General features: G+C 39.1%; 6 protein-coding genes and 2 long non-coding RNA genes across 19 annotated transcripts; 7 read left to right on the top strand and 1 right to left on the bottom strand.

The window, feature by feature from the left end:
• Positions 1–8,943: 8,943 nt before the first annotated feature.
• On the top strand, positions 8,944–32,721 carry ikzf4.S (IKAROS family zinc finger 4 S homeolog). Of its 7 annotated transcripts, XM_041583214.1 has the most exons (10): positions 9,003–9,307; positions 14,161–14,215; positions 15,347–15,430; positions 15,861–15,962; positions 19,919–20,179; positions 21,367–21,534; positions 22,787–22,936; positions 25,516–25,647; positions 25,839–26,371; positions 29,200–31,213. In XM_041583214.1, the coding sequence occupies exons 1-10, from the start codon at positions 9,278–9,280 to the stop codon at positions 29,212–29,214; spliced, it is 1,530 nt and encodes a 509-aa protein (XP_041439148.1). In that variant the 5' UTR covers positions 9,003–9,277; the 3' UTR covers positions 29,215–31,213.
• A 5,699-nt stretch (positions 32,722–38,420) lies between these two features.
• Positions 38,421–43,421, top strand: rps26.S (ribosomal protein S26 S homeolog). 3 transcript variants are annotated; one of them, XM_018250021.2, is made up of 4 exons: positions 38,421–38,583; positions 39,885–40,062; positions 41,536–41,666; positions 43,338–43,421. In XM_018250021.2, exons 1-4 carry the CDS (start codon positions 38,581–38,583, stop codon positions 43,371–43,373), a joined length of 348 nt encoding a protein of 115 aa, XP_018105510.1. In that variant the 5' UTR covers positions 38,421–38,580; the 3' UTR covers positions 43,374–43,421. The 3 variants fall into 3 exon arrangements, with proteins under 3 accessions (XP_018105510.1, XP_018105511.1, XP_018105509.1); XM_018250022.2 differs by having other exon boundaries at positions 38,517–38,655; XM_018250020.2 differs by lacking the exon at positions 38,421–38,583 and adding an exon at positions 39,123–39,176.
• Positions 43,422–52,661: 9,240 nt separating this feature from the next.
• Positions 52,662–124,181, top strand: erbb3.S (erb-b2 receptor tyrosine kinase 3 S homeolog). 2 transcript variants are annotated; one of them, XM_018250019.2, is made up of 28 exons: positions 52,663–53,202; positions 81,518–81,669; positions 89,462–89,648; positions 91,969–92,094; positions 94,378–94,443; positions 96,570–96,688; positions 98,209–98,350; positions 99,580–99,693; positions 99,798–99,918; positions 100,468–100,541; positions 100,654–100,744; positions 101,955–102,157; positions 103,700–103,832; positions 105,322–105,412; positions 105,512–105,666; positions 106,569–106,625; positions 108,595–108,736; positions 109,222–109,341; positions 110,139–110,237; positions 111,518–111,709; positions 112,532–112,687; positions 113,707–113,782; positions 113,901–114,047; positions 117,028–117,125; positions 117,460–117,621; positions 118,274–118,345; positions 118,756–119,023; positions 122,309–124,181. In XM_018250019.2, exons 1-28 carry the CDS (start codon positions 53,124–53,126, stop codon positions 122,860–122,862), a joined length of 3,996 nt encoding a protein of 1,331 aa, XP_018105508.1. In that variant the 5' UTR covers positions 52,663–53,123; the 3' UTR covers positions 122,863–124,181. The 2 variants fall into 2 exon arrangements, with proteins under 2 accessions (XP_041440319.1, XP_018105508.1); XM_041584385.1 differs by lacking the exon at positions 118,274–118,345 and having other exon boundaries at positions 52,662–53,202.
• Positions 101,985–139,024, bottom strand: LOC121400678. Its single transcript, XR_005965903.1, has 3 exons — positions 138,922–139,024; positions 112,544–112,671; positions 101,985–102,121 (listed from the first exon to the last, which is right to left on the bottom strand). It is a non-coding gene; the product is annotated as an uncharacterized LOC121400678 (long non-coding RNA).
• A 284-nt stretch (positions 139,025–139,308) lies between these two features.
• On the top strand, positions 139,309–158,588 carry pa2g4.S (proliferation-associated 2G4 S homeolog). The gene is made up of 13 exons (NM_001090524.1): positions 139,309–139,629; positions 146,071–146,199; positions 148,667–148,772; positions 150,712–150,781; positions 151,268–151,360; positions 153,549–153,612; positions 154,977–155,055; positions 155,506–155,584; positions 155,681–155,814; positions 156,531–156,625; positions 157,529–157,656; positions 157,903–157,956; positions 158,402–158,588. The coding sequence occupies exons 1-13, from the start codon at positions 139,542–139,544 to the stop codon at positions 158,453–158,455; spliced, it is 1,173 nt and encodes a 390-aa protein (NP_001083993.1). The 5' UTR covers positions 139,309–139,541; the 3' UTR covers positions 158,456–158,588.
• Positions 158,589–170,054: 11,466 nt separating this feature from the next.
• Positions 170,055–173,159, top strand: LOC108709832. The gene is made up of 4 exons (XR_001934704.2): positions 170,055–170,160; positions 170,275–170,301; positions 172,355–172,377; positions 172,847–173,159. It is a non-coding gene; the product is annotated as an uncharacterized LOC108709832 (long non-coding RNA).
• Positions 173,160–178,402: 5,243 nt separating this feature from the next.
• Positions 178,403–183,336, top strand: zc3h10.S (zinc finger CCCH-type containing 10 S homeolog). Its single transcript, NM_001092404.1, is given in 2 exon segments — positions 178,403–178,553; positions 180,693–183,336. A coding segment is annotated over 1 exon segment (1,230 nt). The 5' UTR covers positions 178,403–178,553; positions 180,693–180,803; the 3' UTR covers positions 182,034–183,336.
• Positions 183,337–191,416: 8,080 nt separating this feature from the next.
• Positions 191,417–246,821, top strand: esyt1.S (extended synaptotagmin-like protein 1 S homeolog). Of its 3 annotated transcripts, none has more exons than XM_018250015.2 (32): positions 191,417–191,574; positions 194,790–195,644; positions 214,425–214,466; positions 216,783–216,917; positions 218,140–218,213; positions 218,364–218,436; positions 218,617–218,706; positions 219,807–219,862; positions 220,115–220,235; positions 220,875–221,051; positions 221,192–221,274; positions 221,563–221,611; positions 221,695–221,784; positions 224,554–224,649; positions 225,766–225,837; positions 227,140–227,226; positions 227,327–227,476; positions 228,126–228,260; positions 229,717–229,893; positions 231,286–231,368; positions 233,971–234,019; positions 235,374–235,463; positions 235,552–235,647; positions 236,849–236,920; positions 237,468–237,554; positions 237,639–237,785; positions 238,291–238,418; positions 239,727–239,825; positions 240,749–240,880; positions 242,111–242,216; positions 242,471–242,520; positions 244,597–246,821. In XM_018250015.2, the coding sequence occupies exons 2-32, from the start codon at positions 195,354–195,356 to the stop codon at positions 244,628–244,630; spliced, it is 3,171 nt and encodes a 1,056-aa protein (XP_018105504.1). In that variant the 5' UTR covers positions 191,417–191,574; positions 194,790–195,353; the 3' UTR covers positions 244,631–246,821. The 3 variants fall into 3 exon arrangements, with proteins under 3 accessions (XP_018105504.1, XP_018105507.1, XP_018105505.1); XM_018250018.2 differs by lacking the exon at positions 191,417–191,574 and adding an exon at positions 193,567–193,588; XM_018250016.2 differs by lacking the exon at positions 191,417–191,574 and adding an exon at positions 193,925–194,062.
• Positions 246,822–248,827: the final 2,006 nt, after the last annotated feature.

Raw genomic sequence — 248,827 nt, 5'->3', positions numbered from 1 at the left:
ATTTATAGCACTTAAGCACTTTAATCATTTTTAATTATTTGTATATAACACAATCGATTGAAATACCATTAATTGTAAGTTGGTGCTAAATTGATTGAGAACTAAGCATATGATTATAATAGCACTAAGCACTTATATAATTAGATCTCAATTAATTTTAGTAAGGTAGTGTGGGGTTTTACTGCTTTTTCTTGTTTTTAGTATCCCTATTCTGGTTTATATACCTCTACACAGCCTGAAATTGGGTATTACAAGTGAGTGAACATTAATTACAAATGAACTATATTTTTGTTTGTGATGGTAGCATTTAATGTTAACTAAAAGCAAACATCCTATTGGTTGTTATAGGTTACTGCTCCTGGGCAAACTTAGTGTCTTTTATTACATAACCCCCTTAAGAGGTGGCTGGTAGAGAATCTGCTCAGTGTGCCTTAGCTTTCTTGGGAATCAACTTTGCAACCAAGAATTGGGTTAGTGATCAGTTATAGAGATTATTTTGTTATTGGAAGCCGTTCACTGAGCCAGTATGGAGACTTACCATAAACAGGCTGAGAAGCCAGCAAGGTTCCAGTCATACCAGCTTGCAGACCAACACTCATGAACATTCTGCTTGTTTGCACTGTGACTAAGAATCTAATTACTGACAGCTCATTTCCATTTCATTTATTACACAGATTGCAGGTGCTAGATATTAACCTGCCAATAAGATAATGTATTGACCTGTAAGGGCAATGGCGCTCAGTTGCTTTCTCTGCCAGTTTATTTCAGGGCACCTGTAACTGCCATACCTCATTCATGCCATCAACTGTTCATAAAAATTATAAGGGTATTTATTGCACGGCACTCTATATAGATGAATTATTATCCTAACTGACAGGGATGAATTATATGTATAGTAAGTGTTAATTAAATTGTAGTACTATAAGTTTATACTGTAATTAATTGTGGTTTGTTCACTTGATTACTGTCAGCACTGCACTTTATTATTAGAGAACCTTGTGGGTTTAATTAGTAAATGTATATGTTACACTGCATGGTATAAAGGTGAAACCAATTAATTTTCCTTGAGTATATAATAATCATACTACAATAGTAGATACCACGGTTCAGGTTGTAATAAGGATCACTGATCCCTAATTTGTATGTCATATAGTGGTGGGTAGAGGAGAAGGTGAAGTGTGACCTAGTGTTTCTGTGGGGTGCTTTTCTTTTTCCCCTTTGGAAAAATTATTTTGTTTAATTCGATTACTGCTGATCTAGGTCAGACCTCAACAGAAACTAAGGGGCAGATTTATCAAGGGTTGAATTTCGAGGGTTAAAAAACCGAAGTAAAATCCTTGGAATTCCATGGATTTTAGCTCAAATACTTTGATAAAAAAAAAAATCATTAGATCGAGCGATAAAATCCTTCGAATCTAACGATTCGAACGATTTTAAGCGATCGATCGAAGGATTTTTAATCGACCAAAAAAAAACTTAGAAAAGTGCTGGGGAAGGTCCCCATAGGCTAACATTGCACTTCGGTAGGTTTAAAGTGGCAAAGTATGCAGTCGAAATATTTTTTAAAGAGACAGTACTTGAATTATAGTATGGTCGAATAGTCAAACAATTTTTACTTTGAATCGTTTGAATCATTCGATTCGATCGAATTTGACCAATTTGATGGTTGAAGTACCTAAAAAAATACTTAGAAATTCGAATTTTTTTTCATTCGAATTCTTCACTCGAGCTTAGTAAATCTGCCCGATTGAGATACGATTATAAATCAAGAGTACTGATTTGCTTCTGCTATTACAACTGTTCATAAAAAACATAATGTAACTAATGCCATCATTTGGGCTACAGGTGACAGTCAGGCATTGGATCAGCCAGCAAGACCTGCAAGTGTTCATAGTTTTCAAAATTATGGAGGTTGGATTGCTGTAACCAAGAGATAGTTATGCCCCCAGTAAATAGCACTGCCCAAAACGTTGAACGTTTCTTTCCACTCAGCAATTGGTTTCTCTTAAAGGAACAGTACCACCAAAAATAAAAATGCTTTAAACGAATGACAATATAATGTACTGTTGCCCTGCACTGGTAAAACTGGTGTGTTTGCTTCAGAAACACTACTATAGTTTATATAAACAAGCTGCTGTGAAGCCATGGGGCAGTATAATAAATTCAACCGGCACTCAAAATTCAAGCACAGGATACACAGTAGATAGCAGATAAGTTCTGAAGAATCCCATTGTATACTACAGAACTTATCTGGTATCTGCTGTGTATCCTGTGCCTTTTGCCCCAATGGCTACACAGCAACTTGTTTAGATAAACTATAGTAGCATTACTTAAGCAAACTCACCAGTTTTACCAGTGCAGTAGAACACTACAGTATATTTACATTACTTTAAAACACTTTCATTTTTGGTGTAAATGTTCCTTTAATACTTGGTCGGGTTAATTATTTTTGAAACAATAACTGCAATACATTGTTAAGCCAAAGGGGGCACATGTCGATGTATCTGACCTAATAAAAAAGTCACAAAATCTGACTGCACTGTGAGTATGAAATGAAACATGTATTTTACTTCCACAAGATGAAGTTCATATTACATTGTAATTTTCATGATATTTTAAGTTAACTGGAACAGCCTGAGGCAGGGTATTTGGCCCAGTTTTCCATTGGCCTAAGTTTGCTCTAGCTTAGCAATTTAGCAACCCAAGAATTTGTTACAGATCAATTATACAGGTCATTTTCTTCTAGGAAGCCATTCACTGTGGCAGGATAGAGGCCCACCCTTAACAAAACTTGAAGAGAAGCCAACATGGCTCCCGTCATACCATGAAGCAGTCCAACATTCTGTTTGGTTGCACTATGACTAATACTCTGATAACAGATAAAGACAGTTCATTAACATTTTATTTAATACAGGTTTGATATAGATACGAAATATGAACATGCCAATAAGATAATGTATTGACTTTAAGGGCTACGGCACACAGATTGTCTTTTCTGCCAGTCTATTTGCCAGGAAAAAAGTGCCTGCAACTGCCACTTCCATTCATGCCATCAACTGTGTATAAAAACTTTAAAACAAATACCTTATGGGCTGCAGTTTAATGTGCACTAGCTCCCGTCCTTATTATTGCTTGGCATGTCCCCTGAGACCACAGTGTTTCCCCCGTATGTTTTTTTGTATATGTCTACATATAATAGGGGGGGCACAATGGATGCACTTCTAGACTGTAGGCTTGCTGAAGAAGCTGGGAGATTAACATTAAAGCTGCTCAGGAAATAGTAACACTTCTCTAAAAGCCAGTGTTACAACTGAATGGTTACATATGTCATAGCCATAAACCAGTTTGACTTCTTTGGGTTTTTTTTTTTTTACAATAACTCTTGCGAGGATCAGGTCCTGTTTTGGAGAAACCTGTTACCTAGTTACCTCTTTACTAGGGATGCACCGAATCCAGGATTCGGCCAATCCTTCTGCCCGGCCGAACGAATTTGCATATGCAAATTAGGGGCGGGGAGGGAAATCTTGTGACTTTTTGTCACAAAACCAGGAAGTAAAAAATGGTTTCCCCGCCACACCCTTAATTTGCATATGCAAATTAGGGTTCGGTATTCGGTCGAATCTTTCACGAAGGATTCGGGGTTTGGCCGAATCCAAAATAGTGGATTTGGTGCATCCCTACTCTTTACACCATGCTCCTTATTCTTGCTTTTGTTCAAGATCTCTCAATTAGGTATAGATTCCCCAAATCAACTTCTAGAAGACTCTTTCCTTGTTATTGGGTGGTTCCTGCTTTGTTAGCTCTCAAGTACCTGTTTCAACTCACAGCCAGAGTTCACACCCTGCACATGAGCCCATTTCATAGGACACACTTGCCAGACAGCTTTTTCAATTGACTGAAACCTTACTGTTAGTCTTCTGTATCTTCTTGTCATGTTCCTTTGTTCCAAAAAGAAGAATGCAGTTTTGGTTATGATAGCATATTGGATAAATATAGTAATTGCATAGATCACCATATATGGAATAATGGGGAACCAAATCTGGTTATGGTGAGAAGGGCTGAAAGGAGCCAAAAAGCCCTTAGCTAGCAATTACATGCAAAGTGATGCCTTCTGGAATCAGAAGGTATTTATTTGTCTCATGCCATACACACAGCACTGCTTAGATACCAAAAATTAGAGTTTTGATTCTCCCATAAGGCATCATGGGCGGAGACATGCAAATCACTCCTTTGTGTCCTTTTGGGCAACTATGCATCCAGAACCGCTGGTTTATAGCACAGATACAGCCTAATAGTTCAGAGCCATATATCCAAATTTGCAGACAGCCTGTTTCAATCTTGTTAGATCTCATTAGTGCAATATATTGGAACATGGCTTCTGAGAGGTAGGACTTGGAGAGTAGCAAAATGGGGAACCAAATCTGGTTATGGTGAGAAGGGCTGAAAGGAGCCCATGATGCCTTATGGGAGAATCAAAACTATCATTTTTGGTATCTAGGCAGTGCTGTGTGTATGGCATGAGACAAGTAAATACCTTCTGATTCCAAATATATGGCATTCTACTACTTAGGTGTGCCACTGTAAATATCAGCTAGAAATGGTACAGCAGCAACTTTCACTTAGGTAGAACCCGAAAACTAGTATAGTGCAATATCTGGCTGCAGCTCTTTCTCAAAGTTATGTTACCCAAAGACAGACTGGTTCACTTAATATATTGCCTTTAGTGCCCAGCTGATCCCATTGTGATGTCTGTGCACCTTTTAAATATGCCTCATTACATTCCTAAGGTTAGGCAGTTTCTTTACAGTATTTGCTGAAATTGTAACACACATGTTAACAAGCTTTACAGAATGCTGACCTGCAGACATCTGGCCTGAACTGGTTGATCTGAGATTTTTCTAGGTTTTGTTGGTCAAGAAATTTTGCTAATCAGACTCCTCATTCAACATACAGAATCACGTCATAAGCAGCAGACTGGGAAAGCCTAGCGTTCTCTCCCTGAATCAGTTGTACAGGCTGATACATTAGATAGCTTTAAGAAGGGGTTGGATGGGTTTTTAGCAAGGGGGGAATACAGGGTTATGGAAGATAGCTCATAGTACAAGTTGATCCAGGGATTGGTCTTAATGCCATCTTGGAGTCAGGAAGGAATTTTTTCCCCTCTGAAGCAAATTGGAGAGGCTTCGAATTGGGGCTTTTGCCTTCCTCTGGATCAACTGGCAGTTAGGCAGGTTAAAATGGTTGAACTTGATGGACGAGTCTTTTTTCAACCTAACTCACTATGTTACGACTATTTTGTCAGTAGACAGCTCCATCAGATCTGCTTCTATTCAGGTGAAGGAAGGCTGATGCTCATTTATGTTATATACACTGCCCGCTCTGTGCCACCTGAAGCAAAATTCTCACCTTGCCTAATGGCCGGAGCAGAGTCCAATTCAGTGCGCCGGCGTTAATTGCGGTCTAGGCTCGGCGGCCCAATTCAGGACAGTTTGCGCCCTGGTTCTGGGCTGAGGCCTGGTGGTTGGGCACCCCTGTGCTTAAGGACTCTTACAGACGTTTTGACTGCATCTAGGCATGCAGTTAAGCGGATTGAAATGGAATGATGTGAAGCACATCCCAAAACACCCATCTGTAAGAGCCCTTAAGCAACTATACAGGTATTTTTTGTATGCAGGCATTGCATCAATATGCATTATTGTAAAAAAAAATCCCTTGTGTGTAAATGTGTGTAGATCCAGTTTCCAATTACTTAGTATTCTCAATCTCCACCTAGGCGTTTGCTTCCTGGAACATTACGAAGTTTTTGTTTGGGTTTTATCAAATCATGTTTGTGTAGGTAAGAAGTAAGATAAGTAGATATGTAGTGCCAAGCCTATAAACCTTTCCATAGTGCTAGGCCTGTAGATAGAGGGGATGACGTTTTGCTTTCCATGGGCTTTCTGCAAGATATTCCTATTGCAGTGCAGATGTAAAATATGCATGCAAAGAAATTTGTTAAAGGAACAGTAACACCAAAAAATGAAAGTGTTTTAAAGGAATGACAATATAATGTTTTGTTGTACTGCACTGATAAAACTGGTGTGTTTGCTTCAGAAACTCAATTATAGTTTATATAGACAAGCTGCTGTTTAGCCATGGGGCAGCCATTTAAGCACATTCTCAGATACATTTTCAAGAATCCCATTGTATACTACAGAGCTTATCAGTTATCTGCTGTGTATCCTGTGCCTTTTCTCCTTTTTCAGCTTTGAATGGCTGCCCCGATGGCTACACAGCAGTTTGTTTATATAAATTATAGTAGAGTTTCTGAAGCAAACACACTGGTCGTACCAGTGCAGGACAGCACTATAGCGTTGATCCGACACGACACGACTGTCGGATGCAGACTTCATCCAACATTTCTATCTCTTACCTATTTCTGTCGCAGGCGTTTTGTCGCAGCGCGTCGGATCGTGCCGAAAACGTCCATGTAGTCCTACCCTTGATTTTACTTTTCTCTTTCTAAGAAGGTGCAGGCAATAAAACGGTAACCGGCTCAAATACTAAGTTGAATATACCTTTTAATTTTACTTTTCTCTTTCTAGGAAGGTGTAGGTAAAAATCGCTAACCAGCTCAATTGCTAACTCTATTGTTATTTTGAATGGGTAAAAATACATTAGTTATTTTTTCTTTTTGCTCTCTTATTAATTGCATTTTGTTTACATTTAATGTTATACAGATTTTTTAGACCAAATAAAAAATTATTCTTTAAAAAATAAAGTATTATCGTGATACTGCATACTTGATACGTTACGCTAACAGAACATCACATGATCTCACTTTCTTGTCATGACTACAAAATGTTCTGTGAAACAACACTGGTTGGTATCCCTGTATGTATATATATATTTAATCCTTATTTAGCCCAAACTATAGGCAGAGGTCTGACAAAGTCAGATGAAAAAGTGTTAATATTGTTTAAGAAAAAAGAAACCCCACCAAATAGAGGGTTACTATATCTATACCAAGTAGACTCAAACCATAATTAATTTATGGTTTGAGTCTACTTGGTATAGATATAGTAACCCTCTATTTGGTGGGGTTTCTTTTTTCTTAAACAATATTTACAAAATGTTCTGTATAATTCTTTAAATAAAAAGTTTAAAAAAAAAAAAAAAAAAAATATTACGAGACAAATATGGACAAAATTTCACCAGTTGATTAAAACGTAGTAACATTAAATCAGGTTTCTCTAATTCAGAGGACCGCAACCCTTTTCACCCGTGAGCCACATTCAAATGTAAAAAGAGTTGGGAGCAACACAAGCATGAAAAAAGTTCCTGAAGTGCCAAGTAAGGGCTGTGACTGGTTATTGTGTAGCCCCTATGAGGACTGGCATCCTACGGGAGGCTCTATTTGGCCATAAACCTGTTTTTTATGCAACCAAAACTTTCCTCCAAGCCAAGGAATGAAAAATAAGCACCTACTTTGAGGCCACTGGGAGCAACATCCATGGGGTTTGTAAACATGTTTCTCAAGAGCCAATGGTTGGGGACCACTGCTCTAATTAATATAACTGCACTAGAAAGGCTAACTGCTATAAAGGCTAATTGCTATAAAGGGAACATGAAAATCTATAACCATGTAATCGCTTGTCCTGATAAGTTTAAATGTATTCAGCCGCAGGGAAGCACAGTAAGGAATACAACCCACTCTTCCTGTACTGACCCAGCATGCTGCATTCCACCTGCATTCAGCACTTCAGTCAGTACATGCCCCTTTAAATTAATAGTTTGCGTTCCTTCTGGCACTCCCCTGCAGCTGAACAAATTTAAACTGAATGCAGGGAAGCACAGGGAAAAGCACTCGTCAGTACGAGCCCTTATTGAGTTGAGTGCTTTCTGGTTATATTACCCATTCAGATGTCAGTCATGTGATTAAGGGAGACTTTCTAATCTAAAAATATATGTGTGTGTGGGGGCTCTGGAATATTCATAGCACCTGACAAAGCAAGCATGTGCCTAATCAAAGCAAGGGATTAATCCCAAATTCCATCATATAATGATTCTTACCTCTTTTTTCTGCTTAGGAGAAAAGGAACGAAACCGTAGTTCATATACAGCAAATATCTTCTCTTTTGGGAATTGGTTCCAAGGTAAAATAGTGAAAAACGGTCAGAATTTCAGTGCAACAACCTGTCCTCAAACATTGATCGAAAGTGCTATGCAACTTGTTGGTGATATATAAATGAAGCATTATGATGAGGAGTGTGATAACAATTCAATTGCTTAGTATTCGTAACACATATATTTGCTCCTAGTGTATTACGAGAAGCACACTGAATTCTGTGGGAATTAATGTCTTGTCTGATAGCAACAATAGAAAAGGATAGCCTGGTGGTTGACCAGACAAAGCAATGATTACGGATAAAGGAGTGTCTGCCTGATCATGGTGAGCCATCTTGTGGCCAAGTCTGGACCTTTATAATATTCAGTATATCCTAACGTATCAATGTAATTATGTATTCAATTAAAAGTGTTATTTACTAAAACTATCTATCGACAAATAACAGAGTTTACTACTAAGCAACAATTTTGCACTTTTGCTCAGTAGTTGTGCCTATGTCAATATCCATCCACTTAGATAGTAAGCTCCGCAAATCAGGGTCATTAACTTTCTCTTGTCTATGAGATCATGATAGTGATAGTTCCCTTTATACTGTGCGATTTTGCACACAGACAGTAACCATAGCAACCAATTACAAGCTTTGACTATGGAAAGGCAATGTTTGTTTGCTACAGGTCACTGCCACTTAATGACACGATTCAGTAAACATATCGGAATTGGTACACTAGAAAGACCCATCTTTTCTATGTACAAGAGAGTTGGAAACAGTGTAAGGTAAGTGTAACAGAAGTTCTAATTACAGACCAGACCCGGTACTAGTGGGTTCCGCTCACACACTTTCTGATAATCAATTCCATTGTTGGCGCATATTCCGCGGGGCATTGTGGGAGAGGTCTAGAGCGGTGATTACGAGGCTGTGAGAGACAGAGGCCAATATAACTTGCTGCTTCTGCCGCTGTGCTCGATTCACCAGGTGCTCGATTACACTTCCTGCCTGGTTTCCTCGCTCTGCCTCTCATTGTTGGCCTGTCGCTTGGCAGCTGCCCCGGAAGTTGTCTCCGGGGCCGGTTCAGCTCCGGTGAAGTCTCCGCCGGATACCGCGGTTCCGCGGCTGGCTAAAGGGACTGAGCGTCGGGGTGGAGGGCAGAAGCGCAGGGCTGCTGTGCGTGGATGAGGCTCCCTGTGGAGGAGCCGCAAAAGGTGAGATGTGGCTGGGAGTGAGGGGAGGGTTTACATCAAGATTAACAGTGGTACCCGGCGCACACTTCAGTGGTACAGTCCTTTACAGTAGAGTGATAACAATTGCTGTAAATCCCAGCATCCTTAGTCAGGCAAGCTCTTGGTCATTTCTGTCAGAGACGTGTCTTCCTGCCTGCTGGGACCCTCTGTGGCTGAGATAAGGGCTCACCCAGGAGGGACAAACTACTCGCTGCTGCTCTGCGGGGCCCTTGTGGGACAGGAGGACACCGACCGACTTGAACAACTTGTAGTAGCTAATTCAGCGGCTGCTTCAGATCCTGGAACACTGTGTGTGCGCTCAGCCTCTTTGTCCCCATTTTACTTCATGGGACGTTCACCTTCAAAGCTTAACTTTTAGTGTGATGTAGGTAAAAGTATTCTAAAATCAATTCACAAGTTAAAAAGTCACAAGTTACAAGTTTAAAGGCCACCTAAAAAAGTATTACAAATCCAATTTGATCACGTTAGTCAAGCAAAACAAACTTGAATTACACTATATAAATTATTTGAATCTTGTTTCCTTCAGTCTAGGAATTCATAATTATAGCAAGAAGGCAGGAGCCATTTTGGGGACACTGTTATTAAGACAAGCCTTGTATCATCTCAGAATCTTGTTTGTGCACCAGAATGGGGGACCTGATGTCCACCCCCATGCCCTGGCTACACAATTTAATGATAAAGAGAGAGGGGGAATGTGGATAGTGATATCTAGGAAGTGCTGAATGGAAAGTGAAAGTAATTGCTTGCCCCACCTCTATGCCTAAGGCATAGAGGAGGGGCGGGTAATATTTGATTGACAGCTGAGATTTTCAAATTAGTTCAACAGCCATGAATGCTTTAATAAAAAAAAAGGATTTGGATTTCATGTTTAATTTGAAAAGGACTTTTATTGTGCAGCTTTTGATGTCTGGGTGACAGGTCCCCTTGAAAATATTTCCTTTCTACTTTATTACTTCTGGTTTGGAATTTCAGCTGCTGCCAGTATTGAAGTCAGAATTGAAGGAAACTTAAAGAAGACAATACAAAAATGATTGTGTAAAAGTACAAATGTCACTGTAGTTGAACAGTGGGTCTAATTTTGGTTGCTGGAGTCCAGTGACCACAACAAGGAGGTAGCATTTTCTCTGCTAAACTATTGTAAGTTGGAGGTTTTAGTGAGCAGGGACCTCCTTACCCTTCTTTTGGTGTGTGTTTGTATATATCTGTATATGTGGCTGTGAACACTCACACCCTGGGGCCTTATAAATAACCATTTATAATAAACATGGATGGAAACTATCTGCATTTGTTGGCAGTGACCAGCTTCAGAGCTAGTAAATTGTAAAGGGAATGCCTATTTTTTGTTATTGATATCCTGAAACTATTGGGGATCCATTTGTGATAAAGTTTTAATGATTATAAATGTCATCCCAATATAAAGCACCCTCAAAACCAATGTTGCAGACTCATTCACTGGCACCTTTCAATGCATTAGGAAATCTTTTGGACTGAAAAGCATGGGCGACGTTATTTTCATGCATTTCTAATTGAAAGGGGGTGGCAGTCAGCAGTGCTGGTTTTGGTGCTTCTCCACCAGCAGATAATGTGCCTCATTCATTTTAGCTTAGGAAGAAAGGAAAACTTAAAAGGGATACTACAGTGAAATGTTTTGTTTTTATTTTTATCCCCCCCCCCAGTTTTTTTATGTACAAATCACCATGTGTGCTAGTAATTATGCCTGCATAAAAGTGACCGTATTATGACTTGAATGTTAGCAATGCTATTTTAGCTTGCTAACATCAGGCAGGTTGATAGCAGCCTAATAAATGGCAAGAGTTTGGGACAGAGAACTCAATCTAATTCTAAGCATATGCAATGTAGTTCAGCTCAGAAAACCCCCCCACAAAAAAGCAAATACTTGAGGTTTAGAGGCATTTCATTTCTTTCCCCCCTACAACAAACAAGGCTCCAATCAGAAATCACAGAACTATGTCAAATAAGCAGAATGGAAAACCATGTTTTAAAAAAGCAAAAAAAAAGGGTCATGTTAATCAAGTCAGTTCAGTCCATTCCCCTGGTTCACCCAGGTAATGCTTCATTCCAGGCAAAAATCCTGGCCTCCCCAGAACCCCCTATAATTTTTGGCTAAGCCTTGTCCCCTTTTGGCATGCTGTTCAGGGCTTTCACAGTTTTACAGGATTCTATTATGACTGGGCTTCTAACTGAATTTCCACCTATCTCCTCCAGTATAGTGGCTCTAAAGTCAGACAATTGATTAAAAGATTAATATTTTGTTTTAAGCCTAGAACATTAAAGATAATCAAATGGTTGGAAAGGTGCAGAGACTGACCACTGTGTGACTCAATTACTGCTTTCAATATTTTTTTTTACATAATTTTATAATGCTTTAAAAGAAAGGCACCAAGAGTGTGCTTTTGCTCACATAGGCACAGCTTATCCATAATAAATATCAGGGTGATATAAGAGAAAGCAAGTTCTAGGAGCATTTTATAAACAAATTTGTCAATTAGGCTTTTTTTTTTAATAACCGCTATTTGCTGTCAGGTTAGTCAAAGCCTGTGCATTCTACATTTTTGTTGAAATAATGTTTTTGGCTTTTCTGTATAGATTTTACAATAGGTACGTTTTAGGTAGGTCGCAATGGATGACTGTTTTGTGCCATGCCACTTAAATTTGACACCTGTCAGTCTACTTTTTGTGATTTGCATCACGCATGATTGCTGTTACAAAGGTGTCACGGATTCCCATTCAAAGGAATGGCAACTTGTGACTATGCTGTATAGTGGATATGAAAGAAAGCTAGAAAAGCCTTTAGAAGACTATCCCTCTGGTCCAGTCCAATCCTTTGGGTCCCACTAGGGCAGTGATCCCCAACCAGTAGCTCGTGAGCAACATGTTGCTCTTCAACTCCTTGGATGTTGCTCCCAGTTGCCTCCAAGCAGGTGCTTATTTTTGAATTCCAGGCTTAAAGGCAAGCTTTATTTGCATAAAAACATGTATACTGCCAAACAGAACCACCTGTTGGCTGCAAGTCCACATAGAGGCTACCAATACCCAATCACAGCCCTTAATTGGAAGCCCAGGATATTTTTTTGAATGCTTGTGTTGCTCTCCAACAGTAGTTTATACTTGAGTATGGCTCATGGGTAAAAAAAGGTTGGGGACTGCTGCACTAGGGGTTCAGCATCACAGTTAGGTATCCATGATATTGCGGGTCACAGCTACAGATCTGCCTCAATTTTTTTTAAAAAAATGTTCTTTTAATTATGAATTTCTTATCTGCTATATTGGATTCTAGCATTAAAGAGCTGTCACAACGAGCACAGATTTAAAAAACCTTTCAACACGTTTTTCAGTTCAATTGGTTTCAGAAGACTTTTTCCAATTACTTTTTATTTTCTATGAGTGGCTGCTCTTCTAATATTGATACATTTCTTAACTTTGTCACTGCTGAGTAGAATCCCTGGGTTTCAAAAAAGTCAGCTGTTAGAATTGAAACAATAGTTGCTGTTACTCATAATTATCTGCTGTCGGCTATGCATTGTTTATAATTAAGTTGTTTCTCTTTGGTTTCTCTTTGGTTTGCATGGTCTTTTCCATTCCAAGTTATTCTAAACTGTGTATTCATTAATAATCTACTTCTGAGTAAACTGAGATATGTGCTTGGATTCCATTACAGCTTTCATTCTAGAAGGAACAGTAAATCGGCAAGGAACACAACTTTTCTATTCACGTTCCTGTTATATTTAAAAGAGTATAATGCACTGGCACATCCTTGTTTTTAGACAATATGTATATTTTAAGCAAATGCAGCTTTCAGTTAAAATTAACTTTAAAGTCACGGAAAATTCTTGATAAATGCATACTGGAAGTACGTTTTTTTATTATGTAAAATATTATTTTTGGGTTTACATAGCTTTTAATTATGCAAAAGGTTTTCTGGTGGAACAGATGTCTTGTGTACTTTTTATGTTACAGAAGGCTGCTTTTGTAAGATGATACAGTATATATGCTAATCATATACTCTTGGCTTAATACTGAGCTAAAATGCAGCGTCTTATTATCTTTTTTCTGTGACCTAAAATGTATAAGCTGTACATAAGCAGTCACATGTCTGAGTATATTGTGAAAATATGCTGCAAGTCTGTTATCCAGTCGTGGGGAGCCCTGTGAGTGAACTCCAGCAGTACTGTCCCATTGTACTGTGATTGAGATGTCACTGCTGAGATGAGGCCTCATTGGCTTGGTCCTAGCATAAGCTTAGCCTTTCTTAGTACTGCGGCACTTTAACAGAATTTAGGGGCAAGTCATTAAAATAACAATATCCATTTTATTTATCAAGGGTGAGCTGAGAGTTAAACACAATTTAGTGAAACATGAGAGCTGCTACCCAATCTGATCCACAAATTGCTTTATCTGCAACCTGACGTGCTCTCTGCTGGCCATTATAAAAGTGATATCACCATAAAATAGAAGTGACATTTTCTAGGGGCGGGGGGAGGCAGGCAAGCCTATTTTGCAACCCACAAACCACTATCCTACCTGCTTTAGCAGTTTGCAAAAGAAGAACTTACAAATCCTTTACAAGTTGTGGAATTATCTGCTGAGCTGTAGCAACCTACAGTCTACACTTTGGTAAACACGCTTTATGATCTTTGTCTGTGTCTCGCTTGTGTACCCCCCCACCAAAAAAAGGCTAACCGTCATATTATGGATATCCATTCATTCTGGGCCTGTGATTTTAAAAATATTCTTGTTGGGGAAAAAAATGACTAGTTTCAGAGTTATAATGTTAAAGCTCTCTCAATTTTCAGAAAAGCATCTCAAGGATGGAAATTGAGGACTACAATGGGCGCTCCTACATGTCTGGTATGTATATAACTATATTGATATAAAATCCCTGTTTCTTAAGGCCAGGGTCAGGTGGGGTCAAAATCAGCTTGCTAAAGTCCACAATCCAATTTCAGCCTTTGGCAAGACTTTTCAGCTGAAATCTCCAAAGTGTATTCTCGCTGCAGCTGACACAAGGCTTCCAGACCTAAACAGATAAGTAGATTCCGCCAACGGTCAGAAAGCAGCCTGCGGATTTTGGCTTCGTCTGGCCCTAACCTAAAGGAATAATCTTATTCCTCTCTGAAAACATTCTCGTCTGCTTGTTATTGATGCAGGATTGGTGATTTGGCTGCAGATGCATCCATTATATGGCACGTGCTGTCACCCATGCAGCTTCTATTCACGCTGTATATTTGGTGCCCAGGTGCTGAGGCCATAATATAACAGATTTTTAATTGATACTTACTATTCTCATCTGCTTCTCATTTCATAGTCCATGTCAGACTACTCCTTTAATGGAAACGGCACTTGACAAATGTGTGTGTATAGTAGAGCATAGTGTAGCTTGCAATTCTATTTTTTAATAAATATATATATAACATCATGTAAAGCGAGGCACTCGCATGACTTTAGAATATGGTGAAAAGAGATAGCGTTTGATTGTTCTTCCAATGTTTCGGTCGTCCTTGAGACCTTTGTCAAGGTAACAACAAAGTGAAAAATTCAATAAAAAAATACCCCTTAAATGGTGCCAAAAATGTGTGTAATTTGTTGCTAAGAAGCCATGTGTTCACTGGTGTTCACATAGCTAAACTCTGTAGACATGGTATTGTAAAAGCAGTGACATTTATGGGGAGGGTTATAAGGTTTGAGTTTTTCACTCTGTTGTTACCTTGACAAAGGTCTCAAGGAAGACCAAAACGTTGGAAGAATAAATAAACTATATATTTATAATAATATATAGATAGATAGACAGATAAAAAGTTTCACAACCTCTTCCGATATATCACTGGATGACTAATGTAAAATCAGATTCATGGTTTATTCCCACTGAATGGCCTGGAGTACGGCATAGATGAAAGGCTTAAACTTAGCCAGATCATTATTTTTGAAACATACCCCCTCCTAAGGCTCCAATGAAATGCTCTTATGCTTAAAACACTGCAGGAAGCACCTTTTCTTCTGTGGTCGGTCATAAGCTGGACTCCATATTCTACTCCTCAACTGTGGCAGCTCTTGATCGACCAAAAGGTAAACCTGACTGAACAATGACTTGATTTGCTGCTTGCATGCAGCCATTAGCTAACCCATAATTGCATGAGCTTTCACCCCATGAAGCAAATTGTCTGACTGGCCTGTGTCTAGTGACTATATTGTTGGAAGGTCAGATATCGCAAAATTCAGTGGCCAGATGAACCTGTAACGTAATAAAATCATTTCAGGGTATTGGTACATTATATTTAAAGGTTAAGAAAAGTCTGATTTACTGGGGGTAATCCCTTGCCCCAAGATTGACATTACTTTTAAATACATATAAAACCCCCCTTTTTTTAGTGTTACTGTCCTTTAAAGCAGCATTGGTTTATAGCACGTCCTTGTGCTTGCTAGGAGCAAAGTAAAAAGCATGTTTTAGAGTTATCCGTATTGTACTCACTTACATTTGTTTTCTTTGGCACTGCAGCTGGAGATTCATCTCTAGAAAGGGAGTTTTCAGATGCGCTGATTGGACCCACTGTGAGCACCCCAAATAGCCGGCATTCATCACCAAGCCGCTCACTAAGTGGTAAGTCTGTTTTACTGGCAAAACGTTTTTATGCTTCATGTCATTATTGAAATTACAATTAGGGATGGGCAAATTTTTTTTTGGCGAAACGGGTCAAATTCGCCGTCCCTGATTACAATACATTAAAGAACACACATTTTATAACAGTTTATCTACATAATCCAATATAATAAAATAACAAATCTTATTTAACCTGAAAATAGGATAACCATTTTTGTTAAATCCGAAAGGGAGCTATTCTGTTTTACTGTCTCCAGAATTTGATACTGGAACCAGATTGAATAAAGTGTTTAGTAGCAACCTACTCTGTTTTCTTGAATCTGAAGCATATTAATGCTCTTTTAAATGTTTATGGACCAGCCAAGACATTTATACTACATAAAGCCAACCTAAATGTGCTAGACAATTTAAAATCTCCTGCCTGTTTAGAGAAGCCTATTTTATGCACCCCGAACGACAAAACTATAAAGAAATATTGTCTGTTGTTTCCCGTGACTTTAAATTGTAAACTCTTTTGAGCAGGGCCCTTCTGTCCTATTTTAGTCTGTAACCCTTGTTTGTTAAATTAAATTGTTTAAATGACTGCAATGGCCTACATAACTTTAGGTAATATGAAGATAATCATGCTGTTGAAAAACATTGTACTTTGTGGTTTGTGTTAACTAGTAGTCTGTTAACTTCAGAGTAAAGCCTTCTCAAATCAGAAAGTATTCACATGCCTCATGCTACACACACACACACAGCAATGCCTTAAAACCAAAAATTAAACCAACTCTCATTCAAGGATTCAATGGGTGAAGATATGGATATATGGCTCTGAATTATTAGGCTCTATATGTGCAATTAAACCAATGGTTCTGTATTTATAGTTGGTCATAGGAACATTAAGCAGTGATTTGCATGTTTCTGCCCATGCTTCCTTAATGAAAGTTAAAGCCTCTCATTTTTGGTTTTAAGGCTGTTTATACAGTGCCTTGCAAAAGTCTTCACCTCCCCCCCCCCCTGGCATTTTTCATGTTTTGTTGCCTCACAACCTGGAATTAAAATGGATTGTTTGAGAGTTTGCAAAATTTAATTTACATTTTATTCTTTTATTATTGTTAAGCAAACAAAAAATCGGACAAAATAACAGAAATCTTCGGCGTGCATAGCTTTTCACCCCCCTAAAAACAGTACTTTGTAGAGCCACCTTTTACAGCTGCAAGTCGCTTTGATTGTCTCTATAAGCTTGCCACATCTTGCCACTGGGATTTTTGCCCATTCCTCAAGGCAAAAATGCTCCAGCTCGTTTACGTTGGATGGTTTTCACTTGTGAACACCAATCTTCAAGTCTGACCACAGATTCTCAATTGGATTGAGGTCTGGACTTTAAATAGGGCAATCCAACACATTTAAATGTTTCCCCTTAAACCACTCGAGTGTTGCTTTAGCCGTATGAATCCCCACATCATGATGCTGCCACCACCATGTTTCACTGTGGCGATGGTGTTCTTGAGGTGATGGGATGTGTTGGGCCAGACATAGCATTTTCCTTGGTGGCCAAAAAGTTACATTTTAGTCTCATCTGACCAGAGCACCTACCTTTTGGCAAACTCAAAACATACCTTCTTATTTTTAACTTTAAATAATGTGTTTTTTTTCTGGCCACTCTTCCGTAAAGCCCAGCTCTATGGAGCTCTGCAACTCATTCAGGGTTACCTTTGTTCTCAGTGCTGCCTCTCTGATTAATGTCCTCCTTGCCCGGTCTGTGAGTTTTGGTGGTGCCCTCTCTTGGCAGGTTTGTTGTGGTACCATGTCAGAAAAGGTGTGTTTATACTGACAGATCATGTGACGCTTAGATTGCACACAGGTGGACTTCATTTCACTAATTATGTGACTTTTGAAGGTAATTGGTTGTACCAGGATTTTTTAGGGGTTTCATGGCAAAGTGGGTGAATACATTTGCACATGCCAATTTTTCAGGTTTTTTTTTTTTTTTCTAATTCTTTTTTATATATTTTTTTTCTTATTTCACTTCACCAACTTAGACTATTTTGTGCAGAACCATCACATAAAATACGATTAAGAAACATTTAAATTACAGATTGCAATGTAACAAAATAGGTAAAAAGGGGGGAGGTGAATACTTTTGCAAGGCAGTGTATGTATAGCATGAGACATGTTTTGCAATGTGAGGGGCTCCTTCACATGTTTAGCCCATCTCACCCTAACCGCAAATGGCTTCTCTGCAATTGTAGCTTCATAACTGTGATTGTATGGCTGTCCAGGTGTTACATTACAACTTGCTGGGATAGTTGCAGCCTTCTTGTAGTTCTCCAATCTGGGATAACAAGAGTGGTGTACCTTTTCTGGCCTGGGCAGCTTCCCCCCCCCCCCCCAAAAAAAAAGAATTCTGAGCTCTTTCAGCATGTAATCATGGGGAAACACAAGCAAACATATTCTGACTTTTAACACCATTGGGGTTTAATAAATCATGAAAATTGAGCGGTTTATTTCCACTAAAAAAATCTTTTCTCCCCTAAAAGTCAGTTCAGAAAAAACTGTAACTTTAATAAATAACTCCTTAAGTATTAGCAGCAGCAGACAGAACCAGAGATGCTGAGGTTTAAAAAAAAAAAAAAACATGTTCTGTCAGGTGAACTTCCCTGGTGCAACTTTATTGGACATTGTCAAAGCTGGCTTAACATGTTTCGTGGCTGACCTTGCCAATGTTACCACCTTCAGCAGGAACCTTTATAGTTATACATCCATTCTGTGATTAATAGTTAAATACATAAAATCATTGTATTGAAAACACATAAAGGTGATATAAAGGCAAAAATAAAATCCAATTTTTACTTTCTTTAGTGAAAAAGAAACCGATCCCCAATATACTTCAATTAAAAAAGCTGTACCGTTTTCATGAAAAACCTGATTGTATGCAGTGAAATTCCTCCTTAACTTGACTTGCTCTGACTCCTGCGGATAAAAATCTCTACACGGTCGCTGACCAAATTTTGCACGGCTGGGAAGGAAGGTACAGGGGTTGATTGGCATAGAGATTAGCTGAGGCTAGCCAGGTTATGCAAACAAAACCTAAAATAACCTTGCTAGTTGCTTCACTGCCTGCCTTTCGAACATATAATTTTTCACTGCAGAGCAGTTAGGGATCTATCCACAGCAGGGGTCTATCCGTCCTATCCACAGCAGTCATAAAACCGGTACAGATTTTTCAATTATATTGGTGATAGGTTTATTTTTCATTAAAGAAAGTAAAAATTGGATTGTATTACTTTTTTCCTTTACATCTCCTTTAACTACACATCAATGTGCATCCATCAAATACTACAAAGAAGCATATATAACTTGCAACTCTAATCAAATACAAAATGGATACAGTTATCCATAAATACAAGTATCAAATGCCACCATAGATAAGGAAATAAATGTAGATTGTGGTGGGTGATTGAGCATTCCACATTTATATTGAGCATATTGAGTGCCTCTGATTTCCTGCTAGCTAGAATGAGTGCCATAAAACTAAGGGTTATGGGCAAGGGGTGGAAGAGGAGGAAACTTTGGCGACTTTGCTTATAATGGTTGCTATGTTTGTGGAAACTGACCCTTGCAACCAGGTCATGCTTGGCAGGCTTACTTCTGACCAGGTTTTAAAAATAAAAACAAAACTTATCACAACTCTGTTTATGTTCGATTAATCTGTTAAAGGAAAACTATACCCCTAAAAAATACGTAAGCAACAGATTTATGTCATTAAGCATTAAATAAATACAATCATGAAGTACAGCAGCACATTCATTTTATTTTTCTTATCTTCTTCTGTCAGACCCAGAGTATATTTTATTTGTGTACAGGTCTTTCCTTCTTCAAAAATTGAGCCACTATTTATAATTCTGTTTACAAGAGTTATTGCATATAAGTTAACTAAGAGTAAGTTATTTCATGATACTGCATTACAGCAAACTCTATTAAAGTAGAGATGTACAGTGACGAGGAGTCTGGGCGCCTGCTTTCTCATGAAGACCGCCTGAGCGAAAAGGAAGATGTAATAATTGAGGATGACTCGCTGGTTGAGCCTCTGGGTTACTGCGATGGTTCTGGTCAAGACCCTCACTCTCCAGGTGGCATCCGCCTCCCAAACGGCAAGCTGAAATGTGATATTTGTGGAATGGTATGCATTGGACCTAACGTGTTGATGGTGCACAAAAGAAGTCACACAGGTGAGGCAATAACCGTCAAATAATAACTTGGGTGGAAAAAAAGAGCTTGTTACTTTTATAACTAGTTCTTAGTATTGCCTTTTAAATGTAACTTATTTGAAATGCCTGGGAGCTAGGGCTTTCCGGATAAGGGATTTTTTTTTATTTAAGCATTAAATAAACCCAATTGGACTGTTTTGCCATCAATATGGATTGACTCAGTTTAGCTGCCATCAAGTACAAGGTACTGTGGTTATTATTACAGAGAAAAGGGTAATTGTTTTTAAAATTAGAATTATTCACTTAAAATGAACTCAATGGGAGACGGCCTTCCTGTAATTTGGAGCTTTTTGGATAATTGATCCAATACCTGTACATATACATGTACACACACACAATTCAGTGCCTTTTCTGTACTAGAACCAACGAACAGGACGAATGTAGAGAAGAGTAAAAGGAAGAGATATACATCCTGGTATCCTATTGAAGTTATTTTTACTGGATGGTCTGTATGAAGCACGTATAACCCCTATACATATGTATGGATGAATTAAATTTAGGTGGGGAATGTATGAAAACATATTGACTTACACCTTCCCTTTTGGGCTGCTTCTTTTTCTGCTGGGGCAGATCATTTTAACATTTATATCATGGTGTGTTCTAGGGTACAGCATAGGTGTGAATTCCTTAAAGAAGTCCTGTAGCATTATTGAAAAGCCACCCCCCCATAATCATGTAGGCAATAGTGAATGATATATGGTAAAAAAATAAAAAATTATAATCATTGAAAATGGCTCCTTTAATAGAGCTCCCGATTAGACATGTTCTAATTGTGCCTACAAGAAGCCCAATAGGAGGGGGATAGCCAGTACCAAACCTGCAGTCACACAAGCAAACACAGATTTCAGTTCCCTATCAGGTCCTCCTCCTAGCTCCTGGTTTCTATCCTTCAACGCATAAATGCTAAGTGCAGCCAGTTCCCCTGCACAGCTTGGGAAAGGAAGCAAGAAATGAAACAGATGGGCAGGACTAGTAGGGTTTTTGCAGAAATTTTTAGTAAATCAACCTGAAATATAACTATTTAAAGCACATTTCCTTCTATATTTAAGAGTATAATGCACTGACACAACTTTGTTTTTCACACTGTCTCCTTTAATAACTGTTGGGGTGCAGCACTCAGAGAGGTCTTTTTTTGATTTTTGTTTTAGGTGAGCGTCCTTTTCACTGTAACCAGTGTGGTGCTTCATTCACTCAGAAGGGAAATCTGTTACGGCACATAAAACTGCACTCGGGTGAGAAGCCCTTCAAGTGTCCATTCTGTAACTATGCTTGTCGTCGTCGGGATGCACTAACAGGTCACCTGCGCACACACGCTGGTGAGTCTGAAGGACGTTTCTAACCTTTTCCACATTCTACTACTTACTATATAAAGCAAACTGTATTATGTAGTGTTGCTAAAAGTGAACTAAGATTAAGTATAAGGCGAAAGGGGGCTTTTAAAAAGAGAATTTTTGATTTAAAACAAAAAAATTAGTTACTGTCTACTCTTGTTAGTTTTGTATATTGAAAGTTTAACCATTATAGCAGGATTGCCCATACTTTACTAATGCAGGGTCTACTTTTCGTGTGCGGGGTCTATTTTTAGTGATGTTGTCCCATTATGATCTACATCCATAATATCACTATTGGCTTTCTGTTCCATGGAAAATATCACTTAAAAATTATATTGACTTCTAGGAGAATTTATATTATATTTTTCTTTAAAAAAAAATATTTCTTATTTAACCTTAACAGAATACATATCTGAATGAAAAGAATAGTGTCTTGAGATCTATTGATCACCAACTAAAGGTCTACTGGTAGATCCCCATCTACCTTTTGGGCACCCCTGCACTATAGGATCTCCATTGTATACGGATACGTTCAAATGAGAGCACTGGCTTACTGAAAAGACAGAACTTCACTACATATTACTATTTATAGTTATGGGAGCTACAGTATAGTTTCCCTCAGACAAGGTTTTCTCTATAGACACACACACAACTGAATCTACTTGGCCAAAGCCAAATTTATAGCACCTCCCACTCATTTTATAGGCATAGACAGCAAGTACTACACACACAGCTTATTCCTAAAGCCTCAGTCTTAAGAGGGTAGCCACAAATATTTTAATTCAATATTAAATTAGTGTGTAACTGGCCTTTTTCAATTTATTGCCACTCACATAGTTAATTTGGGCTGATAAAAAAAAACATAAACTTTAAATGCTCCCAAGCACATACCTATATCCTATAATATCTCACCAAATTAGTGGTTTGCTGTAAAGTTTATTCATGGAAAGGCCATGCAGCTCACTGGGAGTTCCAAAATGGTCACTTGCTTGCTTTTGTTTAAAAGAGTGACATTGCAAGTAAAGCACATCAAAATGATCTTCCTTGCTGGTGTGGTGTTTACCTTGTTCTGTGCTGTGAATACTGAACTGTTGCTACAAAAATGGATCTTTTTATATTTTTGATAACATCTGTGGAGCTACATGGTTTCACGGTATGCGGCATACTCCTCTGCAAACTGCTTTTTAGGAGACATATCCATGTTTTATGGGCAGGCTCTGTTTTTCATTTTTTCCAGTCTCCTCCCCCACAGTCGGCAAGCCTTACAAATGCAACTACTGCGGCCGGAGCTACAAGCAGCAGAACACACTGGAAGAACACAAGGAACGCTGTCACAACTATTTGCAGAGCCTCAGCAATGAAGCCCAGCACCTACCTGCACATCCAGGTGAATTGCATGTGTATATAAGTATGTATGTGTATATAGCTAGATAGATTTGGCTATCTATATATGCACACATACATACACATATAGATTTGTCTTGGATGTAAATGGCTGTTTCAGTATTCATGTGTTTACCTTATTTTATATTTTCCATAACTTTCTAAAATGTAACACCTCCAATCAAGAATTGGAGTCAATCCTATGGTTCCTGAAACAGTTTTATGGTTCCTCCTAGTTAGGTGGGATCAAAGGAGATATAATTCCACCCATTGCTCCATTTGTTCTATAAAGTAGGTATGCCAAATTTAATTATAAGACGCAAGAGAATTACCATTAAGGGTAAGGGCACACGGGCAGATTCGGGGAGATTATTCGCCCTGGCGTCAAATCTCCTCTTCTTTGGGGCGACAAAAATCGCCAGTGGGATGGCACTCGATGTGTTTCGCTTTCCGAAGTTGCCTCACGAGAAACTTCGGAAAACGAAGCACCGAGAGTGCCATCCCGCTGGTGATTTTTCATTATAGCCCGCGGGAAGGCAGTTTGGGGAGTTTGTCGCTCCGAAGAAGAGGCAATTTGTTGCGAATAATCTTCCCGAATCTGCCCATGTCCTTACCCTAATTTTCTTTCTTACCAACCCCTCATTAATCATCTTTGTGTTATCTGACATATTGAGATTAATGTGCAGTTTTGATTCAGAAAATACTATAAAAAACATTTTTAAAGTATTTAATGTAAAGTGGTGTGGGCTTGTTTTATTTTTTATTTTGGCTCCGGTTTACCAGCCTCACACTAATCTCATGTTCTTACACTTGGCTGCTTTCAAAGTCCTGCCAAGCCATGTTCCAATATCATTCAACAATGAGAACAAATAAGATAGAAACAGCTGTCTGCAAGTATAAATTTAGGCTTCACACATCTACTCCTGCATTTGTTGGGAGACTCCCTAAATTTATCACTAGAGGTTCCATCCCACTGTCGGTAATTTGTACCCAAGACCTCAATTACCCTTGGATTGCACAGGATTGTCACTTGTCTGAGATCACCACAGTCCGCTAGAGTGAAATTCCACCACACTCCATTCATTTCTATGGGATTTTGAAAGGCGTATTTATTAAAGGATAACCTCTCACTTTCACCCATTTATAAATACTCTTTTAAAAATTCCATAGAAATGAATTGAGAGTGGCGGAATTTCACTAGCAGACTGTGGCGATCTCTAACTTCACTCCTTGATAAATACACCCCAATGTGTGAAGCAGGGAGCACAATGAGGGCATAATGGGAGCAGGTCTGTAATGGGTGTGGGGCCTGGGGGACAACAGGCACGGCCAAAATGCCCCCCAATGACTAGATCTGGGCTGGTAACTCTGTGGCTCTGAATTTTTTTTAGCTCTGATGCGTAGTTGGCCACAAGAACATATAACATGTAAATTACTTAAGTCATTTAACTTGAAATGCATAGGAGAATAGCTAACTCTTTTAGGGTGGTGGCACACGTGAAGATTAGGGTTAGGCATTTCAGGGAGATTTGTCGTCCGAAGAATAGAAGATTTGTCGATGGGCTAATCTCCCCCCAATATTCACGTGTGCCACCACCCTTAAAGGGTAAGTGTAGCCATCCCATTAGGTTAAGGGATTCTATCAGAATCCCTCAAAAGAAGCAAATATATAAAATATAAATATATATGCAAATTCTTTAGATAAGTCTCCTATTGCAAAGTATGTGTGCAGTAGTAGCCAATCAGAAGTAAGTATGCTTGTTGCTGGAAGTGTATTCTCTCTTCTCAATGGTCAGCTGTGCTGAGCTAACAGGATGGCTGACTGTCTAAGTTTCTTGAACAGGCTAGATTGGGCTGGCTGAGGCTGCCTGTTGTAAAGATCCTTTATCTTTACAATAGTACAAAACAAAATGCATATGTTTTTTAGGTATTCTAACATAATGCATAAGCTGAATTGGATGATATATAACTTTTATGTGACCTACATCTTGATGAAGAACTTTACAATATGTGTTCAGCAATGTACTAGACACATTTACTTGTAAATATGAGTTTACATAATAGTTGTTATTGTGTGAAGTCTGTAGCTAGTTGAATTCTGTGTTCCATTATTTGGAGGTTGCATCTTCCTAGGGTTTATGGAATAGTAAATTGTGCTTCTGTTTTATTTTGTTTGTTTGTAGCCTTTCTTGATGTGTTGAGGGAATTCAGCACCTTCCTTTCAGCAAGATTATTATTATTGAACTAAATGCACTCACTGTTTCCTGTATGTCTGCAGCAGGTTGGTCTAACAATCTGAGGAGTCTGGCAAATGGCAGGGCTGCTGTAAGATGCCACAGACAGTCACTATTTAGTGGGCTGGTGGGCAAGTCCTCTGTGTACTTGAAATCTCAGGACCTATTTTTAATCCCAGTGTCATCTGTTATAAGGCAGATGAAGATGACTGCTAGTATGTTGCTCCTATCTTCTTCACATATCCAGCTTGCTTGATATTGGACCATGTCTCAAATTGTGAATGCTATGTTGTGCCTCATTTCACTACATAGCATTGACAACTCAATCTCTTCTCTCCTTTCCTTCCAGGTGAGGAGATTCGAGACCTGGAGCTGGGACCAGATGCCATGATGCACCCCTCCTCTGACCCGCCGTCTTTTATGGACAGGCTGGCATGCAACCTCACAAAACGCAAGCGCTCCACTCCTCAAAAATTTATGGGTAAGAGCACATGCGCATGTGTGCTGGAGGGGGCACTGGTATTGGTACACATCAGACTCCATAGTACATAGACTGAGCAGATCTTAAATAACTTGTCTATTGTAATTGTAAACATTTTAGCACCTGTTATTTGACGTAGAATATACCAGTATTCCATTATTGCTGTGCCAAAATAGTTTCTTTGCTTTTAGGGGAGAAGCAGATGCGACATGGCCTTGCTGATCTCCCATATGAAATGAACTCCAGCTTTGAGAAGGATGTGGAGATCGTGTCCCACCACCCTTTGGACCCTGCTTATAGCAATTCTTTGGCATTTGTGGGAGGCCCTATGCGCTTACCACCAACAAACTGCATTTCTGAAATTACTCCTGTCATTAGCTCCGTGTATACTCAACTACAGCCCATGCAGGGGCGGCTAGACATGCCAGGAAACAGAGAAGCAGCAGAGGGCCATGAGGACATCCCAGATGGAACACAAATACATTACAGAGGACGCAGTGAACATGGGGCTTCCCCTTCTAATGGCTGCCAGGACTCAACTACAGACACCGAAAGTAACCATGAAGAGAGGGGATCCCAGGCTACCAGCAGCCGGCAGAGCCCGGCTTACGCCAAAGAAGAGCAGAGACCATCTGATGGAGGGTTGGTTTTACCTTCACGATCTATGCCTGGCACTGCCAAAGAATCCCTGAGGGTGCTGGGAGAGGATGGGGAGCAAGTGAAGGTATTTAAATGCGAACACTGCCGGGTACTTTTCCTAGACCATGTCATGTTTACTATCCACATGGGTTGCCATGGTTTCAGAGACCCTTTTGAGTGCAATATCTGTGGTTACCACTGTCAGGACCGGTACGAGTTTTCATCTCATATCGTGAGAGGCGAGCACAAGGTTTAATGATGGAGCTGGAGTAAATGAAATTGTGCAAAAAGAGCACATTGATGTCTGTTGGAAGATGAGGTTTTCTTTACGGGCCTTGAAAACAGCAGCCCCATTTCCAATTTTTATTTTGTCTCTTCAAGAAGGGACAAATTCTAAGCACTTTCAATTGTTTTAAATCTCTTACTCATATTTAGCACTAACATTATCTACAGAAACGTTCTACCATAGAGAACCACAACATTTCTAAATAACTACAAATATAATTCATGCTACGATTCGTATCTCCGTACAAAGCATTAAAGGGAAAGCATAACCAAAAATGAATCAGGCTTAAATGATACCAATTATGTCACATCCTGTGACACTATATATGTATTATTTTTCTTAGTTTTTCCTTTTTTTTTTTATTCCCTTCCCTATTATGTCCCATTAGTGCAAATGAGAGCACATATATGACACACAGGTGCCTGCTTTGCATTCACATTAGTAAACAGTGCTACAAAACTAATTGTCACATATTTTTTTTAAGCTTAACTTATTTTTGGGAACACTTTCCCTTTAATTTAAAGGCACATGAACGGAGCTGGAAAAAAAAACACTGTCAGAAGTTCTGCTTTATTTATTTTTAATCAAAAGGTGGCAAGGCACTCTTGCAGTGCTTGTCAAGTAACACTTGCAGGAACACACAAGCTTGGCTTAAGCCTTACTTTGATTGGTTCATTCAATTAAAGTGCCTTGTTGTCTTTAAGGGGTACACATGTGGTTGCTGAAGAGCATAGTATTTACGAGCAGATTCTTTAGTCAAACTTCCTGATGCTCAGCGGAGGAGGAGCTAACATTATAATATATAACCGTCTTACTTTAATGCAAAGTATCTCAGAGTCTGTTATCCCCTAATAATGCACGCATCCCACCAGATGTCTCCAGCATGGTCCAGTGAAGAAGGAGGGCAGAGCATATTTAAATCAATTTGGAAAAATGTTGCCCTTGTATTGTGTACTCTGGGAAAGGAATGAAAAACTATACAAAATAAAACCTCTTTCCTCCTCAGCACAGATCAGTGGTGCTGTAAACCTCCTCTATACCCTGTACTTTTTCTCTTTTGCACTGACTCAAAACAAAAATAAAAGAGGAAAAGCTAAAGACTGCTTGCCCTAAAAGGGGTTTTAAAAAGAAAAAAACCTTCCTTTTTTTTATCTGGCAATTATTTGAGTTTCCCTTTAGCTGCCTGATTGATGTTCAGTTTGCTGCAGCGTTACACTACCTCTTGCAGTAAATGAAACATGACTTCTAGGGATTGTCCTTTTAATTTGCCCTCTTACCCCCATGCTGACCTATGTACTGGTATTTTTATTTTTGTTTGGTTGCATGTCGGAACGCACACTGCCTGATCTATATTGGGTACCAACCATTTCCATTTCAAGGCTTTGGAGTGAAATCTGTCCAGAGCATGATAATCACTGTAATGCCAGCTATGCATTAAATGTTGCTGTACACTTATGCTTTGCGCTTCTCCTAGATAACAAAAGTCTTATCGTGAGTTGACAAATCAGATTTATGATCCATTTTTGCTACGTTGGATTTTGAATTCATTGTTTTTATTTCGTCAACTTGCGCTGCTGCAATATTCCGAAGCATTTCACAACCCTTAACATGTGCATGTTACGTTGGATTTTTCCATTTTACTTTAAATCATTATAAAGTATAGATGCTCAATTTTTGTTGAATTTCTAAATTGATGCCTCAAATCGCGTAAGCATTCTTATTTTCCTGTATTGCACTGAGAGCGGCAAGTAAATTATACCCTGTGCTTCACAGAATTCATGCTTCTTAGTTTTCTCACTTTGAAAAATGTGGGGAAATATTTATTTTCCCAATTCTGCAAAAATAAGATTCATGGCAGCATCACTGTGCTTTCTTCTGATTGTTTTCGAGCTTGATCTATCTGGCTTCACAGCTCTTTAAATATTGAATAGCATTAGCTGCCTCCCAAATTTTATCTTCACTTCTATAATCTAATACCTTAAGTGATTAATTAACCTTACTTCTTTAAAATTTGGCTTTAAAAGTAGTTCCCACGAAAGTCTTCAGGGCTTTTAAAAATGCAAAAATTACTTTTAAACAAAGTGTCCTATTAATAGAGAAGCCATGAAATGACCACAAGTAGACCCATTGTATTACATGCACTGTGGGTGAATTGCTTCTAAACTATCGCTTCTGCTTCCTAACAAGATACGTTTTATACATTCTGTCTGCAGCATTTTCTCTAGTGGTTATGTATTTTAAAAATGTCAATTTAAACATATCCATTGTCCAAGTCCCAGCCATCAGACACTTCCATTACATACAAAGTTCTTTTTGTCAGGATGCACAAAATGAATCATTCTCCCTGCTGCTTTAAACCAAAGGTGGTTGAATTGTTATTTTTATTTCAATCAAAAGAACATTTTTATTTCAATCAAAAGAACACAAAACACCTCCAACAATCCTGTTCTTTACAGGCACTTGGTTTTGTATGGCTATGTATAAAAAGTATTGGCATCTCTAAAAGATGAACATATATGGTGGCTGAATGAGAAAGCAGTTATAAGTGTTCTCCTTCACCCTGATTGCTCATCTGTAAAAATAAAATACAGATGTAGATGATGCACTAATATATTTTATTTCCTCAGCAAAAGTTTAAATGAGGGGACACTAACATTTAAAGGGTCTCTGCAAGGTTGCAGCTCTGACTGAAAGGCAACGCCACAATTTATTCTTTTCATGCACTGCTTCTTCATTTCTAAGCAACGTAATTGTAAGTATATGGGGTTTTTACACAAGGTTATACTGTGAAATTGTTGTGATATGTTTAATGGTTTCTGAAAATGCGTCTGCATTTTGAAAGTGATATATGGTATGGAATGCTTCTCTATGCGTGTAGGTGTAACCAGTGCACATGAAGGGGTAGACTGTGGTATTTCTTTTCCACATCAGTATTCCGTAGATCTTAATGGAATATTAAATACACCTCCAATATAATTGCTTTCTTGTTCAGATCATATATTTTCAGATAACCTTTCATCCCAGAAGCTGGAATATTTTCCACTTTCTATGGCTATATATTGTTTTACTTTCTAGGTAGAATCCACCAAATCAAAGTTTTATGTGCTACCAACATTTTGAATATAGACCTCCATACTCTGCACAGAAATGAAAAGGGCCAGCTGAAAGTAAAAAGTATTTCATTTAGTTTTCTATAGTAATGTAATCAAAGATAAGAATGGCAGTCATAAAGCTTGATACCTAGTGAGGAATGAAGTGGGTCTCCCTACATGTACAGTTATCTGACAAAATGCAGCGGTGCATGAACTGCTCATGCATGTCCGTTAGGAAGCAATTGGCAGCAGGTAGCAAGAAACAAATCCTTTGTCCCATTACCTTTATGGCCAGGGTCACACTAGCAAATGCCACCAAGTAAGTTACATCTGGGCTCCAGCCAAAGCTATTTTTATATCAATCGATTTCCTTGGAGTAATCATCATCATCATCATTTATTTATATAGCGCTGTCAAGATACGCAGTAATGAAAGCTTTTTACAGTTTGGTTTTAATTTTTTCTACAGTTTCTTTCAATAAAAAGGCTTTAGAAAGTGAGACAAATATCTTGTTGTTGGAGTTTACAGTCCCCTTAGTTTTAGTTTACAAATATTTAGTTTTAGTTGGCCCTGCATCCCATTAGGCCTCAGTACTTTGAGTACTTCTAAATCACTAGAACAAAGCATAATGATGTACCTGTAATTGCACACTGAGGATATGCTGGCTTAAAAGTTATTCGGTGGGGGTTACCCTTTAAACAGTAACTATAATAACAACAATGGATTGTAATGTAAATATCATCCTATGGATAAATTATACTTTATAAATATAGTCCATTATAAATGTGCATAAATGCCTGGTTCTTAATCAATTTTCTTCTTACGAAATCCCTATCAGCAATCTCTCTCTGTAAGAGTTACTGATTCAATAAAATTTATTATATTTGAAAAAAAATTTTTTATTCCATTGAGATGTAGCTTATTTTTCATTGCAGTTCTAGGATAATGTATTTCTCCTATTGAGCAACAGGCTTCATTGGAAACTATTGTGATGCCCATTGCTGGTCCAGTCCTGGTGTATGGATGGTAACTGATAATGAAAGGTCATTGTTTCCCCACAGCTTCACTGCACAAACACCGCTTGCAGAAAAGCTGTGATGTTTTTGTGGTATTTGAACACTTCAAGAAAGTAGCCGGCCTGGTCAAAGCCTATATAATAAACTAAGGGCATAGTTATTGTATGTGCCGAACTATCTCTGTCTGTTGTTGGAATAGATAAACTTGTAGGAGCTGCCATAATTTCCTGCCTTATTAAAAGCAATTCCCTCAGAACACAGTGGAACATGCAACTGATTTATTGCCAGTATGTTTGATATCTGTGCTGGTAGTCACTGTCAAGGCAAGCAGTATGGTACATCTAACTCATTAAAGGAGAACGAAAGCTAAAACATAAATGAAGCTGTAGTACAAGTCTGTTAGACGAATCACTAAAGCTGGCCATAGACTCAAAGATCCGCTCGTTTGGCGACATCGCCAAACGAGCAGATCTTTCCCCCGATATGCCACTAACGGCATGGCTATATTGGGGGTTATTCGAACCTTCGGCCGTATGGCCGAACGATCGAATTACGATACGCCAAGGGGCTCCGACGGGTCGGTCGGTTAAAAATCAAACCTTCCCGATTGATATTGTGGCCAGATATCAATCGGGGAGACCCGTCGGAAGCCCCCATACACGGGCAGATAAGTTGTCAAATTGGTCCAAATACCGATATCGGCGGCATCTTTATCTGCCCGTGTATGGCCACCATTACAGAACGGAGTTAATGCTGTGTCCCTGGTGTCTAGTAGTAGGAACGGTGTTCTGATGAGAATGCAGCCTAGGACTACAGTGACGTCACTGATTTTTCAGCCAGCTGTGTCCCTGCAGCCCGAGGCAGCCTTGAGTGGCGTTGGGCCAAATGATATCCTATTGCGCATGTTTCAAGAGGTGCAGCTTTCCGCACATGCACATGCAAATTCAGCGCATGAAAATCTGGAGCGGTCTGACTGCTAGTACTGAGTCGCAACGTCATTTATGACACGCCCTTGGGGCCAGGAGGAGTGTTTTTCGCGCATTCACAATATGACAGAAGAACAAAAAGAATATGTGCAAAGAAGGAGTGTGAAGAGTAGTAAATAAACTATGTACTTTTATATTAACACCTCTAATAAACACAGTGTAGTGGCGAAAGCTGAGGATTTGTTTCATAGGCGACTATAAATTGCGGTGGGGAATTGCTCTAGTGAATGCTTAAGGGCAAGGCCAGAAAAAAAGCTTGGTCAGGCGTAAATACGCCACTGAAACCACACGCGACCATCAACGTGTTTTTCAGCACATAGGTTTTTTTTCCCAACATGCACTTCTCATTGTTCTCGTTCCCCATAATTCCGCTGGCTAGAAATAGAAGAGCTATTTACATGCAAAATGGAGCAGGAATGATCGCCAAAACGCAAAGTAAATACGTCACCGGCCTAATACGCAGTAAAACCGTACATGCGTCATTTATCTTGTGAGAATTTTGAACGCCATATTTAAAATACGCTGCATACTTACATAAAGTGTAGTTTCAAACATACAGATCCCATAGAGTCTATTGATTTGGTAGTTTCTTGACATATTTGCGTTTCGCCACTACTGGCGTCCTGTGACGGATTTCCGCTTGCAAGCGCCCTGTGAGATTTGCCATAGTCTGTTTTCCATTCGTTTCCGTGGTAGTGCAGTTTATGCGTATTTACGTCCGACAGAGCTTTTTTAAAAAATGCAAAGTAAAAACGACACGATGGCCTTGCCCTAAGTGTAAAGCCAAAGTTATGATTATGGTCAAATATTTAAAATTGTCGTCATTGTATTCCATTAGGTTTGTTTCCCATTCTTTATCAGTTCCCAGTAGAATTTCGATTTTGGTTATATTTGGGGGAAAAAGGGGGAGTAACAACCATTTCACTGTGTCTGTAAACCAGCATACTCTCCTTGTTTTTATAAAAATGGAGAGAAAATACCAAAGCTGAAACACAAAACAACGTTAATACCAAGAACCTTTTAAATCATTCATTCACTTCTAAAAAAAAAAAAAAGTCCCTAATATTTTATAAAGCAAAGCTGTGGATATTTATGTTGCAGTAGATGAGGTTAGTGATACAATAGAAGAGTAAAAGCCCAAACACTTGACAGTCACAACAATATAATTGCAAGATGTTTTACTTGAATAATGGTGATGCTTTTGTAGTTCTGTTTCTGGAAAATGTTATTTTGAGCCCTCTTGTGGCATAAGGTCTCCTGTGCCCTTTTTATGGTCAGTAGCCCTATGACTTATAACATAATGCCCCACGTGCTCCAGTGGCACACTCCTCCTGCTATATATTACCATCGTGCTGGTCTAGAGTGCAGACTACTAGTGGCCATTTGCATTAGGTAAACTTTGTGTATGCTAAATCCAGGCCATGAATTAGAAGGGCCAAGCCAAAAGAACCTAGAAAGGTAAATATGAACAGACCTGGGGGATCTCGTTTGGACATAGGGCTGCTGACCGTGGGCAATGGAATAGCAGTCCTAGGCAATAAGACGAAGAAATTGAAATAACTTTAATATCTGATGGGCTCTAGTTGATGTTTAAGAGCTCTTAAGTGCTTCATTTTTTTTATACAATTCCAGTTGAACTGCCTGCAGTATAATTTGAGACTACTTACCCCATACAGAAAATCGGCATTCTTATCATGGGCTTCTGCAGGAGCCGGAATGCAAGTTTTAGCTGTGATTAGTAACACGCTTAGAAATCATACCAGTGGCACTATTATTATATGAGCAGCTATACCCAGTTAAAGAAACCGTTCAGTGTAACAGTAAAATTAAGTAAATATGATGTGTGAAATAAATGTTTTCAATATAGTTGAATTCTATAAAGGCTGGAGTGAACGAGCTCACAATCAAAACAAAACTAACAGTTCTGTCCCACATGCCCCCTTCAAGGCACTGACTATTTAACAGGTTAGCGAGATCCAAAGTAGAAGTTGTGTTCTGGATATTACATTAGAAATCTGGTCACTCCAGCCTTTATAGATTCAATTTATGGCTTACTGACGATTGAAAATATCTTTTAATTTGCACAGCCCAACAATTTACCCATTTTTAATGATACCGTTTATTTAATACTATACTATTGAAATAGGATCAATGCCTAAAAGGAATATAACTTTTAAATATATTAAGGAAAGAATGCAGAACAGTATTTGACTCCTCTCATGCTTCACACAAACTAAAATCTAATTATTCCGCTATTTATATACATACTGTATTTTTGTATAATGCAAACACTGACTATTCCCTGAAAACATCATGAATGCAATTTCCAAATGATTACTAATTTTCGATCCTTACTACCCCCTACTGTAGGGATCGGCTACCATTTCATTCAAGAATAAAATTATCCATTTGTCTTGTATGATTTCCATGAGATTGCAAGATTATTCTTCTTTATCCATAATTAGGATTATTTGCTATAGTTTACTGGGTTTTGTTGTTGTTGGTTTTTTGTTTTTGCTGTTACTGTGAAGGTAACTGGGTTCACTTTTGTCCGGAGAACTCCTAAAAGTTGTAATGGGGTTACAGAGCCAAGATGCCAACCTTCTGAGGCTCTGGTTTCTGCATGAAAAATACCTTGACTAAAAGTAAGCGGAACAGATCAACCTGTTCTGTCTGTTAACCCCACCTTTTTCACCCAAAAATCCATGTTAATTCTGCCTTTGGCCTTTGGCTTGTGGGATGATGGATTGCATCACTGAAGAATATAGAGCTCAGTGGGGGTCATTTATCAACAAAAACCTATATTTTGTGTGTGTTTGGGGGGGGGTTGCTTGCCTAAGGCACACTGGGGCTCATTTATCAACACCGGGCAAATTTGCACGTGTGCAGTAACCCATGGCGACCAATCAAATTGCTGCATTCATTGTTCTACTTGCAACTGGCTTCAAAAAGCTAATCACTGATTGGTTGCTATAGGTAACTGCCCATGTAAAAACTTGCCCAGTGTTGATAAATGAGGCCCAGTGTGCCTTAGGCAAGCAACCCCCCTCCCCCCCAACACACACACACACACACAAATAAAGGTTTTGCATTTTGGGATCTTAACTCCTTAGGATCTTGATTTTCTAAAAAGAATACAATGTTAGGCAATGCACAAGCCATCTGTAAATCAAACAGAATACAAGCAATCTGACAACTTTGTTGTTCCTTGTGTTGTCCCCTTGAACAAGAACCACTCATAAGGAATGCTGCACTTTGGGAGACTGATTCTACAGGGTGATCTGTTCATGCAGTGCCTGGCTCTCTGCATGTTTCTCATGGTGAAAAAAAAATGGTGTTTCCTGTTTTACAACCTTACTTTTTTTTTTTTTGTGAGGGTTTTATCCTGTGAACTGTGCCAGAATTATTTTATAAATATATATGAACCATAGACTTCTACAAACTTGTAAAATATATAGCAAGTTGTAGGCAATGTACAAGGGCTTCTAACAAGACAAAAACACACTAATGTACAATTTCTTATTCCCACAATGTTGAATAAAGCTCCAGACGCTGATAAAAGAACCTTCCAGTTATACGTTTGTTTTTAACACTCCATAATAAAGAAAATGTGCAATATATCCAGTTATCCCTGTGATTCCAGATATTTCCCAGTCACTGGGTTCTCTTTGATTTTAACGTCATACCTTTTGTTTGTGAGGTTAGGGTTGCTTTTAAAACTTGCTGCAAAGCGTTTTTTGTATCTGTAACATAGTGTAAGTAAACATTTGTGTAATGGAGATAATGTATGTTTTGTATTGTTCTGATCTGTTCTAAATAAAAATAATTTAAAAAAGTAATTTATTATGCCTTGTTTGTTTTAATGAGCATTTGCTGTTAGCTGTGTCACAAAGATATTTAATAGCATTGTTGTATAATAGTATGGTTAAAGACATTATTCCAATACAAATACTATCCTATTATCTGTGAACAAACTGCCCTTGCACCGAGTATTTCACACTGAACTTGGATGAACACAGGGTATTGGGGAGATATTACCTCAAAGGAATATTAAACAGAGTAAGTTTAAAAATATTTTGTATGCCTTTCTTCATAAATGAAAACAGGGACCTCGTGGAAAAAAAAAGCCTCCTTCAACAGGTCCTATTTTGATTGATATTTAATTATGATATGGGGAGGCTTTTTTCATCAAAAATTTTCAAATTGAATAAACTCAATGTTTCCAAACGTAAAAGTTTGCGTATTAAATATTTTGAATGTAAACATTTTGTTGAATAAAATCGTGAAAAAAAAAAAAACAATACAGAAAATGTATATTCTACTCATCATTTTCAATGGGTCTACAAACCATTTTTTTTAAAAAATTAGACCTTTTTTTTTTTAGTCTTGTTTGTCCCTTACAAATGTGACTTTGTACTAGGATTCACAGATCAGGTATTTTGTTTGTGAATTGCACTGTTGGATCAATTTTTCACTTATTGATATAGGTCTCTAACCTGCAATTGGTCATAAACTCTGCTACTAGGATGCTCCTGCTCTATCCAAAGAGAATACATGTTCCATCCCAGGTAAAGCATGGCTACCAGTTAAAGGAGAAGGAAAGCTACGGAGGCAGTTTATTGCCAATAGATTAGCTGCAAAAGTGCAAGCTAGAATGCTATATTTATTCTGTAGAAAGTTTTACCATACCTGAGTAAAAAGCTCTAGAAGCTCTCTCTCTGCTTAGGATAGCAGCTGCGGTATTAGCTTGGTGTGACATCACTTCCTGCCTGAGTCTCTCCCTGGGCTCAGATTACAGCAGAGAAGGGAGGAAAGAGGAGCAAACTGAACAAGCTCACACCCAGCGCAAGGACGTTTAAAGGAGAAGGAAACCCCCAGGGCGCTAAACCCCTCCCCCCCTCCCCTGTGCTGCCCCCCCTCCCTCCTCCCCCCTGGCCTACCTGTCCCCCTGGGCAAATGCCCCTAACTTTTTACTCACCCCTCTGCGCAGGTCCTGTCCACGGAGTACGCAGTCGCCATCTTCTCCCACGCGCGTCTTCTTCCTGCTCTGATCGGCGTTTTCTGGCGCATGCGCAGTAGGAACAGGTACCGGTACGGCTCTACTGCGCATGCGCCGAATGTCACGAAGTGAAATCGGAAAACTTCGTGACATTCGGCGCATGCGCAGTAGAGCCGTACCTGTTCCTACTGCGCATGCGCCAGAAAACGCCGATCAGAGCAGGAAGAAGACGCGCGTGGGAGAAGATGGCGACTGCGTACTCCGTGGACAGGACCTGCGCAGAGGGGTGAGTAAAAAGTTAGGGGCATTTGCCCAGGGGGACAGGTAGGCCAGGGGGGAGGAGGGAGGGGGGGCAGCACAGGGGAGGGGGGGAGGGGTTTAGCGCCCTGGGGGTTTCCTTCTCCTTTAAGCTGAAGGCAGGAAGTCTGATACAGACATTTAAGGCTCTTCACTCCTCTGGTCCTCGCTACACTTCTATCTTGCTGCTCCCTACCTCAGGAATACTATACCTTAAAGGGGAACAATTGCAAAAATGAAAATTGAAAATAAGCTTCAGCATACTGAAATAAGAAACTTTCTAAATATATTCAATTAGAAATTCTGCATCATTTCTAAAATAATCAAGTTTATCTTCACTACTCTCTCAGCATCTGCTTCTCTTCATTCTGTCTTCATGCAGCATTTGGGTGTCAGATAGTCATTGAAAGTTAGAACCAATATATCTTATAGGGGGCTCCTTTTGCTTAGATGTATTGGAGCTCACTATTAAAACCACCAGAAATCCTGTCTCTCTACATGCAGAATTTGTGCAAATGGCAGTTATCGTGTTAGATTTTGGTTGTACTGGAATTGGTTGTTTGAGTGAGCTCTAATTCATCTGCTAGGAAAGGAAGCCCCCCTATAAGATATATTGGATCTAACTGTCAATGACTATCTGACACCCAACTGCTGCATGAAGACAGAATGAAGAGAAACAGATGCTGAGAGAGGGATAGTGAAAGTAAACTTGATTATTTCAGAAATGATGCCGAATATTTAATTGTATTTAGAAAGTTTCTTATTTCAGTATGAGGAAGCTTATATTAAATTTATATTTTTGTGATAGTTCCCCTTTAATTCCATCTCTCTTACCACATGGCTATTATTTTGGAGAACTTGTAGATAGGGGAAGATTTATCAAAGTGTGAATTTGGAACTCCCCACAATAAAACGTTCTGTTCATTCCTATGGGATTTATAAAAGCCTCTTTATCAAATAGTGAAGTCCATTGATGAACAGAACATGGGTGAGTTTCATATACTGGATACAGCTGGGAATGGCCTCAGAGAGCTTTATAAATAACGTTGTACATACTTATAACATTATTTAGGCTGCAGTGTTTTACAGTTTGAGACTTCTGAGTAGGTCACATACAATGTAGGCAGTGTACTTTCTTATGCATAGACTGTGTGTCATGAATTCAGAGCCTACAAATAGCACATACACTGCATAAACACGCTGCCTGTTATATGTATAAGTTGACGCAGCACGCTGCCGCCGCTCACATGTAAATTGTTCTTTACACAGAACTTTCTTTCCAAAACTAAAAACGCACGACAGAAACAATGATGGTACAGCAGGTTACCATACCGACCACTATACTAGCGACTAATGTGCGCATGTTCGCTCAGATCACGTGGGTATAATAAACTGCAGAGGCTAACAATTTATCCTTCCGCGGTGACGCAAGCAAAAAAAGTTCCAACGCCGCTGAGCACGCCTACTATGAACGCAAGCGAGGCATTAGTATAACGCACAGCCAACAGAGTGGCTTGTCTTAGTGTCATCAGTGTTACGTCATCTCCGTCGCGCAGGGATTGGCTTTATAAGGGCAGCGCGGCGTCTTCCGGTCCTCTTTTCAGCCCTTGATTCCAAAATGGTGAGAGATCGTCGCCGGGAGTGGCAGCTTTAGACCAAATAATTTATTTGCAAAATCCGCCCGTGTAGTATGGTTAGTTTTCTGGGCTCTGTGCTTCCCCTGACACGTGCTGGCAGCGTGATCGAGTGTGCGGCGCATGATAGGGAATAGCACGCGGTCGCTGACTTGTTCCTCTCGGAACTCGGGACGGAGGCCTCATTCACCAGCGCGAATCGGTCGAGCTATACGCTCAGTACAGTGTCCCAGTAGCGGTATGAAAGTATCAATTGCGACCGCTTCCTGACTTTATGTCCCTTATGTATTCATTAATGAGGCCCTGGCCTGTCACCTTTCCATTAAACCGGCTGCCCGTGACCACTGCACTAAACACACCCCTATATCTCACGATGTATTCACTGCCGTCTTCTACTTCCTTTATGTCGTACACTGTTTCTTGCAGCAGTAGAAATCCTGGCGCTGCTGCTTTACGTTAGTCGCAGCGTTTAGCGTCTCGGCGGCGTTTAGTCTGCTCCAGTGGAGAACATTAGTGGACACAATGCCTGTAGCTACTTCTAATGGAAACTGCAACATTTTGGGTGGATGTATCCCATTTTGTATGTATCCCAGGGTTTGTTACATCCATCACTGTCACAAATGTTCTTCCTTTTACTACTACTACTAACCCACAGCAACTTGTTTTTGTTGGAGGTCTCTTAAAACAAAGGTCACTAGAAGTCTGCGAATAGAATATTGTATAGTCCTTTGAGCTGAGTGTTAAAGGGATGGTTCAACTTTCAGTTAAGCAACTTTTCAATTGTCTTCATTAATTTGTTTGTTTAATAATTTGCTTTATTCTTCATCTTCCCAGCTTTCAACAAATCAAATACTCTGTAAGGCTACAGATATGTTACTACTTTTAATTACACATCTTTCTATTCAAGCCTCTCATATTCATATTCCAGTCTCTTAATCAAATCCATGCATGGTTGCTTGGGGACTTTGGACCCTAGCAACTAGATTGCTTAAATTGCAAACTGGAGAGCTGCTGAATAAAAAGCTAAATAACTCAAAATCCACAAATAATAATAAACGAAAACCAATTGCATCAGAATATCTGTTCATCATACTAAGTTACTGCAAAGGTGAACAACCCCCTTTAAGCCAGGACACCAATATCTGCTGGGCACTATTCTGGCCATTGCTTTTGTACAGTGCTTATGTTGTAGGTTAGTGAGTCCAAGTGCCACATGTTTTGTTGTAATCACTTGGGTTTTATGATTCTTCCTCCTGGTTTATTTTAACACAATGTCTTCCCTATACAGACCAAGAAGCGAAGGAATAACGGACGTGCCAAGAAGGGCCGCGGCCATGTCCAGCCCATCCGTTGCACAAACTGTGCTCGCTGCGTCCCAAAGGACAAGGCCATCAAGAAATTTGTCATCAGGAACATTGTGGAAGCTGCAGCTGTCAGGGATATCTCTGAAGCCAGTGTCTTTGATTGTAAGTTTACACTTCATTATCAGGATGTAGTGAGGAATTAAGCCAGTGTCGGCCAAGCTGTTTAGTCTGCAGGTGGCTTCCATTCACCTTGATGGGGGTGTTTAAAGGCCTTTACCTAAATGCTTTGAGGGGGCAGAAACAGCTGTAAAATTCTCTTCCATGTTAACTTTTCCGTTATAATTGGGTTTAACCTTTTGCAGGCTTAGTTTATCTGTATATAATTGTGTTTTGCTTTTACTACTTCAGACATTAGGGATTCTTAATTTGTACACGAGTATGTACATGTTCTTGTGAGCATTCTGTAATCACATGCAGTATATTAAGTTGAGCAACTGCAGCATCTGAAAGTCTTCAGAATAATATACTCGGCCAGCGTCTAATCTCCCCGAAATGCCTTCCCGCCGGCAAGAATACGAATCGCCGGCGGGATGGCATAAGAATTGCTTCAGATTTCCAAAATCGCTCGAAGTTTCCTCGTGAAGCAACTTCAGGTGACTTCGGAAATGTATGCCATCCCACCGGCAAATCGTATTCTTGCCCGCTGGAAGGCATTTGGGGAGATTAGTCACCCAAAGAAGAGATTTGTCACTCAGTGACTAATGTCCCCCGAATCTTCACGTGTGCCACCACCCTAAGTGCGACTTCACTGAGTGCATTAAGTAAATGTTCAGTTGAAGCCTAGAAAGAGTTCCCCTTTCTTAACCATGGAGTTATTATAAATGATCAGCCCTGTGTTGTGAGGTATTATCTGATGCTGCCCCTCTACTACATTTCTTGTATCACTCATCTTAGATGATTTTCCTCACTCTTCAGTCTGTGCCAAATGCTTGAGCCAATTGATGCAAGTTCTGCTAATGGCACCTGATGAAATGACTCGCTATGAATGTTGTTTATTTTCTGAAAGGCACAGCCAACATACAATAAAGCTGCAGGTGAAAGCATTTTGGGCTTAAGTTGTCCTTTAAAGAAACACCTAAAATAAGGATAATTTGTCGTATGAAATACAGGTAATGGGACCAGTTATCCAGAATTCTCAAGACCTGGGGTTTTCGAGATAATTGATCTTTTCGTAATTTGGATCTTCATACCTTAAATCTAATAGAAAATCATGTAAACATTAAATAAACACAACAAGCTGGTTTTGCTTCCAATAAGAATTGTATATTAGTTTGTAATAATATAACAGTACCTTGTAATTGATCCAGAGACCAAGTAAATTTGCATAAACTTCAGTCTATGGGAGATGGCCTTTATGTAATTTGGATAACAGGTTTCCGGATAACTGATGTCATACATGTAAACATAGTTTGAGGGCTGTACAACGTGGTTTCATGTTGGTTTCTCTGGATTCTTGGCTATGGTTTCTGAAAAGGTTATGTGGAAATCTTCAGCTTGGTGCAGTTTTTGATTTCATGAAACATTCGTTTTCTGCAGTTGTGCAAAACTGAATTAACAAAAACCCTTCTTTTTCAGCATATGCACTTCCCAAGCTCTATGTGAAACTTCATTACTGCGTCAGCTGTGCAATCCACAGCAAGGTGGTCAGAAACCGCTCCCGCGAAGCTCGTAAGGACCGGACACCACCTCCCAGGTTCAGGCCTGCGGTAAGTTTTCCTACCTGAAAGCTCTGAAGCTTAACTGGGCTTAGTCTTTTCCCTGCTGGCCTTGGATATTGCTTTACCCTGTGTTTCCAGACATGTGGTGATGCATAATATTTAGGGTGCTGGCAATTAGGTACTTGACAGCCCATTACATACAAAGAGTATCTCTGTATGCCACATTTTCTGTAGATAGACTACAGCTTGGAAGCTCAGTTCAAAAACAGGATTTGTGATCACCAAAGCCCTCCACTATACAAATTTACTGCTACTTTTAGCTAAGTAGCACACTTAAAAGCAAGTTCACGTTTATATTAACACCTAGGTATGTTAAGAGAATGGATCTCTGCAGAGCAGCTTTTCCATGGCTTTTAAATTAGTAGCAGTCTTATTCTATCTAACAGCCTGCAACTGAAAATGCTGCCTGGTTTTTGGTCTCTGACCCCTGCAATTGAAACCAGCTGTGAGGCCTTCATTTTAGTATTTTTAACTGAATCTTTAATTTCTGGCCCTATCTAATTGACCTTCGGATCTGACTTCCAGGCTGGTTTCTAAGATATTTAAAGGGGTACACTCAAATACTTTAGTATGATTAAGGAAAATAAAGTATGTAATAGTTTCAAAGTCATGTGTAAATGTAATTACATTTGAAATCAGTGGTTTTTCTTTGTTCCTTGGTTCCCTTTAAGCCCTAGCAACCACATGAGATGCAACAGTCTGAATGTTGCAGAAATAGACTTTCAAAATACTGAAAATGGCAAATCCCTAGAATACTTTTCTATATCATACTAAGGTTATGAACCACTCCTTTAAAATATACATGAAATACAATTAAGTGAGTGCTCATCTACATAAAACAACATGCCTGGATGTAAAGTGCCTAAAGGTACCAGGAAAGTTTGAAATACTGCTATGTGGTATCTGTGTATTGTGCTTCTTCTTTTTCTAAGTGAATGGTGTGTCGGGTTCTATATTTCCATTTGTAGTTTTTCCTTATGGATATTTTGTTTTACCCAATTTTCTGTAAGTTATTTTGAGTAAATTGCATATATAGTTGGCCCATTCAAGTATTCAATTGTATGTGGCTCTGCATTTGCAGTAGCTGACTTGATTTATTTTTTTGCAGGTTTTGAAGTTCACTGTCAGTATGTCATTTTAACTCCTGCAAAATAGATTTTGAGCTTTGACATTCTAGGATTATATTCAGTGTGGACTGGGAAACTGCACGTTAAACCCTCTGGTGTATCACTGCCCCCTTAGGCAAAATAAAATAAGCTATTTTAGAAAGGGTCCAGTATTCATGGTGTACTGTCCCTATAGTCGATCCTGCTGTACATATTTGTGTATATATATATCTGTCTGGGTGTGGCCCTACAAAGGATACTTGTGGCCCCTGCTCTGCTTAAAGGCTCCATAGACTTTAACTCTGTGATGTCATAAACTTTAAACTAAACCAGCCCTTATACATTCTATATGAGAACCAACTGACCCACTACATGGAAGTTGGACAGCACGAGTCTGAGTGAATGTTTGCTATTTGCACCCTGGTGTTGCTTTTGAAGTGCATCTATTCTGTATTTTTTGTGTATGGAAATCTTGGCTCACTTTGCTTGTTTTATAAAGCAGCATTTCCGATGTAGCTATAAACCTAACTTCTTTTTTTCTTTTCCCTCCCAGGGTGTACCTCAGAGAGCACCTCCCAAGCCAATGTAAGAGACTGTGGCTAAGATGTACCTTACCAAATAAACTGTTTAAAAACAATAGTCTGTCTCCATGTTTTTAAAATGGTAAAAATTCTTATTTTGCAAAGTATCTGTTTTGAACATCCCAACCCTTGTGTGTACGTGCTTTACTGCTAGTTGTGTGTTCTGTCACAGAAATCATAGGTTAGCAATGAGATTTGCTTCATCAATAAAAACCAAGATTGAGCACAATCAGGTTGATCCAATTGTTTGGAACCAGGACAAAAAATTGCACAATATGCCAAGCTATGGAGACCCACCGTCAGGAAGGAACTTGCCTTTGTGATCCTCGCCACAGGATTTTCACCTGTTAAGTAGATATCTGATACTGTTAGGAGGAGCCAAGTTGGAGGTTTTAATGGCTTGTGTATAGACACAAAGAATATAGTCGCTAAAAGAGTATAGTCCCCATCTTGCAAAGTGTCTGTGACACTCGCTTAAGTAACATAAACGTTTGTTGTTGTGCCTTCGCTGACCAACTTGTCAGTCGGCCTTCATTATTTTAAATGCTTTTGCATTGTTAGCCCTCCAATTCTGGCCTAGAACTGAAAATGTGGTTTGCTGGGGGTCTGCAACATCCGTGACCAACAGTCAGTGAAGTTTTAGTTTTGTTCTTATAAATGAGTAAAGGAAGCCATAGATGTAGAGATCCGTTCGTTTGCAAATGTCTCTATCGTGCTGATCCGAATGTGGGCCTATGGCCCAATGATTGTATCATAATGCATCTGATGGGGTCGGATCTCTGGACCGCATACTCACAGATGCGTGATAGAAAGGAGGTAATTGCAGGAAGTCCACGGCAGCAAGCTGAGTCTGCAAGTGTATCTTTATTGGGGTAGTGAACAGCACACAATGCGGTTGTGATCCGACAGGATTTTTTAACCTGCCAATCGAGAAGGGAAAGCCCGTTGCATGACCCCACACATGGGCCAATAAGCTGCCGACTCGGCCTGTCAGCAGCTTTTATCAGCCCATGTATGGGGGCCTTAAGAATACTTTTATCTGCAAGCCCCAGGTCCCAAGCATTCTGGGTAACTGATCTTCCCATAATTTGCATCTTCATATCTTGTCTACTAGAAAATCATGTAAACATTAAACACAATAGGCTGGCTTTGCTTCCAATAAGGATTATTTACATCTTGGTTTGGATCATGTACAAGGTACAGATTTATTCTTAGAGAAAAAGGAAATTTAATTTGGATAAAATGGAGTCTATGGGAGACTGCATTTTCGTAATTTGGATCTTTCTGGATAACGGGTTTCCAGATAATTGATTCCTTACATGAACTTTACTTAAGTGGTAGAGTATGGGTGTGAGCTCAACCGTGATTCCCAGCATGGTCTTGATCATTTGTACCTTGGGGGAAATACCGCATTGGCACATACCAGCAATTAGAAGACTGGTGTACAATGCCTATAGTTACTATCAAGTTAATGGGTAAGTATTGTGTATAGTTTGTGGGTCCACTTTGGCCAGATGGCTATTCTTTTGCCCTTTATATATTACATTACACTGCTCTTAAAATACATGGCCCTGCATTTTCCATATTCTAGGGATTACACTAGTAACTGGATAAGCTTTCACATGTAACATAGCCCTCGTCTCTTTCTAGGGGTTTTTTTTTGGTTATTGATGATTTTTAGAGGGTCTGACAATTATGATCTACATTATGCAGTTCAAGAAAATATTTTGTTACAGATTAAAATAAAATAGCATATGGTCCATACACTGTACATACTCAGTTTGCCACTAGAGGGCTCTAAAGCATCGAGGGTCAACGGTAGAAAAACAAAAGTGGCCAGTAGAAGGGGAAATCTGCACTGTTACAAATAGTATTTGTATTCTACTACTCTGAAAATCAGTGAGATATCAATGAGGGTCTAACTTGCTATGTACTTTTTTAATATTTACAGCATGTACATTAAATTGCTGCCTGATAGATGGTGCCTTCTTACATGCATCTCACAACATTGATCTACATTTTATATACTGTAGTTTGTATATAACGGCCAATATCCCATGTATATTGGAATAGTTGGTTGGGTTGCATAGGTTGTTGGTTTGAATAAGTAAAAAGTTGGGTCATGATTCTGCAGGTGATTGTCTTTTTTTCAGCCAGCTGCTGGTTAAACAATGAATGCAAGCATTTGATTGGTTAGCTTGCCACAGGTTACTGTCTAGGGCAAATCTGCCCAGTGTTTATAAATGAGCTAGAGACTAGCTATACCTTAATAGACAAAATATACTCTATGACCTCCAGATATCTTCAGGAATATTACAGTAGTTTTCTCATGAGTAACTTGTATGTCTGTTGCAGTGGTCCCCAACCAGTAGCGCAGGAGCAACATGTTGCTCACCAACCCCTTGGATGATGCTCCCAGTGGCCTCAAAACAGGTGCTTATTTTTGAATTTCTAGCTTGGAGGAAAGTTTTGGTTGCTTAAAAAACAAGGTTTTCTGCCAAACAAAGGTTGGGGACCCCTGGTCTACAGCATTTTCACCCATGTAGATAATTAACCAAAAAATTGTATGTTTGTTTAAAACAGTTGACATTCCCCTTACTCTGTGCTCTTATACCATTTTCCAGTACACATATTATAACAAAATAATGTGTTACACAGGGTTTAAGGAATATTTGGGGACAGGCATCATAATAAAACTATGGAGGGCTGTATATGGCTCCACAACTCTCGTGTTACAGTCCTGTCACAGAGGTTTGACACTGCTTATGTCATCCAAAACACATTCCTTCCAACCACAACAGCAATTTATACATAAGGTGCAGCTCATTATCATATCTAGTGGTTATATTCATAATGTATTGTTCTCTGGATTTAAAGATAGCATGCCATAGTACAGACAAGCAATGCACTCAGGACACCGTCATGGTTTTAAAATGCAATATATACCTTAATTATAAAAATGTTTTTTATGCTTTGGCGTACGACTGCCATCACACCATCTCCTAGCACCCGGTGACCTTATGCATAAATGATTCATTGCTTAGTTGGCAAATTAGTCTTTAGCTATCATAAAATATGTTTCAGTGCTGGTACCTGTCTCGCTTGCCAACTATGCCTAAGGGTAAGGTCACACTGGGATATTCGGGAAGATTTAGTTGCCCGGCGACTAATCACCTCTTCTTCGGGGAGACTAATTTCCCTGAACTGCTTCCCACTGTCTTCCGCCTGCTAGAATTAAAAATCGCCTGCGGCATGGCACTCGCGGTGCTTCGTTTTCCGAAGTTGCCTCACGAGGAAACTTCAGAAAACAAAGCAGCACGAATGCCATGCCTCAGGCAATTCTTCATTCTAGCAGGCGGAAGACAGTGGGAAGCAGTTTGGGGAGATTAGTCGCCCCAAAGAAGAGGCGATTAGTCGCTGGGCGACTAAATCTCCCCGTATCTCCCAGTGTGACCTTACCCTAAGGGAAATAAAGGCTACAAAGGCAAATTAGTTCTATTTGTCTGCCAGATTGTATTTCCATAAAAAGGTGCACATACATGGGGATGTTCAAGAGAACTAACCAGAGATTTATTCTCTAATGGACAAAATGTAGATCCTGTGATCCTGTGTAAAAGACTTTTAACACCCCTTGTAGTTCATATTTCTAACTTCTTTATTCTGTCTCTTTGAAGTTCCGCTTACATTGTTCAAGTCCATGTCTGTGTTTTTCAAAAAGTTGTCTGTCGGGCACTGTATTACTCTGATGTTCACCCAACTGCAACCTGGCCTCTCCTACATTCACAAATGTGCCATCAGTAGTGGTCCATGCCATGCTATGGAGTTTGATATTATTAACTACTAGTAATACTGAGGTCCCAATTGGAACCCTGCCCATACTCTATAATACTATTGTTAGTGCAAAATGCTTCTTTTCATTGAATTATGTCACAGCAGAATATATGTATACATTTAAAGCAAAATATGTATTTCTGCAGTAAAGTTTATTGCTATAGTACATGAGTGCCCATACTTTACTAATGTGAGGTCTACTTTTAGTGATGTTGTCCCATTATGATCTACATCCATAAAAGCATTGTTTGCATTCTGTTCCACTGAAAATATTACTTAAATATTGTTTTATGAGAAAGTGTATATTGCTATATTTAACAAACAGCTATTACTTCTGTAACCTTAATAAATATCCGAATGAAAAGCATGAAATAGAAGGGTGAAATGTATTGGTGTAAGTAGAATGAAAAGTACTGGTGATATTACTGCAAATTTGATGCCATGTTGTTCCCATATTTAGTCCCTGCCTTTTGCCTCACGGTGACTAAAAGCTTATTCACACTTTCAGTGTCCAGCTGTCAAAAAACTATTAATGATGTTGATGGACAGGCATTAGTCAGTGCTGTGCAATAAAAACACAGTTGCAATTTTATGCTCAGAACAACCAACAAAAAGAATGTAATGCAGAAAATATTTGCTCTAGTGCCAGACAGTTCCACATGTCTGACTGATCTACCAATGCTTAATTGTATGGTGATGAAATCATTTATGGTGAACTATAGAACTAGAAAGGAATCATGCACTAAATAATATAATGAATATATATATATATATATATATATATATATATATACAGTATATATATATATATATATATCCTTATATCATCATATATCATCCTTGAAAAAGGTCCCAATGGGGACCAAAACTTCAGAAGCAGATACTATGTAACAATAAAAATTACTTTTTTCACTAAAGCGAGTGCTGGTTTGGAAACTATTGGTGTATGCAAAATTACCGTGCACCCCTCTCTTTATCTAAATCGCCTTGGAGTGCGGATACTAATTGGAAAATTATATATATATATATATATAGATAGATTTGTAGCATCTGGAGGACAGCAGATTGCTAATACCTGCTTTATAATCATGTGAATTTTACAGTTTCCCCTCTTAGCCACCAGAGCCTGGAACAGGTACATCGTCCTTCTAATACCAGCACTGAATAGACCTGAAATGAGTCAGTCTTTGGCTTTTAGAATAAGAATTGCTAAGGTCAGTGTCTTTTCTCATAAAAAAAAAAAAAAACAATAAAATGTCTGACTAACCCAACCAGTGTACAGTGTCCACGAATAAACTCTTCGCTACTCTGTGTTTCATGTGTTGACTTTAAAGGAATTGTTCAGTGTAAAAATAAAAACTGTGTAAATAGATAGGCTGTGCAAAATAAAAAATGTTTCTAATATAGTTAGTTAGCCAAAAATGTAATATATAAAGGCTGGAGTGATTTGATGTATAACTTGTCAGTCAGAACACTACTTTCAGCTCTCTTGGTTTACACTGACTGGTTACCCTGGTTACCAGGCAGTAACCAATCAGAGACTTGAGGGGGGGCCACATGGGTCATTTCTGTTGCTTTTGAATCTGAACTGAATGCTGAGGGTCAATTACAAACTCACTGAACAGAAATGTACCATGTGGCCCCCCTTCAAGTCGCTGACTAACTCAGAGTTATAGAGCTGAAAAGCAGGAAGTTGGATTCTGACTGTTTTATTAGAAATCTGTTCACTCCAGCCTTTATATATTACATTATTGGCTAACTAACTATATTAGAAACATTTTTTATTTTGCACAGCCTATCTATTTACACAGTTTTTATTTTCACACTGAACTATTCCTTTAAGAAGTTGTAGGGACATTTCCATCCAGTAGAATCAATAGGAATGAAGCATGTATACTTATGCATAGTACTGGGCAATGGGATCATACCTCCAACTGCCCCGTTTTTCGCGGGACAGTCCCGATTTTGACAGCTCAGACCGCAGTCCCGGGATCTCCTCTACTGAACAGCCAGAAAAAGATACAACGTTTCTAACTTAATTGGCTTTTGGCAGAGAGTCCAGAATAGATACTTAGATACTTTTGTAACCGTTTAAGATAAGAAAGTCTATTGGGAGAACTTAAAGGGCAATTCACTTTCATTAGCAAAACTGTAATAACACATAAAAACCACAGAAATTTATTCAAACTTTCATAACCTGCCAAATTTTGCAAAATGAACATTGTAATTAGGGGGTGTGGTCACAAAACAGGGGTGGCCAAAATGTTTTTGGCTGCAGCAAATCTTTTTGTCCTTCCAAAAATGTTGGGAGGTATGGGATATGGTTGTCCTTTATGCATAGGTGATGATACTCATAAACAAAAATTATGTTCATATTTTTATAATTAGAAGTCATATGCCTCCAGAGCTGTGTGGAGCTCCATTATTTACATAAATTCCATCTACCTACTCTGTCACCTTTAGCTGCTGAACTACATCAATTTAGGCTGTCTGTGGGCCTTCCCCATTTGCTTGTTGGAAGGCCCCACAACCCAGGAGGCCTAAGTGATCAGTGAAATAATATTTGGGTCCCCCTGGGGTCTCATGATTATTGGTGCAAACGCATGCGCAGATGAAAAAATAGCTGACTTTTTAGTTAGATGTGAAGAAAGAGGAAGATGGAAGAGGATCGCTACATGGTGCTCATTGGTATAACCCTGTGCCGGTGCAGTTTTCTGCTTATAGAAGCACCGGCCCGGGGTTACAGGTAAGTCAATACAATCACTTGGGGATGCCTAACATTTGGCACCCCCAAGTGAACCAAGCCTTTCCTTCTCCTTTAATAAAAAGCTACACATTGTTTTATCAATAAACATGTAACATGAAAAAACATGCCCCTCTGAGGCATCAAGAGAAAAGACCTTTTGCCCTTTCCCTAGATCCTCTAATAGTTGTTATCTATAAAAAGGGTTATGATTCATATACAAGTATGAGAGGGAAGCTATAAAGCAAACAAAGTAATAATCCAGTCTGCAAGGGCAGAAGGGTATAAGCATGCCATTGTGAACAGAGTACAAAATCCGTGCAATAGATCATGTGCAGGGAGAAGGCTACAGTTGGGCACAGGTCACTTGAGGCAGAATATTTACTGATTTACTTTGTTATACAGCTGCAGTGTTACCAGAGGCAGGTACATTCTGTGTGCACAACTGAAACTGGGGTATAACCCCCCAAGGACACTGCTGCCATGAAGCCAGTTGAGAAAAACGCCTCAGGCGGCAGCAGCCTATGAGTGAGTGCACCCACAAGCACGAAATGCGTTAGGCCCTCATTTTGTAATGTCCTAATAAATACTTGAACTTTTAACTACTTTTTGGCTGACTTTTTGGAGGAAACTCACAACTCTTGTTGTTCTATATACATGCACCCATAGACTGAACTGGGAGTATATCCTCTTCCCTTCATTATTGTTGGTAGGGCTTATATTGGCTTTTTGCACCATTCCATTCTATTGCTTTACATCCAGGCCCACTTGTTCCCCAGCCCTCAGGGGTCTGCTTCCTCTATATTTACACCACTGGCTCTGACACTCAGAAAGGTAAGACCTGGATGCTTGGGGGAGGCAGTATCTGAAAGGGCCCCTGAAATGCCCCTATACCCCCAATCAGGGCCAACATCAGAAATCATGGGGCTGCGTACAAAAATACTTTTTGGGCCCCCTGCAGTGGCGGAACTATCGGGGGAGCAGCGGGTGCAAGCAGGCCAGGGCCCGCCCCCCTCTAGTTATGGTACTGGCCCCCTGGACCCTGCCCATCCCAGCCCCCAAGCCCTACTCCAGATCCTGCCCACACCACAGTAAAAAGGCCACACAGACATCAGCGTTAAAAGGGTTTACACATACACAAGTTATAAAAAGCCATTGATGGTCAGGATCCCCTTATAATTTTAATATAAACACTGGCAGCCAGGGTCCCAAATAAAATAAAAGTTTTTTTTGTTTTTTTTTTAAAAACATTAGTGGCCAGGGCCCCCCTACAAGTTAAAAAAAAATCATTTGTGGCCATGGCCCCCCTTATAAGTTTAAAAAAAACACTAGTGGTCAGAGGCCTATAGAGTATTAAAATAATACATTGGTGGCCAGGGTTATTGAAATTAAAAAAAAAACTGGTGTTCAGTGGAACTTACCTTAGGCTCCTGTTGTGGCTTCAGGACTTCAGCTTTGCCTCCTTTGTGGCTTCAGGTCTTTTTGAGGTCTTCAACTTCGGTTCTTTCTGTGGCTTTGGGTATTTTCGTGGCTTCGGCTCCGTTTGCAGCTTCAAGACTTTGGATTTTCGGGTCTTCATGATTAGGGTCTTTTTCGGCAGTTCAGCGATTTACTTTGGCGCTGTTAAGGGGGGCCCCGATAATTTGAAAATGCAGCACAGCCGGGCAGCTCTGCCCCCAATACATTGTAAACTGGTTTTTTCCCATAACACAACTAACTTATAGGGGAGCATCTGACTGCAATGAAAAGATATTCAGAATCATAACCTGCACACAGGTGTCAGCTCCCTGCTGCTGTGGACTGGGATTTAAAATAGGTCCTGGCATTTCAAATACACAGAGGCCAAAACAGCCCCTCACCAGCCTAATAAATAGTGACTGTCTGTGGAATCTTACAGCAGCCCCTCTGGCATTTGCCAGCATTCCCAGATTGCCAGTCTGGGCCACCATCTGGGCCACCATTAGCATTACTCAGTCTTGATGTACAGGTTTGCAGCCTGGCCCAGTTTCGGACGCAGCAATTTGAATGATGAAGAGAAGGTATTTCATTGTGCGAGTTACTGCGTGCTATTCTCATACCTGCCGCTAGGCGTCACCGCTGATCTATAACCTTTGAACATGTTGTGGGCAGCGGCGGAACCTGTTCCTTCCCACTTGTTCCTTTTCATGCGATTGTTTTCGCAATTTGTTCATTCTTCCTTAGCATTGTGGAAAGGAGTTTCGGAAAGGTGTGTCTTAAAGGCACAGAGCAATAGCATGAGGCAACTTGTGTTTAGGGACCTGTTGACAAAAAACAGTCCAAAATGAAGTACTTAGAGGTCTTAGAGACGAGGCAGACATTTTGGTGCCCAGCCATTGAGATTTACTAATTTATATATTGTTTTGTTTTTTTAAACTGTACATTTATAGGTACTTCAATTGTTTGTTGGGTGGTCCCTCACTCCAGAAACATCAGGGCTCTATCAAACAGAAATTAAGAGGGTATTTGCCGCACCTTCTAACCTAATGTCTATACCTCGGGAGGTCCTTGGACCGAGGGTCTGGACACCTCGGTGTAGATGTGCTGACTACTCCTATGTAAATAGAAAACTGATTCAATGCTCAAGAGAGCAGAGTCAGTGGCACCGTCCAAGCCACACAATATCCAAGGTATAGGCAAAAGTTCACTCTGGAGAGCCAATTTAAATTCAGTGTATTTTATTCAGACACACAACATGTTTCGGACAGACATGTCCTTCATCAGGTGCTAAGGGTCCAAATTTTGACAGGCACCCCCTTAGCTCATAGCAAGGTGCAGTGCCAGTAAGTATAGTCATATATAGAACAGGAATGTCAGAAGAGTTGTCCTTCAATTGTACGAAATTGTGGGAACTCTGGGAAGTGGTGTAGTTTCAAATCAGCTGAATGGCAGCAAGTCGCACACGGTCAATGTGTCCCAGGTCGGCTCTCAACCCATTTACCGGCTCAGGACCAATCAGAGCGCGGGAGGGAGGGGCCTATTACAACTTTCTCTTGTGCGAGGAACTTGAGAGAGACAAGCGCTGTCAGAAAGTGAATGTCCCGGCGCTTTACCTCACGTCCTACTCTCTGTCGCACCCGGGATATTGTTATTGGATTATTCCAACGTGCCCGGGACATGTGGCAGCTCATTGGCTGATATCCAGCACAAACCACAACTGCAAAGCATGGGGGACTCGCTGGGAGGATGGACTGCCCTGATTCTGCTCTGCTGCCTTACTATATCGCCCGGGACAAGCCAGAGTGGTAAGTGTCATCTCAGCTGCCCTCACCTGTACCAGGGACATGCGGCCAGAGCCTGAGGTGTTTCCTACAGTTTATCATTTCTCTGCGCTGTTCCTGGACCTGTCCCCCCATGTGTAGCTTCTGAGCATGTTGTGGGCAGCGGTGGAACTGGCTCCTTTCACTTGTTCCTTTTCGTGCGCTTGTTTTCGCAATTTGTTCATTTTTCCTGAGCATCATGGAAAGGAGTTTCGGAAAGGTGTGTCTTAAAGGCACAAGTCCCTTTGTCGCGATGTATTTGCTGCAAAATCAGCGCAAAGCGCAGCAGTGATTTAATCGTGGCCATTTTAGGGCAACACAGACTTTGCACTGCCCACTTACGTGTATAATAGTAGTAATTAGGAGCGCTCTACCTTCATTTAGACCTGTGTAAGGTTTCTGCTGCTAAATTGGACGACCCTCGCCTGCTTTTTGGGTCCACTGCTAGATCCAAAGAAAAACATCCAGTAGCACTCAGAGATTGATGCAAAATCCCTGGTGATTTATTTATCTCATATATGAACAAACGAGGGAAACGTTTTGGGCCCCACTGGACCCTTTATCAAGCAGTTACTTGTATAAAACTGTTCTACCCTTATCTGTGAAATTCAGCTCACGCAATGTAACAGCCTTTGCCTCTCAGAGTTTGCTGGGATTTTTCCTAAACCCTAAGGTACCACAGCCCTGTAGAATATGTTTTGCACTCTAAAAATCCATGCTAATAATAGTTATTGCTTTCTACTACTATACCTGCTATCCCACAGCCACACTCCCTTCCCAGAGACTATTATCCAACTGCTACTATAGGCACCATCTCTCCCTACTATACCTGCTATCCCACAGCCACAGTCCCTTCCCAGAGACCATTATCCCACTGTTACTTTAGGCAACATCTCTCCCTACTATACCTGCTATCCCAGAGCCACAGTCACTTTCCAGAGACTATTATCCTACTGCTACTAAAGGCACCATCTCTCCCTACTATACCTGCTATCCCACAGCCACAGTCCCTTCCCAGATACTATTATTCCCACTGCTACTACAGGCATCATTTCTCCCTACTATACCTGCTACCCCACAGCCACAGTCCATTCCCAGAGACTATTATCCCACTGTTACTTTAGGAAACATCTCTCCCTACTATACCTGCTATCCCAGAGCCACAGTCCCTTCCCAGAGACTATTATCCCACTGTTACTATAGGCACAATCTCTCCCTACTATACCTGTTATCCCACAGTCACACTCCCTTCCCAGAGACTATTATCCAACTGCTACTATAGGCAACATCTCTCCCTACTATACCTGCTATCCCAGAGCCACAGTCACTTTCCAGAGACTATTATCCCACTGTTACTATAGGCACCATCTCTCCCTACTATACCTGCTATCCCACAGCCACAGTCCCTTCCCAGATACTATTATTCCCACTGCTACTACAGGCATCATTTCTCCCTACTATACCTGCTACCCCACAGCCACAGTCCATTCCCAGAGACTATTATCCCACTGTTACTATAGGCACCATCTCTCCCTACTATACCTGCTATCCCACAGTCACAGTCCCTTACCAGAAGCTAGAAATGCCATATTTTAGATACTGAGCTTATTGAACCAGCCGAAAAGGTTCAGATTTTTTACAGTAGTAATGATGTAGGCCTTCAAAGTTGTCCCATCTTGGATTTTGTTAGGAGTGTCTGTGACCCGCACATGCTCAGTGGGCTTTGAGCAGCAGTTGAGAAGTTAAGCTTAGGGGTCTTCACAAATCATCAAGCAGAAAATGTGGTTTGTTTGTCAGAAAAACTGATGCTTCAAGGCTGATTATTAAATTCTAGTGATAATTGTGCAGGTTCTGAGCTGACATGTACCAATAATCTGATTTACAAATCAGTGTTATATTGTGACAATTATAAAACATATATATTCAGTTTATTGTGCATCTGTACCTAAGCTCAGTAAGTGACAGCAGCACAGAGCATGAGCAGTGAATCAGCAGAAAACAAGATGGGGAGCTACTTGGGTATCTTTAAGGGCACAGATCTTTACTGCTAAAGAGCTGTGGTTGCCTTTGACTGGTACAGAAGCCCACAATATACAATACAACATTTCAGCCCTATTTCTTTGGTTAAGCTTTAGTTCTTCTTTAACTGGCCTTCTGACTTGCTTAGCCCCCACCAACCACTCTTGCAAACTGTGTGGGAACCTGTGAGTTGTAGTTGAAAAGCTGCTGAAAATTACACATAATCACTTTCTTTTAGAGGCATGCCTACTCTTGTAACTGCAAATTTAATTCAAACTAATTTGTCTATCACCAATGTACTGGTTTTATAAAAGGCAGATTTTAAGCGTGCAGCTGTACTGTGTGAATTAGTCCCATAATCTCAACTTTTTGTTCCCATGTCACAGATTTTGGTACTTTTGGTAACAGTCAACACAATTTTAGTCAACAATAAGTTTGAGTCAAAATATGTGAGAGTAAGTATCACATTGTCATGTTGACGTGAGCATGACTGCAGTATGATCTGATCTTTGGCCCACAGGTAAAAGATTGGATTCGCATGATGTGGCCCAATGTAGGTGGTCACACTGGAGCACTGCGAACTGTGGCTACCTCCATGAATACAACACTGCTTGAGTTCAGCAGGACTGTATAATGAACTTCGGTTGGGGGAGGCACATAGGTGTCTCCATTTTTTGGAGGTAAAAGCAGTCATATTACTATCACATTTCCATGCATCTCAATGAGATCTTCTGCCAATAGTTCTGTGAATGATTGCTTGCAATAGGCACTGTTTTTTATATATCTTGCATCTGGGAGTTATAGCTCTAAACAGCGTGACCTGTATATGATATGTCTGCAACCTTGTGTCTCTTTATATGAATGTGGAAATCTTCAGTGACTTTATATGAGTTTATATTTTACTAAAGGGGGTGCATTATTCCCTGTGTAACTGTAATTGTAGACAACAAGGTGTGCATATAGCTATACAGAAAAACAATTATATGCTTTCTATCAATTTAAGTTGCTGTACTTTGACTCCACAGAGTAAGGAAGGGAGGGGTAGTTAAATATCAGTTTGTTAGTTGGTTTATTGTCTTCCCCAGCCCTGTTATTCAAGCTGATATGTTTACTGAGAAAAGTCTTGGCTGGAAGAATTGCCCTCCTGCTGGCAGTTAATGTAGATCCTTACCACCTCTTTATTCCTGGCCCATTTCTACATCTGGGTAGAATTGCCAACTGTATCCAGTTGTTTTGTGGAAGGGCAGGGTGACAGGGTGTGAAGCAGGTGAAACAGGTTTCCGTTGTTTTTCCTGTGTGACCTTGTTCATCTTCATACATACCTTTTTGTCTACAAGGTGAATAAAGTGCCAGAACAGACTATTTATAAGCAGGGTTGATTTTTCCATTACCATTTCTTATCTAATATAATAACAAAACTGAGTGTGTGCAGCCAAGATTTTAGCCCCTCATTTGAGCAGTGCTTTCTTTCTCCATGGTGATTGTTCAAACATAATAAGGGCTAATTACTAAGGGCTCTTACACATGAGCGTTTTTACCTGCGCTCCCCTGCGTTCTGTTTTTCGGCGTTCAGCCGCAGGGGAGCGCAGGAATAGACGCATTTAATTATTTCAAATGGGGCTGTACTCACACAGGCGCATGTAGGCACCGAACGCAGGAAAAATGCAGCATGTTGCGTCTCAACCTGCGTTCGGTGCCTACATGCGCCTGTGTGAGTACAGCCCCATTTGAAATAATTAAATGCGTCTATTCCTGCTCTCTCCTGCGGCTGAACGCCGAAAAACGGAGCGCAGGGGAGCGCAGGTAAAAACGCTCATGTGTAAGAGCCCTTAAAGGGGTTGTTCACCTTCAAATACTTTTTCCATTCAAGTTGTTTTCAAATAGATCACCAGGAATAAAGGCTTTTTCCAATTCCTTTCTATTTTCTATTTGTGACTGATTCTAATATTGAATTGTAAAGTTTCATTTTTCACCTTATGTCTTTCTGTAGCAGCAGTGGGGTCACCGACTCTGTAACTGTTCTAAATTGATACATTAGTTGATATATTTACTATTTTTTCCCTGCTGAGCAGAATCGTTGAGTTTCATTAAAGGCAGCTGTTAGAATTGATACAATAGTTGCTAATACTCCAGAGAGGCTACTGAGAAATATATCAACTAATTGTATCAAGTAAGTGTAGCAAATTGTATCAGTTCAGAAAGCTCCTGGATCACTGAGCTGCCAGACTCCAACAGTAGAGACACAAACTTTAAACTTAAATTTTGGAAAAACGGTAAAAAAAAAAGCTGAAAGCAATTGAAAAAAGTCTTTATTTCTGGTGAACAACCAGATCAGTTCAATCAGTTCAACTGAATAAAATGTTTGGAAAGCGAACAACCCCTTTAAGAGTCTTCAGTTGAACGTTCATTTAAATTATAAACAAAAATAATATTTTTGTGATTTAATTCAATACTGGTTCAGAAGCCCAAATAATGTACAGCATTTCTACCTACTTCTTTAGTCAGGCTTTAGTTTTCCTTTAATAAGAAAGGGGCTGTGTCACTTGGTCCAGGGGTCTCTGCCAAAAACTGTACTCTAAATTCTCTTCTCACAGAGAAAGTTAATGCTGCCCAAGCGGTTAGTTGTGAGTAGTGTGCACAAGTCACATCAAGTTTTAATTTTGCCTGTTCAAAATCAGGTCTCAGTCAGCTATTTGGCAATATTTGTGATGGCGGATTCCATATTAAAGCAATCTGTACATCCTGTGTATAATTTTTAATTTAATCTTTAATTTTTCTGGGGGTTGTACCCAGTTTAAACGTGAAGGTTCCATTGACAGCCCAAGATTTCCTTTAGAGTTAATGATGTACAAAGTTCCTTTCAGTTCCAATAGTCTGCACACTCAATTTACTATGTGTGTGTAGGAGGAAATGGCATTGTATTAAATGGAATTATAGTGACCTGCTCTAAACATCATGGGGAGCCATTACTGGATCCTGACTGTAGGTTAAGAACCCTTTTTGTACAGGAAATTAGACTATATACAACTGTGTAGGTGTTTCTTTATTGCTTGTCAACTAAGGGGGTTGTAGAGGAAACAATAACTGATTTTAAACACTAGCTTTGCCAAGAACATTTGTATGCTAATGGAGAATATTTTATATTTAGATTATGCTAGCAATATGACAGCTCTCACATAACTGTGAATGTTACATGGACATAAGATATATCTTTATACCGTACTGTCTGTTGCTGATGAACTGCGACACTTGGCCATAAAGTTTATGTTTATATGCTTCCTTAAAGACCTCTGTGTGGGTGGTAACTTGAAGTGGGCAGCAATTGTAAAGACTACTACTTTTTATTATGGCCTAGAATAATTCAAGAAAAGTAACCCAGAAAGTAAACCTACTTAAGTATAGACAGGGACTTTAATACATATATTTTGGGACTGCCCCAAGATTACACCAATGTGGCAAGATATGGAGAGACTCATTACAACAAAGCTGAATATTTCAATAGTGATCACGCCAGCTATAGCTCTTCTGCATATTTTCCCAACAAACCTTGAACGCGGTGAAGAATTTATACTACACCACATGATGTTTGCGGCAAGGGCCTCCATAGCTAGAATGTGGAAGGCAATTACAGCACCTACAATACTCCAAGTACTTAAAGATGCACAGTACAGCATGACAATGGAGGAATTAATGGATTGTGATATTAAATGGGCAACCCAAAATACAGCCATATGGAGAGTACTTGACTTGTGCAGGCAAACACTATCTACTCAAGGGACAACAGGATCTTGGTTTAAGTGAAGGAAGTGCCTTTTCATCCCCCTTTTTTCTCTACCCCTGTACCCGGATCCTTATCCTTACTAACAACCCTCCCTTCCCCTTCCCCAACGGTCTACTCAGTAATGCGTAAAGAAATCTGTATGATGCATGAAAGTATACTGTATACCCAACTTGCTTTATTTTATTTTTTTTGAAAATCAATAAAGAATATTAGGAAATTAAGTATAGACAGGGGATAATATATAGCAGCATTTTTGAGAAGGCTAAATCTTCACTATTCTCTGCATATGAGCTTGAACATTTCAAATAGGAATCCTATCTGCAGTCTGGGTCTTCATTACAGGAGTGATTGAAAAAAATCTGTAGTCTGTATTCATTCCATAATAACCTTTTGTGTATTTGCAGCAGAAAATCCAATTGAGTTTAGCACTCAGCATTGTCAGTTGTACAGCCCAGTGACTGGTTGGCAGCTCAGCCCTTTACACATTAAAAGGAGTGGCATGGTAACAGCATGTTGCTCAAACAGACTACATGGGTGATATTTGATGACAAGTATAGATGAAAAGCAAACATACAAAGGAAAATCTAAAGGAAACAGCAGGAGAGTTTGCAAACAGCAGGCTGAACAAATGCTAACTAAAAGGTGGATGGAGCAAGGAGAACTGAGGTTAATAGTTTAGCAAAGAGAGATGGTTTATCCTAAGGATGTTATATGTCTCTGCATGTCACCTACTCAGCACTGTGACGGGTCACTAGTCTGCAAGAATTGACGCAGATGCATGGGGAGGCATTAAATGTAACTTGCCCCCCCCCAAAAAAAATAATAGAAAAGCCAGGAGTACTTAGTTACACTCTCCAGCCTTGCAATAATACAGTCCAGTTACATGTATGGTTTAATGTGTATTGGTTTCAAGGACTGCAACTAGAAAAAGGCTAAGTGGTATTATAGTAATGAACCTAAGGGAGAGGCACAGTAGCACAGCACACCGGTTCTTAGATGTCTTGCCAAAATAGCTGCCTTAGAATAACTGCTTTTCTTATAGGTACAAGATTGGAAACTTTTGGGCAGGGGAGAAGACTACTAATAAAAGGATTTACACTTATAACGTATAACCTCCTCCTCCTCATATGCATTTAAGCCTACAGTATGCACAGATGCAGTGGTGTAACTATATATTACTGGGCCCCACAACAAATAATTTTTCAGACCCCCAAAATGTCTAGAGGTTGACCTGTTTTACCAATATTTATTAAAATGGTATATGAATTAGGGCCTCATGGGGCCCCTATAGCTCTTGTGCCCCCCTGCAGCCACAGGGTCTGCTTCCTCTGTAGTTTCGACCTTGCTCAAAAGCCTAGGGTTATAGGGTAGAATTAAGGCTACCCTAAAACTGTGGCAAACCCTACACCGTGTATACTGTTTTATATCAAGTGCTGGCAAGCAAATTGACTCTCTTACAGCAACATATGACACGTGCACACACATTGTTCATAAGTATACAAAATTACAAATACACATGCATGGAGTGTATACTATTGTATCATCCAATATTATTGGAGAAAGCATTAAGGTTGTCCAAATTTTTCACAGTCCTTGGAGTATACACAGGTCTAATAAAGCTGAAGGACAGATCAGAGCTAGAGCTTAAATTTACTACTGTACCCAGAATAAACATGCTATTCTTTTAGGTAACAGGACACTGGAGCATATTTAAATTTAAAGTAGTGCAGTTGTAGTGATGTTGTACTTGAGATTTTAATTTGTTTGGAAACCCATGTGTTTTTTTGTTAGATAAAATCATGCTCATTTCACTTTTATGCAGGACACATAACCAGTCTTTAAGGGTCAGGCCACAATGGGCCAGGCAACCAAATCTCCCCAAAACGCCCAGTGTGGCCTGACCCTAAAAGTACTGTCACACAAGGAGATTTGTCTCCTATATAGTCGCCTGAAGTTTCCTCGAAAGTCACCTTTGAACAACTCTGGACAGCTTCAGAAAATGAAGCACTGTGTATATTAACCTATCTGCGATTTACTTTATTCCGGGCGGGAAAGCATGGGGAAAGCTTGTCACCCACGGTACAGCAAATTTAAATGCAGGCAACAAAACTTTCCGTATGCCAGTGCCTTAAGGCTAGGGCCACACAGGAGTCGAAAACCGCTAGCCGAAATCCCCTGGCTGATTTCTGCATAACTGCAGCAGTAGCCTCCTCTCTCTTTCACATTGAATCATGAGGAGGCTACTGTCTACAATAGAGCAGAAATCAGCCAGCAGATTTTGGCTAGCAGTTATTGGCCCACATGTGGCCCTAGCCTAAATTTGCAAATGGCCATCACTGTATCAAATATTTTACATGAGAACCTTGCAGCAGAGGGTAGGTCTGTACTTACTTCATACAAAAGGTTAAACCTTAGAAAGGCTCTTGCTCCCTCTTTTAACGCCCTTACATCTACTGTATTAAGCTTGGAATCATTATGTGCTACATATCTACAAGTAACCCTCATACTGAGTTACCATCTCAGATCCTTTGTTAAGTACTGGAGCTCTCAGATACGTTTCCTTTAGCTGTGGTTACTGTGATCCCAGGGTCAGCGGAGATTCCGATCTCCTCTTACACAGAGGCTGGATTAAAGGGTTCATGTTCATTTTCTCTTTAAATCACTGTAAGGTCCATACCCCTTCATAACAGGTGCACTGAATAGTAGATATTGAAATGTGACTGTGGCAAGGGAAATTCACATTTGACAGGAATGGGGGGGGGGGGTGGTAGAATAGTGTGTTAGGATATGTGAAATGCTCTCTTGCTGGCACCTTGCACACAGCAACCGCATTGACACATTTTAAAATGTGTAATCGAAACCCCCTAAAACCTCATATAACCTTCTGCAACTCATCCTGGGTAACTGTGGAGGCACTGAAGTCAGATCACTGCCATAACTTAGCTGAGTTTTTTGCATATGGATTCGGTTAGGCCAGGCACTTGGATTTGGCCAAATCCAAAAAGGCAGAATCTTTGCCAAATCCAGAACAGAATCCTAGATTTAGTGCATCCCTATTTAAAAGTGATATTTGCAGATACCTATGTTGTAAGGTTGCAACTCTCCTACAATAATATATATTTGAATATTTTTCTGTGCTTAGCAAGACTTTTGCCCTGGTAAAACTGTTATGTCATGAGCCAAGTATCTTTTTGGCTGTTTCTCTGTTTCTGTTTCTGTGCATGAAGCAAAGCACCTTGGTAAACATACAGGTAGTATATTTCCTTCATTGTTAAAAGTTAAGTTGAAACAAATAAACCAACAAAATATTAAAACAGCGACACAGATAAAAGTTTACTGGTATACATTTGGGGTGTGGGTACCCAGTGAGGGCAATTGTGGGCAATATTAGCTCCAGCATAAAGACGGTGAGCACTCTCAGGACTTATGAAAAAATAAAGTGAAAATTTATTGAAGCAAAAAAGGCTAAAGAGCTCATTTTGCTTCAATAAATTTTCACTTTATTTTTTCATAAGTCCTGAGAGTGCTCACCTTCTTTATGGATATCTACTCTTGTTGCTGATAGCACCCAGGCACAATACACCTGCTACACGAGAAATGCTGGCCCCCAACAGACACACATATATACAGTATATATAAAACAAATAAGGGAAAGTTGTGCTCACCACTATCAATGTCTTAAATATATTGATAATGGGTTGAGTGCAGAGGACGTCTTGTATTTGTCTATATATATATATATATATATATATAACCGAGAGGAGCATTGCTTAACAAGCTCACGGAAATAGGTGTAGCTGAATGTAAAGAATCAAAATACAAAGGACTCTTGATGCTTTAAAAATAAAATTTAAAGTATGTTAAAAAAATCCCACTCCCCCATCCCAACAACCTTGCGCAAATAAGTAAGAAAAGAGCCAACATACCAGACTGAAGTATGGGAGCCTAACCAAATCCCTATGTCTCTTGAGAAATATCACCCTAGAAACAAGTAAAACAACATTTGTGTGTGATGCAAATCAGTAAAATCACTGTTGAGCCAACCGTACCATCCAGTTTGCACAACAATTATGGATAGGAAGATGGTGAGCAGAAACGTCTGAGGTGATGAATTTTTCATAAAACATAAAGGTGTTGTGTGAGAGAATACATACTGCAGCCCAGCATTAACCGGCATGTCAGTGACGTACTTTTCTGTAACATTTAAATAAAATAATTATCCTTTCACGATCCTATGTTCAGTACAAAACAGATATGATACCTAGCTGCTAAATCTAATGTAGACTACTTTATTGAGGAGAAATGTGCTTATGTCAATAGAATAAGCAGTAGTAATTGCTCTCAGCATTTTGTTGCATTGTGACTGCATAGGATGTGATCCACTGTTCTCAATGAGATATGCCACACGATTGATTTGTTTTCTGTCTGGCTTATTTCAGATATAGTTACCTAGAGACTTCTTATCATTATACCAAGCAGGAAAAGTTGCATTCAAACCAAATGTCAGTATGTTGTTTTTCTCATTAGACAAATAAGTCTAAGCAGAAAGCAGCTATATTTACACCATCGAAAATGCACAGGCCTGGATTTGTGAAGAGGCCACCAGGCCTGGGCTTAGGGCGGCAGATTTTTAGGGGCCGGCATGCTGTCCAACCACAACCACATTGGTTCAGAAATACTGGGGATGCACAGGAGATACGGTAGTTTTTTAAATTTTCAATGCGCCAATCCCCATAGCTCCAGTCCTAATTATATCTAAAGTGCTAAATTATAAGCCTCACTGCAAACTTTGGTTTCAGCTGTATAAATAGGATCAGGTTACTTGAAAATCTCCAGTGACACATCCACTGATTTCCGATGAATTGTGTATGTGTTAGTGCCAAGTGTGGGATTTAACACACTCAAGTATGATCATTGTGAAAACAGTTGCATTTTGATTGGCCAAGGCACACTGTGGAATACCACTCCTGTCAGCTGCATATGTATGCATCAGACAAATACAAAACTGTGTCACTGCTCACATCTGAAATATTGTAATCTAAATTTATAAACGAGGAGATCAGTCCAACTGAAACTGAACATGTACATCTCTGGTATTATGGCAGTTTGGCACTTTCCACAGGAGGGTTGGTCTGTCTGAACTGAAAATGCAATCTGCCCACATTATCTTAGTGCATGTATGAAACAAGTGCTGGTGTTGAAGCAAAAGGGTCTACAGCAACTCTGTCTCATTTTAATTCTGATCGGTTTCATCAGGTCATAATTGAATCATGCAGTTTAACCAGAATAGACATTTTGAGTTAACAAATACACTGCCACCATTAGCCGAAATTTCACCCTCACTGGTATTAGTAATGTCATAGTATGGCATAGTAATGGCATTAGTATGTTTGTTTAAAAGTTGCCCTCTAAAAAACTCAATCATTATTTGCTCCAAAAGATATATTCCTCTTGAAATACCAGCAGAAAAAAGGAGTGTTCCTAGTAACACAATAATACTGTAAAATAACTAGTTACCCGTGTGTTCATAAAAGTCCTATTGTAGGAAAAGTTCACATTAAATCACTTTCGACTTAAACTATGCCATGTATTAAAAGCGCTGATGGGTTGCCTGCCCTCGGGTGAGTAAGGGGTTAATAATGTCAGTAAAAGAACACCTGCTGTTTCATTACGTTCCAGGAGGTCTATGTTTTTTGTCTCAAAAGTCAGTTGAAATCAATTGCTTCCTTGTAGCTAATCCAACCCTTGATAAACATGTCTTTTTACATTCTGCACCTTGCTTGGCGTAAGCAGCCTTTAGAGTGAGCCTGTGTTCCCACTTCATAAAAGACCAATAATTCAGAGGCAGTCAAGGGGAGGGAGAACACAGGCTATGCACAGAAATTCATTGGGTAAAAATAGACAAATGAAAGGCAGAATTTGTCACTCCTACAAAGTCATTTTTGAGTAAAAGAGCCCCCCCCTTGGGTGGCTAAAAAGCCTACGGACACTTGGAGGAAAGGGCCTGGCTCATGGAAAACTCCAAAATTCTTTCACTATTGTTCATTCATCCAAGTGGCCATTATCTCCAAGAAATTCTTCTCCATACTGATAATGCATACTGTAGGCACTGCAAGACTTTTTTTAGCCAGGGATTTTAAAGGATACTTATAACTTAGTGGGACTTTTTAATTGTCATTTGCATTCATCTAACTTTTATTTTAGCACACATATTTAACTATGGCCCTTTTGTAGCTGTGAAACCTGGGAATCGTTTGTGATACATGCTTCTGGTATTTTATCTGTGACACGTCATGCCATCAGAATCAAGCCTCAGGCTGATGAAACAAAGATTTGAAGGAGAGTTATACTGTATGTTCTGAAACCAACCAACAGATAATGTATATCCTTACAAGTGATTAATCAATAAATTGTATGGCGCAGTACACATCAGTAAATGCCACCCTCTTGTATAGTTTCCCTTGAGCCGCCATTTTGTCATTCTCTGTGTCACTCATTAATCACCTGACAGGAAATAAAGCAGCTCTAAATATAACAGGAAGATGTGTGGGAGTAAAAGACACAGCTCTGTCCATTCATTGGCTGCTCAAGCATAAATGTGGTCACTTGGTTTGTGTGTGAGTGACATAGAGGCTCATGTTAGCTAGAGGGACAGCAAAGGGGTGGTTCACCTTTATCTTAAAGTCTAGTATGTTATAGAATGGCTAAGCAACTTCATTATTTATTCTGTATAGTTTTTTAAATTATTTGCTTTCTTCTTCTGACTCTTTCCAGCTTTCAAATGGAGGGCACTGACCCCATCTAAAAAACAAATGCTCTGTAAGGCTACAAACTTAATGCTATTATGATTTTTTATTACACGTCTATTATTCAGGCGCTCTCCTATTCATATTCCAGTCTCTTATTCGAATCAGTGCATGGTTGCTAGGGGAATTTGGACCCTATCAATCAGATTGCTAAAACTGAAAACTGGAGAGCTGCTGAATAAAAAGCGAAATAACTCAAAAACACAAATTAAAAAATGAAAAACAATAGCAAATTGTCACAGAATGTCACCCTCTACAATACATCATAAAGCAATAACATATGTGACATGGCCAAAAAGCCATACACAAGAACACATGTGTAGCACATTTTATTGAGTAAAAGTAATGTGTCCCTTTTAGGGGAAGTTATAACAATCTGCCTTTACCTGTGATCATTCTTTTTCAAAACCGAAACTGAAGTCTGATACAAAATTGTGTCCATGTAACTGCATGTGCCTATATGTTCATTCAGTGATAGATGAGCTCATGTCCAGACTGGCAATCTGTAGATTCTGGCAAATGCCAGATGGGCTGCATAACTGAAATGCCAGGGCCTATTTTGAATCTCAGTCCAAACCTGTAAGAGCTTGTAAAGTACCCACTGTTGTCCAGCTGTTAAACTACAACATACAAGAAACATAGACTAACAATTCTATATAGGGTGGAAGGTACTGTATGTTTAAAAACTATTTACCCTTTGTGTGACGTCTTGGTCTTGTGCTGTGATCTAGGGCATAGAACTTGGCAATGTAAAGTTACAGTGTGCTGCCAGACAACCTGCTATGAGGGAAAGTAAAGGAAATGCCCCAGGCTTTTGGATAGCATGGGACGTGAGTGGGGAAAGCAGGTCTCCACTTGCCTTCTTTACTCGCCTTTATCAGGAAGATCCATGTACAACAAGCAGTTGTGAGTTTTTGGGATCAGGATGCCCACTCACACTGAATAGCAGGTTGGGACTGGCAATCTGTGGATTGTGGCAAATGCCATAGAGGCTGCTGTAAGATGCCACAGACATTCACAGTCATTATTTATTTGGGCTTGTGAGACTGTTTGGGCCTTTGTGAATATTTTATATCCCAATCCAGAGACCTGCGGAACAGTGCCATTGTAAAACTCCCCTGTGTGCTTTAGTTATAAATACTGGGACTTGGGAGATGTATTTCTGACACAATTAGAAGGCTTCAATACACAATATATGAGACCAGCGCCTATGGCAACAGAAGTTAGAAACTAATATAGTGCAGTATATTTAATAAATGAAATGTCACCCGGTGTTCATTAACAATTATCTTATAGGTGTCTATTCTCCGCTGTACAATTAGAAGGCTGCAGGTTGGTCACCCCTGATTTTGTACAGTCCCTTTTCTAAAGTATTATGCATGTGAATCAGGGCAGCCAGAGCTAAACAGCAGAACTACAACTGCTGAACATTTTAATTAGCTTGGTGTATCCTCCAGTTATGTTGGGAGTTGTAATTTAGAAGCAGTGGTAGAGGCAGAGGTTGACTTAGTTTAGTATGTGCCACTTCTTTTTAACTTCGCACTTAGGACAGTATAGCTGCAATGTATGTACTTAAACAGCTGCAGTGATTTTCTCTGCTGTGAGCACACTTTCCTTGGTCTCAAGTGTTAAACTGTCAGGTTATGGTTAACATTCCTTGCTGCAGTATTGGCAGTGAGATCAGTGACTGGCAAGCCTCAGCACACACCTTACAAATGGGGCAGAATCACAGGGCTGTAGTTTGTGTTTGTTGTTAATGATGGCATCCACTGTAGTATTGTGCCACATGGATGTTCCCAGCCAATCCCGCCCTTACCTGGGTAAGGTTTATAGGTACACAAATGTCATTTTGTACTTTGGCATGTACACAGACTCACCCAGAATGATACAATGAGGAAAGGAATGTATTACATTAATGAGTAACAAGTTGTCTGAGATACATACTTGTGAATTTCAGTCTTCAGCCCAAGCTCTCCATCATTTATCACGATACATGCCAATAATTTTAAAGGGGTAGTTCACCTTTACATGAATCTGTAGCATGATAAATACACCTGTTCATTTTGTTTATAGTTGGTTATTGATTTGCCTTCCTCTTTCCAGTTTTCAAATAGATGATCTCAGCAGCCAAAAATATATTTCATAGAGGCTGTTTTGCCCTGAGCCACCATATCCCTGGTCAATTCTGTAATTCACATGTGGAATCCTCTTTCATTTCCTCTGCATCTATATGACTTTATTGCCTTTATTTCTGGGGCAACTTTTCTGCTTGACTGTTTCCCTGCATTCATATTAGTCTACTCATTTCTGCTGCGTGTCTCGTGGCTCTTATAGTGATTTCTCCTCGCAGTGCCCCCATTCTCCCAAGCTCTAGTCTCACCCCTGCATCCTGTCCATGTGTGTGTCTTTATTGATAAAGTGTTGAGTGGGACATGAAAGAGAATGCTGGCATCCCAAAATTACATTCTCTCAGACCTCACATGTGACTGTGATCAACTTTTTCCACTAAGGCAGAACTAAAACTGGAAATGTTTTGTGAGAGTATAGCATGTAAGATAAATTATAACACTGTAAAGCACTGTGGACTATTTCTGGCACATTTGGTGGTATATAGATTGGGACCAGTCGGGACAAGTAATGTCAGGGTCTGGGAGAAACCATAATGTCCCTCGCCTGCAATTTTTATGTATTAAAGGACTGTCCAATCTGTGGACTTTTGGCTGTTGGGAGTTGTATTTCAATAGCAGATTAAGACAAGTAGGTATAAATCATTACTGTGTCAACTTGTCCGGATTTGCCTACTGTCTTGCAGAAATCCCTCAATGTACAGTTTATTTTTTTTAAATAAACATAAGGTGGGATACCAGACGAACAATATACTTTTAGCTGGACATAATGTTTACAGTCCTGGGATAGGGCTGATGGCAAAGTACTACAGTTTCCAGAACTGAATTAGATCACAAAACTAAAGCGTTTGGTCCTGCTGTGCCAGAGATAGGGTGTAGGCATGTGTTTCTTAAGCGAGAACTAAACCCTAAAAAAATATGCCTAAAAATGCCATATTTTATATACTGAACATATTGCACCAGCTTGTCAATAACAGCAATGATCCAGGACTTCAAACTTGTCATAGGGGGTCACCATCTTGGAAAGTGTCTGTGACACTCACATGCTCAGTGGGCTTTGAGCAGCTAATCTTAGGGATTGTCGCAAATTATCAAGCAGAAAATGAGGTTGGCCTGTAATATAAATTGATACCACAAGGGTGATTATTAAATTCTGATGCCAATTGCACTGGTTTCTGAGCGGAGATTCAGTAATTAAGTGTATTTATTATTAATCAGACTTATATTATGATATTTATATTCTATATGTACTTTATATTTTGAGTCCGGCCCTAAGCTCAGTAAGTGACAGTAGCACAGAGCATGTGCAGTGAATCAGCAGAAAAGAATATGGGGAGCTACTGGGGCATCTTTGGAGACACAGATCTTCACCTCTAAAGGGCTGTGGTTTCCTTGAGCCCAAAACATAATGTCCAACTTTTATAGCCTATTTCTTTAGTTTAGCTATAAAGATACTATACGTTCTGTTGGTAAATTCACACTCCATTGCATTTGAGATGGAGCAGAAAGAAGTGCAGGTAAAACAATTTCCTGCTAGCAAAGGAAATACAAAAAGGCCATATCATTTACACCATTTGTCATGGTGTGGAACTGTTTACTTATAAATCTGTTAACTTAACAACACACCCTTTTCATATTAGTGTCAGCAGGTTTGTCTTGGGCTTTTATTGTCATCAGCAACCTTTACAAGCAGTCACATTATTAACCCTTTATATGCCACCCGCATAGAGTCTGTGATGCCAGTATCAACATATCATTGTTTGTGCCAATGCCATGGCACTAAGTTTCTCTTAGATCTGTGTCACGGAAACGGTTAATAGGGGAATGTACTGCTGTGCTAGTATCATATCATTAAAGTTAAAATGTTTTTTGTGGTGTTTATACAAATGGCCTGTAGATGTCACTGAGGCAACTTTGGGCGACTGTTGAAAATGTATTGCCGCGTGTGCATTAGCGCAGGCGACTTTTTATTGTAGCCTATGGGGAAAAACGCTGAGGCAGTTCGGGGAGATAGTCGCTCAAAAGATGATGTGATTAGTAGCCAGGCAACAAAATCTCCCTGAAACTCCTCGTGTGGCCTTACCCTAAAAGTGAAAGCTTACTGTTGTGTAATGGCTGCATGAGAGCCTGCTAATAAAGCACTGTTATACTCTCCTCTTCCTCGGCTACCCAAAACATAACAGTTTTGTCTATTAAAACTTAATTTTTAATAGCTAATTTTTTATTTTTTAATAGCTTATTTTATATTGCTGGGCCCAGAAAGTTGTCCTTGTTTCCCATATACTACCTCTGATTCATTTCACATATTACTGACAACGCTGTGGAAATCAACTTAAAGGTCCCAGTTCAAGTATAAACCACAATTTCCTAATGATGATGTAGGGATGTGAAAATTTAGACACCCTTACACATTATTGACAGGCACATCCATAGTAGTAAGTGGGTCCTGATGTGGACATTGTGCTTATGTAACCCCTGTAGTTCTCACAGTGTTCACTAGATGACACTGTGCAGTAGCATAAAGGTCTTGGGAACCATGAGGTCTGGGTCCATTACTTTAGCCCAACCAAGCAGGCTGGAAGGGAATGGGTATTGTGATCCTAGGAGCATTGGCCCTAGTAAATAGATTAACATACTCTGTCATAGATCACTCTAGGAGTGATAGATATCTTAGGAAGTTGAGCAGCTCAAAGCTCTGACGAAGAGACATTAGAGGGATTAAGATCCCGGGTACTAATATCCCAGAAGTAGCCACAAAGTGTTTAGACTAGGGATGATAGGAATTCCCCTAGATGCCAACTAAAGAGATCCTGAAAGCTTTCACATTACTGCTACCTCTGCTGACATGAACCCTTGCCTGTAGGGATCCAGCCCAATGCATGGTGCTGTGAGTATTTGCTTCCTTTATGCTACTTATTCTGTGTTCTATGCTCCATTGTGGATATGTGCTATGTTGAATAAACACAATTGGTTAAGCATTAAAGAACTACTGGCGCCCATTTATTGTGCGATTGTACCTGGTTATAGTTGCACTACACCCTGCCTCCACCCCACTGCGGGGGATTACTCCTGAGAGAGAGGGCCTCATTTGTGGTATTATTCCACACTGAAAGTAGCTAAAACTGACCACAGTAAAGTCAGATTACTATAGCGCTACAATGGTATTTCTCTTTATATTAACGAGTTCAGGAATTCAGTAAGAGGAGAGAAATTGCCTACAATACCACTGGTTTTAATAACCAGAGCCAGGTGAGGTTTTCAACACAGAGCTCTGTTTCAGGTACACAACTCTTATAATGCAGCTATTTTTACAGATTATTAACCCAGTCTGATGTATGTAAATAACTCTGAACATTTTTATAGGTTGAAAGGCTTGTATTTTACCTGCAAATATGAAAGATTAAATATCGCGTATACCATTTTCATTATTCACTATTGGATTCAAAAAAATGTTTTCTTCATAAATAGGCAATATTTATTGTCCTCAGGATTCCTTTTTACTTCTTGCTTCAAGGGACAGTGCTTTGGGAGCTAAATCATCAGACAAAGGGTCAGATTTACTAAAGGGCGATTCACCAGTGTTACCGCTTTCAGGGACTTTGACAATTTAACGGGTGCAGGCGATACTTCGCTAGCGAAGGAGATAGACACTAGCGGTGATTCGCACTCTAAAGCCAGGCGGCAAGACCTCTAGCAAAGTTGCGCTAGGCAGAATTGAACGCTAGAGCTTCTTCGCTTTGATTTGCTCGCATTGCCGAATATTTGCCAGTGTCCGACGCCCAGGACGAATCTTTGCATTAAATTAAAAAAGCGTTCTCTGAGCGAATTGTTGTCTGGCGAAGTGTTGCGATGGTGCATACATTCAGTTCCCAATGCCAGTAACTGACAGGTTTTCTTTTTAGCTGTTCTATCAAGTTCTAAGGGGGTTTAAGAGAAATGTTGGTTCTGACTGATCCTATATTATTCATAGTTATACTCTCCACTGTTGATTTATATTTCTATACATTAGCTTTGTACATATCTTATATATTGTGCCCAACTTTGTGCAACTGGGCTGCCAGTGATATATATCCTTTCAATAACTATTCTTTAGTTTAGAGAATTTTCAGGGCTTTTGTCCTGGGCACTATAAAAACACTGCAGAAAGTAAGAAGGCATATATTATATAACATGGTTAGATTATTTCTATTTACTGCAGCTTCTGGTCCTTGAGCTATATTTTAAGCACAGTACTTGAAACCAACCGGTGATTGAACGCTTTGGGGGAACTGTAATAAAACCTTACGAATAAAAATTTAATGTCACAATGTAATATTCTTCATTAGGCTTTTGTTACTTTGTGAATCTTAATTGCGCATTGCGAACCTTTAACACCTGGTATGCAGTTTGGTTAAATATTTTGTCGCAAAATATGGTTTGTGTATACAAACATTTATTACATACACTGAGCACTATCGCAAACTATAAAATTCCCAATCACTATCTTACTGTCATGAGAGGGGCAAAGTGTTTGCAAAGGCAACATTTTTCACTTTGAGAATATTTAGAGAATATATAGAGAGTTAGGTGTCCTAGAAGAATGATAATGAGCCATTTGATGATGAAGAATAAGCTCTAATTAGAGCAAAGTAATATTTGCATTGTGAATGAATTGCGATTGATTTTTGCGCTAGCGACCAATATTACATTCCCCCTTTTGTGACATTATTTTCAAACAACATATTCCTACTTGTGTTAAAGAAGAGCTTATTTCCTTTTTTGAGTTTCACTACCCAAATGTTGGGTCATATTGCACTGATCTTAAAATTTGCCAATCATCTTCCCTTCATGAAGAGCCAGAGGCTACAGAAAGCATCAATGGACTTATACAGTCATGCTCTGAAAGGATGATCTTAACCACCCAATGAGCTGTCTTTTGGAAAGGTGATTCTTTTGGGCCTATGTAGGGTCTGATTTACCATGCTCATGTACACCATTTTTGGTGTGAGGAATTTAAGGCCACAATCTGAATGGTGTGTTCTTAGAACCTCTTCTACCTTTTGTTTATTGTAATACTGATACCTTTATATCACAGCTGTACAGTCACTGAATTAAAACTTTCTTCAGTAGGTATTTCCATCCAAGGATGCCCACTGTTTTCAAAGCCTAAAACCACCTGTCGTATTGCTCATTCTTTTACTGTGATTCCTGTAACTGTACACAGACTGCTGAATTAAAGGAAAACTTTAAGCCCAAAATGAATACCTAAGTAAGAGTTTATATCAAATGAAATGGCATATTAAAAAATCTTACCAAACTGGTGTATATATTTAAGTAAATATTACCCTTTTACATCTCTTGCCTTCAGCCATTTCGTGATAGTCTGTGTGCTGCCTCAGAGATCACCTGACCAGAAATATTGCAGCTCTAACTGTCACAGGAAGAAGTGTGGAAGCAAAAGACAAAACTGTTAATTTGCTCATGTAACCTAACATGTATGGTCTGTTTGTGTGTACCGTGAATCCTATGATCCCAGGGGGTGGCCCTTATTTTTTAAAATGGCAATTTTCTATTTAGGATTACGTGATGGCACATACTACTAAAAAAGTATATTATAATGAAAATGGTTTATTTACATGAAGCAGGGTTTTACATATGAACTGTTTTATGCAATATCTTTTTATAGAGACCTACATTGTTCGGGGGTATAGTTTTCCTTTAAAGGGATCCTGTCATCGGAAAACATGTTTTTTTCAAAACGCATCAGTTAATAGTGCTACTCCAGCAGAATTCTGCACTGAAATCCATTTCTCAAAGTAGCAAACAGATTTTTTTATATTCAATTTTGAAATATGACATGGGGCTAGACATTTTGTCAATTTCCCAGCTGCCCCTGGTCATGTGACTTGTGCCCTTTAGGAGATGCTTTCTGGCAGGCTGCTGTTTTTCCTTCTCAATTTAACTGAATGTGTCTCAATGAGACATGGGTTTTTACTATTGAGTGTTGTTCTTAGATCTACCAGGCAACTGTTATCTTGTGTTAGGGAGCTGCTATCTGGTTACCTTCCCATTGTTCTTTTTGGCTGCTGGGGGGGAAAAGGGAGGGGGTGATATCACTCGAACATGCAGTACAGCAGATAAAGAGTGATTGAAGTTTATCAGAGCACAAGTCACATGACTTGGGGCAGCTGGGAAATTGACAATATGTCTAGCCCCATGTCAGATTTCAAAATTGAATATAAAAAAAATCTGTTCTCTGTGCTCTTTTGAGAAATGGGTTTCAGCGCAGAATTCTGCTGGAGCAGCACTATTAACTGATGCATTTTGAAAAAACAGTTTTTTCCCATGACAGTATCCCTTTAAGATATCCAGAGTCAATTGTGTAAATAATGAGTAATGGTTTAAAACCACACTTGACTATATATAGCAAGTTATGGGAACAAGCATGAAGGTAATATATAACATCAGAGCCAGGCCATGGGGCTTTGGCTCTCAAGGCCAATGTTGCACAGGCACTTTCCACCAACCCCATTACCCTATATCTGTCTTTGGTAGGGGGTTTCCTGGTTGATAACTATTAAGAGGTGCTCATGTACTTGTTCATACACTGACCAAGTTATAGATAGAATTAGGAGAGGTCATTGATTGCCTTGGTGTTTGCTTTTGTTGCCTAAGATCCACTGCTGACGGAGTTCTGTCTACCAGAAGGATGTTCTGTGACAGTGTCTACCCATGAGTCATTGTGGTAACCTGACTGCAGTTCTACTCAGATATCGAACAATGTTCTGGCTATTTGCAGCACTGCACGTTGTTCATTTTAATCATTTATAATTATTCTGTGCTTTCTGTTGCTGCCTTGCTGTATAACTGTGGTTTTCTTTGACAATCGGCCTCATGGTTTTCTGTCCAAAAGTATCAGCACTAAGCACTTATGTACATTTCATCTGTGGGATTAAGGTTTTCATTGGCCTTTGCCTGGGAGACATGTGGTTCTACTACTTTGCGTATGCTGCTGGCACATGGGTATGGCTGGTATGCAACAAGAATCCAACCTTATCCCTTCAGAAGTTTGGGAATTAGAACAGCAGAAAGGGGGGAGCTATATCATTCTTGCCTGGGGACAAGTGCATTACTGTCTGTAGCCACCACAATACTGTTCATCTAGAGGCAAAGAGGGGGAGCCTCTTTACCAAGCAGGGCATTGGCCTGACCCCTCTCTGCATTAATATCCCGACTGAAGGGAAATGCCTCTCACAACACACTGAATAGAGGCCATTGTCACTGCGTGTTTCTGATCAACAGAGACATGTGAATGATTTATGGCCAGAGCTCTACGTTGTGACATTTGGAAAAGGGAGAAATAAAGAAACACAAAGAATATACCACGGAAATATTAAGATGTTCAGCAGTGTTCAAGAACAGCAGGTGGATTAGATCTGGTTATGGGAAAGTAATGGTGCAAATGGAATTGTCAGGAATGATTTATCCTGTAGAGTGTAGCCATTTTAAGGCAAGGCATTGAGTTCTGTTGGGGGCCTCATTGTACAAAGCAGAGTATAAGCATTCAGTTACGTAGCGTGTAACTAATAGAGTTTTCCAGGCTATTGAATAGCTTTCCTTGTGAGACAGTAAAGCCAATGGAAAGCTTTATGCTATTAGACTGCACGTCAATAGCACCTTTTGATACTGTACTATATTCCCATGGTTTATGCAGAGCCATCCGCAGGCTATGTGAGGGCAGCTGAATGGACACAAAAGGGCAGGTTTATTATGCGTTGTAAAAAAACGGTAATAAACTTCACCAAAATTATGCTGTGTAAAAAAAATGGTGTAATTTTTGTTGTGTTTTTTCTTAGAGCTTTTTTTTCTTGAGCTTACTAACAAATGTCTGAAGCTGTGTAAAATAACGGCGTATAATCTAGCATTAACATGGTGTAAAACCATACCTCCCAACTGCCCCGATTTTAGAGGGATAGTCCCTCTTTTGACAGCTCAACCCACAGTCCCTCATTTATACTGGAAAGTCTTGTTTTTCTCTGCACTGAACAGCCAGAAAAAGAAAGAATGTTTCCAACTTAATTGGCTTTTGGCAGAGAACCCAGAACAGCCACAGCTGCTAATAAGATACGTTTGTAACACTTTCAAGATAAGGAAATAAGTAATTGTAACAATATAAGATAACAGGTCCCTTGGGAAAAGTTAGACTCACAGCTTAATAACTGGAAAAAAAAACCACAGAAATATGTTCAAACTTTCATAACCTGCCAAAATTTAGTAAAATGAACATGGTAATATGGGCGTAGTCCAAAAAAATTTGCCGCGCTAGTCACGGCAACTTTTTGTCATAATTTTTATTTCCAAAATGTCGGGAGGTATGTAAAACAAAACACACTTTGGTAAATTTGCCATTTGTTTTACACTGATTTTTTTCACTGCAAATGTTGTTCCAGTACATACTTACCGGTACTATGAAAGATGAAAGCTGTTATTGCTGCAAAAAGTGGCACTGAATATCCTGAAAATGGAAATGTATCTCCAAATTCCCTTTTAATTCAAAATATATAATGTGTATTCATACAGCACTCATCCCCCCACTCTTCTATTCCCCTCCAATGTATATCCTTTGCGATAGACATATAAGCCAGAGCTGCTTATAAAGGCGCTCCATCTAGCTGACCCTGTGTATATGAAGGTGTTGTACTTGGCTCCTGTAGAGAAAAATTAATTAGGTGGTAAACCACATCCTAGAGAGCAAGTGACTTATGCAAATATCTAGGTTTAATCTTCTTGTTAAGTCGGTTTGGAAGGAGCACAAGGTCTGCTCTGTTTTCATGTCACCTCCAGTTTAGGGCAGACAGGGACACTGAACAGAGGCCCTCAACCTTATCTGTTCAAGTACTGCCCATGGTTTCTCAAACTGACTATGTTAAAGGGAAACCTTTCCAATGGAAATAAATCAGCTCCTTGCAGCCTTCATTATGATGTTCTAGACAATTATCATTTTAATAATTTAAAACCCGATCAGATGACAACTGCACTGGGCAGAAATAGTAATGTAAGGCAGCGTATTTATTAGCATATCATTCTAATCTATTCTGGTACAGGGGGACGTCACTTGTCACTACTTTGACAAGAACAGAGCTCACTGCATATTCTGATAGTATAGAAAGATGAACAAGTGTTCATACTGACACAGTATCTTCCCACAATGCATTCCTACAGATGCCATAACTAGGCCTGCTAATATCATGGCATGCAAGAATATTTTCTCCATCAAAGGAGGTTAATGGATAAAGTCCTCTGGAATTGCAGTTTCTACACTCATCGGGGGAAAGGAACAATAAAGGAGGGGTGAGGAGTTATTGTACAAAGCCATCCTTTAATAACTACAGAACTGAGTCAGTCTCAGGCTTCCGTCCTTGACAGCAGATGCAAAATCCCCCATTACATTTGTCTCTAAAAATAACCATTTACTCCATGCATAAGGTTTAAAGTGTGGCCAATTGCTGTGTTATGATGTTATTTTCCTATGTAGCCTGCAACATTTCTTAATGTTATGATGTATTTCTACAGTATTGGCTGTACACATTTAAGGATAAAAGCTGCTATAGAAGGGTTAAACTTTATCAGCACTAGGGACCCTGTACCAGCCATACAGCATGACAGACAAAAGCTGAGAGAGAATTCAGTTTTACTGAACCTCACAAACTTCCCCAGTCAACACAGTAAATGCAATAAAGGTGGTCCACTCTGTGTTTTTAAAATACTTTATTTCATCAATTTAAACAGAGTTTTGACTCCTGCTTGGGGCCTAATGTAAAGTATACATTATTTGGTTCTTGGCACCTAGGGAGTGCAGCTTTGAAACTATTTTTCTTTATATATATATATATATATATATATATATATATATATATATATATTTTTTTTTTTTTTTCAACCTGCCACATGTTTTAATTCAGCAATGAAATAAGCAGACAATGTGTGATCATACAAGTAATGGTTCATTCCATGAGAAACTACTTGTAACTATAAGGGTAGGCAGGGATCGCCAGAGATCAGCCATCAGGAAAAGTGGTTTGAACCTTATGTCTACCTCAGAAAGTGAACTGACTAATTGACATGTTTGCAGTTCATGATTGTAAGGCAGATATCAACTGCTTTGAGGAAGTATTGGATATCAGCAAGTATTTCAGGTGCAACTAGTACCATGTAATACATTGAGTAAAGACACTTTGATTGGTCTGAAACAGGGAGGAACCTGAAAGGGGGGGGGGGTACTGGCAGAATTTTATCTTGTTATGGCCAAATAATATATATATATAGGTAATAGCCAGTTGAGTTGAACTGTATTTCAAAATAAAAAGTAAATGTGTGAATGAATCCTAAATCTCATCAGAAAATTATAAATATAGTTTTCTGGCTAGACTTAAACATTTATATGGCTAACAAACAAATTTAAGAAGCTGTTTCTTTGGAAAGTGGCAAGTATTTCATTGCTTCCTGGATGAGCCAAGCCTGTTGGCAGTGGCTCAGGTTAAATACCTTTTAATGAGATCAGGTATATTAAAAGCATTTGCATGGTCCTTGAACTATGTCCTCTTCATAATGGTCTATGTGGAATCTGATGCTTTAATATTCTCTATGAAAAAGCTGGGCTTACATTGGCTATGGTTACAGTAGAGTTGATGGCGAAAGCATACGTCCCAACATTTTGGAAATAAAAAGAGGGATACAAAAGTTGGCGCACAGCTCATCAATTTTTACCACACCCATTTTTGTGGTCACACCCCCTAATTACCATGTTCATTTTACAAAATTTGGCAGGTTATTAAAGTTTGAACATATTTCTGTGTTTTTCTTCAGTTATTACAGTTTTGCTAATGAAGGTGAATTGCCCTTTAAGCTGTGAGTCTAACAATTACCCAGGGACCTGTAGAACCGGGTAGAACAGGAATTAAAGACCTAGAAAATAAATAATTGATAGTGTATCTATGAAATAAACATCAGCACCAGAACCAGAGAAGTTTCCATAACTTTATGGGTGGGAAACGTGGACAGTGAAGTATTGATGCCTCTGTACTTACTATACCATGGATGGCAAGGAAACAAACACATCAATCTTAGACCAAATCAAGCAAGACATTTCTTTTGAAGCACAAATAACAAGATTTAAGCTGTTTTATTTAGGCCATATAGAGCCAGATTCCATTTAGTTGAGAAACTCCTAAGTCAATTCTGAATTTCCCCATAGACTTCAACTGAGCTTTCACATGATAAACAATGTCATAAGTTTTTATGATCAAACTAAATCTGCCCATTGTGAAAGAACTAAGTACACTGGCAAAGATACTTATGCTAGGAAAAACTGAAGGGAAAAGTGGCAAGATGGATAGACTCCAAGACAACAATCATGAACTGGAGAACACTATCCATCTGGTCACTAGGAGTTGAAACTGACTTGAAGGTACTTATTCATAATAATATATAAATATATATTAATACATATAATATTGATGCTAATTATGTTAGTATTAAGTAAACATTTGTAAAGAAAATTTTTTTCCTATAACATAAAATTTTTTCCATGTATTTTTAAACATTTGTGTCATTGTTTACTAAAGAGTGACAATTGTTGAAGAAAACTTCAGGAAGATGTGAGGAAAAAACATAATTAAATGTCCAGCGGGTGTAAGTGGAGTGTGGTGTGAATTGCTTCATACAGTACAAATAAACAGGACTTGATTATTTTCTTGGGATTTCAGCTGGATGTATTGATGTGAAAAGAAACTTCCCAGCCAAGCACTTTGCACAGTTGCTCTACAAATAGTGAAGTCTATTGGCTACTTCAGACCAAGATTTCACACATTTAGGGGGTTATTTAGAAAAATGCAAATTTTTCTGATTTTTTAAATAAAAAAAGTCAGACCACGCTAGAATCCGTTTAAGAGCATACATACATATTCATTTTACAATACTAATTAAACATTTAACGAACACTGTATTGTCTGCAATAGGGAGAAAAAGGAATCTGTTCTGGTTCTTGAGCCCCATCAGATTCCTGCCCAGGATACAATTAAGGGCTGTGTCCAGACACAGAGAAGGACACATTGTGTCCTGCACAGAGAACAGTGATTTTTCCTGGGACAAGCAGAGGCGGGGGGGGGGGCAGCATGGATTGGAGACTTGTCAGTGTTCTCAGATTTGTTTGGATCTGACCTTTCCCAGTTCTTTTTGGGGGGGGGGGGTTGAAATTACCCCTATCTGTCAATTTGTCTGAAGATCTCTTTCACTGCAGTTATTAGCAGGAGGGGGATAATGAGGAATACAAGGAAAGCATTTCCATAATTAGATTGTATCTCTGTGTATCCATATGGAAGAATGGGGTAAAAAACTGTTTCTGGAGAAATGATGCAATAAGTGTTTCTTTTGGAATTTTTAAACAGGACTTTTCTGTGAGCATGTGTATAGGCTTGTTTACATAGTGCTTTGGGAAAATATTGGATGTCTGAAAGCAATGTGATAGAAAATGTAATGTTATTCCCCCACCATGTTCAGTAAGGTTAGGTTCGGTTTTCCATGTAGGAGGCTTATTCTCCAAAATCTTACTTTTTCACAAGCTGGATTATATTTAGGGGGTTATTTATCGAAAGTCTGAATGTCAAAAACTGGAAATAAATTTGAGTTTTTTTTACTGTAAAATCTAAATTTATACTGGAAAAAATTTTTTTTGGGGATTTATTAAACCCAGAGGCTGCAAAAAGCCAAACCTCAAAATCCGGCATCTCAGACCTGCTGAGGTTGTATATAAATCAACGGAAGAGGTCCCGATTCTATTTGGAGGTTTCGGTGGTCTGCGCTGGAATTAGCCAGAAAATCCGACTTGGACTTTTCAGGCAAAAATCCAAACAATTTGGGCTTTTCGAATCAAAGCCCGAAAAAATTGTGCCACTCTGGAAAAAACTCGATTCGGGTTTTAACTTGATTTTAATATATAAGTTCCAATCGTGAATTCCAGTTTGGTCTGACTTTTTTTATTTAAATACTGGATTTTGATAAACATGCCCCTAAATGTCAGGATACACTGAATCCCGGATTTAATTGGAAATTTGACAAATATGTTTTGCATGATTTGAATTCAGCCAAACCCTTAGTATTCACCAGAACCAATTCCGAGCCCTTATGCTGAAGGCAAACAGGGCGTTTTTTCTGTTGTTATATTTAAAACTTCAGAGATGCATTCAAAGCAGCCCTGCTGCCTCCCATTGGCTGCAATGCAAACTTCTCAGAAGCCCTTTGTACTTGTAGTTCATGATCATTTTTTCTATTAAAATGTTAATGCACATAGGATTCTATCCTTTCCATTAGAATTAGCATTCGTGCCCATTGGCATACTGGGCATACAGTAGAACAATATTATTCTCTCGTTGGAGCTGTACATATGCATTTCAGGAAACTTGTCACTCACATGACAAGCCTTCCTGTTCTTTGCAGCTGGCCAATGAAATTTCGTTAATGCGTCCTTAGTAAAAATGGAATGTCTTTTAACTCATAGCAGCATTTTAAGTGAATGTCTTTCTCTATTGCAGTGTGTTCTGGAACAATGAATGGTCTCAGTGTGTCCGGTGACTCAGACTACCAGCTTCTCACCTTGAAGAACATGTACAGCAATTGCAGTATTGTCATGGGCAACCTGGAGATTGTACTAATTGATAACAAAGGGGACTTGTCCTTTCTAGAGGTAAGGAATAATTATACTAATGTTAGTCCTTTGGTGTTTACATTGCTTTTTATAAGGGTGCCAATGTTTCAGTCATAATTCATCCACTGCCCTAGTGATGTAAGCATGTTAGGAATTTACAGTGTATATGGAAACTTGCAAAAAAGTGGGCTAAATATGTTGCATAAATCTATTGCTGCTGTTTCCCATTAAATTTGCCACATCCACGACAAATTTTGTACAAGTACAATAATGCCAGTCAGTTCACACCAAAAAACAGTTAAATTACATTAAATTACTATTGCCTACCACAACTTAAAGGTATTAAGCATACGGAACGCATTTTAGGACATTGTCAGGGAAAATCGTTGTCCTGCATGCGCTGTCCTAAGCAAGAGGAATGTGACATGGCATGCTTTTTTACTCACCCATCCTCTGAGGCTGATGTCACACCTCGCCCTTCCCTCCTCAGCAGTCAGCTCTTGCTCCTCACTCCTCCCTCCTCAGCCATCCGTCCTGTGTCCTCGCTTCTCCCTCCTCAGTCGACAGCTCTTGCTCCTCACTCCTCAGGGTGCGCATATTCAGCCCTCTGCCCTGATTATAGTTACTTGTTCTTGCCATTTGTATTAGCCAATAGGCGTTTTAGGTTTTTTAATTACAGCAGTAAAATTCGAGCTACGGATGGCTGAGGAGCAAGGACCCAGGTTGGATGGCTGAGGAGGAAGGAGTGAGGAGCAGGACCTGACAGCTGGGAAGGGAGGAGCGAGGTGTGACGTCTGCTTTGAGGAGGGTTGAGTGGAAAAGCAGGCGACATTGCATTCCTCAAGCATAGGAGATCGCATACAGGAGATGGATTTCCCCTGACGATGTCCTAATATGCGTTACGTATAAGCATTGTAGTAAGCATTGAGAGTTTGTAAATAAAGAAAACTAGGTAATAAGGCAAATGTGAATTTTTGCTTTGAAATGTTTATTTTGTAATTTGCTCAATGTAAAGGTGCTTCTACATGTGTCAACCCCATACTGTATGTTATGCTAAAATTGCTTTGCGGACCATACGGACAGAAACCATTTGGGAGCTCAGCCATAAAGGGGGATTTTTTTCATTGGGTCACGATTTCACATGTAAGTGTATTTGGTGGTGGTTCTCACTGCTGGGGGTCACCATTAAGGTCCCCAAACATCATAAAATAAAGTAGTAGAAGGGCACTCAAATAGAAAAAAACAGCACTTTATTAGAATTACATATTAAAGCCCAAAGCGTTTCGACCACTCATACAATGTTGTCAGGGCTTACTACACAGGTGACAAATAATTGGGGCTAGCTGAGGGGAAGGGCCCTGTTAATGTACTGCTATGGGGCCCCATGTTTACTGTTGGTGGCCCTGCTGGCAGATATTGTTTTAAATAAAGCTACAGACAATGCTTGTTTATGACTTGAAAATGAAAGTATTGTTATGCCCATAAATTATGCTTTCTAGAAATAGTGAACATTTCTTGTTTTACCTGTGTTACTAATGAGTTACCAGCAGTTCTAGAATCACCAGTTTTTTCCCACTAAAACAATTTGTTTCATGTTGGAATATTTTTTCCCCACATGTAATATGTATCAGAGAGTACAGCTGACCAAACACAGCTAGATTTGGTTAGATAGTTTGGCCAATGTAACTCATACATGCTGCCAAGTAGGGGGCTATTTACAGGGATAATCCTGCAATCCTGGTATTGCTGCTTGTCAGAATGGAAGTGAAAAGGAGTCATGTTGGACTTAATGGAATAACACAGTGGTGGTCGTTCATGGTTATCAAATCATAAATTTCGGTTCTTCTAGTGCAGAGAGAGCAATTGAGCTCTCTTAACTAGCATTGTGGATCATCGTGGACCCCCCGGGCCCCCTGGAAAGGTGAGTGTTGGGGCAGAGGGGGTGGCAGCTTGAAAGCTGCCTCAGGGTGGTGGAGAAGTAAGAAATGTCTCTGCCTCAATGCTGTGACCCTCTGCACTAAAAGAGGCAATGTTCTGTTTAAAAAATGGAAATTCAGCTCTTGAAGTTACCAATGGCAATTATATCAACTCTTGGCCTGTGCATGTATGTATGTAATCTTTTTGCAGATGACAGATACTTTATGCACTGCCAAGCACATTAGTGAGTCTACGGTGTGTTGAAGCTTGTGATGCTGGAATGTAGCTCTGGCCTGTCCTGTTTAACCAGACTTCATGCCTAAGCACTGAACAACTGGTTTTCCCTTCCTACTCTACCCATCAGCATTAGCTGTAAATGGGGAGGGGGTTCTACTGGGAGCGGCTACCTGCACAGTCTCAGTTCTAGTACAAGAAAACCCTAATGTTTACTTTAAAATAAACCATGTTGTCATCATTTAAAAATAAGCCATTTGTCCCCCAGTTGAAGTGGCACTACCTGTCCATACGCATGTAAGTTGGCATCGCCGGGATCTAATCTATACATGTCTGCACGTGAAAGTATAAAACAAAGATGATCAGCTCTGACGTGTATTTTCAGTTTATTCCATGATGACTGGCATATTTATGGTTTACCACTCTAATCCTTTGGTTGTCATTTACTAAACCTGAGCAAATCTGCACTTGTGCAGTAATGTATAACAGCCAGTCAGCTGTTTGTTTTCATTATTCTACTTGCAGTAGACTAATCATAGCAAATTGAAATGTCACTGGTTCTATTCAAGGAAGTTAAACATGGGACAAGGAAGCAAAAAGTTTGTTCTTGTGTTGAATACTTTTATGTTCACCAAACCTTCTGGGATCTATTAGCTTCATAACCACCCCAAATGTTGTCACTTTAAGGTTTTATTTTGATTTTTAGATTACAAGAATAGGAGCACCTAATCCCTCAGTATGTTTTGTTACGTGTCTCGATCAACCATATCCATGTGGTCACCAAGAATCCATTGACCCCACCACTAGTTTTGAAAAAGTGGTCTCCTCTACATAGGCCCCCTTCCTCCTGCCTCACTCTATCAAACAGCATCTGTTGTCCAAGCTCCCCAGCGTTGACTGCCAAGGAGAACCGTGTGCACTGGAAGTTGATGTGGTCCTTGTCTCAAGTGTGCAAAATCTGATTGTGATCAATGCCAAGGAGCCTTGACACCAGTCATGGTGGCCCTCAAAACCTTCTGCACTGCTTTGTGTTCTAATGTTTTAAAGGAGAAATAAAGAAGTAGCTAGAAATGTTGTACATTGTACATCCCCATCTTCTTTTCTGCTGATTCACTGCACATGCTCTGTGCTGCTGTCAGTTACTGAGCTTAGGGACTGACTCACAATATACCGGTACAGTACACATAGAATATAAATGTCACAGTATAAGGCTAATTAGTAATTACTACAGATAATTACTACATGGCAGCACAGAAACCAGTGCAATTACCATCAGAATTTAATAATTAGCCCTGTACCAACAGCTTATATTACAGGTCAACCTCATTTTCTGCTTGATAATTTGCAACGACCCCTAAGCTTAGCTTTTCAACAGCTGCTCAGAGCCCACTGAGCATGTGAGTGTCACTGACACTTTCCAAGATGGTGACCCCCTGTGACAAGTTTGAAGTCCTGGATCATTGCTGCTATTGAGAAGCTGAAACTTTAGGCTGGTGCAATAAGTTCATTATATAAAATATTGCATTTTTAGCCATATTCCATTTTAGGGTTTAGTTCTCCTTTAAGTTTAGATACAGTTGCTTGATGCAACAATAGTAGGGGGTGGTTCCTTGTCCTTTAATGATGTTACTTTTTCTTTCAGGAGAAGGAAATGTAAAACTAAGGTCTTTTCCACAAGGCCTAAAATTCTGTGAGAACTTATCCAAAAAAGAATAGTTATTACTGCTCTTTATTTTTCCCATGCCATTTTTATATCTTATAAAAATTTAAAGACTGTCTGCTTCACCCACGATTAAACTTTAGGGTGCTACAAGCACCTGCATCTGGAGGGGGCCTAGCACTACCCAATCTTAAACTATATTTCCTCGCGGCCCAATTGGTCTATGCCCATTGGTGGTTTTTCCCGGATCTGAGCAACTCAGCAGTGGTCTTAGAAGCCGCGGTAATAGGCTCCCTTGAGGCCCTTGCTAAACTCCCTTACCGAGGTGTCTCCCCCCATCACATTACCACTACTCCTATGCATACGGTGGTACAGGTATTTCAGAAGTCTCAAAAACTGGTTCGGAGAACCTCTATAGCCTGGTCCCCCCATACCCCGTTGTGGGGCAATAATTGCCTCCCTCATTTTCATTCACTCCCGGACATTGCCAGATGGGCACAGATGGGGATTAAAACTCTTGGAGATATAGTCTATGAGGGTGAATGTAAAATGTATGCCACAATACAACAGGAAGCCCATCCTCACCCAGATCTGCTATTTCGCTACCTGCAGCTACGCCATGCTTTCAATGTACAATTTCCAACAAGGCCTGTAAATTTGGAGGTGACAACCCTTGAGACCTATTTACACAGATTAGACCTGACAAAGCCCCTATCCTGGTTGTATACAATACTATCTACCACTGGCCCCTCTCCCCTTGAGAGAGTTAAGGGCAAATGGCAAAGTGATATCCCTGACTTGGATGAGGAAAAATGGAAGGACGCACTCAAACTTGTCACACAGATATCTATCTCTATGAGAGACAGGCTTATACAAATAAAATTTTTAAATAGAGTTTACTTAACCCCCTACCGCCTGGCAAAAATCCATGAAAATGTATCAGATCTATGTCCCAAGTGCAGAGTAGAGCCTGGTACCATGTTCCATATTTTCTGGTCCTGTCCGATAACCCAGAAATTTTGGAGTGCTGTACTCCAATACTTGAATGAGAAGCTCGCACTACCAAGTATTCGTTCACCAGAAACCTGTTTGTTGGGAATAACAGGGGACTTGCAGCTACGTTCTTATTCTAGAATCTGTTACCTACAGCTCCTATATTATGCCAAAAAAGCCATATTAATGCATTGGAAATCACTCAACCCTCCTACAATACAATATTGGATAAAACTGATAAATGACTCTCTCACAAGCCAGAAACTGACTTATGTGTCAAGGGGCTGCCCCGACAAATTTGAGGCTATATGGGGCACCTGGATAAGTGTGCAAACTGGTTAACTGCATATGTTCTAATATCATGGATATGTCAATTTATACCTTACCTCCCCTCCCTCCTTCTCTCTCAACTTTCTTTCTTCTTCTAAACTTTCTTTTGATCTGTACATGTTTAATGTTTTAAAATTTAAAATAAAAACTTTTAAAAAAAAGACTGTCTGCTTCCTGCCCCTTTAAATTGTCATAAGGTTTATTAAACCTGCCCATTATTTGAGGCTCTTCCTATAATGGTGTTGATGTAAATTATTTATATAATCATCTCCCAGCATTGCCATCTCTCTAAAATTCCATTCATTACTTTTTCCCACTAGTGGCTGAAAGACCACTTTCCATTTTCTTCTTTCTAGCTGAATATTGATGAACTTATTTACATGGTGACCTCAAGCTTCAACTCGCTGTGCCTCACAGTTTAACTGGCCTTGTAAACACTAAGGGACGTCATCTATAAAATTAAGTGACTGCCCAGGAATGGTTATAAAACCTATAACAAGGAAATGTTCTTTTCACAGACATAGGAGTGTCTTAAGAATAAAAAGAGGTCAAGGATCAAATATGGCCTAAGGCTTTCAGGCAGAATAAATTCTCTTTATGGACTCCAGTGAGCTCCTGCTCATCTTACTCAGCTGGAAATAATAAGAGAACATTTCTAGTAGCCAGAACTAGGTTATAAAGTTGCTATAAAATCCTTATAGAATATTCATCCTAGATAGCAATATGGTACCTCCTACTCATATGCCTTTATGTGCACATATTTGCAGAAAGAAATGCTCAGTATAAGTGATTATTCTATAGTACATTTCTAATAATTTAAGAAGTGGATTAATGGTAAATCAAACTTACATTTTGTACAGAATATCACTTTCAAGATTTATACATGAATTATTCATGGACTATGCACTATTTTCTATAACTGCCACCACATTCTTGTATCTTTCACAAGTTTACAAAGAAAAAAACCCAATATGTTATGCAGTGATTTGGTAGTGTAAAGTCATTCATTTTAGAGGAAATTAGTTCCACAGTCCCTGTCCCATGGAGCTTACAGTCCAGGCGGAGTTCACAAGCAGGTGACATGACAATTCTCACATAAGTCTTACCATGTTCAGCAGACTGTTTTAAAGGAGAAGGAAAGGCTAAAATTAAGTAAGCTTTATCAGAAAGGTCTATCTAAATACACCAGTAAACCTTCAAAGTAACGCTGCTCTGAGTCCGCTGTCAAAAGAAACACAGCATTTCTTTCCTTCTACACATGGGCTTCTGTATCAGACTTCCTACCTTCAGCTTAAACCTCCAGGGCAGGGCTTGAGCATGCTCAGTTTGCTCCTCTCCCCCTCCCTCCTCCCATCCCTGCTGTAATCTGAGCTATTTTGGAGCTTTTCTTCTCCTTTAAAAAAATATCTAACTGTCCAATAAAAAAGTAGGGAACACCGTTCGGATATGAGAGAGACACACTGGAGCTACAGAGGAATACTCTGCAGATTTAAAGGAAAAACAGCCACAGTATCATGATTTACATTTCTAATTTACATTTATTTATTTGCATTTATTTTTTTACACTGATTATTCTAAAGCTACCGTGGTTTAGTTTTGTCAGCCTTGGTGTAGCACTATGTAATATGCAGCCTCTTGCATGGAAATGCCAATATGTTATTTATGATCAAGGACAAGAAGTTGGCAAGCACTCCGTATTTTATTTCAGAAGTTAAAAACATAAAACATCCTGACGCGTTTCGTATCAAAGATACGTGACTATGTATCTTTGATACGAAATGCGGCAGGATTTCTGATGTTTTTAACTTGCTGAAATAAACGCATTCGTTTTATCCAACAAGTGGAATACAGAGTGTTGCCAACTTCTTGTCCTCGAATACAATTTACCTTCAGCTACGTGTTCGGGGCAATTCGTTCACTTTGGTGAGTGTGTTTTCCTTTAAAACTCATGCATGGTTGAAGTATTTGTGAACCCAAAAACGTGGTACCTGGAGTCTATACACCCAGATCATTGTGGATATTGGGTGAGCAATTTATGCTAATTGGAGAGGCTTTCGCTGTTAAATTTGTTTGAATTAAATGTCAGTTAGGGCACTTACACATGGGTGGTTTTACCTGCGCTCCCCTGCATTGCGCAGGAGTAGACGCACTCAATTATTGGGAAGGGGGCTGTACTCACACAGAAGCATGTAAGCGCCAAACGCAGGCGGGACGCAGCATGTTGCATTTCACCTGCGTTCAGGGCAAACAATCGACTGTGTGAATACAGCCCCCTTCATAATAATTGAGTGTGTCTACTCCTGCGCAAACAAAGGAGAAAAAAAATGCCTGTGTGTAAGAGCCCTTTAAAGGATTAAAGGCTGAGAATTAAAAATCCAGAAGGGTTTATTAGCTGTGGATATATACCTCATGAGAATAGAACTTGAACTGAGCTACATTGATTAAATTCACGTATGTTATTTATGATGTCCAAGGGATATTGCTACACACTTTTACAAGAAAATTGAAAAGTTTCTAAGAATATGACATATATAAAATTATAAAAGTTAATTTAAAAGTGAACTAGCCATTAAAGCTTAGCTGGTCAGTATTAGCTTTACTATTGGTGGAGATCTAAGGCTTTGTGAGTTACAGTGCCCGTGCATGGGCAGATCAATCCAGGGTTCTTTTGGCACTGACTCTTTCTTTGACTTTTAGTCCATACAGGAGGTGACTGGATATGTTCTCATTGCTGTCAATATTTTCACGTACCTGCCACTCAAAAACCTGCGTGTGATCCGAGGAGCTCACCTCTATGACAAAAAGTACGCCCTGTACATGTCGCTCAACAACCAGATTAATGGCTCGCTGGGCATCCAAAAACTTGGCTTCCACAATTTGAGAGGTGAGTCTCTTTCTTTGGCTGTCAGTGTGCTTGAGTTTGGATTTTTGCAATCATATGGAGGAGGGAAGAATGTTCATACAAATTCTAATGTCACCTGTTTCTATAAAATATTTAAACAAATTACAGTGGAATTAATACTTCATGATGGTTATAAATATATATGTGACCCCTACAGGTAGCGTTGCTTGCCCAGAATGGTGGCTTCTGATAACACAGTCAGAGGATGTATCCTGGAGCATCTATATTGCCCATAAGGCTATTTTAAGTATATAATTCAAATGTTTTTTTAAAAAAACATTATCCATTTCTCTATAATAATAACACAGTATATTGCACTTGATCCTAACTAAGCTGCATGAATCCATATTGTTGGCAAAACAACCCCATTGGGTTTATTTAATGTTTGAATTATTTTTAGCAGATATAAGGCATGGCGGTCCAAATTACGTAATGATCTCTTATCTGTAAAACCTCAGATCCTGAACATTCCTGAGCAAAAAATACCACTTGCAATAAATCTCAACAGTACCCTGAGGATATAAGCATACAGGTGCTTTGCAGTTGGCCAGAAAAATGCTGATAGTAGCAATAAACTAAAGTGTAATATGGTTTTTCTACCATGTGTAGATGCTGTAATTTTATATAAAGGTATAAACTGAATGAATGATGTTCCCACTTTTTCTAGGGTATTCTTAATATTACTCCTCTTAAATTTCCCCCCCATGAGGCACAAACGGATTTTGGAAATCATCAACATTGATCTAAATGCAGCAAAAAAACATGTGTTTGCTGCCCAGCAGGATGATATTTCAGTTTCCTCAGCTTTTAATTTGTCCACAAATGCTTGCAAAGTAGATACAGCAGAACTCCCACTTTACATCCCCTGATTTTAAGTTTTCCCTCATTTTACATTGTTGTTTTGTGTTCCCACCTATATATTATGCATAATACATTTCCCTGATTTTACATTTTCCTGGATTTTATATAGTTATTTTCTGGTCCCATGAAAAACGTAAAATAGGGGTTCTACTGTAAAATAATTGTTAATGTGTACTGCTCAGTTGCTTAGCATAGATTAAATATTACTTTTATTCACACTCCACAGCCTTTAACAGTGGAAGGTCTGGGGATTAGTGATGATTGCTAGAGAGTAGAAGAAGCTGCTTTACTAGTGCACTCCTTGTTTTATGTGAACTGCACTCACCACTCCCTGCACTCACTGCTGAAGCCTTTCATAAACATGTATACAAATGCACAACGCCCTTATGAACTTTAGCCCCTTGTTTTGCTCTTTTTTTCTTTGTTTGCTAGACCTTTTCAATCTGTAAACCAGTAAAGACACAGGTGTGTGGATATGAACCTGTTTCTATCCAGGGAGTAGAACTCAGGTTATACAGGTTCCAAAGCTTGGCGCTCACAATCATACAAATACATTCAACTTATAACAAACACTTAAAGTGGTAGTGAATAAGGAGAAAAACACCCCCCTAATTACCATGTCTATTTTACAAAATTTGGGAAAATCTTAACACATTTCTGGGAGTTTTAGGGCCATGTTTTATGTGTTGTAATATCTTTGCTAATAAAGGTGACATTTAAGCTTTGAGTCCTTTAAGTCACATTTATCCCAAGAGACTTGTTTATCTTAAATAGTTATAATTGTATCTCTGCCTATCTTAAACTGTTACAAATGTGTCTAAATTCGGGTGCTGAGTGTTTTGGGCTCTCTGGCAAAATGCCTCTTATTTAAATTAAGTTTCAGCAACTTTTTCATGGTCAGTGCAGGAGATCAAAGAGAAACTCGGGACATTTTAATAAAAATCCGTGACTGCGGGACAGTTGGGAGGCATGATAAATCGACAGTGGCACTATTTCACTCTGGTGACTGTGGCAACTTCTTATTCTCTGTACATGGTCATGTGAGGCGCTGGCAGCCATTCTTATTGCTTTCAGGTTCATGCACATTTATAGCACAGTCATGACTGAGTGATAATACCGTGTTAGCAGTGGATGCCTATGGCACCCGTTTGGCTTAGCCCAGCCCTGTCTATGGTAGATGGCCATTTCCTAATTCAGAGTTTTGTGAAAAACGGGTTTCCAGATACTAGATCCAATACTTGTATTGTATTCTTAACCCTAAGCATCAAGCATTGACTTTTGAAGTTTCTTTCTCTTTAAAGGGACAGAGATCAAGTTAGCTGGGGCTTTACCTAAACCCTTCAACAAGTAATGTGGGAGATTATATACCATGTAAAATTGTTTTAATGCATACATTTGCTGTCATGTGTTGGTGATCTCTACAATTCCTTCTGTTTCACAGAAATCCTGGCTGGTGGAGTTCACATAACCAAAAATGATCACCTGTGCTTCACTGACACCATTGAGTGGAAAGACATTGTACAAGATTCTACTGCAACGATTGAGATCAAGGAAAATTCAGAAGCCTGTGAGTAACGTATTTAGTGAAGAAGCGTTTTACTGTGGGCAGTGGAAGACGAGCTTCCATGCAGCCAACATAGGTTAATCCATTGCTTAGCAAATATGCCATTCTCCTTTTGCTCCAGTGCCAGAGTCCTGCACTAATCGTTAACTAATAATGAGTGGCTTACACCATCTCGAGATTGGCTGAATTTGTTAGGTCAGCCATCTGCAAATGTTTTCTGTCGACCTGAAGTGTTGATAACAAGGGGAATCTTGTGTACTTAGTTACCTGAGTTTGGCTCTCTGCCACATCTTATCATACGATAGTAAGGTTGTACTACTAAAGTTCTCCCTCCCTGACAAATACGTGAATCCAGGAGACACCGCCCTGTGTCCCTGATTTATTCAAAAGGTGTGTTTGGTTTTTGTATCATGAGCTGACAAGTGAATGTGTGTGAAACTCTATGCCAGACTGTATTTGCACCCTCGTGTTTACTGCCACCGTTGTATAATCACATCTGACTACATAAAGTCCAAAAATACACAAAATACAGCATTGTATTGTAGTGCTACAGAGATGCAAACTATTGGTAGGTACCAGGGGCATCATGAGTAACTGTGTCTTTATTTGAATTGACTCTGGAAATGTAGTTGTTCAACAACAAATGAAGGACCACAGTTTTGCAATCCCTACTGTGAGGTATAGCTATGAAATAGTTCCTCATAGGGGAACCCCCAGTTCTCCATTCATTCTTAAAAGGATTTTTAGGGGTGTGTTTATCAGTGTGTTAATCTATTTTTAAACTTTGATAAGTACACCCTAAATAATTCTATACATGTAAAGTTGAACAATACACCTAAGTTCTGCTTTTACTCTTTGATAAATACTCCCTTACACTGTCCAATAATATATTAGTTGTGATTTCACATTTTGTATCGCGGAGGGCATCTCTAATTCCTTCTCTACCCTGTCCTGAAACCAATTCTGTTAGTAAACACCAGTAAATACAGCCCCACGTGACCTGGAGCAAACTTGTCCTCTGCATCTGCACAATGTTGTAGAAAATCATGATGAGGTAGCCTCGTGGCACTCACACCCACTGCCCTCACAGTAGTTGCACCCATAGTAGACACTTGGTTCCACTTTTCATGTTCAGCTTACAGAATATAATGTGTGTTTTGTGGATAGGTTTGTGTGTGATTTCTCATGTATACTGTGGTCAATGCTATAAAGTAACATAAGGAGCCATACAACCATACAAGCCCTTCTAGCAAATATTAGCTCATGCCGAACTTAGTGCCAAAATAACCCCAATCCTGGCAACACACATGCCATCTCTTATCCTAGTTTAAGAGCCCAGCAGTGTCTGAAATTTAACAATTATTACAAGACCCAGAACAGCTTTTTTTCTAATACAAACAAATTACACGATTCATTATTTTCTTATAAGAGGAGAATAATCACCTCACTTGTACTCAATGAAGCAACTTCATGGTTTATGTTGCCCCCCTCCCCCTATTTAAAGTGTTGATTGTTAACTTTATATCCCAATTTACCTTTGCCTCTAGCAAGTTTCTTGTTAAATCTATTGTTAAATCTATTTAGGTTAACCAATTGGAGACTTGTTTGCACATGCCTACATTACATGTATCTTGGTCGTCCTTGGCTTCTGATTGTCGGTGAATTTATTAGGTCATTACTGCAGTAGCTACAGCTTTCAAAGACCTTTTTGTGATGTAGGTTAGATCTTCTAGCCTTAGATTTTTGCAGTTGGTGCTGAACATCATGAACAGTCACAGGCAACCTGTGTTTGCAATAAAATGAAAAAAGCAGCATGGTGTTCAATGGTACAGAAAGTTCTTTATAATCCCCACCTCTGCATTTAGCACTTGGATAATACTAGAAGTTATGGCTCAATGGTAACAAGTGAACAGCAGCAATTTGGGTTTCAGAGAGCCACAGCCAGCTAATAGAACATGTACATATATGGGACCTGTTATTCAGAATGCTCGGGACCGGGGTTGGCTAGATAAGAGACCTGTCGTTTGCATCCGCATATCTTAAATCTGCTAAAACTGCTTTTATTATTATTATTACAGGAAAATAAGAAATCATGTTTAAAAATTGTAATTATTAGTTTAAAATGGGGATTTTGTGGATGATGGCCTTTCCATAAATTTAAGCTATCTGAATAATGGGTTTCTGGATAGCAGATCCCATACCTTTTCCACTTCTGTAAGTATAACATTTAGTTACTTAGTCTTGAAAATCGTTGTATTATGATTAGTTTTTTCTCCATTTATGCAGGCAAACCCTGTGACCAGGGGTGTGATGGAAAATGTTGGGGACCAGATAAAACAGATTGTCAAACATGTAAGTATACTCAAGTATAAAAAGCATAAAGAATGGACTGTGTCACATAAGTTGTCCATATGTTTTTACTTTTGGATGTCCATTAAGTGCCATGTTCCATTTTGAGCATAGCAGCTTTTCCTGACTACATATGGACATCAGGAACCATCAGTGTCAGCACAACACACACCATCAGTTTGATCACAGTATTGGTCTTAAAGGTGAATAAAATGTGGAGTCTGACAGTATATTCTCCTGAAAAGTGCCAGCAATATTAGTTATAAGATATAATTTTATCACCATAGTCACCAACTGATAAGCACCTTAAGTGCTGATTTGTGTTGCACATAAAACAGTGTTTTGTGGTTTGAAATTGAATATAGCGGACTCCTTGTGTAACCTGGATAACGTTTGTGAAGATTCTCATTCATCCAGGTCATGGTATATTGTATGTGCCTTCCCATCTCAGAGGCAGTTAAAACAGTGCTAAAAAAACAACACTCTTTAAACAAAACAAAGTTTAACCCAGAGCAAGTATGTTCCTTACTGGACCTATGGCTAAGTACCACCTATTTCAAGTACAAGGATAAGTTCTACAGGCAGAAGCACGGTTGTGACATGGGATCGCCAGTTTCGCCAAATGTGGCAAACAAGCCCGGATTTGTGGCGGCAAATTCTCAGGGGCGGCATGCCGCCCAGACGCATTCTCGTTTGGCGCTCCCCAGCAAATGATCGTGCTGGGATTGGGGTGCACATAAAATAGAACCTGCTGGCCTAGGGGTGCCAGGCATAGAAATCTGGCCCTGGTGGCAAACCTGTACATGAAGAAAGTGCAAAGAAAGGCCCTGGATAGCTTCAAAGGAATCACTCCCAGTCATTGGTTCCAATATGTGGATGATACATGGGTTAAAATACACACATAGGTGGTACAGACTTTCACTGAACACGTCAACACAGTGGACCACAACATCAAGTTTACACGAGAAGATGTGCAAGATAACACACTGGCTTTTTTGGACTGTTTGTTAAGAGTCAGAGAGGGTGGGAACCTGGAAATAGAGGTCTACAGGAAACCTACCCACACAGACCAGTACCTGCTGTTTGACTCCCACCATCCACTAACTGGGGGTCATCAAAACTCTACATCACAGAGCAGACAAGATCTCCACCAGCACAGAGGCTAAGTTGAAAGAGATGGAACATCTCAGAGGGGCCCTGAAGACGTGTGGGTTTCTAGATTGGGCCTTTGTAAAAACCGGTAGAAAGAGAAGCAATAACACCAAGACTACCAGTGAAGGTGGATAACAGGACAGAAGAAAGAACTTAGTAGTAGTAAATCCCGTATGTATAAGAAAACCAGGTGTTGGCGCAAGGCACTCGAATAGGTAGTCCTGTATGTAGCAAGTTTGAATAGAGGTGGGGGTGCGACATCTATTGATTGCCACATACAATGCTGTATTGGCACCTTCCTCTGGAAGTCTTAATAACACCTCAAAGCTCAAATCATGATAGAATCAACACCTAACTTCATGCCATCCTTGCTGATTATGATAAACAGATTATGCTGATTGGAGCAACATTCCAGAGGATATTTACAAGTTATTCTGAACTGAGAAAGCCAGTTGGATGACTGGTGAAATGTCTTCAAGAAAAACACAGAAAGTCCAGTTGATTTGACTTATTTCTACAAATAAACCTGGATAACATAAAGTTCTGGAACATCTTAAACAGGGGTAGAATGGTTTGACACTGTTGCCTTGCTTTACTGGGAACCTGAGTTGGATCTATACCTTGACTCTTCTCTGCGAGGAGTATGTTTTCTTTGTTTGTGTAACATGATGTCGGTGTATAAATAAAATATAATAAACTATGAACAAAACTATAAACAATACAAGGAATGAAATAATTTGAAAACCATAAAAAGTAAGAACAAATTATAATTCTGCTTTGTTCACTTTCATGTGCAATGCAGTATGCTGACCAAATTCACTGATTAATTTGCTGTTAAAACCACTATCTTCATTTTTTAACAGAACCCACTAACCATAAGGGTTCCTTTTGTTAGAACATTGCTTAGTAAAAGAATTCTCCTTCTGGGCAAGCATGAGGATTTTATCTTTATGTCCCTGTGACTTTTCCCCTGGCAGTGACAAAGACCATTTGTGCAGAGCAGTGTAACGGACGTTGCTTTGGCAAGAACCCTACTGAGTGCTGTCACGATGAGTGTGCTGGGGGCTGTAAAGATTCCTCAAACCTCAATTGCTTTGTAAGTAACCTTTGTTATTATTATTATTATCATATATTTTTAGAGCGCCAAAATATTGCACAGCGCCGTAAGATAAATGCGTTTATACAAAGAATTCACATGAATTACATACCCAGAACATACAGACTTAGGGCTCTTACACATGAGCGTTCCGACCTGCGCTCCCCTGCGTTCCGTTTTTTGGCGTTCAGCCGCAGGGGAGCGCAGGAATAGACGCAAGTCATTATTTGAAATGGGGCTGTACTCACTCAGGCGCGTGTAGGCGCAGAACGCAGGAAAAATGCAGCATGTTGCGTCTGAACCTGCGTTCGGCGCCTACACGCGCCTGAGTGAGTACAGCCCCATTTCAAATAATGACTTGCGTCTATTCCTGCGCTCCCCTGCGGCTGAACGCCAAAAAACGGAACGCAGGGGAGCGCAGGTCGGAACGCTCATGTGTAAGAGCCCTTACACAAAAGGGGAGGAAGGCCTTGTGAAATATTAGCACTTAGGAAATGTTAGCACTAGTGCCATCCCCTATACTGGGCCTGAATTTATTTGTAGCTGATTGAGAAAACCAGAGCCTAATTGACTAATTAATCAATAAGCCAGCAATCAAAGGGGAGAGTGTTAGGGCTCTTACACATGGGCGGTTTTTCCTGCACTCCCCTGCGTTGCAATTTCTTCTGTTCAGCCGTAGGGGAGCGCAGGAGTAGACACACTCAATTATTGTGAAGGGGGCTGTACTCACACAGACGCATGTATGCGCTGAACGCGGGTGAAATGCAATAAGCTGCGTCCCACCTGCGTTTGGAGCTTACATGCGTCTGTGTGAGTATAGCACTCTTCACAATAATTAAGTGTGTCTACTCCTGCGCTCCCCTGCGGCTGAACGGAAGAAAGTGCAACGCAGGGAAGTGCAGGAAAAACTGCCCTTACAAACACCAGAACCTAGTTTTAGGGCTATAAAAATATCTCTTGCTCACTGAGGAGTGGACACAGATGTGAGTTTGTGATATTTATCAAAAGCACTAAATCAGAGTAGGCCCAACAGACAAAGTTATCGGGGTTACCAGAAACAAGCAATGAGATGAGTAGAATGACCAGGATCTAAACAGTATACAGGAGTTGCAATAAAGAGGTGTATATAGAAGTATACAGATGAGCAGAATTACCAGAATATAAGCAGTATAACAGGAGTTGCAATAGAGACGTGTAAAAAGCTGTATACCGATGAGCAGAATTACCAAAATGTAAACAGTATACAGGAGTTACAATAGTGTTTGTAGCAGTATACAGATGAGCAGAATGACCAGGATTTAAGCAGCATACAGGTGAGTAGAATGGCCAGGATTTACAGGAGTTACAATAGAGAGGTTTATATAGAAGTATACAGATGAGTAGAATGACCATGATTTAAGCTGTATACAGAAGTTGCAATGGAGTGGTGTATATAGTTACATATGTTGATTTGAAAGCTTAAATTTCTACTCCGCTGTCAATGATTCACTTTGGTTCTGACTATAAGATTTGTTATTTAGGTATGTCGTCACTTTAATGATAGTGGAGCCTGTGTCCCTCACTGTCCTCAGCCACTGATTTACAGCAAGCTAACGTTTCAACTGGAACCCAACCCAGATGCCAAGTATCAATATGGAGGCTCATGTGTCAAAAGTTGCCCTCGTAAGTAGATGCACATTGGATGCAAATAAAAGTTGCCTATATAAAGTAGCTGTAATTAGTAGGCTGTACTGAATACACAATGTGAATATTTATGTACACTGCATGCCAGGCAAGCTACACAGCAAGCTTCAGTCAGAATTAGAGAAGGCTGTTCCACTACACAGCAGAGAAACATTTTGTACAGTAAAGCACAGTAATTACGATGCATTTCATGTTATAATATAAATATAATTATTGTCTAGATTGTGTATGCCCATAATGTTCAGAACCTGCTTCTTATATCTGAGCTGTCAGCTCTGTGTCTCAGTGACCAGTAAACATGTCAATAAACACCAAGCTTCACTTAGGGTAGGGTTTCCTAGCCTGTATGTTTAGAGTTCCCACCACTTGCTAGATCCATCCGTAGGAACAGCGGCACATAAACATTGCTTCTCATTTCCTGTTAGGGACAAAGTGCAAAAATCTGTGCAGTTGGCCAATTTATTTTCACACAAGACAGCATTGTTTCCTTGATTTGCTGAAAAACGGCACAATGATATCCACAAAGTACCACAGAATTTGGTATATTTACATTGCTGACATTAAGGGGCAGATTTATTAAGGGTTGAACTGAAAATTTGAATTTTCACAATTTTTAATGGTCTAAACTGTAAAATTCGACTAGTGAATTATTCGAACTCGTATTTTTTTAAAAAAATTAGAATTCGATTTTCGAGATTTATCAAACCCCGGCCATTTAAGAATTCTAATTCGACTATTCGCCACCTAAAACCTGCCGGATTGATGTATAAGTCAATGGGAGAGGTCCAGTGACCAACTTGAAGATGGTAGCCTTCCTGACATTCAAGTTTTTTTCAGAGAAAAAACTCAATTCGAGTTTGGTTGAATTCGATTCAAATTTGATTTGAGTTTTCGAGTTTGCGTTTAAGATATTTGATTTTTTTTTTTAATAAATTCCCACCAAATTGAATTTCGAGGAAAAGCAAATTTATTAGAGTTAAAAAAACTCACATGAATTCGAAATTCGACCCTTGATAAATGTGCCTCTTTGTGTGTTGAGACACAAAAAGAATTGCACACTCTGCAAATAAAACTCCTTTTGAAAATGTAAATTCCATATCAAAGAAGTCAATATAATATGAAACATTGGTGCCAGTAAAGACACTGTAGCTGTAGATTTGCCTTTTACTGTAATTTTATGTCTGTGCCATTTGATCTTTTTCTTCCAGGAAATTTTGTTGTTGACCAAAGCTCCTGTGTACGTGCGTGCCCCAGTAACAAAATGGAGGTTGAAAAAAATGGGGTCAAGATGTGTGAGCCATGTTCTGGGCTATGCCCTAAAGGTAAATCTGGAATATCAGTGAAGGGAAATACATTACCAGTTTGGGAACACCTGTACTATGCTAATGTTCTTCTGTTCATCTGTTTTGGTTTTCTTTCAACCCAGCCTGTGATGGGACCCTGTCTAGAGGTACATACCAGACTGTGGATTCCAGTAACATTGATAAATTCATTAATTGCACCAAAATCCTGGGAAATTTGGACTTCCTCACTATTGGAATTGATGGGTAGGTCTTCAAATAAACTAATATTTATAACCGTTACTTTCAGAAGATTTCAATCTGATGTTTTTAATGCTCGTACTATTTTTGTAGAGGCCTTTGTCCTTCCGCATTATGAATACTTGGCATGTATTTGGCAAGCTGCGTGGGCAGGTTATTTCTTATACTGTATTCCTCGTTATCATGTGCATTACTTAGTAAACGTTCCTGACCCCAGTTAGTTAAAAAAAGGGGTGTCCGTATATATACAGTATATATATATGTCCATATGGAATAGTCAAAAAGAGTAGCAGTTACTGGGGCACATACTGTAGGTACTAAATGGAACAGTTTGCAATGTCCTTAGCAATTTGCTTACATCTGTTTTCTCCAAGACAGAATTGTACACTAAATTGCTGCTGTTCACTTGCATATAGTGTCAGAGTTTTGTGTAACCTGTGCTCCACTGAAGTAGCCAAGAGGTGGCCAAAATATTATTACATTTAAATTTACTTAGTTCAAAACCGTGTTAATTATAGCCCATCAGGAAAAATCTCTGTACTTTATTTATTCCAGAGATTTGTGGAGAAACATCACAGCTCTAGACCCCAAAAAACTGAGTATCTTCAAGACAGTGAAAGAAATAACTGGTAAGTGTTCTACCAACTCTTGTCTTGTGTGACATGAAAATAGAAATATTTTGCTGGTATAGATGTTACACACTGACCTTCTCACATGTCCTTCTCGTTTCCTCCTCACCAGGGTATCTGAACATTCAGTCTTGGCCAAAGAGCCTGACAGACTTTAGTGTATTCTCCAGCCTCAGAACGATTGGTGGCCGGACTCTCCAAAGGTAAGTGGCTGTATTCTGATGTCTCTTCATTTTAACAACCTTGCAGCTCAGTTAGCTTACATGGGTAGTAATAGTAATAGTACAGCAAACATGCATTGCATGCATGCTCTTTCCTTGTTACATCTTCAGAAGCTCTTCTTTTGTGATTTTTTTCTAAGAAAGGGTAGAGGTTTTTGTAAAAAATTTTATTTATAGAAATTGCAGGCGGGATGGCAACTTTGGAAATCTGAAGCGATTTGTATACCATCCCGCCATCGATTCATATTCTTGCCGGCGGAAAGGCATTAAAGGGAGATTAGTCACCCGCAGTTGAGAAGATTTGTCGATGGGCGATTACTTTCCCCGTCTGCCACCACCCTACCAAGGGGGAAATTCACTAAAGGGCAAAAATTTGCCACACTTCGCCAGGCGCAATTTTGCACAGACAACGCTAATTCACGAAGTTGCAAAGCTTCATCACCAGTGCTGAACACTTGCGAAATTTCGCTAGCTTTACTATGGTAGGTATAGCGAACTTGCGCTAGCGTTAGATAATTTGCATGCGGCGGGAAGTTACATTTCAATGGACGTATATGTTGCAGCTAATGCATTACACTACACAAGCCCAGGGAACCTTGATAAAAGAAAATAAGAGTTGTTATATTGCCCTACACATGCCCACAGTATAGTTTATGTGCCATATGTTAGAAAATGTAGGGTTGAAGGAGGGTACCCAAAAAAATGTACAATCTTTTTCAGCCTATCACCCTGTAAAAAGGAAAAGACATCAGCGTTTTTTGGGACTTAGAAAAAAATTTCAACTTTTTTTGGACCAAGTCCTATCTACTCTATTGCACTTCGCCTGGTTCGAGGTGGCGAAGGCAAGTCTGGCGATAGAGGTAACGTTCAGTAAAAACAAAAACGCAGTGAATTTGCGTAGTCACGTTCTTTCGCCAGAGCGAAAATACGCCTGGCGTTAAGAGTGCGAAGTTGCGCTACAGTCTATCTCCTTAGCTAGTGTAATTACCCCAGCACCCGTTAGTAAATCGGCGAAGTGCCGAAATGACGTTAGCCACTTCGTCCTTTAGTAAATTTGCCCCCAAGAGTTTAAAGCTGCATTCTGTATGTTTGCACTGGGGTACATGAGCGGGTTGTGTCTTACAAATAAAAGTGTATAGAAACTTAAACACCAAAGGCTCACTTTTGTCGTCTGGCATACTTGTTTATTTAGCCGAGGCTACTCGCTGCTTGTGATGAAAAACAACAATGTGACGTCATTGGGTTTCCGCTCGCTGCAGGAAATCAGCGCAGGCAAAGTATATATTGCAGAGAATCAGAATCTCTGCTATTATGACACTGTGAACTGGAGATCTTTGTTCCCAACACCTCACCAGACCACTGAAATCAAGGGAAACAAAAAGAAGAAGAAGTGCGGTAAGTAACAGATTTACTGTATGTCCCTTCTGTTATTTTGTTATAGTTTGACATTTTCTTGATTTATTTCTGTATCTTTTGAATTCTTGTCTCTGTAGAGACAGCAGTAAAAATATCTCAAAATATGTACAGTGATGCTAGTCCTACCTTAGATCTGGATTACACTGGCAACTCTCTGTCCTCATATGAGGCCACATACACATGATTTGTATAGTATTATAGCTTTAATTTGGATGTGAGTTTTTTAAAACTCCAAAAAAAACTTAAATGTCAGTAAGGCTAACCAAATTGATCCCTGGACCTCTCCCATTGACTTATACAGCAACTCGGCAGGTTAAAGGTGGTGAATAGTCTAATTAAAGGGACAGAGTATGATAAATCTCGAAATCTGAATTAAAACTCAAATTGAGTTTAGATAATTTACAATTCAAATTTGAGAGTTTTGAACCCAAAAAAATGTTTCCGTTGACCCTTAATAAATCTGCCCTTAATTATGTCCTTAGATTGGCACAATGATCTTGACTTTTCCTCATTTGGATTTGAGTTAAATTGAATTCTTTGTAATCAAAATAGTAGTTACAATACTGATTTAAATTAGGCCAAAACAGGATTAGCTCCAATGATTAGGGTGAAAATGCATTTTCAACCTTTAGTACTTTCCCTTGTTTGTTATAGTTATACAGGAGCAGTGGCCAGCTCCTTGTTGTAGCTCCCACCCTTCCCAGCTATAGACAGGTGATCCAACAGGTGGCGAATAAAAGGGCAACCAAGTTTGGCAGTTTTACTTTGAAAGCAGAGAGTAAGTTGCAGGTAATACTTGTGTAGGAACTGGTCAGATTTGAGATTACTTTGATGTAGTTGGCCAGCTTCAATATATATGGACAAACAATCCCTGTTTTGTTTAAAGCGGAAGGCATTTTTAGTAGCTTAAGGCACAAAATTTCTTCAATGTCCTTAATATATTGACAATTGGGTGCAGAGTATATCTTGTATTTGTCTACCAGACACCTATTTATTGCTGATCTCCTGGAGTTCAGCAGCATAGTTGAGGAAGGAGGGACTTGGTTTTGTTATTTGAACGTAAAACTTCTTAGATGTTTGGGAAGCATCACTAGCTGCACATATATATATATATGTAGTAATTAGTACAACTTTGATATCATTCTGTTTACATTATTACAGTGGCTCTTACCTCTGAATTAGGCAAGGTTACTGTTAGCTGCAATAAGTGGCAACAAAAATTAGCTGTGACTAAATCACAGCTGCAGCCACTACTCTCAGATGTTTGGATCAGTGATTGCTATATCCTGCAGGTAACACAAGACCAATCACTTCTAACATTATAGAATGGAAACCTTAGAGGCAGCTAGTAAGCCTCTAGTAAGGATGAGCTCTGACATACATGCCAGTAAGTCACTGCTTTTTGAATAACGATAGCTGCTTGTGTGGGAATAGATGTTTAAGTATATTCATGTTTGTAGGCGTTTATCAGATGTGTTCTTTTACCTGCCTGAAATTTCTCTCTGTATTTATTTTATTCAGAGGAGGAAGGGAAGGTATGTGAGGCTCTCTGCTCTGACAAAGGATGCTGGGGTTCTGGACCAGACCAGTGTTTATCCTGCAGAAATTACAGCAGAGATGGAGTATGTCTACAATCCTGTAACTTCACTAACGGGTGAGTCCAGGGCCAGGGATACATTGCAGACATATCATTCTCAAAACACTTCTTTTTTCTGTTCTCATTAAGGGGCAGATTTATCAAGGGTTGAATTTCAAACTTTGAAATTCGACCATCGAATTAAAATACTTCGAATTTGAATATCGAATTCGAACTTTTTTCATCGAATTTGGCTATCCTGTGGTCTAAGTAAAATCGAACGATTAAATCGTTCTAATCGAACGATTCAAAGTATTTCAGCGATCGATCAAACAATTTTACTTCGACTTCAAAAAACCTAGAAAACTGCTCTACAAGGTCCCCATAGGCTAACATAGCACTTCGGCAGGTTTAATTTGGCGAAGTATTGAAATCAACGTTTTTTAAAGAGACAGTACTTTGATTATCGAATGGTCGAATATTCAAAGTATTTTACTTCGAGTCGAAGTCGTAGTATCCTATTTGATGGTTGAAGTATCCAAAAAATTACTTTGAATTTCGAATTTTTTTACTTCGAAATTTCCCTCAAATTCACCTCGACCCTTGATAAATCTGCCCCTTAATATGACATCATTTCTAGTTTATACAGTACATTTATTAGTGTATTTACATGCATCGGGTCATGAGTTTGCGAAGGAAAATATAAGGAAAACTAACCAGGCATTGGAGATGTATTTTGAGCTGTATAAAAGATACATAATTGTACTTTGTCTCACTATAGGGAGTAAAGGCATTTTTGTTGCATGTGGATCTGGTCACACAGACATGCGTGTGACACTGAGTGCTTGTAAAGGTCGATAAGGATCAGTGATGCCTAATTTCTTGTTCTTGAAAGTCATTTTATTGTTATATAATACACAAAAGCCATGAATATCCTGTAAATTATATTCTTATAAACGGCTCTAAGCAATGTCACCAGTTACAGTATAAACGGAGCCTAGTGATCTCATTTTTGTCACAAAACTCACTAAAACGTGTGTATTATAATAAATAAAGTACCCCTTGTTGGAAACTATGAGGATATTCGAAGTCACCTCGGAGTTCCGAGCCTTTGGCCTCGTGCTTTTATACGGAACTCCTCTGTGACTTATAATATTCTTATATTTTAAATAGGTGATACTTTATTCACTATATCCTTTGAACTCCTGGTTCTGACCTCTGAAATAATATAGCAGAGTCAGCTGTTTATCAAACATGGAAGAGAACTGACTTCCGCTACATTGTTTCAAGATACAGGAAAGGGGGGAAAATACAGTTTACAGTTGCAATTAAATATCTTTAAAACCATTGACATGTTTCCATGAATATGTTTTGGAAAATGCCTTTGGAGATCATCTTAAATACTCTGGTCATCATAACATGATAAACAGTTGAGAAAAGTTCAGAGAACATAACTTTATGCTGCAGCAGTACACATTCTTTCTACAGCATTCAGTCTGGGGATATGTCAGTAAGAGAGTGGCATGTACTTGAAATACTTCATAGATTTTGAATGTTTTCTCTTCAGAGATGAACGGGAATATGCCAAGGGAGGTGTATGCGTTCAGTGTCATGAAGAGTGTCAGAAAATGGAGGGAAGGTTGTCTTGCAATGGATCTGTAAGTCTTGCTCACGATTATTAAAAATATTTACTGTCTTTTTTCTAATGCATTCATTCACTTCTAACTTGCTTATACTGTATTCTCTCTAAATTACAGGGTCCTGATGCTTGTGTGCAATGTGTTAACTATAGGGATGGTCTACACTGTGTGAACCATTGTCCAAATGGGATTTTCGGAAAAGACAGACCAATTTTCAAGTACCCCGATGCTAACAAGAACTGTCAGCCATGCCATGAAAACTGTACTCATGGGTAATTTCCATGTTTTGCCTTTGCACAGAAAGTCTGTTAGATGATATGGTGTTTTTACCCAGAAAGCAACTTAATGTAGCATATTGTATTTACCAGTCTCTCAAGGTGGCCATATACGCACTGATAATATTGTACAAAATTAATTTTTGTATGATATTCGCTGCGTGTATGGTTGGAGATGAGCTGACTGATATCGGCAAAAGACTTGGATATTGGTCGGCTCGTCGATCGGCCCAGATGGAAAATTTTGATCGGAAGCCTTTGAAGGCACCTAAACATCGGCCACTGTTTAGTGCTGAATCGTCAGATATACGTATGTAGAATTCTATTGTTTCTATCTGTTTATCTGACGATTCGGCTCTACACGTGTGTTGAAACCAACGCTCTTTCTTGGAAAGATCTTTCCCAAGAAAGATCGTACCTGTTACATATCTATGGCCACCTTCAGGCCCAGCCTTTGCATAGTTTGATGTGTACTGTATTTTTGCATAATATTTAGATTTTTTATTGTATTGTTTTAAACAGTCTTCTGGTGCAAAAGAGATGAATAGGCAAAGGAGTCACACACGCACACCTGGCCTCTCCCAATAATTACGTACGGTGCCTGGGGTATAGGAGGACGGCCCCTCCAACATTAATGAGCATAGAATAACTCCAGCACACGTAGCATGCTCAAGGGATTGCTCCCGTGTTTAATGTCAATCCAACAATACAACGTTTCGGGGGCGTGCCCCTGACGAAGGGGCACGCCCCCGAAACGTTGTATTGTTGGATTGACATTAAACACGGGAGCAATCCCTTGAGCATGCTACGTGTGCTGGAGTTATTCTATGCAAAAGAGATGAAGCCACAAAGATTTCTAAGACAATATGTATATCATTGCAAACAATTTTTTTTGTCAGGTGCGCAGGACCTGAACTTAAACATTGCACTGGAAATACTGGCCGTATAATTTCAAGGTAAATGTGTTAACAATACATTGCATGCATGACCAGTCTGAAATATGTCTCTCGTGGTATAAACCTTTATATGCACTTACAGTTTGCTGATATGGTAATATCCCTTGTCCCTAATATTGGAATATGTACCACTCTTATTCTAAAACATCAGGTATAAATATCTGGTCAAGCTCTTAACACTAAATAAAGACAACCAATATTGTTATAGAACATTAGATGGTTGAACGTATACCACACATTATTAGCAAATATGTTTATGTATCCAATTATTTTATCAACTAAGGTAAGGCTACCTGTAAACACATTATAATGATGTAGGCTGTGATATTCTAGGACTATATTTCTATTGTTTTGTTTATTAATTTTTGGTTAAAGATAATTATCTCTTTTAGAGGAATTTTCTACCTGAGACATCCTAGCAGTTGGACAGTGGTCTGACTGACAGTCAGGCCCGGAGTTGTGAAGAGGCCACCAAGGCCTGGGCTTAGGCTGGCTTAGGCCCACATTGTTTCAGAAATACTGGGGATGCGCAGGAGATACAATAGTTTTCAAAATTTTCAGTGAGCCAAGCTCCATTGCTCTGGTCCCGATGATGACATTTTGCACAAATAAAGGGGAGGGGACAGGGGCAACTACCAGCAGTGGGCCTAGGGGCACCTGCTATGTAAATCTGGCCCTGCTGATTTGATTTACAGGATATGGCCAGGCTACAATGATAAGTCTAACAATAAAACTAATTTAGAAGTCAATGGGGATAAATCAGTCTGCTTTGGATTTCCTGGGTAACCAATGCTGACTAGTAAATACTGCCTGCATTGGTTCCCATGGGTCCCTTACTAGTATTGAAATTTGCTCTGCACCTTTTATTACATGCCCTCCAATTTCAAAAGTGTCTAAAAAGTGTTTCACAGGAAAACTGAATGTAGTAGTAGTAGTAGTAGAGAATGTAGTAGGAGAGATCTTCGTGCCAGTGGTGTAGCTGCAGCAGTTCCTGCAGTTAGAGGGGGCTGGTAAAAACCAGTGACTTGAACCTGAACCTCCTGTTCCCATAGTGGTGCCAGCATAGGTTGAGGGTGGGGCATCCATGGTTACCACCCATGCATTTATGGCATCCTTTCATTTGATATTAACTATATAACGTCTGATTGCCCCAATTTATGGTTACTGGATTACTTGAAAATTCAGTGATAGGTCTAGAAAATCCAGCTCAAATGGCTGCACCAATAACAATTGAATTAAAAGGCAATCAATGCAGCCCTGAGGAGTAATTTTACCCCATCTGCAATCTTTTTGAATTCTAAGAGGCCAGTGGCAGTGCTACTTACTCACTTTGATGAGAACCAATTGAAAAAGAGGACATATGGCTAGTAAGCATGACATAGTGCTAGACCCCATGTGCACTGGTTTCCAATTGGCTCCCACTGTAGCCATGTACTGTATGTCCTTGAAATAAGAGAACATTGTACATTAAGATATTCACAAGTAGCCTATCATTGCTGAATTGAAGCATTCTGCCACATATCTGTGATGTCCAGTCAGACAACTCAGTGATATTCTTTAGAACCCATATTACATGGATATAGCTGAAAAACTAAGGCCTAAAAAGCACTCAACGAGTGTCTTCTTTGCATGCCCTGTAGACTGAAGTCTACATTTTAAACAAACATTTGGGTTATAGAAGTCAGAAGAGTGTCAGTGGCACAAATTAGGGGTTCATTTTAAAAGATGTTTTTCTTTAGTCTGAATGCTATCTCTGCAAAAGCAGCCAATTGTGCAAAGGCCCCAATACTTGATACGTTTCTTAACATCCAGGAAACACTGGCCCTCTGTGGTGCTACAGTAATTTAAATTTTAACAGGTTAGTTGTTATACCCACTACAGTAAAGCAATTGCAAAAGACTTTGCTTCATGCCTCCATTTAGCCTTCTTATGAAAGTGATTTTTCTTGTTGCTTTTTTCATGCCCACAGTAACACTCCCAAGGTGGTGGTAGCGGCAGTAGTGGCCACCATCTTTATCCTGTTCTGCTGTGCCCTGCTTGGCACTCTATACTGGAGAGGACAGAAAATCCACAAGAAGCGAGCTATGAGGAGATATCTGGAGAGGGGTGAGGTGAGTGGGACACGTGGAAATCAGAAATGAAAGGATGAGCCATACAGGCCCTTTTGCACCAGCCAGCCCTGTAGCATCAGTTTATATTACAGACCAACCTCATTTTCTACTTGATATTTGCTACTACCCCTAAGCTTAGCATTTTTGTATCAGTCTGTGACACCATACTAAAACATCTCCTGTGTAGTTAAGCTCTAAGTGGCATAGAAGTATAGAAATCCACTGCATTCCCGAACTGGACGGCTTTTGCAAATGTGATGCTATTTTAACGGCAGTTTAACTCCAATAATTTTCTTACTCAAATTTTAATTTGTCACTTTTGTGAATTCCTCCAATTGTATAAAGCCTTTGTTAAATAATAATAATATTTATATTTTATTTTGTCTTGACATTTTACAAAGTTGTCTTAAAAAGACATATTTAGGAAAAGGTGTGTGGTGCCAATAGTCAAACCAAAGAAAAATTAAATAAAACTCTTTCCATAGTCTTTGGATATGCTGGATCCTTCAGAAAAAGCCAATACAGTGCAGGCACGGCTCTTCAAAGACACAGAACTGAAGAAACTGAAGATCTTGGGCTCCGGAGTATTTGGCACAGTGCATAAGGTAAGTATCTGTCACTGTATGTAAGAGACAGTTACCTGAACTTTAGGAATATACGGACCAATATAAAGAATGGGCAGCTCATACATTAGGGGGGTTATTTATGAAAGTCCGAATTTATCTCAGTATTTTCTGCTACAAACTCCGATCAAATCCGCTTGGGTTTTTTACGCTTATTTATAATTATATTTTCAAGAAAAAAATAAATCAGATTTTCACAATTTTTTTTCATCTGATTTCCACGAATTTCCCGATTTTTTTGGAATTTTCACCCGAAAACTTGGGGGTGTTGCACAAAACCCAGCGCACATCAAAAAATCATTGGGACTTCTCCCTGCAACCTCGACAGGTCTGAGATGCTGGATTTTTCAGATTCTGACTTTTCCATCCTCAGGGTTTAATAAATTTCTGAAAAATTTGTGATTTTTTAAAAGGACGATTTTATAAAAAAAATCACAAATTTTTCGTGATTTTTGCATTCGGAGTTTAGTAAATAACCCCCCAAGACTTAGCAGAAATATGATTTGTGGCACTTGCATAACCTAACTTTTCCCAATACAAGAGACATTCACTTGGGTAAACACTGTAAGTCTGATTTCCTTATCTACAGTATAGTGCAGGGTATAGTATAGTGAGGCTTTATTTATAGGTGGGTTTTTTCAAAGGATGAACCACAGCTTCTAGCTAATTATTCCATATGTCTGTCTGAACCAAAAGGGTTGAAAACATAAGCAGCACCTCATACAAAACTTATTTTCACTATTTGTATTACTGATTTTATTTTAATTTTCCTCTTGCAGGGTGTCTGGATACCAGACGGAGACTCAGTAAAGATACCTGTCTGTATTAAAGTTATAATGGACCGGACCAGTCGCCAGACCTTCCATGCAGTCACTGATGTGAGTTGTTTCCTCAATGGAATGTAACTGTATCAAACTAGAAGTAATTGCAAGGAAAGGCATTTAAAGGAGAACAAAGCATCCCATTAATGGTAGTAGCTCCTGAGAGACCTCCCACCCCATGTTTTCCTAACATGCTGATAAACATTAAAGCAGCCCGTCAAGGTTAAAAAGCACCATCCCCTAACACCAAATCTTCTCATGCAAATGATTGCAGACACAGGTCATGTACAACTGAAGTCATGCCGAATTTAACCATGTATGCTCAGTTTGGCAATCGCTTGCAAAAGACAATTCAGTGATGCAAGGTTGAGCCCTTTAACCCAGCTGCACTACTCAGCTTTTTATCAAGGGGCAGATTTGGGAGCTGAATATTGGTGTGGTTTAGGTGATGGAGGGTGATTTTTAGGATATACTACCTTTTATTTTAGACTTTCACTCTCCTTTAAAGGGATACTGTCATGGGAAAACATGTTTTTTTTCAAAATGCATCAGTTAATAGTGCTGCTACACTGAAATCCATTTTTCAAGAGCAAACAGATTTTTTTATATTCAATTCTGAAATCTGACATGGGGCTAGACATATTGTCAGTTTCCAGCTGCCCCCAGTCATGTGACTTGTGCTCTGAAAAACTTCAGTCACTCTTTACTGCTGTACTGCAAGTTGGAGTGATCTCACCCCTCCCTTTCCCCCCAGTAGCCTAACAACAGAACAATGGGAAGGTAACCAGATAGCAGCTCCCTAACACAAGATAACAACTCCCTGATAGATCTAAGAACATCACTCAATAGTAAAAGCCAAGTCCCACTGAGACACATTCAGTTACATTAAGTAGGAGAAATAACAGCCTGTCAGAAAGTAGTTCCATCCTAAAGTGCTGGCACAAGTCACATGACTGGGGCAGCTGGGAAACTGACAATATGTCTAGCCCCATGTCAGATTTCAAAATTGAATAAAAAAAAATCTGTTTGCTCTTTTGAGAATTGGATTTCATTGCAGAAGTCTGCTGAAGCAGCACTATTAACTGATGGGTTTTGAAAAAAACATGTTTTTCCATGACAGTATCCCTTTAAGTTTTTTGTATCTTTAATTGTGCTATTACGCCTCAGTATAAATGCTATTTTTTCTGTATAGCTGATCTTGGTTGATGTTTCTGTAGGTACAGAAGCACAGCTCAATGTATGGATTTGTTTGTAGCACTATTTTTCTATTTATGTGGTTATAGTAATGTATGATATCACATTTACTGGGCGGTTCTGAGGCTGTCTTATCTCCACAGCACATGCTAGCCATTGGAAGCCTGGACCATACCTACATTGTGCGTTTGTTGGGGATTTGCCCAGGCTCACAGCTACAGCTGGTCACAGAATACCTGCCAATGGGATCATTGCTTCAACACGTGCGCAAAAACAAGGACACTGGTGCCATTGGTCCTCAGCTTCTTCTGAACTGGTGTGTGCAAATTGCAAAGGTAAATATTTCAAATCAACTTTAATCTACTGTATATCACTGGCAGTAGTGTAAGAAAAAAGTTGATTAAACTGTCAAGCTGATCAAACTTCCCAACTGTCCCATTTTCAGCGGTACAGTCCTGATTTGACAGCCAGCCCGCAGTCCCTTTTTACAGAAATATCCTGACTTTCTCTTTGATCTCCTGCACTGACTCCAGAAAAAAAATTACAAAAGTTTCTGAAACTTAATTAAAATAAGAGGCTTTTTGTCAGAGAGCCCAGAACAGTTAGCAGCTGCACTTGGATACTTTTGTAACAATTTAAGATAAGCAAAGGAACAATTGTAACTATTTAAGATAAGTAGTTCTCTTGGGAGAACTGAGACTCACAGCTTAAACAATTCACTTTCATTAGCAAAACACATAAAACATTGCACTAAAACTCCCAGAAATGTGCTCATAATTTCATAACTTGCCAAATTGTGCAAAATGGACATGGTAATTAGGGGGTGTGGCCAAAACATGGGCAAACAGTTTTTGCCGCACTGCATGACAAGTTTTTGTCCCTCTTTTCATTTTTCAATGTTGGGAGGTATGCAATGTCAAAAAGCACTCCAGAAGTTGTTGCTGGGTAGAAGTAACAAAAACTAGAGTGATGTACAGACCCACTATCTCTGTTAGGATTACATTAACCCTCATTTACATCTGTTGTTTTACATGAATTCCTACCTCAATTTCTTTCTGCATTTGTTGCAATATTCTATACAATTATTTATACTGATTTATCCGTCTATCTGGTATCTACCCACATTGCTGCTATTGTGTCCTCCCTCTTTCTTGTAGGGTATGTGTTACCTGGAGGAACATCGAATGGTTCACAGGAACCTCTCGGCTCGGAATATTCTCATGAAAAGTGTCAATCAGGTGCAGGTGTCGGACTACGGTGTGGCAGACTTGCTGTACCCAGATGACAAGAGATTTTCCTACAATGAGATTAAGGTAATTTACTCTGTTACTGTGGTGTGCAGTTCTAGTAACTAGGCAATAATCCAAAATTCCGTATAAATTTGTATCTCATGAAGTAAAGTAAAAACGTCATATACTGTACTCACATCCCAAAAGAAGCCCCCAGTCCACGGGCCATATAATTTGGTAAAGTCAAAAAAAGCAAAAGTTGGGAGATGTTTACAGCCTATGAGTAAGTACCCATTCTTGTCACGAAACGCGTTAGGCTTAATTATGTCCTAAATAAAGATTTTTCTACTTTTTATACATCATCTGGGCTCTTCTTTTTCACATAACAGTAAGTCTCTCCCAACTTTTGCTTTTAATGAGATCAAGGTACCCTTCTTCCTCCAAACTCAGAGATATTTATTAGCACAATATTTGATTAGCCTCCAACCTTATTATGAGCTAAGCATATGTTGGACCACAAAGCACATAAACTGTTAATTTGATCCAGTGCTGTGAATGCATGTCTTCTGGTATGATATTATTTATACATAAATTCTGTGGAACACCTCCAGTACGCTTGAGGACATTAAAATCACTAAGGCTTCATATTTGGTGCTGTTGTACAATAAAACATTCAGCTTTCTACTGTTTCAGTAGCTTGAAAAAAAAAATGATTCTGGGGATAATCAATGCTTATTTCTTCCTTTAACACTTATATCTCAATGCTCACTTCTGTTTTCATGTCCACGTTCATATCATTCTGCAAGGGCCAGCATCACACCATGCAGCAGGGTGCCCAATAATTCTGCTTTTTAGTAACTACCTTTAAACAAACAAGACTTTTATCAAGGTGCATTACACTTTATAGCATGGATGTCTATTGATGTCCGTGGCATTTACTTTGGAGCTTTGGAATATCCTTGTATCTGGTTATTGTGCTTCTACATACATTGATTTGCAATCAGATTCTGCAAAATCAGAGCATTAACTTCACTCAGAAAATGCAAAATCTAGAACCATTTGAAGTTAATATTGTATATTACCCCTTTCTTTTTGATACCTAGACTCCTGTGAAATGGATGGCTCTGGAAAGCATACACTTTGGGAAGTACACTCATCAGAGTGATGTATGGAGCTATGGTACGTGGAACAGATGCATTACTGTACTTTACACTGTTTAGACCTACATACCATTGCCTGCCCTGTCATTACTTTTAATAATAGTTAGCAATGCCTTTATTTTTGGTTCTTCAAAAAGGAGTTACTCTATGGGAAATGATGACATTCGGTGCAGAGCCATACACAGGGATTCGTTTTTCAGAAGTTCGTGACCTCCTAGAAAAAGGGGAGCGGCTATCCCAACCACAAATATGCACCATTGATGTCTACATGGTAATGGTGAAATGTAAGTAAAATTATCCATTGCTTCCTCTGGCTCTCTCAAGCTGGCCACACACAGGCTGATAACAGCTGCAGACAGACCGAGTTGGCAGTTTATTGGCCCGTGTGTGGGGCCCTCCCATGGCTTCCCCGATCGATATCTGATAAGTCGGCCAGATGTCGATCAGGCAGGGTTAAAAATTCTGTTGGATTGCATCTGTTCATTGAAGCAGTCCCGCAATTCAACAGCCGTATGCCATACATTATGATCCAATCATTGGGCCCTAGGGCCCAGGAACAGATCAGCCCAATATCGCCCACCTCAATGTGGGCATATTAGAGAGAGATCCATTCGTTTGGGACATCGCCAAACGAGCGGATCTCTACGTGTATGGCCACCTTCAGGCATTAGCAGTACATGAAGATCAATTAGTGTTACTTCTTGGGGGGTTTTGTGTAGATTGCTAGTGAAATATCCAGGTACTAGTGAAATGATGGCTAATAAAATGGTATATAATTCAGCAAGTCAGAAGAACTTTATAACAAAGGATATCAGGGCAAGGCCTCCCAAATTTACTACATGCAATGGTGCTTCTCTCCCAACCCCTACAATCCTAATATAGTCCTCCATGCCACCATCCTACATTCTATAGAGGGCCTTGGTGCCTACCCCTACAGGCACCCATCTGCATGGCAACTCTGCCAAGCACCCTTGCCACCCCACACAAAGCATGGGCCACCCAGTACCACACTTGTCACCCAAACTCCCCTTGTGGGGCAACTCGTTACTTCCTCACCTACATGATCTGCCTGACTTTGTGTACTGGGTACAACTCGGCCTTAAAAGGCTGTCTGACTTTTGTCTGTACCAAATGAGCAATTTCCCACAATACAAGACTTACAAGAGAGACTTCCTGGTCAACAAATCCAACTCTATAGGTACTTCCAGCTCAGACACACCTTTTAGGTGCAGTTCCACACCCTTACCCCAGCAATGGCTACGGTTAGTATAGCGAATACTTTCTACCACCTTCCCCTGCTAAATTGCTGTCTAGACTATACCAGAACGTCATGGTAACGATCAAACCTCCCTTCGATAGAGCCTACCTCCTATGGACTCAAGCCATTCCAGACCTCAACTAAGAGCAGTGGGAAGAGGCAATGGAGAAGGCCTATAGCTTTTTAATCTCAATAAGAGATAGACTGATACAATAAAAGGTCCTTCATCAAGTTTATATAACCCCTCTCAAAAGGAAAAAAATTGGGGAAAAGCCAAGATGATCTATGCCCCCGATGCAAATCCCCAGGTCCCAATTTTATTCATATGATCTGGTCCTGCCCCCCGGTACAGACATTCTGGGCCAAGATAATGGAAACCCTAGCCATTGAACTGGGCACACCACAGGTATTTGATCCTGTAGTCTGCTTATTGGGAGTATTTCATGATGATGCAATACCCACAAACACGGCTAATGGGTTGCGCTCCCTCATGTTCTATGCAAAAAAAAACAGTGATCATGCCCTGGATGGGGAATACCCCTCCTACCATACCATTCTGAATGGAGCTCTACTACTGATCAAACTGACATATGAAACAAGAGGGGCAACAGGTAAATTTTACAAAGTGTGGGGACCTGGTGCGACCTACACCCCCTGGACCACACATGACCTACATTATCTGCTTTGTATCTCACATAGGGATTAACAGTTGTTAGAATCAATAACGTGTTAAAGGAATGACAAAAACTGTGCTCGTTGTAACCAATCATAACTGAAAACTGTCTATTAATTTGGTTTTGGTTTGTTGTTTTATGTTGTAAAAACAATAAAACTTACCTTTAAAGAAAAAAATATGTCAAGCCATGAACACCCAATTCCCCAACCACAATTCAACTTACAACCCTGAGGATTGAGACCTGTATACACAACCATAACTTGAAAAAAACTTTTGTCTCCATTTTACAATTGCTTGACAACCACAGGGGGCCCGTCACTGAACAAGCTCCACAATAAATGGAAAATCGATATCCCTTATATTACAATTGAGGTTTGGCAGGAGATACTGGAAACCATGACACAGGGACTAATATGCTCCAGAGTTAAACTGACCCAGCTAAAAATTTTACACCGTACATACCTTACTCCAAGTCGCCTACACAAACTAAACCTGGAGATAAGAGAGAACTGTCCCAGGTGTCAAGAGAGTCCAGCAACCTTCAGTCACATGACATGGAAATGTCCCCTTACCCACAGATTCTGGTCTATAGACTATGGTCACACAACAGATTTGAGTTAGACTTGACACAGCAATCCCACTAGACCCAAAAATACTTTTACTCAACCAGGTTGAAGAGCTGTCCCCCAGGAAAGCAGAGCAAACCCTTCTATCCCTACTCTCTATGTATGCCAAAAAAAACAATTGCATGGAAATGGAACACCCCAGAGGGCCCGACACTGGCATTGTGGGAAGACCTCATCCATAAAGCGATACCACTATACAAACTAACATATGAGACAAGGCTGCAACCAATAGGTTTGAAAAATATGGGGGCCATGGATAGGACTAGGTGAGGAAATCTGAAGGCCTTTCCCAATCATCTCACTCTTGCATCTCTCACCCAACACTAGGAATAAAGGTACTATACAGTTTTGCAGCCACTAAGGCTCCAATTATTGTAATGCACATCTTATGATACTAAGAAAGAAAGACACAACAATGTAGATTGATTACACTCTGTGTTAATTTTATTTATTTTATTTAAGATAACCATTTTATTTTCATGATAACCACTGTGACAAACTGTATTTGAACATTTTCAAAAAAAAGAAATATTAAAAAAAAAAACAAAAAACATTTCAATATATCAAAGGGTAATATATAAAAAGAATAAAACTGTAAAATATTCTAGATACCAGGGAAGAATAACAACCCACAAGCATTGACTATATTTTTCCATACAGTTAATAAAATGGGTATTAATTCTGTTACATTCTCCATTTTTTAGGCTGGATGATTGATGAAAACATTCGCCCTACTTTCAAAGAACTCGGAAACGAATTTACCCGTATGGCTAGGGATCCCCCTCGCTACCTGGTTATTACGGTGAGATGAATGTCTGTCAGTGGAGATACGGGGTATCCTTTATCATTGACCCAGTGATGCAAAATTCCATCATTACTAGATTACATTTGAAAATAAAAAAAGTTCTAGGGTGTAGGCGTCCTCTGCATATTTTTGACTTTCTTATCCCGATAGTAAAACCTTCCAGTGATAAAGCATGGCAGATACCCAAGCAAGTAGAATAAATTATTTTTAAAGATCAAATACTTTTTCCAGTAATATTCTGCTAAGGATCAAATATTTTGTTTAAGTACAACCAAAAACATATTATTTTGATAATAGTGCTCCTTAATAACATCATCTTTTCTTCTCACAGCTGCAGTCCCCACTCCCAGGGGATCCAGCACCTCTGTCTGAGAAACAAGTGAGAGATCTGGAGTCTGATGTGGACACTGACATTGATTCAGAAGACATTGCAATGCCGCCTAAAACTCCAACTGCCCTATATTCCTCACGACAAAGAATTGACTACTCTCGGGTAAGTAGGACAGAGGTTATCAAAAGGGCTTGGTCAGGCATGGATGAGACGAAAAATGGATTAGAAAGTTATGACTTAAATAGCAGACGATAAATAGAGGAAAATTTAGACCAATAGCTTTGGTATGTTGTTGAATGCAGTTCCTTTTTCAATGACAGTTTGAGGTAGAGTCCTGCAGCGGGTCGGGTACCCACGAGTTACCCGCAAAAACCTGCAGTAGTCTGCGGATTGCGGGTAGAAGTTCCGGGTGCGGGTATAGATGCGGGTCGGCGGTTCTGCGGGTTTGCGGGTTTGCGGGTCGGGCCACGGGTCTTCTCAATAGCGAATTTTTCTCCTTTTTTCTAATCATCGATGATGCCACTTACGGTTTACAATGACAGCACTTCCTGTTTTACTCCTTTTTTTCTGATCACACCTACTTCCGATGATGTCACTTTCGGTTTACAATGACAGCACTTCCTGACTCTTGGTGGTCAGCAGGTCCGGGTTGCGGATAAGGTACTTGTGGGTCGGGTAGCGGTTAAGAATGCGGGTTGTGGGTCCGGGTTCCAAAAAATGGACACGCACAGGACTCTAGTTTGAGGGTATAAGTAGCTTGGTTGCACTGTAGTGTGATTTCTTTCTGTGTGTTAAATCTTGGTTTTCCTTTCAGAGTCAGAGTGCACTGAGCTCTATCGCTGGGTACCTGCCTATGAACCAGAGCCTTTGCAGCTCCTCTAGGAAGGTAATTTTTTGGACAAAAATATAGCAATCATCAATAAAGGTGGCATGCATGCCTTTCCTTTAAGTTCTTTAATAGAGATATTTGCCTCTAAGAGTAAGTATTATTTTTAACATGTATTTATAGAGCGCCAACATATTTCGGAGGGCTGTATAGTAAATGTGTTTAAAGTACATTCTAGGACATACAAAACTCAACAGGCAGACGGCACTTCTGGAATTAGGTCTATTGGAGTTACTGCTGTGGAAAACTAACGCGTTTTGGGAGTATATCCCTTAGTCATAGGTTATGTCTAGGACATAGTAATGCAAGAATTTTTTGTTTACATTACTCTCAGCCCCTTCTGTTAAGCGTGGAAATCCACATGTGGGTAGATTTAGACAGGGGGTTTCTAACATATGGTCTGTTTTTAGGGAACAATGACTTGTGCAGAACTAATCCCAAGACAAGGGACACGCAGAAGAGAAGACTCACTTGGAAGAACAGTGTCAGAGTCATCAGAGGGTTGTTGTACTTCTACAGAGCAGGACACAATAGAGGACAAATCTGATGGAGGAGGAAGCCTGAGCTGCAGTGCCGATTCCCGCCTTGACAACGCATATCGTTCGCAAAGAGAAAGACTCCTTGCTGGAACCCCAGACGATGGCAGCGAGTATATCATGCCAGGGCTCAGTCAGAGTGGTGAGTACAACACAGAATTACTCTACTCCAAACCCGTCAAGAAAAATGGCATGAGCACAAAACATTATGGAAGTTACTAATGAAACATATCAATGACGTCAACAAGTGTAACTTCTTAAGGGGTCATTTACGAAAATCTGAAAATTTATCACTAATTTCTTAAAACCACTTTGACCAAATTCCCATCCACATTTTTACAGTGTATTTATCAATAAATCTACTAGAAAAAATCTGGGATGGGAAAAAATTGTGCAAAAAAATCAGAATCGTACACTTGAAAACTCGGATTTTTTTGGATTACCACCAAAAACCACAATTTATTGTATGAAACCTAGTGCAGATCATGATGGAATCTTCCAATTGTAACCGAGTAATCTGGCATTACTTTTTTTATTCAGACTTTTGGCAGCATCAGGGTTTAATAAATCACTAGTTTTTTTTTCCTCTGAAAAAAAATGGTGTTTTCCCCTTTAAGGGCTAAAATCCACAGACTTTCGGATCTCGTTGGATCTGTCACATTTGTCAAAACTCATGCCAAATATTATGGGAGTGATATAAAAATCGCAGTTACAGTCTACATGTATCCAACACTACGTCGCATGCTGCATTTCATATGACAGTCGTGTTGTGTGTAGTTTACACCTATGATTTTTCTATCAGTCCCATAATATTTGGCACCTTGCGACTTGTCTCATGCGTTTTGTCACATGCAACGTATCTGATGAGAATTGTTCGTGGAGTTCAGCCCTAAAACTCTGACCAGCAAAAATCTGACTTTAATAAATAACCCCCTTAATCTTCCATCCTGCGCTCTGTTACAATTACTGTTGGTTATTCAGCCTTCTCAACGTGTGAAAAAATAAACAAAAATGAAAATGCAACATGAATGGCAGTGATCAAAGCTTTATAGATCCATACAACTAAAAAGCAGAATGGACAGTTTGCCAAAACTGCCACACAAAGAATCAAGAAAGTTTTAGTTCGCACTTAAAATTGTTCAGTGTAAAAATAAAAACTGGGTAGAAGGATAGGCTGTGCAAAATAAAAAATGTTTCTAATATAGTTAGCCAAAAATGTAATGTATAAAGGCTGGAGTGACTGGATGTCTAACATAATAGCCAGAACACTACGTTCTGCTTTGCAGCTCTCTTGGTTTACATTGGCTGGCTACCCTGGTTACCAGGCAGTAACCAATCAGAGTTATAGAGCTGAAAAGCAGGAAGTAGTGTTCTGGCTATTATGTTAGACATCCAGTCACTCCAGTCTTTATATATTACATTTCTGGCTAGCTAACTAACTATATTAGAAACATTTTTTATTTTGCACAGCCTTTTCTATTTACACAGTTTTTATTTTCACACTGAACTGTTCCTTTACGGCAGAAATCAACCTGTTCTGAAAAAAACGCGTACCCCTGCCCCCCCGGGAGATGCCCCATACTCCATACTTACCCCTCGCCACAGATTCTTCCAGTGAAGTTCCATGCGTCCATCTTCTGCGTCCTCGGGAAGCTGACTGTGAGATGCGCAGTTGCGCAAACCGGCAAACTGCTCCAACTGAGCATGCGCAGAAATACTGATCTCGCAGTCAGCTTACAGTGGACGCAGAAGATGGACGTGTGGAACTTCGCTGGAAGAATCTATGGCGAGGGGTAAGTATGGAGTATGGGACACTTCCTCGGGGGGTAGTTAGCCTGGGGGAGGAGGGAGGGGGTCTACCTGGGGTGGGGGGTACGGGTTTTTTTCAGAACTGGTTGATTTCTCCTTTGAGTTTGTTTTAGAATGTTAACAAATGTTGTATTGTTAGCCCTATCCACCTACTTATGCCGTCTCCTATTTACCCCAATCTGTGTGCTAGGTTATACTGGACCGTAGCAAACAGAAAACTGGTAGAATTTCAGATTGGGGAGCTGCTGGACAAAAAGTGAAATAGAAAAGTAAACCGCTATAAATTGCCTTGGAATATCACTATCTACGTAATATTAAAAGTTCATTTAGAGCTGAACTATAAATAAGTGATAGGTTAAACTCAGTGGCGGAACTACCGGGGGAGCAGGGGGTGTGAGCGGGCCAGGGTCCGCACCCCCTCAGGGCCCCCCGGCAGACCGCACACCACTAAAATGTGGGTTGAAAAATTGCGTATGGAGGGGTGTGGGGGCCCGGCTGCACGTCACGCACCAGGGCCCGCCCCCCTCTAGTTACGTAACTGGTTAAACTAGTGATGGGAAGTATTTTCCATATAAACAGTAAAAGAGCAAAAGTATCACTGAGGAGGAATAAATATGCATTCACTTAGGAAAACGAGTTCTATTGAGTAACTCGCCCCAGGTTTTTTCAGCTTGCACCCTTCCCCTGGCAATTTGTATGAGTCAGGTTGGGACTGAATTCCTAAGGGTCTGATTGTCTTTATGTGGTTCTCCACATCTGTCTTTTTCACCACACATTCAAACACTTGCAAAATCTTGCCGTATTCAACTGTGCAACATTGCTCGAATACGACCCTATTTCAGTTCAGAATCAACTAAAACACTGATTCAGTCTCTCATCATCTCCCGCCTTGATTACTGCAACTTACTCCTCACAGGTATTCCAACAAGTCACCTTTCACAACTCCAATCTGTTCTAAACGCGGCCGCTAGACTCATTCATCTAGCTCGCCGCTCAACATCAGCTGCTCCCATATGTATGTCCCTTCACTGGCTCCCAATCTCTTCTAGAATCAAATTCAAATTACTTACACTCACATTCAAGGCCCTTAATAATGAACCCCCTCCCTTTATTTCATCTCTAATCTCCAAATACACTCCTTCACGAAACCTACGCTCTGCTTCTGATTTTCGCCTCACTTCTCCTCTGATCACTTCTGCTCCTCTGGTCACTTCTGCCCATTCTCGTCTACAAGACTTCTCTCGGGCTTCTGCTTTTCTCTGGAACTCTCTGCCACAAGCTGTTAGACTTTCTCCTTCCTTCCAAACTTTCAAGCGCACCTTAAAGACCCATCTGTTTAAAGAGGCTTATTCGATGTACCTTAATTAATCATTGCTGTATCAAAAATGACAAAGTGTTTATATAATCCTAATGTCTCAATTGTAACCTAACCTTTTAGTTTGTAAACTCGAATCTCTAGGTCCTTCTAACCCTATTGTACTCTGTAATCCTTGTCTGTTATCCACCATTTATTCTGTTTGCTATAACTGCAGTAAAGCACTGCGTATCTTGACAGCGCTATATAAATAAATGATGATGATTACCACCCTTATTATGTTTATACTTACCTCCTTCCCAGAAATTTCACAAGATGGAACACTAACACCCCAAGAGTCTAGATCCCTGACTCCATGCCTGGACAATGCCACCGACGAAGAGTATGAATACATGAACAAAAAGAAGCCCGGCTCAAAAGAGAAGCTGGAGTACGAATATATGGATATACGTGGGACAGAAGATACAAGCAATGAATGCTTAGCTTTCTCCCCTGCAGATGATGACAAAGATGGCGATTATGAGTATGGGAATAAGGAGGACTATGAGTATATGAATGAGAAAGGGAAATGCACAAGTAGGGAAAGCTTAGGAGATGGTGACCTGGAGGATTACTCTTATATGAACCGAAGTGGGAAGGTGAAAGTTGAAACTATAACTGAGACTAAACAGGGCTATGAAGACATGAACTTGCAATTGGACAGGCCCACAGTCGTTCCACAGACCTGCCATAGAGAGGCATTGCAAAAAGGCTACCACCAGACACTCAGGGCTTTAGAAGCCAAAGACTGTGCATTTGATAATCCAGACTACTGGCACAGCAGGTTGTTTTCTAAATCAGACCTACAGATGACATAACAATTGTAAATGGAATTGTGAAAACACAACCACTAAGCTCCAGGAGCAACTGAAAGACTTGGATCTTCTGTTCTTACATAAGAATACTACATGGATCCACTTTTACACGGTAGCAAGAACTGATAAACTGAACCCCATGCAACGTCACAATGGTGGGTAGTTCAGAATCATATTGTTCAGTGACATCGGGAGGCACATTTATTAAAGGTTGAATTTCCATTTTTTAAACTTGATTACATTCGAATATACTCAAAATTAGACTGGGGGGTTATTTATAAAAAAAAAATCAAATATCTAAAACTATGATGAAGTTTACTGACAAAAACTCTAATTCGAATCTAATTTGACTAAACTCTATTTGAGTTTTTTCTCCTTAAAAAAAAATGTGAATGTCGTGAAGGCTACTAACCTATCCAAATTGGTCCCTGGACCTCTCCCATTGGCTTATACATGAACTCGGCAGATTTTAGGTGGTGAATAGTCAAATATGATTTCTTAAAGGGCCATAGTATGATAAAAATTGACATTCGAATTAAAAGTGGATAATTTACAATTTTGACCATAAAAAAAAAATTCTAATTCTAAATCTAAATTTTTCTATTCGACCCTTTATAAATCTGCTCCGTAGAGGATGCATTTAGAGTTTGGTTCAAGTTTGAATATGCACATTGGGATTTGGTGTTTGGCCGAATCTTTTGAAGAAGATTTGATATTTGGCCAGATCCAATCATTATGGCTTTGGTGCATCTCTAGTTCTTTTTACTCCCTATAAGAGAAGAAAGTAAATGTCATAAATAAGCAAGAAATGACAAAGCTGAGTAACTCTCTATCACTGGATAAATACTCCAATGACACTAAACTGAATGTAGCAACAATGCACTTCATGGGCAGCGGCATGCAGCATTTTCTCTGTGTTTTTTTCCATTTATTACAATGGGAACTAAACTGATACAACCACCGATGAATTGTTGCAGTGGAGAGACACAGTGTGAGATGCACAATTGGAATCTGAGAACTGCAGCATATACTGTAGGTCTCTGAATGTTGCTTTATCGTGAAGGATTAAAGCATGGATAGTGATAATCTAATGAAGCTCTGAGGGTTAGTGGAGAATCCAGTAAACTGCACTGATAATATTATGGGTAATATAACCTGACATTGTAACACTTTTATAAGTACTCTGTTTTTAGAGGGATTCTGTTAAAGGGATACAGGTATGGGACCTGTTGTCCAGAATGCCCAGGACCTGGTGTTTCTAATTTAAATCGTCATACTTACTAGAAAATCATATAAAATAAACCCAATAGACTGATTTTGCTTCCAATAAGGATTAATTATATCCTAGTTTGGATCAAGTACAAGCTACTGTTTTATTATTACTGTGAAAAAGGAAATTGGGATTATTTGGAAAAAATTGAGTTTACGGGAGACAGCCTTTCTGTAATGCAGAACTTTCTGGATAACGGGTTTCTGGATAATGGATCCCATATTTGTACTGTCATCAGAAAACATAACAAAAAACAATACATAATATATACTAAAAGTCATGTTACTTTCTATGTCCATTAGAAATAAGCTCTGACTGAGGCAGAACAAATAAAATACATAATAACATAAATGAACAGAGCAGTATTATAAGAAAAGTAAAGTGTAAGCCCCATAGTGCTTTAACAAAGTATGACTCAATGACTGAACCTGAATTGTTTTTCTTGGCCACCATGTTGGAATCCATCGATTGCTGCATTAATGACAAGGATATCACCAGTTCAAACTGATTACTAGTACAGGTATGGGACCTGTTATCCAGAATGCTTGGGACCTGAGGTTTTCAGGATAACAGAGCTTTCCTATATTTGGATCTTCATACCTTAAGTCTACTAGAAAATCATGTAAACATTAAATAACCCCAATAGGCTGGTTTTGCTTCCAACGATGATTAATTACTGTATATCTTATTTGGTATCAAGTACAAGGTACTGTTTTATTATTACAAAGAAAAATGAAATCATTTTTAAAGATTTGGATTTTTTGATTATAATAGAGTCTATGGGACACAGCCATTCTGTAATTTGGGACTTTCTGGATAACGGGTTTCCGGATAACAGATTCCATACCTGTACTGACAAATTAGCACTTTGTACACATGCACTGATAGTGATGTGCGAGTCAAGAAAACGTTACCCTTATCCTGAAACCTCGACCCACACCCAACCTTAACCTGCAAATTAGTGCCATTGTAGAGCCAGTACCCAACCCATATCTGTGTCTTCTTGCTTCTTATGCTATTTCAGTGCACAAATCTTTTTCCAGCACCAGGAGCAGAGTAGAGGAGGAGTGTACTCCCCCAGTCTGACTCAAACCTGCAATAGCTGCCCCAACCTGAACCCGCCCAACCTGCAGGTCCTAGTCATTCCCCACATCACTACTAATCACCTTGTATTGTTCCTTGGTGGAGACTTGATGAGTGATCTAAGCACAAATTCTCTCTCTCTGCCATTTGCCAAAACTCACAAATTGCCAGTCCGGCCTGATTCTGAAGACCAGGGGCTGCAAAACAAGTAATGCAGCTCAGACCTCAATATATATTGACATATCCTATGGGTGTGTGGGGGTCTTTATTATGAATTTTGTTTCCCTTTTAAAACTGCTGTGAAAATTAACAAAAAGAAATATACAAAAGAGGAATAAGAAGGTGATGGATATGTCCCCATATTTGTATCTTCTAGTCCCAGAAGCAAAAGTTTTGGTAAGGAAACAATGAAGTGCAAATGCTCTTGTTAGAGGAAATGCTTTCCTTTGTCTTTTAAAGGATTCTGTCATGATTTTTATGGTGTAGTTTTTATCACTAAATCACTGCACTACTCTACTCCATCACTACACTTTGTACATCACAAATAACTCACTCTACCATTATATGTGTCATTATACATTATCATGTATATTTTTCATGAATAAATAAATACATTTTTGGAACAATGGTAACTTGAGGTAGCCACTGTAACATGCCAAGATCTGTCTTGCTATCTGGCACAGAATACCACAATTGTATTATTTGTATGAGGAGAGATTTAAAGGGAAAAGAAATGGTAGAATCACAGGGTGCCAAGTAGTTTTTTGGTTGCTGATTTTAGACCTGAACTGTTACTCATCTTCCAAAAATGCAAAAGCTTGGGGTACTTTTCTTCTTAGCACCCGACATCCTCTAAACATCCCTGGGTTATCACATGCAAAAACTTTTCTGACTCTTGTACTGAACATGAGCAACCACATAGGATGCTGGAGACCATTTGAGTATGGCAGCATAGAGATGAAAATTACCCTTGGTTTAAGCATTTCTGGAAAAAGAGGAGCCCCATTCCTGGGTCTGAAGTAAGACGTTAGAATCACAGGGGACTGACTAACAACTTGGCTCCACCAGGGATTCTACCTTTGATCCTGCTCTTTCATGAAAGCTGTTTAACAGGGTAACTATGAAGTATCTAATCACCAAATATAACGGAAATATGCTTCTGTCCATAATTGTCTTCAATTGACAATAGTTGCTTAATTACAGTACTGAACCCATTGCTCTAGTGCATTAAAGTAAGTTTTGTGTAACCCTAACACATAGACATTTACCATGTATGATATCCATCCCTACAGCCCTACCAGTTCATCTGTGCTTTTATAATATTTTGTAAATATCTTTGATTGTTTCCAGAGTATATTTTTACATGTTATTTTTGTACTGCTCTACTTGGCATCAAGGGATGTATTGTAGTATGCCTTTTGTTTTCCAAGATGGCTGGAGATCCTGGTGGGAGACATGAACATTGCAGCTGAACTCATCTTCTCTCCAGTGGGGCCAATCGTGTACAATGTTTTAAGATTAAACTTTTTATATTTGTTTTATATTTGTAAATGTCTTCATTATCCTCCTAGTGGCAAACTCTGTCCTTTCTTCCACGTTCAGAAAATTTACAAGGTTCAGCGCAGCCCCCACAAGCACTGTATGTGTAATAACTGGGTAGTATAGCCCCAGTGCTAGCTGTGATCATATACCCAGTCTCATTTACCACAACAATTAAAAATCACTACAATCAAGCTCTGATGTCATCCACAAAGGTACTTGTGCTCATAGAGGCTCCTAACAATTAGTGAATGTGTCATTGCGCCTATTCAGCCTGTTCTGATGTGCAAGGAATAACCACCAACTTGGATGTGGCAGTAGTTCCAGGCTTTAAATTGCAAGTATCTACAGTAGGTTCAGCTGACTTCCGCAAAGCAAATTGTATGCTAATGCAGTTATTAGGCCCATGTGTAGTTGCATGGATTTGCATCCATACTGGTACATCATGCACAAAATTAGTATGTTCTCACAATTACACTGCAATTCTGGTAAAATATAAATGCTGCATTGCGGGTAAAAATACTCCTAACAACTTGTGACAGTGCCATTGGGTCTATAGCACAATTGCGCTCTCTACATTAGCAATCCCTCATCTCCTCGCCTCGGTAGAAGTGTTGGAGGAAAGCATTGGGGGGCTGGAGAGGTGACGTTGGGTCTGCAGTCTAGGACTTTCCAAAGATGTCCTGATCACAAGCAGTCAGTAGATATAGGCATGGGAAAGCACACATTGTGGTTGAGACTAGACCTGGAGCAAATGTTGCAGTTTTATTAAATACTATTTGGTACATACAAACTGTATGCTAATGCAGTTATTAGGCCCATGTGTAGTTGCATGGATTTGCATCCATACTGGTACATCATGCACCAACTTAGTATGTTCTCACAATTACATTGCAATTCTGGTAAAATATAAATGCTGCATTGCGGGTAAAAATACTCTTAACAACTTGTGACAGTGCCATTGGGTCTATCCAGCCTTAGCACAATTGCACTCTCTTCATTAGCAATTCCTCATCTCCTCGCCTCGGTAGAAGTGTTGGAGTAAAGCATTGGGGGGCTGGAGAGGTGGTGTTGGGTCTGCAGTCTAGGACTTTCCAAAGATGTCATGATCGCAAGCAGTCAGTAGATATAGGCATGGGAAAGCACACATTGTGGTTGAGACTAGACCTGGAGCAAATGTTGCAGTTTTATTAAATACTATTTGGTACATACAGAAACTGATGCTACAGCTCTTTAAGAAAAACAAAGAGCTAATAAATAATTGCAGTGCACTGTACATGGGACATTTTTGTAGTATAGAAAGGCATCTTTTTCATTTCTGGATTCATCAGAATGCGTACTTTCCAAAAATATATGGTTTTCTGGGGGTCTTTGTACAGTTAGGGGGTCTTACGGCACACAATACACCACCATGGTACTCTGTTTTCATCAGCTGAGTTGACAGGTGTGAAAATTCATATGTAGGTTTTTCATTTGTACATACCATACTTTGGTAAATCTATGCATATTGGGCATCAAAGTGTTTAGCAGACCATTCATATTTATGGTGATTTTCCTTTGTACGTAAAATATTGTGTGAGATAAATGCGTCAAATTGCAACATTTTTAGGAGATTTTCAGAAATGTCATAAACACCGCTGAGTTTAGGAAAAAGAATTGCAGCTTGGTAGTTTGGTGTAGAAAGACGTATTTAACCATTGGATTCGTCACAATGTGTACTTTCCAAAAATATATGGTTTTCTGGGAGTCTTTGTACAGTTAGGTGGTCTTACGGCACATAATACTCAGTCAGGGTGCTGTGTTTTCAGCAGCTGAGTTGTCATGCGTGAAAATTAATTTGTACATTTTTTCATTTGGGGTCCAAACATGCCACTTGCTTTGGTATATCTATGCATATCAGGCATCAAACTGTTCAGTAGACCTTTGCCATTCATATTTAGGGTGGCTTATCATTGTATGTTAGAAATTTGGTGCAATAAATGCGACAAATTGCAATATTTTCAGGAGATTTTCTGAAATGTCATAAAAACCGCTGCCTTTAGCTTTGCAGTTGGGTACTTTGGATTCATCAGAATGTGTACTTTCCAAAAATATATGGTTTTCAGGGGTCGCCATAATTTTTGTATGCACAAGGTAGATTGTGCGGTCTTTACATGCTATATACTTCGATAAACCTATGTACATTGGGCATCAAACTGTTCAGCTGACCCCAGGCTTTCATATATAGGGTGTTTTATCTTGGTTCCTAATTTGGATTCTCTATTTTGGATTCTTTCTAATAATGCATAGTTTTCTAGGGTAAAACCTACTGTTAGTGGAATGTTAGGCCTTGAAATCAGAAGAATTCTGTTTTGTGGAGCGGTGCTTTGGAAATTTGGTAGTGTACTACGTTTTTGATCTGTACAAGTGAGAATTCTCCATAAAAATATGGTTTCATATTGGGGCATTCAGGAGACATAGAACTTTCCAAATCTGCTGTGTTCTCATACATAAATTATGTTTCTGATATGTGTGTTTGGGAAACAAGATTTTTTTTTTTCATTTTTAGACACTTAGAAGCCTATATCTTTTTACAGAAGTGGAATTACACCAAAATTCTAAGCATATCTTGAAAGCTTGGACTGAAAAAAAAAACAATATATTGTTTGACTGGATAAACTAAAAACCCTCCCAGAAAAGGCCTCTAAATTTAAAGAGCACAAAATGTTAAAACATTACCAAAGAGTACCAAATCCGCTGGCAGGGTTTATATACTGAACGTAGCAGAAACATAGCATAGTAATACTGACTTCATATGGAAAAGGCAGTCATATGCTTTTAATTGCTTAGTAGAGTTGTCATTTAGACTGCAGAGTACTAAAATAAAGCTGGCATTACGCGTCAAAAGCTCATTTTTTAAGGGCATTTTTTTTAAAAGCACCTTTAGTAGGCCCGATATGCTATAAGCATTTTATATATTCAATGCAATAGTAACAGCAAATTCCAAACTTGCATCCTTGGCCACAAGCTAATAGGACAGTAGAAGACCTTTCCAGCTCTGCAGACAGCAGGTGGATTCAATGAACACATAGTGGAGATAACCAGGTTATTGGATGTTCCTTTTTAAAGAAGAAGGAAACCCTAAAAATGAATAGGACTAAAAATGGCATGTTTTATACACTGAACTTATTGCACAGTCTAAAGTTTAAGCTTCTCAATAGCAGCAATGTTCCAGGACTTCAGACTTGTCACAGGGGGTCACCATCTTGGAAAATGTCTGTGACACTCACATGGTCAGTGGGTTCTGAGCAGCTGTTGAGAAGCTAAGCTTAGAGGTTGTCACTAATTATCAAGCAGAAAATGAGGTTGACCTGTAATATAAGCTGATGCTACAGGTCTGATTATTACATTCTGATGCTAGCTGCACTGGTTTCTGTGCTGCCATGTAATAATATCCATATTAATTACTAATCAGCCTAATATTGTGACATTTATATTCTATATGTACTGTATATTTTGATTTGGTCCCTTAGCTCAGTAAGTGACAGCAGCACAGAGCATGTGCAGTGAATCAGCAGAAATGAAGGGGCAAATTCACTAAGCGCCTAAAATGCGCTAGCGACGTCTTTGCCGCACTTGGCCAGGGCGCCGCTAAATCACTAAAATCCGAAGTCGCGTTTAGGGAGGCGAAAGGTAGCGAAGTTGCGCTAGAGTTAATTTGTCAAGCAAAGCAAAGTTACGCTAGCGATGCCTAATTACGGCACCAAGTTAAAGTACAATGGACGTATACAGTATGTAGCAGCAAATACATTACACTACACAAGCCTGGGAAACCTTCATAAAATAAAATAGAGTTGTTATTTTGCCCTATACATGTGCCCACTGTATAGTTTAGGTGCCATATGTTAGGAAATGTAGGGGGGAAGGAGGGTACCCCCCAAAAAAGTACAATCTTTTTCAGCCTATCACCCTTAAAAAAGTAAAAGACGCGTTTTTTGGGATTTCAAATTTTTTTGAAGCAAGTCCTGTCTACTCTATTGCACTTAGCCTGGTCTGAGGTGGCGAAGGCAAGTCTGGCGCGAGAGGTAACGTTCAGTGAATTATCGTAGTTGCGTCCCTTCGCCATAGCGCAACTTTGCCTGGTGTAAGGGTGCGAAGTAGTGCTAGAGTAGGTCCACTTTGCTAGCGAATTTACGCCAGCACCTGTTAGTAAATTGGCGAAGTAACGAAATTATGTCACACTGGCGAATTTGCACTAACTTTAGCCGCTTCGCACTTTTGTGAATTTGCCCCGAAGATGGGGAGCTACTGGGGCATCTTTGGAGAAACAGATCTTTACTGCTAAAGGGCTGTGGTTGCCTTGGGCTGGTACAGAAGCCCAAAACATAATGTACAACATTTCTAGCTACTTCTTTAGTTTCACTTTCTTTCATTCATAAGGAGGAATGATACAGATATAACTTACCTGATCCCTCAATCCTTGCACTCTTTTCTACCCCCTCACTTACCAAAAAGACTTACCCAAAACCTTAGTTTGCCGGCATGTTTGGGCTTTGCATTTGCAATAATCACCAGCCCTAGATATGAAAAAGATGCCAGTGATCCGCCCTGTAACCCTTTTAAAAAGAGAATCATTACACCACTGCTACCTGCCCAGCCATAATGGCCTAAGCATACATGATGGAAGTGGAACCTTTTAGACCATGGCTCTTCAGAGAAAGGCAGGCTGAATGGGTACCCATCAACTGGGACCAGGTAAGCCTGATGGTTGTGCCTGAAAACAGGCACAACCATCAGTTTCAGGGCAGAAAAAGGACACTCTTGAGGGGAAGGGGTGGATCATACAGTATATATGTGTGTTAGGCTTCATTATTCATTTAATTTTGTCCTACCAGCTCTCAGTAGTGGGAATAACCATGAGTGAATGCTGCCATGGATGGCCAAGGAAAAAGCTCAGCTCTTAGTTTTCTGGAGTTGCCTGAAGTTTCCTCGTTAGGCAACTGCATGCAAATCATTGCTGCCCTGTAGGGTGGATTTTTTGAAACAAAACAAATGAGTCTGTTTTTAAATATAGGTTAAGGTTCTATGGATAAGAAAGAATCCCATGCTTCAGGCAGAGTAAAGTTTTACTCTTAGACCTGGCAGATCAACTGGACACCTATAAATGATGTTGCCCTAGGAAGCCATTGTTTTTCCTTAGTGACAGAATCCTTGCTGGTATTTGTCTATACTTGCTGGGGACATCCAAAAAATATTTAGCTTGTTTCTGTCAATTGAGTGTAAGCTATTTGGTGAACACAAGTAATTTAAATAAATATCAAACAATTTCAATTGGTCTTCGCTCCCTGTCCAAATAGAAAATGAATAATCAGCATATTAACCCCAGGTGTGTCAGTATAAATACTACAGAAAGTAAATAATCAGAATAATTCCCCCGACTTGCTAGTTCAGTTACTACAGAAAATGGATAATCAGCCCATTAACCCCAGCTGTGCCAGTATAACCACTGTAGAAATGGCATAAAAATGGCCTAAAGGCAATCCATCAATCCCAGACATGACAGTAAGATTATTAAAAAAAATGCACTTCATAATTTCCACACGTCAGCCAAGGAGCACTCCATTAACTCTACATTAACTCCATATATGCATGCGCTGTGCAAAAATCCAAGATGGCCACACAGCCCATCACGAAGAAAGAAGAGCAAAGGGGGTAAGTAAGGCAGCGGGAGCATGGTGGCACAGTGCCCCCCCAAATCAGTGGGCCCTGGGCAGGTGCCCATTTGATCCTATGGTTAAAGCAGCCCTTCCAATAGTTATGCCACTCTCATATAGACATATATTAAAGGTGTGATTCACCTTCCAGTTAAATTTTAGTATGTTACAGAACTTTTCAATTGGCCTTTATTTTTTCTTCTATATAGTTTTCAAATTATCTGCCATCTTCTTCTACTCTTTCCAGCTTTCAGATGGGGTTGACTGACCAAAATGCTCTGTAAGACTACAAATGTATTGTTATTGCTGCTTTTAATTTGCTGCTTTTTAATGTATTCTATTAAGGCCTCTCCTGTTCATATTACTGTCTCTTATTCAAATCAAAGCATGGTTGCTAAAGTAATTTAGACTCCAGCACCAGATTGCTTAAATGGCAAACTGGAGAGCTGCTGAATAGAGAGCTAGAATATCAATGTATACATCAAAGTTAATTTAAAGGCAAAGCTCTTCAATGCTAAAAATATTTTTTAAAGTACATTGGCGACACCTTGTGGCCTACTTAAGAAAATACATGTCACAGCACATAAAGTGAAAAATGTATGACATGTCCCCTGGTCAATGATGTCAGAATGGCACCATTTATCTTTATGAAGATGAACTGCAAACTGATGATGATGATGGATAAGTAATAGAGGAATAAATAATAACTCCGATCCCACCGTGAAAGTTCTATAACAAACCTAGTTCTAATGAAGAAAATTATACAAACAGTATGTCAAATCTGTGAGAAAATATTCACGTTGTCGATGAGTATGGATCAAAGTCCTAGTTCCTCAATTTTCTGAAAGCGAAGTATAGCAACATAGAATTTGTATGTACCCCAAGTAGTGATAAACCCTTGTGATCACTTACTATGTGCAATATACTTATTCTATGTCAGGGGGCCTATCGGCTCCCAGCGGGAGGAGTGTGGACGAAGGAGGAAGCTTATGGGTTCAAGTCCAAGTTTGCGATATCCTAAAAGGGGACAGGCGTAAGTGTAGTCAGGATCAGGCAAGAGTTCAAAAGGCAGGCAGAATAGGATCAATGTCGAGATTGAGGCAAGGTCAAAGTCCAAGAAACAGATCAGCACGAAAACAGAACACCCAGGAACAAAATCCTATAATCGGGCATTAAACCCGTGACCTTGGCGTCTTTTTAACTTGAATATTCGCGCCGACCGGGTGACTTCATCGCGCCGGCGTCTTGGGTGCGGAGCAGACAGAGATGGGAGCTACATTGGGTGCTCCTGACATTATAACCAGGAATTCTTTTCTTAAACCAGCAGTTCCAGTTCTGCTTTCTTTCTTTTTAGTCTTGCAGTGACAGGTTGTTGGACTCATTGAATCATTTAAAAGTCTGTTAACTTGGGGGTGCCAAAAGTTAGGCACCCCAAGTGATCTCATGTGCTTACCTGAAACCCCAGATCGGTGCACCTATTAGGAGAAAACTGCACCGGCCCGGGATTCTTCCAGCGGGCACCACCGATCGATCGTCTTATTTTTTCTCACAGCTGTACACAGTAGCGCAAAAAGCTGAACTTTAACAAAAAAGTTGGCTATTTCGTTTTACTGCACATGCGTCTGCCCCGGAAAATTTGAAGAAGCCAGAAGACGATTGCTTCATGGTGCTCGCTGGAAGAATCCTCAGACCGGAAAACAGTTTTCTCCTAATAGGTGCACCAGCCTGGGGTTTTAGGTAAGTACATGCAATCACTTGGGGGAGGCTTACTTTTGGCACCACCAAGTTAAAAGACTTTTCTTCTCCTTTAAAAACATTTTTAAACATTTTGGCTTGCTGTTAAGACATCAGTAGGGGGCGGACACTGCCAGATGAAAGGTGTATTTGGTGGCACAGATAAATACCTTGGATTAATATCTCTTCCCCTAGACCAGATACCAAAACGTTATTTATATAATATTGCTGTGTACTCGGCACTCTATATTTTTATAATACAGTAACTGTACAAACAGGGGAATAAGCATTGCCATAAACATAAAAATACACAGTAAGAAAAATTAATTGGTACATGTTAAAGAGATACTGACACCAGAAATGAAACCTTTTTTATATCAATCATAACATTTTCTTTACATGTTATCAACATGAACTATAGGTAACTAACAACATGTACATTAATATTTTGAAGAATAGTTCTTTAGTGTCAGTATCACTTTAAATACATTGGAGGAAGGATGTTCTTTCCCCATAGAGTGTAAAATCGAATGGGCTTACAGACACAAATAAGAGGTTAAAGTAAACATTTTGAGTCAAAAGTAAGAATGTACCAGTGAAATGTATTCCTCTGAATATATAAAAAAAAAAAGTAGTGTTTAACCCTTTGCCTGCCAAGCACGTTCGTACAAATTTGTGATTGTTCTTTGTGAAACATGATTTTTTTCATTTTATTAGACACTTTTTTTTACAGAATAAAACAATATATTGTTTTCCTGGGTAAACTAAAACACCCGCCCCAGGAAAGGCCCTTAAATCGAAAGAGTACAAAATGTATAAAATAGGGATGCACAGAATCCAGTATTTGGCCTTTTTCAGCAGGATTAGGATTCAGCCGAATCCTTCTGCCTGGCCGAACAAAATCCGAATTTGCATATGCAAATTAGGAGTGGGGACAGAAATTGCGTGATTTGTTGTCACAAAATAAGGAAGTAAAAATGTTTTCCCTTCCCACCCCTAATTTGCATATGCAAATTAGGATTCTGTTCGGTATTTGGCCAAATCTTTCGCAAAGGATTTGGGGGTTTGGCCGAATCCAAAATAGTGGATTCCTTCGGTGCATCCCTAGTCTAAAAACTGCTTGGTAGTAGATGTTCGCATCTAGGACAAAATGGCTGGCAGGGAAAGGGTTATGGGTAGGACTACATGGAGGTTTTCGGCGCTATCCGATGCGCTGCGACAAAACGCCTGCAACAAATCGCATGCGCTGGAAATAAGGTAAGTGAATGCATTGTCGCATGGTGTCGCTGTGCTGATCCGACGCGACTGTTGGATGCAGACGCTGCACTCTGCGTTTGCATCCGACAGTCCTGTCGCGTCGGATCAATGATACGACTTCATCCGACAATACATACACTTACCTTATTTCCGTTGCATGCGATTTGTCACAGGCGTTTTGTCGCAGCACGTCGGATTGTGCCAAAAACGTCCGTGTAGTCCTACCCTAGGGGTGATTTATTGAATATTTATGCAAAAGCCCTACTATTCCACTTCTTACTGCCTCCTTTCCCAGGCTGTGCAGGGGAGCTGGTGGCACTCGCCACACAGTAATGTAGGATAGGAAACATCCAGCGGCTAGGCTGACCTGACAGAGAACTGAAGCCTGTCTTTGCTTGCGAGGAATGCAGGGCAATGATTGGCTATCAACTCCTACTGTGCTTCTGGAAGGGTCCGTTATGACGCACCTACACCTCATTTATAACAGGGAGAGGGGAGCAGATCTACAGGGAGCTCCAATAAAGAAGCAGTTTTTTGAAGATATCAAGTAAAACCAGCACTATGTATTGTTATACAAAAGTAGGGTTATATTTACATATCCTATATGTCTCCTGTAATCTATGCTGTTTTGTTGGTCTGGGAGAAAACCAAAAACACGCACAAACTCAGGTTGAATATACAAATTCTTTGCAGATAGTTCTCAGGCCAGAAATGAACTTTGGACACCATTGCTGCAAGGCAAACGTGGTTACCACAGAGCCACCATAATTCCCAAGGTAAAAAAAAGTTCAACAACAGTGATGGCAAATGATTTGGATGGTGTTAAAAGTGGCTCTGAGCAGGGCATATGAAGCAGTATACATATGGAGGCAATAGAAATACAGTGTCGGCTTTTGCAGAAGGATATTGTAAGTTATCCTTTGTTTGACAGGAAGCCATACTAAAGATTTTAACAAGGAAGGGGCTGGTGGATTCTAGCCGCAGATCTTAAAACTGGCCCTACATGACCAGATAAGGTTGGGCATTTTGGTTGAACCATACAGCCTGACCGTCTGGCCTTGTATGACAAGCCAGGGGACAATTTAGGCACATAATCTTCATTCACAAGGCTGCAAAAGTGGAGCCATAGCTGAACCAGTACTTAATGGGGTGGTTCACCTCCAAAGTAACGCTTAGTATGTTATAGAATAGCTTATTTTTCTTTAATCCTTATAGTTTTCTTAATTATTTGCATTTTTCTTCTGACTCTTATAAATGGGGGTTACTGACACCATCTAAAAAACAAATGCTCCGTAAGGCTACAAATTTATTGTTAATACTACTTTTTTTTTTTAAACACTTTATTTTTAAATTTTTTGAACAACTGATGATGTTAATACTACTTTTTATTTCTCAACAAATGCCCTCTCCTATTATCCAAATCAAGGCATGGTTCCTAGGGTAATTTGGACCCTAGAAACCAGATTTCTAAAATTGTAAACTGGAGAGCTGCTAATTAAAAGGCTAAATAACTCAAAAACCTAAACAATAAAAAATGCAAACCAATTACAAATTGTCTCAGAATAGCACTCTCTATATCTATTCATATTCCAGTCTAGCGACATTTTCAGACCTATTGAACTATGCGGGGGGAAAGCAGGGATCATATCATTACTATCATTCTTAGTAGGTAGGGGTTTTTATTACTTGGGGGGTTGAGTTCTCCTTTAAAGGGGTTGTAACTTTTAGTGCAATGTAGAGAGTGATATTCTGAAACAATTTTTAATCGTTTTAGTTTTTTTTGTTTGTGTTTTTTGAGTTATTTAGTCTTTTATTTAGCAGCTCTACGGTTTACAATTTCAGAAATCTGGTTTCTGGGGTCCAAATTACCCTAGCAACCATGCATTGATTAAATAAGAGAGAAAAGGAGAGGGCCTTAGATGAGTAATAAAAAGTAGTATTAACAATAAATGTGTAGCCTTACAGATCATTTGTTTTTTAAGATAGCGTCAGTGGCCCCTATTTAAAAGCTGGAAAGCGTCAGAAGAAAAATGCAAATAATTAAGGAAACTATAACAAATAATAATAAAGGATAAAAGAATAATTAGCTATTCAATAACATACTAAAAGTTACCTTGAAGGTGAAGCACCCCTTAAAGACTGAATGGGGAGGCAGGGTAGGGGCAAGCAGCATAGGTGGGATAGGGTAAGGGTGTGATTAAGGGGCTTATTTATCAAAATTATTTTTTTAAATAAAAAAAAGTCAGACCAAACTAGAATCCATGATTTGCCCTTATTTATCAATAAAAAAAAAATAGAAAAAAAATCGGATGGGGAAAAAAACGGGACTTTTTTGGAGTCAAGTGAAACCCCAGAAATTTTCCTGTTTGACACAAGAAAAATTTGAGTTTTCGTGGGAAAAACCAGTGTCAAATTCCGAAAACTCCAAACATTTTGTGACGGTTAAAACATCTTCAAAGGAGACATCCAGGGCCGGAACTAGGGGTAGGCAGAGTAGGCACATGCCTACTGGCCGGCTGCCAGGCTCATACCTTCTCTGTCCCCTACCCCATGTCCAGTCCCCTCTCTCCCCGACTGCCACTGCATTCTCTTTGTCTATTGTGCTCCTGTGCATGCGCGCAATGTCTTTGTGCATGCATGCACGCACAATCGCTACTCACATGCGCAGCCGGCGCCGCAGGCAGCCAAGTTGCCTAGGATGCCTGGCCAGGCTCTGCGGACATCTGCCATTGACTTTTACATGAATTTGTGTTTTTGGATTTGGAACAGATTCGGGGCATAATAAAGCACAAAAACATCACATCTTTTTTGGGTTTTTGCCATCAAAAGGGACGCCATGATAAAATAGTGCCTTAATAAAAATAACCCCCTAAGTGTGTTTGTTTGGAAGAAAAGAACAGATGTTTGCGATATTAGAATGAAATAAAAAGACAGGTTAGAACCCATACCTCCCAACATTTTGGAAGTAAAAAGAGGGACAAAAATTTTTTTCCCGCACGTAGCGCAGCAATTTTTTTAACCACACCCCTTTCTGTGGCCAAACCCCCTAATTACCATGTTCGTTTTACAAAATTTGCCAAGTTATGTAAGTTTGAAAATATTTCTCCTTATCTAAACTGTGTTTTTGTGTCTCAAAATTGTTACAAAAGTATCTTATTTGCACCTGTTAGCTGTTCTGGGCTCTCTGCTAAAAGCCAATTAAGTGAGAAACTTTGTTTCTTTCTCTGGCTGTTCAGTGCAGAGAAAAGAGGGACTTTCCAGTACAAATGAGGGACTGCGGGTTGAGCTGTCAAAAGAGGGACTGTCCCTCGTAAAAAGGGACAGTTGGGAGGTATGACTGAACCTGGAGGCACCCCCTATGCCAGACTGGACAACAGGATTTGTTAGCATGACAGGGACATCATTTGTGGGGACACATTTTTTATACATAACAAAACTTTCAGTCAGACAGTAGTAATGCTAATTAATACTAATTGGACTTCTTACTTGTCCTGTATGTGTCAGACTGCTTGTCTCACGGAACTAGTCTCAGACTACAACAGCCGCAATGGAATGTCAATAACAGGGAATATTTATATTGAGTCGCTGCTGCTCACTGACCCAACAAGCAGGCACGTGTGGCTTGGAAGAGGCAAGTTTAGGAACGAGAAGTTCATTGAAAGGTGGTGCTCCCGACAGAGACAAGATGAGAGACGCTATTCGCCACTATTTCCCTGAGGGCAGGTCTCCTGGGAGTTGTAGTGCTTCGCTCAGTCACGGCTGTCCTCTCCTCTTGTCATACAGTCAGACCCAAAGCTGCCTCACACCGACTCGCTACTTGTTATTCAGCTGCCTCGTTCTCAGTGCAATTCCCAGCAAGCCCCGGAAACAAATGCAGTGACATGTGCTTCAGCGTATAGGCTTCATTGCCCTGCATTCTGGACGACGTTCAACGGTGTCTGTGAACTACATGTCCCAGAGCGCCTTGCGGTCAGCCCGTCCTCTCAGCTCAGGGCTCTGTGCTCCCGCCTCCAGCGCCCTCGCGCTCTCTCTGCCCGTCGCCTCCACAGCCGCTGCCACTGCTGATACTGAGGAAGGGGTGAAAGAGCTGTCACAGGCCCACAAAGATGTCGGGTGACGAAGAACAGCAGGAGCAGACCATCGCGGAGGACCTGGTGGTCACCAAGTACAAGATGGGGGGCGACATTGCCAACAGTGAGTAGCAAGCAGTGGGGAACCCTGGGGGGCTCGGAAGTCGGGCTTCAATACACTAGGTGCCAGGGAACGGGTTCCGCAGGCCATGAGCCCACTCAGTGCCACCTGGGAGGGTCACTAGAGAGTGTGGGACACATGTCTTTATTGTCTCATTCCCAGGCACAGTGGTAAAAGTCCCCGTGTCAGACTGAATAAAGCCACTACGCATCCCACTGCTGCCCTCTATTATCCCGCTCTGGCCCCTTAAGGCACGTGACTTCAACCTTGGACTTTTTGGTTGTTGGACTACATTTCCCGACACAGTCGACTGGCGGGGTATTTGGAGGGAGTTGCGCTTTACTTTTAACAACGAAGGAGACGCCAGTCGGGAATAGAGGGGACGCACGTGTAACGCTGCCATGTGTCTCCCCGACACCCTTCTGTTTCCCAGGCCGGGAACCCACGTGCTCGCTCTGTCTCTATTTGCCTCATGCACTTGTGCCGCTTTATTCTCTCTCGCATTGGGGGCGCGTCAGGGTCGGATAACACGGAGAAGGGGCGGGTGAACTTGAACGAAGCAGCACAAAACTATGGGCCTTTGGGAATACTTCAGCTTGTTGCTTTAGCGCTCAGACCCAAGGCACAATGTCGAGCAGCTTTTGTAGGAAGTGGGAACCAACAGGGATGCCGGGTCTAATTTTCAAAACCAACCAAAGTCGGCTACATAACCAGCCCAAAGCTAGCCAAGAGGCACTTCTAAAGTAGCCCAAAAATAGCCCGATAGTTGCAGTGAAAAAAGTCTAAAAAAAATAATTAATGAATATATTAAAAAATAAGCTTTTTTTAAAAGTTTCTCTAATTTTTCTATGAAGCAAAATCAGACAGTTTAACTTGTCGTTGGGGGCGTAACTACAGAGGGGGCCCCAGGAGGTCCAGCTAATACATCTACAATTTCTATAAATATTGGTAAAACAGCTCAACCTCTAGACATTTTGGTGGCCAGCAGATTTTTGCCTCAAAATTGTCTGAAATTGAGGAAAGTCACCAGAGAATGCTTAAAAGGGACGGGAGACTGGGGTACAGAGCCCAAAATCGGGTAACTCCCGGCTTCTACACAAGTCAGTCTCATTGCATGCTGGGCATTGTAGCCTTAAACTTGGCAGTAGGCAAATTGTTAATAAAAACATTACCCAACATGCATTGGGAGGCGCAGGCTTGGCACATTAGGGCAAGAGAACTTTTGCTGGTTTCCAAAGTACAAACCGGACAAAGGCCCATAAAGTATCCCAAATCCATAACCTTGGCTGTTTTGCACTTTCAAACCCCACCTGGGCTTTGAATTAATAGCCGAATTTGGCTGGAAAACCACAACCCTGGAACCAACTACATACTGGGGGGGGGTCAAAACTATTATTAAATGATACTTGCTCCAGTGCAGTGAGGCGTAGCACATTTCTGTTTGCCAGAGGTTACTGCATGGGGAGGAATTAGTGCAGATGGGGACACTCTTGGTGCAATTTACTTTTTTCCAGCAACTTTCGGGTGGGGGCGTTCTACACCTCTTTTTCCTTTTTTCTTCAAATTGGGATGAAGATTGTGCTAGACTGTGTTTTCTGATTAATTACACACTGTACACCCTTGGCAGCAGGCCTGGACTGGCAATCTGTGGGTTCTGGCAAATGCCAGAGGGGCTGCTGTAAGATGTTGAATGTTTGGGCCTCTATGTACTTGCAATGCCAGGACCTATTTTGAATCCCAGTCCAGACCTGCTCTGCAGCAACTAAGTGCTACGACTTCTTGTGTCTTTTCTGCATTACCACACTTCCACACAGTTGCCATAGGGCAATAAATGAGCCCCACAAAGTTACAGTGAAAAGTTGGAGAATGACTACAAGTGAGTTCAAGAAAATAAAAAGATTGAAAAAGATAGATGTGCCCCTAATTCTGTGTTCCTAGGAGCCTATTCATTAATCTGCCCCTAATGGCCAGTGCCTCTCCAAATCTGGTGTACTGTCCATTCTAATTACAGGGGTCCCTTCCACCTGACCCCCAAATGACAACCTACTCGTCCCCTCAAGAGAACTTGCTGCTGTTTTAGAATAGATAACTCCCCAAATTATAATGAGGAACTGCCACTGTGCAAATCTCTGTGCACCAAGAAACTTGGGCAACGCCAAGATCTCCATATTAAAGGGGAAGCCAAATTGTTAACTTTTGGTAGACTATAGATGGAAATATTCTGCTGCTTTTTAAATAAATACATTTTGTGTATAATAAATAAATAAAACCTTCATTTTGTACCTGCTTAGTTACCTGGGCCAAAATAATTCTGTGCAATCATTGTTTGTATATGTAAACTGTTCTGTTTTGTGTTTGCATTGCCTTACTTTGTAAAGCTCTGGCAAATAATCGCACTATATAAATAATGAGGGTAAACTTATTTTTAGTATTTAATTTTTCTATTCCTTGATTCTCCGTTTTGCAAGAGAGTGCTGTCCAGCATTTGTGTACTGAGCCAGGTACTACTCACACCAGCCCATATTTTATGAATGATTAAGGAATTTAATTGAGCACTAGAGCAAGCTGGGGGGTACCTGTAAATTAGTTGCAGGAATATATATTTTCCGTGAGCCTCCATTTGTACAATTCTTTAGTCCACTGTTAGTGAGAACCCACTGACCCTGTTTTCCTCTGTAAAATTTTGTTCTACCCTACTGGCTGAGTTCTGTTCTCATGTATGTAGGGATGCACTGAATCCACTATTTTGGATTTGGCCGAATCCATCTTGGAAGATCCGCCCGAATACCGAATCCTAATTTGCATATGCAAATTAGGGGCGGGAAAGGAAAAAGTTTGTAACAAAAAGTTGCATGAAATCCCGCCCTCCCTACAATTTACATATGCAAATTAGGTTTCGGTTCATCCAGGCATAAGGATTCGGCTGAATCCTAACCCTGCTGAAAAAGACCAAATCCTGAACCGAATCCTGGATTTGCGGCATCCCTACATGTAAGCAATAAAAACATCATTAAAAAATATCCTGGTTTGGATCCGAACAGCAGCCTGAAAATACAGCCTTGACTCTTCACAGATCATCAGAAGTAAGGTTGCCTCTGTATGGAATAATGTTCAGCATCCTGACTTCTGGTGTTCCATAAAGGGTCAGGGCTAGAATTTTGGGCTACCGTAGCTTTACTTCTACTTGAATGGACGCCTTTTAGGCATTGCACAGGGCAGGTGAAACTTGGCAAATGTGATACTCCTGGGATCGATTGTTTGTAGTTTGAAAGCTTAAAGTCAGATGGCTTTATTGTGTGTTGCAGAGGATGATGAATGGGCATGCCATAAATTAAGGTTTACTATTATCACTGCTAAGCTAGCCATCTTCAATAAGAAGAATAGAGTGGTTACATCAGAAATACTACGTTTCTAAAATTGACCTTTTTGAAACCTGAATTTTACTGCAATGCTACCTTCTAATGGATCCATTCCCTCCAGCACTTGTACCCTGAGGAATTTCATTTGCACTACAGTGAAACCTCAATTTTACATCTCCTGATTTTAAGTTTCCCCTCATTTTACATTATCTTGTGGTCCCACTCATATAATATACTTAATACATTTCCCTGATTTTGAATTTTCCTGGATTTTACACCTTTTTTTCTGGTCCCCTGAAAAATGTAAAATGGTGGTAAAAGTGGTAACCAGGGCAGACTGGAGCCAAGTAGAAGGTTGGTTGGTAATTGCAGGCAGTTTTTAACTGCATTAAAGTATACAAGGGCAACAATTAGTTCTCTGCATTTTTACAATATGGAACAGATCGTCTTGCAGTACATAACAAGCTTGGTTAATTCTAACCATAGAAACCTATAACTGGAGGTAAGCAGATGGGTGCATTTAATTGCTAATGTTGTAAATTGAAATCTTATACATATAGTTTAATGTATCCAACTAGTAATGTAGTCTTGTTTTTCATTTATTACACTTCTGTTATACCTGGGGGCAGTATTCCTTTGAAACAGGGGAGCTATTGCCATCCTATGAATATCACAGTTAACAATAGTGAGGCATTGTGTTACCTCATGGCAATATATATGCAGTTCTGAACTGATATTTGTGCCCCACATACATAACTCACAATAGCCTCTTACCATATACAATTAGGAGAAACGTTCTATATAACTCCAGCCTGTGTATAGAGAATTTAGTTGGCGTTAAGAACAGTAGTACACACTGGCTTTGTGCACCTTATATTGTCTGAGTTTAGTATTCCTAGTAAAGGAGATGTCATTGGAGTGATCACCAAAGTATTGCAGGATTAAAAATGTCAGGACACAGAGTAGGTGCTTTTGTTTTAATAAAGTGATTCCCAGTGTCTCATAGGTGACCCTAAGTGGGAGGGTGACTATTTCTCGAAGGCTTTATTGAAAGCCCATTGTTTGGCATGAATATAAAAGGTGGCAGTTTGAATTCTAAAACTTTTTTTTACTTAATTAGGCAACAGTAGGCCTTACTAGTTTCCTGGCAAAGCTAGTGTTTTGTGTATAACTAGCTTCAGTACAACTTATTCAAAAGGGAATTGTGCCGTGTGTTGAATGTAGTTGTCTTTTACTGATTATGATATACAGAAGTGTGCAGGTTAAAACTGCTTCCTCTCTTGGCCTGAGAGAAAAGTGGTACAGGAACAATTTGTGCATATCATGGGAATAAGCGGCTTTATGACACCATTGTAACGAGTGTTCTATGTGGTACATTCTTGCTGCTGTGTCTGGCATTCGTTCACACTATGCATTCAATCCTGAACATAACTTATAGTACAGACAAAGCTCCTAAGTGTATATTTGCCCTCAAAAGCACTTTGGTTCTTTGTTACTAAATATCATATATTTGCCAACAAGTTATGGTATTCACTTCCACTTTCTCCCCTTCTTTTCTTTGCCACTCTCACTTCTGATAGTCAAGGCATGCTTTATAACCTTTAGCAATGAAGAGGTTAAAACATGCCTATACAGTCTCTATTCCCAACTGCCAGCTGGTTGTACAAGTCCATGGCGTGTGGGTGGGGTTAGTAAATGAGCTATTTGACAGCTGCCAGGTTTTCATGGCCCATGTGTAAGTGATAGGCTGCAAGTCAAGCTCATTTAAAATCCTTTCACAAAAGGAAAGCCTACACTTATTACTCCAGCACCTAATGTAGTCATGTTTTGCACTATTAATATGCTAGATAGAACTAGATGATGGCACAGGTGTTGCCGGAAAGTGCACAATGCTAGATTTTAGGGAAAATTCATCAATGTGAGCTGACCTGTGGCAGGTAGCATTTATAACCATTTCTGCATGCAGCAATCACACACCACAAACCATTGTACTAATGCATAATTATATCCACATTCTATACACTGAGGAAAAAGAAAAGATGTTTATTAAATTGTAAGCAACCTCCTCACTTTGATGGCAATGTTAAATGCATAGTAAATGTGTTGTTAGAAGGTTATCTGTAACCTTTGCACTGCTGCCATTTTTCAGCGATGTTTGTCCCTTTGCTACATTAGATGATTACTCTACCCCATTTTTCAGAATTAGTTGAATAGAGCTTATACTGGACATTCTGTATGTGTACTTGTATGTATGGTTTTTGATATTTCTTGCACTAAACCAGATAAAATCTGAAATTGAAAGTAAAGCTACAGTCTACTTCCTGTTCTTATGAGCGCAATCAAAACAAATCACTAGTCCACTGAGAACCCCAATGCATTCCTACACTGTACCTTTGCCGAAGCTGAGGATTTTGCTAAGCTTTTGGCAAGGAGCAACTTATTACACAAAGGGTTCTGTCTAGTCTTTTAATTTGTTTGGAGTCTTAGTTGGAGTGAAGCTGTTGACTTGCATTGTTTCAGATATCTGAAACCGATGTACAGAAAGAGACAGACTTCTTTGCGTAGACTGGTTGGTAGAATCGGCTAGCTGGTGGCTCTTCATTTTAAATGTATCATTCTACATTTGATAATGTGGTTTACTCAAAAGGTAAAGAATTGTCCTGTAAGGGCAAACGTTTATGGTGGCCATATGCTATAAGATCCACTTGTGTGGTGAGCCCACCAAACGAGCAGATCTTTCCCCCAATACGCCCACCAAAGGCAGGGCAATATTGTATTAATCCAATCATTCTGCCCTAGACGGGAATGGACGTTGTCGCAACAAGGACCGCGTCAACTAGACGATGCAACCTTGATCGAGGGGAAAATCAAAGCTGCCTAGTCAATATCTAGCTGATTTTTGGCCACGTATTTGTCTGGGAGGCCTGTCTGAAGGTGCACATAAGCTGCTGAATCGGTCTAAAGGACTTAAATCAGCAGCTTATATCTGTGTGGCCACCACATAACAAAGTATTTAGTGCACAGTTATCTGCCCTCTCAAAAATGAAAGCTTTCCTATATACTGACTTTGCTTTCTCTTGTATAGGGGTACTGCGTGCTCTGGTGGATACAGCAACAGCTGGGGCTTCACTCCTTAATTTGTGTGAGAAAGGTGATGCAATGATTATGGAGGAAACCGGGAAAATCTTCAAAAAGGAGAAGGAAATGAAAAAAGGTATTGATTGCTTCGCTGTCTAATCAAACAAACCATGACTTTATAAGCAGCCAAGAAGGACAATGCCCTAAAGCATAGGGCACACAGGCCTGTTTTTCTGCTAATAAATGCCAGTGGAGACATGTATTCCCTTTTTTAAGGTATAGGCACACATCTGAGTAATGGCATTATACAGCTGTAGCAAAAACAGTTGTTAAAGGGATACTGTCATGGGAAAACATGTTTTTTTTCAAAACGCATCAGTTAAAAGTGCTACTCCTGCAGATTTCTGCACTGAAATCCATTTCTCAAAAGAGCAAACAGAGTTTTTTATATTCAATTTTGAAATCTGACATGGGGCTAGACATTTTGTCAATTTCCCAGATGCCCCTGGTCATGTGACTTGTGCATGCACTTTACGAGAGAAATGCTTTGTGGTAGGCTGCTGTCCTTCTCAATGTAACTGAATGTGTCTCAGTGGGACATGGGTTTTTACTATTGAGTGTTGTTCTTAGATCTACCAGGCAGCTGTTATCTTGTGTTAGGGAGCTGCTATCTGGTTAACTTCCCATTGTTCTTTTGTTCGGCTGCTGGGGGGGGGGGAGGTGGGTGATATCACTCTCTAACTTGCAGTCCAGCAGTAAAGAGTGAAGTTTATCAGAGCACAAGTCATATGACTTGGGGCAGCTGGGAAATTGACAAAATGTCTAGCCCCATGTCAGATTTCAAAATTAAATATAAAAAAATCAGTGTGCTCTTTTGAGAAATGGATTTCAGTGCAGAATTCTGCTTGAGCAACACTATTAACTGATTAATTTTGAAAAAAAATTTTTTTCCCATGACAGTATCCCTTTAACTAAGAGCAAGTGTTGAATGTGGCCTATTTTGTTGTCAGTTGATGCCATCCCATGTGAACTAAGCCAATGACATGCAGTTTCTGGCTGAAATCTGCCCATTTGCACAGACAGAAACCATTCATGTGGACATAATGTGTGGCATTATCCTTGTAGTTAAAAATGTGTCAATGCTTAAGGGATACTGTCATGGGAAAAAAAAAAATTCAAAATGAATCCGTTAATAGTTAGGGCTAGACATATTGTCAATTTCCCAGCTGCCCCAAGTCATGTGACTTGTGCTCTGATAAACTCCAATCACTCTTTACTGCTGTACTGCAAGTTGGAGTGATATCACCCTCCCCCTCCCTCCCCCCCCCCCCCAGCAGCCAAACAAAAGAACAATGGGAAGGTAACCAGATAGCAGCTCCCTAACACAAGATAACAGCTGCCTGGTAGATCTAAGAACAACACCAAATAGTAAAAACCCATGTCTCACTGAGACACATTCAGTTAAGGTGGCCATAGATGCAAAGATCCGCTCGTTTGGCGATGTTGCCAAACGAGCGGATCTTTCCCCCGATATGCCATTAACAGGCATGGCTATATCGGGGGTAATCTGATTGTTCGTCCGTATGGCTGAACGATCAGATTACGATGTGCCATGGGCTCCGGCGGGAGCGGTCGGGTCAAAATCAAACCTGACCGATCGACCAAACAATCGATCTCTGCTGGACGAAAAATGTCGGCACACACGATCCGAAAATTGTACGAATCCTCGATTCGTACGATCGTATCTGTGTGTCTATGGCCACCTTTACATTAAGAAGGAAAAACAGCAGCCTGCCAGAAAGCATTTCTCTCCTAAAGTGCAGGCACAAGTCACATGAACAGGGGCAGCTGGGAAATTGACAAAATGTCTAGCCCCATGTCAGATTTAAAAATTGAATATAAAAAAATCTGTTTGCTCTTTTGAGAAATGGATTTCAGTGCAGAAGTCTGCTGCTATTAACTGGTGCGTTTTGAAAAAAACATGTTTTCCGATGACAGGATCCCTTTAGATATGTCATCTGGCCTAGTATTTAATACTAGATAAATAAAACATTAAAACCTACTGGATAAACAAAAAAACCTTAAGATTAATAAATCCCATAATCTTTGTTGAGTAGAGACACGTATTTATTCGTGTGATTGGGGATAATTCAGAAGAGTCAAAACTATTCTACTTCTCTTAGGAGGCAATTTGCAATCTTCCTTATTTAATCAAATTCAAACCTTCAACCATTTCATATGGTCTGTGCTTCCTATAATGTGTTTATGTACTACAATATGTAATGTACAAACATCTGTTTTCTAAATCCGTTATTGGTTAGTATACTTGCCGCCCCATACTCATTCAGCCTTAGCAGCTGATTCTATATTGAATAAAACAATTGTTTGTCTCTTTACTTTAATAAATCCAAATCACATAGCATAATAGATTCTTGCCAGGGTATCTTCTTCGGCATTCCATGCAAGCTATTTGATCAATTTCAGTAAATGGCATGAACATGCATACATGGCAACAGTTTCTTTAAAAAATGCTGTGTATCTTGCTCATGATTATCTCGTGTATAGCATTTCTGATCCAGTTCTATACCCCTTTTTTGTTGCAGGGATTGCTTTCCCAACAAGTATATCTGTAAATAATTGTGTGTGTCATTTCTCACCTCTGAAAAGTGACCAAGATTATCTGCTCAAGGATGGGGATCTTGTGAAAATGTAAGAGGATTTGTCTTTTATCTGCCTTAAGTGAATCCTTTCTCTCTAACCTGTATGTTTCTTGGCTTTAAGTATATAGGACTCTCCAGGTTATTGATGCATTATAGGGAATTCAGAAAGTCATAGTAATTCTCAAACTTTATGCTGAATCTGAATGCATCTCAATGATGCAAACCTGCAGATGAAGGCAGAATAAAAGAGCTTACTTGCCTATAAAGCTTTGTCTAAATTTCATTTTAAAGACTCAAGTAGAGGGGTGATACCTGCTACTGGTTACAGCTTTTATAGCACTGATTGATATAGTGAGCTATGTTATATATATGTTTCATTTAGGCATAGTAACATCTATACCTTTCCTCCCACACGTGTATTTATCTAATTGTCAAATATTAACAGCTGACTAATATTGCTTTTGCATTGTTCTCTCTATCTTATATAAAGATTGTAACTCAAAAACATACTAGGTTCAGCTTAGCTTAAAACAATTGTTCTTGAAGGGGATGTTTATAATTGTTACAAGGAACAGCAACTGCCAAAACAAATACTTCAGTGCACTGCCAAAACTTTAAATGCTGTGATGCTTCTATCCTCTTAGACCTCTCTGCTGGTCTGTTAATGTAACCATAAATTGCAATCCAAAAGCCGGTTTACTGCTACAAAGTAATTTATTCCAGACTACATTTATTGTAGTCTGGAATAAATTACTTTGTAGCACTAAACCTGCTTTTGGATTGCTCTCCTCAGTATTTGCAATTTATGGTTACAAGGAACAGTAACATCAAAAAATATTTTTTTTTTAAAAGTGATAAAAATATAATGCAGTGTTGTCCTGCAATGGTAAAACTGATGCGTTTGCTTCAGAAACACTACTATCAGTTTTACCAATGCAGGGCAACACTACATGATATTTTAATTTTTTTGGTGTTACTTTTAAGTATGTAATAAACCTCTAATAGCAGAAACATAGTTTAGCGATTATTTAGATCATGTTCACACTGGTAGAGAATATAACCCCCCTAGGATTACTTCAGCAATGCCAAAGCTTCATGATGTTATATAGGGGCAATGTTGGCTTCAGCATCATTATGTTGCCTGTATAGCATTTCAGTCTTTGTGCTAACTTTGGGGGCTTACTTTCCTAGCAGATGAATTAGAGCTCACTCAAATAACTGATTCCAGTACAAACAAAATCTAACAACTGCCTTTTTCACAAATTCTGCATGTAAAGAGATAGGATTTCTGGTGATTTTAATAGAGTGAGCTCTAATACATCTGCTAGGAAAGGAAGCCCCCCTATAAGATATGTTGGATCTAACTGTCAATGAATATCTGACACCCAACTGCTGCATGAAGACAGAATGAAAAGAAACCGATGCTGAGAGAGGGATAGTGAAGATAAACTTGATTATTTCAGAAACAGTAAAGAATTTTTTATTGACTGTTTTTAGAAAGTTTCTTATTTCAGTATGATGGACTTATATTAAATGTTCATTTTCGCGATAGTTCCCCCTTAAGGTTGACATTCAAACCAAAATTCATGGTTGTTAATACCTGTGTCTTATCAACCATACAGTCCATATTTCAAACAGTTACAGAACATAAAAAAATTATTTTTTCGAAGGAAAAAGACTCATCTTCACTGCTTGCTACTGATCTAGTCTGTTTTTTCAGTGTCCTCAAGGAGATAGGATGATCTAGCTCATGCTCTGATTTTCTACAGCCATAATCCATCTGGCAGTTGTGCTTGACCCAGAGAACTGACCTGTGTGCCACTAGTCATTAACGTTAAAAGCAAAGTAAATTCCTTTAAGCAGGTTTGCTTAGATTATATTTTAAAATATTTTTTTCAAACAATCTTTTAATTGCCCTCACTTGAGCATTAAATGCACACTCCCATTATCATCTTCATATTTATTTTATTTTATTTATTTTTTTACAGCGATCTAGGAGTTCATGTGGATGGCTTCATTGCTAATGTTGCCCACAGCTTTGTTGTTGGAGCCTCAAAGGTACACTTTTTAACTAGCGCTATTACAGTGGAACAGCTACATTAGATGTGGATATTATTTCAGGGAAGTTTGGCTCTTTCAAAGAAAGAAAGATGAAACAAATAATGAAACTGTCCTATGTTAAATTAAAGAAGCCATTGTGAGAAATCTTGGAGAGCTATGCCGCTACTTTCATTTGTATTTCAGCCTGTGAGAGAATTGTGCTTAGCCCAGCCTTTGTAATTAAGCAGCCTTGCTCCTGCAGCTCACTATGTGCATTATAACTGCTTGGGCTGGCTCAGGCTCGGTTTTCTACAGAAAGAAATTACATGCCCATTCAGTTTTTTAGCAATACGGACTGTTGATTTTCATAGAAACCTGCCAGTCACTTTAATTGCCCCCTTCTTGAGACGTACTGCTTCATAAATTGCATTGAAATAAAAATAAAAAAAGTCAGTTATTTACTCTCTTTGGAAACGTAAACTCAGTGGAGACTATTATGTTTAGGAGTGTCCGGTGACTGGACGTAAAGCTGATGTCATCAAAGCAGCCCATCTTTGTGTAGAAGCTGCCCTGCGTCTTGTGAAACCAGGAAATCAGGTAAAAACTTTCCATCTAAAATTCTGCCACTGATGCTTGATGTGCACAGCACAAAGCCTCACAATACATACCCCTATCCTATCTTAGGGTAATTACACATGGGTCAGTTACTCCCCTGGCGTATACACTAAGTGGACAAAAAGCCAATCTGTGGTTTTCTGCTTCCTCGCAGGCATGGGATCAGCAAACTGGATTCAATATAAATAAAGCTGAATAAAGTTTTGAATACCTAGTAGTTTAATGGCACTGATAAGTAGAATACATTCGTTAGGCTGTATGCTTTGCTTATACAGGTATGGTATTTGTTATCCAGAATGCACGGGACCTGGTGTTCTCTGGATACCGGATCTTTCCATATTTTGGATCTTCGTTCCTTAAGTCAACTAAAAAATCATGTAAACATTAAACCCAATAGGCTGGGTTTGTTTCCAATAGGGATTCGTTATATCTTAGTTTGGATCAAGTACAAGGTACTGTTTTATTATTACAGAGAAAAAGGAAATTGTTTTTAAACATTTGGATAAAATGGAGTCTATGGGAGATGGCCTTTCTGGATAATGGCTTTCTGGATAACTAATCCTATACTCTGTAGATGATTATGTGTCAAAATAAGATAAAAAGCGATTTTTATTCACCACCATGCCATATTAAACAAGTGAAATTAAAAACATTTAAAAAAAATAAGCAGCGCTGCATATAAAACTGAAGGGATCCCTTCTATGAGGACAAAAAACCCAAAAGCTGATTATATCAAACAGCTAAGGGAAAAATTTGCATGCTGTTATATATGGTAATAAATGATCCGTTGGTAATAGGAGAAATGATGGAGGAGCTCTGGAACAAGAATGTGGATTTACACTTGTGAACACCTTGGCTCGATTAGGTTCAGTTAGGTGAATCCATCTTGTTCCTAATAAGGAAAAAGTTCCAAAGCTTGTAGACAAAACAGCATGCAAGTATTCCCCTACTTTGTATGATATGGAACAGATTTGCGGGGTAAACACCTGAGTGTTTAATGCTTGTAAACCCGTGTTCAAGTAACTCCGATATTTGGGTTAATGCTTTCTAAGCATGCTGGAGTCTGTATAGGTCTGGGGATGGGTTATCTCACCTGTAGTAAGCAGTGGCGATTAAACAGTCCAGATAGTCGCAAATAGCGATGTAAATATCGCAACGTGTATTGCCAACAGCTGCTAACAGTTCGCAGGTGCTGTATCCACCGCTCTCTGTAGCGGTTGTGTGACCCTCAAAAGGAATATTAATTGTACCGACCGTATAGCAAGTTGCGCTCACGGATGACTTCAAAGATCCTTAGATTGACTGTGCAGCATCGCTACCCCAGACCCCCCCTTGTCACGCCAGAATGCAGTCCAGAAGAGGTCTCCCTGCAGCAGATGCAGCACTGAACCTCCGTTACTCCCCTGGTGTATACACTAAGTGGACAAAAAGCCAATCTGTGGTTTTCTGCTTCCTCGCAGGAATGGGATCAGCAAACTGGATTCAATATAAATAAAGCTGAATAAAGTTTTGAATACCTAGGATGGTTTAATGGCACTGATAAGTAGAATACATTCGTTAGGCTGTATGCTTTGCACATACAGGTATGGGATTTGTTATCCAGAATGCACGGGACCTGGTGTTCTCTGGATACCGGATCTTTCCATATTTTGGATCTTCGTACCTTAAGTCAACTAAAAAATCATGTAAACATTAAACCCAATAGGCTGGGTTTGTTTCCAATAGGGATTCATTATATCTTAGTTTGGACCAAGTGCAAGGTACTGCTTTATTATTACAGAGAAAAAGGAAATTGTTTTTAAACATTTGGATAAAATGGAGTCTATGGGAGATGGCCTTTCTGGATAATGGGTTTCTGGATAACTAATCCTATACTCTACTTTGTAGCTCTTAAAGGAAAGACATTTTTTTTTTTTTTGCGAAGATCCCCAAATAAAATTGCTTGCTTTGTTTTCCTGTTTGCCACTCTTCTGTAAAAAGAAACAACCACCAGTTTTGTTTGTCACAGTGCTTTGACATATTCGCCCCATTATTGCTGCCATTAATAACTGCAATAACCCAAGTTAATATTTCCTGTGTTGGCTACCACAGTTTTCCTTATTGTTGGTGATTAGATGGTTCTGCAGTGTATGCAAAGTTCTCAGAACTGTTATTTCTCCTTCATCTTTAGAACTCGCAAGTGACTGAAGCATGGAATAAAATTTCCCCATCTTTTAAATGTACTCCAATAGAAGGTAATCCTTTTTCATTTAAGGTATTTCTTGATGATGCATTTACATTATTGTACAATCAATGCATCATAAATTAAACAAAGATTCTCAATTTCCTTTAATCTGGCTACTTTACATAAAATTAATCCTTCTATTCTACTTTTGTAATGCAATTCTTCAAAGTCCATTAGAATTACCAGAACTTGTTCCTCTTAAAGGGTATACTGATTTGTCTGTTCCTTCAAAAATAGAGAAGCTGCTCTGCAGAGGATGCATTTAATGTAGCACATCTTAAAACCTTTAAGAAACACCTCTCGTATAATTCTAATGTCTTAAGAAGCATTCATCATACACTACATGAAAGATACCCATCCTACAGGGATCCAGATGCTTCTTATCTAAAACTCCTGGTATCCAGCGCATGCGCAGTTGGAGCAATTGTCTGTTTTGCGTCAACTGCGCATGCACCGTAAATTGCAGAATCGCTGGTCTCATTCCAAAGATTACCGAAGCGCTGAACTCCGCTGGACAGAATCTGCACGGCAGCTAGGCTGGGGGGGAGGAGGGAGGGGGTCTATGGTTTTTTTATTAAGGGTTTGTTTCTCCTTTAAAGGGATGCTGTCATGGGAAAAAAATGAATCAGTTAATAGTGCTGCTCCAGCAGAATTCTGCACTGAATCCATTTCTCAAAAGAGCAAACAGATTTTTTTTATATTCAATTTTGAAATCTGACATGGGGCTAGACATATTGTCAGTTTCCAGCTGCCCCCAGTCACGTGACTTGTGCTCTGATAAACTTCAATCACTCTTTACTGCTGTACTGCAAGTTAGAGTGATATCACCCCCCCTTTTTTACCCCAGCAGCCAAACAAAAGAACAATGGGAAGGTAACCAGATAGCAGCTCCCTAACACAAAATAACAGCTGCCTGGTAGATCTAAGAACAACACTCAATAGTAAAAACCCATGTCCCACTGAGACACATTCAGTTACATTGAGAAGGAAAAACAGCAGCCTGCCAGAAAGCATTTCTCTCCTAAAGTGAAGGCACATGAGTCACATGACTCAGGGCAGCTGGGAAATTGACAAAATGTCTAACCCCATGTCAGATTTCAAAATTGAATATAAAAAAATCTGTTTGCTCTTTTTAGAAATGGATTTCAGTGCAGAATTCTGCTGGAGTAGCACTATTAACTGATGAGTTTTGAAAAAAACATGTTTTCCGATGACAGGATCCCTTTAAGCATCCCTGTGCCAAAGCACTAGAATGAGGAACTACCTGCATTGAAGGCATGAAATGGTGTTTAACCCATTTATTATCAGCCACAGTTTGTGACAGCATTTTGTGCTTCTGACCCTGTGCCTCATCACTATCGCCTATTTTTACAGGAATGCTTTCTCACCAGCTAAAGCAGCATGTCATTGATGGAGAAAAGACTATCATTCAGAACCCCACTGACCAGCAAAAGTGAGTGTTGTCCTGTTCTAGGATTAATCATATCCTGGTTTGGATCAAGTGCAAGCTATGGTTTTATTATTGCAGAGAAAAAGGAAATAAATTTCCATCATTTGGATAATGGTGTATGGGAGACTGTCTTTCTGGATAACTGGTTTCTGGATAACTGATCCCATACCTGTACCTGAGTTAGCATAGGCTAATGCTCGCAAACTTCTGTAAAAATGCAAAATGTTTCAGTATTACTATATACTTTAAATTTGGAAAGAGGATTTATTCCCCCCCCCCCCCCGAGCTTGCATGTTACACTACATTTATTTGCTAGTAAGAGAAATGAGTAACATACAGCTTTTTACAGCTTTACCTGAAACTTTCACTTTGTTTGCTTAAAAAAAAAAAAAGATGTGTATCGAAATAGTAATGCGAGTTCCAACAAGCATTAAAACATTTCTACTTTTTTAGGAAAGACCATGAAAAAGCAGAATTTGAGGTCCACGAAGTTTACGCTGTAGATGTTCTTATTAGCACTGGAGAGGGAAAGGTAGGTTACTCATCAGATTCCATGAAACTTGTACAAGTGTTCTTAAGTTCCTCAAAAACGTGCAGTAATAATGACCTTCTTTTGTTTCTGGTTTAGGCAAGGGATGCTGGACAGCGAACAACAATTTACAAAAGGGACCCGACTAAGCAGTATGGCTTGAAAATGAAAACCTCCCGTGCCTTTTTCAGTGAAGTTGAGAGGCGCTTTGATGCAATGCCATTCACTCTCAGGTACTACAGAGTCCTTGGTTTTTATGTGATCTGTTGCTGCATAATCTTGAAATGTACATCATACTAAGTATGGATTTCATCCTTCAGAGGTATTGCATTGATTTTAATATATTTTATTTGTAAAGGCTTTTTTTTCTTTTTAGCTAGTTATTCTACACTATCTAGCACTAAAAAGGAAAGCAGGAATAAGGAATGTAATTTGGGTAGTACAGTGAGTGGAAGGGTTAGAATGATTAGTACTATATAGCTGTCCATCATAGTGCCTAAAACTATTAATGTTGTGTACAAAATTAAATGCTTTATATTTAATCATTAAGGAGCTATCATTCACCTATGCTGATGCATTTCAGCACAGGATGAAAAAAATATATAAAATACACAGTTTCCTTCAGTTACTGACAAAATGGTCATAAGATCCAGAGATACAGGCTTTTGGAATTACAGACTTTCCTGACTTGAACCTAACTTCCAGTCTGTCAATTGACCAAATGTGAATTTAGGGGAAAACTCTGGATTTGCCAATAATTTTAGCAGCCTGTGTCTCTGGATCCTCTGATTATTTTGACCTGGTTTTCACTGTAGGTCATTTCTGAATATATTTTTATCCCATACTCTGTTTGCATTCAGGTCGGTAACCGTATTTTATTGCATGTGCATTTGCACTGTCATGTAATATAGTTTACTTGCTCTTGACTCTACCTTATTATTCTATGCAGAGCATTTGAGGATGAAAAGAAGGCAAGAATGGGAGTTGTGGAATGCGCCAAACACGAGCTTCTTCAACCTTTTAATGTTCTTTATGAAAAGGAGGGTAAGGATGGACATCTGTGTCTGTATCTAACTGGTTGTTGCTGTCTTTTTTTGTGAATAAGTAATAAATGTGTGAATGCATGTGCATTACTCATTTGCCATTTTGATTATCTTAAAAAATCACTGGAAAATGCAGGATAAGGTACTGTCTCTGGTTAGAGCTAGGAAAAAGGTTTTGGCCTGCATGGAGTAGAACAAGGGTTTCCGAACTTTTTTTTTTACCCATGAGCCACATTCAAATGTAAAAAGAGTTTGGGAGCACCACAAACATAAAAAGTCTTTGGGCACCCCAAATAAGGGCTGTAAAGGGCTATTTGGTTGCCTCATGTGGGCGAGCAGTGTACAGGAGGCTCAGTTTGGCAATATCCCTAGTTTTTATGCAAGTACAACTTTCCTTCAAGCCTGAATTTCAAAAAGAAGCAGCTTTCTTGAGGCCAATGAGCGCAACATCCAGGGGGTTGGTGAGCAACTCATGCGCCACTGGTTGGGGATCACTGGTGTAGAGAAAGTCTTGATGATATTACAACATAGCTTGTTTTATAATACTCCATTCAAAGTTGACACAGGGACACAGCAGGGGAACTTGTATTTGACCCAACGATGTAATGTAAAAGCAGTTTAAAACATTTTTATGCTGAATTGTTTATATTTTATATTGACAGTCTACAATGTTTAACTACACATGATATGACTAAACCTAGATGGGGACCTTGTTAATGGTATGCTTACATTTAATGATATGCTTGGTTCATCACATCCCTAGGGAAAGGCAATGCTCCCTTGATGCTTCTTAGTAGGAGACTACTATAAGGAGGGGAGTTATTGTAATTCTATGGAAGACAAGTTATGACACTGTTTTAACTTGCAAAATGAGTTGGTTTTTTTTTTTTGTGTTCTATTCTAGGTGAATATGTAGCTCAGTACAAGTTCACTGTTCTCTTAATGCCCAATGGTCCTATGAGGATAACTAGCGGCCCCTTTGAACCTGATTTGTACAAATCTGAGCTTGAGGTGCAAGATTCTGAGTTGAAGGTGGGTGAGACTTTACCACTGTACATATATCAAGTCACTGTTGATTACAGGTTCTCTTGCAGTAAAACTTTTGGGGATGCATAATTTAAAAAATACTGCTTTAAGCATGCATAATTGAGTTCCATTTACAGTCATTCATGTATTCCATAAAGGTTATTTGGTATTTTTGTTTTTTCCTTTGGAATGTATAAAAAACATCCACAAAACTAATTGTATCTAATTTAAAAATTCTGGATTTGCTTACAGGCACTTTTGCAAAGTTCAGCAAGTCGGAAAACCCAGAAAAAGAAGAAAAAGAAGGTATTGACTTGAGGACTGCACTTCCTTGCATTAGATCATAGATATACATACGACTTAAGCTCAATAAGCATAAACCTTTAACCTGAACAAAACGAGATATTTTTTTTTTTTTTCAATAAGATTTTTTCATTTGATGTCTAGTTGCTTCTATATAGGAATTGATTCTTTTAGTTGTGTAAGGAATCTCCATGTTGATTGGTTGTTTCATTAATTATACCATTAACTGTGTTAGGCATCCATGCATATCTGAATTGTTGTATTTTCTGAATGCTTTGGCCATTTATATAGATGGCCAAATAGCACCAGAGCCTTTTGACAGTCCAGTTTCCAGAGTTTAGGGAGTGGGAGGATGCTTGACCTTTTTTTTTTTCTATCTAGGAATGACATTAATTTTGCATAATGGACTAAAACTACAATTTGTTTCATTAATATTTGTATTTTGCAGGCATCAAAAAATGCTGAAAATGCCACTGCTGAAGAAAATGAAGGCACTGAGTGAAAGGAGGCTTTTCTCTGAGGTGTCTGACTTTGACCTGCCAGTTAATATTTTTTAGTACTTGCGTTATTTTTGGCTCTCCCTTCTTTATCCTGACAATTAACATGAATTGAAACAAAGAAAAAAAAATAAAAAATTTAAAAAGGCTCTCTACCTGTTCAGTCTGGGCAGCCAAGTGTGCGTTTGGATGTCGGATCCCCACTTTCCTTTTGGATGCAAACTTGGACATTCAAAGACATATTTCATACTAAACAAAATACACACACTATAAAACAAAAAAATAAAAGCAGGCATCAAATCAGTCTTTTTAGCCCCTCTTTCTATACAGATATTGTTACAGAGAAATGGAACACGCCACCTTCCAGGTTTACTCTTCAGTCAAAAGCCTGCAGACGATTATGTGGCAGGTTTTACAACTTGTTAAACCAGTGATGTAGAGGAATTAAACTTTTACTGTGTGCACTAATATACTCATGTGAGTTGTTCTGAAGCCATTGCTTCTGCGGTGGTACAGGGGTCTTAAGGTATAGCATGCCAGGCACATTTTTAGATAATGTCCGTTAGAAAATTAGCAAATATATCATGGATTGACCAACTTTTTTTAACCTAACTGGAGCATTCGCAGACTAAAGTGGAATACACGAAATTGATGGCCAGATGGACCTTGTACACATGCCAAACACAAATGCCAGAAAAATGTTGAAAGACCCATGGAATCATCTTTGGGAAAAATCATCAGTTTTGTGAATTTCTAAAAGCCCTTTATACAATTGTAGTTAAGTGACTGTCTGATAAATATCACTACCAAAAAAGGACATTAAAGGAAAACTATACCCCTCAAACAATGTAGGTCTCTATAAAAAGATATTGCAAAAAAAAAAAAAACAGCTCATAAGTAAAACCCTGCTTCTTATAAATAAACCATTTTCATAATAATATACTTTTTTAGTAGTATGTGTCATTGGGTAATTCTGAATCGAAAATTGCCTCCTGGGATCACCATGAGCCAATTAACAGACAGAGCTCTGTCTTTTGCTTCCACACTTCTTCCTGTTACAGTTAGAGTTGTAGTATTTCTGGTCAGGTGATCTCTGAGGCAACACACAGACCCTCACTAAATGGGGGTTCAAGGCAAGATATGTAAAAGGGCAATATTTACTTAGACATATATTCCAGTTTGATAAGATTCTTTAATATGTCATTTAATATGATATAAATGATCTGTTGCTCAAGTGTTCATTTTGGGATTATAGTTTTCCTTTAAAGTACTAAAATGTTTTTTTAGTATGATGAGGAAAATATTATGCATAACTTGCAATGCTGAATCAACGGGTTGTTGGTTTTTTTTGTTCAGCATTCTTCAGCTACTGGCCACTTTTTTGTAATCCCTCCATTTCATCAGCTTTTACTCCTATTTGCCCATAAGCAAAAGTCATTTATTTTCTCGTTCCTATACTACAGTGAACTTAGTCTTGAATCACATTCTGCTGGGCTCCAATTTGTTACCCTTGAAGAGATTACAAAATTAATAATTAAATGTGCAACCATTTTTAATGATTAAGAGATGCAAATGGTAAGTTTGAACCTATTATGATCATCTTGATAATATATATATCAGTGCAAACCTATTGTATATGGTGGTTTGGTTTGACCAATCCCAGGTCCAACCAAGCAGCTCCATTCATATATTCTGATTTAATTCAACAGATATAATTCAAGTGAGCGTGAAAGTTTGTGAACCCTTTAAAAGGTTCTATATTTTTTACGGATGCACCGAATCCACTATTTTGGATTCGGCCGAACCCCCGAATCCTTCGCGAAAGATTCGGCCGAATGCGAACCCTAATTTGCATATAATTAGGGGTGGGAAGCGGAAAGCATTTTTTACTTCCTTGTTTTCTGACAAAAAGCCACACAATTTCCCTCTGCATATGCAAATTCGGATTAATTTGGACCGGGCAGAAGGATTCGGCTGAATCCTGCTGAAAAAGGCAGAATCCTGGATTCGGTGCATCCCTAATATTGATCTAAAACATCATCTGATTTTCAAACAAGTCCTTGAAGTAGAGCAAGAAAACCTAGTTAAACAAATGAAACAAAAGAATTTGTTGGACAGTGTGAGTTGTGAATGCCAGGTTTTAAGATACACACTTCAGCTTGACTCTAGTCATAGCAATTAAATGTAATGGAGTGCAGGCAGTAGGACTTCATTTACAATTCTCTTTCAACCTGATATCTAGTTTGCAACATGCCAAGGACAGATCTTATTGTATATAATGGATGTAGCAAAGTAGTACTGATTTTTATTTTCTCTTTTTTTAAGTATGTTATGGCTCATCTCCATCCAACACCAATGTTGTAGAAGAGCTACATTTTTAAATCGTTACATTTCCAATGTTTGTTTTGCTTTTTAAGTAGTAGTTGGCATGGAATGCGTGAAAGGGGATTTTTCTCACAAAGACCAGCATGCATTGACGTGTATTCAGTTATCAATAGAAGAGGGTTATGTTTGTAACCGAGAGAAAAACATGCAGGTTTTCGCATTTCGTGTGTGTTTGAAAAAACACAGAAATAATCGCCTGTGTGTGTAAGCGCTACATCTGTTGGTAATCATGGGCATCAATGTGTAAATCAGTCTTTCGCCACTATTATGTGTCTCTACTGCTATCATACTTATTTTATAGGGGCTGCTTGGATTTTGTTAGTTAACCTTCTGGAGCTTGTAGTGTTTGGGAATCTGGATGTGAAATGACTAACTCCAAGCACATTTTTGAATACACTGTTCTTTTTGAAGAGTGTCTGCAGCATATGTAGGACATTTCTTTGCTAAATGTATACCCCCTTTTCATCTGAAATAAACTGAAAAATTGCTGTCTGGTACCATATGATCTGCAAACTTTATTTTGTGTTATTCTTGTCTCTGGTCAAGCATTTGCCAGGGCAGTGGCACAGGCCTATTGCAGGCACTTTGTTGTGTGCAAAACATGAAGTGACCATATCCCCAATATTGCTCTGTGAGTCACATGAAATGCTTATCAAATTGTTTGTAAAATCAATTAGAAATTTCTAATCTCTTAATTTTTTTTAGGAAACCAGGAGTAAGCAAACAAAATATATATTTTTTACATGTAATTCAACTGGAACTATTAGGCTTCACCGAATAGCCCACAGTAAAGGAATTGTTCAGTATAAAAACTGGGTAAATAGGCTGTTCAAAATAAAAAATGTTTTCAATATAGTTAGTGAGCCTAAAATGTAATGTATAAAGGCTGGAGTGACTGGATGTCTAACATAACAGAACACTACTTTGTTGCTTTGCAGTTTCCACTGATTGGTTACCAATCAGTCACTTGAGGGGGGGGGGCACATGGGTCATAACTGTTGTTTTAGAATCTAAGCTTCATGCTAAGGATCAATTGCAAACTCACTGAACATTTATGTCCCATGTGGCCCCCTTTAAAGTTGCTGACTAACTCGGAGAGCTGAAAAGCAGGAAGTAATGTTTTGGCTATTATGTTAGATATCCGGCCACTCCAGCCTTTATAGATTGCATTTTTTTTTTTTTTACTAAATAGCTATATTAGAAACATTTTTTTTAATTTCCACAGCCTATATTTACCCAGTTTTTATATTTACACTGAATTGTTCCTCTAAACCATTTGCATAGAGGACAAATTCATTTTCTGTGAAAAGTTGGTATACCCTTAATGATCAATATATTGTGTTGTGCCTTTTAGCATCAATAACAACGTGCAGTCTGTGATAATTGTAAATAAGTCCCATTATCTTCTGATCCTGTAACGGTGCCTATTTTTCTTGGCAAAAAGCCTTCAGGTCCTGTAAATTCCTGTGAAGTGGCTCAATGATGTTGAGGTCAGGAATCAATGATGACCTTTCCATAAAATTGACTATTTTCTGCTGCAGACACTGAAGGGTGGACTTGACTATATTTTGGTTCATTGTTATGTTGGAGAGTCCAAGTGCTGATGAATGCATATTTGGTCCTGTACATTCTCATAATGTACTGCATTCATTTTGTCATAAGTTTTGACTAAGTTATCTGTGCAAATGTAGCTTATACAAAACCAAAAGAACAGAGATCCACGTCCATGCCTTACATTAGGAATGGTGTGCTTCTAAATACAGAGATTTTGGTTGTGACCATGAAATTAATTTGGTCTCTTCCTTCTAAATGCTTTTGTTCTAGAAGTTCTGAGGCTACTCTAGGTGTTTGGTGAATTACTTTACAATGTAGCCTATTTTTGTTCAAGTATCTGCCGAAAAGTTTGAATTTCAGTATAAGTTGCTTGTGGGTTTTCCTTTGCACCCCAACACATTTTCCTAGCAGTTGTGAATGAAATCTTATTTGGTCTGTTTGAAACCCCTAATTTTTAATGTTAAATGGTACTGTCTGCTTTCAAATCATTGGATATTTTCATATCCTTTTCCTGATTTATAAAGTTGAACTACTTTTTCTTGCAGATTCTTTTACAGTTTTTACTAAGAAACGTATTGACTATTTAGTACTTGTACAGATGTGCGGTTTTACCTGCTCTCCATTTTAAAGCATTTAGCTGCAGGGGAGTAGGAACGCAACTTATTCATTTAAAGGGGCCTGTACTCACACAGGTACATGTAAGGGCCGAACGCAAGTGGAACGCAACATGCTGCATTCAGCCTCCGTTCGGCGTTTACATGCGTCCTTGTGAGTACAGCTAGTTTAAAATAATTGACTATGTTTTGTCCTGCGGTGGAATGCAGTAAAACTAAATGCAGGAGAGTACAGGCAAAACCCCTAGTCTGTACAAGCCCTTATTACAATTTAAAAAAAAAAAAAAAAAGGCACAGGTGTGGATACATGCCCTTAATTGCCCTCTCAGTCTTTGCGTGCTAGCCTGAGTGTATATTATCAGCCCATATATCAAGTTAGGATTTTGATTACTAAAGGACACATGCTATACTGTAATAAATAGCGCCCCTTGACAATATTTCAAAATAAAAGAATCACTAATTTCCAATAATGGCTAACTTCTGGCGGGGGGTATTTAACTGTATTGTTTGCACCTGGAATACTTTGGCGATGCAGTTGATCTTTTTCTTAGGGGGGGGAGCACTTTCATGTGGGAGGCCAAGAGTGAAGACTTTTTCAAAAATTGATGAAACACCAGGACCATTGAATGCATATAATGTGTGTGTAGTATTACAATTTTCTTACTTGGCAAACCATTCTCGTGCTAAGCCAGTTCTCCTTTTATTAAATTTTTCAATTTATTTTTTCAATTTAACTTACTCTGTTTTCTGGATGACACTTTTGGTCCCATCCAATGAACAATTAAACGTTTTGGTATACTAGTTTACTCCTCTGAGGTTTTAAATATAACTATTGTGTGCCGAGATGTGCAACTAAGAGACAAGTTTAGTTGCTAACTAGGAGGGGAGATTGAGATAAAATAAGCTTAAATGTGAGGGCTATGTTTGTATAAGATGCATCATTGGATTGAAATCATGACATCTAGTGTTTTATTGTTTGTCCATCTCATTAAGTTTAGTCACTATGATGTTTACTTGGTGTAGAAGAAAAAAAAAAGATCATCTTCTGTTTCCTCTCAGTGATTCTTTGAGTAATTAGGCAGGTATGTGCTCCACTTATGGTAAGCATGTGCTTGTGGGTGCGATGTACATTTGTATGCATGTGTTTGTGCGTGAAGAAGGGGTGAGGCACATGCTACCAAGCATATGGCATGGTGTTCCTCCGCTGAATGTAATTTACCCTCAAAAGCAAAATATAAGTATATTCTAAGTCACCAAGAGGTTCTGTGAAAACACACATGTGTTCAGAGTAATAGCAGTATGCTTAAATATAGTAAATAAAGTTCATAATCCTAATAGCTTTTATTTCCATCCACACAAATGCATTGGGAACACTTTACATTCTATTCCACAACAAAACATTAAATATTTATAAAATTTGTGTTATTCCTTTACAGAAAGTGAAGAAAAGAAAATATTAGGCTGTTTCAAAAAAAAAAAAAAAAGAGTCTGCATTCTTCTTTACAAACTCAAACATTCACTGTACAAACTGAAAACTGTTACAAGATTTTGCTTTCCTTTGAATCACTGAATTGTTTTCCTTTGTGTCCACCAACTTCTGGCACCTTTTACATTCCACAATTCTTCTGCATTTCTTGGTTTTGCCTCAGAAATAGCATTTTTGATGTCACCCCAAGTTTTCTATTGGATTAAGGTCCTGGGATTGGGCTGGTCACCCCATAACATCAACCGTGTTGGTCTGGAACCAAGATGTTGCTCATTTACTGCTGTCTTTGGGCTTGACTTGTTAAAAAACTAATTTCAAGGACATTTCCTCTTCGGCATAAGGCAACATGACCAAGTATTTTGATGTATTGAAACTGATCCATGATCACTGGTTTGATGTGATAAATAGGCCCAACACCTTAGTATGAGAAACAGTCCCATATTATGATGCTTGTGCCACCATGCTTCACTGTCTTCACAATGTACTGTGGCTTGAATTCAGTGTTTTGGGGTTGTCGTGACAAACTGTCTGCGGCCCCTAGACCCAAAAAGCCTTCATCAGTCCAAAAAATGTTGCACCATTTCTCTTTAGGCCAGTCAATGTGTTCTTTGGCAAATTGTAACCTCTTCAGAATGTCTTATTTTATTTTTTTTTTCAGCAATGGGGCTTCTTGCCCATAGCTTGGCTTCACATAGGGGTCTTCTAATTTTATCAGTACTCACAAGCAACTTTAGACTTTGTTTGATCTTCTTGGAGCTGATCATTGGTCTTTGCCATTTTGGCTATTCTATCCATTCGAATGGTAGTTTTCTGTTTTCTTCCACATCTTTCAGCTTTTGGTTGCCATTTTAAAGCATTTGCGATAAATCTATCTATCTCATATTATACTGCACTCGCAGGTGATGAACAAAAAATAAATTTATTGAACCAATGTTTGTCTCAACATAATCTCCAGCCTCCTGCACCCAGGCATGTAACTAGGGATGCAGCGAATGCAGGATTTGGCCTTTTTCAGCAGGATCTGTCTGGCCGATTCCGAATTTGTATATGCAAATTAGGGGTGGGGAGGGAACTTGCGTGACTTTTTGTCAAAAAACAAGGAAGTAAAAACTTTACCCCCCTTCCCACCCCTAATTTGCATATGCAAATTAGGATTCGGTTCGGTATCCGCCCGAATCTTTTGCAAAGGATTCGGGGGTTCGACTGAATCCAAAATAGTGGATTCGGTGCATCCCTACATGTAACCTTATTAAATGGAGTGCATGCTTTTTGCTTTGGTTGAGACTCCAGACACTGAGGTATAAGCCCTCACAACTGTGTGGAGGCATAGTGTTGAACAACTGTAACTGTATGCAGTGCACAATAATTGGGCGACAGTGGTTCTTATAATGCAACCACAAAACTTTGAAAAACACAATCCACAAGGTAGTTCAATGAGATAAAGCAGGTACATAGAACCGTGGATAGGCATATACTCACAATTCCAATGGTCAGTAAAAATCCTCACAGGGTAAGCAAGAATATAGTGTAGACAGGCACACACATCTTTCATCCTTTACAATAAGTGGAGATCCAAGGGTGTCTCACTACTAGAAAGATCACCGGCACACAGGAGTTTGTTCAGCAGGGCAGGCCGTTGCAATTTTAATAATGCAGTGCAACGTTTCGGGGGTACGCCCCTTTGTCAAGCAAAAGGAGACAGCCAAAATGGATCGTGTGTGTTGATCTTATGTTATAACAGTGCCATCTAGTGGCCAAACTCAGGAAAGCTAGGGTCATGTTTTGACCCAGGAAGAGGAGGCTAGCTCCTGTGTAAACTAAGGGACCCTTCAATGACCAAACTATAGAGGAATGCACAATAAATTGGGAAATCTATCGATGCCCTACATATGCATGACATCTGAAAACATTTAACACAGAACAAACGTTTCAGTAATCCATTCTTGTTTGTGGATGCATTCCCATCTGAGGTTACTGTTCTTACTTCTGTACCCTACCAATGCCGTCAATTTCCCTTGGATTATTCGGGTCCTTAATGCTGTCAAGTAATCGTTCTGTATACGTATCTTATGCTGCCGAGTAATGCTTCTTCTGTGGGAGGGCTCAGAGTACAAGGTGACTGCTAATACATTACTTATTATTATACAAAAGTTTTAGCCGTATGACAGAAATTACATAAAGAAGCTCTGTTTTTATAGAATTATTAGTAGTCTATATGACTATGAATAGTTTAGGATTTTGTTTAGCCATAGTAGAAGTAAGCTAGAAGCTGTGCAGATAGGGGCAAAATCCTTAAGAGAATACAGTTTATTTGAACCACCCCACTTTTTGTGAAGGTTCTTAAATCAAAATGAAATTAAAACTTTTTATAATACCAAGAATAATAACATACAGATAAAAACACCACCTAGATTGATTGCCAATGTATTACCAGAGTCAAAGACAATATTGTGAACAACCGGTAAATATTTATAGTCAAATGCATCAAACATACAGTTTACATAAAGATCTAGAATACACAACCATCAGTAATAATTGTGTGATTTTTTTTTTGGTATGACTCCATGTTGTATGGCCAAGCCTATGGATGCAGTATAATGGAAGAAGGGACCCCAGTACACAGAAACATGTACTGTTGTGATTGCTTTATTGTGCCACACCAAAAAGACGCAAAACATTTTTTTTCTTGTCCATTATCTACCCCCCTATAGACCTTTAGCTCACACAAACACCCCAGGTAGGCTTGATGTACTAAGCTAGTGTAATAATGCAGATCTGCTGCCTTCCATATCTTGTATGTGTGCACACTGACTTGCAGGGGATTTGCTTGTGCATGTTTAGAGTGGACTTTGCAGCTGAATTCCCCTACATACTTACAAGATGCAAAAGACAGCTTTTATAAGCCAGCAAATAAAGCAATATGTGCACATGTGTTATGATCACAAGATTTGAGTGACCTCAAAATAATTAATGAGTTCTTTCTTAAAGGGGAATTTATTTTGTTTTCATGATAGTACCCTTTCAAAAAAAGATAAACAAAAATTCTGATTCACAAAGCCATAGCTTGCAACACATAAATTAAGGTATTTTTAACATCTGCCTATCTTTAAAGAATAAGGAAAACTACTTTGTGATGTGGCACATCAGAAAGGACTTGGCCATTTCAATCAGCAAAAATTACACCTTTATTTTCTTCATAAGGAACATTAACAGCCGTATGAGATTTTCATTCTTTTTTAACAGTGAGGTTCATACATCAGTTGCTGGTAAATTAGATCCAGAGCACACTTTGTGTTTTAGGCAACACCTGCACTTTCTCAATTTCCTGTGTACTTCAAAATACACTACTAAAGCGCCTTATATTTTAAAATCAGTCCTGGAAAATTAAAGTAACAGTAACACCAAAAAATTAAAGTGTTTTGAAGTAATGAGAATATAATGTAGTGTTGCCCTGCACTGGTACAATTGATGTGTTTGCTTTAGATACCCTACCATAGTTTATATAAACAAGCTGCCTTGTAGCCATAGGGGCAGCCATTCAAAGCTTAAAAAGGAAAAAAGGCAGATCACATATAAGCTCTGTAGGAGCTCAATGGGATTCTTCAGAACATATCTGTTATCTATTGTGTATCCTGTGCTTTAGTGATGTGTGGGCCGGCCCGATACCCGCAGGACCTCACACCCCCCTTTCTGGGACGCGGGCGGGTGAAAGTTGAGCTCTTCTGACTGATCTTCCAAATGCCGGCTTACAACTTCTGGGTTGAACCCAAACGGGCTTGGGTGGTGGGTGGGTCGGGAGAAGCCCGACCTGCACATCACTACTGTGCTTGAATAGTGAGTTGGTGGGAGTTGGCCTATTTCATACCCCAGACCTGCATGTGGTGGTGAATTTGGCCCATTTCTAGGGGCAATTGGTTTTCCCGAACCTACCTGACCTTTGGGTTTCAGGCTGACCTGCATATCACTACTACACACATCTAAAAAAGGGAGAGTGGAGTTGCACTGTGTACTAGATGGGCAGGTAGATTTAAATCTCCTGCCCACCCAGTGCAGCTGATTTATCGATAGGCCGTAAAGCAGCATGCCACCCCTAAACCTTTGCCCCCCCCCCCCCCATGCCTGGGCTAATATGGCTTTCCCAGAAAACTGAAACATTAATTTGCACATGAACATATTCAGCTAGTGAGTTATGCTTCAGAAAATGAGGAAAGGGGAGAGCCACAGCACCTCTTCACCTCCTGTCACATTTGACATGTTTCAGAAACATCAACCTCCTAGTATCTAAATATGGGTGTTTATTTCACCCCAACCACACAACTAACTATACCCTTTGCTGTTTTCCTGTACCTCCCAACATTTTGGAAACAGAAAGAGGGACAAAAAGATTTGGCAAGCGGAGTGCAGCGAAATTTTTTTCACCACACCCATTGTGTAAACACACCCCCTAATTACCATATCCATTTTACAAAATTTGGCAAGTTATGAAAGTATGAACACATTTCTGTGGTTTTGATATGTTTTGCTAATGAAGATGAATTGTCCTATAGGGTAAGGGCACACATGAAGATTCGGGGAGATTTAGTTGCCCGGCAATAAATTGCCTCTTCTTCGGGTCGACTTATCTCCCTGAAATGCCTTCCCGTCAGCTAGAATCTAAACTGCTGGCGGGATGGTACTTGGAGCGCTTAGTTTTCAGAAGTCGTCCGAAGTTTCCTCGTAAGGCAACTTGTGCAGGAGATGAAAGAGAAACTCGGGACATAGTACAAATATGGGACTGCAGATTCAGCTGTCAAAAGCGGGGTTGTCCTGCTCAAAACGGGACAGTTGGGAGGGATTATTGGAAAATTGTGCAGTTTTGATGTGACATGCTTTGGTTTACACCATCAATCCTAACATTCTGGAAGCAATGGCATGTGGCCAACCCTGTATGTATGTATGCAGACCCGGACTGGCAATCTGTGGGTTCTGGCAAATGCCATAGGGGCTGCTATAAGGTGCCATAGAAAGTCACTAGTGGGCTGGTGAGGGCTGATTGGACTTCTGTGTACCTGAAATGCCAGGGCCTATTTTCTTTCTCAGTCCGGACCTCTATGTATGTATGTATATTTTTATTTGTAAAGCGCTCCTTGTGGGCAAAGCATTGTACAGCAAAACAATAAATTAGTAGTAACAAACAAGGGGTCATTGAAATAAAAAGTAACAATAAGTGCATTATTAGAAATACAATTCACACAAATATAAATTGACCCAGTGGCCATTTATTAGACTATTGAACTGCTACCTTGCCAGCCAGCGGTTGGGGGCAACTATAACCTCCTTTTAACCCAGCTCATTGAGATTAGAAGCAACCCTAAATACAATTTCGTTTTTGTCACTGAATCTGAATTGTAAGTAACAAAAAACAAAAACAGAATTGCTAAAGAATAAGCGCAAACTATACATTTCATAAACATGTACTATCAGTATGATGGGGAGTATAAACAAACTACTCGTGTAGGACAACAAAAATCTTTACACAAAATGGAACCTGACGCGAATGAAAAAAAAACTACATTTCCCACAGTACATCTGCGAAGCTGCAAAGTTGGCGGAAGTTGCGTCACGTTCAAGGGTTTAAATAGGACCATTCAGCCGCAATACGTCCTCTTGTCATTGGTGCCATCTTAGGAAGGTGTGTAATGGTTTCTGCAGCCGACGCTTTGGCCTATAAGTAATCCGTTTCCATCTGGGTACTGGAGCCAGCATGTAAGCCGACCATTAACGCTGTTCTCTTTTATTATTGCAGGCTTATCTTCTCAAGATGAGAGCCAAGGTAAGCGCCTATGTATTACTGTTTTCCTAGTTTATTTCCCGCGGGGCTAGTGAGGCCTTCATCCTCCTCTTCGCCGATAAAGTGTAATATAGTATTAGTAGTTGAGTCAGAAGCGATGTGCGCCCTTTGTGTTTGTTCCCAGTGTCTGTGACGCTTTTTTCCGGTGGCGGAACTCGTGTTTTGTATTGTGGTGCGTGCCATCTTGTAGTGATACGGCGGCCATGCTTCTCTCCCCACAGTGCGCTCCTCCTGGACGTGTGCACTTTATAAGCGCTTATTATTGTCCGCAAAAACTGATTATTATTTGTATTCGTATATGTAATGTAAACTCTGCTGCTAATGGAGCCCTTAAAGGTGTTGCACCTTCGAGGTAACCAAGTATGATGAAGAGAGATTCTAAGCGAATTTGCATTTGGTTTTCACATTTTATTTGTGGCTTTTTTTTCTTTAAGTTATCTCGATTTTTATTCAGAAACTCTACAATGCGGGAATTTCAGCAGTCTGGTTGCTATGGTCCAAATTACCCTAGCAACTGCATTGATTCAAGTAAGAGCCTGAAATAGAGGCCTGAATAGAAAGATGAGTAACAAGTAGTCATCACAATCAATTTGTAGCCTTAAAGAGCACTTGTTTTTAGATGGGGTTGGTGACCCCCAACTTGAAAGCTGGGAAGACTCAAATGTAAAAGGCCAATTGAAAAGCTGTTTAGAATTGGTCATTTTATATCCTAAGTTAACTTAAAGGGGTGGTTCACATTTAAAGTAACTTAGTATGTTATAGAATGACCAATTCTAAGCAGCTTTTTCAATTGGCTTTCATTCCAGATTTTAAATGGGCGTCTCTCTCCCTTCTAAAAAACAAATGCTTTGTTTTTAGTCTAGTCTCTTATTCATATCCATGCATGGTTGCTAGGGTCATCTGGACCTTAGCAACCAGTGCTCAAATTGTAAACTGCAGAGCTGTTGAATAAAGCTTAGCTCAAATCACAAATATTAAAAAAATAAGAACAAATTGCAAATTCTCAAAACAAGTTATTTCAAAGGTGAACCACCTTTTTTCATATAGCTACTAATGTTTGTCTAATCTTCCTAGTGCTATAACTCATGTTTGTGCTGCTGTGACTCAGTTGCGTTTTGGTGACTGAAATCTGGCTGTTATGCAATTTAGTCAAACGGCTACTCAATCGCTGGCAGCTTATGTATAGTATAGGGCCAAAGCAAAGTAGAAAATCCCATCTGCCTATGAGCTCATCATTCCTGTCAATTGCTCCTGTTATAATCAAATTGTTTGGTCCCTGGCTCCCTCGCCAAATCACTTCTATGGCTATCATGGTGCTTTTATGAGTTTACCGTTTTGAAGTAGGTGTGCCTGGCCAAAATGCATTGTGGGACACTTTGCTGCATCTGCTAATCATGCTTGGTTTCTGATAATGGCTGAAGGGATGCTACTAATAGCAATTAGGAAGTGTGGCTTTGTGGCAAGATTAACTTGTGGTGTGTATGTATTAAGGAGGGCCATTCAATTAGCTTTAAATGAAAGCTTGCTCCATCTTGCTTTAATGGTGTGTGGTTGAAAGACCCATTATGCACATGTTGCCAAATATGGCCACCTGCACCAGGAGTTCTGTCCCAGAGCTGGTGGCATAGTGTTCACTATGCATAGTTTCTAGGTAAAATGGCTTCCCCCCCCAACTGGAGTGTTTCCTTTACTAGCCTGCACCCCCTGTGGGAAACCATTTTCCTATAATTGGAAGTATCTGTACAGTTAATGCAATGTGTAATGAATCGCCTATTTGATAACTAGTCTTAATGTAAAGCAATGGTTTATCATTTTGTTAATTCAATGTATTCAAAGGCCCTAAGGGTGATATCATGTTTTGGAACGCTGCAGCAGCTAAAACTAAAGTTTCATGGCCTGTAATTCTTTACTTTGCCTCTTGCAAATGACAAATTCTTTCAATGTGGTGGTCTAGTTTGGAATATAAGCTTGAAGCTGGGGTAGACTTTTCTTTACAATGTTGAACTAAATTTTTTTTTTTTTCTTTGCCTTGCAGTGGAGGAAGAAGCGTATGCGCAGGTATGTGGTGCCTTAAAACTACACTTTATTTAATGCTTAATTGGGCAAACTGGTCTTTGCCTGTACTTGCTATGATAGAGGTGGCTAGAAGACCAGGCTTGTAAAGAGTAAAAAATGTATTGTCTAACCTTGCATAGGTTACCTAGAATGTTTTATGTAACCCTTCTGACTAGGGATGCACTGAATCGACTATTTTGGATTTGGCCGAAGAATTTCGGCCGAGAATTTATTTATGCAACTTGCATATTTGTTTTTCAGCAAGGCAGAAGGATTCAGCAGAATCCTGGATTGGGTGCATCCCTACTTATGACCAGACATTGTCTAAGAAATGGGGGGGGGGGGGGGAGCTGGGCCAGAGGATGAGCGGGAGCTGGGCCAGAGGATGAGCTTGTTAATGCAGCATCTGTCCAATCTTGAAGCTCTAGTCTGCACTGGACCACTTAAAGTGAACTTATTTTTTTTTATATAGGCTGAAGCGCAAAAGACGAAAGATGAGGCAAAGGTCCAAGTAAACTTCTCCTCCATTGCTGCATTTGACTGGCAAGCTGAACATGGCTCTCTTGAGAAGACTAAAGCAATAGCCATCCCAAGGAAGTTGTCCTGTACTGGAAACGACCCCTTACTACAGTCTGGATTCTGCTAGTTTTGCAGTTTGTTGGGGTTGAAAGAATCTGCAGTTCTCTGAACTCTGAAGATACACTTTACATCACCTGCTGTCAGGAGTTTTGGACTTGTTTGTGGTCTCATGTAGCAAGTGTAATTAAAGCTGTTTGTTAAAACCAGCTAACTTGTGGTGAATTTGTTAAAGCTTTACTAACATGAAATTCAGTATCTCCATGTGCATTTGACCTTTGCACTGACTTTCCACAATATATTGGCTAAGCAATTTTTCAGCTTTTGGGTTCAATTTAGGGGGGCAGGGTTACCTAGACTACAGCTGCCTCAATTTTTGTTTAATTCCACTTCATTTGCTAAGAATATCCATGTGTTTTATACAGCTGAATAGCTACTCTGCTATTTTTGGCTCAACAGTGAATTGTAATTTGCATGTTTGGATTGCCATTTAGCTGCCTAAGGGCTTACAGACAAGCATTTGAAGCTGTGCTCCCCTGCGTTCCAGTTTTATTCATTCAGCCGCAGCGCAGGAGTACACATTCGGTTTTTTTCAATGGGGCTGTACTTGCACAGGCGCATGTAGGCTCCGAATGCAGGAAAAACTGTGCCTCTGTGGCTGAATGCATAAAACTGGAACGCAGGGGAGCGCAGCTTCAAACGCTAGTCTGTAAGAGACAGAGCCCTTAAGCTTTAGTAACAACTTTTAGGCTTATGCCAATCTGAATCCAAACCATACGTTTTCTGAACAGTTTGGTCACTATGCATAGAATTGACAATATGGTGCAATGATTAACCCACTGAACATGGATAAATATCAGTTGTTACAGCTTTAGCTTCCACAAGATACAAATATTGACTGTATTTCATGTGTAGTAAAAGCCCCCAGAAAAATTGATATTGTACAGATTTTGTGAATATACACTGAATTTAAAAGGGGTAAAGACTATAAAATCTGCCAACCTTTGAAACTGCCAAAATTTGGCTTAATGTATGAATAGCACAGCTTGCATTTTGGAGAAACTTGCCTCCCATGTCTATATAAAAAGTCAAAACACCTGAAGTGTTACAACCAGAGGACTTGCGTAATCTACATATCGAGCATCATACTATTCCCATCAACTACACGTGTAGGGGCAAATTGAAAAAAGTCAATTCAAAAAGACCAACCAAAATTAAGTCTGTTTTCTTTTGGGCCGAATAGGTCAGTTTCCGCCCGAATAAGTCCGTATTCAGCCAAATTCAGATAGTTTGAATCGAAAGAATAGCAAATTAGATTTTTTTTTTTTTTCCCAAAACTTATTTTTTTTTTTTTTAAAGTCCACCAATGAAGTTCTAGGAGGTCCACCATAGGCTAAAACAGCAATTCGGAAGGTTTTAGATGGCGAATGGACAAAGTAGAGTCTTTAAAGAGACAGTACATAAATATCAACTATTCCCTAGTCAAAAAGTACACAAAGGTAAATTCTAATTTTAATTTCAAAAATTCATCTCTAACTTTGATAAATCAGCTCGGTAGGGTAGTAAATTTAGTTGTGCTTGCTATGTTTTAGCTACTACAAAACTGTGTGGTAGAAGCTCCAAATGTGTTTGGAAGTGTGGTTAGTGATAAATCAATACACTTGTCTTGAAAAATACGCTTTATAGGGGGAAAGTAGGGTTAAGTGCACATGTGAACTTGCTAATGTGGGGTATATGTAATCAAGAGTGTAAACTTTGCATGTACTGTTACGTTAGAGATTGGCCAGCTGACAGCCTAGATCAATCTTTCAGTCCATGTATAATTTCAATCGGGTCTTTTAGAAAGTGCTGGAAAATACATCTCTAATTGCTTCCCTTCTAAGTGTAGCTAATACAAAACATGCTGCAGGAAGTCATTTGCGGGTGCTGTATAAAAGGCTCATGGCAGTATATTGGCATTATTTGAATGGGCTACCTATACAATTAAAGGTTCCTAAATATGGGCTTATTTTATGCAATGCAGAAGTGAAGACCAATGTACAGTACTGTTGGCATCCTACTTCAGTTTTGCATTATTTTTTTGCATTCAGCAAAGTACTGTTTGGCTTGGAAAAGTAAATCTTAAATGTATACACCTATGTTAAACTAATGGTATATCTTGATTGCTATATTCTTGGATAGTATACTTACCCAAGTACACTAAAGGAGTCATGCAAGGGATCTTTAAAGGGGCAAAAAAAATCATCCCTTGAATGCTTTTTTTTTTTTTGTCACTTTTAGACTTGCACAGTTTGTAACCCACAATACCCTTATTTTTGGTCAATTAACGGACATACCTCAGTTGATGTTGCTCCTAGATCAGAGCTCTGATTTAGTTTTCCAATTTGTAGGCAACTGTTCATATTTAATAGATTGTTATGGGCAACAATGTCTCAAATAGGCCCCTTAGTGTATATCTAGCACTTGTTCTAAAGTGTGCAGCCTTGTATTTATCAACACAGCCTTATTTCCAAGGTGCTGCACAGTTTACCAGCTAGTCAACTCTGCAAAGCAGCAACATACTGTATGGAATTGTTTTGCACAACAATATGTAGTTTTTATTTATATAGAGCTACTTGTGTGTGCAGCGCTACACAGCAGACCAATACATTAATCAATATAATAAATACAAGTTACATTCAAGTAAGTTATAATAATTAAAGAAGGAAAGCTACTGAGGCAGATTATTGCCAATAGATTAGCTGCAATAGTGCAAGCTAGAACACTATTCTGTAGAATGCATTACCATACCCAAGTAAACAGCTCTAGAAGCTCTGTTTAGTAAAGCAGCTGCCATATTAGCTTGGTGTGATGTCACTTCATGTCCGAGTCTCTCCCTGCTCACTCACAGTTCTGGGCTCAGATTACATCTGGGAGGGGAGAGAGGAGCAGGCCGTGCCCTGGAGGTTTAAGCTGTAAACAGGAAATCTTATACAGAAGCCCATGTATACACAATATAAGGAAAGAGATACTGTGTTCCTTTTGACAGAGGGTTTAGAACAGCATAACTTTAAGGGTTTACTGTAGTGATGTGCGGGCCGACCCCTGGACAAAATGCGCGGGGGAACTCATTGAGCTCTTCTTCTGTTCTCTTCCGCCCCGTCCCTTTTGTGATGTCACGGCGGGTCGGGCACGGGTCTATAAATAAAGGGGAGCAGCGGGCCCAGGTAGGGAGTGGGCGGGTTAGGGTCGGGTGCAGGTCGAGAAATTCTCGACCCGCACATCACCAGTTTACTGGTGTATTTATATAACCTTTCTGATAAAGCTTGCTTGGTTTTAACCTTTCCTTCTCCTTTAAGGGACAACCACAGGGAGGTACCTGACCTATAGAGCTTACAATCTAAGGTAGGTAAATTGCAGACACAAATAGAATGTCACATGCTGAAGATTAGTGGTTTTCACTGCTTCATAATTGCCTCAATTGGTTTCAGATAATATTAACAGAAATAAAAGTGATTTTTACTTACGGAAAACCGTAAGTGCAGACGCTTGGGTTATGTCTATCTTCACCTTTGGAGGCAGGACAGAAAGATTAACCCAACCCCTCCTCTAGTATATATTGTCTGGCTCCACCTACCATCCTCAGTTCGTTTGTAAAGCTTAATTAGGTGGAGTATCCCAAACAATTTAGGAGGACCTTGGTCAAGAGCAGTTAACATTATAGTGGTAAAAAACCTAGTGTCTACAGACCTATACTAAAATCAGTCTGGGTGGGACTTACTGCACTGACCGTTCGGGCCTACTAGAAAAGGGTTTTCTGAAAGTAAAAATCTTTTTTTCCTCTAGTCGGCCCTCCTGTCAGTGCAGACGCTTGGGGACGTCCAAAAACTGTAATTTTAGGGTGGGTAAGAAAACGGTGTACGTTTGAATCTTTTACTGGCAATCATCAACATGAACAGTAGCAGTATTAATAATAATCTTGGGTTATAAAAAATATGAAAACATTTGAGTATAATATAAACCATGAAACTTTTGTTGCATCATCATTAACTCTGCATTAATAAACAATGGGGAAAAAACAGTTGTCTCATCACTAATCTCGCATTAACGAGAACTGTGCCATTCTTAGTGAATGAAAAGTTACCGTGTTTATCATCACTCTAATGTGCTACTGCTGCTTGTAAAACTTTATGGTCAAACACGGCCGAATTTGAAGCAAAAACATGTAGTTTGTAAAACTTAAAAGTGACGCCCAAGTGGCTGCTCTACTGTCCTGTGCAAATATGTCCTAACAGCTCTCACAACATCCAGTTTGTGTAGTTGTGACTCCTTTTCATGAGATGGGTAAGGACAAAAGGATCAGTTCTTGATTTATATGGAATCCTGAAACTACCTTAGGTAGAAACCCTGGCACAGTCCTGAGTACGATCTTATCTGGATGGAGGACCAACCATGGTTCCTTGGAAGATAGAGCTGCCATTTCTGAGACTCTTTTTTCAGATGTTAATGCTATAATGAAAGTTACTTTCACAGACAACCACTTAAGGTCACATGAGCCGATAGGTTCAAATAGGGCTCCCTGTAGTGCCGAAAGCACTAATCACAAATCTCAAGTGGGGGTAGGGTTTTTGAAGGGTGGCCTAGTGTGTAGGACTCCTCTTAGGAATTGTTCTATAGTGGCGTTCTCTGCCCACTTAGTGCTTGACAGTGCTGAAAGGGCTGAAATTCGTGATTTCAGCGATTTTCAGGCCTGGACTGAGATCCCGGGGTAAAGTAAGAAAATCTATGCTTCCCAATGTAAAAATTGATTGGCATGGCAATTGCTGCGGGGAGTGGGTCAGGTGCAAATAAATGGGCTTCATTAGAGTAGGTACAGTTTAGGTTAAGCAGTTCCAGGTTGGACGTGGGTCTTAAAAAAACAGAGCCTGGCAGATCTCAAGCACAAAGTTTGCCCAGGTGCAGTGAACCACAGCAACCAATAAGACGCTTGCTTTTAAACAGGTGACCAATAAATGCTTCATTCTGATTGGTTCCTATGGTTCACATGACCTACTTGTTTTTAATTATTCCTGCCCCAGCGCTTATACTCCATTCATTGACAACACGTTCCTCCTCTCCAAATTTTTAACACCACAATGAACTGGGTTATTTCACATACAATATTCATTCGAAACATGTAGTTATTATTATTATAAGGCATTAGTTAGTCGGGCGGTATTTCGCTCTGCTCTGTTATAGCATATTCTTGTACAATGGGGAAAATATATCACCGCAAAATACAACGGAAACGCTTTGTAACCTAAGAAAACGTTGGCAGACAGCTGACCCGCACAAATTCAATATGGCGGCTTTGCAGAACACAACCGCGCGGCGTTAAATGTAGCTGCCCATTGGATGAGTATTTAGGCGCTGCCCCGGAAGTAGGCGTGGCTCGTCGTTTGCGGACATTGTTCTTCGAGGATTTCGGCCTAGTGCGTACTGTGGGTTGTCGAGGGCAATGTACGACGTTTCTCCGATTTATTTCCAATAAATCGCAGCATTGGTGGTTTTGAGCGCTGCCGCTTGTTTCCTGGGACAGATAAATTCGTCGCGAGGAAAGCGGTCTGAACCGCAGGCAAGACGTGGTATGTATAAAGCGTATGGGTACAACTATGTCAGGAGTCAACCATTTTGCTTGAATTGAGCGAAGTCAGGCCGCAAAGCCCCTCAGTAGCTCTTTACCAGTTCCCGTCAGCGCTACCCTGTAAATGTGTTTAGGAGGGAAGTCCCTGCAAATGTACTTTCATTTTTGATTGAGGGGTTACAAACACCGTGGGGCTCATTTATCAACACTGGACAAATTAGGCCATGGGCAGTTACCTATAGCAACCACTCAGTGATTAGCTTTTTAAAGCCAGCTACAAGTAGAATGAATGCAGCAATCTGATTGGTTGCCATGGGTTACTGCCCACTGTTGATAGATGATCCCCATGTTAGCCTCACGCATTAGGCTCATAATCAAGGTGCTGCTGTCCATTCAGTTTAGGCTGTAAGTAATCTTGCAGCTTCCTGGCATTTGCTGAGCTATTTCTGAACTCTGTCGACATAAAGCCATCTCTTTCAATGCAGATCGGTTCTTTTGGCCATAGCCACAATGATTGGAGTGCCCCAGTCTTCGTTATAACTGGTTCCAAATGCTGCCTTGCCCTGCCTTTTTCCATGTAAGGCAGATAATTGGTATAAGCAAAAATAGAGCCAGCAACACACATGTTTCGGACAAAGCTCTTTTTCAAGTGATCACTTCAAAAAGGGCTTTGCCCGAAACATGTCGTGGAATAAAACTTTTTTGCAGTTAATCTGCGAGTTTGGTCTCTATTTTTGCTTATACCAATTAGTTATGTTTGGCTTGAGCTCAGTTATTCCAATTAGGGTCTGATCACTAAATCAATAATCAGTTTGATGGTAAATATGTAATTACTATCATTTGGCCCCAATCCTCTCTCCCATTTTATCCATATCACCTCCTGCTGCCCATCCCATGTCTCACCAATGACCTACCCCCTTATGCAACCCCCTCATTATCTCTACAGTTTTCATTTTAAAGGTGGCAACCCTAATAACAGCCAATGGTTTAGTTTGCATGTTGTGGTAAAAAAAAATAGAACTGCCAAACAAATCTACACCCATCCAGCTATGACTGCCAGTCCAAAATATATTTGCTTAATACAAGTAAACCTAATTCTAAGCAACTTTCATTCCAATTTTTTTTCAAGGTATTTGTATATGTATTGCTAATGAAATCTGTTCTTGGCTGTTCCTTTCTATTCTCTGCCCAGCCTGTTGATACAGTGTAAGATGAGGCAACTGTCTTTGCTGGGGAACTAAGACTTTTGCAACATTGTTTAAAAAAAGTAACCAGATTCAACCAAATACTGCTTACAATAGCACTGAACATTTTTAACAAATGCGTATTGGAAAGTTGCTTACAATTATGTTTTCTTGTGTTGGGCAAATCTTTATTTTGGGCTTGACTTGCCCTATCAATGAGTGAAAGCATGCTGGTTGCTTCTTTTTAGGTATACATATTCCTGCCAAAAAATACGAGGCAAAAAAAATATACCCAGGAATTTGCGCTAATCTGCCTGTTATTTGCAGACTGCCAGTTTGAACTAGAATCTTTTATCAACTTGATCTGCATCCTGGGATAGAATTCTATAGGCTTAACTTTAGGCCACTGGCACACTGCATTTGTGTAGGATTTCTTCCAGGCAAAATAAGATACTCATGGAGGGTGGTATGCTGATGACGATATGAAGTGCCCAAGTTGTAGTGGCTTTCAGTTCTCCCCGGAGAATCTTATTTCATTTACATAAAATAAGAAACAGTAGTGGTGCCCTTTTCATTCAACTAATGTATTCAATTTTAAAAATTAAGGCTGATGACCTAACTTACTGTGGAAGCAAGTAAATCAAATACATTTTTAATACTTAGAAAACTGGTAAAAAATGCTTTATTGGACTTGTGCTGTATAAAAGCCCTTGGTCTGCAGCCTTATACCTTTATATCATCACAGTATTCCTGCCTTTTATTAACATGCAATAATGGATGTATGTAATGTGTATTAAAAATAACAGACAATTTAGTGGACCTTTTAAAATCACCCATAGACACTCTTTGTTAGTCTTTGTTAGTCACTATAAAAGTGTTTTATAATCTTAAGAATCCTAATTTTTTGACTGATATGCTGATATTGCTGACAGCTGAACAAATGTTCTTTTTTGCAGCTTTTACGCAGAGTGCTACTCTTTGCCTGGTACAGTGCACACGATAAGGCAAAGCGCAAGCGTCGGATTAAAAAAATCCTGTATTAGTAAGAATCAAGCGCTGCTAAAACAATGCCTAACAGGGAAAATGGTGGCAGCAGTGGTAGCGGCAGCGAGGAGGCAGCAGGTGTTGTGGAACATATTTGCCGTGACTTTCTGCGCAATGTATGCAAGCGTGGCAAACGCTGCCGCTTCAAGCATCCAGATGCTGTTGATGTGTCTGACCTTGGGGTTCAGAAGAATGAGTTTGTGTTCTGCCATGATTTTCAAAATAAAGAATGTGTACGTTTAAACTGCCGCTTTATTCATGGTACAAAGGATGATGATGAGTACTATAAGAAAACGGGAGAACTCCCACCTCGTTTAAGGCATAAAGTAGCAGCTGGATTAGGCCTGTCGCCTACTGACTTGACCAACAAGGATGAGGTACCCATCTGCCGTGATTTCTTAAAGGGTGATTGCCAGCGTGGGGATCGGTGCAAATTCCGACACTTGCAGCGGGAATATGAGCACCAGTATGATTATCCCTGTGATATGAGGGGAGGGATGATGAATATGGGGGTAAGCCCGGGAAGCTTATCTGCCCCTACAACTCGTGCTTATGAGCATTATGACCGTTATGATGGTCTTGCAGACACAGAATACTATTCTTCTTACTACCGTTATGGGGACCGTTTAGATGATCCAGTTATGAAGAGACGACGCATTGGATATGATGGATATTATAGTGGTTCTCCAGTAGAGTACCGTCTTTTGGAAGAAGAGAATGTTATGCTCCGTAGACGTGTTGAGGACCTTAAAAAGCAAGTTTCTGTTTTGGCAGCAACCAATGAGGTTTTACTGGATCAAAATGCCCAGTTTCGTAGTCAGGCCAAAGTTGTTGCACTTAGTACTCTGAGTGCTACAGCCCCAACCAGTGAGCAAGGTGTGGGATCTGTCACCAACTACAACCATGGCATTGCCCAAACCCATACAACGCTTAGCAGTCAGGCATTGCAGCCACGAGCTGTTACTCAGCAGGAGCTTGTGGCTTCTACTGGTGCATCTGCTTCTGCTCAAAGTAATGCCCCCCAACAGCTAAACCCAGAAATAACCCCATTGTCTGCAGCGCTGGCGCAAACCATTGCTCAAAGCATGGCACCTCCTCCTGTATCCATGGCTCCTGTAGCTGTTTCTGTGGCACCCGTGGCAGTTTCAATGGCTCAGCCCCTGCCTGTGATTACAATGAGCCATGCCAGTACACCCATGGTTTCCTATCCTATAGTCTCACAGAGCATGCGCATAACAGCCTTGCCTCACTGATTGGCTAAACTCTCACGCTGTCAGTATGTTTTTCTGTGGTGTGGTAGACATACATTTTTTTTTTTTTTGCCTTTCATTCTGTAACAGGGGAACACATAAGTGCTACACTTCCAGTAACTTCTTGCATACCATTATAATCCATTATAATTTTAAGTAGACATTTTTAAAAAGGAGGTATCTTGAAACCAGAATGCATTTTTTTAATAGCCTAAGTAATCGCAAATTCTTAAATATCATGCTTCTATCCCTTTTTTGTTTATTTTGTCCCCTCCACTTTTCCAGCCTTGCTACAGGCCGCTTGAGTTCTGCTTTTCTGTGAACACATGCTCTCACAGCTCCAACACTGGATTATATTGAGGAGACCAAAGTTCAACTTGTTAATATTACTATATTGTCAGACAAGTACAGGACCAAGGCACTATTATTTCAGTGGCATGCCCATCTAATCTTTTAGTTAGTGAATGAAAAAAAAAAAAGCTGCCAGTAGTAAGGTTGGCAAGTGGGAGTGGACACAGTAAATCTTCCTATATATGAATTAGTTAAAATTTATGCTTAATATTTTTGTTTTGTGGAAGTTCCCTTTTAAGATTAAAAATCTACAGCAAAGCCTGTGCTTGTTATCCAAAGACATCAAACCAGTGCTAGGCATAACATACTTCTCAGTACATTTTATATGTTGCCGATATTTCCAAGTTTTTGTTTGCCCTATACTTGCAAGAAACTATACAACTGGTAAAATGTATATCCTACATACTAGAGTAACGAATGTATGCACTATTTCTGGTTTTTGTTTTTTTGTTTTATTTATTTTTTTAATTTTTTTTTTTTTTTTATTCTTGTTTTGTTGGGGGTTTTTTTCTCCCTTGCCTTTTGTATATGCCTCTTCTCTATGATAGGTTTGAATGTTTTGAAACATCTACATCGTTTAGTTTAATATGGATAGATATGATTGTTAGGCATTTATCTGTAGTTGTTGTGCTGTGCCATCTGTAAATACATCTCAATAGCTGTATCTATTGGTATTCCATTTTATCTCCAAAATTTCCAGAGGCTTTAAACCGCTATGTCATGGCTGCCATTGGCCAATTACAGTACAGTGCAACTACTGCTCCTTAGTTCCTTTACTAATTAGATGTATATAAAATCAATGCTCTTTCCAGTAAGCTAAAATTTATGAACGTTTTCACTTCCCCTTCTAATCTTCCCTTTAATTGTTTTTGTCACGTGTAATAATGACTCAAGTTTGAAGAAATTTAAAAAGTTGTACTAATCTTTGATTTCTGTCATAAAAGTTTAAACACCATTTTTAAGCGTTAGTGTTTTTCTTTCATACTCTCCATCACACTAGTTCTGCATATGAAGTCTTGGATTAAAAGAACTGTAATTTGCTTTTGAAGTATACAGATCGAGCATGCCTGATCCATTTGGTATACATGGGTAACATATTTTAGTGTATCTGGAGTTTGCATTTTTTATCCTGCATAGAACACTTTATCTAAATGTTAAGCTCTTTAAAATATTGGCAGGTATATGAGAGGGCTATATGGCTCTACAAATTATTTAAATTTTACAGAATTATTAAAATGTTTAATGTTTAAAAATGCCTCTAAAATGTTTTGAAAGTACAGTTATGGGATCTGTTGTTCGGAATCCAGTTAGCCAGAAATCTCTGAATTACAGAAGGCCATCTCCCATAGACCCCCATTTCCATCATAATTCAAACTGTATATAAATTATTTCCTTTTTCACTGTAATAAACAGTACCTTGTACTTATCCATGTTGAAGGCAAAATTATCCTTTTTAGATTCAACAGGTATGCAGGTCCAAAACGGCAGGGAAAAACCCCAGGTCCCGAGCATTCTGGTTAACAGGTCCCATACCTATAGTACATAAAATTGTGCAGCTGTACAGGCAGTTCACAAAATGATGGAATTGTTGCTGGTGTTGCTATGTTTTAGATGGCTTTGGATCATACACTCTACATGAGCACAAACCAGTGCACAGGAGCCCACATAGATAAACTGAGGCATTTCTAAATCAGTACCTTATTGTGTATATTGAATTCAGATCAAGCAGCACAAGATTCCTTTACATAATATAATACACACACACACACACACACACACACACTCTCCCTACCCCAATTATAAACAAATAAAAAGTGGAATAAATTGACATATGTATAGTGGAGAATTGAAAGGGCACTTAAATAAGTGTAGTACACAACACGGACAACAATATGCCCTTTATAAAGCTTGCTTTGTGGTGTTTGTTGTAATTTGCAAGTAATATCAAATAATATGGTATGTTATACACATGTCCACGTTGAAAATTTTTGCCAACTGCAAGATAATTCCGAGGACGGAAGAAGGGAAAAAAAAAACCTCTGAGTCGATCTCCAGTTTGCCTTAGGGGGGAATATAACCTTTCCTTCCTTAGGGCAATCACCACTTTCTTTTATCTAACTTAATTTCAGTAAACTTCCCCCCCCCCCCTGCTTAAGACCTTCAATCATTTCTTGGAACTGTAATCTGCTTTAGGGTAAGAACTCTACAACTTTACAATTGAGTGGAAAAAAACTGCACCAGAAAATTAAACTTCATATACTAACAAAAGGAATACATGTAGGTTGAAAAAAGACACCAGTCCATATTTCAGCGATTTTGTCTTTACAAAACCCATCTAAATGGTTCTATTAATAAAGAGCATTTTTATATTTAGGTATTTGCACTTGTATAGTTAGGTCCATAAATCTTTGGACAGAGACAATTTTTTTTCTAATTTTGGTTCTGTACATTACCACAATGAATTCTAAATGAAACAACTCAGATGCAGTTGAACTGCAGAATTTGAGCTTTAAAGGAACAGTAACACCAAAAAATTTGTGTTTTAAAGTAATGAAAATATCATGTATTGTTGCCCTGCACTGGTAAAACTTATCTGTTTGCCTCAAAAACACTACTATAGTTCATATAAACAAGCTGCTGGGGAGCAATGGCGGAAATTTAAAAACGGCTAAATGGCACAGGATAACTAATGGATAAAATATAACACCATTAGACAGACAGAGCTTATTTGCTATCTGATGTGTAACCTGAGCCTTTTCTCCTTTGAATGGCTGCCCCATTGCTACACAGCAGCTTATTTATATAAACAATAGTAGTGTTTCTTAAGCAAACACAGCAGTTTTACCAGTGCAAGGCACCACTGCATTATATTTTCATTACTTTAAAACACTTATTTTTTGAGGTTACTGTTCCTTTAATTCAGTGGGTTGAACAAAAAGATTGCCTAAAAATATGAGTAACTAAAGCCTTTTTTTTAACACAATCACTTTATTTCAGGGGCAGGTTTGGACAATTCCTTCATTATGTCATTATTAATTAAGAACATAAAAGCCCTGGAGTTGATTTGAGGGGGGGTGCTTGTATGTGGAAGATTTTGCTATGAGCAGACAACATGCGGTCAAAGGAGCTCTCCTTGCAGGTGAAACAAGTCATTCTTAAGCTGCAAAAACAGGAGAAAAAAAACATCCGAGATATTGCTACAATATTAGAAGTGGCAAAATCTACAATTTTGTACATTCTGAAAAAGAAAGCACTGGTGAACTCGGCTATGCAAAAAAAACCTGGATGTCCACGGAAGAAAACAGTGGTGGATGATTGCAAAATCATTTCCATGGTGAAGAAAAACCCCTTAACAGCCATACTAGTAAACAACACTCTCCAGGAGGTAGGCGTATTGATATCCAAGTCTACCATAAAGAGAAGACTGCATGAAAGTAAATACAGAGGGTGCACTGCAAGGTGCAAGCCACTCATAAGCATCAAGAATAGAAAGGCTAGATTGTACTTCGCAAAAAAACATTTTAAAAAGTCTGCACAGTTCTGGAAAAACATTCTTTGCACAGATGAAACAAAGATCAACCGCTACCAGAATGATGGCAAGAAAAAGGCATGGAACAGCTCATGAGCCAAAGCATACCACATCTCGATAAAACATGGAGGAGGCAGTGTGATGGCTTGGGTGTGCATGGCTGCCAGTGGCACTGGGACACTAGTGTTTATCCATGATGTGACACAGGACAGAAGCAGCCGAATTAATTCTGAGGTGTTCAGAGACACTGTCTGCTCAAGTCCAGCAAAATACAGTCAAATTTTGATTTGGAGGTGTTTTATAATACAGATGGGAAATGACACAAAACATAGAGCCAAAGCAACCCAGGAGTTTATTAAAGCAAAGAAGTGGAATATTTTTGAATGGCCAAGTCAGTCACCTGATCTGAACCCAATTGAGCTGCATTTCACTTGTCGAAGATTAAACTTCAGACAGGCCCACAAACAAACAGCAACTGAAAGCTGCTGCAGTAAAGGCCTGGCAGAGCATTAAAGAGGAGGAAACCCAGAATCTGGTGATGTTCAAGACATAGGCTGTCATTGCCACCAATTACAAATTAATATTTTATTTTCAGTTTTTTTTATTTGTCCAATTACTTTTGAGCCCCTGAAATAAAGTGATTGTGTTAAAAAAAAAAAAGGCTTTAGTTCTTCATATTTTTAGGCAATCTTTTTGTTCAACCCACTGAACTAAAGCTGAATGTCTGCAGTTCAACTGCATCTGAGTTGTTTTATTTAAAATTCATTGTAGTAATGTAAAGAACCAAAATTAGAAAACAGTTCTCTGTCCAAATATTTATGGCCCTAACTGTGTATACAATGGGTAGGAAATATAGCAATGAATATGGTAATTTTATGTAACCCCTGAAGAGGTCGCTGTTTTACAGCCTATTTAAGGAAATTTACATTGGTGAACCTGTAAACCTATGAATAAGGGAGTTGCTCCCGAAACGCGTCAGGTGATTTGATCTGTTAATAAACCACAATCCTTTTATCCGGAGTGCCGCCTTCTTTATTTTCACTGAGCATGTCCATCTAAATTGTAGTTGAGCCGGCAGAAGAAGGAAACCGTCATCTGAATATCTCTTAATATATGCTTCAGCGGGAGAAAAATGCCTTCCTAACTTCAAAATTGCAATCCTCAAACCTCCGTGGGTGCCTTGCTGGGAAGCGATACTGTTGAAGAAAGCATTTAGCAGAGTTTATTGTATTTATACATTGTGTTCAGATGTCACTTTAACAGGGCAGTAGATCTTGTTCAGCAAGGGTGGCACTTGTTCACTGAGTAGGATTTATGCTGAATATACTTTGTGCCCTTTTTTTTTTTTTTTTAATAACTTTTTACAGAGTAGTGAAGAGTTTACAGAGTAATAACAAACTATAGATCTTTCACTACTGTTCACAATCAGCACTAAAAGGATTATCAGGAAGAGATGTCTTAACACTTCCCCAGATCATTTAACCAAATGATGACCATATAACTACATGCAACAGAGATGTCCATTATTTTGCCCACACCTTTACTGAAGTGGTCAAAATTCTCCCTTTTTTTAAAAAAAAAAAAAAGATATATTTTTAGGCAGCTTCTAGTAGTTTGGAATGTGACTTTGAATTGTATGGAGTTTTAAACTATATTGCTTCTTTTATGTGCTCTGTTTAGTTAAAAGCTCCTTACAATTCAGATCCAGGGAATAGTGTGTTCATTTTCAGAGCATACTTATTCCAGAAGACAGGCAGAGGTTATGTGGGGAAAGGTGAGCTGTCTAGCAACTGGATCCCTCAAAATAATAGTAGCCAGTGCAGGAAGAAAAGAAGCTCATTCTGTATGAGCCAGTGTCTGCAGAGAGAAGAGAATTAATATGTACGCCTGTACAACAGAGGGCTGTATAAACATGGGCAGGTTTTTTAAAGGTTTACATCTACAAAGGTTTCAGCACAAACTCTGATTGTGCATAATAATAGTGGGAGACCAGCATGTTGGCGCATGCGCAATTGAAGCAGTTCGCCGGTTTACGACAACTGCGCATGAGCCGAATATGACGGAAATTGCTGGAAGAATACACAAAGACACGCAAGATGGCTGCGGTGAAGCCACAATCTGCTCTGTCTGCGGTAGGTATAAAGTATGGGGCATTTCCCCAGGGGGCAGTTACGCTGGTGGGAGGGGGGGTCTACGTGGGGTGGGGGTAAGGGTTTTTTTTTACAAAAGGGTTGAATTCTCCTTTAAATCTAAATCCAGCTTGTCATAATGCATACAACAAGAATATTTAGCATGGGATGACCATGCAACAAGCCATGGGTTCAGAGGTGCTGTGGCCTCTAGTTAAACTTATTGATGCATTTGCAGTTTGAAAGATGCTAAAAATCCTCTCCCCAAGGGAGATGGGTTTGGAATACCTGACCACCATGAATTGAACATCTAACTGCCCAATGTTTTTAACTGTGAAGCCAGTGTTTTTAGCACACTTTTTAAATAATTTATTGAATTGAAGGTTTTTATGCTATGGGTGATGTGCCTTCTTTCTCCAACTCTGCCACTTTACTGACTTAAGACAGAACCGCACTGGAAGCAGGACTAAAAATGACCAATAATAAAAAATAAAGACTAATTGCAAATAGCACTCTCCATCATACTGAAACTTAAATAAAAGGTGAACAAACTTGTTTTGTTGGGTGCTAAAAAGCAATGTCAGCACCAAATTGCAGATATATTGCTATATATTTGATTACCCTGCAACCCTTACACTGGTGGTTCAAGAACCACATAGTCTGTTAACGCATTTAAGGCTCTCTATTGCCGGAAATTTACAATAAAGCTTTTTGGGGAAAAAAAAACAAAAAAAAACTACATAGTGACAGTGTCATATCCTCTAGTTACTGGTTCCACAGTTGTAACTATATTTGAGGCTCTGCCCAATTCGACTGCTGCCTCTGCCCAAGAGCCCAATATTTTTCTCTCAGACAGTTTTCCTAGATATAGGCTATTATCGATTTATGAACAATTTACCTGGCTTGGACCTACAGTCTTGTGTGCTGTGCGCTTTACTGAGGGAGAGGCAAACCTGCAATGCTTGCCAGAATTTCAACCAAACCAATGGGGCTAATGTTGGGTTGACATTGCAGGTTTGAGTTAGGTGCTGGTCAGACTAGGGAAGTATACTCCTCCTTTACTCCCAAAGATTCTCTTTCTTGGGACCAAAATCATCTGCAGAAGCAGTGTATGGATAAAGACGGTATGGATTAGTGAGGGTTCTACAATGGCAATATTTTGCAGGTTATAGTTTAGTGTCTCTCCAGCTCATTTATATCCTTCTTAAAGGGGGTGTTCACAATCGAACAATTGGTTTCAGATTGTTCACCAGAAATAAATACTTTTTCCAATTACTTTCTATTTTCTATGTGACCATTTTTCTAATATTGAAGTGTAAGTCTTATTTTCCAGCTTTCTAAAGCTGCTGTGGGAAGGGGGGTCGCCGACCCTCTAAACTGTTCTGTATTGAAACATATGGTTGATACATGATACAAGTAGACCCTGCGGCTGCAGGGGGCCCAGGAGGTATAGGGGCCCCACGAGGCCCTAATTCATATACAATTTCAATAAATATTGGAGAAACATGTCAACCTCTAAACATTTTGGCTTGAAAAATAATTTGCTGTGGGGCCCAGTAATATCTAGTTACGCCACTGACACAGTGAATGAAACAACGTTCCTCTAGGACCATGGTGCTACACACAACATAGAGATACCGGACAACAGACAAAAAGTGCAAGTGCAAAAATATGCAACTCCTGCATCTGCACCTGAATAACTGAGCTGCCAGACTCAAACACCTGTCAATCAGAATAGATAGAACCAGCGCACACCCTTGTTCAGTTCAGCCTGGTGCTCAGTCTTAGAGGCTCCGGCAACCTCACATCTACTATAGAACAAGAGAAGATCGGAACACAGGCATTCAAATTGCAGGGTATAATCACAGTTAAAGTGCATCCAACAGTGCTTATAAAAATTCAATTATAAGTGGGAATAAAAAGCTTCTATACAAGCGAATAATATTAGCATAAAAATGATATATCATGGCATATAAGTGTCTCTGTGTTGTGACATATAAAAAAAACATGTCAGAAATCGATATAAAAGTTCTGCAACGTTAACCAGTTCTTTTATCATGGCATATCCAGTCCATTGCTATATCGCCAATTCGCATCCTAAAAATAAATAAAGTGATTCACTGATATGACGCCTCAGTACTGCACAACTAGGTGCCTACCTTGGTTTAACGAAATTACGCCCGATCATGTGCTTTATGAGCCAGCACTTCAACTACTTTCACATAAGCAGAACACAGATTTCTTGCTGCCTGCCCATTGATTTGTTAATAGGCTGCTGGGGGTACGGTTGCCACCTTTTCAACTGGGGGAAAAGGGGTGGGCCGGTGACATTGGGGGGTGGGCCAGTGATGTCAGGGACGTGGTGGATGACATCAGGGTGGGCTGATTCAGTGTCCTGTCCTAATTTGGAAATCCAGACAGGCACTTCAAGCTGTCTGGGTGAAATCTGGACAGGTGACAACCCCAGTTGAGGGAGTGGGTGGAGATATCACTCCAGCTTGCAGTGCAGCTATAAAGAGTGAGTGATCTTTATCAGAGCACAAGTCACATGGCTGAGGGCACCTGGGAAACTAAGACCATGTCTAGCCCCACTTCAAATTTCAAAATTAAAAATAAAATCTGTTTGCTCTTTTGAAAAACAAATTTCAGTGCAGGTTTCTGTTGGAGGAGCGATGCATTTCGTGAAAAAATCCTGTTAATGAATGATGGAAAAAAATACTGGCCTTCCTATATATTTATCTTTTTTCCCTATTAATAACATTGGGACCAACCATCATTTTTACCGGCCAGGTGCCAACCTTAATGATGGATGTGAATGATGGAGGTGGTAGGGAATTGCACAGTACATTACCTGGGGTAGATGCCAGTGGAGGAACTACCGGGGGTGCGACTACACCAGGGCCCGCACCGCTTTGGGGCCCACCAACAGTTCGTACATTGTAGGAGGGTCTATAAGAGATGGTATTTAAGTATCTGAAACAATTGTCACATTAGAGATTGCCTATGAATAAGTGCTAGTTAAGCATGAAATGCATTAGGGTAGGACTCCACAGACGATAACGGCGCCAAGTTAGTTGAGGCAGCACCAGACTGGCAGGTGTAGGACAGAGGGGCTATTGTAAGACGCCATAGTCATTATTTATTGGAATGATAGAGGGCTGCTTGGCTCTGTGTACTCGAATCGCCAGGCCCCACAGAAACATGACGAGGCGCAGCCATAACACACCCAAAAAAATATTCCCAGCCATGTGTTTATAGTTCAGCACGATATACATTTATTTAGGTCGAGTTTCTCCGCTCCGTAACGGACTCTTTTTATGCTTCTCATCGCCACCGCCCTCCAGGTGCATAAACGCTCCCTGAGCGAGGAATCACTGTGGGTCGGCTCACAGCAATGTCCCAGTCAATTCAGAGTTATGACCACTTCCTCGAGGGCGGGGCTTGTGCGTCCCACCCGCTCGTCGATTTTTTAGGTGGCACCCGGGGAGACGCTGCGAGTGTGATTGTGTAGCTGATTCGTGCAGGCGGAGGCAAGGTAATTGGGGTTGTTTGTGTTCTATTTCGGTCGGATGCAGTATTAGAAGCCTCACCCAGAACAGATAGATAATTTTCCAGTGCCCGTGGGTTTGCTGTGGTGCTGCGGAACTTCTGCGATTCCCGTTAACTGGGTGCCCTGCCTCGCCTCTCTCTCTCTCTCTCTCTCTCTCTCTCTCTCTCTCTGTGTGACTAAGTCAAGTCACACACACACATGTCACACTCATACACGCATGTCACACACATACACATGTCACACTCATACACACATGTCACACACATGTCACACTCATACACGCATGTCACACACATACACATGTCACACACATACACGCATGTCACACACATACACATGTCACACTCATACACGCATGTCACACACATACACATGTCACACTCATACACACATGTCACACACATACACATGTCACACTCATACACGCATGTCACACACATACACATGTCACACTCATACACGCATGTCACACACATACACATGTCACACTCATACACGCATGTCACACACATACACATGTCACACTCATACACACATGTCACACACATACACATGTCACACTCATACACGCATGTCACACACATACACATGTCACACTCATACACGCATGTCACACACATACACATGTCACACTCATACACACATGTCACACACATACACATGTCACACTCATACACACATGTCACACACATACACATGTCACACTCATACACGCATGTCACACACATACACATGTCACACTCATACACACATGTCACACACACACACATGTCACACTCATACACACATGTCACACACACACACATGTCACACTCATACACACATGTCACACACACACATGTCACACTCATACACGCATGTCACACACATACACATGTCACACTCATACACGCATGTCACACACATACACATGTCACACACATACACACCTCCCTTCCCAGCCAGTGTCCTGTTATAATCACACCCTGTATAATCCCATATCTAATAGTTATTTCTAACTCTTCCCTGCCAGTGACACTATGGCTCCTGTCATAGACCTCTTGTATCTATTCATTTTCATCTTCATCAGCCCCACAATACGCACTTACAGCAAAATCTTCAATCTCTATGTATCATTTAATTCTGCTGCTCCCCAAAAAGTAACATTTCATCTCCATGAGCACCAATGATCTGCTCCCATCCCAAAGCTGTGCTTTATGCAAATATGTCCCTGTTATTCGTATCTGAAGAGCCAGCTGTACAGTAATGCATTTTTCAATGACTATATCAATTGATTATTCTCTTTAAAGGGGTGGTTCACCTTTTAGGTAAATTTTAGTATGTTATAGAATGGCCAATTCTAAGCAACTTTTCAATTGGTTTTCATTATTTATTTTTTACAGTTTTATAGTTATTTGCCCTTTTCTTCGAAATTTTTTGCAGCTTTCAAATGGGCGTCGCTGACCCCTTCTAAAAGACAAATGCTCTGTAAGGCTACAAATGTATTGTTATTGCTACTTTTTATTGCTTATCTTTCTATTCGTATGCCAGTCTCTTATTCAAATCAATGCATGGTCACTAGGGTAATTGGGACCCGAGCTACCATATTGCTTAAAATGCAAACTGAAGAGTCACCGAGTAAAAAGCTAAATAACTCAAAAACCTTATAATGAAAACCAATTGGAAACTGTCTTAGAATATCACTCTCTACATCATACTAAAAGTTATCTCAAAGGTGAACAACCCCTTTAAAGGATCTTTATTGCTATTGATTTGACTAATTTAACTCTCACATTTAGTAAGTTGTAAGCCTGGGCGGCAGGGTTCTCGCTGCTGATTGTTTCCTTGCTGTACAATAGAGACCTAGTTTTTTTCATATTACTGATCTGGAGAAAATGTTGGATCTTTATAAATGAGTTAAATGTAATTGTAGTTCTGGTTTTACTTATATAGACGTGTACTTTACACGTTAAGACCAGTAGGGGGTAGTGTTCTCATCTCAGCTACATAGGTCAGGCTGGTAAGGAATATTGCTTTATGTCTGCAGTCTCCTGGTCGTGATGCTTTTTCTCTGTTATATGGTTGACCATAATTTAGGCATTTATGTTTTCCACATCACATGTTGAATTTCTAGTGATTTCTTTATTTAGTTTAGGACAGTGTCTAAGCCAATAATTTGCTAAAAGCCTAAAGGAAAGTATTCCACCACTCATGCATTCATGTGGCATTTTTAGTGTATAGATTCTCTATGTCTCTGTCTACATTGGTCTTTGATGACCTTGTTCCTCAGAAGCATTTGTTCAGCCTTTACTCCACCAATTCAAGATAAACACGCCCAACGTTCTGCAGGAGCCATCATTACACCGACCGATAAATTGCTGCATTAGGGCGGGGTGGGAAATACACTGCTGATTATCAGAGATGCACGGATTCACTTTAGAGCTATGGGTTTTTTTGAAGAAATTCACTGCTGCAGGGGCAGAAATACAATGATGTGAGTAAGAAACGGGTGGCGTGATATACATTGAAAGGCGTTACGGAGACTTGGCCTGGCATATTAGATACTTGTTGGGGAGAATTGAATAATTGATGCTTCTTGGAGGAAGAATAAAATATGGGTTTGTAAGAGATGGTGGGGTAAGGTAGACAGATACAGATACACACTGATGCGAATAATTGAGAGGCGATGGGAGGGGAAGACTGATGAAAGGTAGTGAGAAGTTGTGGGGGAGATTCTTTTATGGGCGTAAATGAGAGGTGAAAGCGTATGACACTATGCCGTGTGGTGAGATGTGAAGGAGAGAAGATACAAATGTGGGTTATCAAAAGGTGACCAGGATACACTGCAAGTGTTAGTGAGAGTTAGAGTAGGTTAGTAAGTGGCAAGAGAGACTGATTTGGCTAAGTAAGAGATGGATGCAGGTTAGTGAGAGGTAGATTGCTTGGATTTTAGGTATTAGGGGTTGGAGGCACCCTTGTGCTTTTATATTGGCTGTGATTTAAAATGACCTTATGTTTCACAATAGGGTGTGCATTATTCCCTATATAAACATCAATTATACCATTCAAGAGACCCCACTTAATTAAATAGACCAAAATGATATCTGTAAAGACTGCAGCGTTTCTGTTTGTTCCATCAGAAATCACAGATACTTTCATTTTCATGTGTGGTGCATGTTTTTTCATGAGTCTCTTAACACCTTTATTTCTTATTTTTGCAGAACAAGATGTAATATCGTCTGGGGTTTATTCACCTTTTCATTGTGAAGCATTTTCAGTTAATAAAGGTCTCTTCCTTAAAGCACAATAACGAGAAACTGGAGTATGTGATTGTATGGAATTTCATGACCAGCACTCCCAGACTTCATACAGCAAGGAGCAGCGCAATTATCAGAAGGGCAATAAAGACAGCGTTCAAGGAAAACCCGCAGACTGTAGAGACACACTGGAGTTCTTACTTGAGGCACCTATTTACATTTTCCACTCAACACACTGAGTACTTTCATCAGTAATGGTTCTAAAGAGCAAATTTTTTTATTAGCCTTTTTTTTCAGTTAAATTTTAAATACTACAAGTGCAGAATATAAAGTTGACGCAACAAAATTTTGTGTAGATGCTTTCTAAACTGACTAGTTTCCAGTGTGCAGATGCATCTGAATTTACTCTTCTTCCGGAGGGCATAAGTCTGTGTACACAATGTGCTAAAGTTCTCTGACCCTGATAGAGCATAGCAAAATAATTTACATTTCACCAGTTATCATTGCTGTGAAAACTTGCCTACTGACATGTCTGATACAGAAAGACAGTCCCCACCTGTGCCCACCTCTGGTTCTGAACTGGTGCCCCATTTAATGTCTATGGGGAAGAAGCTACTGCTTCTGTTGCCCATATATTTATGTGGTTATTTGGGGATGAGCATATTCTTTGTGATTGCTGGCCTGTTTTTGTACCTGGGCTGGAAGGGTTCTCGTGAGAACAAGTTGAGTAGACTGAGATCTGCTCAGGAGGCACTGGAGAAAGAAGTAGCCAACACTGCCAGCACCATGTTTATGAACAAGAGCGCATTACCATCCTGGGTAAGGTTCATCATTATTACTGCTGTTTGTGGTTCTTGTTTGATCTTTCAGATCCTTTATAAATGGGAATTTGAATATATTTGTTTTCTTTCTGCTTAATATGGAAACAATGGAAGGTACTGTTTTGAAACTGACACATAGTAGGGTGATTCTAAGCATTTTGTCCTTGCCGTCACCTGCCTTGAGTAATGGCACATGGTGACTGCTTATCACCACTTAAAGGAAAATTCAACCCCCTAGGCGCAAAAATCCCTCCTCCCTCCCCTGCGTAACAGGTTAGGGGTATTTGCCCGGGGGGGGGGGGATGAGGGAGTGGGGATGAGGGAGTGGGCCTACGCAGGGGAGTGGGGAGGGATTTTTGCGCCTAGGGGGATGAATACTCCTTTAAATGGAAGGTGCTTAAATGGAAAGCGACCTGGCTTAGGCACTCCAAGGGGCAACAGACAGCCCTCAGAAAAGAAATACTCAACTTTTGCAATTACCTATCCAGTGCTCTAACCAGCACTTGCCGCATGATGGTTTATTCAACAAGAAGCCATACACATTGCAACAATGGCCTGACAAGCAATGGTACGGTCACTTGTAAAATGGTTTAATGGAGGCTTCTTTACCACAGTGTTTTTAGCCTACTTAAAAAACATGGCTTCAAAGTAACAATTCCGTGTAAATATAAAAACTGGGTTAATAGGCTGTACAAAATAAAAAAATGTTTATAATATAGTTAGTTAGTCAAAAATACAATCTGTAAAGGCTGGAGTGACTGGATATCTAACAGAACAGAACTACTTCCTGCCTTTCAGCTCTCTAACTCTGAGTTAAATAATGTATTTAAAGGGGGCCACATGGGACAGAACTGTTCAGTGAGTTTGCAATTTATCCTTAGCATACAGCTTACATCCAAAAGCAACAGTTATGGCCCATGTGGCACTCCTCAAGTCACTGATTGGTTACTGCCTGGTAATCAATAAGAGAGCTGTTAGATATCCAGTCACTCCAGCCTTTATAGATTACATTTTTGGCTAACTAACTATATTGAAAACATTTTTTATTTTGCACAGCCTATCTATTTACACAGTTTTTATTTTTATACTGAACAATTCCTTTAAACTGTCAGAAACAGCCTCTTGTGCCATTGCCCTTTTGGGTGCTTTATTCATTTACTTTAGTTCATGTTTTCTAGCATTTTATCAGATGTTTTGTCTTGTTTACTTAGTTATATTCCTACATTTCATAGTAGTGACAGGAAGTCAGCAGATTCTCTTTATCCCTCTTTGGACTGTATTCAAGGAGCACAGTGATCATTGCATTCCAGAATCAGGGCTCTAGTATGCTACCATTTAAATGGTTGCACAGGTTGAGTCAGCTGTATTCCCTGCTTCATATCTGCATATGTGGATTCGGCCAAATCCCTTGTAAAAGATTTGGCCGAATACTGAACCGAACCGACATATGCAGATAGTGCCAAAATAGTGGATTCTGTGTATCACTACTATCTAGCAAAGCAGTAAAGATGCAAGACAGACTAGCTGTAATCAATTATAAATAATACAGATGCATTTTAAAATGTTTTCAGAGCTTTTGGGTTATAGTACTTTTAATGTTTGCCTGTAGGCCTTGTTTGTTCCTTATAAATGAATGTAAAGAGCTGTGTAAATTGCTAGAACTATATAAATAAGTGATGATTATCCACATTAGTCAACAAAACTTACCTGTGGTCTCTAATTATGATGCTTGTCATTTTTCACAGAGAGGGTTAATCATAGCGATCCTTGAGAATTAAAGGGGAACTATCGCGGACATCAAAATTTAATATAAGCTTCATCATACTGAAATAAGAAGTTTTCGAAATATAATCAATTAAAAAAATTCAGCGTTTCTGAAATAATCAAGTTTATCTTCACTATCCCTATCTCAGCCTCTGTTTTTCTTCATTCTGTCTTCACACAAGAGTTGGGTGTCAGATACTCATTGATAGTTAGATCCAATGTATATTATAAGGGGCTCCTTTTGCCTAGAAGATGTATTAGAGCACACTCTATTAAAATCACCAGAAATCCTGTCTCTTTACATGCAGAATTTGTGCAAAAGCTAGTTATTTTGTTAGATTTTGTTTGAACTGGAATCAGTTATTTGAGTGAGCTCTAATACATCTGCTAGGAAAGGAAGCTCCACCTATAAGATATATTGCATCTAACTGTCAATAATTATCTGACACCCAACTCTTGTGTGAAGACAGAATGAAGCAAAACAGAGGCTTTATGTTTGCAATAGTTCCTCTTTAAGTTGCTACTGTGCCATATTTCTAAAGATGCCTTAGACATAACAATTATGATCTTTCCTGTGACCATTACATACAGACACTTCAGAGCTGAATCATGAGATATGCAGGTAGAGACAATAGAATTCTCTCTGTATCTGATGATTCAGCAGTAAACTTTGACTGGTTTTCTGGCTCCTTTTTTCTGACCTGACTGATCAATGAACCAACCGATACCCAAGTCTTTTTCCAAATCAGCCGGCTTGTCTACTATCATACAAGAACCTAATATCGTATTATGGTGTTTGTGTGTCTTATGGTGGATTCTTCTGACCAGTTTTGTTTTGCCTGTGCTTTTAGGAGTTCCCTTTTGTATGTATGTATATTTTTATTTGTATAGCGCTACTTATGTACTTGGCATTGTACTGCCGAACAATAAATGAATAGATAAACAGGGGTCATTACAATAATAAATACAAAGTGCAGTTACATTAAAGATTTAAAGATTAAGAGCTACATTTCAAAGAGATAAGAGGAAGGAGGTCCTGCTTTAAATAGATTACAATCTAACAATTGTGTAACAACAAACTTGCGAATACTATTGAGTCATACCCCCTCTAGGACCCCACCATGTAAATCCTTGTATCTGATCTAGTTGGTAAACCGTTGGTAAGTGCAAGCATCTTTGTACTCTATCACAATTTGTTCCCATGTTTGTTTTTTACCTGACTTACACTGGTATCTAATCATATTACTAACATCATGGGGCAGATTTATTGAGGGTTAAATTGAAAATTCGAATGATTTTTCAAAAAAAAATTTAAGGTCAAATTCAACTAGGGAGTTATTTGAGTTTTTAAAAAAATTTGAATTTGATATTTGAGATTTCTCATACTTTGGCCCTTTTTAGAACTCAATTTTGACTACTCACCACCTAAAACCTGACGAATTGGTGTTTGCAGGGGTTGCTCACCTTTAAATTAACTTTTAGTACTATGTAGGGAGTGATATTCTGAGACAATTTGAAATTGGTTTTCATTTTTATTTGTGGTTTTTGAGCTTTTTAGGTTATTATTCGGCAGCTCTTCAGTTTGCTATTTCAGCAATCTGGTGGCTAGGGTCCAAATTACCCTAGCAACCCTGTATTGATTTGAATTGGAGACTGGGATATGAATAGGAGAGGGCCTGAATAGAAAGAGGAGTTATAAAAAGTAGCAATAACAATAAATGTGTAGCTTTATAAAGCTTTTGTTTATAGATGGGGTCAGTGACCCCCATTTGAAAGCTGGAAAAAGTCAGAAGAAAAAATAAATTAATATTAATAAATAAAAAAATAATTCATATAAAAAATAAATAATAAAGTTCAACTGAAAAGTTGCTTAGAATTGGCCATTCTATAACATACTAAAAGTTTACTTAAAGGTGAACCACCCCTTTAAGTCAATGGGAGATGTCCAGGGATCAATTTGGAGTTGTTTGCAACCTTCCTGACTTTCAAGGTTTTTTCGTGGAAAAAAACTTGAATCAAGTTTTTTAAATTTGAATCGAATTCAAATTCGATTTGAGTCTTCTGGTCGATTCAATTAATTTGAGTTTAAAAAATTTGATTTTATTCATAAATTTCGAGTTTTTAAAAACTTACATTAATTTGAAATTCGACCTTTGATAAATGTGCCTCTCCATGTTAACTGTAATTACAATTAGTCTTCTCTATATTTTCTTTTGACAATTTGGCACAAAAAGTGTCCACGTCAACTCAAGACCCACTGCTCCAGGTAGTTTGGGTCATTCTTTTGTGCACTAAGCATTATAGCCTCTCGGCCGAGATCCTTGGGTTGACGAGCACTGGTTGTGAAAACTAAGTGGGAACTAGCAGTTGACATGAGAAATTATTGGTGGAAAAAAAAAAGGGAAAGTGCCTTGGAAACCGCTTGACATTGCTGTAACAGGCAATTCTCAACTCAGGCCTAAATGTACCTTTACTTGCCCTATCAGGTGGAAAGTAATCCTGGCAGTTTTGGGAAGTTACCCAACTGCCTAAAATATGTTCCTTGCCTATTAGTCTAAAGGTCCAGTATCCCCAACATATTAAATGTGATCATTAAAATATAAACTGTTACCCTGCACTGGTATAGTATACATATATACATATCTATGAGGCAGCCATTTCATTTTCAGTATGGCTACTTAGGGTATGTTGTTTTGCGTAAATAAAAGGCTTAGTTCACCTTTAAGTTAATGTTTAGTATGTTCTAGACTGAGTGTCTTATTCGTAGCAATATTTCAGTTAGTCTCCAGTATCTTTTTTTCATAGATTTTGAATTATTTGCCAACTTCTTCTGCCCCAGTGGCCAAAAATGTATTGCTCTGCAAGGCTACAGTTTTATTGCTGTCTTTCATTTCAGTCTCTCTCCTATACATCTACAGAAGTGGTTCCCAACCAGTGGCTCGTGAGCAACATGTTGCTCTCCAACCTCGTAGCCTTGAAGCAGGTGCTTATTTTTCAATTCCTGACTTGAAGGCAAGTTTTGGTTGCATAAAAACCAGGTGTACTGCCAAACAGGGCAACCTATAGGCTGCAAATACACATAGTGGCTACCAATTGCCAATCACATTCCATAGATGTGATGTGAATAACTTTTTGCATGATTATGTTGCTATTCAACTGTTTTTTACGTTTGAAGGTGGCTCACAGGTAAAACATATTTGGCAACCCCTGATCTACAGGTTTCTCCTACTTCTCTCATTCAAGCTGCTGCCTTGTTGCTGGGTAAATTGAACAATAGCAACCAGATAAAGACAGATTGTCTTCATCACACTACATTGAAGTAAACAAGGATCAAATGGCATTTATTGCTCTTTACATGCTAAGAGGAAACTTTTTCTTACACAGACTTTTTTGTTTAAAAAAAGGCAGGTTTTATTAAGAAATATATAAGTTGCTGGTGTTGAGCAAGCAAATACATAGTTTAAATATAAAAAGACAGGTTTTATGTAAACATAAAAGGTTGACCTGAAAGGACTTGTTTGTTTTTTTAGCCTACTAGTTAGTTACTTTTAGTGTTACTTTTAGTTATTGTTAATTAGTTTTTGGAGATATTGACCCTGAGAATATATGTGTAGATGTGTGGGCTAGTCCAAAACCCATCCAATCTGTGGGTTGCAGCATACATAACTTTATTTTTTGTTTTTATTTTATATGTGCTGTGTCTGGGCTTCTTCATCTGTGGTGGGGACAATGGAAAGTCTATGACATCAGTTAAGGGGGTGGGTCTAGCCAGGTCAGGCTCAGACTTTTCAACTTCTGGCCTGGTCATGCCCAGGTTGAGGACAGGTGGGTAAGAGTTGGAAACTGTCCGACCCACACATCATTTATGTACATTTAGTGTTTTGTTGGTATGTGGAGAGTAGCAGAGAGTACACCAGGTCTGACTTTGGCCTTACCTTTGTGTAAATAATGCCAAAGAGTTGATTTATTTATATAAACTACAGTTGTACTGACTTAATACAGTATCTGAGAGGTCACTTAAGCTGAAAGTGGAACATTGTGGTGTTCTAGATCAGCATGCATTTAGCAGATGGCACTCGCTTCAATGGTAAAAGCTTGACAGCAGCAACAGTACTAGTGTGCTTTGCCTCTAAAACTTTTACAAGAACATTTCCAGGCATTTGTACTGGCACTATCAGATTTTTCTCATTTATTTGAATGGAAGGTGGCTTTGGTGCTTTTGGGTGCTTCTCCTTCGGCCACAATATGGCGGTGGAGAAAATTCTGATTGTGCCATAGCCTATAAAGCATGGGTGTCCAAAAGGTAGATCGGGATCTACCAGTAGACCTTTAGCTGGTGATCAGTAGATTTCAAGACACTGTCAACAATCAGCTTCATCCTCCTGTTTCATTCTTTTCATTCAGATAATTATTATGTTACGGTTATATAAGAAATAGTTGTTTGTTAAATGTAGCAAGATACATTTTCTTATAAATCAGTATTTAAGTAATATTTTCCATGGAACAGAATGCTAACAATGTTTTTATCGATGTAGATCATAATGGGACAACATCACTAAAAGTAGACCCCACATTAGAAAAGTATGGGCACTCCTGCTTTAAAGCATTGTGCATGTGCACAAGAGAGTCCTTGCTTCAAAAAGAATGTCAATTTGCCCTTGTTCCTCTTTGAATAACTTGTTCAGAAGAGTGCTAACCACAGGAAATTGTTGCTCACCGTTTCAGTGTAAAAATACCCCCTTACATACAAACCACAACATTTTGAAACTTATTCCCTCTATTATGTTTTCAGTATTGTCATGGAGATGGTATGGTACACATGGCCTGACTTCCCTTTCTTTAGGTTCAAGTAGGTAAATTGCTGACTCTGGTAACGTTAAAAGCTTTATTTCCAGAAATCAGAAATTCAGCAGTTTTGTATTGAGACCACAAGTGCACTGAGAGTGAGGAAAGAAGTACTTCTGCAGGAGAGAGAAAAAGAGTACACCTTTTTGGTGATGGAGAGATTGTTTCTCTGGGGAGGAGTAAAATGGGCTGCATACATGAAACCTATTAAATACATACAAATATTTGACAGATGTAGGGTAGTTAAAAGGATCCTGCTCAGAGTTTGCAATGTAAAGTTGCACGATTTGTGCAAAAATAAATGAAATATTTGTGTACAACTGGTGCATAACTCATATGGAAAATGAGGGTATGGTTTGGGGCAAGGGAGCGATAGGGTGTGCAGTGGAAGGGGACAGCGAGGTGGATACATGAGCGGGAAGTGGAAGGAGAAACAGAATATACAGTAATTGCAGATAAAGACGGATACATTGCCAAGGTTATGGAAGGATGAAAAGGGATACACTATTTGGGGTTAAGAGAGGAGATGCACTACATACAAAGACGGCAGTTTTATATTGAGAACACAACTATTAGTCTGTGAGGAAATGAGCATTCTTGCGAGAGGAGAAAAAGGGTACACATTTTTGATGAGGTTTGTAAAGAAGTAAACAAAAAATAATTTCTCTGGGGAATGGTTAAAGAATACAGTATATACAGTAATTGCTAATAAGGGCGGATACATTGCCACGGTTATGGAAGGATGAAAAGGGATGCAATGTTTGGGGTGGGAGGAGATGCACTACATACAAAGATGGTCATACAATAAAAATAGATTATACTGTTTTGGAGAAGAGCTAAAGAAGGAGCATATGGGAACCTCACCATGTAAATAGTGGGAAGCTTTAGGGCTAGTCCACACGGGGAGATAGCGACGCGATGCGCTTTTCAACAGTCGCCTGAAAAAGCCTGGCGAGGCATTTTCAGGCGACTGTTGAAAAGCGCATCGCCTCGTGTGGTTAGCACAGGCGTTTTTACATAGGCGCCCATACAAAACTGTCGCCTGCGCCGGTCGCGGCGACTGTCGCGGCGCTTTGTCGCCGCGACCGCAAACGCGTCGCTATCTCCCCGTGTGGACTAGCCCTTATGCAGTTAAATAGTATCTTAAAGGGAATTTCCCTTATTGATAAATAACAATGTTATCTCCTTAATTAAATTTGCATTTTCTGAGTTGTTAAAGTGGAGACACTTGATGAACAGGCTTCTGAGTCTTCCCAGCTGCTAGATTTCCCACAGAAAGCTGGAATACAGAGATGAAGACCAAAAAAGGTTGGAGTCTGTGTGACAGGGCCAAGAGTCAGACATAGCAAAAATAGTTTAGCAGTTAGTAAGCTGTGACTGTGCAGCAAAGCTTACTGAGGCTCTTATGTGCGTGCTTAGAGAACTACATTACATTTCATAGTTGACTGTAGCACTGCATCTGTTAGGAATATCTACCGTTTTTAATTTAATTTGGCTGACACAAGTTTTCTTTTCTCTATTAATCTTTTGCAGAAGCATTGTTATTCTTTACATAGCATGGATACATTTGTATAGTACTTTATTCAATTATTCACATCAATCCACAATTAGAGTTTATAATCTAATATCCCTATATTTTTCACACAACACACACTAGGATTAGTTTTATGAACAGCCAACTAACCTCCATGTGTGCATTTGGAGTGTGGGAATAAACCCATTTTTTGGACTTGAGTTTCAATTGAGTATACATGCACCAACTAACCAATAAGCCCTTGGATAAATAGCTTGGATATCTGGGCACATGGAGGGCCAAAATGGAACTTATCTGACAAACAGCCTACAAACTAAATGGTAAAATATGTTTGGAATAAATTGTAAATCAGTTTGTTGTTTGGCCAGATTTTCATTTTAACTGATAACACAAAGAACTGACCACATTTTCCAAAAAATAAAAATCTGCATTATTATTATTAACATGTATTTATATGGCGCCAACATATTTTGTAGCGATGTTTACAAATGAGATAACAAAAACTGGTTTGACAAGTTTACAGCACTGATGTGGTAAGCCTTAGAAGTTCTGCTACTAAGTGTTTTCTACACTACTTAAAGATTTATAACAATCGTTATTAAAAAGTGAGATAATTTGATAGTTAAAAAAAAAAAAATCTTAACCCCCTCCCTACCCTAAACTAAGAGCAAGTCATTGCTGCTTTTATACACGGAATATATTCTCCTGCATTGTTTTTACTGTGTCAAAACGTTGCCAAAATATGCACACACAAAATATATACACACACAGTTATGGGATCTGTTATTCGGAAACCCATTATCCACAAAGCTACAAATTATGGAAATGCTGTCTCCCATAGACTTCATTTTATTCAAATAATTAAGATTTTAAAATGATTTCCTTTTTCTCTGTAATAATAAAACAGTACATTGTACTTGATCCAAACTAAGATATAATTAATCCTTATTGGAAGCAAAACCAGCCTATTGGTGTTATTTAATATTAAGGTATGAATCCCCCCCCCCCCGCCAGGTCCCAAGTATTCCAGATAACCGGTCCCATACTTGTATATATAATATATGTGTGTTTTTATGAAATTGCGCACAGTCCTTATGAGGTGGCAGGGCTTAAACTGGCCTTAGACATGCAGATTCATCTTTAAAGGGATATTGTCATGGGAAAACATGTTTTTTTCAAAACACATCAGTTAATAGTGCTGCTCCAGCAGAATTCTGCACTGAAATCTGTTTCTCAAAAGAGCCAACAGATTTTTTTATATTCAATTTTGAAATCTGACATGGGGCTAGACATATTGTCAGTTTCACAGCTGCCCCAGACAATTGCCTTTTGAAAAAGCGAATTGCGAAACGTACGTCAGGGCAACTGACGGTCTCCTTGTTTTTAGCTTTAAACCACCGGATGGTGGGGCGGGATTGAAACAAAAAATCTTTTTAATATTCTCAGACTCTTTTACTCATCTATTTTCTCTTCTAAGGACTGTGGGGTTTGCGGTTTTGTAGGTTATGATAGCCTCTTTCAAACAGATGGAAAGGTACATTTGAGACCGCAGCCCTACAGGTCCTGTCGTTCTTCATCTTTGTGGTGCTCCTAGGGACTTAGAAAAAACTATAGTTATATTCTTGGGAGCAACTCCACCCTCTATACAATTTCACCTTTCTCAACTTTTAATTAAGAGGTTGATAACCAGGAGGTTTCTTAATTGTGACCATAGTGATTAACTCCTAGATTTTAATTAATTTATGCACAAGTCACTAAATGGAATGGTGAATTAATTAATTGCACATGGCACTTTATTAATCAGAGCACATCAGAATTATTCAACATTGAATTGTTTGCACAGGTCACTTTATATTGTACATTTTAATGAATTACAATAGTAAACCCTTTATTGGTTAAATTGATTAAGAATATTGGGAGTGAATTTAATGAATTTTTGAATGAAATGGAATCCTTATAAGATAAACGGCACCTTAAATTATAAGTGATTGAATAGGGAGTAATCAATTCTTAATTTTTAGTTTAATTGGTTATCGACTGTGTGGGTCAAACCGGAATAAAATAACAAATGATGCCAACTGTAAAGTTTTTTCTTTATTAGAATCATTATTAAAAGGTGTTTGAAGGTGAATGTTGCACATGATTTGCCATATCCAGTAGAGAGGCGTTAAATTCACTAGACTGTAACAATAAGCAACATTGTAATTTGCTAATCTGGTGTTATCAGTTTATCTTAAAGATTACCAACATAGTTTCAATTCGGACTACTGCAATAATTAAGGGTATCCTTTTCTAAACTATACAACGAATTGAAACTATATTTGGAGAGAAGTGGTTGAACTACAGAGGTGTAGCATTTGATACAGTTACAAAACAAGGTTCTTTTCTTTCTTTTTCTCTTTTTCATTACAATTAACTGATACCTTGTGTGACTGTAGAGTCTGAGTACCCATTTATTATCGTAAGTTAACTTTTCTTTCTAATAAAAGCTGCCCCAGTCATGTGACTTGTGCCTGCACTTTAGGATGGAATGGCTCTCTTGCAGGCTGTTATTTCTCCTACTTAATGTAACTGAATCAGTCTCAGTGGGACTTGGCTTTTACTATTGAGTATTGTTCTTAGATCTACCAGGGAGCTGTTATCTTGTGTTAGGGAGCTGCTATCTGGTTACCTTCCAATTGTTCTGTTGTTAGGCTGCTGGATACTCCCATGACAGTATCCCTTTAAATCCGATGAACGATTGTTGGTTCCGACATGGCATTTACCATTAATATAAGATAAAATAAAATAGTAAAAATAACAAATCAGACAATAATCTGGCCATGAATTGACAGACTGCAATCTTACGAAAGTTATGTCTGTAAAAATAGTAGTGACAGTCACCCACTGATATCGTCAGAAAGGCATACATGCAGAGATCTTATCATTAACCGACAGAAATCTTTTAACCTGTCTGATCCCCTAAACGACCGATTGCCATGGTACGAAAAATATCTGGACAGTCCAGACACGGTCTGTAAATCGCACAAACCTTTATTTCCTATGACTTTGTTTATGGCCAGCTTTTGGGGTGGTGGATGATCAGGGGAAATAGGGGTTCAAATAATTCAGGGTTGTTATGGCTTAGGGGTTGGTTAATAGGATATTCTATGTTTTGTAGAATATTTAGAGAGATAACACATGGCTGTGGTGCTCTACATGAGAATGAAATTGCTTCCACCGCACACAAAATAAATACATGCCTTGTGCCGAATATTATTCAGCTGCTGCCTCACTGTGCATTTTTACAGCAACTGGGTGTGTTGCTATCAGTGGTTTCTTTTTCTGTAGAAATGGTGGAATTAATGGATTTTTGCCCTGTCATCCAGCTATCGCATGCTTGGTGATTGCCGCTTCCAGAAATGACTGCCTCGAGCGCAGACTGACCTAACAGCAAGAACATCCAGGATTATAAATATATTTATTAAATATTTACAGAAGAAAGGGGCAGCTGAATAAGCTTCACGATCATCCCTACACAGGGCTTAACTATTACTATATTCTGGGTATTACTGCTATCTGTTCTCCCTTCTTTCATTGGTCCTCCTCTTGTTTCCTAACCAGTAGAGTTTTTGGTTTCTGCTGGAAATTCAAGGGGCAGTATACCCTTATATAATCTTTGTTCAACTTGAGCACAATATCTAGGACTTGGGTTGTAAAATGCATTCTGCCTTGATGCCTATTGTTTAATTGATAAATGTTTTAACTTTTAATACTCAACCGCCTTTCCCCAATTTAAACAAACCCTTTCCCCCCCTCTTCTACTTATCCCACACTTGCTCACAAGAACCAAAGGAAGTAGGAAAGCGATAGGTTCTAAATTTAGTCTTTGCCCTGTTTTAGTTCAAAATATAACAAAAGCAATAAAGTGCCCTTTTGGCTTTTATGAATGTCATTATTTAAGAACAGCCCACATTTTGGGTATACAGGTATGGGACCTGTTATTCAGAATGCTCGGGACCTGGGGTTTTTCAGATAACATATCTTTCTGTAATTCGGATCTTCATACTGTAAGTCTATTAGAAAATCATGTAAACATTCAATAATGCCACAATTAGCCAAAAATGTATTATATTAATGCTTATTATCCCTTGTGCCCCCCCCCCCCTTCTAGTTGCTGACTGGCAGGTTAATCAGATGCAAAGGAGGAAATTGTGCTTTTGGCTGATTTTTTTGACATTTGCTCCAGCCTTTATAGATATATTTATGGCAAACTAATTTTGTTGTTAATCTTATTTATTCATTCACTTATTTATTATCTTTCTAGCTAGGCCCTCTCCTGTTCATCTTCAGTTCTGGCTCCAGTACTTTCCATGCCCATGCAGTTTTCTATTTGTATGAAGACCATTCCTTTCCTATACTCTGTCATTATATAATGGCCAATAGATTGGTCTCTGCAACAAATGTTCTCCGTATGGAAATCAGCTAAATTACATTCTCTGGCCATTTTAATTGCTGCTTGTTGCAAAACTAATTTGAAATGTGCAGCTCAGTCCTAGAGTTCTATTCAATTGAAAGCAAATTGCTGGCCAAGTGAGTCACTGTTTGGTTAGCATAGTGCAAAAGGTTTAATTAAAATAAATTCCTGTTTCTTATACATCATGCTCTTAAGGGGCATAATATGAGGTTACAGACTTTCTCACTCATAAGTAGATGTCATGAAAACAGTTTTTTAGGAGGGAACTTGTACTATAAGTTATTTTATAAAACGAAAAGATTCCAAATAATTGGAATTAGTTGCTAAACCTAACTGTTTTGACAACCTGTCTGTCCCTTAATCTGTCAATTCAAGTTTCTAGTGCTAACGGACTACTGCTTCACAAATATGGCAGCCCACTCATACAGGAGCCTTAGGGATCAGATAGATTGTGTAAAAGCATGGGACAATAACTGCTATAAATGGCATGCGAAGGCAATGTTATGATGGATGGTAAAAGGGTTTCTAGTGTCAGTATCTCATTAAAGAACAGTATACTAATAACGAAACTATACCAATTGTCAGCTAAGGGGAAAATGGGATGAATGGCCAGCTTGAAGGTAGAGTTGCCATCTGGCCGGTGTTTTACCGGCCTAGCCGTTAACTTACCTTTTTTCCAGCGCTGTGGACATCTCTGCGCCCCTTTTGTGGCACACCACGTGGCTCCGCCCCCTTTTACGTCGCAGACCGCCCCCTTTGGTGCCCGCCCCCCACTGGCCGGTAATATTTTTCAGTAAAGGTGGCAACCCTACTTGAAGGTCAGTTAGCTTGAGTTTTGGGGTGTAAGTGTATTTTCTGTCCTAGATATTTTTGAAATTATATCCGTTGCAGAGTTGCAATGAATGAATAGAGCAATAAACCTAATATAGATGTTTTTCACAACATTTTTTTGGTATTTTGTCTCAGAGCTTTAAAAATACCAGGATTATTCTCTAGTTGCTGTTGCTTTGGCACACAAACAATGTAAATGTAGAATTATTCAGTCAATAATCGCCCCCGTGTTTCTCAGACTTTATTCGCAGACAATTAGGGGCTTATTTGCTAACATTCCAGTTTATTTCTTTTTTTATTTCTTTCCACAAATCTCTAAAAATGTGTTTGTTTTTTTTACCAAGTGAAAGCTGTCGAAATCCTTTAGAAGTTAATGGGGGTTGCACTGATTCTACTGGACCATTTTTAATCGGTTACGACTTATAGAGGTTTTTCTTTCACTAGTAATTGTCCACAAAAGTCGAATTGCAGAGGTTTTGTATTTTTTAATACTTCATTCGGTGTTTTTTTATTCTTTCTTTTTTTTTTTAATTCATACTTTTTATACTCAGATCTTTTAATATCTTTCATGGCATTCAAGATTTTAGAGAAATTTAGTTTAATTGTGGTTTCAAAAACCTCTAAAACAAATAAAATTCAACCTTTGATATTTTTTTTTCTCTCCCTTTCTCCTATTGTAATTTGATAATAAGATCTTTTTTTTAAAAAATCTACCTGTGAGCCAAAATGCCAGACCACTATGTGTGCGATAAGTGTGAATATGCTGTAGTGCTCTGTTTATTTGTAGCTGCTGGAAATATTCATGTAGAAGGTAGGAGAGACATGTGTAACATGGCACAGATGTCTGCTGGTTTTAGCCTGAGGCTTGCCTGTAAATTATGCTGCACTGAAAGACTACTTTGGTTTTCTGTACAAGTTGTGTTTAAGGCAACAATGACCAACAATTAAGCCGTAGGGCTGAGTGTAGCTGTGGGGTATGGGCAGTCTGAGCCACATTTCTGCTTGATGGATCCCATTTAAAGATCAATTATCAGGTTGTCTTTCTTGTTTAAACCAGATTTTCAACTCTTTTTAGCTTTTGCTGGTGGCAGTTGGCTGCCTATGGAATTTGCTGCCTAAGAAAAGGTAATAACCCAACCTCTTACCAGAATCATATTGTAATCTGGTAGAAGGAACTATATGCATCCTGAAAATAAATTTAAAATACTCCTTATGATTACACGAAAGCTTGCCTCTTCAATTATTTCACATAACTGTGACATTAAAAATAAATAAGTACAGGTAAGTTGCTGGTTTGTAAAGCTGGCTGTATAATGAAAGTATATTTTGTGCTTAGTCACAGAAGATATCATTTGCAATTGAGGACCGCAATTAAATAGCAAAGTATTTGAGTTACCTCACTGAAATTACTAAACTAATTACAGTACTAAATTACTATACAGTATGTACTCATTACTCTAATGTGGCAACTGAAACAAAATAAAAAATGTGGCATTGATCTTATGAGAGTTAAAAACAAACAATTTTCATTGAAATCAGAATATGACTGGCACTTAAAGGGAGCAGGTCTATATATAAAGATGGAAAACTCCATTAAAAATACAGTTTTATTTGGTCTTTTGGCTCAGGTCAGCAGAAGTTATAATGGGGAGTTAATTATGATTGCTACAAACATTTATAGGATATATGGGGTTGGCCAACTTCCCGTTCATGCGGCATAATAATGTCTATGATTTTACCTTCTGATAGTTTTCCTTGAACAGGGTTGCCCACATGACAGGTATTTTAAGATGTGGCTTTGCTTTCTGCACAAAAAATGTACATTCCTAGATACATTGCAATAAGGCACCTGAACAGTTCAAAAGTCAGTCATGGAGTAAGTGTCAGTGTCAAAAGTGTCAGTTAGGCATATTAGAGATCTATGAAGATGTGGACTTCTCTCCATGAATCCGTCGTACAGGCTGATACATTAGATAGCTTTAAGAAGTGGTTTGATGGCTTTTTAGCAAGTGAGGGAATACAGGGTTATGGGAAATAGCTCATAGTACAAGTTGATCCAGGGACTAGTCTAATTGCCATTTTGGAGTCAGGAAGGAATTTATACCCCATCTGAGGCAAATTGGAGAGACCTCAAATGTTTTTTTGCCTTCCTCTGGATCAACTAGCAGTTAGGCAGGTTAAAATAGAGTTAAAAGGCTGAAGTTGATGGATGTGTGTCTTTTTTCAACCTAACTTACTATGTTACATAAGGAACACTGCTAAGACTTAGAGGGTTAATTTAAAGGAACAGTAACACCAAAAAATGAAATTGTTTTAAAGTAATGAAAATATAATGTAATGTTGCCCTGGACTGATAAAATGGGTGTGTTTGCTTCATAAACACGATTATAGTTTAAATAAACAAGCTGCTGTATAGTCATGGGGGCAGCCATTTAAGCACAGGATACACAGTAGATAACAGATATGTTCTACATAGTAACATAGTAACATAGTAAGTAAGGTTGAAAAAAGACACATGTCCATCGAGTTCAACCTTTTTTTTTTTTTTTTTGTTTATTAACTACCTATCTGCCAGTTGATCCAGAGGAAGGCAAAAAACCCATCTGAAGCCTCTCCAATTTGCCTTAGAGGGGGAAAAATTCCTTCCTGACTCCAAAATGGCAATCGGATTAGTCCCTGGATCAACTTGGACTATGAGCTATTTCCCATAACCCTGTATTCCCTTACTTGCTAAAAAGCCATCCAACCCCTTCTTAAAGCTATCTAATGTATCAGCCTGTACAACTGATTCAGGGAGAGAATTCCACATCTTCACAGCTCTCACTGTAAAAAACCCCTTCCGAATATTTAGGCGGAACCTCTTTTCTTCTAATCGGAATGGGTGACCTCGTGTCAGCTGGAAAGACCTACTGGTAAATAAAGCATTAGAGAGATTGTTATATGATCCCTTTATATATTTATACATAGTCATCATATCACCCCTTAAGCGCCTCTTCTCCAGCGTGAACATCCCCAATTTGGCCAGTCTTTCCTCATAGCTAAGATTTTCAATACCTTTTACCAGCTTAGTTGCTCTTCTCTGTACCCTCTCTAATACAATAATGTCCTGTTTGAGTGATGGAGACCAAAACTGTACAGCATATTCTAGATGGGGCCTTACAAGTGCTCTATACAGTGGAAGAATGACCCCCTCCTCCCGTGACTCTATGCCCCTTTTAATACAGCTCAAGACCTTATTTGCCCTTGATGCTGCTGACTGGCATTGCTTGCTACAGCCAAGTTTATCATCTACAAGGACTCCAAGGTCCTTTTCCATAATGGATTTGCCTAGTGCAGTCCCATTTAGGGTATAAGTGGCTTGGATATTTTTACATCCCAGGTGCATGACTTTACATTTATCAACATTGAATCTCATTTGCCACTTAGCTGCCCAGATTGCCAGTTTGTCAAGATCCTGTTGCAAGGATGCCACATCCTGGATGGAATTAATTGGGCTGGATAATTTTGTGTCATCTGCAAACACTGATACATTACTTACAACACCCTCCCCTAAGTCATTAATGAACAAGTTAAATAAAAGTGGACCCAATACTGAGCCCTGGGGGACCCCACTAAGAACCTTACTCCAAGTAGAGAATGTCCCATTAACAACCACCCTCTGTACCCGAAAGATTCTGAAGAATCCCATTGTATACTACTGCTTGTCTGTAATCTTTTACTTAACCTGTGCCTTTTCTCCTTTTTCAATTTTGAATGGCCACAAAATATTCTCTGTTACTTTAGCAGTTTTACAATGTTTCAATAGTTACATAGTTAAATTGGGTTGAAAAAAGATGAAAGTCCATCATGTTCATTCCCTCCAACTTAACACAAACTATATATATACCCATATCTATACTAACTATAGATTTTAGTATCACAATAGCCTTGTATATTATGTCTGTCCAATAAATCATCCAAGCCATTCTTAAAGGCATTAACTGAATCAGCATCACAACATCACCCGGCAGTGCATTCCACAACCTCACTGTCCTGACTGTGAAGAACCACCCAAAACTGCACGGCATACTCCACATAAGGCCTTACCAGGGAACTATATATGATGTTTTCATCCCTTGAGTTTATGCCCTTTTATATGCAAGACAGTACTTTATTTGCATTAGTAGTCACATAATGACACTTCCCGGAATTAGACAACTTGTTATCTACAAAGACCCCTAGATCCTTCTCAGTTAAGGAAACTCCTAACACACTGCCATTTAGTGTATAACTTCCAGTTTAGTCAAACCACTCTGCAAAGTGGCAGCATCCTGCATGGAACCTATAGTTCTGCACAATTTTGTTAATCTCCTGTTGTATTTGCAGTTCGATTTGTATAGGCATTTTATTATTATTTCATTATTTATGCTTTATTTATATAGTGCTGACAAATCCCCTCTAGAGCAATACAAGATTCGTATCTCATTCATATACAGTAGGGCCATTTTTTATAAGAAGCCAATGATCCTTACTGTATGTTTTTGTTGTTGGTGAGGAAAACAGAGTACTCAGATATGGTTCATGCTTCCCTGTACATTTTGAAGCAAAACTAATGATTTGTCTACCTCAGTTTACAATTTTGCTTTTGATGAAGATCAAATTCTTTATGCTTTGGCCTTGCAATAAACACAAGGGCAAATCTTTAGAGATTGTGCAAAAGTCTAGTTGTTGGGGCTGGGGATCTCTTCTCTGCATATTCATTAAACCATTTTAATCCATCACAACTGAAAATTACAGAAAACTAATTAAATAATCTCAGAAACAGGCAGTTGGAATACCACAAAGGCCATAGCCCTGAAGCTTGTGTATTATATCATACCTCCCAACTGTCCCTTTTTCGGTGCAACAGTCCCTCTTTTGACAGCTCAACCCGCAGTCCCTCATTTGTACTGGTAAGTCCCTCTTTTCTCTGCACTGAACAGCCAGAAAAAGAAACAAAGTTTCTCACTTAATTGGCTTTTAGCAGAGAGCCCAGAACAGCCACAGGTGCAAATAAGATACTTTGTAACAATTTTGAGACACAAAAACAGTTTAGGTAAGGAGAAATATTTTCAAACTTTCATAACCTGCCAAATTTTGTAAAACAAACATGGTAATTAGGGGGTGTGGCCACAGAAAGGGCTGTGGTCAAAAATTTGCTGCGCTACATGCGGAAAAAAAAATGTTGTCCCTCTTTTTACTTCCAAAATGTTGGGAGGTATGTTATATGCATTAAATTGTATCAATTTACAGTTATTTTGAATGTTAAACAATGGACAGTATCAAATAATGAATGCAAATTTATGTTTACTTCTTATATCTATCTCCAGGTCTCATTCCCTGACACTGAGAAGGCAGAATTCCTCAACAAGGTAAGGGACTAATTTATTTTATTTTCTATTTGTGCACAGGGCATTGTATATAAGCCTATGTTATCTCAGTGTGTTTTTCTGCTTTTGTTTGGGAGATTGTGAGCAATAACAATATATTTATAAATCAGGTTAGTGAGCAACAAGAGTGTAGTTCAGTTTTATTGTGTAAACCACATAGAAACCTATTATAACATATTTTACAACCTCTCTCATGTAATATAATATACATGTAGTATAATGTCCGGTTGCCCTACACTAGTAAAACTGGTGAGTTTGCTTCAGAAACTCTACTATAATTTATACAAACAAGCTGATATGTAGCCATGGGGGCAGCCATTCAAAACTGAATTAGGAGTAAAGGCACAGGCTACTCACCAGATAACAGATAATCTAGTATGTAGTATACAATGGGAATTTATCTATCTACTGTGTATCCTGTGCTTGAATGGCTGCCCCATGGCTACACAGTAGCTTGTTTATATAAACTACACTAATGTTTCTGAAGCAAACACGCCAGTTTTACGAGTTCAGGGCAACAGTATATTATATTGTCATTCCTTAATTACACCTTCATTTTTAGTTGTTACTGTTCCTTTAAACAGTTTACAAGCACCTGCTACATCCTGATTGGTTGTTATGTATTACAAGACCTGCTACAATCTTTGCACCAGGTCTCTTATTACATGACTTCAAAAGTTTCCTTTTGCCTCCATGTTAATTTCTCTTAATAATACATTGAGGGGGTTATTTATTAAAATCCAATGTTTTCTGATTTTTTTAAATAAAAAAGTCCAAAAAACGTCAACGAGTTTTTTCCCAAATCGTAAAGTGTTTATGGGCCTTTTCCCGAAAAGCTCACATTTTTGGGATTTTTGCCTGAATAATCCGAAATTTCCAGTGCAGACCACAGAAACTTCCATTGACTTATATACAGCCATGGCATGTCTTAGGTGCTGGATTTTGGATTCAGACTTTTTCCATCCCTTAGGGGAATAATAAATCTTCAAAAATGTGTAAATTTTTTTAAAAATTTTATAGTGAAAAAAACCTAACATTTTTTGAGTTTTAGCATTCATATTTGAATCAATAACCCCCTTAATGTAAGTCCAGTGTCACATGGACACATCTTTTAGTCAGTATATTACAGGCAGCTGAAATTCAGCCCATGATCTTTTCTAAACTCCTTTTTACTTGAATTGAAAATACAGGTGTGAGCACTTTTCCTTCTTTATATTGTACTGTGTTCAAATGTTGTTAAGGTAAAACAGTGCCTGTATTTGCTTTGGCAAGTTTCACAGCAAATATTGATCCCTTTGTTGAGATGTGCCACTGCTGCAGAGCATGGCAAACATGAAAGCATTTGTGACTGCATTTAGTAGTAGATATTTGTGGATATCCAGCAGCTAAAGAAATCACAGCAAAAGGGTGTCAGTGGTGTTGGATCATACAAACAAAAATTTCCATCACTACCCACAATTCTGTAAATTATGCTGCCTTACTGTCTGCTTTGAATTATCTACCTCACAAGGACCAAACATTGAGTAGCTTCAGTCTCACTGCTTTTTTAGGGCAAGAAATAAAAAAGCATAATTTTTTTGATTAAAATATTAGTCAAAAACTATGTTCAGTGCCCTATTCATTGAACTTTTATTGAACAAGAGAATATACTGTCCCCTTTTTCACTCAGCAGTACATTCAATGTGAGGCATGGACAAAAATGTGTGTTAGGTGCATATACTGACAATATTTCAATAGTGTGGCACTTAAGGCTATGGCACCACTAAAAATCTGCTTGCAAGGCAATTTTGGGAAAACTATGCAATGCATATGTTTTCCCATAGGCAATTTGCAGGACATTAGTCATCTGTGGGAGATCAGATTTAAGTCTTCTAATCTCAAAGTGTGCCAATACCCTTACGTGGCTGTGCAAAGCTGCCCAGCTTTAAAATCTACAGCACACTCTGACTGGACTGAGCAAAGTAGTATTTATTGCAGATGCTGCCTGTACAGTCAGTTTACCCCCAGCTAACAATAGCAGCAGCTCTGGATGACAGCTGCTAAAATAAAGCATGAGATTAGCAGCTAAAAACTGCTAATATTTAAAGTAACATTACAACATTTGATTGAAAGTTTAACGGGGCAGGGAACTCCAATCTCTTTTCTCTTTACACCGTGTATACAAATACTGCTGTAAAAAGGAAAATGGTAGACAGTTTGTAATACTGTTTTGTTAATTAAGATTCCTGTTCCTGCCTTTCTAAGATTCTGCCTGCCCGCAATCTTTATTTTATGTCTGTATTTGAAATTTTCTCTCAGATTATAGCTCAGATGTGGCCTTTTATAGGACAGTATTTGGAGAAGTTGCTTACAGATAGTATAGCACCCACAATCCGTGCCAGCAATACACATCTATCAACATTCTACTTCACAAAAATCAATGTTGGTGAGAAGGTAAGATATCTAATGCAAAGCCTTTTGATTACTGCAGTGGCTTACATCAGAAAAGGAACCTAAGACACCTAAGCAGTGCTTCAGTTCATTTAGCTGTTTCTTCATATGCCTAATAGTTGTGTTATTACCATCTGATGCACAGTCATTTACAATATAGGATTCATTTGAACATTGGACACATTTACTGTATACTAGTGAGCGGTTCACCTTGTAAAAACTATATAACTTCTAGTAGATCAGAAGTAACTGTCTCTGTACCCTATTGCTTTAGAACTGTGCATAGTTCAAGTAAATATCTATGCCGCCTTGATTTTGTGGAAACATCAGATTTAATCCAAAAACTGATTGTCACCCAAAAATGAACCCCTTTCCAGAGACTAGCCAAGAAGCTTTGGCGTCTCAGGCAAGTGTGCATTTGTGAAAATTCAGTTACAGGTGACCGCTTGAAGTAAAAGACAAAGTTTATTTGACAAAAGCTCCATGGATTCTCACATAGAAATCACATGGTTTTTATAGACTTGGAAACGACATGAGAACATACGAGTACAGGAGTGAAGGGGTGTCTCTGCCCTCAAGGCCAGAGTACTAGTGACCAAGACTAGCTTGAGAACAGAATCCATTTAAGTCACGGGGCTCTGCATACACAAACTTTTTATTTTCTCTAAATTCTCTAACTTGTTTTTTTCTTAAAAATTACTATTCAACCTGCGGGCTAGAGGTACCACTTCTTGAACGCAAGACGTTTCAAACCCCCCCCCCCTTTTTTTCTTTTTCCTTCGTTTACTTAACCCCCTCCCAATTCCCCCAATCAAACCCCCCCCCATGTATGCTGAATCAGGAATAATGGGACAAGAGGACACTCATTCTATCCATAGATGGATAATAATGTATGAATAATATGTCACAAAACTGACTGATGATGCAATCTGAACACCGTTATGTATGTTATACCTAGCAAGTTAATCCCTTGTTCCACTATATTCCACAATATTCTTTTCTCTTTAAAAATTTAAATTTTAATGAAAAAAATAAAAGTTACTATTCAAGCACACAGAGCAATAATTTCTAGTCTGTGTACAAACTCAAAATGGAAGCTTTTATGTAGAATTGCAACCACCTCCATCCTAGTATTAGCTGCAGAGTTATGAATTATCCTTGCCACCACTGAAACATCCTGCTTGTGGTTCTCCTATCAAGTCATTATACCCCATGTGTTCTCTAGGCTCCAAAGGTGACTGGAGTGAAAGCTCATACACAATTTGACAAGAAGCAGATAATTCTGGATATGCACCTCAGGTAAATTCATTGCTTGTGATATTACAGCCTGCACCTATTATATGTTTCACTTTCATGTCATCTCTTCTCAATCTCTCTTACTGTTACTTCATTCCATTCTAGCATTTATCTGTTCTTTTTTTTTTTCCTACAAAATTTTCTTTTTTTCAGTTATGTTGGTGACATAGAAGTAAACATAGAAGTAAAGAAATATTTCTGCAAAGCTGGAATTAAGGGGATGCAGGTATGTTAGCCACCGATATAATGTACAAAGCCCACATTGATACAAGATTGTTCACAGTGCTCTTATAATCCATTGGTTTTTCAGTAATAATTCACCATTAATCAGTTGCTGTTTATTGGTACTTCAGTTATGCTTTAACATTCCTTATTTTCCTTATAAGTAAAATGTCCTTTCTAACAGCTGCATGGGATGCTCCGTGTTATCCTGGAACCACTCATTGGAGATGTTCCTATAGTTGGAGCCATAACATTATTCTTCATCCGTCGTCCGGTAGGTGAATAATAAATTGCGCCCTAGTTCCTGGGGGGAAAAACAACCCTGTAGGGCTTGATTTACCCATTGCGCTTTTCATTATTTTATGGTGGTAGAATTTGTTTGCCAGGCACTTAATGCAAAGGTATACTGACAAAACTTAGTTTGAGTTTTGGTGCAGGTTTTCGCATAGACACTCATCTACCACAGTGAATAATGTACCCCCTATTGTAAACTATAGGCATATTATAAGTTACAGAGGAGTTCCATGACCATTTAAAAGCACAATACTAATGAGTGCGTTTATACAGGTCATGGAACTCTGAGGTGACTTCTAATATCCTAATATTTTATAACAGGGCATACATTATTTATTATAATCTAAGGTTCAGTGAGTCATGTAACAGAAATTACATCACTAGTCCATCGATTCCCAGGTGCTCCTCATTTGAGACAAGGGTTGCCAACTTTTCTGGAAAATACCGGCCTTCCTTTATTCTTGCCTTTTTTTCCTATTAATAACATTGGCATCAAGCATCATTTTTACTGCCCAGGCCAGTAAAATACCGGCCAGGTGGCAAACCTATTTGAGACATGTATTAGGAAGCATCAGGAGCACTCACGGATATAATACAAAGTGAATTTATTGAAATATCTATATCTATATCTATATATATATATACTGTCGGTTCAGTGGACGCACTCCTTCCGGATTTGTTTCAATCGATGTTGGTGCGTTGGTCAAAGTGTAATACAATTCAGTAAGCAGGACCCGCACTCGTTCAAATTCAGTGAAATAAAAGTGTCTTTATTCACAGGTTCATTTTCCAACGTTTCGGTCCTCACTGAAAAAGTGAAAAAGGTCCCAGTGAGGACCGAAACGTTGGAAAATGAACCTGTGAATAAAGACACTTTTATTTCACTGAATTTGAACGAGTGCGGGTCCTGCTTACTGAATTATATATATATATATATATATATATATATATATATATATATATATATATATATATATATATATATATATATATATATACACCAGAAAGTGCTTGAAAGTGATTTACTGAAATTTCAATCACTGTTGTGCCCTTTCTCAGAATCCCAAATTTTGTTAACAGGTCCTAGACATCAATTGGACTGGACTTACAAATCTACTGGACATCCCTGGACTTAAGTAAGGAACCATTTCACTTTAATTGTAGCCTTACCTTTATTCTCCACTTTTGGCTTTTAATTTATTCTCCTTCCCCTTCCGATATTTTAACTATACTTAATGACAACATTAGTGACTATGGATATATTCTCGTGTGATTTATTTTTCCCTGATTTGACCTTGTGATTTTTGTGCTATGACATTAAATATTTTTTATTTTCCATTCTCCTTCCTTTGGCTACAAACGTCCTTTATACACCTGATCTTCTAAAGTTTGATGTCTGACACAATGGTTATGGATATTATCTCTGGCTTCTTGGTGCTGCCAAATCGTCTAGCCATCCCCTTAACCAGTAATCTTCATGTGGCAGAACTACGCTCCCCACTACCCAGGGTATAGCACTCTTCAATGCATGTTACAGTAATTGTTGACTTTGTTCTATAATTAATTTAGTAATTCTTCCTGTATCTCTGATTCTCTTACTTGTGCCTTGTTTGTTTCAAGATGTGTGCTTCATTTCTGGACCACCCACATTTCTTGTTCTTTTGAATGTGGCCCATAAAGCTCAATTAAACACAAGTTGGAAAGAAAACAATAAAAGAGCCATATGTATGGACCCCATGGGTGATGATTTTGGCAATTGTTTTCCACAGGATTGACTTCTGTAATAAATAAAAATGTATTCTTTTGGTTGTTCCCATTGAACTTATATGGTCAAATTGCCACATAGCCAACTTTGATGTGAAGGGAAGGCATAACCCTCCTTCTACCTATTGTATAACTGCAATTTTGTGGCCATCATTGCGTGCACATGACATTTACTCCTAGTTTGAAAGCCAGCTGATTGCATTGGCACAGGTATATTACCTCCAGCATGTTATACTTCTCTTACTTATTTACCTAATTTCTGTATGTACAGGTTTTTTCGTGAATCCCAATTTTCTTTAATATTGTCTCCACTATTGTTCTTATTTTTATTTAACCCATTCATGTCCATTTGGTTTCCATCTGAACATCATCTGATCTTTTCAGGGCATTGTCCGCATTCATCTTTTGGAAGCGCGGGACCTGAGTGCCAAGGATCTCCAACTGAAAGGACTGTTAGCTGGAAAGTCAGACCCATATGCCATCGTGCGAGTAGGGACACAGGTTTTTAACAGTCAAATCATTAATGAGAACTTGAATCCTGTCTGGAATGAGATGTATGAGGTATGTGTATTGGTGCACCACAATTTTAAACATACATATTTCTATTCTGTATAACTGTACAAGTTTTGATATAGGAACATCTGTGTATCTATCTACACGTGTGTATGTAGGTGTCGTTGTAATGTAGTTTTCCATTTCAGGTAATTGTGCATGAGGTTCCTGGGCAAGAGCTAGAAGTGGAACTTTTTGACAAGGATCCTGACCAGGATGACTTTTTGGGCAGGTTAGAAATGTCTTCTTGTTCTTATTGCCAAACAAATCAAAGTTTTAATTTTTTTAGTGCCATGTAAACTATTTTCACATAAAGTAGAACTGTTTGGAAATAGATGCTGAAATTTGATGTTGCCCGTTTCTCTGCAGAGAAAAAGTGACCAACTGCTATGTTTCTATTTGAAAATTATTTCTACGCCATGCCTTCAGATATGTACTTTAAAAGCAACATATCCATTTGTAATTTAAAAGCAGAGAAACAGGCTTACCGATTCAGATTCATACTGACTTTTTTTTTTAGAGTGAAGTTAGATCTGGGTGAGGTGAAACAAAATGGTTCTCTGGACAAGGTTTGTGCCTTTAAGTGTATCTGGGAAAAAAAGGCCATGCAAAAAATGCACCACGAAATTTGACTGACTTTCTTTATTCATAGTGGTTCCCCCTAAGCGATACAAAATCAGGGAAGCTACATCTCAGACTGGAATGGCTTACACTCATGTCCAATGCTTCACAGCTTAAAAAGGTATTAAACTACTTTGTTTATAATGGGTTATAATACAGGTATAGGATATGTTATCTATTTTCCATTTTCCAGAAAGCTTCAAATAACAGGAAGGTCATCTTCCATAGACTCCATTTTAAAGGACCAGTAACGTCAAAATTTTTTACAAAAAAAAACACCAACACAAATTAAAATTTAAAATAGCAAAGCCTTTATTAAGAAATAACTTACAGAAACTCCACTTCCTGTCCTCTTCAGAAAGGGCGACCATCCATCTGCAGCGCTCGATTTCTCCTCCTGGCTATACACTGACAGCGTGTCCTCTGCCCGATCGCCTTCTCCAGCTCTTCTTCATTCAGCAGCAGTAGGAAGGTGAAGCCCAGACTGCCGACCCCGTGCCCACTCCGTCACTGAAAAATAATGCGTCCAAGGAAGAACGCTTCCAGGCTGTTGGTAAAACAACAATCCCGTAGGATTCCTTTTCTCCAAGAGTAACGATCCCTACTCGCTCCCAGTCTCTCGTGGCGCCACTGCCTGTCACTCGCCGGGACATGACATTTGCTGGAGACGTTCTGCTTCCACCTTTCCTTCTACAACTCTGCTCGCTCTCCTGTCCCAAACTGTCGGCATCCGCTAATAGCTGGACTGAGCTTGGCTGCGCGGAGGAGGGCAGGAGCCTTAAAAGGCTGTTGCGGGGGAGGACGAGCCCCAAACCTGTGGATAGCAGTGTGTAGGGGGGAAGTGATGGCCACGGCTGCCTTTAACCCCTACCTCCCCAGCAACAGCATCGGTATCCATTGTGCACTCAGACTCAGGGGGAGGAATGCAGCCTGGAAGCGTTCTTCCTTGGACGCATTCTTTTTCAGTGACGGAGTGGGCACGGGGTCGGCAGTCAGGGCTGCATTCCTGGAGCGGAGGAGCAGGAGACATCACCTTCCTACTGCTGCTGAATGAAGAAGAGCTGGAATGGGTTGTTTCGAGTACCTGATTTAATTTAAGTTTGTTACAGGAGTTTGTCATCTTGGATTTTGTTAGAGGAGTGTCAGTGACATGCACATGCTTAGTGTGCTTTGAGCGGCTGTTGAGAAGCCAAGCTTAGGGTTCATTGTTAATCATTAAGCAGAAATTAGGTCATATAAGCTGATGTTACATTCTAAAACTAATTGTACTGATTTCTGACCTGATATACTGTATATTTACTAATACATTATGTAGATAAATAAAAATATATTTCAAAAAAAGACCAGCAACACCGAGATATCTTGTGAAAAGCTTGAAAGTGTATTGGACATTGTAATGTCCAATATACTTTCAAGCTTTTCACAAGATATCTCAGCCACAGTATCTAGTATCTTAGTATCACTATTACTATTAGTATCTTGTGAAGTTGGTTCATAAATTCAGTAAGTGACAGCAGCACAGAGCATGTGCAGTGAATCAGCAGAAAAAAAAATGGGGAGCTACTGGGGCATATTTTGAGGAACAGATATTTACTGCTAAAGGGCTGTGGTTGCCTTGGGCTGGTACACAATCCCAAAACATAATGTACAACATTTCTGGGTTAGTTGCCATGAGAATTGCTACCATTCTGACCTTTAGAGTGAAAAAGGTTAAGGTTTCCAGAAGGTTTCTATCCCGCTGTCCAATTGGTGAAAAATTCAAATACTGAATGCTGAAGTGGGTTTAAAAAAAAATTAACTACTCACACAAAGAGGTGGCCAAATTGGCTATAATCTACTACACTATATTCCTTTCATTTTCTTTCTGTTGTCTTTCCCTGAGGTTCCTTGCGAAGCGCTGTTTCACAGATTTATTTGACCTTTAGAGTGCAAAGGGAAAGAAAGTAGGAAATATCACAAATTAGGCTCTGATCTGGCTATTAATTGTCTGACAGCAATTGTACAAAATTATGTCTGACAAATAGTAGGGACAATCGCCCATTTATATTGTTAGATAAGCAATGCAGAGATCTTATCGGTAGCTGACAGAAATCTTTTAATCTGTCCAATTGACTAAGCGACGGATCCCCATTGTACGACTATTGCTGGGACACGCATCACACCCATTGCAAAAAATCCCATGAATCTTTGCATTGATGGTCGGAGAGTACAGAGTAGCAGAGCAGAGTTGGCGTAACTGTGTCTGGTTGTCATGTATGGTGTGCAAGCTCACGGGAGTTGTGCCTTGGTTTGATGTGCGTGTTCCATGTCAGTAATAGCTGCGCTACATTTTAAGCTTAGGTATCTAGCAATGGAGAGTGACGCACCCCTTTCTGCAGGTTGTTTTGGATCACTGTTAGTGGTCTGATATTGGAATAGAGAGGGTATGCACACTCAATAAAGAAAATAATACTTGGCAAACAAAGGTGGTATTTTAAAAATTCTCTTTTATATAGTGTATAGCAAACAAATATGCATCAGACAAACTGGTAGATTATGCACAACAGTATTAGTACAAATATATACAAACCATCAAGTTACAAGATCAAGGCAAAAAGGGACAAACCACAGGGAGCAGATACACTTGCCAATGATGAGAACACCCCAACATTTCGGCACTATAGCCTTTGTAAAATTGACTATTCTTGTATATGGTTTTGGGTAACTGACTGTGGGGTTATCCCTGGGATATCTGCACCTCATATTTCTCAAAAAAGAGCTTTTTTTCTCTTTCTACTACTGGGAGTGCCCTCCATTAACTTATATTTGTAAGTGGTCTGATATTGGCCCTGTATTCTGTCTAAAAATGTTTTGAGTGTTCATTTGCCAACTAGATACTTTTTTAATTCAGATATTAGAGATCAACAGAGAGATAACTGCTAAAACACAAGAAGAACCCTCCGCAGCAATCCTGATCGTTTATTTAGACCGGGCACAGGACCTTCCTGTAAGTAGGATGTTTATAAATATGCAGTCTTAATATTCAGAACAAAGCTCACATGCTTAAATTATATAGTTGGATGTATTGAGCACAACAAAAAATTTTTATGAGGGGTTGTTGAAATTCTCTGAAATGAAGGCTTAATAAATGTAAATTTGTAAGATGTAAATGTAATTTGTAAAATTGGCTCGCCTTCAAAACTCTTTTTTTTAAAAAGTTTATTATTTAAAATAATCCTTCACCAATTTTACAAATTGAATCTCTGATCTATAGAAATTTTAACGGAGTTGTAGTGCTTCAAGCTCAGCATTCAGTCTCTTGATTCTCATTTTATTCTAAGGCACTGAGGATTTGTTGGTTTTATAGCAAAGTTAGATCTCTCTTTCTCAAGTAAGTTAAATGTAGTTTTGAGACCACAGTCTTCAGTGTCCTGCCTTTCTCCTACATGTGGTTTCCCAGGGAAAATTGCAGCTAGTTTCTTTGGGACAACGCCACCTCTACACTTTTTTCCAATTCCTATCTTTTATTCATGAATTGCTGACGCTTTATTTAAAAGTTTTTAATATTATGAACTCACTTTGAAATTTAATTACAGCACTAGCACTTAACCATATAGGAATAATGAATTTTTAGATCATTTATTAATTGTGTGTAGACAAAATTTATTTGAAGTCATAGCACTGTATCTATAGCACAAGCACTTTAACCAATCAATTTATTATTAGGGATGGGCGAATTTGACCAGTTTCGTTTTGCCAAAAATTCCAAAATGTCGCCGATGCCCAGTAAAGTATATGGGTGTCAAAAAAATGTTGTCTTTTTATTTTTACGCACGACGCCATACAAGTCTATGGGCGAAAAAATTCGCCCATCCCTATTTATTATACATAGCACAATTGATAGTATACGTCATTAATTGTATGTTGGTGCTAAATTGATTGGGAACTGAGCACGTGATTATAATAGCATTAAGCACTTTATAAATTATCATAATTAGACCTCAATCAATGTTAGTAAGGAAGTGTGGGGTTTTACTGCTTTTTTTTTAATTCCAATCATTTTAACACAATTACTTTAATACATAATCAAAGCTTATAATGTAACTCTTATATATCATTTTAGCTTAAGAAGAATGTCAAGGAACCAAGCCCAATGGTGCAACTGTCCATACAGGACATGACAAAGGAGAGTAAGGTAACTGGCAATATGTCATTGGCACATATGGTGTTTACATTGCTGTAGTATTTTTGAAGCTTTTATTTATGGCATTTAAATTGGTGTGTATTGTTAAGTTACTGCAGGTTACGGTCTAAGCAAGTCAAATATAGTTCGACCCGCACATCATTAAAGTTCATGTTTCATTCGCATATGTTAATTCAGCTTTTGTTTATGTGATATACTAAAATAAACATTTTGTGATTGGGTTAAAGGGATGACTTCTGTTAGTAGGTCTCATACTCGTGTTCTAGCCGCCTCCCTTTTCCCTCCTCATCTGTTACTATGGTTAGTCCACTAACAACTAAGTGTACTAACAATTACCTCAAATGACAAGTCACATGGAAAGAAATCACAATGCAGAGAGGAATGGTCAGTCAGATTCATGGGTTTACAGTCATGAGACTAGAAATGTCTGAAATAAATGTATTAATTTACAGTCTAGTTTTCCTTTGTTATGAAACAAGAAGAAGAGTCAGTAGGGCTTTTTGGTTTGCAAAGCTGTCCTCCTGTTCACCACATTAAAGGAATTATGTCATAATATTAGTCATCAGTCACATTTTGGTTATCCTCAGTCTGCAGCAAACTGACCGCTAAGCAAATAATAGTAAGCAATAACCTTTTGTCTTATTGGGATGTATTTCTTGGAAGTCTTTAAAAATCTTTCTCATCTTACATTTAAAATCCTATTGTTTAATAGGATTCTAAATGGAAGGTGATAAAGATTTTGAAAAAATGCTCAATGGAGGCTCAGTGGGTATCATGTGTTCCCTGCAGCTCTGGAGTCCTAAGCTTGATTCAGCTTGGGCTTGTATGTTCTCCCACGTTTACCTTTCCATTCCAAGCCCTGCAAGTGACTAGGTGGCACTTGTTTTTATAAGAGTGCAGGCACTGGTATACAAATTGGGCGGCCAGGTAGGGTTGGGTTACTGTGTGGGTCAAATATTTTTTTGCACATCATTAGCAGGCCCAGACTGGCAATCTGTGAGTTCTGGCAAATGCCAGAGAGACTGCTGTAAGTTGCCATATACAGTCACTATTTAGTGTGCTGCTGAGGGGCTATTTGGGCCTCTGTGTACTTGAAATTCCACTATTTTTAATCCCAGTCCAGATTTGATCACTAGTTTCCATGTTTTGTTCTTCATAGCAACCTGTTTATATTTTATATCAGAGCCTGACCTATAGAAACATGAATTACATACTGCATAGTTAGTTTTTATTTTGTCTTGAGATGCAGCATTTAGTGCATAGCTAGTAATATTTTTATATCGCTCCACACAGACTGTGCCTAGCAATAGCTCTCCGGTTTGGGAAGAGCCATTCCGCTTCTTCTTACGTGATCCAAACATTCAAGACCTTGATATTCAGGTAAGGGCTATATTCCTATTTTGTTTACTTTTTCCTTCTGTTCTGGATGTAGTGTATATGGCACATACTCATAGACATGTTGGTATCTGTTCTTGCTCAGGTGAAAGATGATGATCGTCAGCACTCTCTGGGCTCTTTGTCAATACCTCTGTCCCGGATCCTGTCTGCTGATGATCTTACATTAGACCAGTGGTTTCAGCTGGAGAACTCTGGATCTAGGAGCCGAATCTACATGAAATTAGTCATGCGGGTAAATTAATAATAACTTGTAGTTAGAGTTATACTTGTAGTTAGAGGTTCAGATTTTATATTTGTATATAATTTAGGATTATCACCTATCTTTTGTTTTGTAGGTACTGTCCAGTTCTGGAAAGACTATCTGTTTTTTTAAGTCTCTGAGAACTAGACAGACTTATTGTATGCTTATTTACCAACACTGCAGGTAGAAACAATTCAGTTAGTTGGCAAAAGTGTATGATTTATGAACATATGAAAACATCCATGTAAAGTGTACTCAAAAGCTGTTTTCACTTACCAGTATAGGTATGAGAACTGTTATAGAGAATGTGCAGGACCTTGGGGTTTTCCAGATAATGGATCTTTTCATAGTTTGGATCTTCATACATTGTCTACTAGAAAATCATGTTAACATTAAATATACCAAATAAGCTGGTTTTGTTTCCAATTAGGATTCATTATATCTTAGTTCCATCAAGTACAAGTGTTTTATTATTATTGACAAAAGGAAAAACATTTTTATGTATTTGATTATAATGGAGTCTATGGGAGACTACCTTTCTGAAATTCTGAGCTTTCTGGATAATGGGTTTCCGGATAACTGATCCCATACCTGTATTATGCAAAGGAGCCGAGCTCATGCTGTTTTCTCTTGCATGCAGATACTGTATCTAGATCCAGCAAACACCCTTGTGACTGCAGATCCGGAGAGCATAATTGCTGAGGAAGCAGGATCTAGTGTGGATAATCCCCCAAGACCAAGCCAAACTACAGTTCCTGAGAACTTTGCTACAGAAGTAATATGATGCCTTCCTGGTTTTTCTTTTGTTTTTTTATTTTGGGAGGGTTATTTCAGCCAAAAAGTGTCCATGTCGGCATTTACTAGATATACACTTTTTTTTGTAGGAGTTGTAAGAGGTGCTTTTTCAGTATTCCGTAGCGTAGCGAGTAATGTATTTGTTAATACAATGTTATAGGAAAGCAAGAGGCTATGGCACATTTTTCTTATGTGAAAGGACCTTTTGTAGTGTGCCGAAATATAATTTTCCTACAGTTTATAATCCGTGTGGGTTTTTTTTTTAAACTCAAGTTGGAACTACTTTTATCTCCAGAATGTGCTTTTAGACAGAGGAGGCTTGCAAAGGGCAAACACTTTGCCAAGAATCTGCAAAACAAAGTTTGTTCAGTAGCCTGCCCTTTGCATTCCTTCATCTCCTTTTGGGAAAATGTAAATAAGAGAAAATGGCTTTTTCCCACTTCAACAAATCTACAAAAGAGTTGTCTTAAATATCACATATCACACTTTGTATAAATAAATACACAAATGCACCTGTGCTTATAGTATTATCTATCTATCTATCTAAAGAGAGAGAGAGAGAGAGAGAGATTTTTGTATATACCACTTATCTTCAGACCAGCACTCCGTTTAAAAACGTAATGATTTATTGTTGCATAGTATCAAATACTATGCAACAATAAATCATTAAGTTTTTATATATACTCAATATACACACACACACACACACACACACGAAATATATATATATATATGCACAAAGGGATCAAACATATCAGTTGAGTTAGGCTAATAGAGTATGCTAATACTATGCGGGTTTAGAATGTTCTTTGTTTTCTTAGCAAGACGGTGGGTCAGTCCATAATGATCAGCATGGCAGTTCAAGAAAGACATCAAGAGTTTTCCATTTTTATCTTATTTTTTGGACACAAAGTATAACATCTGTATATATGTAGGCTAGGGCCAGATGATCCTTATGAAAGTGGATTCTCAACAGGTGGAGAATCTGCTTCCCTGCTGCACCGCTGGCTTTCTAACTGTGGGTGAATTTGGAGCAAAATGTTTAGTATCGGCGCCAAAATCTGCTGCATCTGCCTGTACCCAAGCTGAAACCATGCTTCTGGGTGCAGGAAGAGCAGAAGTGGAAGAGCACCAGGGCAGCGGATTCTCTGTGGAGAAATCACTCCAGTTGAGCACTACATAACTGCTCCCTATTGTCTATGCACAAAGTTGCTTTATTGTTTTGTATGTAATAAAAGTTCAGGCTTATGATCTACACCTATTTTGAAGGTGAATATGATGTATTGGGTGTTCACAAAAGATGCATACAGCTGCCCTGTGCACTGACATTAAGCAGTGTTAAGTTCTCACATTCATTTGCATTGGTTCACTGGTAATGGTTTAGAAATTAGGCTATTGTCCTGGTGTTTTTTTTCTTATGTACATATTATTTGCAGAAATTGCTTAGAATCTTCATACTGGAAGCAGAAAACTTGATCGCCAAAGATAACCTAATGGGAGGTTTGGTTAAAGGGAAGTCTGATCCCTATACAGTTCTTTCCAGTGGAGGGAAAAAAGTACGCACACGCGTTGTGGAGAATAACTTAAATCCGTGCTGGAATCAAGCTTTTGAGGTAACACTTTTAGACAATTTCTTTAAAGCTCTTTTAACCATAGTTCTTAAATAATGGTAGCAGTGCATAATTTGGAGCCGAGGCTTTCTGCTGTGTGAATATTTGCTGCAGCCCCAAACAGGTGCCATTTATAGTAAACTAAGTCCTGTTGAGGTTACACTGCCACTGATAGACGTTTAGAGGCAGACTTACAGTATCAAAGTATGATTGTAGAGTTCACCACAGGAAAAACTCATCCACTTTCTATTCATTACTATGGGATTTTTAGAAGTGGATTTTTTGTCAATGTGTCATATATATGATTCTAAAAATTCCATAGGGATGAATAGAAAGTGGGTGAGTTTTTGTGGTGAGCTCTAAACTCATTTTTGATAAATCTACCCCTTTTGCACTTTCTCTCTGCCAAGGTACATGAGCATAAGACTGCAAGACATGGTTAAACAACAACACAGCTCTGCTGGCATACCACAGCCTCGAGTCTCTCCTTGCTGCCCTCTGACCTATCCAACCACTGCCATTAGGTTTAATACCATGTCTGTCTGAAATTCTAATATTTTGCAAACCACCTGGTTGGGATCGGTATTCATCTTCATTTATATATACATGGCATCTTGTCACCAAATTATTTTTGCTCAAGGAAATTCACAAATTGCTTCCCATGGTGGTTTACAGGATCCTTTAACACCGTAAACGGATATATTTTATTTTCTTTATATTACATTTTAAAGTATTTTTGATCTACATAGTATCCAGCTACAGCTGGAGACTAAACCAGTAAAAATGGTATGATCTTACTTTTTTTTTTCTGTACCCACAGGTGCACTAAAAATCACTTGTGTAAATATTAGTTACATGGATTGCTGCTGCTTTTCTGCACCTAAAAACATTTTTTCTAATACTTATGAATATATAAATATTTGTGGTTTAATGTATTGAAGGACGAGTTGGGTAGGTCTTTTATCATCTTCTCTTAAGCTGGCCTTACACATACCTATTACATACAAACATTGGTGAATGTATCGTGACCCACCTGTTCCAACCAATAAATTGGTTTGGGAATTTGGCTTGAAGATGTTATCCATTGATGCACCTTGTCAGTCAATCTGTTTGGAGAAATGATTGGAAATACAAGGTGCCGTATTATTGTTGGCCCCTTGTATGCTTTCAGGCTGGCAATCTAACATGTAAACTGAAAATAAAAGTAGGTAGTTCCAACAAGATTTACAATCGGTTGCAATAAGAAATAAACAATATAGTTCTATATTGTGTTTACATTGTCATCAAGTGGGAGGGGGCCTGATGGAACTGCAAACATGACAACATTAGCAGATATAATGAAGTGTGCCAAAAACAACACATGACCTTCTTTAAACTATCTATCATCATTCACAGATACTGGTTACTGATGTCCCAGGGCAGGACCTTATGTTTGATGTGTTTGATAAAGATGTGGACAAAGATGACTTTTTGGGAAGGTCAGTATTTTTGGTGATTTACAGTCTTTCTTACTTGTCCCTTTAAGAATAAGCAGATGTAAATCAACTCCATTGTTTTTATTTGCTTATGGCAATAGCATTGTTTCATTATAAAAAATACATTGCCCTAAAGCTTAAAACAATCAATGTGACCGTTCTATAGATAATAACTGTAATGTTGTATTTTGACTTCCTGATTCACTTTATGATATCCAGTTAAAAGGAGTAAGCTGTGTGAAGGTTTATCCCTACAAGTTGCTCCAACATAAAAGACACATTGGTGCATTTTAAAATATAGATTGAATTAAAAAATATATATGCAGGTATGGGATCTGTTATCCATAAACCCTTTATCCAGAAAGCTCAGAATTCTGGAAAGGCCATCTCCCATAGACTCAATTTTATCCAAATAATACATTTTTAAAATTATTTTCTTTTTCTCTATAATAATAAAACGGTACATTGTACTTAATCTAAACTAAAATATAATGCATCCTTATTGAAATCAATATCAATTTTATAAACAGGCAGAGTTAAAGTGTTACAAGCTTGTATTTATGTTTTTAAATGTTAAACTACATGACTTAAAAATGTGGCCAAGATATGGGATGACGGCATCAGATGTCTGCACACAAAACCCGCCAAGATCAACATTCCACAGTTCCTTTTAATATGAGATTTTAATTTGTTCTTCTGTTAAAGGGGTACTGTCATCAGAAAAATGTTTTTTTTTTAAAAACGCATCAGTTAATAGTGCTGCTCCAGCAGAATTCTGCACTGAAATCCATTTCTCAAAAGAGCAAACATATTTTTTTATATTTAATTTTGAAATCTGACATGGGGCTAGACATATTGTCAGTTTCCCAGCTGCCCCCAGTCATGTGACTGTACTGCAAGTTGGAGTGATATTACCCCCCCCCCCAAGAGCCTAACAACTGAACAATGAGACGGTAACCAGATAGCAGCTCCCTAACACAAGATAACAGCTGCTTGGTAGATCTAAGAACCACACTCAATAGTAAAATCAAGGTCCCACTGAGACACATTCAGTTACATTGAGTAGGAGACACAACAGCCTGCCAGAAAGCAGTTCCATCCTAAAGTGCTGGCTCTTTCTGCAAGCACATGACCAGGCAAAATGACCTGAGATAGCTGCCTAAACAACAATATTACAAAAAATATATACTTGCTGGTTTAGGAAAGAAATTTTATATTGTAGAGTGAATTATTTGCAGTGAAAACAGTGTAACTTACAGTAAACTACATCATAAAAATAGAATCCCTTTAAGTAATCCAGTTTTTCCTAGGATAAGTAGTATTGAGCTGGCAAAATATTTCAAAGGGATTCTGTCATGATTTTAATGGTTTACTTATGATTTTACATTGTTTACATTGCAAATAATTCACTCTGCCATTTAAATTGTTTTTTCTTGAACCAATAAATGTACATTTTGTAGCTGTAATATTGGGTTGGAGACAGCTATCTCAGTACATTGTGCCTGATTCTGAGCTTTGAGAAAGAGCCAGCACTTTAGGATGGAATCACTTTTGTGTGGTGATATCACTCCAACTTGCAGTGCAGCAGTAAAAGTCACATGGTTGGGGGCATCTGGGAAATGGACATCATGTCAAGCCCCATGTCAGATTTCCAAATTGAATCTGTTTGCTCGTTTAAAAAAGTGCAGAAATCGGCAGAAGAGCAGCTTTATAAACTGATGCTTTTTAAAAAAAATTGTTAAGATGATTCCATGGTAAGATGGAATGTATTAAATGTTATTTTAGGATCATCATACCTCAGTTTTTTAGTTTTCTAGGTATTGCCAAATGGAGATAGTATGAACTAAAAAGGGCGGTTCATGCAATGAGATTACCAAAAGATCAGATCTCGGCTCAGTTTGGCCACCCACCCACTGGGCCAAATTAATTGTATCATGCAGAAGGGTCTATGACAGGGATCCCCAACCTTTTGAACCCTTTAGCCACATTCAGAAGTAAAAGGAGTTGGGGCGCAACACTAGCATGAAAAATGTTCTTGGGGTGCTAAATAAGTGCTGTGGTTGGCCATTTGGTAGCCCCTATGTGGATTGTAATCCTAGATTGAGGCTCTGTTTGGCAGTACACATGGTTTTTATACAATTAAAACTTCCCTTCAAGCCTGGAATTCAAAAATAAGCACCTGCTTTGAGGCCACTGGGAGCAACATCCAAGGGATTGGAGAGCAACATGTTGCTCACAAGCTATTGGTTGGGGATAACTGGTCTATGGAAACTAGACTGGCAGAATTTTCAAAACAGGAGATTTGGGCATTTTCACTGGCCAATAAGATGCTGACTTAGTTGGCAGATTTTATTAGCTAGTTTATGGCTAGCTTTATTTTCCATTATTTTACCATGGTTCTGTGAACCTGGTAGGCTTGTTCCCATAAATGTCTCCATTCTTGGCAGGGAAAACTCCCAGGGTATTCCCCTAATGTATTCAGTTAATCTCATATATATATATGTGTTCTTCATTGAAATAACACAGAAACCTGCAATATGAAGTGATTCACAGACCTTTCCATTGTGGTTTTTACAATTTAATTTTTTTTGTTACATATGGCTAGCTGTAAAATTAGCGTGAAGGATGTGGTGAAACAGAAATTCATTGATGAGGTAAGAGTAACCAATTTGAATCATGCTTCAAGGATGTACATAAATGTAGGAGAGATAATTTAGTGTTAAAGACAATATGTAAGCTGGTCTGTTAAACTCTCAATCCTTTTATACATCTTGTTAATAACTGTTGTGACAGCAAGAAATGAGAAACTGTAGCAGAGTCCTTTTATATCAAGATGTTGGGCAAGTGGGCAGACTTGTGGGCTACACACAGGGTGGTCCAAATTTGTACATATGGGCTGTGATTTCTGGTAAGCTAGTGTAGATGTACTTATACTTTTCCATTATTTAAACTGGTGAAAGACCAATCAGAGAATCAAGACATTTGGCCCATATGGTTGGCCCAGGTTGGGGCTTTGAGGAACATTTAACTGGCATTGTGTTCCAGTGTAAGACTAGGGCTCCACCAAAGAACCTTATATCAAGGTCCCACCAATCAAACTAGTGAGAGATTCAGTGTTCTGTTTGTTGCATTGCTCTCAGCTTGCAAGTACAAGCCACATGAAAGCACAAAGCAATGCAGGAGATACACACAAGACTACAGATGATAGCAGAGACAGACAGTGTACATCAAACACTTTTTACAGCCTGGATCATATGGTTTTCAAGCTAATGCATTATATCTTCCATACTGTAAAAAAATCTCCCTGAAACACCCTACCACTCCTAAATATATTTGTAGCCTTCCTGGATTTGCCTGCTTATCTGTGGCAATAAATTTGATGTTTACAAGTTCTGAGACTACATACCATGTAAATTTTAAACCAGAAGGACAGCCAAAGTTGTCTCTTGTCTGGAGAAACTGGACTAATTGTCTTGATATGCTTAATCAATACGTACATCTTCAAAGTTCAGTGCTTTCTTCCTCAGCTGGAGATATTGGTTTATGATTCAAAGCCTGTGAAGGAGATAGAGCCCCTCAAATAAATTAAAGGTTTTATTTTTTTCCAAAGATGCTGTGGCATCTGCACCTGCCTTATCGGGATTTATCAGGTAGTAGCAAGTTTGTGAAGAACTGGCAAGTTTTGATGCCAGCCGATTTACTTGGGATAAACTCCATGTCTTCTGGGCCTGTAACTTCAGTAATTATTTTGAGAAAATGTATCACTGCCACCTTTGTAGATACAGCTCCTTATCATCTATTAGCTCTGGAGGCTGGGCTAGTTGTGTAGATTTGAGCATTGCTCTACTTCTCCTTCCAGCTCTCTACTTCTACTAAAGTAAGCAGAGTATTGAAACCTCACTTTCCTCGTATGTTGTTGTTTTTTTTAATGTTTACGAACTGGAATACTTGTACTTTATCACATACACGAGGATTCTTTTTGAGCTGTGGTTCTTTGTGCTCCTTTAGTGGCTCGTGTTAGAGAAAGTAAAATCTGGCAAACTCCACGTCAAATTGGAATGTCTATCACTCGTTGCTGACTCTGCCCAGATTGATCAGGTAATATCCACCTTCCTTTTTACATGCTGCTTCAGGAAACATTATTTTTGTATTTTCTCTTTGTGTGGCTAAATTGTTTGTTTTGCAGGTACTGATGTTGAACAGCCTGTCTCAGCCAGCCCACAGTGATAACTTTTCTGCAGCTCTTCTCTTTGTTTTTATAGAAAGAGCCAGTGGCCTGCAGGTGAGACTGTCGCACAGTTTTTTGCCTTAGTCTTTCACCATTCTCTGTATCTTGTTACAGTGAAAAATGGAATTCATTTTGTAAAATATGAATTATTTGCTTAAAATGGAGACAGTGACAACCGCCTGCCCATACTTCAGAGCTTTCCGATAATGGATCCTATACCAGTATTTCAGTCTTGTTATTTATTATGTTCTCTGGCGGACTGTTTAAAGGTTGTGGATCATGGAGGAATGGGTTTGAATTAAATAAATACATGCTACTAGCTTTATGTTTCTGTACCTTTTCCTACATTGTCATTTTTACTTCCTGCCTGCGCAGGCTATTGATGATTGAGACAAATCATTTGTTTTTAGAGTTTAGCTTGCTTCATTTTACACCTCCAAAAATTTGAAACCAATAATATATTTAAGCTGAAGGGATAATTGCCCTGCTAATATTGCCAGATAGAGTCCTGCAGCGGGTCAAGTATCCGCAGGTTACCCACAAAAAAAGCGGGGTAACCCTGCGGAATGACGGTAAGATTTTCAGGTGCAGGTATAGATGCAGGTCTGCGTGTTGCGGGTCGGGTTGCGGGTCTTATCTACATTTCCTATCTTATATTGTCTATATTTTACTCCTTTTAAAATTTTACAAAACTTGTTTCTGTCCCGCCCACTTTTGATGATGTCACTTCTGGTTTGCAGCAACATCACTTCCTGTTTGATGGTCAGTGAGTTGTGGGTCAGGTTGCGTATAAGGCAGTTGTGGGTCCAGGTTGGGTAGTGGATCAAAGTGTGTAAATATGCGGGTTGCGGTTTGGGTCGCAGGCTGCAGGTTTGGATCTTTTCCAGGTCTTGGATATTGGTTCCGTGCAGGACTCTATTGTCAGATAGATTCTCATAAGACAATTGTGTCCTCATGTTCTTATAGCAATGAATGTTTTAACCTATACTTCTATCCAGACTGTGACGTGTTTACCTAAACATGTTGCTGAGTCCCTTTTTAAAGGTTTAGTAATATGTTATAGTTGCTCCATACTTTTATTTTCTTATTTTTTGGTTTTGTGTAACACATTGCACTGATTTGGGTTTTTTTATCGCTCCATTGTCATCAGAAACACTAAACCTGTAATTCTCCTAACACATTTTTTTATCTCTCATCCTTTACTTACATCTCAGTGACTTCCCCATGTTTAATCATTTTTGGTTTTATGCAACAGATGCGGAAAGGAGACAAAAATCCATCACCAAGTGCAGAATTAAAACTGAGGAAAGATGTATACAAGACCAAGGTACAAATAACGGCTTATCTGTGTCTGACCTACGGTACAGCAACCCAACCATAAGAAGAGTGTTGTGATGGGATATTGTCTCCTGCCTTGCACATACTTAATTCATTTTCCATTTAAAGAGAGATGTTATGTTTTTTTTTTAAATGGGGAAGTGGCAGTTAATTTTGCAGTGTCCCCCTAAACTTTACACTAAATTATTCCTGTAGTGTCAGGATAGTACATAACATTTAAATGCAGTTTCGAGCTAAATGCAGCAAAATATCGCTGCAGAAATAGTCCACTGACCCCAATATATTTTGCACAGATCTAGTTGCTGTAAAAAGATGCCCATTGACTCCAGAGTATTTTGTGCAAAAATAGAAGTCACAGTTAAACAAACCCTCATTGCCTTCAATGTATTTTGCACACAAAAAAACGGACTACAAGAAAATACTGACTTCAAAGCTTTTCACTAGTTTCAGTGAAGCAAACAGATTCACTCATTTACTAATCAGGGGATTTTTTTTTTCATTTTTGATTGATTGTGTTTTTATAATTATTTTCCCAGGTTGTTCAAAAAACAATTGCACCAGCATGGGAAGAAAGCTTTGTGTTTCTCCTGAAAACTCCTCATAGTGAGGAACTGGAGCTTATGGTGAGTAGAAAGTTTCATTTTAATCCTACTCTGGTTGCTGTCTACTGTCCCTATCCTACTTACTGACTCAAATGGTTTTGGCAGATTCGGGATGAGGGTAAAGGCTCCCTGGGTTCCCTCACTATACCTCTTTTGGATCTCCTAAATAAAGAAGATCTTACCATGGATGGATGGTTCCCATTGAGTACCACTGGGGCTCACAGTGAAATTCTCATGAGATTACAGATGAGGGTAATACATTCATATTCACACTTTAATACAAATAGCATGCAATTTCTATCTGTATGTACAATATAACCAACTTGTCTTTAGTTAATAATAGTGTGGCGACTAATTTTATTTCAACTAATACAGTATAATTTTATGTGATCAGTTGCTTGTTTAGTGTTCATTCCTTGTCTATGGGAGACTGCCTTTTTGTAATCCTGAGCTTTCTGGATAGCAGGTTTCCTGATAACAGATACCATACCTATAGTAACTTTTTTTATTCCCCAGTGGTAAAAATATCAAAAACACTAGATGCTATCTTGGCTTTACCAATTGAAAGCATTTCTACTAACACTGGTGTCCCCCTATTATAGTATCATTTTTAAGTGTTTAGGTTCCCAGATACTCACACAACTGAATCAGTTAATTAGTAACTATTGTATGGTGTTTTATAAAAAATAAAGAACAAAAAAACCCAGCCTTTGAACCTTTTCCTACATAGAACTGAATAGTTTTATTTGGACCTTAGGTTTTGGTTTCTCCCAGCCCACATAAAGAATCAGAAGTGGATAACAGCCAGCCTACAGTGGAAGACTTTAGCCTCAATAGACAGTCTACAGAGGGGGAGCTCCGTCAGAGGCAGCAGCTTACAAACAGGTAAGGATGAGTCAGGGACTAATATGGACATCTTGGGGTAATTTCTAAAACAAATTACCCAAAGATATATAATGTATTGTCGTTTAAATCACCTTAGACCATTTTAGTTCAAAACATGTCTTCAGCTGAAGCATTGCAGTCAGTTTAAATAGAATCACCCTCAGTCTCTAACCCTGACTCTTTCTGTGTTAATGATCCTCATTTAACAATGTGTTTAATATATTGTTATAATCTTCAATGTTGTAACTTTCCTGTGGTCCATACTGTAAATTATATTTATCAGATACACACATGAATGTTATCATTGGTGCTTAGTGATGCATTTTAATACATAATTATGAAGATAGTAGAAGTCACTTTTAACTTTCGTGAACTCTATAAAAGCAATTTACTTTTTACCTTATGCATCTACAGGGTTTTAGAATGATTCTAACGTGAGGACATAAGCACATTGTTATGTTTACCTTTACCTCATCCTGCTTTAAAGGAGAACTGAACACTAAAAATAAATATTACTCAAAATGCCATATTTTATATACTGAACTTATTGCACCAGCCAAAAGTTTCAGCTTCTTAATAGCAGCAATGATCCAGGACTTCAAACTTGTCACAGGGGGTCACCATCTTGAAATGTGTCTGCAACACTCACATGCTCAGTGGGCTCTGAACAACTGTTGAGAAGCTAAACGTAGGGGTCGTCACAAATTATCAAGCAGATAATAGGTTGGTCTGTAATATAAGCTGATGCTAGACGCAGAGCTTTGCTGCAAAAAATCCTTTTATTGACACAACATGTTTCGAGCAAAAATGCCCTTTGTCAAGTGTCACTTGACAAAGGGCATTTTTGTTCGAAACATGTTGTGTCAATAAAAGGATTTTTTGCAGCAAAGCTCTGCGTCTACCTTGGTCTGTTCCACCAACTATACTTTACTGCTAAAGGGCTGTGGTTGCTTTGGGCTGGTACAGAAGCCCAAATCATAATGTACACTGGGTTGGGCAACAGAAAATGCTTAAAGTGCCTATGCTAAATGGAGATCAGCCAACCATAGACTGCAGGTTTCAGACAAGGATGGTCTCCTTCAATATCGGAGCACATATCGAGTCCCAAAGTTGTAGGATGAGATAAGAGGAGAGCTGGAGGGCTGTCAGTGAGTAAAGCTTTCAAAGTACAGTATGGCAATGCTGGAATTGTTCACATGGGCTCATTTAAAAGTCTCTGATTTGTTTTAATATTGAAGAATAAGGGAATGGGAATATTTTAATCTATCCAAGTCCTATAATTACTGCACTCTTCCTCTCTCCTTACAGTGACATGGAGCCCATTGCCTCACAATTTGGTCAATTATGTTTGACCCTGTATTGCCCTGCAAAGGATGGCAGACTGGTGGCTATTGTATCCAAATGCAGGTATACCAACCATACTTACATTAGACGCAATCCTGTATTTGGCCAGTAAACATATAAGGTCCATAAGGAATGTCAAAATATATGACCTCCGGTCAGTACAGTGCCTAGCCAAAGAACTGGTGATGCTAGGAGTTGTGCTTCTTTCTGTTCTGAACCACTAGTTTGGAATACCAGGTGCTCATTATTTTCAACTGTTTCATATGAACACCCTGTTTTCTAATATTAGGAATAATAAATTCCCACTTTGCTTCAGGTTATGGGTAGATAACCTGACTTTGCACCTCCCTGCAGAAATATTCCTGCACCTAACTTTTACCCGTCACATTATAGCAACAACTGGACTAATATTGTAACCATATAGGTAGACAACCTGTTTTTCTGCAGGTTATTTCACATACAATCTGTCTCCTTACTATTGCAGCAAACTATGGGAGAAAAGGGTGTTAATCTATACTCTTTTGTAGCAGGAAGAATTGCCATGCATTGGAGAGGGCCACCCCTCATACCTGCATTAAGACATTTAGTAAATAAAGCACTGGCATGAATCAGATCATTTAATTTTTAATAAAAATTTAAAATTAAAAATATTAAATACCTAAACATAATTTTGATGATATAGTTGCATGAACCCTGGGGGAAAAAATTGTACCCATCACTAATTGCCAAACTCTTGGAAACCTTTTAATGCAGAATGATTTTAGATACAGGAGTCTCCGCGTGGATGCAGCCCTTATACCACAATCAGGAATTTTGTGTATTTTTTAAAATTGGTTCAATTTGGATTTTAACATTTTATTTTATGTCTTGTAGATTTAAATTGAAATTAGCCTTGGCCTTGGTCTCTAATATAAGTGTGCCTACATTATTTTTTACACTAATCTGTTTGGTCTAACTATATTGCTTTATGGTCTCTTTACTTACAGAAATCTCTGCATGTCTGCCAAAGAGCCGCCAGATCTTTATCTTTCAGTCATCTTGCTTCCAGACAAATCTCGATCAACAAAAAGAAAAACCAGTGTGAAGAAACGCACCCACAATCCTGAGTTTAATGAAAAGTGAGTACTGGAAAATAGCTTTCAGGCTAATGGCTAATGTCATAGCACTTCATTCAATGGTTTTCTGTTGAAAATTCACACTTAAGCGTTTTCAGGCCAAAGTCTGTGCTATATGCAATGCATCCCTTGAATCTGTTCTGGACAATGTTGTGTTGAAATAATAACACTTGATTCATCTTTACAAGAGTGTGTTGATCCATTCATCATTTATTTCACTCAAATTGATTGTGCACCTCATCTTCGAAGGAGCAGACACCCCAAGTGTGTTGAATTTATGGCTGTCCAGCACTCGGTTACATCTGCCTGCCATTGTCTCATCTGTGCCATCTGAGCATTTTTCAGGCCAAAGTCCATGCCTTGTACTAATGAAGTTTTATTGCATTCCTGTCACTGCACATGTAGACATATAGGATCTGAGAAACCACTGCCTGTGACATTAGCCTTAGGCTAGTGTCACACACTCTGCATATTCTCTTCCTGCTTAGAGACACAGGTGAAGAAAAGGACAGTAGTATTTTTATGCATCCAATCCATAGAGGCAGACCAGACAGGATTACCCTGTGTTTCAAGGCAGGCAGAAAACATGCTTCGTGTGTCAGTAGCCTTAAAATAACTTTATATCCTGAGCTGGAAATACTGAAACCTCTTTCATCAACACCCGCAGCTCCCGTTTATTCATGTCACTGGATTCTGCATCCTCTTTGTGTGTGAATATTTGGTTATGCCTCCTTAACTCAATACCAACTCAATACCAGCTCAATACCAGCTGTATAACTTTAACAGCCACAATCTTTTAGTCCCAGGTTAATCAAAACCGTAAAAAGGAACTCCTCTATATTATACTGTACTTTAGGCTGCCACCTCTTATTCAGTGGCAAAGGGTCTCTTGGGGGGGGGGGAGTGCCTGGGTATATGAACTATGCACGGTTTGGGGGGTTAAAGCTTTTGCTGGATTCAGATTTGGCTGAATCTATTGTGCGTAGCCAGACCAAATCGGAAACCTAAAAGTCATACGACTGGACATATGTGACATATGTGAGTGAGTTTTTTTTTTCATCTAAATTTAGCATGCAAATGAGGGTTTGGTATTCAGTTGAATGTTTGGAGAAGAATTTATTATTTGTGCAAATCAAAAAATTATGTTCTCGATGCTTTAGAGTTACTCTTCAAGGAGAGAGTTTTTTCAAATTTTTAATTTTGGAATTGAACATTTTATTTTATTTCTTGCAGATTTGAATGGGAAATGTCACTAGAAGAGGCCCAAAAAAGGAAACTTGAGATATCCGTAAAGAACAGTGTATCGTTTATGTCAAGGGAGAAGGAGCTGCTTGGAAAGGTGAAGCGTGTGCATCTATCATTACTTACCAGATATGTTGGCTTATGTTTCACTCTCCTGCAGTGTTTGTTTGTCTGTCTATTTAGGTCTCCTTTGTGTTCAGTTTGTTCTGTTCTCCTATCCTCAGAGGGACTCATTCACTAAAACACCCTTATTGATTAATATCCTACACTAACATTTTTTTTACACAGACAGGCTCCTAGCTATAGTAGCTACTCCCTATCCTAATTTCACGCATCTTACTCTCTTCCCAGGTCCTGATTGACCTCTCTGATGTGGACCTAGCAACAGGACAGAATGGATGGTAAGTAGATTTAAGTCTTAGTTGTCTTCTTACCTTATACAGCTGTGCCTTTGACCCACCTATAGCCTAGACTTGTCCAAAAAAGTATTTCACCTGGTAATATACTATCATTCCCAGCATTCCTAACTGATTTAGGAAGTTGTTGTGTCAGAATTGACTGGAAAATTGTCGATTAGACATCAAAGCTGTAAACTGTAAGTCAAGTCAAGCATCTGGGCTTCATATGTCCAAACTCCGCAAGAGCACCAACAATAAATATGCAAGTTATGTGTGCCAACTCCTTCTGTTCTTCTATACAAATAATCTGAACACAGGTTAAGAAAGATCAGACATAGAACAGAAGGCATGAGCCCTGAATTTGCAGCAGATGATCATAAGGATAGGAGAATTTAAGACAATTAAAGATGCAATTTACAACATCCACGGATGGGCTTTAGAACCCTACAGGCGCCCACAACTGGTGGGGGCCTTGCTTTGCCCAATCTCAGGTCATACTTTTTAGCCAGCCAACTTACCTATGCTCATTGGTGGATAGCTCCACAGTCCAACAACCCTTCCACTATGCTTGAAGCTGTGAACATGGGCTCATTGGTGGCTCTGGCTAAATTACTATATAGGGGAACCTCATTACGTTGCTCAATTACTACACCAATGGCTACAGTAGTGGAAGTGTTCCAAAAAGCACTAAAGAGTCACAGGCAAGACCTGTGTGGTCCTGTTGGATGCCTCTTTGGGGGAACAGAGATCTCCCACACTTCAGGAATCTACCATATGTAAGTTGCTGGGCTAGTAGGGGAGTTAAAACCTTGAATGATATTGTAGTGAATGGGGACTTGAAGCAATTCCAGAGCCTTCAAGGCACTTACCAATTACCACACCTGCACTGAGACAAGTCCCAGATATTACCATATCTGTCAGAGACAGGTATATTCAAAATACAGTAAGTTTCTGAACAGAGTGTACCTCACACCATATAGACTTGCAAAACTATATCCTATGGTTTCAGATCAATGCAACAAATGTAACCAGGAGGTAGTTGGTAGAAGGTTATACATGTATTCTGGGAATGCCCGAGAATTCAAGGGTTTTGGGAGGGAGTTCTGCAACACACCTCCCTAATCTTGGGTGTCCCACGTTTCAGAACCCCATTGGTTTGTCTTTTGGGAGTAATGGACAATTTGGGTTTGAAGTTTACGGTCAAACTTTGCTATCTACAACTTTTATACTATGCAAAAAAAATCTATCCTTTTACATTGGAAATCAATTGAACCCCCCCCCCGACCGTTGCTTTCTGGATGGGACAGGTTAACAATATCTTGCCTTAGCAAAAATTAGTTTATATAACTAGGGTTTGCCCCAATTTGGGGCGCTTGGTTGGAATATGAAGACACTCACTAATATTGTGTTTTGTATGAGAGGGTACTTTGACTGATGGTTCCGCTTTCAATATTTATGTCCTTTATTATTTTCATGTCTGTTTTTGTATGATTTGTTATTAAAAAAATGCAAAAATAAAAACTTAAAAAAAAAAAAAAAGACTCAATTTACAATGCAAGGTGCTATTGGGCTATCAACAAAAACATTTTAGGGACAATTCTCCATCTTCCTTAGTTCTATGACCCTTGCCTATTTCTAAGGTATATTATTATATTTACTGATGTTGCAATCTCAGAACTTAAAAGTATTAATATACTTCAGTGCTAATATTAATGTTTTTCTTTTGTGAAATACTGTATCATCCTAGTACAGGAATGGGACAGGATAAAGGCTCTTTCCGTAATTTGGATCTTTATACCTTAAGTCTACTAGAAAATGATGTAAATATTAATAAAACCAAAAGGCTGGTTTTGCTTCCAATAAGGATTAATTATATCTTAGTTTGGATCAAGTACCAAGTACTGATTTATTATCACAGCGAAAAATGAAATCATATTTAAAAAATTTGATTATTTCATTATAATGGAGTCTGTGGGAGACGGCCATTCCGTATTTCGGAGCTTTTTGGATAACGGATCCCATGCCTGTATTTGTTTTCATTAAGACTGGTATCTGATCTCAAACACTTTCTTTTAACAGGTATGATGTGGATCCTGAAAGAACGAGTGTCTAATTTGGTTCTGTGAAACATTTTGAGGGAGAGCTCCCAGCCTGGCAATGCTTCTGTCCTATCCAATCCAATCTCCCAAATCTTTGGAGGTCAAGGAAGGACATCTGTGGTGCCTGCTTTATTCTGCATTTAATTAAAGCTTTCTAGCTGAATGTGCTTAATGATACTCGTGCCACTTGTACAGACACCTAAGCAGTGCCTCTAATGCTCTATTTTAAACCTAAAGGCAACTTACACATAGTTAATGCTTTAAAGCAGGAGTCCCCAAACGCCAGGCCGCGGACACTCCTGCCCTGGGTCGCTGAGCCCAGTGCGCAAAAACGAGGCACGCCAAATTTTATGCCAGCGCGTCCAAATTTGCTGCCAACCCCATGCCGACCCCCCCCCCGGTCCAAAAAAGTTTGGGGACCCCTGCTTTATAGGATACACAATGGCTATTTATACCCTGTTCAGAAGTACCACTTAAACTTTTTTGTATTGCTTATTTGCAGTTATATAGAAATGCTTAATGAATAACCATCCATCACACATATATACTTTTATGCTGCTTTACCTCAATACCAAATCAGTATTTTTTACTCTGCACATTCCTTGTCCCTTTTGTGAACTGCAAGAATTAAGAAGTGATAGGTGGAAATATTCGACTTAATATACACAATTCCCGAGTACAAGGCTCTATAGTGTCTCTCACAGATGTTACAGACCCCTGCAAAACATTGTAGTTCATAGCATTTTAAAGCTTCTTGTTTACATATTTTAAGCATTTTGTATCTTTTCTTTTTTTTTACTTTGTGACAATTTGTCATTTTATATTGAAAAAAGCAACTTATTATCTCAGCCACAAGATAATGACAGATATGGGTGAAGGCAATCTTCATATTGGAAGTACAATCATTCCTATATAAGTGTGAAACATTCCTAAAGTGTGAACTACTGTATATTCTGACCAGTTTCTTGGCTCACTTCACTATGTTTAGATGTGTGGGAAGCAGTTTCATGTGTAGCCATTTATCTACTGGCTAAATTACTGTATAGGTTACTGGGAAGGTATCTGCCTACGGTATATATATTCTGCTTCATTCCACAGTGGTTTTTAACGCCAGACTTGTCTAAATGTTCAATTAATGGCTCTCCAGCTCTCAGTTACATCTCTCTGCCATTGGCTCATCTGTGCCATTGTCTTATTTTAGCTGCTGAGAATACACAACAGAATGGCTATAAATTTAATTCTCAAGTTCAATATTGGCCAAGTAGCGAACTCCAGTCAGCTGCTTAACATTTTACTTTCAACCCTCCCTAGAACTGTGTCATAGTTACATAGATGGGATGAAAAAAGGTCACTTGCATATCAGGTTCAGTCCTTGAATGTACTATAGGTAACCCAAAGATCCCCCATAGCTAATGCCAATTGTGCCTCCAGAGCAGGAAAAAGAATGTTTCATTCCTAGACCACGCATATTTTGTTTGTCTTATAGTATCTTGCCCAGTAGAATATGCAGACTTGGTGCCTTTAAAGGAATTGTTCAGTTTAAAAATAAAAACTGGGTAAATAGGCTGTGCAAAATAAAAAAATGTTTCTAATATAGTTAGTTAGCCAAAAATGTAATGTATAAAGGCTGGAGTGACTGGATGTGTAACATAATAGCCAGAATACTACTTCCTGCTTTTCAGCAGGAAGCGACTGAACAATATAAATCTAAGGCTGGTCAGTATCTGACGCACCATCAAGTTCAAGTTTAGAAGCCAATGCTAAATCTAATAACTCTTTGACATTCTCAGCAGGTCTTAAACACCACCTTTAAAATACATTCATGTCTTCTGATTTTTGTAAAAGCTGCTTCATGTCTGGTGAGTTTCTACAAAGTGATTTACCCCCATCTATTTGGGGTGACATACTGTTGGCTGTCTTTTATGGGCATTGGCATCTTGCACTCTGTGATTCACTCTCTCTCCTGTCCTTTTCTATAAAAGCCAAAAATATGTTGTTTTTGTTACATTTTATTCTGTTCCTTATATTTAAAGGGAGGGAGCAACATGAATAACCCTCTTATATTAGTTCACATACTGTGGTTATGTCTATGGTTTTAATTTTTCTGCTGTTGAAATTCTGCAGTTTCCTCTGTTTACCAGTTTACACGTGTTATATTCCAGACCAATGTACCAAACACTCAATAAATGTTCATTCTGTGTCAAATTGTTTTACTTTTAGACAGCTTTAGTATGTATGTCTTTATTATACATGTATCTGTGCGTGTGTCTACAATATAATATATACACACACACGCGTATACATACAGTTGTGTTCAGAATAATAGCAGGGAAACGAGGATAAAGCTCAAAATATTTATAATGCATTGATTTGAATAAGAGACTGGAATAATAGGAGAGGTCTGAATAGAAATATGCGTAGTATAAAGTAGCAATAACTATACATTTGTAACCTTAAACAGAGGATTTGTTTTTTAGATGGAGGTCAGCGACCCGCATTTGAAAGCTGGAAAGAGTTAGAAGAAAAAGGGAAATGCTTTAAATACTATAAAAAAATAAATAATGAAGACAAATTGAAAAGTTGCTTAGAATTAGCCATGCTGTAACATACTAAAAGTTAACTTATAGTTGAACAATCTCTTTAAATAAGGGCCATAATTGACACCTGTTTTTCACAGAATGAATGACCTCACTAGTTGAACTCACTGCTATTAGTTGGAACAAGCTATTATTATTATTTTGAACACTTTTGGTTACAGAACAATGTAACTGTAATAAGAAGTGTAATGGGTCACATAACGATGTAACTGGAGGGGCAATGCAGTTAGTTATGTGCAACTACAACAATACAGCCATGTTACTTGGGGCTCAGGTATTTAATTGGCCACACAGCAATGTGTTATGGGGGTGCTCATGGGACAGAGCAGAGTTAGCTTAATCTGAATAATTTATCTAGGTATTTGATATGGAGGTGACCTGCAAAATGTGAACATTACTGTCAAGCACTGTATCCTTCCACAGACCAATAAAATGAACAGATGCAACTGAATGCTAAGAAATATGAGCCAAAAAGCAATGGCTTCTAATGAAATGGACCCTCCCTTGTGCATGTGTTCTGTGTGGATGTGACTTTAGATTGTAAGCTCTGTATAAATAACAGATACAATTAATTATCCAACAGGCACATTGCTCTGCTCCCATTACATTACATCAGCAGTAGAACTTCATGTAAAAGAGAGAGAGACAAGAAGTTTCAAAGATGAACCTCCGCACTCCCCCCCCCGACTTATCCTGAAGGTAATAGCTGCCAGTTTGACATCTAATGTGGCCAACAGGCAGTGAGCCAGCAACCACAGTTGATAACATGGGTATGAGAAGTATTTAATCTATCACACACATTTATGTAGCACAATTTAGGTGAATAGTCACTGCTACGCTGAGACTGCTATTTATCTGTATTGTGCCCTGAAGCATTGCTCTTTAGAAGCAGCTTTAACACTCCCTTTATCTGTTGAAGACCAGTCATCTTGCTAACACAGCTGACTGTATCTGTAAAGGGCATTTGCAGATCAAATGTTTGCCTGTAGTTATATTGTATGTGACTAGGGTTGCCACCTTTTCTGGAAAAAAATACTGGCTTTCCTATACAATTATCCTTTTTCCCTATTAATAACATTGGGATCAGCCATCATTTTTACCGGCCAGGTGGCAACCCTATATGTGACTGCAAAATACGTTATAGCTGCATTGTATATAAGTTTGGCCTAAGCAGTATAACCCTTTAAGATAAAAAAAAAAAAAAAAAAATTCAAGTGCATTATTTTCTGTATAGGCGGCTGAGAGTACATGATTAAGGTTGTACCTTTAGGGGACCCTTGTGAGCCTATTAAAAAAAAATCTACCCAGCTTTCCACTGGACAGTCACTGCTGATTTCAGGGGGGGGGAAGTGTACCCCCTTTTTCTACCAGACTGTCCTGTACATACGGCAATGGGGGAATGGTGTGGAGGCTAGACCCTGCAGTTAGTTTACTCTCTTTAATACAGTGTAGAGGTATGCAGGGGTGTAACTACAGAGGACGCAGACCATGTGGTTGCAGGGGGGCCCAGGAGGTATAGGAGGCCCCATGAAGCCCTAATTAATGAGCGATTTCAATGTATATTGGTATCAGGACAACTTCTGGATTTTTGGGGGGCTCTAAAATTAATTTGCT

The sequence above is a fragment of the Xenopus laevis genome, chromosome 2S, assembly GCF_017654675.1.
Source record: "Xenopus laevis strain J_2021 chromosome 2S, Xenopus_laevis_v10.1, whole genome shotgun sequence".
NCBI classification, from domain to species: domain Eukaryota; kingdom Metazoa; phylum Chordata; class Amphibia; order Anura; family Pipidae; genus Xenopus; species Xenopus laevis.
The sequence above is the reverse complement of the archived record's forward strand: the minus strand, read 5'-3'. Positions and strand labels throughout refer to the sequence as shown.

Bases quoted from the DNA above. Each gene is read 5' to 3' on its own strand.
- ikzf4.S (XM_018248430.2), top strand. From the start codon at position 9,278: ATGAGGCTCCCTGTGGAGGAGCCGCAAAAG. The intron at 15,431-15,860 runs GTAAACCTGACT...TTGGCACTGCAG, and splicing joins AGCTCTTGATCGACCAAAAG to CTGGAGATTCATCTCTAGAA. The intron at 25,648-25,838 runs GTAAGAGCACAT...CTTTGCTTTTAG, and splicing joins CACTCCTCAAAAATTTATGG to GGGAGAAGCAGATGCGACAT.
- rps26.S (XM_018250020.2), top strand. From the start codon at position 39,138: ATGGAAACTGCAACATTTTGGGTGGATGTATCCCATTTT. The intron at 39,177-39,884 runs GTATGTATCCCA...TTCCCTATACAG, and splicing joins GGGTGGATGTATCCCATTTT to ACCAAGAAGCGAAGGAATAA. The intron at 41,667-43,337 runs GTAAGTTTTCCT...TTTCCCTCCCAG, and splicing joins CTCCCAGGTTCAGGCCTGCG to GGTGTACCTCAGAGAGCACC.
- erbb3.S (XM_018250019.2), top strand. From the start codon at position 53,124: ATGGGGGACTCGCTGGGAGGATGGACTGCCCTGATTCTGCTCTGCTGC. The intron at 96,689-98,208 runs GTAAGTAACCTT...TTTGTTATTTAG, and splicing joins CCTCAAACCTCAATTGCTTT to GTATGTCGTCACTTTAATGA. The intron at 117,126-117,459 runs GTGAGATGAATG...TTCTTCTCACAG, and splicing joins CTCGCTACCTGGTTATTACG to CTGCAGTCCCCACTCCCAGG.
- pa2g4.S (NM_001090524.1), top strand. From the start codon at position 139,542: ATGTCGGGTGACGAAGAACAGCAGGAGCAGACCATCGCGGAGGACCTG. The intron at 139,630-146,070 runs GTGAGTAGCAAG...TCTCTTGTATAG, and splicing joins GGGGGGCGACATTGCCAACA to GGGTACTGCGTGCTCTGGTG. The intron at 156,626-157,528 runs GTAAGGATGGAC...GTTCTATTCTAG, and splicing joins TGTTCTTTATGAAAAGGAGG to GTGAATATGTAGCTCAGTAC.
- esyt1.S (XM_018250015.2), top strand. From the start codon at position 195,354: ATGTCTGATACAGAAAGACAGTCCCCACCTGTGCCCACCTCTGGTTCT. The intron at 234,020-235,373 runs GTAAGAGTAACC...GTGCTCCTTTAG, and splicing joins AACAGAAATTCATTGATGAG to TGGCTCGTGTTAGAGAAAGT. The intron at 236,921-237,467 runs GTACAAATAACG...TTATTTTCCCAG, and splicing joins AAGATGTATACAAGACCAAG to GTTGTTCAAAAAACAATTGC.